We start from the raw sequence: 212,005 nt of genomic DNA on the forward strand, positions 1-212,005 counted from the left end.
ATAAATCATATTGGTGTACGATATTTTATGTTAGCGTCCTGCGAAATCCATAAAGTTGTGGCCACTTAAACATACCTAGCACTAAAAACACAAATTTTGCGCTGTATTTGACAAGAACCTAAATTCAATAGAAATGTTAAATCCAAACTAAGGTTTAGACCGAAGAATATCTGTCTAGGTGGGTTAGATACGCGCCCTTACCCAGTTGAAACCAACAACAAAGTGATTGGTTGAAATGACGGTTCTGAAATTCATTATAAATTTAAATGTACATTGTAACCTAAACAAATATGACCGCCCAGTTATTCAACTGATAATTGTTCAATTGATCAAATCTAAATTACAATAAATGAGGAAGTTGGTAAAGGATGCGCGAAATTACCAATCACAACAAATAAATGTTATTTTATCCTCTCTGGATAGACCACGCACAGATTCGTTCAGAAGATAATATTTGGTTGCTTTCTAACAAAGAGTGTTCCCAACTCTGGAAGAGTGTTTCAATTCACGACCAAAAATGCATAATTCCAGTCAACACAAGCAACACAATCAAAAGGGGGGACGAACCAACATGGCTGCCTCCACGACTAAGTATCAAGTAAAACAACATAAATGCAGTTCAGGAAGAAACATAGAAACTTAGTGAAGTCGTAAGAAAAATAAAAACTATGATAAAATACAAATATTACCAACTCAAATCGAATCAAGGAGACTAACAAAATGTACAACTAAAGGAATCAATGGGAACAGACTGCAAGTGTATACATGGAGGGATTTTCACACACGAAACATTCATAATTGTTCTTACAGAAATATTGTGGAGTTTCTGAGGAGAATCGTGACATTCACACAAAGTCAGTTTAAATTCCCTAAATCTTCTTAGATGACATTTCCAAGTCTGTGGAAAATTCTGTCTTTGTGTCGCATCCCACCCAAGATTCCCAATGATATGCTCCAGAGATCAGGAGTCTGAATCAGTTTCAAAATTCTACCGTAGCCATTACCTATTGTAGAATAACAAACACTACTTAGCCATTTTCTTTACTTCATAAACAGTTTTAACGAGAAGACTTATGACGAAACATAGAAAGGACCAGATGCTATGTAAAGTGAAAACGAGTTTTCATCTAATATCACGGCTTCTCTAAGAAAGTTCTGAATTCTTATCATTTTATTTTATCGTGTGGTATTGAATTCCCTAATTACAAATAAGTTAGTGATTACAGAAAACCCTTATATACTGAAGTATTACTTTGAAACAGCCTCATGGCTTTTATTCGTCATGATATACTGAGCTGAAGTAGGACTTCCTTATTGTAGCTCTTCGAATGCAGGCAAATGAGACATTGACGAGATGTATAGATAGATAGGCACAGACTTTGCAGCGTATACGATAGTATGTTTGCAATAAAATAATGTGATATAACCACAAACGTTGAATTACATAAATATGGTGCATGTATAGAGACTATCGCAACAATTGGATACAAAAATGTCAAATTCATCATACTTTATGCAGATGCTCGAGAATTAATGGACAATTAGGCAAAAAGGTAAAGTAGCACACGTAATAGCCCATTTTTACAGAGTCTATCGAAAAAATGTTATGAATAGATAGCGAATACAAAAATGAAGGTATCGGGAATCGCTGCACAGGGTTACAGTGCTCTTTGCGATTCAACCTTTCAGAAGCTTGTAGTTTTTTATAGTCAGAGTTCTGTTGAATTTTCTGTGCACGTGTTCCACAGTCTGATTGGGTTTGGATTCAACTGTAATCGCTAGTTGCTGAACTTGCATTAACGCGCCAAAACCACATTCAGTCTCCACATACTTTCGGTCAGATAAATGATTATGACCTCACCTTCATTTTTCAACGACAAGCCTATTCTGTCTGTATCTGACTCTAACAAATTGTTCACGCCCAATAAATATTGGATGCAAACACCAATTACTTCTATCAGCAATGTATTTCATTCTACAGGATTTCCACCATGATGATAGCGAATTACCTTTTTACGCCTCAAGTTGTTCCTTGAAGCTTGAGCTTTTAACCGAATGTGCAAATGTAAATGACATTCATGGAGCGGTTCTTGGTTTTCGCCATTCGATTCACGATTTTTGACCATTCGATGAGATATCGTCTCCCAATAAATTACACAGTATCGGATAGTAAAACGCCTACGAACGCATTACTTCTCTCACACCACTCTTCGATTAGATTTTGACATCTTGTGTTTCCTAGATGACTCATGTGTCAACTGATACAATAGTAGATAAAAATAAACTCTAGTGCAAATAAAGCCTTGTTTGCAAGGTAGTGGACATTTATCATGCAGTTAAGAAATGAGGTAGAAGTTGGAAAATTACGTGACACATGACTCCAGTCGGAAAATACGAAATTAACATTGTCAGCAAAATGCCAAACAACACCAAAGCGTTAGTTTAAACTAAAAACTGCTGGTAAAGTAATAATAACAACTTCAAATGGACTGAAACATAGACGTGACACACATAAATGCATGATTGATGGATGTAACATCGTATATTAGGCGGAACATATTCCTGTTCTTAAATGAAGGTTATACGTAAAGGGATTTATACAAACACAAATATGCTCGTGAAAAGTGACCATCAGTGACGCCTAATAAATTCTGTGGTAGCGTTGAAGACAAATTTTTGGACAATTTCACATGGATGTTTAACACATTCTTATTTCCCTCTGACATGTATTACGCTGTCTGTATTTTTCCTGTTCCTCCAATTCTTTTTAAACATCATGATATACCGCCGAAAACAAGTATATGATGTACATAACTCCATCGAACGTCTCATTTTAGGCTCCAGATATTTCGGAAAGATATGTACTTCATTCTACCAGAAATCTGCTTCTAAAGTTACCTTGAAACCGTCCACAAGAAGCAGAGAGCGATATGTTAGAACTGGCACTTTTAACTAAACGATAAGTTTCTATATTTAGAAGTAGATGTGAACCTTATTTACATTGCTAGTTGACCACTAGCTGGTCCCTGCAACATAACATCCATTAGACGCTTTGACATTACGCAATCCAGTTTTACTACTTCCAACTATATTCTAACGGATTAAAATATATTCCTTTGTGTTGTTTGAGTGTATATATTGTAAGGTGTAAACTTAACTAAATAACTTACCACAGTGACATTTACACAAATTTCATTTCATTGGTTAACTGGGGTCCCTTACATAACTTATCGTTGTCCGAGAGGAAATTATTATCGTTATATACTACAAAATAAAAATATTTTCCATAGATTGTTTATATAAAAATAAACTTGTTATCAGCATATATATTGGAGATAAAGGATGTGCTCTAATGTAGGATTAATGTCACTTGGATATTGAGGACAACGAAGTATTTAGCTCATGTGCTCTGACAGTGATGTTTTGCAAAGGGTAAAATCAAATATACAAACTGACTGGTTTTTTGAGGCAGTTTTTATTACCCGTATGGTTTTTTGTATAACGTCAATGTAGAACCTTCTATCAAAGATGAAACTTTCCGAGAGCAAACCAATTTCCGTTTTCTTTAATTTTCGTAGGGTTACAAAGGGCAATCGGTTAATAAAACACATTTTCTTAAGCTAATTTCGGAACTGATTCTCACCCGACGAATCCCACAATGCCGTTCTCTTGACCATATTGAGAACTAGTACACTACCGACTGAAAACGAATGACCGTAGCATTTCAGACCCTTGGAATTCCTTCAACGTATTCGATTATGTAGGCTAAAATTTATCATGTTTTGAATTGAAGACTATGGATATCGGTAGGATCTTGCCAAAAAGAAAGCACAATCACCCTTATGAAGGTGAAAAGTGCTTGCTCTACTCTATTCCAACTATTTCACCAAGCAGATGCTAATCTGTTGGATTTGAATGGAAGTAGCTTAAGTGCAGTCAAAAAATTACATATAATTCCTAACGGCATCTCATTGATTAATAGCATCAGCCCAAACAGTACGTCCTTGTTAATGACGACGAACGAAAGCATGTTTTATTTATCCCTAGCGAGTGGTTAGCAATTTTTTGTTTACGGGGATGATGGTACGTTTACAGATATCCAAATGGGTGCTCTTCCTCGCGAACATCTGCCGTATTACATCATAGTGGTAACATGACATCAGTTAAAACTATGTGCTTCTGGATGACTACCGGATAGCCAAGGGAATAATGGTATCATTCACTGAGGTGTGTAAAACTGAGAAGCTGAAGAGGTAGTGATAAACGTGCAATAAATTTGTTGCTATAGCTGTCAAACAAAAAATGAACGACTAATTGTACACTTCCGAAGAACTAGATGTTTCTGAAATTGAAGTCAAAGTTGTTGCAGTTGAGTATTTGGTAGCCAATATTTTGGCTGGGAAATTCTAAACATCTATTAAGTACATGCCTGTGAGGAGATTCATTTAAACAGGAAAGTTTTCACTACCGCTTCTAGCTGCTTCTGAAGCTGCTGTTTACACATACATTGCACTCATACTAAATATCATACCAATAAGCCATACAATGAGAACCAAACATTTCTAATCATTTTTCAGACGCTTACCGATCTGTTTAGCAAGACTGATAGGCTGACTGCTTATATAAGAAGCCCATCCGTCGTCGTGAAGTACAAGTATAGCAGTAGTTCAGAGTCCTCGATTTTCGCATGAACACATCAAATATACAATTGCGATTAAGAACAATATAAAACCTAAATATTCCGCGAAAAATTCATGTGTAATCTTTCAATGTCTTAATATACAGTTCAATTTATAATTCATCATTGTTTACACGGAAGCAATGTTTATACACTGCGCTTGTCATTGCAAGATAGGGCCACTTGGATGAGGTGACTAAACTGTGACTGCGTGTTCACATTTAATTGTCTTCCTTGAACCGTTCATTTGGTTCCTTGGAAAACGCCCACACAACAAAGATTAGTGCAGCACCAATCTTTGTTCTAGCTCTCTTTAAGATAATAAAGAGAATTAAGTGAATGAAAAACTAATAAGGTCAGCAGCGATGTCGGAGACTTATAGAACTATTTATTTCGGTAATTTATTTGTTTCTAAAGCTCATTACCATCCTAGCACGGTTGTGATGACCCTGGGATTTAACAGCCAGAAGTTTGAGTTCGACGAGCTTGCCGCTGGTAAATATGTCAACCATGTGCCAACCAATATATAGTTGTCTTTCTCCATTGTAAGAAGCAATGTGGTACAACATAGCCAGAAATTGTGTAATGAAAACCTCGATTCATTGTATTAGTCGTCAGTGTTTCATCTTTCCCAGTTGTTCTGGTAAAGAAAAAACTAAGATGCAAATGCATATCTACATACACTCATACTTGTGTTAGCATCCAAAGTGTGCAAAAGCTGGTGTATATGCGCATATATACTATGCGACGGTGGGAAAAAATTGGACACTGAAAGGTTGTTTTTGAAATTTTATTAAAGCATACGTACACATACATATGAATATTAGAAGAACCATTTTTTGAGTTTTCGCTTTCGCAACAATGATAAAAAAGAGAATACAGTTAAGTGGTTGTGAGACACACAGACGAGACAAAACAAAAACTTACACAATTCCCCACGTGCTGTAGTTGTTTAGATTTTCTGGAGACCTTACGGTTCTTCAAAAGCGGGTTGTTCTGGGGTGGTTATTAAACACCAGCCAAGTTTCGTCATAGTCGTAAGACTTGTATTCTTCAATTGTCTAGTAAGAAATTCAACGTAAGATAGGGTTTTCTTCGAAGTAAGAGGCCTTCAAACTCTGACATAATCGCTAGCTCCATGCTTATCGATAGTATAAAACTTATGTTCACAGTGAAGTACTTTAAAGAGTCCTTCGTATGCAGCAGTCGATCGCGACTGAGTTTAAAGGCCTATATAAGGTCTTGCACTTTTTCATACAATCAAGATATATTTCTCATGGAATAATAATTGTTTTGTTCCAATGACTAGGACGCCTTACCCGGGCAGGCATTATCAGTCCCATCAGTGATGTGCGAGGAAAAGCTGCACCTTAACTGAAAAACAAGCTTTGAAAATTAACACAAGTCCACCAACCTACTATCCTTATTACTGAAGACTGATCTAAGCCGAGAATTTCAAATGTCCGAAAATGAAATTCCTTACTTATACATCAATTCTTCGGTATTGTGTACATTTAAAGACGAATATCTGCAGAGATTGTTCTGATGATGTCACAGGTATTCAGTGTTTGACAACGCTTCTACCAGTAACACCTTCTAATATATTTCGTTCCCACCAAGAGAAATCAAAAGACAGAGTCGAGGAGACCGGAAGAGTATATTTGGCGATGACCAATATATCGGAATTCTCTGATCTAATCTGGCTAGCGATTGCGGTTGATGTTGAGCACGGCGTTACCACACGTGATCTGGTGCAGATGCCTGACCGAGCGCCTTCAGCTAGATGAGTCCACTAAAACATATGGTCAGCATCCAATGTCGAAAACTTAGTGCTATTTATTTACCGCTACAGATCACTCCCCCCCTAGTGGGGCAGTGACGACCCTAAGACGTGGCCAGCCAGAAGTTTAAACCCAACGAGTTTGTCGTTGGTAAACACTCTTCTGATAGCTTACTAAATTTAGCAGCGTCTGGTCGTCTTTCCTTACTATATGGGACGGAGGTACAACATAGTAAAAAAGAAAATGTACAATGAAAATTTCGGATCCTCATAAACGTCATCGTTCTTTTCCAGCCGTCCTGGAAAAGAAAAAGAAAATGTAAGTGCATGTCGAAATACACTCGTATGTGCGTAAAAACACAATGTCGGCGGAAAAAAAATGGAAAATAAACTCATGAACACGTAATAGCATTAAAAAAATTGTTTTTTTTTGTTTTGTTTTTTTTAAATAGAAATAAAAATATATAAGCATATTAAAATTGTTTTTTTTTAAAAATAATATAAAATGTCGAGAAGTGCCTTACGTGCAATAGTCGTTTAAATGTTCTGGAAATCTCACCCTTCTTCCAGAACGCGTCGTTTTAAGTTTATTTTCGGATACTGTCGAAGTATCATCGTGTGTGTTGGTTGTCGGATGAGGTATTGTAAGTGTTGGAGTCGTGTCGTTCGATTGTACCGAAGGAAAATCGACGTGGATAGGATTTCCTTCTAAATACGCTGCTTTTAAGCGATCGATGCTGATGCTATCGTTTGTTCCGTTCTTATCGACTATATAGTACTTAGATTCACGTTGAAGAACTTTGAAGGGTCCTTCGTATGCTGATTCGAATGGTCGTCGATGCGAGTCTCGACGAATGAAAACGTGTGTACTATATCGTAAGCCAGGTTGAACGAAAACATCAGTTGATTGAGGTCGAGTGAAAGCAGGTTTAACTGAACGCATTGCGTTTGTAAGCCTGTTCGTGTAGGAGGTTAGATCCATGTTCATTGAAGAGGATGAGGGATCCACGAATTCTCCTGGAAGTCGAAGTGTCGTTCCATAAACGAGTTGAGACGCAGTGTATCCAATGTCAGCTTTCACTGCATTGCGGATACCTAGTAAGACGAGTGGAAGAGCGTCGGTCCACTGTGAAACGTTTGCTGCTGATAGCGAAGCTTTCAGTTGTCGGTGAAAACGTTCTACCAACCCGTTTGCTTGTGGATGGTAGGCGGTCGTTCGGAAGCGAGTGATTCCTAAAAGTGTGGTCAGACGACGGAAAAGATCAGATTCAAACTGACGTCCGCGGCCTGTAGTGATGGTTGAAGGGCAACCGAAGTTTGCTACCCATCGTTCGACGAATGTGCGGGCCACTGTTTCAGCAGTGCTGTCCTTGATAGGTACTGCTTCTGGCCATCGAGTGAAACGGTCAACGCAGGTTAAGAGATAAGAGTATCCATTTGAATCTGGTAAAGGTCCTACCAAATCCAGATGAACATGGTCGAAACGAGCATCGGGAGTTTTAAACGAGCCTAAGGGACATTTATTGTGTCTGATAACCTTAGATTTTTGGCAGCTTACACAGGAGCGTGCCCACTCCCTCACGTCTTTATTCATTCCAGGCCAGCAAAACCTTTCTGCTATAAGCTTGATGGTTGCACGAACACCTGGATGCGAAAGTTTGTGCAATGTGTTGAAGACATTGCGTCGATAATGTTTCGGCACGATTGGGCGATCCCTACCTGTAGATGTGTCACAAAGTAAGGTTTCTTTACCTGTTCCCATCTGTTTGATGCGTAGTTTAAGGGTTGTGGACGATAACTCGTGCTGAAGATCACTGTCTTCTTTTTGAAGCTCGGCGAGTTTAAGAAGGTCGATTCCTTGGAAACTGTTCAAGGAAGTTATACGAGATAAAGCGTCTGCAACTACATTGTTTGCTCCAGAGATGTGTTGAATATCTGAAGTAAACTGCGAAATGTAGTCCAGTTGTCGAGACTCACGAGGAGAGTACTTGTCAGAAGGAGAGCTTAACGAGAAAGTGAGCGGTTTATGGTCCGTGAAAAGAGTGAATTCACGGCCTTCGATATAGTGTTGGAAATGCCGTACAGCACAATACATAGCTAGGAGTTCCCTACCGAATGTGCTGTACCTAGATTCGGTGTCTAGCAACCTTCTAGAGAAAAATGCCAAGGGTTGCCAGGAGTTGTTAACCCATTGTTGTAAGACTCCTCCGATTGCTGAGTCGGATGCGTCTACTGCGATGCTAATGGGTGCTCGGGTGTCCTGATGTGCGAGCATTGTTGCTTTAGCAATCAGTTCCTTAACTGTGGAGAATGCTTTTCGTGCGGTGTCGTCCAAATTAATGGATTTCGCATTTCCACGAAGTTGGTCGGTCAGAGGTTTCATAAGTAATGCGCATTTGGGTATGAAACGTCTATAGAAACTTACCAGGCCGTTGAACGTGCGTAATTGCTTGACGGTGGTCGGTTCTGGGTAATCCAGAATGGCCGCCACTTTGGTCCTAAGAGGTCGAATGCCTTGAGCATCGATAGTGTGTCCCAGAAAGTCTAACGAGTCGGTTCCGAATTGGCATTTCTGAACGTTTACAGTAATGCCATGTTTTTGAAGTCGTTCGAAAACAAGATCCAGATGCTTGAGATGTGTTTCTCTGTCCGGACTTGCGATTAGACAGTCATCAACATACGCGTGTACGAAGTTGAGACCTCGAAAAACGTCGTCTATGAATCTTTGGAATGTTTGAGCAGCATTCCTTAGACCGAAAGGCATTCGCAAAAATTCATAGAGTCCGAAAGGAGTTATGATAGCTGTTTTCGGTATGTCGTCAGTAGCCATAGGGATTTGGTTATACGCTTTAACCAAGTCGATTTTCGAAAAGACAGTTGTACCTTTCAAGGTAGCTGTCAAATCGTGAATGTGAGGCAACGGGTAACGATCGGGAATGGTTTTCGCGTTCAATCGCCGATAGTCACCAGTTGGACGCCAATCGTTGCTGTCCTTTTTAGGGACCATGTGCAACGGAGATGCATATGGGCTACTTGACGGTCGTATGATTCCTAAGTCCATCATGTGATCGAATTCGTTTTTCGCTAACCTTAGCTTTTCAGGAGCTAGTCGTCGTGCTTTAGAGAATACAGGTGGTCCTGTAGTCGTGATGTGATGTGTAACGTTGCTGGTTACACACGGTAGTTTCGGTTGAGTTTGTTGTATCCCAGGGTACTTATCGAGTAGTGGTTGATAGAGTGGGTCTATCATATGTTTAACTGTGACTGGGGATACTCTACAACCAGTAAAAGAAGTTACGCAAACGGACAAATTAGTGTTCCCGTCTACTAGCCTCCGTTTGCGCGTATCGATGATCAGATTGTGGTGTTGTAGAAGGTCCATACCAATGATTGGCATAGAAACATCTGCAACAACGAAAATCCAGTGTATGGGTTTGCGTAAACCCACGTTAAGGTAAACGTACCTTTTGCCATATGTAGCGATCGGTTTTCCGTTTGCCGCCTGTAAGTTTAGGGTCGATTCGTGTAGTCGGTCGTTAGGATTTGCTGGGAGAACGCTAACTTCTGCGCCAGTGTCGACGAGGTAGCGAACTCTCGTTGTCACATCTGTGACGAATAACAGACGGCTATGTTCGCCGGCTACGGTTGCCGTTAACGCGTGCCGGCTTGGAAGTTTCCCGAGTTGTTTTTCGAGTCACTCGGTTTCGTGTTGGGAAAATTGCAGGGTTTTCTGCAATTTCTGGAAAGCTTTCCATACTGGTTATGATACCAGCACCAGTCGGGGTTATCTGTCTCTCGTGGTCTAGAGACAGATCGCTTACGAGAAATGCTTCTACGTGGTGTGCGCGATCTCTTACGGTCGGTACGAAGACTAAGATAACGCGTGAGTGTGTGACATAACTCGGTTATATCATTCTGAGTCGTTTGAGGTTTTTCTTTGACTGAAAACACCTCGGTAGTAGGTTTCGTAATTTCTAAAATGCGGTCGGCAGATGCAGCTATCTCGTCTAAGGCGTTGTTCTGAAACGAGACCAGAACTGCTTGCACCTGTTGGGGGAGTTTTGACAAGAAGAGTTGTTTGAATAGACCTTCGTCGAAAGTTCCTGGGCCTATTACCTCTCTCATCCGTTGCAACATGTCCGTCGCAGAACCGTGTTGCAGGTCGATGTTATTGAAGAGTTGATCTAACCTTTGTCGATCGGTTAGGTCTCCTCGTTTAAGAATCGAGCGTTTTAAGATTTCGTAAGGATCGGAAACATCACTAGTAAACATACTAGGTGTTACGTACCTGTTGAATTCGCGCGGTAGTACCTTGACTACTGCGAGGAATTGTGCACGTGTGTCGACCACGCCGTGCTCGTGGAAGTCGGCTTCTGCGTGGCAGAACCAGGCTTCGATGTTGTCGGGCCAGAAAGGCATCAGTTGAAACGAAGGCGGGGACAAAGTCTTAAGCTTGAGTACTTTAGGTGTCTGTTCAGTCATGATGAAGTATGAAGTACGATAATGAACGAGGGGAAAAATATATATCCAAGAAAAAACACGAAAAAAAATCACAATGTTCAAAAAAAAATAAAAAATAAGGCAATGATATATAAAAAATCCCAAAAAGGAACAGACTCACAGTTGCAATTAGGTGTACCAGATCACGTTGGGTTCACCAATGATGATGTCACAGGTATTCAGTGTTTGACAACGCTTCTACCAGTAACACCTTCTAATATATTTCGTTCCCACCAAGAGAAATCAAAAGACAGAGTCGAGGAGACCGGAAGAGTATATTTGGCGATGACCAATATATCGGAATTCTCTGATCTAATCTGGCTAGCGATTGCGGTTGATGTTGAGCACGGCGTTACCACACGTGATCTGGTGCAGATGCCTGACCGAGCGCCTTCAGCTAGATGAGTCCACTAAAACATATGGTCAGCATCCAATGTCGAAAACTTAGTGCTATTTATTTACCGCTACAGTTCAAGCCCATTATTTTTAAACCCATAAGAACTTGTTTTTATTCACTACACATCACTTTTTTTTACTTTTAGAGTTTGTTACATTTTCAAAAACACTCTCTGTTACTTGGAAATTAGGTCATTTGCAATATACTTATTTAATGCCGAATCCAGAAGTTTAACTCTCAATGATAAAAATTTATCGATAAAATATTGATCCACTCGAATTCAGAAGTGTCTTGACTGTTTATATATGACTATGTTATGCCAAAAGAAGCCAGGTAGAAAAAGAATAAGACCTTCAGATGATATTTCAGGGATTTGTATTTTGATGATTTTATACATTTTGCAGGTTAGTTTATAGTGAGCATTTTGGTATTTTTCAGCCCTTTTGCGCACTATTATTGTTTATATTCTTATTGGACCTCGGATATATTAAACTCTTTCAAACACACCCATATAATGATATCAACGGAACTTCTGTGAAAAATCAAAACATCTTTGATTTAAAGAAATAGGCTGAGAAACCATTTCATTTAAGGTGCTAGATTCCTCCCTTGTTTTTTAACAAGGAGCACATTTATCATTGTTAAGAATTTCAGAATTGCTGACCATTCTCCTTATTATCCAACTGCTAAACAATTATCTGCTCGAACTGGCCTTGCAATGTAAACTGTGAATTGGCATCAGTAAAAGGTTTACCACCGGCACTTGGATACTGATCTTGCCTCATACAATTTTTGCCATTATTATTTCGAAATGCATCTCCTATTATCAGTTAACACGGAATAGGTCCTTTTTAAATGACTCTTGAATTTTGCGCTGATTAATGTGCCTCTTTCGCTGGATCAACCCACAGGATAGGCCGTTTGTTTTTAACTGCGATCCAACTTTATTGCATAATAAAAACACTAGAAACTGTTCGGTTGCATTTTGTATGATTGTTCCTAATTTATGTAAACTGTATCTAGTTTGTCTGTATCATACTCTTATTTGGTATACAATATAGCCGCTTACAATCTAAAATGCCATACATAAAGCAGTTACCATTTATCCTCATTATTTAGGTGTCAAATTTTGACCTGATTGAAAAATATTAGCAGCAGATTTACCGAAGGTTTTACTTTCTTGCCTTATAAGTTTTAATACATATAAAGAATGTATTTGTAAAGAATGATGTCATGCAGATCACAACTGATGATAAAGGTATTTTTGTAACAGAAACAAGGTGGTAAATATATATGCTGAATATTCTTTAGAACAGTAGGTAAACATATGCAAAGTATATGAGATTTGATAGGAAAAAACAGTCACAAAAATTATTTAGAAACCAAAATTTTACAACCTTTACGTGTATTTGATCACAGAGCTTAATAGACGGTCGGTCCAATTCCTAGTTACATTTGTCTTGACAAACACTTCAGGCGGTCCCAGTTGTTAGCCGATAAAATCCAAGTAACCGATATAAATAGTTGGACCGGTCACCAAAAGAGAATCTCCAGTAATTTTAGAGGTATGAAGCTTGATATCACTTTGCGGTCGCTCACAATACATAAAGGTATGTTTTCTTGGGCTGCCGTGAAAGTAAACTGGAACGGTATCAGTCGTTCCAAACTGGAAATATGGTAGCAGAGCCCAGGGAATACTTTTTTGAGGCCAGTCACACATTAGCTGTTTGTGGGAGATTTGTGATTCGTTAGCTTTGTACGTCTAAAGGTCTATCAGAGATATAGTTCCACCGAGTTATATGAAGTTTGGTGTTTTAAGAGCCGAGTGTTTTTAACTCTCCTCTTTCTTTGTGCTTGGGCGACACCACTGTAGTTTCTCGTTATCAGAGCAAAATATTTTACTGTCATCACATCTCTGTACATCCGGTTGTACGACTTCATTCTCAAAACTCGAGTTACTGCTTTCAGTTTCACCGATTCTCAGCCGGCCTGTCTGAAATGTTTGGACCTGAAAGAAACATTGTACCGACTGACATAGCGCGATCGGGTTAATATGATATTTAAACCTGAAAACTATGTAAATGTAGCAGCTGCGGTCAAAATATTGTAGATATAACTATTTTTTATTGCAAAAGCTTTATGTTTTCATCGAAGTCGTCAACAAATCTGAGCTAAATGTTTATTGAATCTTCGCCAACGTAGTTGTGATTATATTGCGTCGTACAGAATGGACGCATTGTTCGATCTTTTAACACTTACAAGAAGAAGATAGAGTGCATTGAATGTCAATATAGGTGATTAGTGCTGCAAACACCACAAAATGAAAATTCGTTGATTACACTTAACAGAGGTAAGACGAGCAAAGAGGTATCGTTCATCGTATTTATTGATAGGTGTTTCTCTATTCATTCACGATTTAAAGAGAATGCCTTACTTTTAACGTTTAGCAGTAAAAAGATCGCTCTTTAAAGAACACGGCAAAATATCAAACAACAATTCGCATAAGTTAAAAAAGTGAGAGCTATAGCATTTGCAGAATAAGATAAACTGACTGAATTTCATCGTCCTTTTTTCTGTCGCATACAAGTTAATAAGTTCTAAACACTGCAGTTTTTAACCCCTTTTACAATTCGAGCAAATCATGTATTGTTAGTTGACAGTTTGTTTTGCAACATTGTGTTAATAACTGCAAATGATTAGACTTATTAGTTGGTATATGGCTGAAGAGAAGACAACTGAATACAATGAGTTTATCATATTCTACTACTACGGTTGAGATCGTGGAGGTAACTAATGACACGAATTACTGATTATGTTTGCAAGTTAGTTGATTGTTGTGATCACAGGCCATAAAACATCAAGTTACACACACCTTCTTGTGATAGCGTATCTTATGTTGTGTGGAGGAGTCTACTCAGTTATTAAATACGTATTAGATTATCGGTCTTAAGATTACACTTTTCTTCCCTTAGAATTCAATTGAATTTCTCAAGAAAGTATTTTGTAAAGCGTATCTTTTAAAATTAAAGTGCTAGTTTTGTGATAAGTGTTGTCCAATATATGCGAAATGAAAAATACACAATGGCAGATAATGAATAAGATTGATCTAAATTAACTTTATTGCACTGAAACATATGATTATTAGTAAGGATATAGTAGCTGACCTCTTATTGATTTTATTCAGTTATTTAACTTGACAATTCATTCGTTAAACTGTATTTCCCTAAATGGAACTAAAAGTAATTTAAATAATATTACTAGCTTTAATCTAATCAATTCATCTGCTTAGCGTTTTATTGTATATAATCAACAATCCATGATCACGTACATATTTCCTGTCTAAACCCATTTTAATTGAGTATAGTGAACTAACACACGAATATATTGTTTTGCTTATCTTTTATGTCTGTTCCCTCCACCAATGTTCTTTCAAATCAAATGAAAAAGCGGCAAACAGAATATTGTTTTTGGTTGTTAGGTTACGTGAATTTTGCATATGAATCCAAAATTTGTAAAAGAATGTATTCGTCACAAATTTAACGGTAGAAGTTCAAATGACCTTAATTAAATGTCAAACAATATCTCTAAATGCATTTAACCTATTACATTATATCTTTGAAAAATAGTAAATTTTGTGTACTAGTCAGTCTAATAGTGTTAAATATACATATTTTCTTATAAGTATTATGTGGTTATTTTACTACTGAAAGTTGTAAATCCTTGAACATAAAACCATACAGTTTATGTATATCAATTCAATTTCGATTATGTTATGGTTATTTATTACACTGGCTAATTTTGTGACCATTTTATGTATAGTTTCATGGTATTCATATCACGAACTGATATCATTTTTCATTTTATTTTTAACGTAAAATGTTGTCGGAAATTTTTCCATAACAACAATCTTATTGTTACTACTATTTTCATCTCAGTTTTATCATTAACAGGATAGTTTCAATACATTGATTGGTATTAAAGAATATTATGTTTTATACACTGAATGTAATATATTCCAACCTAAAACCGAATGTATTAGAAAATAAAACCTAATTAAGGGGTTACTTTCTTATTTAATCAAGACATAAATATTGAATTAATAAAATATCGGTTTGTACTATGTATGGTTAATTAAAAGTTTTATTGAGATTGAAAAAAATACTATGGTCATAATGAGCATTTCTTGCAAGAGTGCACGAACACTTTTTACTACCTTTGGTCACTACTTCAACAACTGAATATCCGTATTCACTTTATAAATCCAACCTTTATGAAAGTTTATGTATATTTTAACTTCAATTGAAATCTTTTCTCATTTGGAAATTTATGATTTTACTACAGCGTCGTTTTTTCTTGTTATAATCATCAATATGATCTTGTGCAATATTTTGAACTAAAGTACCAAAAAGTATACAACTATAATACATTTCAATGGAATTATATAGTAGGTAAGTATGAGATCACCAAACGTTTGTCAAGGTATATTTATTCTATTCGATTCAATACCAAGTTTGTAGACAGCTTTATGCAACCAACTGATAGTTGTTATGCAACATTTGAGAAGAAGGAAAACAAGCAGAGAAGTGATAAAAAAGTGATTTTTTGTAAAAACTAGTTATCATCACTAATGAATATTTGATGCAGAAAAACTGGGTGACAGGGAATGGACATTTAATCCGAGTTTTGGATTGGTAATTCATTGGGTTTCGCCTCGTGAGTTCGTATTCTATCCTCGTCACCACTATTATAAATTCTTTTTTTCGTAACCCAGCTACTCTCATTGCTTGGCATTTTTGGACATTACTTTGCTCGACAAGATTCCAAATCAGAACACGGCTGAGCAGAAACGTCATTATTTTCCGAATAACAAGGTTAAATGAGAGAAGAACGCTATTATATTTATAGTTTTTATATACGAAAATTCTAGAGTCTTCCCCAAGTATCCTCTAGCGCCTATTGGTTATGAGATATCTAGTCAGCGTGTCCGAACACAATCCTACACGGATCATGCTTTAATCCAACGCGTATTTCGCTAATAGGACGGCTGAGTACTCTGTGCCCAAGACCACTTATCTGAATAATTATTATTAGTCTGATGTTTACTCAAAAAAGCATATTATAAACTGTCATAGTGAATACAACCCTGTATTAACAAAATCGATACTTATAGAATGACAATTAAAATATGTACTTTTAGAATCCCCGCAGAATAATAAACAGCAGTTTTCACTATTTAACTCTAAGGTTATGGCATGTGAGATCTGAAAGTTGAAAACATTTTTAGGCTACTAGTATTTGATCGCAGGTATTTTTTTAAATTCCATACTAGATACTAAAAAATACAATTGTCTTGAGGAGCTAAGGACCCTAATATAAATTACAGTTAACATGGAGGTTGGGTACATAACTTTTGTACACAGGTCCAATTTCTCCAAGCTAATTTCGATTATTTCTACCACATGATGGACACTTAATCTTTGAATTTTCGTCAAGTTACTCAGGAGTTGGTGTGGTACGAATAAAAACTCTTTATCTTTATATTATATCCAGTGTCTGTCAAGTGGGAAAGAATGGTAGTATTTACAGATTTAGTCATTCTGTTGCCCAACCAAACAGTCTCACAACACACAAAAATGTGGCTGTCAAATCTCTCACATTGTCCTATTGTTTTTACTTGATAATTCTAATTTAGATTATGTTTCAACGATAAACAAAATGTATTTTCAATGGTTGAGATCATGAGTCAATTGAAACTAGAACACTATGGAAAACCTGAGAGTACTGAACGGCCATTTCATTCTATTGTGGTACTCCTCAACAGTGTGCATTGACTCATGATCTCAACCATTGAGATAACTATAATATCCACAAAAAACCCTTCTGGTATGAAATGTATTTTCCTTTAACGTTATTTATTCTATATGGTTAACAAGAAAAACACTTTACTACTATTAAATTCTTGACATTTACTTGAAATTTCACTAATTATTATTCGAATAATAATGATAATAATGTTAATCATTTGTAATTATGACATCACCAACTATGAAGTATATAGAAATGCAATTACTTTATTCAATGTACAAAAAAAGGATTTAACTTTATTGATAAAGATAATAACATCCATATATATTACATTATATACAAGGTGACATTGTTGGCAAACGACAGATAATTTATACTCTTCTATATACAGTGGAAATAATAAATTTTTTCATATTCTACTACTACTATTACTACTACTACTACTGCTACTACTACTACTACTACTACTACTACTTTTTCTTCGTCTTCTTTGAAGTAGTCATGTGAAAAGCATGTGAAGTCATTTACTGATTAAATAATCTATGATGAAGATGTAATATTCTAATGGTTATTTTGTAATATTATGAATATGACTACTGTTGAAAATAAGTTGTGTTATTATTATTATTATTATTATTATGTGTAAAATCATTTGTAAAATGAATGGAAACAGATTAAATTATAATAATTTGATCAGAAGGTAAATGTCAATGAAAATGATCAGTTACATTTTTTTTCTTCATTTTATTTCAATACTTGTTGGTTGTATTTCTAATGAATCATTTTAATTTTATTATAAAACATGTCGGATGTCATGCATAATTGTAAAAAACAAAACAAAACAGTAGCGGTATATCATGATTAGGAAGTTATATATCATTAAGGAGTGACTTTAATTAGTTTGGAATAGCCAATGCTATTAATTGATTAGATGTTTAACAGGTATCTTCTTGAAATGATATTGTTCAAAGGTCAGTCAGATATTCCAGGGTATGTATAAAGGTGTTATAGATTCTTATAGAAAAGTATAATAGAATTTACATTTAGATACAATTTTATCTAAGATCTCAATATTTTGTTTCATTATAAAGGAAGTATATAACGATGTAAATTTAGTTATACATTTATTTGGATGTCTATGTTAAGTAGTAAAAGGTAAATATGCGTAGTAATAAGATCAATTAGTTCTTCAAAACATATCGTCGATTGTAAATTTCAGGATCTAGAATTATGATCAAAGTGTCAAAATGGTTGAAAAAGAAAAGTAACATAAAAGATAGTAATTCACTGAAGACAATGGTGGACAGTGGCTCAAATTCGTGGATTGGTTGAAGTTAGACATTAGCACCGTTGGATGCCGGCTCAGTGGTCTAGAGATTGAGCGTTCGCGCGCGAGACTGGTAGGTCCTGGGTTCGAGTCTGGAGGGGCGGGATCGCGGATGTGCACTGTCAAGGAGTCCCATACTAGGACGAAACGGCCGTCCAGTGCTTTCAGGTTTTCAATGATGGTCTAGCTTCGATCGACTCATGATCTCAACTACTAAAATCTCCACAAATCCCCTTCTGATAACACAAAAGGGTCAAAAATTAATTACCATTAAGAATGATTAAGACACAAATCATGACTTATTTATTACAATTACTGCTACATATTTACATTATTCTCAAATGTCAATTAGTTTGACTAAAGTTTCCAATAGAATGATTTATATCCTCATATGAGTTGAAAAGTTTTTGAAAATGAGAAATACACGAATTTGTCTTTATTGTATTGCATTGACCATAATCAGTTAGTGAAAATACAAATGATAAATATCATCAGTGTGATAGTTGGAAATTATTTCATTCATTATGATCAGCTTTCCAAATGAACTTTCTCTCTTTCTTCCTCTTCCATTATATATATTTAAAAGAAGGATTTGCATAATCTATTCACTGCTTGTTATTTCCAATCACGTTATCCCTTGTAAAACTATAATGATATCCTGATTTGACTAGATTTTATTAAATAAATTCATATCAAATTTATATAAAATTATTAAGAGAGATTACTTTGACAACATACATAAGGTATTTTATCAAAATTAGTGTATTGCATCCAAGGACAGGGTAGATATAGAGAATGCTGGTGATCAGCTTATGCTGTTCCATAAGGGGTAACAAGCGTAAGCAAGTAAGTAAGTGTATTACATTAAAACTATTTCAATATTGATAATATCTATTTCTCTACTAAATAAATTCACATCATATCTGTCTACTGTAACATCAATTTGAGAGAAAAAAATTGTCCATTTTCATTTCGTATACAGAAACAAAATTTCATTTCATTATATCTATAAGCAATTGACAATGAACAGGAAAGAGAGATTATTCTCCAACCAAGTTTTTGTTTTATTAAAATTAACAAATAAACATTTTTTTGAAAAAAGTATATTTCTATGAAACAATTGTAACTTTTATGGTGGTCTGATGAGCCTTTACTTGGATAGGTGTATAATTTTGTAAAATTGTTCTTTTTCCATGCTTTCAAGAAGAAAGAAGTCAGTCAGTCATTAACAACTTAGAACTTCGTACGTACGTACATCAGTTCGAGTTGCTATACCATATTACCACAGAGATACAGTTGTTGATTCAAATCCCATAGTGGTAGAGGTAGAAAGAGTATAAGCAGTAATCGGAAATATTAGGGCTTGAAGATGTTATTCAAAGAGTATAATCCAGTGAAATACATTTGGAAAAAAAGAAAAAAGGGACACAAAGAATTCAGAAGATTAGAATTTGGGAGAATACAAAGAGTGGACGCACCTGCGCCATTGCAAACGATTTTGAGCCATATCATTCGAAGTCTCTAACCATCGGTTGCTATCATCTCGCAGATCCCAACAAGATAGTCTACACCTACCAACAAGAAAAAAGGTAAAAAAGAAAGGAATAAAAAAGACGAAAAGAAAGAAAGAAATATTATACCTTTAATTCATAGTCTATTTCTATTTTGTTGTTGTTGTTTTGTTTATTAGTTATTACGTAACAGTTACCTATTAATTAATATTAATTAGTTTATAACAACACAATATTGTCATATAAATAAATGTTTTAATCAAAATATCTATCAACTATACCATTATAGTCATTATACATTCCTATTATATTTCTTATGTCTTAATTAATACTAATTATTTATAACATTACGTACTATATTATTTGTGCATTCACTACTAATGACACTACTTAATTATTGACCTTTTCCAGTTAAAACAAACAAACAAACTGATTAACTAACTAATAAATTATTTCAATCCTATTTTAATTAATAATGTCAATGATAAATATGCAGAATGATCTTTTCAATAAAAACAGCTAGTTTATTTTGTTCTAATTTCGTAGGTTAACTTGTTTATGATTTATGATTTCAAGGTTGTAGTAATAATGTTAACTTAATAATTAAATTAATTCACATGAACCACACTTTTACTATTATTATTATGTTTGTAAAGATTGTTGAATTCTTAGAGAGAGGCCGTGACTAATGAAGTTCAACAACGTCGGGTCTGAAATAGTTATTCATCAATAGCATTGGAGGTTAATTGGGCAATATCACAAACTAACTGAAGTTAAGCATGTATACTGTTGGATTCTGGCTCATACGTCTAGACTTTAAGTTCTCATAGAGAGATTGAAGGTTCTATAGTTGTATACCTACTTCCAATATGTCTCATACTAGGACGAAACAACTACTCAGTAGTCCCTAGTTTTGAATAGTCGTCTAACTAAGGATATTCAGTAGTTTAAACTGTATCTTAATTAAATGTTTTTTTATAATAAAGTTTTGATTCATTATGTATGACTTTTAAGTTTTTTAGTGAATTAAATGATAACGAAGGCTAAAAGTGAGTCCGATAGTTAGGTCTTGATTTCATTGAGCAGTAAATTAGCTAAAAATGTGTGATATCTCATGATCATTTAATTTTTAAAACGGCTTTTAATCTATTCATTCAGGTGATTCATCGGTTAACTGGTTTTCGAGTGTAGCAGTCACTGGAGTTACTGTTCAAGGGATTAACCCCCATAAATCCACGAACAGTACAATATCTATAAATTATAGCGTAATGATCAACGGACAGTAGGAGTTAATGTATATTATCAGCTATGAGTTCTAGTCTTTCAATGACATAGATAAATTATCAACTCTGTTAAAATGAAGAGACAATCTCTTTCAAACTTGAATATAATTAAATGAAAAAAAATATTGTCGAATATTTTCAACCATATGACTTAAATAAAGTATTGTTTAGGTCTAAACAATTTCTATGAGAATCTTATCATCAATGATGAAATTTAATTGAGATACGGCACTAAAGTATGACAGATTTTTTCACTTTAACAATAGCTTACTCTATTCCTTTTACAAACAATGATTTTATTATTGAATGCCAAAAGATATTTTGACCAATTTTGCTTTTTAAAGGATATTTCTTAAGTAAACAGTAATTTTGTTCTCGGAAACTATCATTGTACGCAAAATCGATTTGACCATATCATGGATACTGGGATACGCGAACGTTTAACCTCTAGACCATTCAACGGCGTTAATGACTAACTTCAAACAATCCACGGTATTGCGCGACCATCTCCTATTGTCTAAGGTAGATACCTGTCTCCATCTGACACGGATAAGCTCTAGAGGTTAAGTGTTCGCGCGCGAGACCGAATGTCCTGAGGTCGAATCCCGCATGCAGGGTCTTGGATGCGTACTGTTGAGGAGTTCCATACTAGAATGAAACGGCCGTCCAGTGCTTTCAGGTTTTCAATGGTGGTCTAACATCAATCGACTCATGAATTTAACTATTAAATCAGTACAGAAATTAATGTGAATTTTATTGAAAATAGTGATTTTAGGTTTATTGTATTTGTTCATGTTATTTGTGCATTATCTGATTCAATTGTATCGAATCATGATTTAATTTATTTTATATCTTAATAAAAAGAAGGATTAGGAAACCTTGGCTTTATTTGTTTTAATTTCCAAATGAGTTTTTAATTACATTATTATTGTCTAAATGTTTTCAATTATGTAAGAAAATCATTTAATATACGTTATATAATTAAATTTACTCAGCTATTGGGTATGTATCACATTAATAGTAATCAATTCCTCATTTAAAGAATGAGAAAAATAAGGATTTTTAGAAAATGAACATTGAAACCCTAGGAAACTCTTTATATGACACAGATTTCAACAGGACCTGAAGTGTTTAGTTTCAAAAAGTTCAAAACTAGGAGAAAACAATTGTTGATTGATTTATGAATTCTTGAGATTTTTGAAAAATATTTAAATTTGTTAAGATTCTCCATCAGAAACCTCTTTATAAATAGAAAAAAATTAAATTTGTTATCGAATATCTCCAATGTACCATGATGTCTATATATATATGGGGTATACAATTCGACAAGTCTATCATTGTATTACCATCCAACCTGGTTGAGCAAAGGACAGTTAAGGGTCATTATGAGTTACTTTGTTGACAGTGGACATCAAGTTAACTTGAATAATGCTGTTAAAGTTAACTATCATGTCCCATCAAGTTTATACGTTTGTCTCTACCCTGACCTTTGATACATGCCATACAAAAGTGGGTTATAATATAACTCTGATTCATCGATCTACATTGAGATTGTTTCTAAATTTTCTTTCACCATTGCATTTTTACGTAATTTCAAAATTTTTTTATTTGTTCTTATGTCACTATCATTAGACTAACAGCATTAAGACGTTCCTATTGGAAACCTAAATCGATCTAATTTAGATCATAATTGAAAACCTGGAAGCACTGGACTACCACTGCGACCAAGTATGGGAGGCAGCTAGGCACAGACAATGGGAGATGGCCGGGCAATATCATGGATTAATTAAAGTTAGACATTGAAACCGTTGGACGCCGGCTTTGTGGTCTAGAGTTTAAACATTCGCGCACGAAACCAGAGGTCCTGGGTTAAATTCTAATGTGCAGGCTCATGAATGCCCACTGTTGAGGAGTCCTATACTAGGTTGATGTGGTCATCCAGTGTTTCCAGGTTTTTGATGATGGTCTAAATTATTAATTTCCACATTTTATTAATCCTATTGATACCTTTTAAGTACTCTGTCAACCGTTGATCTACATGTTTCTAATTTTTGCCAATAATTACTTTAGCTAGCATAATTTATCTCTCTCTGTTAATTATTTAATTAGCCGTTCGACATCATTGTTTGACTCTACTACTTGACTTGTATTACTCTATCATTACAGTAAGTCATTTATACATATCAGTGTACATCCATGATAGAAGATTGGTAGAAAATGACTGTTTTTTTCATTATATTCGTCTTTTTGCTAAATACTTGAATGGACATTTTTATCATACTGAAATGTAGGTTTGATACATTTTAACCAGAAACTAAGTATAATGGATAGCATATGCAAAACTTGTCTGAGGTCTAGACAATTTTTTATTATCTAATTGTCTCGCAAAAAGTGGAACAGTTTAAGAGTATCAACTTTTGTTAACTTAAAAGTGTTTTATGCAGACTAATAGGTCATTTGGGGGGAGCGGTTATTAGGTCAATGATACAAGTTTTATAGCCAAATGGTTAATTCAGATTTAAATATTTACTGATACTGTAAACAAATAACGAAGACAAAAATGAAAGTTGATTTTGACTTTAATGACTTAAAATAGATCATTAATATTTAAAGATAATTTCCATCAAGAACGTCTTCACTTGGCTCTATGTGAATTACTGTTAACTTCAGTAGTTATAACTTTGAACTAGAATCTCAGAATATTCATTTTCAAATTGGTTTTCAGTAAGAATATGATTATTATTTACTCAGGTGTATTTCTTTTTTTAAAGATTTATGTAGTTTGAAGATTTTTCATTACTCAGTGATATGAACTTGGGAATTAGTTATATAATAACGTATCAAGAACGTAAGCTAAACATGTAAGGTGCTAAAGTTCTTTCTCACAATTCTGTCTTATTGTGTTCTTAGTCAAACCTGAAGGTTTCATGTTTGTTAGTATGTAAAGAACTGTTGGTTCTTATTTGTGAAAAATTCCATAGTCGTACAAATGAGCTAGTCAATGATTATCACACTTCATTACTTGTGTTTTTTTTTAAAAAATAATAGGTACTGATAAAAAAGATAACTAACTACGCAATTTACTTCAAAAAACACGGAAGTAGAAAGTTGATAGTTTCTGGTTGATCAAGTCATATACCAAATCAAAATAGAATTGCTGCATTCGTTAAAAAAACAAAACAAACGACTTACAAAAATGGATTGACAAACGTTTAAGGAACTTATTATTATACTTTTAATTCCGAGTAAATAAAGATTGAATCAGGGTACTATTAAGTCTATATGGTAAATTGATGTTTTTTTATTATTATAAATTTTACTAAAATATATAACTGTGATAAAGATGGTTACAGTTTTAATTCTGTCATACCTGTTAATACTGAAAATAGAATGACTATCTAAAGTATCATCAAACTTACTTTAAACGTTATGGTTAGTTTGAAAATAGATTTTACCTCAGATACTAATGATATTTCATATTTCCCCTTGAAAATCTTTACTGTTCTATTTACCATTGATTCTTTTTCAATCATAAACATAAACCTTTTTTAAAACATACAATGTATGTATTAACATTTTTTAATAGTTAACTTGTTCAGTTTCTCTTTTTTCTTCATCAGTTTATCTACTTAGTTTCTAATGAATATCTCTTCTACAGTATTTATTCTCACATTCTAAAATCAAAGTTTTTAATATCTTAATACCCTTTATTATATAATCTGTTCTTGTTAAATGCTTGCCTTATGTTAGTTTGACAAAACTTTACTTACATAGTTTGATGGCCCTTGAAAATAACTTTAACCTCAATTATTACCATAATTTTTATCTTCATTTTAAAAAATTTTTTTGACTAAGTTTTAGTTTCCACTTCAGAAAAGATACTTTTCGTTACTCATTTATATCATGTGTGGGAAATCAATGAAAGAGTTTTCTATTACGTCATTTGAGTTAGTAATAAAGTTATTCTATAAATAAGATAATGTTCATTAATTGGCCAAATTTATAATAGTAATACATTTTGATGCAATAAAGAGAACTCTTAGCATCAAATATCCAATCTCGATGAGATTATAATTTATGGACGAGCCAAGCAGAAGCGTTTGAGGTATTTCATGGTCACAGCGCCAAATTCAGTATCTGATGCTCACGTACGATCGGTTCAGAACGGATTGTAAGGAAAACGTGATAACTGAGCGACTGCAACAAATGGGACTACTAAGAAATTCTTTTATTTGTGATTGTGGTAATCATATGATTTGTGGACCTTATGCAGACTACCATGATGGTGTCTTTCGATGTAACATGTGTTGGAAGAAATAGTCTGCCAGTATAAGGTGTTTTTGCCCAATCCAGATTGAGACCAAGACAAATTGCGAACTGGATAATAAAACCACCAGTAATGTTGGCTGCAGCTAGGTACTACAATATATATGGTTGATTGGAGAGCGTACGGATGCCTACATAGACTTAGTTATATGCATCATATTGTTGTCCACAAGCGGCATTTTGTGGACTTGACAACCGGAGAGCACACAAACAATATTCAAGCTATATGGTTGAGGCTGAAAGAGTTTTTGCGACCTAATCATGGATCCAGAAGCTGACTATTATGGAGCCATACGTATGATTTCTATCGTATGCATTACGATTTTAGAACCTCTGAACCTCTTTCTAACCTTAAAGAAAAATTTTGAATCATGTAAAAGAAGTGTGTCCACTTTAATTCTTTGGGTTTAGTATAATATATTTTCACTTTATACTAACTGTTTTCTGATTGGCTAATATTCCCTAAGGTCACTTAAGAGTCGTTCAAAGGTTGTTCACAAATTATAGTCGCGTTTGTAATCTCTTAAAACAAATCTCTCTTTAATATATATTCAAAATGTTTTTATTTGTTTTAACTGTCACTATCTTCTACCTGTATTTAATTACTAAAATTTTCTGATCTGTTTAGTTGCTATGACTACTTTTCACCATCTATCATATATAAGATGCTTTAATTCTAATATAATATATATATATATATATATATATATATATATATATATATATATATATATATATATATATATATAATCATTCTGTTGTATAATCGATTATAAAAACAAAATCCATCAAGAACTACAATGTTCCAATAGTATCGAAAGTAATTTATAATCCATTTTATTATGATATATGAGTACATATAGTAAGCATTAATAAATTTATAGATTAAACAAATTAATTTGTCATATCTTTTTATGATTTGAATAAAAAATAGGTGGGTTAAATGTGTGTAAATAGGCCACCCTGAATAAATTAATATCATACATAATTTACTTATATATTTATATATTATGTTATTTAATTCAGTAATGGTAAAATGATACACAAAATTTTCATAGATTACTTAATTGATCACTTTCAATATAAAATAAGATATGAATGGTGAATTATTTTATTATTATAAAAGTCAAACTATAATATTTTAATGAATTCACTAACGTTTTATATTAAAAATTAGTGAACTTTTGCAATAAGCACTCCAAAAAGTGTATTATTTCTAAATTAGAAAGGTACTTCGAAAAAAATGTAGTGAATAAGAACACCAGTGGGGACAATCGAATGTATTCGAGCACAAAATTACAGAGCATCTCAATAAAATTTGAGAACCATATAGTAAATTGTTAATTTGCAAAATATCAATCCATCATCTCAAACTCGATTGTTCCTTTTGCAAACATCAGTCCATTCAGATTTCATTGTTAATGCGTTTTCATACCAATTGCGTTCCGCTCCCGTTCTTTCCTTATTGATCTTCTACTGAAATATATTCTATGTCTTACCACCGTTACATACTACTTATGTGGATATAAGTAACCCACACCATATAAGGAGTTGAAGTTATAATCAATGTAATAACAAAGTAAATCATGTAATGAAGATAATAATAATAATGAATACTTTAGTCTACGAATAAATCACCATGTACATAAAAAAGAATTTGTAAGCCCTTATCCTCTAATTCCCACTACGTTTATATCTACTCTGTCTCATTCTCAAATTATATATTTATCTTCTTGATTCATATGAACTTCTTGTTATGATTACTTTAATAAAGTCTTCCTAACTATACTCGATATTGTGAATACTATTACCATTATTATTACTACCATTATTTCTATTCAGCAGCCAGTATTTTATACACATGTTCGTTTCAATATTCTTTGTTTTTGGATATTCTATGGGAATTTTTAAATTGATACATTAATTGAATTAAACATTCTTGATCACATCAAGATAAATTTTGTAGACTGATTAGAATTTTACAATTACGACAAGCCAAGTTATATTCATGTGTACAGTAAACGTGCGGTTATTAAATACGTCATTGGCATGTATTTACACTTTGATGCAAACTGCTTTTGGGAACAGATTCAAAGCATTTATATGTAGCAAATGCAATTGACTGATAATTCTCTTAACTTGACATAAGAAGCAACTATGAAACTAGAAAACTGTCTCAAATATCAATACTTTAGCAAACTAATATTCGAATTCATGAGTCGATGTAAACTAGACCACCATGGGAAACCTGGAAGCATAGGATGGCCATTTTGTTCTAATGTGGGACTGCTCAACAGTGCACATCCACGATCTCGTACGCGGGACTCGAACCCGGGGCCCTCGGTCTCGTGCGCGAACCCTTAACCTTTAGACCACCGATCCGCCATCCAATGATGCATCAAACTTCTGTATACCTTTGATATTTTACGTTTTTTAGAAGTTAACTTATGGAACATTCTTAAATATAACATATACGTATATACATGTTAATAACTTGATGTTATTTTCTTTTATCACTGTTTTATAATTAGGGTATACCTATTGGTCTAGCTGCATCTATTCCATTTATGTTACAATCAAGTTATTATACCGGAAGTTATCAAGCACAAGCTACATTTTCATTGGTAATCTGGCCATTTTCATTCAAATTAGCTTGGGCTCCAATCATTGATTCAATTTATAGTACACATATTGGACGTCGAAAAACATGGCTTATTCCAACACAATATGCTATTGGAATTGAATTAATTATTTTAGCCAATTATATAAATAGTTGGTTAGGACGTGATCCAAATAATCCATGGAGTCCATTGGGTACACATCATCCAGTTGATATTATACGTTTAACAGTTGCATTTTTCGGATTGACATTCCTTGCTGCAACACAAGATATCGCTGTAGATGGATGGGCTATATCAATTCTATCCAAGTATGTTTACACATATTTATGTTTGTTCATTTTTTGATGGGTATTTATGAAAACCTTGTCTTATTATGTTTTATAATCAGCTTTTGATTCATTAACGACAAATTTGTTACTCTATATCATGAATGTATATATTAAGGTTCCTTACTGTTCAGTACAATGTGGTTTCGTATTTCAGGTTTATGTTTAGTGTAATACTTGTTAGTACAGATGTATCCTTCTGATGTTTTAACTGAAAGTTTAAGAATATACCAATTCCTCTAATCTATGGGTTATTTGACAACTACAGTAAAGGAATAAGTAAATTAATTGTTAGGGAGGTAGGAAAGATTATATAATTAAACAGAATCTCATCAATACAAGAAAACATTTTGAAATTAGAGGTATAAATTTAATAGGTTAGGAAATAATTTTGATCCTGATGAAAGGCTTAACTTAGAGATATATCTTGTTAATACATTTCAGTAAAACCTAAAATCCAGCAGAATAATCTTTTGACCATTGTGAACCGTTATGTTTGAACTTTAGTGCATTTAAAAAGTACTGTTAAAATGGTAGGTACACAGTAAAGTGTTCGACAGAGATCAGTTTACATTTGGAGATAGATTAAAATCAGTCAGCACTAAGGTATAGATATATACATAGAATAACAAACAAGTTAGTAAATTAATTGCAACAGGCAGAGATATCTTCAAAACTATCGTATGCTACTAAATGAAAAAAATAAACTATACGACTAGAGTATCTAGGTAGGAGGGAAGCGGATAAAAAAATTTAAGAAACATGAAAGTTATTTCTTTCACAACATTGTTTCTGTGTTTTTTTTTATTGAGAATTTGAATCGAATTTACCATAATTTTTCTAGTTAATCATTGTACCTTTCACACTTTGCTAAATAAGAATTCTATTTAACAAAAGTCGATTAAAAATGTTTTGAGTATTTTAATCAGGATTAAAATTTAACCTAAAAATCGAATTATTCCCAGTGTTTTTCTCTTCATTTTGTTTTAATTATGGCAAGATTGTAGTTTATGGACGAACCAATCAGGTATAAGATAAGAGGTCTCGAATTTTAGAGCGAAATTCTTTCATTTAATTCTTAACCTTAACCAACAATTATAAATTATAATCCTATTTCCTCATATTGGTTTATAACCCTCGTATGGTCCTAGTTATTAGGTGGACATTCTCAAGGTCATTTTAGTGTCGTTCATATGTCATCCATAAATTACAGTCTCACCGTAAACTATATAAAAGATCTTTTTTTGAGTAGATGAGGCAATTTTTTTTTGTTTTTCAATTTATCCCGTAAACTTTATAGTGATTGTTTTTAATAGTTTCTGTTAGAAAAATTAATATTCCCAGACAGTAAATTCAGAAGGTAAACGTTAAATTACGTGGATGTACATAATATTGAGTTACTTTTTGAAATTAGATTAACTTTATAATAATAATCATAAATACCAGCAGAAGCAAAATCGAAATTCAGAAAATGTTTTTTTTTCGGTTGACTTCAGTTATAAAATGATTCAATGATGTATATTTACCTCATATTCAGAGATATTCTCACCGGATCCTATAAGTCATAAATAATTCGTTGCATGTATTTATCAGTTTAGTCTATTATTTGCATTTTAATCATCTTATAGCATTCAGCTTAAGTGATAATTAACTCATAAAACGCTTGAAAGATTGGTACAATTTATAGTTAACACTTTATAGAAGAGATGAATTGTAGTTGACAATGGAATTCAGGACGCCGATTTTAACCTATTTAAGTCTCGTTAGTTGAGTTGTTATATTGAAGCACTCAATACAAAATACACATATATCAAATAAAACTGATCAAAATTCAGACAATAACATCAACGACAGAATAATTCAAATCCTAACAAACTAAAATTAATTAACGTATGGAAAAACAATTATTGAAGTAGAGAATAAATATATCAATTAATAATAAATCATAAAAATAATAATTGGATCTTTGATGTAATATTCGCCTAGAAAAGGTTACTGATGGTTCATTGCTTAGTGGCTAACACATTATCTATCGATTCCTAATGCAACTATACATGAAATAGTCCAGATTGAAAACATTTGACTGAGATTTTCACTACCAACATTTAAAATTTGAAAAGAACATTAGGCGTTTTTAAATGAATTTTACTAGGTATATCATATAGTTTTTAATAGTTGAATTCATGATTCGATGTCAGCTAGACCACCATGGAAAATCTGGAAACTGTTTCATCCTACCATGGGACTCTTCAACATTGCGCATCCATGATCCCGTACCAAGGGGACTCGAACCCAGAACCTTCGGTCTTGTGCATGAACGCCTAACCTCTAGACCCCTGGGTCGGCATCCAACGATGTTTTTGTCTAATTTCAATTGATCCATGATCTTGTGCAACCATTCATCCATTGTCTGAGATAGCTATCTGTCTCTACGCGACACAGATTAGACTCCACTGGTTACGACTTCTCACTAGAACTGCAGACAATTCATCTTGAAGTCAATCAATAGTGAGCACATGATTATTATTAGGATGGTGGTTTGTAGAGATTGTGAGGATCTTAATAGTTGAATTAATGAGCTGACTGTTAACATTACTTTAATCTCCACAAACCCCCATTCCCATATAATTTTTGTCGGTGTATCTTAAAAGTTTCATATTTCTCAACAGAGTATACAATCTAATTTAATATTCTTTTGACAATAAAAAAACTAATAAACTTCGTTATTGAATGAAACCGATGTCGAATTACGTTTACCTTTAAAACAAAATTAGTTTTCTTTTAACAGTATAGGGGTTGTGAAGATTATTAAGTTTTTGATTGAGATCATGAACCTATTGATGTTAGACCATCATTGAAAACTTGGAAGCACTGAATGGCCATTTCGTCCTATTGTGGGACTCCACAACAGTGCACATCCACGATCCCTCTCGCTGGATCTGTTCTTTTCAATTAGAACTCTGAAACTGATAATTTTTATCTCATTCTTATTGACATTAATGATTTTCTAAAAGATATTTATGTATAGAATCTTTTTGTTTGTTATAACTAATATAAAAAGGGTTTGTATAACTTTCATGAAAAATTATCTTTCTATCAATTACATTTTGCCAAAGTATAATCTTTATTCCACTGAATAGAAGTATAGGAGTATAAAACTATTTCATCTATCTATTTTATCTATCAAATTCTATCCATTGATTATTTTAAAAAATAATATTAACACACTTCAATCATGAATGATCTTGTATCCAACTAATCACATGCTGAAAATTAAATATTATACCATACAGAAGATGTAACTTTATTATTTTTTTCTCTATTGTTGAAAAGTTGATTTGATCAGTTAATCTTTCTATTAGTACCTAAACTACTGATAACAGGAATAGACATGATTAACTTTGTAGTCATTTAGTGAAGAAAAACAAAAAAAAAAGACATTACAACATAGATGACACATGTACCAGCTATATTATCACTTAATTTTATACTTTATGAATAGATCATCAACTTTATTCTTTAATTTAAAGTTTTAGTTTATGATGGTATATTCGTTGTTTTGTTTTAATCATCTAAGAAATTCGAATTATGAATATTTCTGTTTTGTATAAAAAGTATGTATCAATCTATGTGTAATACAATTATTGTAGGAAAATGCAATTTTTCCTTAAATGAAAAGTAACAATTATCATTAAATAGTATATGTTTAATGGGCGATACTATAATTTATGGACGAACCAATCAGGTATAAGATAATAAGTCTCAGATTTTGGCGCGAAATTCACTCATCCATTTGGTTAAATAGCGTTTTGGCATTATATCTTATATAAGTTCGTGATGAAAACCCTAAATCTAATTTCTAACCTTAACCATCAAATATAAATCATAATTCTAATACCTCACACAGGTTCATAACCTTCATATGGCCCTAGTTACTAGGTGGACACTCTCAAGGTCACTTTAGTATCGCTCAAATGTCGTCCGTAAATTATAGTCTCACCGTTTATTGTAAGAAACAAAATAATAACGAATTCATTTATTTTTATATATTCTTTTCAGTTGATTATAACTTAAAATGATAGTGTTAATCCTGAAAGTGAAATAAGTGTATAATACTTTAGATCTAAAACATTTAGAATGAACTAAGTTAATTGATATGGAGTTAGAATACATTTTGGCAGATTATAATATGGAATATTAAAGAGGAAGAATGTATTTGTAAAATATCAGCGAATGAATTTGAAGTAAATCCTACGTTTTGCCTGGCAATCTGGTTAAATCTTTTTCAAGGAAATATAATCAAACATCAAAATTATCGAATATAAATAGATACATGATTCTCTGGTTAAGTGTGTACTAATTAGGTCGTCCAATCAACGTTAACAATGTTTAAAGTGAGTATTTGCTTTAGTGTGTAAGAGACATGTGATGTGAATGAAAAGTGTTAAGATTAAAGATAGAAACTTTTTAATGTAGACCCTTATTTATGCTGCGACGTAGTTTAAGTAATCTTATTGGATAGTTTATCTTGATTTTTATTGTCATCGTTGCCATTGGTGGGTGCATAGTATTGGATAACATTGTGATCACCTCTTCTTTGTTTTGAAGGATGCTTCGATGATTCTGGATTCATGAGATTCCCATCTTATAAGTGTTTTTCGTGCTTCATTGGATAGCATCAGTTCAACTTCTTGTTTGTGTAGAGTATTTTTTTCTTCATGACCAGAGTACAATAGTATCTCTGTCTATCCAGGTCGAGTTCGATGGGTTTCACTTACTACGAATATCGCCAAGTTTTATCCCCCCAATTCCATAGATGTTTGATTAATCCCCTCAGTCTAGACATTCCATGTACCTATAATAATTGTTTCTCTGGTTGTCCGAAGGGGCATTGGCCTCGCAACTCCCGAAGAATCTTGGCTGTCCCTATGAGTAGTCATAATTTTTGTGTATGAAGACCCTTCAACTCCTAAGGCAGAGTTTATATGGTTTAGATGGATTTTTTTAGCTAGTTTGTTTTCTACGGGATGGGAATGCTGACTCCATGCCCAACCCTCTTTTACCTGGGCTTTGCACCAGCAGTAACCCTAGAAGAGCTACAGGCGGGATTGGTATCAGGAAATAACCGCTAATTAATTTCCCCTCTGTTATTTTTAGGTTGGTTTAAAATGTGTATTTGTATTTCTACTACATAAAAATTATTCTTTACAGTCAATAGTTCTTTGTTGTCTCCTAATATCTTGTATTATAGTAAGATGGAAGGTACTGAGAAGTTCTCGTATTTGTATGATTACTATTAAATTTGTCGGAAACGTTCAGAAAATACAGCAAAATCCTCTGATCAAATGATTGTTTATCTTTCTCTGTTAGTAAACAGGAATCAACAATTTAATTTTGAAACTATGTTTTAATCTGAGCTTTGCTTCAACATGTCAACAAATATGCAGAAATTTATTCCGAAAATTTTTAACGAATCCGTCCGATGATTGTTCATTAATACCATAGTTACAAAAAGTTACCCTTTTAAAGAATTAAATCATTCACATTTAAATAACTAAAATCTGATGTAAACGAGTTGATTCAAACTACTCAATCTTGAAGATATCCTACGGAAGTAAGATATTAATGTTTGCCAAGTTCAAATTACTTGTTAATTAAAGGATTAGAACAAAAAAAGACTCGTTAAAGAGTTCCAATCATATTGAAACATAGATTCGTGAACGAAGAAGATTCCTTTTAGTAAATTTTCTTCAGGTTCTACAATTATATATCCAAATTAATAATTCAAAAAATGACAAGGTTTGAAGCCAAGTACATCATTGAAGATTATAGCACATGAATTTATGGTTGTTAAATAAAATATAATCGTTAATGTTAGAATAAGTAATATGAATTGTTAACTTGAATAAGTTTCGATGTTAGTAGGAATTGTAAGACGAATGATCAGAATAAATATGGTTAACATGGGGTGAGAGATAATAGTGTAATTACAAATCAGTAACTACCATACTGACCGGATATTGATACTCCAGCAAGGTAATGAAGTTCATCCTTCTATTAAATTCACATGTGAAAAAGAAAATAGGGGTAAAATAGCCTTTCTGGACGTTTTACTCACAAAGAGAATAGATGGGTCACTAAAACAAAACTTGAACAAGAAAACTATTTGAACTGGACAATATACAGATTTACTTGGTTTTGTTCCACTACAATATAAAAGGAACCTGATTAAGACATTTCACTTTAGAATCAAGAGCATGTGCTCCTTAGATGAGGTTGAAGAACAATCAAAGGCATTCATACTACTTTAGGAATTTGTATTTTCGTGATCGCGAGCACCTCCCAGTGTGACTCAGCAATACATACTTCCTTACTTACGCCTGTCTCTCCCAATGGAGCATAGGCCGCTGACCAGCATTTTCGAACTAGTCCAATCTGTCCTGGGCCTTCCTTTCCAGTTCTGTCCGATTTTTGTTCATTTTTCTCATATCTGTCTCCATTTCTCGGCGTAATGTGTTCTTTGGTCTTCCTCTTTTCCTTCTGTCATGAGAATTCCATGTGAGGGCTTGCCTTGTGACGCAGTTGGGTGTTTTCCTCAATGTGTGTTCTATTTACTTCCAGTGCTTCTTCCTGTTTTCTTCCTCAGCTGGGATCTGGTTTGTTCTCTTCCACAGTAGGTTGTTGCTGATAGTGTCTGGCCAACGGATTCGAAGTATTTTGCCTAGACAACTGTTAATAAACACCTGTATTTTCTGGATGATGGCTTTCGTAGTTCTCCAGGTTCCCGTCCTATACAGTAGAACTGTCTTGACATTTGTATTGAAAATTCTGACCTCGTTGTTGGTTGACAATTGTTTTGAGTTCCAGATGTTCTTCAGTTGTAGATATTCTCCTCTTGCTTTGCCGATCCGCGTTTTCACATCTGCATCAGATCCGCCGTGTTAATCAGTGATGCTGCTTAGATAAGTAAAGGTTTTTACATCTTCCAAATCTTCTCCGTCAATTGTGATTCAATTGTTGCATGTTGTGTTGTATCGGAGAATCTTGCTTTTCCCTTTGTGTATATTGAGACCTACTGCTGCTGAGGTTGCTGCTACACTGATCGTCTTCTCCTGCATTTGTTGTTGCGTGTGCGATAGAAGAGCCAGGTCATTTGCGAAGTCCAGGTCGTCCAGCTGCATCCTACATGTCCACTGTGTCCCATGTTTCCCTCCAGATGTTGACGTCTTCATGATCCAGTCGATCACCAGGAGAAAGAGGAAGGGTAAGAGTAAGCAACCTTGCCTGACACCGGTCTTTACCTCGAACGAGTTTGTCAATTGTCCTCCATGCACGATTTTACAGTTTAATCCATCGTAGGAATTCCGTATGATATTGACTATCTTCTCAGATACGCCGTAGTGTCGAAGAAGCTTCCATAGTGTTGTTCTGTCCAGGCTATCAAATGCCTTTTCGTAGTCAATGAAGTCGATGTAGAGTGATGAATTCCATTCAGTTGATTGTTCCACAATGATCCGTAGAGTTGCAATTCGGTCTGTACACGGTCGATCCTTATGGAATCCTGCCTGTTGGTCACGAAGTTGGGCGTCTACAGAGTGACTCAGCAGTGGTACAGTTAAAACTGTTAACAGCTCGATTTTGGCTCAGTTAGTACAAACATGGCATACAACCAATATGAAGCAATCATTTACAATAATATGTCGTGCTAATAACTTTTTAAAACACTTACCTATATAACTTTCTGACTAGTCTAGGTAATCTATTTTTCAATCTCAGAGTGGCCATCGGATATGTTGTGATTATTTTGCTCAGTTTAGGGTTTGCCAATGTAATCAAATTAACCTAAACATTGGACATTTAGTATATTTTATTCTAACAAGGTCATCTGTTAATGTGATTTTATATATTTTCAAAGTACGCTTGTTCTAACACTCTTTATCACACTTAATAGAGGTCCTATAAGTAATTGGTAATCAGTTCATCTTATCTTACTTTGACCCTCTAGAGCATCCTGATGTACAAACATAGTGTAGAAAAGAGCCTATCAGAATCGTGAACTCTATATTTCGGTTTTTGCATGAAATTTAAATACCACGTAAAACAAGCAATGGAAATACTTTTGTATACTGCCCAAAAAGTTTAAAATGATGGCAGAAAATTAGTTTTTGTCACTATAAGTTTAAAATGATGGTTTTGAACGCATCGAATGCTCAATTCTGTCCCTGTGTATTGCATATAGCAGGTAAATCGGTACCATCCTTAAATCTTAACCTTTAATCCTAAAACAAACCTTAACCTGATGAGATTATATTTTATCGATGAACTAATCCATTAGTTTTTCCTCATCTGGTCAAAACATGATATTTCAGTTAGTGTAATTATAGAATGAAAAGAGATTTGATATGAATAAAATTTATATTAACTATGCAAGTATACATAAAGGTTACCTATTTTGAATTTAATCCGTATGGCGACATCAGCTAATTCAAAATCAACCATTGCATAACATTTACATGATTTTTTTTAAAAAAAATCTTTATAAAAATTTAAAAAGGTTTCATTGTTTCATTTATTTGTTTGTTTTGTTTGTTGTTTGGAGACGTTACTCTTTTTTTTTGTAAAAATTTTTGTGACGTAATCAAGTTTCAAAACTATCATAGATACTTGTTTGTTTAAAATATTGAATTTTTCAAATGAAGTAAAATTCTAAAATAATAATAATAATAAAACAAAGAATGACAATGATCATAATTATTAGTATCAGTGACCTAATGGTTTTAATATTTTATTTTATTTAATCTAGTTTTGCTTAGTTTTGATCATTTATATTGTAAATATATCACTTGATTATTTAATTATGTGTATAGGAGATGGACAATGGTGATAGTGATATTATAGATGTAATATATATATGGATAGATAGAGAGAGAGAGAGAGAAGACCTATCCTATCATGTCAGTTATATAGTAATTAGACATACTTAGTGACGTAACAATGAATTATAAAATCAAAGGATAATATATCCATATACATTCTATAGATATGATAATCATCAATAAATTAATAATACAATAATAACCTGAATTCATATTTATACTTAATTCAAATGTTCAATTATAGTTCATATAATGAAAAGTGACCATTTAGTAATATAACTACATATAATCATTAAGTATATAAACATTAAACAATTGACTTAAGTTAAATCAGTTCATATTTATTCTGCAATATTGTATTGCATAGTTACTAAATATATAGAAAATGTTAATTATCTTTTAGGTATGTTTTTGAAAGGAAAATAAATAGAATAATAATTTATCTTTATTGATTATGGATGTCAGCTCAGTGGTCTAGACGTTAAGTGTTCACACATGAGACTGATAGGTTCTGAGTTTGAATCTCGCGGGGAGGAATCGTGAATGCGTATTGCTGAGGAGTCCTATGATAGGACGAAACGATTATCCAATCGTTTTAGGCTTTCCATGGTGATCTACGTTCAATGGATTCATGAATAAATTATTAAATTACTAAAATATCCACAAAACTTTCTTTCTAGATTTATTGATGATTATAACTTCTATGGAAAGTATTGATATGTTGTCTTCTGATTTCAAAATTCACTGTTAGGTCACTTTGTCTAATTATTACATAACTGACATTATAGGAAAGGTTTTCCATACATCACTATCACTATCGTCCATCTCATATACACACATAATTAAATAATCAAGCGATATATTTACAGTATAAATGATCAAAATTAGGCAAACCTAAACAATTTTAATAGTTGAATTCATGAGTCAATGTAAGCTAAACCGTGTGGAATTTAACTATTAAAATTATTACAATTTCTACAAACCCCCATTCAAAAATTAAATAAGACAAATTTCTAACCATTGCAGGGTAAATGTCGATTTTGGGCTGATATTGCACGAAAGTTCAACGTAGCCAATTTGTTTGTCACATATAAAACTAAAAATCTGTTAAATGACAGAGCTCTAGTTTCTTCTAGTTATATTTATGTATTTACATGTAATTTTAGCAGGACATATGTCGAAAGAACAAAGGGAATCTTATCGAATATAATTTCGGAATACGTATCAAAGAGTTTGATAACCAACTGTTCTAAATTACGTAATAGCCTTTATGAAGATATATATAATGAGTACACGTCATTCAGTAGATCTTGTAACTGGTTTTCAGGTAATAAATAATAAACGAATACATTTATTTGAACATACCTTGCTTCACAGAGTGACTGTAGCAATAAAAACTTGGTGAAACTAGGAAGCACTGAACAGATATTTTGTTACGTCAAAGGACTTTTCAGCAGTGCTTACCTGAAACCTGAATCCCGACTAAATGTATTCATTTGTAATCATCAGTAAGTAAGTAAATTTCGCCTGTTACTGTTGAGGGAGCATAGGCCGCTCACCAGCATTCTCCGTCCAACCCTATCCTGGGCAATCCTTTCCAGCTCTTTCCAGTTGTTATTCATACTTTATCCTTCTTTCTTTCCACTTCCCTTCAGGATTCCAAGTTAGCGCTTATCTCGTGATGCAGTTTGGTGATTTCGTAATGTATGTCCTATCCATTTCCAATGTATTTTTCTAATTTCCTCTTCAGCTGGAAACTGGTTGAGTATCTTGCGTAGACAACTATTTATAAATACTTATACCTTCTTGATGATGGTTGTTGTAGTTCTCCAAGTTTCAGCTCCATACAATAGAACTGTTTTGACGTTTGTACTGAAGATTCTCACTTTGATATTGGTTGATAGTTGTTTTGAGTTTTATATGTTCTTCAATTGTAGGAATATGGCTCTTGCTTTGCCAATCCTTGTCTTTACGCCTACATTCGATCCTCCTTGTTCATCGATGATGCTTCCAGGTACGTGAAGGATTCCACATCTTCTAGAGTTTCACCATTAAGTGTGATTGAATTGGTGTTCTCCATGTTGTATTTCAGGATTTTACTTTTTCCTTTGTGTATATGGAGGCCTACTGATGCACAGGCTGCTGCTACAGTAATTTATAATCATAGCTAAACAACATGATTTTCTTACAAATTCGTCTATAAAATTAGTTCTTTTTAAAAAAGAATATATTCTTAGGGTTTTACAATAATAATGAGTATTTATGGACGAAATTACAAATGAATTATGTATGAATACCACATAGAGTTTAATAGTCAATGGTTTATTTAAGATTATCGTTAATTACATACTCACATTTAATAATCCTTGATGTATTTACATTAAAGTAGACTAACTGACTGATTAATCATGAAGTTAAAGACAGATAATTTTGGTTGATTAAATGGATACAAATTTTCTGTTCAAAGAGTTGTTTTGTTGTTGGTAGAATATTTTATTAACTTGAAAAATGATTTTATATTAAGAAGAGATTCTATTTATTGAATGGATATGAAATAAAGAACTTTTATTATTGCTAATTAGAATATACCAGGTAGTCTGATTAATAGATTAATCAAACTAATCAGAATTGTATTTCAAATAGAATACAGATTTTTGTACAGTTTGATCCATTAGTTACTAGTTCATTGTGACATTTATTCCGGTTATTATTATTATTATTATTATTATTATTAAAACACAGTTATATGAACGAAGGATATTCTTTTCAATGAATTTCTCATCTGGTTCTACAATTCATAAATCCAAATTAATAATCTATAAAATTGGCCAGATTTAAGGCAGAGTACATCATTTGGAAATTGTAATATGTGAATCAAGGATTGTTCTTTATCATATCAAATCAAATCGTTAATGTTGGGGCTGTTTAATATAAAGTATTAACTTGAATCAGTTTATAAGCGAAATGAAATTGTGCGATAAAGGATCAGAATAAATATGGTCAACATGGGATGAGAGAGAAAATAATGTAATTACAAATCAGAAATTACGTAATATGTAGAATACTATGAATTAGGTCAAATATAGTAGATTTAGGGGTGGATGCTGAATAAATTCTTCAAAACGGTTATCAAGTGTAATAATAATAATAACCATGATCAAGATAATAATAATAATAATAACAATAATAATAAAACTGGCCAATTTTATGGATTACCAATTTGGATTTATAATTATAGAACCTGATGAGAAATTCATTGAAAAGAATATACTTCGTTCATATAATTGTATTATTACTATTATTATTATTATTATTATTATTATTACGCTGTGTTCATCTAAGCATAAAACAAAATATTTTCTATGAAATCATTTTGTATGTTTATATTCTTGGACTTTTATTCAAATCCAAGTTATTCTAATCTTTTCTACTCTCTTTCGACTTAATAATGATTATTGTCTGAAAATTAAAATAAAATAAAAAGTGATTCTGCCTAAACTGATTGTATTACATAATTAGAATAGCACGGATTATCTATTAGTTACAGTAATAAACGGATTATTTAGTCAATAAATGTGAAATTCTTACAAGTCAATGTAGAATAATGCCAGTCATACGTGAAAAGATAGATATATGTGTTTGAATTTATTTCTTTGTATTTCTTTCACCATTGCTTTAGTTAACACATTCAAATTGTTTAAACAAGATATGATAATGGTTTATTTAATAGTTTTCTGTTCGATTGATCTAGTTTCTTTATTATTCATGCAATCAAGTCAAGTGGGTGAATTCGTTCATTGTGATCTATTTAACAGGTAGATGGATTAGCGTCGTTTAATAAAATAATAGGAACAAATACGGATAAATAAAATCAATCTATTTATTTTGATCGAGATCATGAATCGATGAATGTTAGACCACCATTGAAAACCTGGAAACACTCAACAATCTCCATAACTTCATGATGATATTTACTATGTGCTCATTAGTGACTAGCTTTGTGAAGGAATTCTCTAAGTTCTAGTCAGAAGCCGTGACCAATGGAGCTAATCCATGTCGAGTAGAGACAGGTATCTACTTCAGTAAAATGGAAGATGGTTCCGCAATTTCGTGGATTGGTTGAAGTTATCCATTAACACTGTTAAATGACTACTCAGTGGTCTAGATGTTAAGCGTTCGCTCACGAGGTCAAAAGTCCTGGGTTCGAAACCCATGCGCAGAGTCATAAATGCACACTGCTGAGGAGTCCCATGCTATGATGAAACGGTAGTTCAGTGCTTCCAGGTTTTCTATGATGGTCTAAGTTTAATTGACTCATGAATTCAACTATTAAATTACTTAAATCTCCACAAAACCCCCTTCTGATAATAATAATAATAATAATAACTTGTCAATCATAACTGAATTACTATTCGAAATAATACATCATCATTATTATGAAGTACTGTAAATAACTATGATCCAATGAATAAGCATCATGTTAATTAAATGCCAAAAAGAATATATATACACATTGAATCACATTGTTTAGTCCATAATTTAATCATAAACTTATATTAATATAGCCTTTTTTAACCTTTTCATTAATAAGTTAATTATACGTAATTACTTTATTTTTACTATTAAAAAAAAATTAATGATATAATAAATAGTAAACAAGTTTATTAGTTTTTGCATTATAATTTAGTGAAATTTATAAACCTTATTATTACTATTATTATTATTATTATTACTACTATTACTAATACTGTATGAGCTATAACATAATTATTTGTTAATGCAACATTGTATCTTACATGAAACATTCAATTGAATTAATATTAAATTCTATTACCTGGCTGATTTCATTGTGAAGTGTTCATTTCAATTCTAAAATTATTATTAATATCTTAATGTAACGATTCAAATCATGAAATGTAATATCAATGATAATGTATATCAAAGTCCTAAATGTTTTTGAAACTTTTAAATTATACTGTTCTTTTTTTTTAGTAGACGGACAGTTTGATGGAATTATATCTTACTTCATTATGGTATATTCATTAGACTGACAGAAAAAGATTATACATTGAAGTAAATTTTATACCATGTGTATATACTCTATAGATGGGTGTATGATAGCTCGAATTATTGATGTTCAGCTCTATAGATAAGTAAGATATTAATGGATCAATGTGGAGAAATCTAACAGTATTTATTCATTTAGTAATATATACATCATTAGATATAATCTCAGTTGTCTAGAGGTTAAGCACTCTTGATGTAGATCGAATTTCTTGATTCCGATCCCATGTGGTGGTGTCGTTGATGCTCACTGTTGAGGAGTCTGTTACAAGAAGGGAACAGATATTTGGTGCTTCCAGATTTTCAACAGATGTCTATCATAGGTTGGTCCGTGATATCAATAACATTTAATAATCTCCACAACACTTTATACAGATGAATATCAAATAGTTTGAAGGTGATCATCATGAAAATTGAAATCAGTTGGAGAAATATTAAAGACCAACTGAAACTGAAGAGCAGATTTCACGGTATATACACCTATGAATTTAATAATCTATGCTCTCACTCCCATCAATTAGGAATTTGGCTCTGTTCTCATCAGGTTTCATCAAGGAATTACCGGTTTACTTTCAAACAAGATTGAGTCCATAGGATTGAAATCAAATAAGATGAATTTCTAACTTTAATTACGATAAATACTATCAACGAAGATCAACATCTATTTTTCTGAATATATTTTCATCCAGTTTACTTATGATATTTCAGTAGTACACTTTCGATTATAAGATAAAATTTAGCAGATGCATAGTGAAAATTTCCAAACGTTTTTTTAGCCCCTTCTAATTATTTATTTATCTGAATTAATTTACAGTATCAAATTTATGCTTTGTTTATGGACTTTATATTAGTAGAGATTCTGGCCGTTACTACTACTATTATTACTTCCATTCTAAACGACATTGAATGAACTGATTAATAATCTTGTTGATTTTTATAGTCTCTTTGTTAACTGCTTGGCTGAGAATCACTAAACTAGAAAGTATATCGTGATCAAACTTCAAGGCATTTTAGTCTCTCCCTATATATATATATATATATATTTATATTTGATATCACGAATTGATCTAAATTCCTGCTCAAGATCGATGGTACTGGGTTCGATTTTCGATCATGAGGTCTTGCATACTCCCTTTCCAGGAGTCCTATACTAGAATGAGATGAGAGTCTAGTGTTTCTGGGATTTCAATTGTTGTTTAACTTAACTTCGTAATCTGAATAAAATTCTATCATTTCCACTACTTTAAACTGAGAATTTATGTTTTTAAGGTGAAATAAAATTGTTAGTATTGGAGTGATTAACACACAGTGTTAACATGAACATTAAATTATGGAATTAATAATCAGAATGAATATGGGCAACATATAAGATGATAGAAATACTTATGTTATTTATAAATCAAGTCAAATCATTGTGTAACATATGAACTGATAAGAATTCAGTAGGAAATAGTAAAGTGGTATAATTACTAGTTAAATTGTCGATGTATTTTTAATAATAATAATAATCATAATAATGGTAATAATAATAAAATTGAGTGATGAGGATTCAAAGGGAAAGGCTATCTGTAAATTAATAATAATTATATATATCAATGAGTAGAAAGATTGTATTACAGTTTTGCTCAACTTATTTAAAATTCTCAAGTCCAACCTTGACATTGATACTCATCTGTCAATTTGTCAAATTAGGTCATTTCATAATTAAGATTCCTTAGTATTAGACATTTGTATTTTCCAATGAATGAGAAAACAAAACGGAGTAAGTTTTTCTCTCAAACTCTTAAATCAGAAACTACTGCGTGGTGTTAATGTCAAACTTCAGTCAATTTACGATATTGTGCAACCTTTATATATTGTCTCGTATCCGACATAGATGAACTCTGCTGGTAACGGCTTTTCACTAAGAATTCCATACTAGGACAAAACGGCCAATCTCTACTCCTAGATTTTCAGTAATAGTTTAGCTAAGATCAGTGAGTAATTTGAGCTGTGGAAACTCAACAATCTCCAGAGATGTCTTATACTACTAATATACAGTTCATTTAGAATAATCTTCAAAGTCATGAAGAACGTCTCATACTACACCACACTTTGCACAGAATAGAATTCAGATTATTTGAATAGGAATGTGGGATTTTAAAATAAAATTTGACTTGATTCCAACACTAACCTACCAAAAACTAAAATTGTCAACACAAACATTATAAAAAGTTTCTTGAAACATAAATACATGCTGTTTTCATAACTCATAGTTATCCAACTTCTGTCTACATCTATCTATCTTTATCGATTTTTTCATTCGATAACAGAATTACTTCGCATAAAAGAACTCTGATCGTGTATCATATATAAGCTAAGATTTTTAAAAAAAACATTCTGGTCTACTGTTAATTTAATAAAGCTGTTAACATCATTTATTGTGAAATACGAATTTTCTATAATAATGAATATTATTTACTTAATGCCCAAACTATTTTGAACCATTATAATTAAAACGACAGTTGACTTATTGAACCTCTAGGTTGGCCGAAGGAAAAGAAGCTGTTAGTTGATTCGAATAGCTGTTCATTCTATCGTTTGAAGGACTTTGAATGGGATAGATTTTGACAGGCAATTAGTAACACGATAATCTACTGAAGACAATTGATTTATGCTCGTAATATGTTCCTTTTGCAATTAATGAGTAAAATATTGGATACGGTACTGTTTAGCTATTCTGTAACCTATTCATGAGTACGAAAAGGTAAACTCTTAGAACACAATTCGATACTAATTGTTTCATTGGAGTGATTGAATTGGTAAATACATGAACATTTACTGATTACAACAAAATGAACAATTTCTTTCCGGATATATGATAAAGGTCATTCTGTTTCATTGATTACTCTCTAACTTTTTGTTTTACATCATTATGTTTCAGTGAATTCGAAATATTACCTTAGTTAATGCTATTGCAACTTTTCAAAATAAATTATTTATATTATTTTCAGAAGGGGTTTTGTGAAGATTTTAGTAATTTTTAAGGGTTGAGATCATGAGTCAATTGAAGCTAGACGATCATGGAAAACTTGGAACCACTGGGCGGCCATTTCGTCCTGGGTTCAAATCTCACGAGGCGGAATCGTGGATGCCCACTGTTGAGGAGTCCCACAATAGGACGAAACAACCGTCCAGTGCTTCCAGATTTTACATGGTGGTCTAGCTTCAACTGACTCATGATTTCAACCATTAAGAAAATATTTATATTATGAAATGGTAAATTGTTTAGAAGGCATATAACTGTAATATGATTTCAATGAAACGAGTTTTAAGGGAGATTTTAGAAACAAAACGCAAATAAGTAGTATAATGATTTTGGAATAGTATTATATAATTTTTTTCATTCATATTTTTTTTCTTTATAAGCAAGGCAGTTGAGAGTGCACTAATAATTTTTCCTCAAATACAAAATGTCAACTTTTAAGCTTTTACTTATTATAATCTCTGTAAATTATACTATACTACTATACTACTAATATTCACTAATATTTGTAGAATAATAGTTTGTTACTAACCTAATTGCTGAGTTTAAATTTATTGATTAACAATTAAGAATCTGAGATGGTTCTGTTTATTAACGCTTTGATTTGACTGTACTTATCATTTACTAAAACCTTAAAGTTATGATTTATTTTAAGTAGTTTGTAAAATTGATTATTTTTTTTTGTATTAGCTGTATATATTTTGGTACTTACAACTAGAAGCTGTCAAATTGGAAAATGTAAGTATGAACATAAGGATAGTAGATGAAGATTTATTTGATATCAAAATGATATATGATTTATTTACAATCATAGTGATAGTTAGACTTATGTAAATAGAATTGTATAGTATTTAGTATCAATGAATTGATAACTTACTATCTGAATACATAATCACAATATAACATACTCAAAAGTTTATAACTAGAAGATATAACTAACTTCATAAACTAAATAATTACTCTTCTTTAAGATGTGACTACATGTTAAGGATAAGTGGAAAAAAGTCAATTTAGTCTGTCAGTCACATTTAAATTAACTAATCTGTTGTTAACCATACCAGTTTTCTTGAATGAGTTACTATTAGGTAGTTAATTATTGGTTCACTTACATTCTTATTAGATAACTATGATTAAATAGACTAGTTGCATAAACTTAGTATTGTATATTCTGTATCAGAAGTATCTTTGATAGAACGTCACTGATGAGTCTGAAATAAGATAAAATGAACTTTTAATAATCTATTTAGTAAAGTAATTTCCAACTTTAATCCCTTCGATAATAAACTCATTTTTAAACTATGGAGAAATTTAATACAAGTATGATTATATGAAACGTTATGTATTAGCCAAGGATCTGTTTATTTCATTGAATGTTACAGTTCGTTTATATATTTTTTTCCTGGAATAACAACATAACAGTTATCTTGAATACAATCTTATAAAGATCTTAAATAAATACTAATTACATAGTTCTCCAAAGTTTATAGACTGCTTTCTCATTATATATATATACTATTTATGATTTTTGATACTATTCTGTAAACAACCTGTATCCAATGTAGTTGGTGAAACTGTTCTCTGCTACCAAATTTAAGCAACGCTAAAAAAAACACCTTAAAATTTTCAGCCTCATGTTTAGTTTATGAGTACACGGGCCATTGAAATAAAAAATCTGTCACCAAAAGAGCAATGGAAATTAAATACATACGTTACTTTAACAGTGTTAATAACTTTTTCAGGGTTTATGATCTTTTGAATGAAAACTCATACACTCAAAGTGAGATCAATATATGTTCAGGTTTTTTGATGAATCATAAAGAATTAAAAATGAAGCAACATAACTTTCAAAATACTTATTCTTAAACTACCTGAAATGTTTGTTACTGAATAGTTATATGAGAGCTATATAAATTAAATTTCTCAGCTTTGTAAGCGGGGTATGTGTGAAAGAAGTGCCTATTATTCTATGCCGCAGTGATGACATTACTAAGTTGAAAGTTGAACTCCGAAAAAAGAACAAGGACGAAACGAACTTTATGCGAAGTATCTCTTAGACAGAATTTTTACAACAAATCGAAATTCAAAGTGTTTTTATGCTCAAATCATATGATTTTCACTATAAGATGAATTAGAAAATTTTTGATTATTGATCCAAATAATCTAAACCTTCAATGAGTATATCTTTTATGAAGCCATAAGCGAAATAAACACTAACTTGCTTTTCTTCTCAAATATCTTAGTCCTGATTGGTTCAATAGCATAATATAGTTAAAACAGGAAATTAAGTTTTATCCACTGTCTATTTACTTTATTCTACTATCTACATACATACTGGTTTGCTTATTTCTATTTTGTCTCATTTATTCTGTTCCTATATATTTCCTGTTTTACTTTGTTGATGTAATAGACATTATATACAAAAGAATGTTATTCATTCTTTATTATGATTAGATTGATCAATAAATACTGATAAACTGGTAGCTTAAAGAAACATTATGCAATTGAATATTGAATTATTCCATAGTTATAATTATTGTATTTATTGCTGTTATGTAATAATCTCATTATATATATAGGACAACTTATATCCTATTAACTTTTAATGAAGCATATAATTTACACAAAAAAAGAATAGGAGAGTAAGTTTTTTATTTTAGATAGTGTCGACCGTATTTGGCGTCTACAATATACGGACTATATATTTTTAAAAAAAAACAAACTATTGCTGAGTTTGTTTTTATTACAATGTCGCCCATAACTGAGATAGTATGCAAATATCAGAAAATAAACGTTGACAAGTATACGACTTTTATTTTTGTCTAATAGCAGTGTTATTATATTTATTTGAACATATAACTATTGGTACAAAGGGGCACTGAATACATATGCTCCACACAAGTCACTTGATTTGCGTGTGGGTGCCCAGGTCGAACCAGGTGGTTTTCTTATGGGATCACACCCGGAGCCTTTGACCTAAAGGTCGAATTCACAAGACAATGGAGCAACGTCAAATGATGCAATCCCATGGTAGCCGGTGACCAATAATTGGTTCATACGCCATTTGTTCCTTCAGGATCTTGAAGCTCATTTGTGACATTGGTTTGAAATCAAGGTTTTCCAACCCCCGCTAGGTGAACTTTCCGTGTTCACCTACTCGATTAAAGCGCCGGACATCCGCTTTTCGTCCTCTCAATTTCGCAAACAACACCTTCTCCACGAGAAGGCAACGAGAAGGACTTTCCTGACAGTGGCTGTATATACGTGGTCATGTAATAGTATTTCGAGAGGGAGTACGGACTCTCCCTACTCTCGGCCGTACCAGGGCATTTGAGGGCAATAGTAATAATACAGCGTGGTTATTTTTAAATTGAAATAAAATATTTAAAAATGTACTGATTAGATTAGTCTCACGGTTAAAGGTTAAATATGCACATATTGAAAGCAAAATTAAGCTAATAAAAGCATCATTTTGTTAAATACCGACAGTCCATAGACAACAATCAGTTTTGCACATATACACCAATATGATATTCTGATCTATGTTTTCTAAGTTTTTTATCAAGACAATTAATTCTGTTAGCTATGTCATCTTTGTAGTTTGTCTGCATGTTATGCAAAATGTGTCAATAAGTTCAATCTATAAAATGAAATCACTTATTTAATCCATCAAATATACCAAGACATTCTTTAGAGCAGTTTACAGAGATTAGGTAAAAAATATTCAAGAAAAAAAGTATTATAAAGGTATGATATTTTCTTATTTAGTGAATACAGAAAGTAAAATTGATAGATTCCCAACGTTTCACATGATGTACTGAGTACTAGTGAAATTTTCAATCTGTTTTCTTCCCCATTCACCAAGAAGTAGCTGAGTTAATATTTACTAAAATTTTCAAATTAAAATTATAAATTCAGAAACCAATTTTTGATCACTTACCTCAAATGATCGTTAACCATCATTGTATTTTATTAATAATTATTATCTATACCAGTAACATTGGACAAGTGTAAATATTATTTTTATATACACGTCTGTTCTTTTTGTATATTATTATTATAAGCAAAAATGGATAGTGGCTAGCAGTGGAATCTAGGATGCGCGTTGTGTTCTATTTGGGACTCGTCAGCTGGATGCACCTACATCTCAGAGTTGATATTCCCTCTGAGGCTCAAACTCAGTATCGTTCGCTCAAAACGCCATCGCGCTATCTACTTAGTCACTGAGCCCTGAAAGCCAACTGCTTGAGCGGTGGCACTGTTTACTTGAATCTTCCCATCGACGTTAGGACTGCAATTATGAATTAAGGCAATATCGAGGCAATGCGCACAGTATGCACATAAACCAATAAGAGACTGATCAATTGCACTCCTAACATCATTCGGAAGATTCGAGTAAACAATACCAAGTGATTAGTTCCCTTTATGAATTTAAATAAAGCCAGAACAAATATTGATGTAGAATAATATGAATTCATTACATTTCGTGGTTTCTCGTCAGCTGCCTACAACTAAATATGTATTAAAATTTTACATAGAGATAAGAAATAGTATGGAACAATTGATATAAGTGAATGTAAAGGGTTGTATTGATTCTAACACCTAATAACTTCTGACCTGTTCTTGTACATATATATAGTTATCATTGATAACCATTGTCATTCCAGTCCTTTAGATTCACTCATGTCAATTGTTCCATACTATTTCTTATCTCTATGTAAGATTTTAATACATATTCAGTTACCAGTGGAGTTCAACCAGGTCTGTTGTGAGATATCAACTCACTGAAGACAATGGTGTACGGTGGCGCAACTTCGTGGATTGGTTGAAGTTAGACATCAACACCGTTGGATGCCGTCTTAGTGGTCTAGTTAGTTAAGCGCCTGGCGTGGGACTGGTAGGTCGTGGGCTCGAGTCCCGCGGGGCACGGGGTCGTGGGTGCGCACCCCAAGTTCATATTTCTTCAGGTTATTTACAGTGTTTATTAAGATTCATTCAGTTTACTATCCAGACGAAGTTCTTTGTTCACTCTTTACATACAGACAAATATCTAATGGTTATATAAGCACATTCATGACTATGAATGCTATAATTATTATGCTATAATTATTATCATTACTATCATTCTGTCATACGTGTATATTTCGACCTCATTAACCATAATAATTCGAATACTTTCGATAAATATTTCCAATTTGTAATTGTAAAGTTTGATAGGAAATTATCGAAAATATTTGTTTGATTAAACCATATTTATTAACTTTAAACGATGTACTTGGCTCGTAACCTAAAGAGAATATTCTTCCTTCAAATATTCATCGTTTAATACGATGAAACCACCATGGAAAACATAGACGGCCGTTTCGTCCTACTGTAGGGCTCCTCAACAGCGAGGATCCATGATCCTGCCTCGCGAGGTTCGAACCAGTGCTTCCAGATTTTCCATGGTGGTCTAGCTTCAATCGACTCATGATTTCGACTATTGAAATTGCTGTAATATCCACAAAAACCCCTTCTGAATCCAACGTTATTTTAACTAAAAGAATTTTTTTCTTTTTATTTATGTTGGATATTTAACAGTTCTGTCAGTAATTCCATGTAATTTCTTCTTTTTCTTTTTGAAATTATCTTTGCAGAAAAAATCTAGGTTGGGCATCTACATGTAATGTTGTTGGACAAACAATTGGATATGTGACTGCATTCATTCTATTTTTATGTTTAGAATCACCTAATATTTCAAATAGCTATCTTAGATGGACACCTATTGAAGGTAAAGGGTTGATTACATTTTCTGGTAGGTGAAGTGGTGTCGACATTCATCATATATATAATCATTATTATTGTTTGTTTGTTTACAGTTAGTCAGTATCCTTGGTTTTGTTTTATTTACATGTTCAAAATATTACTGGTATATTTTATACCTGCCCGATCAAATTCGAAGTAAAGTCTCATATCTATGTTTTCGCTCACTAGTTGATTCTGTTGCAGTGAACAGACCACGAGTGGGAGCAATGTATTTAACACAAAATTACAGGACTTGTTAATAAAGTCTAACAATCATAAAGTAAATGCTTAATTTGCAAAATGACCATCAATTGTCTCAAAATGACTCAGACTTTATTGTTCTTGCATTTTCATACAAATTGCATCCTGTTTCCATTTTTTACTGTTCAATCCTCTTGCATCTCTGCTGCCAGACCTTCTGTTGACAACAAACATCATATACTACTTATGTCAATATAAGTAGTATATTATGCGAGTCAGGAACGTAATGTCTGGCAGCAGAAGATGAGGGGAAGATCAAGAAAAGAAGAGCGAGAACACAATGGAATTTGTTAGAAACGGATGAGCAATGGAATGGGAGACAATGGATTGGTGTTTGCAACAAAAATAGTCCAGTTTGATATGATGCATTAATATTTTGCAAATTGACGATTTACTATATGGTATTCAGATTTTATTGAAATAGTCTGTAATTTTCGTGCTAAATACATTCGATTGTCTCCACCCGTGTTCTTGTTCACTACAGTAGTAGTAGAAACTAATAGATGAGGATAAAAACATGAAATATTATTTCAAGCCTAATTGAGTAGAAACAAAATATTATAACAGTAATTTATTGAATATACAGATAAAAGAATACACAGGATACTGTTGACCTGTATACAACAAAAAAGTGGGAATTATTCAGTGATTATAATTAATTGATTGATTGATTCTATGGTCTAATCATTCATGCATAGATTATAAATAATTTTTCATTGTCTATACTCCTCTTATTTATTAACTTAAATATATATACATCACAATGTATAACAAATCAGTCTTGAATATTTCAGATATTGAGGGATAGAACTTTAATAGTAATTTAGTAATTAGGTTGTTTTTAGTTTTAATAAACAAAAAAGAATAGTATATCATGAATTCGACAGACGTGTATGAGAACACATTGATCAGTCAATCATCTAATCTCTAGGTTTAATACAATAATAAAGTAGTAAATATGAATATAAATTTAATTTTTGATCGGTCCTAGTAATTAACTTAATTTTGAGATATTTCTTTGTTGTTGTTATAAACTGAATTCAATTGCTGGAAATCAGAGAGGATTGAATTGTTGTTTTCATTTAATATGAAACTTACCAACAATGTGCATTTACAAATCCATTCAATCTCAAGAGTTGGAAGTATTCGGTGATTTACATCTTCAACAATAGCCCAATAGTTTTTTATTTGTAATTTATTTGAATCTGTTTACAGTTAATCGCAAAACATAGATGAGAAGTTTATTTGTTCAGAATATATATATAACCCTTCGTTTTTGTCGGAAAGGTTGAGAGCTACATATACTTTTAGCTAATACCATTTCATAAATCTTAAATAATAAATCACAACAATTATGCAATGAATTACTCTTAAAAAATGTGAAAGTTATGATACATTTGAATAGAAATTTTAAAGATTGACAAGCTATGGAAAATTGTATAGTGTTAAACAGCTATTCTCATACTATTTGAGGCTTGTTATCAGTTTGTTTTGCTTTTTGTATATTAGGAGTAATCACATCTAACTAATTAATAATAACCAATACATAAATTACAAGTTTTATGATTTTATCTATGTAAAATGTATAGGATACACGATAGGTTTTTAACTTGGAAATGTTTCATAAGTTACTAATGTGGATTTGGAGTTATTCATTAGATCTAAGATACTAACGTATATCATACGTTTTTGAAGAATTTGAGAAATCTGTCTGCTTAAATAATGATTACTGGATAGGTAAAATAAAGCAACATCACAGAATTTAGGTTACAAAACGTATTCGGAAAAATTGCACTTCTACAATACTTAAATATGCATAAAAGTATTTGAAAGTTAGATTTCATGCTTATTTGAAGAACAAAACTAAAATTATTGATTAGAGAAATACTGAATGAAATTGATACTTATAAATACCAAACTAAGATGATCAAAGACTTATGTGCTCAAATAGTCAAATCTGTTACATCATCATTACATATTAACATATTTTGACAAACTGAATGCTTGAAAAAAGTTATAGTATTTGTCAGATTGAGAACTATAGAAAAATTTCATACTATTCGTAATATGACAAAAGTAAAAATTTAATCGTGGAAATTATCAGAACATAAATAAATAAATAAGTAAAAATATAAACATATCAGAAGGGGTTTTTGTGGATATTATAGTAATTTCAATAGTTGAGATCATGAATCAATTGAAACTAGACCACCACTGATAACAATGGTGGCGCAACTTCGTGGATTGGTTGAAGTTAGACATTAACACCGTTGGATGCCGGCTCAGTGGTCTACTGGTTAAGTGCTCGCGCGCGAAGCCAGTAGGTCCTGGGTTCGAGCCCCACGTGGTGCGGGATCGTGGATGCGCACTGCTGAGGAGTCCCATACTGGGACGAAACGGCCGTCCAGTGCTTCCAGGTTTTCAATGGTGGTCTAGCTTCAACTGACTCATGATTTCAATCTGTGAAAATGGTGGATGTGTCACTCAATTTTGTGGATTGGTTAAAGTTAGATATTAAGAGCGTTGAATGCCAGTTCAGTGGTCTAGAGGTTAAGCGCTCGCGCACGAGACTGATAGATCCTGGGTTCGAATCTCTCGAAGCGGGATCGTGGATGCGCACTATGGAGGAGCGCCGTAATAAAACGAAACGGCCATTCAATGTTTCCAGGTTTTCCATAGTGGTTTAGCTTCAATCGACTCATGATCCCAACTATTGATATGAACATATATTTAGAAAAATTTCATAATTGAACAAATTATTATTGATTTGTTTACTAGGTTTAAGCTACATTTCGATATGGATGGAGGGATTAGGCTTTATTAAATAAAGTGTTTTGTACTTGTGAAACAACATTCAATACATTAATAAGTACATCAGTGGGAACTTCATAAATTATAGTGGAATGATAACATACGGAGCTTGCAGGTATCATTACCAAGGTTTGACTTAATAATTTCGAATAAACGGAACATTGGGTGGATTGTATAAATAAAATAATATATTTGTAATATCTCATTGAGTAGAAAAATTAGATTTTCTGGTTATTTATTGTTATGGTTATTTATTCTCTGAGGAAGTGGCTTACGCTGAGTCATGAAACGTCAGAAAATCCATAACATCCAAAACACGCCACTGACTGAGCCTAAGGCTTTCAAAATTCGATTACAGAGCTTTACCTTTAGATAAGTGGCTTGAAAACCAGTTGTTTACATTAAAAATCATTTAATTAACGATATTGGGTAACAGTCATTTATAGGCATCGTTAACAGCTCTCTCGACTCCCGCAAGTGTCTCATCCAAATAACTATTGGTTGTTCGCTAATGATAGACTAACTAAAAAATCCTTGAAGTTTTATCGAGAAACTTGAAGTTATAAGACTAAACTCTGTTGGTTGTAAGACAGTTATTACCGATAGCAATACATTAGTAGTCATAGAATTTCTTCAGTTTTCAAAATTATTCACTATTATAAATCTTTCATTCTAGTTATTCATTATATATTCATATTCATCAGTTACTAGTAAAAGACAATATTGTAAAATAACTATAAACATGATAATTATTGGTTAGATGACCTTGATCTACACTTTAGTAAAAGTACTCAGAAAGTCACGCGGTATCTAAGTATACATGTATAACCTGTTTAATCGTTTTGTTAAGTTAACTAAAGTTTATCTGATAATGAATTTATTACTAATTAAATTATTTTTATTGCTATATGTTCCTCAAGTAAGGTCATAGATATTACCGAAAAAAATGTTTTACACTAAAAAAAATTAATTAATTAATCAATTACGATTTTTGTATAAACAACATAATTAAGAATTAAGCTAAAAGTTTTATTTTCATGCAAAATCCCAAATGAACTTTACATAATTCAAAATTTCTAATTCGAGTTTCATTCGTGAATAGATGAATTATAAAATGTAAATGATGGAAATCAAATATAAAACATGGTTAATTTTTAAAACTATTATATATATATATATATATATATATATAATTAGAGAGGGGTTTTGTGGATATTATAGTAATTTAATAGTTGGATTAGTTAAATTCAGTCATTAATACTGTTGGATGCCGGCTAAGTGGTCTAGAAGTTAAGGGCTCACACACGAGACCAATAAGTATTGAGTTCGAATCTCGCGAGGCGGGATCGTGGACACGCACTGCCGTGGAGTCTCATACTGGGACGAAACGGCCATCCAATGCTTTCAGGTTTCCCATGGTGTTCTGGGTTCAATTGACTCATGAATTCAACTATTAAATTATATATATATATATATATATATATATATATATATATATATATATATATATATATATATATATATACTCTTTCTTCTGAGTGAATGTATGATAAGTTCATTTAAACACAAGGGAACTATATATAACACTCACAAAAGAATTAACAGTAATTAAGTTTTATATTATACATTTCTTGCCACAAATTTATTCCGTAATATTTCAAATACTTCACCATTTATAAACCAGAAGATACTGGTTGATGAAGAAGTTTGTCAATTATGAAATATCAGCTAGAATTAAACTTTATCCTATTGTAGTGAAAGAGAACACAAATGGGGACAATCAAATGTATATTTTTGGTAAAATCTGTAAACCATACAATAAATACTTCATTTGCAAAATGTTCATTATTTATCTCAGACTTCATTGTTCCTACATTTCCATATCAATCACTTTCTGTTCTTATTCTTTCCTTCTCAATTCTCTCAACCTTCTGCTACCTGACTAGCGTTCATATACTACGTAAATCGATATAAGTAGCTCACACTACACTATGATGTAATGACAATATTTGGAAAATGTTTCGTTGGTAAAGTTAATAAGTAGGAATAAGTAAGAATGTTATTATTTCTATTTACTGTTTGTAAATACGTTTCATTAAATAATTCCAAAGATGTTGCTTAACATAGAAATACGGCGAGACTGTAATTTATGGATGACATTTGAACGAATCTTAAGTGACCTTGAGAAATATTAGCCAATCAGCAAACAGTCAGTATGGAGCAAAAATATGTTATAGAAAACCAAGGAAATAAAGTGGATACACTTTTTATACGTGGTTCAAAAACTTGTCGAGGTTAGAAAGAGGTTCAGAGGTTCTAAAATCCTAATGCATGAAGTAGAGGAAACCATTCAAGTGGCTACAGAATAGTCGGCCTCTGGAGTCATGATAAAGTCTCAAAAACTCTTTTAGCCTCGTTTATGTGCACTCCAGTTGTTGAGTGCACAAAATTCTACTTGCGGATAAAGACACGATGCACATAACCAAGCCTATATTGGAGTCTGTTCGCTTTCCAAACATCCGTATATGTTGTAGTACCTGGCTGCTGTCAGTGTTACGGGTGCTTTTATTATTCAGTTCGCAATAATTTTCGTGATTTGCCTTATTTAGGAGTTATATGTGGGATTTTCATCACGAATTGACATCAGCTATGATGCCAGAAATTTATTTAGCTAAATGGATGGAAGGCTTTCGCGTTAAAATCCGAGATCTATTATTTTTTACCTGATTGATTCGTTCACAAAATATAGTCTCGCCGTTTTATCTGTTATAACCGCTCAATTATCACGTTTTGTACAGAATTCCCTGTGAACCGATCGTACGTTAGCATTAAGCACTGAAGTTGGCGCCATGATCTTGAAATCTCTCAAACGCCTCTGATTGGCTCGTCCATAAATTAGAGTCCTGCCCGAAATACGTAGCAAATTACTTTCTTTATTAATAAACATATATATCCATTCATCGAGTTAATCAAATTGATGCCAAAATTCATTACTTTTTATTTTACTGTTTCGTACATTGATTTTATATTAAGAAAATAATGAAAATCATTAAACTATACTATAATCTATACAATTCAGTTTTTTTTTTACAGAATTATTGATTTTTCTTTTCTTTTTTTCTTTTCATAAAGGTTTTCTTTATTTTTGGGGAATTACATTCATGGTAACTAATACATTCTTAGTATTATTTAAACATGAAAATGAATCAAAATTAGATACTGAATTTAGAAATTGTTTGAATAATTTATTTAATAAAATATTCAAACGAAAAACACTCAATGAATCTCATTGTTTAAATCACCATTGTAAACATGGTAACAATAATAATAATAATAATAGTAATTTAATTCCTAATGTTGATATTATTCAAGAATCTAAAAATTCTAATTCATTATATTGTGAATATAATCATGAAGAAATTGATAATAATATTGATCATTCAAAATTATCATTAAAATCAATAAATTTATATCCAATAAAAAATCAATATTTACAAGAAAATCATTTAATCAATGATACAATCAATCTTGAATTAATTTGTAAAACAAATTCAATTTCAAATAATGTAACAAATTATCCTATCGATTGTATGAAAACAAAATCAAATAATGTAAATGAATATTTAATCGATTGTCATCATAATAATGATACCATTGAAATGAATCAACAAAATTATAATAATAAAAATATATCTAATCATAAAAATAAAAAAGAATTATGTTTATCACTTGTGGATACATATCGTATTATGTTTGGTGTAATACGATTAAAACCTGTTTGGCAATTTTTAATTTTATTAACTACTGTTAAAGTAAGTTATATATTTATGTTCTTTACAGATGATACTTTGATAAGTTTATTCATTATTTAGTATTAAGGTGATTTAAAAAGTAAAACAATAGAGAGTTATATGAACTAAAGAATTTTATTAATCAATGTTCATTATCAAAGTGGATCTGAAATCTTAAGGGGATATGATAAATTCCGAAAGGTTTCGATTCGCATCAGTTAATGTGATAATCGGAAATGATATTAATCAACTGTTCAAATTTTGACTAACTTCTTGTAGGATTCTGTCAAGTTAACTAAATTAATGGTTTTATAACAATATGGTAGATATTATTAAATTGCCGTTAAGAGTAAATAAGTGTGATGTTGGTTACTACTCACCAACTAATCAGTTTAATTGAGATCATGAACCAATTGGTGTTAGACCACCGTTGGAAACCTGGAAGGACTGGGTGGCCGTTTCGTCTTAATGTGGAACTTTTCAGCAGTGCGCATCCACAATCCCGCTCAGGGGATTCGAACCCAGGGCCTTCAGTTTTGCGCGCGGACGCTTAACTTACTGGAATACTGAGCCAGCATCCAATGGTGTTAGTGTCTAACATTATCCGTTAGTAAGCACTGTTGCAGAGTCCCACAATGGGATGAAACGGCCGTCCAGTGCTTCCAGGTTTCCAACGGTGGTCTAACATCAATCGGTTCATGATCTCAGTCAAAAACGTAATAATCTTCGCAACCCCATACTGATAATCGATTTAACACTATTTGTCGAAATAATAAATGGGGATAATACATTGTAAACTAAACAGTTTGGTTGTATGTACATTTGAATTTTTTTTTCATTCAAATGCACTTATCAATAATTATGAACAAAATAATGAAAAAGATTAGGAGTTTCAAGAAAATTATTGAACGATGAACCGAATTTACATATGTCATGAAATAAATAAATATATAAGATTCCTTTAACGGATGATAATCATTGTGTCAGGATATTCACAAAATAATGTATAAACATCAGTTCATTCACATAACTTTGAATAATACACCTCGAAAGTAATTAGTTTTCTTCGGATAAATTTTTTGTAGCATGTCTTCTGATTTCAATTAATAAACATGGAATATATTCCATATTTAATTTCGTATATGTAATAGCTTCGACTAAGCCAATGGTGCTGTGGTGATTTTTGAAAGACGAATATGAAATGTATCTGGAAGATCATATTTCATACATCCTTGTAGCTGTAGGCAACCATGCAGGTGTATAGCTTAAGCTAAACCATTTATTTCTTTTGTCTTAGTTTATACAGTTTGTATAGACAAGAATAGCATTGACAAATGAATATAGGCAATGTACGCAGATTGGGAGTCGAAACTAATTGGATAAGGATACTTAAAATATATCATATAGGATCACAGTGATATATGCAAAGGTCAGATAAGTTCACACAACTATTATATCAATTCATGATAAAATTGTAAATCTGATTATGTTTATCATGTTTCATGTGTATACAGGATCTCTATAAATTTATTCACCCAGAAACTAGAGATTAAGTTAACAGACCTATTGTAACTAGCACATATTTGAGCTTGTATAAAATAGTTTTACATTGATGGCCATTTGAAATGTTTCAGTAAAACGGAACTTTTAAAAAAAATTATATTGTATTAATATTTACTATGTGTACACATAATTCTAGTCGTTTTGTTTCTACGTGATATATTTTAAAGTATTAGATAAAACTTTTTTTTTTAATAGTTGAAATCCATGAGTCTATGTAAGCTATAACACCATGGAAAATCTGGAAGCACTGGATAGCTGTTTCGTCCTAGTATGAGACTCTTCAGCAGCGAGTATCCGCGATCCTGCACGCGGGGTTCGAACCCAGGGCCTTCGGTCTTGCGTGTGAACGCTCGACCCCTATATCGTGGATGCGCGCTTCTGTGGAGTCTCATACTAGGACGAAACTGCCGTCCAGTACTTTCAGGTTTCCTATAGTGGTCTAGCTTCAATTGGCTCATGAATCCAATCACTACATTGAAAATTAATCAGTTTTCATTTACCATTAAAAAAACCCGAATGTCAGCATATACTTTAAATTTAAAACTTATGCCCTAAATAGTTGGAAGATACAAGCAAACAACACTATGTGAATTTATGCCATAAATAAGTTTATTATTGGATACTAGCTGAGTTGAATGGCATTTTATACATTTGATAGTATTTAGTTAACATTTCTCAACTTTGCATACTTAATAATAATTATAACTATGATAGAGGTGAGAAATGTTTTCCAACTATAGTAGTATATATTCTTCATAGTTTCTAAGGTATGATGTAATTGCAACTAACAAACATTTTCACTGTATAATTTCAGACTAAAAGGTGGATATGATTTTTATGAAGTTCTATACGGTTAGTCATGGTAAATAATAAGTCAGTAATGATAGATCAAATCATGTCGGTATTCATACGAACAATTTAAGTTCATGTGTTTAGTAGTATACAGTAACTGAATTCATGTAGGCACTTAAGGAAGACCCTAAAAATATACATTACGTTTGTAGTCTTAAAGATTTGTAGACGTTTATGCATTTAGGAAATAACTTTTATTGCAGTCTAATATTTTTGAGAGAACGTTTGAAGAATAATGAGCAGTCACGATCTGTTGTATTCTTGTTAAGATTTTTTATGTAAAGGACTTTAATTGAACTACTTCTTATGTTTGTCACTGACATGTTTTAAAATGTATGTTCGGATTTTAAGTAAGAAACTGTAGTCAGTCAAGTCAAAAATAACTGTCAACCATTTGATGAAAAATTTGATAAAACCTATCTTCCAATTTACTGCTGTAAGGTTTCAAATTTCATTTCTTCACCCTTTTATACAACATCTATTATTCGTGTACGTTTATTTTCTCCTTTCTTTAATGATTACACAGCAATTAGAAAGTCCTGACAACTTCGTATTTTGAAACTTCTAGGAACATTTTCGAGTTTATTTTATTCTTTTGTCTCTAAACCCAGTCATTCTACTTTGGTTAGACTAACCGGGTAGTATAATCGGCTCTTACACAAACAGTGTGTCTCGAAACTAAATATATAAAACTTGTAGTGGGTAAATACTCTGCGGTATATTGCCTGCTTACATACCTCTTCATAAAAAAATCTGTCGCTTTATTTTATATCATACTATTAGGTAATATTAACGAAATAGTATATTTCATGATTTTTCTTCTATACTATGAAGTGTTGGTATGAACATCTTATAACTAAACTTTTCAAAAACAAACTACACCAGTCAAATAATAATGAAATAGATAGCTTGTCTATTCAGTTGATCAAACTTAAACGATATGAACAGTGATTCCTTTTTAATGATGAATCTTGTTGGCTGAAAACACAAGTGAAGAATTTGTTTGAATGTAAAACGATTTTCAAGTTACCTTGATCTAATTGGCTAATAAATGTTTGCTGAATTGTTTGGTGTTTAGCTATTCATCCTACTTGATAGTTAATCATTTCATTGATTTATTGTTTGGTACTTTTGTTTATCTGATAGTGTTCATAACCTTTTCTTTACAAGCTATTTCGTCAATTACTCATCACTTATGTATTTAAAAGGGAATAAAATTTCATTTCGATTAACTTTTTGGGCATTTCAAATATGATTAGTGAGACTGAAGACGTCACATATTTTATGATGCATTATTATAGTTGAATTCATGATTCGATGTGAGCTAGATCATCATGGAAAACGTGGAAGCAGTGGATGGCCGTCTCATTCTAGTATGGGACTTCTCAGCAGTTCGCATCCACAATCCTGTGTTCGAATCCCACGTGCGGGATTGTCGAGGCGCACTGCTGACGGATCCCACATTAGGACGAAATGGCCGTCTAGTGCTTTCAGGTTTTCTATAATGGTCTAGCTTTAATTGACTCATGAATTCAACTATTAAATTACTAGAATCTTCACAAAACCCTCTTCTGATATGATGTATTAGATTATTGTCGAAAAATAGTATAGTTTCACATCTGGTTTTTATAAATTCAACAATTGTGGTTTATCAAAATGTATAATAAAGCATGTCATTGATATTTTGTTAGACGATTGCCAGATATTCTCTGCAATTTACACAGTATGTGAGAATACCAACTGTTTTTCAATGTTATGATAAAATATAGTGTAATTAGCTTAAGGAAATCATAGCGGTAGACATGAGTCCTATAAGAAACATAGAATTTCTCATTTTATACTTTAAGGAATTCAAGTGTTCATGTTTTATTGATTTTAAGTAATATATATCTCGAAAATATAGATGATAATTTAGGAACTCAATTTTGTACAATACAATTGCTATGGTATCCATAGAGAAAATGTGTATTCATGTCACGTCATAAACGTCTCATATTTGAATAGATAACCAGGTTTGGAAGGATGATTACGCTTTAATGTAAAATGATATTTACTAGGGCGGAACATTCAGATAATTCACTTTACTGAACTTAATGAGTATGAAGGAATTGTCCTCAAAGTATTTTGACAAGTGATTCAAATATATGTATGGTGCTTACCATTTAAATTGACTTAAAAACGTCTGTCAGCTAATATACAACAAAATAATGTACCGGTTATAACTCCATTGATATTTTTGCTTGAAAATATTTATTGATAATCCAGTTTATTAGACCCGAGTAGGACAGGTCACATTCGGAATTCCGATGTTAGTCACAATTCATCTCTACCTAAAAATGCTTGTGACTGATGGCAATGTCGAGACAATTCACTCAGAATTGACATGTGCAGAAAGAGACTAATCAATTGCAGTCGCTAACATTATCAACTAGAAGATTTAAACTTTTGCAGGATAATACTAATGGTTTGCGTTTTCAAGACTCGTTCGTACCTTGATAATTTTGAAAGATTTTTCATTTGAAAAGAACCAGTTTTCATCATATTTTGAATACGCAGTTAGGTTTTATTTGGTGCTAATAATTTGAATAACTAGACTCATATAGTAAATCTCGTTCGTTTTTAAATTTCCATAATATATAACTCAATACGATTGATTGATCACTGAATAATGACCAATGTCATGTTTATCTGGTCCTCTGATAGCAATCAAATTCTACTGATTATTTTGTAAAACAGCCACTAATGTGATTGACTTGACATTGTGTGCACTATGTTGAGATGTTAGGTGATTATAATTAGTTGTCAAAAAACCATGAACCATTAACACTGACTACCACTCATTGATCAGTCAATTTTCAACGTCCCAGTCAGACAAAAGATGCCAGTTGCTACTCAAATATCTCAGAGGTAACATCTCAGACTGTGAACCTGGGTGACATGAGATCGAGTCCTCTAGCGAGTACTAGTTATCACAACATTACAGGTAAGTCTGATTGGCAACTTTGAAATAGTATGAAACCTATGTCCAGTGTTTCCTATCGATTAGTTTCAACTACCTTACATACAAATCAATATTTATTATAGATCTTCACAAAATATAGACAGTTCAAATTCAGTATCTTAGATCAAAAACGAAAGTTAATTCCAAAGTTGAGTTCATGCTTGAAATTGCAAAATTGTATATACATATCTGCTTTATAGTCAATAAATAAATCATAATACTTGAATTAGTCATTTATAAAACAGACATATTAGACTATTGAGCTTTTTATTTTATCATCTTCATATAATCTAATCTAGAATATTGTCAAAGCACAATGTATATAAAAAGTCTAATGTAATATGTTTCACAGACAGATGAACTTTGTTATCCGGAATCTAACTTTAAAAATTTGATAGTCTATAAAATTATAACAATGTACCTTCTTAAACATGATTAATTAGAAGCTAAAAACATTGTGTATTTAATATGTTTGTCAAAGAAAAAGTATTTTTGAGTTTTAATAAAACATTTTCAGGTTTAAAGAAAGAAATCGTTGTTTCAGTAAATAATTAAAAATAAAAATTTAAAGTTAGTAACCTGAATATTATTGTCACTATGACTAGAAAATTGAAAATAATTTTATAACTCTGAATTAAAGCAGAGATTTTCATTGATTTGAAGTCATATATTTCAATGATGAAGAATATTTGAGTGAACAATTGTTTACAATCATTCTACGCAAAGATAGATAGTGGCTAGCAATGAAATCCAAGATGCGCGTTTCGTTCTATTTAGGATTCATCAGCCGGATGTACCTAAATCTCAGAGTTGATGTCCATTCTGGGGCTCGAACTCAGTACCGTTCGTTTCAAACGCCATCGCGTTATCCACTTGACTACTGAGTCGTGATAGTCACTTGCTTATGCAATGGGGTGAAGTTTAAATTCACTTGGTATGGTTTGCTTGAATCTTCCTATTGATGTTTAAGACTGCAACTGATCAGTTTCTTATATGCATATGTGCATAATATATGTATTGCTTCGATAGTGCCTTACTTGTTTTCAATAACTTCATCATCAGGCTCTACAGTTATAAGTCCATAATTATTGTGATATTATACGAAGACCAAAATAAGGCATGCATTAATGAATTGGATAACATTAAATGTCGAAAATGGTGAACTTAACTATTACGACATAAATATTTCAAAATTGTGTTATTTGTAAATCAGTAAGGTAATTTAATAAAGGTCAGAATGATTTGGAGTAAAGTATCAAGTCACAATCAGTGGTGTTCAACTGGGTCTGTTGTTAGATAGTAACTCACTAAAGACAATGGTGTATGTGTAACTCAATTTCGTGGGCTAGTTAAAGTTAGACATTAACACCGTTGGATGCCGACTCAGTGGACTAGGGGTTAAGTGCTCGCTCACGAGTGTATTTACATTCTTATTACGTTTATGGTAACTAGGATTGTCAAATTGTTATTTAGTACACGATTCTCAAGAAGAATGTTAACCTACCAAATAATAGATTTTAAACATATTAACCATTTAACAAAACAGTTATATTTAATTGGATGACATGTGAGAAATAAGTTTGAATTCAAGTTGATGTTTGTTAAGAATTAATATTAACTAAATAAACACTGAAAACTATCAGAAGGCACTAGATAGCTATCTTGTTCTAGTTTCGAATTCTCCTGTAATACTCATGATACATTCAATAATAATTTAAATTTATTATTCAAAACTTATCGTTGAAACTTCTCATAATTTATTTTCAACTTTGTTCACGTGGGTGGTTTGTGTCGGTTGTTTGATCCTAATTTCATTTTATCATCATTAAGTGATATCGATAAAGCAATGATGAAAATCATTGAACAATAATTACTTATGATACCATAAACATCAAACACTTTCAAATCGTTAAAACTGTTGATAAAAGTCCATGATAAAACAGTTTATACATTTTATTATATATGATTCAAAATCTATGGAAACTTTGAAAGAGCTCTTTAATCACCAAGACATATATATATATATATATATATATATATATATACCCATAAAGGAAGGCTAATATTTACCAGAATATGTAACCATTCACAACATAATGTTGATAAGTGATGTGACTTCATCAATTTTCCAAATACATATTGATGATACATTTTAATAAGCATATATATATATATATATATATATATATATATATATATATATATATATACTACTTGTTAAGATTTATGATATTTAACTTATAAAGCATAACTAATAACATTCTACCATAATGTTGTATTATATTACACTTTAAGAATTTATAAGTCAAAGGTATTTATTTCATTAAAATAAGATTGACTGTGTAAATTGTTTACGTCATTATATACATCTATATCATATTGTATTACCAATGTCCCGTAACTGTGGCAACTAAAATACAGCTCAAAATAATATTGTAATACTTGTAAAATAGAATAATTATGTAAAATGAATCTGTTAAGTGTTAGAAATTATTAAGTAAATGTATCATCATCATAATTTCAAAGCATAAAATTATTTTAGTCAATATAGGAAAGTGATTAATTAATATTTCATGAATTAAGATATAATTTTACATGTACATTGAAATTAAATATGGAACTGACTAGATTAAATGATAAATTCTTTTATTGATATAAACAATTAATTATTCCAAATAGTTGAGATTATGAATTAATTAAAGCTAGATCACCATGGAAAACCTGGGAATATTGGATGGCTGTTTCGTCCTATTGTGCGACTCCTCAATAGTGCGCATCCATGACCCTGCCCTGTGGGATTCGAACCCAACTATTGAATTACTATAATATCCACAAAATGTCTCACTGAAATTAACTTTTTCTTTATATCTGATTCTTTGATAAATAAATACATGTTAAGCACGTAAGTATCTTAGCAATGTAAAAATTATCAGTATATGGATGTGGAGATTGTTGAGTTTATATTGGTACCATGAATGAATCAATGTTAGTCCACCATTGAAAACCCAGAAGCATATTACTAATTTAAACTCTATCCTTTCTTACCATAAAGGTCACACAAGTTTTCATTCTTAAACAATGCACACATACATACACACAAATTTACATATATATCACTTATGAATCACCATGACAGAAATGACAAGACATCAACTTGTTCAGACCTGTTTTTGATTGATCCAATATTATTCTTGCATTGTTCCGTTGTACTATTTAAACTTGGATTAATTTTAATTTGGTTATTTATTCTCTGAAGAAGTGACTTACACTAAGTCACGAAACGTCATAAAATCTAATTTTCTACTCATTGGGATATTACAAATATATTATTTTTATTTATAACAATCAACCCAATGCTCAATTTATTCTAAATTATCAAATCAAACCTTGGTATTGACACCTGCATTGGATGATTGTTTCATCCAAGTATGGGATTCCTCTACAGTGAGCATCCACAATCTTACATATGGGATTCGAACACAGGACTTTCGGTCTCGTGTGTGGTGACCAGTGGAGTTTAACTGTGTCGAGTGTAAGTCAGTTATTCACTGAAGACAGTGATGGACGGTCGCGCAATATCGTGGATTAGTGGAAGTTAGACATTAACATTGTTGGATGGTGGCTCAGTGGTCTAGAGTTTAAGTGTTCGCGCACGAGATCGAAGGTCCTGGGCTCGAGCCTCTTTCGTGCCGGACCATAGATGCGCACTGTTGAGTAGTCCCATTTTAGGACGAAACGGTGGTCCGGTGCTTTCAGGTTTTCAATAGTGGTCTAACATTTATTCATTCATGATATCAATCTAAATAAAAAAAACTGTAATGTTTATTCTACTGTTAACGATTTCAGCATATCGATAGAAACTTATTGCTTTGCATATTAATAAAATACTTTTTAAAGGCATAGGTTCTCAGTTGTATTATTTGTATTTAATATATATTATTAACTTATTCGAATACATTCTTTCTGATCATGATCCTATTCAAATCATTTTCATAATTTCACGTATCACAATTCCAGTAAGAGACGTTAACTTAATAACCTCGTGTGATTTCCTAAACGTTTGCCACTCATGATAAGATGGCTTTCCTCTGGTCCTTAGGGATGATTTTGTGCTGATATATTGACTTGTCAGACAGGACAGCCACTCTTAATGAGTGTGAATAGGAAATCGGTTTTTTCAATTTTTGTACAGTGAAGTTTCTGTAGTGAGTTTTGGTTCGTCTGAACAGTTTTTGTACACAATTCCTTTTATTCAATGTTGGGTTGTTACTAATATATTTTAATATTCGGTTTGTGTAGCCTGGTTCTTAGCTTTTATCTTTCTCCAATGTTCCTGTGTTTGCTTTGCTGATTAAAATACCCTAGAATAGGACTTTGTTCGTTAACTCTTTTTCTCTTGTAAATGTAACGTCGTAGATGTTGTTCATAAACTTATGGGTATTTTAAAGTTGGACTCTATTGAGATTTGATGTTTATAACAACATTGAAAGGTATAGGTCTCCGTAATTGTGACGCTTTACTATACTCGTTAAATAAATAACATTCATATCTCTAATTTGAATTATATTCCTTCATCTTTTTCTCTGTTATTCTGTTCTAAATAAGGTTTGTCTTGCTGCTCCAGAAACAATTTTCAGTTTAAAACTAATTGAACATGGATTTCCAAAAGAACGTTTAGCACTTTTTGGTGTTCTGCTAATGCCAATACAAGCTATATTGCCATTATTAATTACACGTTGGACTAATGGGCCAAGACCATTAGGAGTATTCATAATTGCATTCTTACCAAGGTGAATATATTTGTTTTATTTTTGATAAATTGCATATTTAAACTCAATGGAATATTGGTTTGTTAACTAATGAGGTCTAAATATGGAATCTGTTTATACTTACATAATTCATTATATACACACTGAAATAATTATTTTATTTATGTTCAATCTTAGGGAATAATAAGATAGAATAGTTACTTAGATATACATCCATTCATTTATAATTTTCCTGAATTAATTAGGTGGTAGTTAAAACTACAACTATTTATCTATTTATGAATGCTTAAACAGAATATTTCCTTTTTAACATTTTGACTATTTGTCGATAATCTAGTATTGTTTTGATAAACATTCATAACCTTTAAGTTTTATTTAGCAAAGAGTATGTGTTACAACTGACAGAAGTGAATAACTACTGATCACTTTGTAACCTTCATTATCATCTTTATTCATTCACTTGTTGAATGACAAAGAAGCTATAACTACAAATGATAGATTTAATTGTCACATACACAGACCTTTAAACAATAGTCTTATAATTCTCGATGAATTTAATTGAGATTTGAAGCTCTCATATTGAAATTCAATATTACATAAACCCCGTGGTTATTTGAACTAGATAGCTAAGTGAATAACGTATTAGGTGTTTGAAATGAAAGTCTATGGATTTTCATTTTGCGACCATAAATATTGAAGTGTATATAGACTAGACTTTTCAAAATAGCAAACTTATAGATAGCTATAGATTCTGAGAGTACACTCATTATTGTTTGGCTTTCAACAAGTCACTTTGTGTTGATTCAATGGATTCTGAACAATTAGCCTTAACTTCTGAACAAGGATTCGAATATCATAAGTCAAAAGTCGCTTCATGCTTGAAAAATAAAAATATTTCAACGGAGTGAATCTTTATAAGTACTGTTCAATGACTTATTGATTCTTAACTCTTGTCATCTATTTTAGCATTTGAGCTCATGTTATTTACCGACTTTCAGGCACATTACTTACTTCTGTTACTCCCGATGGAGCATAGGCCGCCGACCAGCATTCCCCAACCCACTCTTTCCTGGGTCTTCCTTTCTAGTTCTATTCGATTTTTGTCCATACTTTTCATGTCTGTCTCCATTTCTCGGCGTAATGTGCTCTTTGATCTTACTCTCATCTTTTGGCCTTGAGGATTCCATGTGAGAGCTTGCCTTGTGACGCAGTTGGGTGCTTTCCTCGATGCGCGTCTTCGTGATCTCTTCTTCCGCTGAGATCTGGTTTGTTCACCTCCACAGTTGGTTGTTGTTGGACAACGGATCCGAAGTTCCGAAAGACGTTCCCTTGAAGATAGTCGTTGTTGTCCAACATGCGTCCAGTTTGTTTCACTGGTTCCAATCACCTTCAGGTTGTATCTCTTCGTTTCTGCAACAATTTGGAAGACTATCCCGGTCTCCCATAATGTACGAGCATTCCATGTACCTAAATTAATGGTTGCTCTGGTTGTCAGAAGTGGCATCAGCCTCATGATTTGCGAAGGGACTTGGCTTTCACCGTGAGGCGAAATAATTCTTTGAAATGAAGACATTCTAACTCCCAGAGCAGAGTTTAAATGGTTTGAATTGTTTTTTCTGGTTAGCGTTTTTTAGCGAGTTAGTTTTTTACGGGATGGGGACGCTAACCCCATGCCCAACCCATCTCCTTTATTCCGGCTTAGGAATGGCAGTAGCCCAAGAGAGGCTCCAGATAGAGTTTTTAGGCACATGATTCAAATATATATTATCAACTGTTGTGTACTATATATGCACATATGGTCTTGAAGATTCTGAAAGTTAATTTTACCACTTAAACAAGTAAATTTTTTCTCTTTTCATGACCACAATATTGAAGCTGACTTGTACTTAAATCTGAAGAACAACGAAACATTAAACTGTTTCCATAGTTTTAATCATAAACTAACTTTATCTAGAGCACCATTGAGAAACCGGAAGCATTAGACGGCCATTTCGTTCCAGTGTGCGGTTCCTCGGAACTGTTCATCAGTAAACCTCATCCGGGAATCAAGAGCACGTCCGGTGTGTGATAGTGCAGGCAATGGATGAGGATCGCCTAATATTGAGAGTTGTTTGAAATTAGACATATACACCAGTGGATAGTGGTCCATTAATCTAGAGATTAAACGTTTCTGCGCGAAACCGAAGGTACTGAGTTCAACCTCATGCGACTGAATAGTGAATGCGCACATCTAATGAGTCCCATGCTGGGACGAAATGACCGTTCACTTTCCCTCAAGGTTTCCAACCGCTAAATTCTACAGCCTCCACAAACCCCCCCTACACCATTAATTTACTCTTATGACTTGAAAAATAAGAAGATCAAAATAACAATTACATTAATTGTAATGTTTTTTCTCTTAATATTTACTTTCAGATTATTGGTGACCTCGTTAACGATTCCTATTGTTTATTATACACCATACTTTAGAATTATTCAGCCTAATCAAACTCAAATTCAATTTATTCAGCTAAACAGAAGTGATTTAAATAATATCACTGATACAACTAATTCAACAGAAAATTATACAGCAAATACAGTTAAAGATATGACATATTCATTTACTTGGTTATTCTATATACTTTTATTAAGTAAATTATTTGTTTACTCAATTATATCAAGCATAATGATGGTTGTACAGGTAGCATTTCATGCTAAAATTAGTGATCCAGCTGTTGGTGGAACATATATGACTTTGTTGAATACAGTATCTAATATCGGTAGGTAATGTTTGTTATGTTATCCTGTTTAATATATTATTATTGTTATAAAGTTTGATTTGTATTTTTATTATATCATACTTTGTATGATGTTTAACTAGGCAGAACAGTTTTATGCATCATAATGGTCCCGATAGCTCTTCTTACAGTTTAGAAGAATTTTCGTCAAAATTTTAAAGAAAAAGTCAACAAAAGTTAGGTTCTGAATGATGTAAAACATTATGGAGGGAAATTATATTTCTAAAAATCTCAGCCATTGAACTTTAAGTAAATCTAACTTTTCGTTTGGCAATCTGACCTAAGCTTTTGCAATGAAACATAATCCTTCTAAATAATTTAGTTTCATACAAACAGAGATCAATAACTGAAGCGCTGCACACATGGACGAATTCGAATAATATTAATAGAAGAGAGGGAATACGATTAAATATGTCGTAGCAACTAATAAATACATTTTCCTTCATTTAACTTATCTCTTATTATGTGAACAACAATGATTACTGTCACTTGTTCTAACCAGTTAGTTTCCCTGACTATGTGATAAATAATCAGTTTAGTCAGCACAAAAAACACAAACGTCTGTTTATTTATCGTCGTTTTATGCATACAGCAACAAATTGTCTATTTTCATCAAATTCCTAATCTTACTTACTTACTTACGCCTGTTACTCCTCGTGAAGGAGCATAGGCCGCTCACCAACATTCTCCATCCAACAAAATTCCTAATCACAGGCGATATATGACCGATGAATTTCTCTCTCATCAGATATATGCGTACACGTATATACAACTGTTGTCTTATCATAATTTCTCCACCTATACACATTAATACAAATCTTACTTTGAAGATTGTGAATATAATTGAACGAAGTGTTTGGTGTACAGTTAGTCAGTAAACCATGTATTATATTACGTTGAAAAAGCCTGGACCAGATTGCCGAGCAAAAAGTTAAATTAACTAAGGGTTCAAGCGCTGAGATGTTTACAAATGTAAATTCCAAACTTAACTTCTTTTCAATTATTAGCGAGTTATTTTTTATGGGAGATAAATAATACAAATCAAATAGTACTGGGGTAGTATGACTTATCACTAAATAGTATTTCACGAATGTTAATCATCTACTTGAACGTACTACAAATCACTTTCATAGTACTTTGACTTAAACATATAATTTTTTTTCAGAAATGTAAATAATTAACCTTTCATTCTACAATTTGATTGCTCCTTTTTGAAACTGAGACTCGACAGTGTGAATAAATTATTTTAACTTATTGAAAACAGTTGGAAAACATATTGATTTGGAAAGTTTTCCAATTTTTTTTGTTTTCATTAAAATGACATCTTTGTGAAAACATATACCGTCTCATACGCACTCATATCACTTAGTATTGTATTTTCTTGTTTTATTCAAATAAATTTCTAAGTAATCATTGGCAATTCCGATAGTTTAAATGCTTTAAAAACAATGATAACACATGTTACGTATGCCCAACCACAGACTGCCCCGAAGTGCGATGTTTTATGGTGTAGGAGTAGATTGAAAGAAAGCTAGGGGCGGCCAGACCAAACCATGGCACAAGTCCATGAAGGCACTGACAAGTGGTAGGTGTAGACTACCTGGGTGGGGACTGCGAGATGAACAGCAACCGACAGTTGGAGACCTTGAATGACATGGCTCAAAATCGTTTGCAGTGGTGCAAGTTCACCCACTTTTTGTGTTCTCCCAAATTCTAATCTCCTGAATCCTCCATGTCTCTTTTTTCTCTTTCCAAATTTATTTCACTGGATTATACTCTTTGAATAACATCTTCAAGCCCTAATGCTTCCGATTACTGCTTATACTCTTACTACTTCTACCAAGATGGGATTCAAATCGACAACCTCATCTCTGTCCTAATGTGGTATGGCAACTTGAACTGATGTATGTGCGTACAAAGTTCTACGTTGTTACTGACTGACTGTTATATCTCAATGAATAGAAAAATCGTATTTTGGAATTTCGTGACTTAATGTAAGCCACTTCTTCAGAGTCAATAAATAATAAATATTTACTCTGAAGAAGTAGTTTATATTATGTCACAAGACGTTAGAGATACAATTTTCCCACTCATTGAGTCCAAACTTGGTATTGATACCTGTAAAATAATAATAATATCTCCATCAACAGATACTCATATATATGTATGTGTATGTAATACTATACATCTTTGATTTTCTATCCAATCATTTTATACTATTTCACAAGATTTGTTTTAAACAAACAATAAAACAATAACTCACTTGAATAATCATAAATCTAATATGAAACAATTTTGTTACAGCAAAACCATTATGATTACAAAAATAAATTTTGCTCAATAGAAAGGAAAAACATTTTTTGGCGAGACTGTAATTTATAGACGACGCAATCAGATAACAGAACGGTGATTTTAGCGCGAAATTCATCCATACATTTGTCTAAATAACGTTTTGGCATTATAGCTGATGTTAGTTCGTGATGAAAACCGTCAATCTGATTCCTAGCCTTAACGTTCAACTGTAAATCATAATTCTATTTCCTCACACTGGTTTATAATCTCCATTTGGTCCTAGTTATTAGGTGGACACAAGGTCACTTCATCGTCGCCCAAAAGTCGTCTATGAATTATAGTCTCACTCGAAACAACCGTCCAGTGCTTCCAGGTTTTCCATGGAGGTATAGCTTCAATTGACTCACTAATCCAACTACTAAATTACTATAATATCTTTTGATTGATATCATGAATCAGTTGATTTTAGACCATCGTTGAGAACCTGGGAGCACTAGACGGCCGTTTCGTCCTATTAGGGGACTCCTCAACAGTGCGCATCCATGATCCCGCTCGTGAACGTTTAACCTTTAGACCACTGAGCTGGCATCTAACGGTGTTAATGTTTAACCTCGACCAATCCATAAAATTGCGCGACCATCTTCCATTGTACTGAGGTAGATACCTGTCTCTATCTGACACAGATTAGCTCCACTGGTCACGGCTTCCCACTATAACTCAGAAACTTCTCACACCAAGCTAGTCACTGGTGAGTACATAGTAATTATCAGTATAGGGTTGTAGAGATTATTAAGTTTTTGGTTGAGATCATGAACTGATTGATGTTAGACCACCATTGAAAACCTGGATCTTAACCTCTAAACCACTGAACCGTCATCCAACGGTTTTCAAAGGTGGTCTAACATTAATCAGTTCATGATGTTAATCAAAAACTGAATAATCTCTACAACCCTATACTGATAATCGTATAATATCCACAAAAACTCTTCTCTGACTTACATTTATCTGTTATTAGTTTTCATCTAAGCAATTAATATACTGTAAGTATCCTAATTAATTTTAATTTCTTAAATGAATTTTATTCTATCGATTGATTAACAAATAAAGTAGAAAACTAATCTGTAAATTTGAGCTTCACCAAGTTGATAATAAAGCTGAATTTCAAGTACACATTTAAAATTCATTACATATATGTTAACTAATTAAAATAACCCATTATGTTGTTGAATAGAATCTTTTACTTAAACTATACATTCGTATTTATAGTTATTTGATCAATATATCAGTCTATAGGAGGATAAAAAGAGATTACATAATAAGGTAACCCGAAGTTTTAAATATTAAAACGAGGTCACATATTAATCGAGAGGTTATAGAAGAATAGGAGTATAATTTATGAATAAGAAATGTGAGATATAAGCGCCCAATTAACAGATAATAGAAAAAAACATGAAGGAAGTAAATTTCATAATAATCATCGAAGACAATAATAACAGATTACAGCTTTAAAACAAAGCACAAAATAATAATCAAAACGAGAATAAGGCCAAAACACACTGAAAATATGCATCATTTGGTTTTATGTAGAAAGGTTTAAATATTATCGCTGTTGATCTTAAGAACTGGAATCGGTTAGTCACTTTTCATATTGTGCATCCTGAGTGGGTCGCATCGTTATTTTCATCTATTCACCAACATTTTTAAATTGAGATGGATTATGGAAAGTAGTGGGATTTAATATGTGAGTTTCGTCTTATTTGGAACCCGTCACTTATATCTTCCTGTACCACAGTGTTGATGTTTACATAGAGACTCGAACCCATTACTTTTCACTTCAAAGCCTTAACGTGTTATTCACACAGCTACTGAGTTCAGATAGTCATGTGCTTGTACAATGGATATGGGTTGTATTTAATTTGTAAAGGTTTGAAAGTTCCTGTTGTCAATGTTTTATATATATACTCTAATGAAAATCAATGTATAATCCATTAACTTACTAATATAAATCATTCGATATTTTCGAGAAAAGCACACTTCATTTCTCTGAGTTCTAATTACATCACTTAAATGAAGTGATAGATTATTTATGAATCTGAGAATGTTTACTAGTGATTGAGATAAATACTAACTGTTGAGTTTCACTACGTTTATCTAGACTACTAACCAGCTTAATGGTTTGACATAATTATTTACCTAATTGTTTATTTCATTAAGGATGTTATTAGAAATACCACTGAGATTTTGATATTCTTCTGTATTTTGGTATTTCAAAAATGTACACCTTTAATATGGAGAAAATCATAACAAAAGTTTTTCCCAACAAACATTTGGTATATGAGCAATGAGATTGTAATCCAGTAAATGGGTGTTTCCGATTCTAAGTAACACAAAGATATGACCTGTCACGTAGATTTTTTTAGATTACCAATAACTGCTATCCATTATGATTCTTATAAATTCATATACTTATGAAAGTTTGGATTAACTTACGTAAATCAAGAACAATAAACATTCTATTTCTTGTGCTTTATATTTTCCTCATGTGCATTGAATCATAGAATTCAATAAAATGTTTTCACAAATATACTTCAGTGTGTAGCATATATAAAGTCATCTGGTATGTTCGTGAACAGTGACTTTATATAATTTCTATACTCATGAACACATTGAGTGGGGGACTATGACGTAATCGAGTGCAAAAGCATACATAAACTGTTATGATTTCTGTAGATAAAAATGACGAAACTGATAGTAATAACCGAAAACGGATTGTGAAATGATCATCATAGTGATGATAATAATAATACTAATGATGGAAATAATATTTGCAGAAAGTAGACGAAAACAGGAGTGGTTGGATGTTTAAAAAAGGTCAAACATTTTATTGAATTGTCTTCAAATAAGACCAGTGACAATAACAAGTTAAAAACAAAAATTTGACTAAAATAAATAATAAAAGTATTATTATGGTTAAATATAGATGAGGTCAAATCAATATAACCGAGAGAATAAAAAAGAAAGGGTAGTGAGTTGATTTCCAGGGCAGTTCCAAATTAAACATATGTTTTTTTTAACGTATAAGTTGGGGTTGAAATAGCAACTACTTCTGCAGAACGTAGAAATTTGTTCTTATTCTGTTTATCACTGGAAAAGAAATAAAATGTATAATATTTCTTCCCATGGCATTGTCGAGTAGTTTGTGGCAATCGAATTATCATTATTATTTTATTATTTAAACACATAAACATTGGTACAAGAAGGCACCAAATACATATGCGCCACATAAATTATTCGATTTGTGTGAGGGCTGTAATACTGCCCGGGTGCCCGGGCCGAAGCAGGTGGATTTCTTAGGGGGCCACACCCCGAGCCATTGGTCTAAAGGTCTGACCCACAAGGCAGTGGAGCATCGTAAGGAGATGCAGTCCCATGGTAGCCGGTGACCAACGATTGGTTCATACGCCATTTGTTCCCGCAGGATACTGGAGCTCATGTGCACCATCGACTTGGTTTGGAATCCGGTTAAAGCGCCGGACATTCGCTTTTCGTCCTCTCAATTTCGTAAACAACACCCCCGCCACGAGAAGGCAGTGAGTAGGACTTCCCTGGCAATCGAACACCTAGTTCCTAGGTAAATGTTCAGGGATTCTTTCACACATGCTCGCTGTTCTTCGAAAGTAATTGTCGGTGCATAAACAGGTAAAGAAATAGATCAGGTTGAAGGTAACCTGATTTATTACGGAACATGAGATCCAACCGTCGTCCATTTTTGTTATCGATAAATGTACGAAACTCATTCCTCTTTGTACTTTACCTTAAATTTGATTAAGTCGCATTGAAAAATCTAAATAATAGATCCGATTGGTCTCTATTATCATATATGATGAAGGTATAATCAACATATGTGACGTTTGTTTATCATTTCCTTTAGTATGATGTTTTCTAGTTGCGCTAGAAAAAAACCAAGCGAAAATAAGGTCTTGGGGACTGAGTATAGTTACACGTTGTTTGTTGAAAATACACACATTATCTGAGCATAACAGATACAGATCTTTTAGGCTCTTTCGAGAGTAAATTCTATCAGATTGATCGCAAAGGGTATTGATAATCACTTTTAGCGGGAAATTACTAAATGAAAACTCTACATCTAAAAAAATCATACTCTTTCAGTTTAAGCTGGTAAATTCTACAAATGACATTAAAGTTGTTTTTCATTCTGTATACAAAAGGTTTTTTTCTTTATGGGCTCAATCAGATGGGTAAACGATCTAGTGATCTTATGGTATAGTCAGACCAGTTTTAATTAAAATTTATATGCTGAAGTATATATACACATAACACTGATAAAACCCTTATGAAAATCGACTGATGTATATTACTGTTTGATTCTAAATAGTATTTCAGAAATTAGTTTCAAGAATAAAAAAAGACTTTCACATCATTACCACTATATATATATATATATCTGCTTTTTAATTTTACCTTTAAAGCTGGTAGTTTGCCCAGTACTGCTTTCCTTTCGTTAATCGAACCGTTAACTAAACGTGCATGTATTTTGAAAGAATTCAATCAAACAATTATTCAAGGTATCAATTCAAATAATTCATTATTGAATAACACAACCAATAATGATAATTATAACAATAGTTATACATTTTTTGATAAAGATAAATTAGTCCAACAATATAATGCAACATGTAAACTACCCCATGGAATTAAAGTAAGTGTGTTTCATTATTCAAAAAGAAGTCATTTTTATTTAAGTTATAAATTAATTTGAATAATTCTATAATAAATAAAGAATTCTGTTCTGTTTTTTAAGTTGCCTTTCATAATAAACTAATCATAAAATATATTAGAACATCGAATAGTAATTGTTTATGAAGATCATTTTACCAGAATGATTAGTTAGCAAGAGGTAATCAATAATTTTCAGTATAGAGGTTGTGAAGGTTGCTGAAGATTTTTGGGAACATGAAGTTAAACATATAACCAGTTGGTAGCCGGCTCAGTGGTTTAAAGGTTGAGTGCTCGCACATCCTGGAAAAAGTCCTACGTTCAGTCCACTGTGGTGAGGTCGTGGATGTGCACAGATTAGATGTCCGATACTACAACTAAAAAGCTGTCTAATACTTCCTGGCTTTAAGTGGTTATCCAACTTAAGTCGGTTTGTGATATCAATAACACTCAAATTTCCGCAAACCCTCATACCGAGTACTCAGATAGTTGAACTGTGTTCTCCATGTATTAAATAATTTTGTTGAATATAACTATTTTATTTAGCCTTAGTTACGAATAATACTAATATTAAGGTCATTAACAAAGCTATCAAAATGTGAGGAAAACTTCCCATTATTGAGTGGATACGTAATAGCTCAAAGGTAACGAGATACAATGATGTGGAGTTATTGTATGAAGAGCTATAAAATATACTTGTCCACTTGACGGATACAATGGAGAAACAAAAGCTTAGTGATGAAAAGCTATGGCATTTAAAGCAGGATTAAATGCAGAGGGAAATAAGGGATTTGGCTTGTTGCCTCTGAATAAAGAGAACAAGATTGTCCTAATGAATTTTTAAGCCATTGTTATGCACAGGTTTCTAACACGGGCTCTCTCCGAACCAGTTTGCTTGACTTTGTAAATAATTACTAGATAGCTATATAACATAATGTTTGAGTGTGCCATTGCAAAGGGAAAGCAACCACCATAACCTAGTTAATAAGAGAAAGTCAACTGATAGATTCATAATGAGGTAACATAAACTTCTAGTTAATCCTTGCTATACCTTCGGATCAGGTTTTTATGAAAAGCACTTTGTAGCTCGTCTGAATATGTCTTTCTTAAAGATCTCAACAATCGGCTTTTCATGATCTCTACTGACATATCATCTTTGAACCTAATGTTCATGAAGAATATCTTAGTTAAGTTCTCATTTTCGGGAGGAAAACCATTTTCCATCAGAGCGGTTCTTTCTAATTTTTTTTAGTTATACGTACAGCTTATACACGACAAGTTTTAAATTTGTCAACTAGAAGCGTGGATAAATGTTGAAATGTGTACTAGGTCAAACTGAATTAATGGAAGCCCATTCGTTGAAACTATTTATCTAACTGATTTTTCCGTAGTGTGTCGACTCGGTTAAAACAATCGTTTGTTTAAGTGTAAAATTTGTAACAGATAAAGCAATATTTATTAGTCTTGTGTTAATTTTCTTCTTTAGGCCTGTGAAACTCTTCATGGAACATGTGTTACACAATTAGATGGATTTTATATAGAAGTGGGATTATCAGTTCTATTTGGTTTAATTGTTTATCCATTTTTCTTATATCCAATGGCTAGCCGATTAGATAATTTGCCAAGTTCAGCTTATTCATTTCGATTAACTGGTACTGGATGTTGTCCACGTCGGACACGAGGTAAAATTCCTATAAATGAAAATGAAACTGAATGTTCACAATTGAGCACTTTATAAATATTCTTATTTATTTTCCTTCTAGAAAAGTTCTTTCATTATAAATAAAATATTGATACAAGATAAAGAATTTAATATTGAATACTCTTTTGCTTATTTGTTATTCGGATCAATGCCATCATTTTAAAATTAATTATCTGTATCCTTACCAACTGTGATGATTTCTTAGTTTTAATGTTCAGTTATTAAATATAACTATGATGCATTATAATTCTATCCTCGCATTATCCCTGTCTCTGTGTGTGTATTTGTATAAGTGAAGTATCCTTCCAATTTACATTTTATTCAATCTATTACATACATGATCTCATACTTTTGATATTACTTCAACAATATGACCACATATGTAAATCTTATACAATGAAATAAATTTTAAACATTCATATTTACTCTTGTTACCATGTTTATTTAACATAGAAACAATGAAATTAGTACAAATTATTATCATTCAAATTCAATTACTTATCAGTTTGATTTTAATATATAATTTTTATTGAATTTTCATATGTATAATCTTGTATAAATATGATTTCAATTTGTATAACAATAACTATAAAATAAAGAAAAAAAGTTTATTTTATTGTGGAAAAAGAGATTTAACATACAATCAAATAGTCTAACACAAGATGATAAATATAAACTCAATTTATTTACATGTGAAATTATCAAAGTAAAATCACATTATATGATTGTTACTGATAAACATTTAGATCATAAACTTCACTCAAACAACAACAACAAATTTCTTTGAGGATAACTTTTAATGAGAGATGGTAACCAGAGGTAAAGTCACCTTTTGATCAAGTAGTACAAATAGTGTGTGTGTTACAAATGTTCAGATAGAGTGAAGATAAGTTAAACAACATATTAAAAATTTTAAATCAGCAGTTTCTTGGATTTTAATCTATGATTTATAGCTAGGTGCTGAATGATTCGATTGTTCGATTCTAAGAAAAATCTATGCTAAACAAACTGATTCTTCATGTGCTTACCCAATGGATATTTTGAGAAATCATCAAGATCACAGAAAATGAACTATGAATATTTTACATTGAATTTTGATTATCAATTTTAAAATCAATGAGTGAAGGCTAATGTGATTCATTGAGGATTTTCACTTTAACATCAGGATAATGCTGTCAAGAAGAAATTTATATTTCTAGACTCTTAATTTTTGAGGTTAAATATTTCCTTACAGATTTTCCTAAATTCACTATTGCTGGTAAATATATTTTTAAAAACACAAATAAAATAACTCTCAATTTTATCCTGATCTATTTCTCTTTGAAATAATGAAGCAGTATTCAACATACTACTGACATTTTCTTTCTGCAGTTCCAACTATTTTTTGGGGGAATGAATCACTGATATCTTCCCAGAAAAACATTACTTACGTCAATGACCTCACTATACAAAAGTACAGTTCATATATCTGCTGAATTTCGGTCATTATTGCGCTTACAGATAGTCAAGATGAGTTTACAAAACGTTCTGTTTCAATTTTTTAAAAATACTGCAGATGATGACAAAATGCCTTCAATAAGAGCCACTGTAGCACACCATTATCCAACCGGCTTAGCCTAATTAATAAAAAATTTACTCTGCATTTTAAACAATGTCTTTTAATTGAATTCCCCTATGAATTTAACGTAAAAAAACACTTGTGCACAAAATGGTTCTCTGCATAACCTTCGGAAGCGAAAATGTCTAACAAATTATATTTGATAGAATCCAGTTTGCGTCAACTACCCAACTGAATCTAATGGATAATCAAATGCTAAAATTTAGTAAACTCTATAACTAAGCGGATGATAGAGAATGGTGCCATAGAAAAGTTACTACGATTGATTTATTCTGCTGAATATCCAGAGGTGCTGTTTTAAACTTCATCTATGTTACCAGGTGCTTTCACTACATTTCCATGCTTAACATATTCTGCAAGACGCTAGGCAGATTTCAGTACGGATAGTTCATTGATTTTTTAAAATTGCAATTAAATGAATTAGGTGTAGTAGAAACATGGATTGATTACGTGAATTCAAAGATGCAAATGATCAATTTAAAAATGCAATTAGCAAATATAACATTGAACCAAACTTCATTAATATTTGATACACTAAATTAAAAAGAACACAAATATTTTTTATTCGTCTCCATTGTGTTTTCTGTTTATACAACAATAAGCTGAAAAAAGTAAAGTTATAAACGTTTAGTCAAATTTTAGCTGAAGTGAACCAGCAGATAAATCACCACACTATTTCATGATTTTCAACTATTAGAATGAACATTCAAAACTCAATTCTACACAACTTTAATACGATAGTCGTCTCATAAACTTCAATCTATACTTACATGGATGGTACTATGCCCCTCAAAGACTAAGAAAAAATGAAAAGCTGGACCAATCAGACAGACTATATGATAAGTATACATTATTGGCCAGGATTCGAGTTCATTTTCTAGAAAGAAACAGATGCTACTGGTCGAAAATATGATTCTACTTTCTAAGCGAGAAGGATGTACATTCAGTATGCATATATTATTGACTCGGTTGTCGAATGAAAATCATCTATATATATACATGAGTAACAGAATTAGAAAACAACACAGCATAACAAAACTTTATGAACTCAATTGACAAGTTACCTGATATTTAAAAGAAATTTCATTAATTAGTAACACATATTACAGAAATTTGTAAACTTCTATATCGTTTGTCCACACATTTAATTGACACCCTCCCCCCCCCCAAAAAAAAATAATTATACAACATATTCTTCAATAGAAGCAATAATAAATAATAAATGAATACTGTGTAAGCTCATTTTACTACTACTACTAATAGTAATAATAATAATTTAAAAAGGAGATTATTATTACTAAAATTTAAGTTTAATGTGGAAAATTTATTCATTAAAAAACTTGAATATGAACAGAGGGGAATAAAGTAAGACAGAAAGAAACAGCGAAACATAATAACACTGATAATAACAGAAGAATAAAAGTAAAGAGAATAGAGCAAAATGTATACACAAGTGAGTGAAGGAGAAACGTTTTGCGCACGTACACACACACACATATACACAATTGATCTATTTAAATATGTCTATTGGAATGATAGGACCACAGAAATCAGTTCATTCTTTGTATGTATAAACATTCGCAATAATGAAAGACTCACAATCTATTCACAAAATATAAAGTATATCCATTTATAAATAATGAAAGACACAAGGTGAATAAATACTTCTAGCTAATATAGACAGGCAGGAGCGTATTTGTGGCTTATCTTTTTTTTTTACCAGACCACATCTTGCATGGGAATTTTGTAAATGAACAGTCAATATTATTTATGATGGCCAGATATCAGAACAATCATCAACGAATTTTTGTAGTTGTGGTGTGAGTGTTTTAAAATAATCAATATAGTGGAGAATTTCCGAATCGATCAAGCTAAAATACAAAGGATAGTGGGAGAAAGAAGAGAAAATAGAAGAATACATTAGAGAAACATTTAAGTCATCAAATGATGTGAATAAGTTAAAAGATAAATATAAAATAAACAAACTAACACATACAATTCAAAATGAATCTAGTCACTATTTAACGTGAAATAATTTTAAAAAATAACACAGAAAATCGGGATAATTTGATACATAACACAAGCATAAACTATATGTTCGGTAGAGCTATGAATCTTGTAGGGGGGAGGGCAGAAATGGGATTATGGCGGAAACATTTTAGACATAGTGCCTGGGATATTAGATATGATAATATCTTTCCAATAGTTATTAGTTTAATATCTAATGTAAATATGAGAACGATACTGATACTGTTGTTGTTACCAAAAAAACAATATATTAATGCGCATGTCATAAATGTCAAATTTACATAATCATGATATAAAAAGAGATAACAATGAGACGTTTTAAGTTGTATTGTACAAAATGATAATAAATGGATAAAATCTAACTCATTGAAATTGTAACTGTGTATATTGTGCGCAATATGTTCGTGATAACAATATTTTATGTTAAACTAAAAACTATTGGAAATCCAACATTACATCTAACTACATCAATAGTATACAATAGAAGGGATTAGTTTCTTTTTTTAAAGAACATTGATAATTCTATGAAGAAATTATATGATAAGCAGAATAATTACTGTAAATGATTGATCGAATAGACTTAGTTTTGAGTTTTAAGAACAATTTAATAGTATCCGATTAAACTATAGTTGGTGGAATAGGATTCGAACTGGAGACTTCTTAGTTGAAATGTGAATAGTTTTAACCAAAATGTAACATATTAAAGTATGTTTTAAATATAACCTATTTTTATCATATCATAAGCGTAGTAGAATTATTCAACATATACATTTAGGTCAATACTAATTATATAATCCATCATTTCTGATAGAAATTTATCTCATAAAGTTTTTGGTTAATTCAAAAAGTACTCCATTCTTCAAATACCTTCCAAAATGTATTCTCTTCGGCTAATTTGATTTAGTAAAATGTATCAAAATCAGTAGGAATTTTTAATTCGTTATGCCTAATAGTTATTGTGACTTGAAGTATTATTATTTCAAAATTACTAAGTAGACTTTATTAGTTCGAAGAAAAATTTAGTTTGGTGTCCAGGAATTCACTGAAGCCGAAATATATTCTCTCGATGAGTGGCTTTAGAGAAACACGATTTAATTTGAATGGTTAGGATCATGAGTCAGTTGAAGCTGAACCACCATGGAAAGCCTGGAAGCATTGGACGGCCGTTTCGCCCTATTGTGGGACTCCCCAGCAGTGCGCATCCACGACCTCGCCCCCTGCGAGATTCGAACCCAGGACGCACTGGTTTCGCGCGCGAGCACTTAACCACTAACCACTGAGCCGACATCCAACGGTGTTCATGTCTTACTTCAACTAATCCACGAAATCGAGCGACATATTCACAATTGTCTTTAGTGAGTTACTATCTCACAACAGACCTGGTTGAACTCCACTGGTCACTAATACCGTGGTCTAGCTTCATCTGACTCATGATCTAAACAATTGAAATTACTATAATATACACAAAACCCATCTGATATTAAACACAATTTAGTTTGAGTAGCTATATTCCTCTCGATCCACAGACTTTGATCACTACTTTGAAATACGAATATAGCATCTCATTTGGAAAACAAAAATGAATAAATTTCTTTGTGAGCAGTGAAATGGCAAGATCTTATAATAACAAGCGCCTAGATAAGTGACTTTTGTTTTCTGGCATTTGGTAGTCAGAACTGAAGTTGATCCGCTTTTATTAGCATACTGAACATGTTACAAACATTAGTGATTATCTAATCTCAGTAGTTTAGCTAAAATACCAGTGAGATTTGAAGAGATAATTAATGACTTCAAGCTCGAGTATGAACAATAAAAACATAAAGGCAGTAAACCTTCAGTTGATGAGTCGAAGACACGACGAAACACTCATCCTAGGTTCCACTGGTTGCTGTTATTCAAAGATTTATGATAAAAATTTATTTCTAATTTCTGAAGCCAAACAGTAAGAAATAAATCGGGGGAAAATGTTTAAATTATCTGCATAGAATTGCGGAGATTGTTGAGTTTAGATTGATATCATGAATGGGTGTATGTTAGTCCACCATTGAAACACCTGGTAGCACCGAACGGTCGTCTTGCCCCAGTATGGGACTCCTCAGCAGTGCGCATCCATGATCTCGCACGAAGAAAGACTCGAACCCAGGACCCTCGATCTCGCGCGCGAACGCTTATTCTCTAGGCCATTTAGCTGGCACCTAACGTTGTTAATCTCTAATTTTCATCAATCCAAGATATTGGGCAACCGCCCACCACTGTCTTCAGTGAGTAACTGCCTCACAAGTTATATTGAACTATTATTATTAATCCAGTCGGTTGATGAAATAAGAAATGTGAACGTTAAAAAGCCCTTCTCCCTACATAACAGCTGCATGCAGATAAACGCACACATATACCCTTAAATCCTTATCCGGTGATTAATTTTTACATCAGACTGCCTCATGACTTTACTGTGTACAAAATAAATATGATTGGACAAACTCGTAGTGTAATTTTGCTATTAATCCTTATACATTCTTTGATAAAATGGATTACGATTACTTCCCTAAGGACGTTCGGACTGACTTATTGAATGAAACGCCTGAACTACTTACATTTCAACCGCTTAGATTATATTAAAGATAATTTTTACATTGAATATCATCTAAATTTAAACGAATGGATGCACAATGCTGAGGAGTCATATACTAGGACGAAACGGGTGTCCAGTGCTTCCAGGTTTTCAATGGTGATCTAGCTTCAATTCACTCATGAATTCAACTACCGAATGTTCACATATAAACCATAATTTTATTTAACCTGCCGATAAACACTGTGTCAAGAGAAAAAAATATGTTTGGCTAAAATTAAGATGTTTACTTCCGGTTGTTTCATCAATCTACTTTCTACATAAAAAGTTATCTAAAATAAACAAAAAAAAACAGTCAACATTTCAACAATATAAAAATAACTAATACAAACAGATGTGGATAGTGGCTAGCAAGAGAATCCAGAACGCGCGTTCCGTTCTATTTTGGACTCGTCAGAGCAGAACTTCACTCAGGATAATAACCGTTCGCTTATTCGAATAAACCGATTTCAGTCATTATAACGGGAAAGAATTTATGTACAGTATGTTCTAATGAATTCTTACAACAATAAAAGTGGTAAGAACTCTATTTTTAGAAGTTTTTTCAAGATATCAAAACGAAATACACCTTCACAAAGCTCTTGATATGAACTGCAATCAAATCAGGTGTTGGGAATCAAGAAATTGTACTGGATGGAATAAACGACTCATTTAATCGACAATCATTTCATGAGATGAATTGTCTCCATATTAATCGGATCGATACGACGGAATTAATTGACCTTTGATTTATAAGGGTTACATTACAAAGGCTTTTAAGATTTCTCGCCAAACGATAGAATGAGGTTACATGACGACTGAGAGATGATTTGGCTTAGTGATGAAATTGGAAAACAATCTGTACTAGAACATAGAATTGATTGAGGTTGGAAATGTAAGTTATTAGATTTTGACTAAAACCGCTTGCTTGGATTGTTGAAGATTGTCAATATTTTCCAATATACAGTACGTAAACGGTATTTAGTGCTAAGAAATTTCATAAAAGGATGAAATAACTGAGGAGTGTTTCGTAATTCCCAAGGATCCTTCAAATGATTTTATTCTTTAGTAAAAATTCAAATATCCACAAAAATCTCCACATAAAAGAACAAGGATTACAAAACTATATGTTTTTAAATTATTTTGGCTTCTAAATACAGAACTATTGTAATTCAAGCTATACTTCAGACGATGGATAAACATGGGGCATGATATAAGAAAATGTAATTAAAGTGAGATTATAGTGATTTTGAAATATAAAAAAAGATCAGTGACTTACCTTTGTTGAGGTCCACCATCAGCAACAATACCAAGTTCACTAATACGATGACGTAACTGCACCTTTAATTCATTATGAACACGCAATAGGATAGACTAGTACATGTTGAATTGATAGAAAAGAACACACACACAATGATAAGCAATGAAGAAATAGGAAGACAATATAATAATACAAATACAATTTAACATCTACAACTTCGAATAGACAAAATGAGTAACCTCAAGACGCTTATTCAATGGAGAAAAAAAGACGACATAATTCAAGTATGCATACAAATATAATGGTGCTTGGATTTCACCTACCATAATCCGGAATTATTAGATTATCTCATTAACTCTAACACAATAGATATGAAGCAAGGTTAAATAATATAAACTTACATTTGCTTATAACAGTGGAAATAGTTAGTTTGTCAGAATCGATCACAATGACATCGGTGTATACACTCTTTGTTTTCCTTTAAACCGTGAGATTAAAATTGTTTTATATTTTTCTTTCTACGAACTAATTCTTTCTCTCTGTATGATATCCTTACACTCAATCTTTCTTTAATATATTACTACTACTAAGGTAACTACTTCTATGAATTTGGTGTTCATGTTGTTGTACTAATGAGGTGTGGCAACTTGAACCGATGCATTCATTTGCCTGGTCTTACGTTGTAGCTGATTGACTTAGTTTGTGATTACTAATGCACAACTAACTAGCTAATGAAACTATACTAATGTGTAAAGAAAACTTAGTGATAGAGTGAAAATTTAAGTTTTAGCTGGGTTTTTTGACAACAGAAAGTATGATTATTTGATAATGGAGGCTGTAATCGTTTGTGTGATTCAAGTGATTTAAAACAGATTCCTAATGTACACGTTATACTCACTGACTTAACCCTCTACTAAGACAATGCTTCTTTTACGGATAGAATTCGATTGAAAAATACCGCTAGCAACAACAAATAAGAGCTAATCTGAACACGTGTGCGAAAATGTAATCTACGACTGACTGTAGTATTCAGTTCTCATCAAATATAGTAAGTAACACGATGTCAATAGAAAGGTAATCAAATCATAAAATTAGAAAAAATAAATTTAAAAACGTTACAAAATACCAATAAGTAAAATATGTAGTGGATTGTTTGAGAGATAGAAAGAAAATGGTAAACAATTCATCAACTGGGAACATTATCATATAGACTATATGCATAAAATTAATTTTAAATTCAGGACAGAAAACATTTTGATATTTTCAATAGAATAAATAAGACGTTTCAACTTATCACAAACAATTCAATTTATACTACATTGAACTGAAATGTACTACAGTTTACAAGTTACATAACTATAACATTTAATTTCATAGATTTAAAAGTGATGGTCGACATCAAGTCATTTGATTTAAACAATTAAAGATGTAGCTTTGTTTATTTTTTTTTTAAAAAAAAAGAAAGTTGATTGAGTATAATGGATTTCGATATTCGACAAAATTGTAATGCATATGTACTATGCATAATGAGTAACAATGAATCCCTCCCTCCAAATGTCAATTTATTTAGAAATGAGAAAACAATCATGATTAATGTCCACAAAACAGAATTAAGATGTATTTCAATTAAATTCTAATAAATTCAAATGAATAAATGAGAAATGAACACTGATAAATTAATACAACATGAAATGGACTCAATGTTCTATCAGGCTGAACATTATGAAACCGATAGCAATGATTAATCTATTTACTAAAAGGCGGAAAGATCTTCACCGACGTTATCATCATTATTAAAGTAATTTAGTAAAAAGAATAACTGTATGACGATAATATCACATATCACCAGAACGAAAGAATAGGTACGCTGATGAAGACATAAATTGAAAGAGATAAGCTATTCATTTTTCCTAAATAAAAAAAATATATTAGAAGTAACAAATCAGTTCATATTCATAAATGCATATACAAAGATAGAGGGAGAGAGAAACGGAAAATGTAAAGCATATAGAAAAAACAGTAATAACAATAAGATATGGAATTGTAAATCAAAGACAGTGTTGTATTAAATTCTTGATACTGGAATATATTGTGCCAATGCCTATTCCCATTCAGAAATCAATTATATAGAAATATTGTACCAACAAAAACTGTAGTGAACAAGTTTAGGATAAATTCCTTGAAGTTTGATTTGATAGGTTGTAAATCAACAAAACTCTATTGTATGTCACGTGTAGAACAAATTATAACACCAATGGAACTAGATAATTGTTGCTATACATTATAATTTGATAGAATTCGAATGACAACGAATACATGTATATAAATAAGCATGTATATAACACTGTAATCGTTTTCCTTCCAATTTTTCAATCATTTATATTTACTAATGTTAGGATGTTCGGAAAAATATACCAATAATTATCGTGTTAAGTCTAATGGTGTCCTTGGACGTTAAATGGACATTCCCTATTGGTCGATATTTATTTCACTTGTCAAATATTGTACAAATGTTGTTTTCTATTTTATGATACGATGTGGTCTGGTTGGTTGGTATATAAATAGAGTATGTCTGAAATATAATGATTCATATCTCAGAGGCTGTGACTTGTGTTCTGGACTCAACTGACTGGGCTAGACAGGGAAGCAGGGCCAGTCAGAACTGTAGGTCGTTCTTACGTGCTTTAGGCGTCTTTGGTCCGATCGATAGTACACTGCTCTCTAATCTTTCAGTCAAGGACACAACAATTAACACGGGGTATAAATCGATCCAAGTTCGAGTCACAACAACTAAACAATATTATGCTATAAGAGTAGGGTTGTAAACATCTGAGGAGAAACCAGTAAAAAACAATGGATCAATATTCTTCTGTATCAGTTTGATAGAAACTCAAAATATGGATAAATCCTAATTTAACTCAGTAATAATGTTACGGTAATGTTATGACTTTATGTCCGGCTTTTACCACGCGATTTATCCACCAATCAAAATACGACTTATACAATCTTCGCACTGTGCCAAACTAATGACATTCAATCGGTATGGGTAGTCTAGCGTCCTTATTGGTCCTATGTCCACCTAGCCCGTCCACTTGAGTCCAGAACACTAATACCAGCTTCCAATATGCGAATCGAATCGAATCATATGTTACAGACATACTGGGTTTATATATCAATCAAAGAGAACGCAACGGACCATAAAATAAGAAATAACATTTGTACACAATAAAGCCAAAAAGTGACTGTGAACTTGAGAGGCAGTAGTCAATAAACTGAACATAGCTTAAGAACAGTAAATCGTACAATAATAAATTATGGGTCAAAATGAAGCTTATAATAAGAGGAATATAAATATACATAATCGAATTATTGAATAGTTATACCATAAGAATGTATAGATAATATTAGTCAATTAATATATCTCAGAAGTTACTCGTGATTTAATCTTTGCTCGGATATAACAGGTAACTGCCTCAAGCACGACACCATTAAACTCCACTGGACACAACTTACTTTTAAAGTTAGTAACTAGTGATAACATGATAATTATCAACTGTAGAAATAATATTCAACAATCTTCACAAATTTCCATACTGATAAAAATAGTATAATATAATGATTATTGTCTAAGATATAAAAACATTAAATACGAATAACAAAATTCGAGTTTAGTTTATTTGTTTACAAAAGAAAATAACTTCATTCTTTTAAACTTACCGTAAGTGTTTTAGCAGGTAATACATTTTTAGTCATTCCGATTAATTTCGATAAATTACGACATAATTCATCCATTTGTTTACTTGGTATCGGAGGACGACCATACCAATTAGAAAACATTGGACCAATTGGATCCGATAATAATTGAACAAGTTTTTGTAAAATACTTTCAATATGTTCACTATTTCAAGAAAGAAGTACAATATATATGAATGTAAAGAAAACAAAATTAAATGTATCGCATTAATTTTTATCAAATAATAGTGTGATAATAAAGAATTTAATAAATATTGTAAATATAGACAATGGTAAATTAAAGAAACAAATCTTCTCATTTGTATATTTCTCACAAAAGAATATTGTGTAATGAATATTAATATTTTTTTCATGCTTATTAATGAATTACAAATGATTTTGAATAATAATAATAATAATAATAATAATAATAAAAAAATGGTTTCTAGAACAAAATTCTTATTATCCAGTTCCCTAATAGTAAATCATTAATTCAAATTCTTATAATTGATAAAGTTTAAGAAAATATAAAAACTTATTTTGTATTTAAACAACAATTTATACTCAGGAAACAAGAAGAAAAAAGATAAGTTACTCTTTTTTAAAATGTATTTCAATAAACATTATGTATCAATGAAAAGGAAACCATGATTGATCAGTTGAATCAGAAGAATTCTAATAGATTTCTTAGAGAAAATTTAATAAATCTATGTAGAAGATGAACTAGAAGCTAAAGAAAAAAATAATAACCGAGAAAGTTTAAGAAAAGATGTCATTATTGATGTTGTAAAGGGGTATTTAAATGTTTCATTTCTTAATGATAAGTCTTGTCGATTGAAAGTTACTTTGTTATATCCGGTCGTCGGTGATTGTTTTGTCGGAAACGCTTATCACATATACTCAAAACGATGTACCTCTGCAATTCCCACGACGCGAAAATAAGAACACAAAGATTAGCATAAGTGATGATTTATTAACCCCAAAACACAACGACAACAACCCTACTCAAAAATACACTCATTTATATATTGATGGTACACCCATTTTGATTAATAATTAGGATGAAATCACATACATAACAAATCACACACAGATCACAGTTCATGTCAATGGAATACAAGAATATCGCATATTATACAGAATAAAACATCATACGAGAAAGGAAAACAAATACTACATTAGGTAATCATTACATTGAATCAAAACGGAAGTAATATTGAACAAAACTCATAAACCGATCGAATTCTGACTGTTCTTCCCGTCCTATTTGACTTTTGTACTTTAAATTTTTAAACAGTGAGGTAGTCCAAAACTAGTTATATTTAAATACTGAAAATTAAAGAGAGTGACTACTTTAAAGACTAAATAAGTTAGTATTATCATGACAGTTGCCGAGATCAAATACTTCATAAGGTTGATCATATAAAGTGAATCACTTATAAGATCAGCTATAAGTTTTCTAGACATTAAAAATTTATTATTATTTCATTTGATCAACTAGAATAACATTGGTGTGAAACCTATGTCACAAACTGCTATTTTTGAAGAGATTACGAGATCACTTAAAATTGACGAACGGAACGAACGATCAGCGACACAATGACAACATAAACTGTTCCGATGCGTCTCGACCGCGATAACTAGAGGTAGAAAACCAGATTCAGATGAAGGAAAAGGTGTATTCCACAAGCAGTCGAAAGCACGAACGAACAAGCGTATTTAAAGAGGGAACGGAACAAATGATATTTAGCATTCTTTCAAGTGGAAAATACAATGTGAGTTTTAAAATGGGCGCTTTTAACACGAAAACGAGAAATTTAAATTCCCAAAATTAAATTAACAACAATAAAACGTTCACTAAGTGATTTCTGGGGATCTAGCACCCCTAGCATAAGAGTAGAATATTAATCTATCAGAATTTTTGCATTTGTTTCGTTATATCACACATTTTTGTAAGTAAAAATAAACTATAGAAATACTGAATTTTTAAGGAAATAAACAGTCACTTAATACGGTCAAACTGATGGGATAATCAGGATCCATGCATAATGAACTATAAAATGTGAAGAAGAAAAAGGCGTACTATTTGAAAATGTCACAAGTTGGAACAGGAAAAAACATTTTCAGTTGTAGGAACATTTTTTTAATCAAAAAATAAAACTTCCCTAATTAAACCCATGATGATGAACGGTATATTTGGATAATAAAAAAATGAAAAATAATCTACGGTTATTAAGTAGTTAATATTGTTTGGCTAATAAATAAAATAAAACAGTGAAAAAATCGTATGGATATGACAGAGACGAAATGAAAATGTCACTAAATGAATGAAATGGGAATATCATACATTATTGTCTTGTATACGAAATTTCTCCCATAATTGAACAGAATACATATAAAGATTTATTATGCAATAAATGGTTACACAGAGCATAAGTAGACAAGGTGAAGGCTACAACATTCAACACACACTATTTTTCTGATAAATCTCATTTCACGAAACAATAAACAAAAAACTTTATATGGTATATAAATCACGGAATTTCTTCTAAAAGGCGATGACAACAGTATCCATGAGCTAATACGACTTTGTAGTGAAAATAATACATCCAGAAGGAAATTAATTGATATTTCATATGACTTAACTGCTTTTATGTCATAATTCGTCATTCCATGAACTAAAAACGACTGAGTCGAAAAATTATACATTCAACTCCCCCAGATAATAGTATATCCACTGATAATCTATTTGATCCCAAAACAGCTATTACAAAGACCTGAATCAAATTTCTCGATATGGTAATATTTTTCTTCAATTGGTAAAACAAGATGTTAAAATGATTACATAGGCTACGATGCACAGGATTTATGTATTCTGACCATATTAACAATGAGTAGCAAATAAATAATTGCACAAATCTCGCTCATATTTAAAGGGGTGATTGTACATTTGCTACTTTGTTCTTGGTTAATGTAATTACAATGTGCCTCATTCAAACAATGGTTCGCGTTATTCAGGTAAATCCAACAGAGACTAGTTCAGCTTATTTATATTGAGTAACATGTTCATATAACCTAATAACTATGTAATGAAAATTGGATACAAGTTTATCTAACGACTTAGAGGGGAAGAATTTTTTTCAAACCAAAGAGTTATTTTGGATAATTCATTGAATTATTGATGATATACATACAAACAATTCAAGATGATTATATCTGATGTTGAATCTTTGGAATTAATAAGTTGTCAGAATAGATTTATTGTAATAAATTTGATGTATTGAAAACTTAAAAAAAGAAAAAAACTTTGGAAATTAGCTGACAGTTAATGTGCAGGAAACTGTTTATGATTTGAAGCATTTGCATCATAAAAGTAGAAGTGAAAGCATCAACCATAACCATATCCTAATATATATATTCAAAGTAATAACTCTGTTAACAGTTTACATTTGATAACGAGAATTACACCACAAAGTAGGACTAAAACTTACTTAAATAGTTTTTCAATATGATCTAGACCATTTAATGTTATTCGATTTATCCCTTGACTGTTAGAATGATATAATGAAGCAATAAGAAGGTTATCGACACTAGTTGGTGATGATTTATTAAACTCCGTTTTAGATATTCTACATAGAAAGGAATAAGAATGAGAAGAAAATATGCAACTTTTATGCAACACATATGAAAAACAATAAATGGAAGTAATAAATTATATTAGTTGTTTATCATTTAAACTGAATGGAATTGTTGAATAATGGTTAGTCAGTGAGAAATATTTAACTAGATACAACTGAAAACAAGATTTTTATAGAGCACCATGTCTCTTTTTTGCACAGTGGCTCTTAACATCAATAATGAATAATTCTATAAATATCTTGCCTTTTTTTCAACTGTATTATCACTGGTGAGATTAGTAGTAATAGCGAAAAACGTCTAGTGCTCGTCTGCTCATATGTGTTGTTCTAATTTTCACAATGGGAATCTTTAATATTGATAATTAGACGGGGTAGAGAATAAATAATTCACTAAAACAGGAATATTGCTAGACTGTCATTGTGTTTATTCAGTAATAAATGGTATGAAAAAAGTTCACAATCACAAATCCTGGGAAACTCAAGCAATTTTAAAGTATATGGAAATGACTAAAACCTATGCTTATTACCTTGAGGTGTGTGGTTGATTCTTTACTTATTTCTCGTGTATGTTTTTCTGTCCTGATATCAAAACACTGAGTTGGTTGTTGAATTTTTTTCTATTGAGAGATTAGGTATATAGATTGCCGAATTTACTGGTATATTAGACCTTCAAAACTAGTATCATCTTCATTATTTTGTCATTATCTAACAATTAATGATGACTTTACATGAACGATGGTTATCTTATCCCACATAATACTTTTCGCAAGTTTTGCAGTTTACGTTGTACATGAATTTCAGTTCTCATATCATTTGGTCATTCGAGCTACAAAACCGGGGTTACAGAGATTTTGTAACCTTCTAAGCCACACTAAATCTAAAAAGCTTTCATTAAGCGAAAGTTATGATTTCCTACACTTTTCCCATGTGGACTAACTTAACCTCAAAAACCTTTCGAAATTTCTTCCGTATGTCAGATCGCTACCTTGTGGAAAATTTCCTTAATAATATGAAGAACATACAACGAAAGGAAACTACAGAAAAACGAATGTCAGTATAGTAATCCATCTCTCTTAAAGACTCAACAGTAATTTACCTGTTTAACAAGAATTGTATACATGGTAAAAATTGCACAACCAATTGTAGACTACGCAGGGTCAAGGCAAGATTTTTAGCAGATATACGTTGTAGATCGACCCGTTTACATGCCTCAGCACCAAGTACAAGTTGACAAACACGGGAATTGAAATGCTACAACAAGCAAATAAAGCAAAAAAAGTAGTGAAATCAAATAAATGTATGGAAAATGTGTAGCCAGTGAAACTAAGTTGTAATTTGACACAGTGCGATGACAGACAGACACTTTGCTTACTACTATTTATCAGGAAATCGGAGAGCAATCGAAATAACGACAGAATGAGAGGAGTAATAGAGTATGTGGAGGATAACTCAAAGATGTGCACATAATGTATTTATGTATGATTCTCATACTGCGGCACTGTGTAATTCTGCATTGAATAATAAATTGGTTTTCCTCATTTGAGTTCATGTTCACTACATACATACAAACATTTTGAATGTTGCGCTACAAATTTAGAAATAACGAGAAAAACTACTACAAAACTTTTCTCGTATTGTTCAATTGCTCATAGTCTCAAAAACGCAGCAGATGATAGGATGAAGTATGTCAGAAAAACATCGATTTATCTTGTCGTTAACCTATTTTCATCACATACACATACAATCAGTCTTGCTATAGACAAATTTAAAGTGTATCAAATAAATATATCATTCTATTAACATCAATTACTTCACCATAACTCAGACGTTTGATCAGCTATGTGGAGATTCCTATGTGTATGTAAGAGTGTGAATGTTCATTATCTATCTTATTAATTACAAACGTACTAATCAGTCAATAATTCGCAACTCGTATATACGCCCACATATTTATTTACAATATTTTCTCTTTTCTGGCCTGATTGTCATACGTACAGTTTCCTAAGGCAATACACAACTAATAAATTAATTTCAATAAAACAAATGAAATTACATAACAGGATTTGAACTAGGCGAAGATACGAAGTTAACCAGGGTTACTTATAATAGGAGTTAGAAGATATTAATTTACAGTCTAACATCACTCATGTTTCTAAATAGCTTAACTATACAAAATAAATGAAACACTTCTTCAGGAAATTAGATTTGAATTAAATTATCTATCAGTATGAGAATCTGTTAAGTTTACAAAGTGGTTGTCTACTTACGACGAAAAATTCTACTTGAATTGATTAAGCGAAAATATTGGAAAATTCGTTAGCTTGACCACATGCAAATATAATCGCACAAATTATTTCATAGATAAATGATGTTAATCCACAAGCATTATTGATATCCTAAGAAACTTCTCTTATACGGTACTAAGATAGACTTTCCGTTTAAAAAAGTTACACAGTGACTAAAAACCACATAAAGAATGATTACAGTTCGAACCTGAAATTCAGTAGTTCAAATCAAGATGTTCAAAACGTTAGGCTATGGCGAAAATTGTTAACACGTATTACACGATGACGATAATTTGATTCAAGATATTTTATGTTAAGATTGACACTATAAAATCATGCAAATACTCTATTAAAAAAAGATAGTCCATAGAAAAACCGAAGTCCGATATAAATAATACAATGCAGTACATTTGATAATAAGAAACTACCATATTTAACAACTTAATCAAATAAATAGAAGCATTTCGTACATTGATTGATTGAAACCATTCAAAAATCTAAGATTACAGTGGAAATTGTTAATCCACTCACTACACATATTAACACAATAACAATAGTAATATTAATAATAATAGTAATAGTATTATTATTAATAATCTTCCCACATAAGTTAGAAAATTTGTGTGGAACGAAACAGAAAACACTTACATTAAGTAGATCGGCTAAACGATCTGAAACGAATTCAGTAGTTAACGGTTGACCAGGTAATTTTTCATCTAATTTTACATAATCATTAATTATTGGCAACAACAGTATAACTGTACGAACTACAGTATACTCTTCATTTTTTAGAAAAACATAATTGGATGTAGAGACCACACTATCTGTTGACTGAATCAAATTATTATGATTCGGTGTACAAGGAGAATGTTCGTTGGTCAGCTGTGAACTCTAAGATGTAACAGAAATGTTGAAAACAATTTGTTGGAAAGAAAGAACTTGAAAAGTGACATTGAAAAGAAACCGAAATATTATTATATAGATAGACACATAGGTATTTCACGTTAGGATATATTTTAAAGAATAAATCATTCAGTTCAAATGATATTATACGTATGCTTATTTTCGATCAAAAATATTTGCGTAATTAATCGAAATTTTTATTAGTCTGGGACAATTTTGTACAATTCATATGTTATTTGCACTGGAAATTGATATCTGATGAAGAAACATTGAAGATCTAGAAGTACTGAACAACTGAGGATAAAATAGCTGTTCAACACTAAATGGTTTTTCGAATTGATGTCTGTGCGTGATGGCAATTGCTTTCCAATCGAAATCATAATTCTTTTTTTTTAACGAATTTATTTCAATATTATTTCTCTCTTGAGGGCTTTAAAGAATATGATAACTGATTTTAAGTCAAACTGACCGTTGCTGAATGAGGAGACTTCATATCATTTGTGATTCTGACAACCTTGGATGCACAAACAGATTAATAAAGTGAACGAAATGAGTAAAATGCATTCTATTCATCATAAATATTCCTTATGTCAATAAAATCCAAATCATCCACACAGCGTTTCCATTGCTCAATCGGTCAAGTTTAGATTTTGATGAATATGAGTACATTAAACTGTATATATATGGCAATGTAGCACAAATGTAAGCAAATAGCTACACTTGTGAAATTTGTTTTTACAACTATATTACTTATGAGTAACTAGAGTTTATTCTTGGATTTTAATGGTCGATTTCTTTCTGTAGTCATATTGAAACGATCCAATTTTGTGCCTGTATGTGTTGAGATTAAACTGTTATTGTCGTTGAATTCATTAGCTTTAATGTACTTTTAACGTACACTAACCATCGTATACTGAGGTGACAAATCGAATTAAGTTAGACACTCATTTTAAACCTGGAAACAATGAACAGGTTGACAATTATCCAGCTTTGGTCGGTTCGTAATCTCACTAACATTCAATAATCTCCACATTCCCTGTACTGGTGATTTCTAGTTGTTTTATGACCACTTATCGTTTATGTACTTCTGCAAACAAATATCCTAATAAATAAAGAGATTCTTCTGATTACAGTCCACCTCAGGTGAGATGTTCCCGTAAACCTAAGAACATTGACTTATTCGAAAGATGAAAAAACAATTTATTTCTCAGGTAGTAAACGAATTACTTCCATAAATTGTATTCTTACATGTCCATCTTTTCTTCAAAACACCTGATATATATAGCTTATCATGAAATAGTATGTTCACACAGTAAAAATATAAAGAGAAGCCAAATTAATTTTATATGTACGTGTACGTACAAGTTTAGCAGTTTTTCAAAGGATAAGACCTGAATAATACAAGATTGTAACTAAATATTGGGCATGTTTATAAGATCTAATTTTCCTGTAGTTCTCTTATTCCCTAAAATTGAGTTTTCATAAGAAGAGCTTTTCCATTCAATCCCGAATATCGTCTTTACTACATCATAAGTGCTGTTAGAAGTATGAGGGTGGTTATCACTTCCTAGTTGCCCACACCGTGGAGACTCTTAGTGACATGGTTCAGAATCGACCACAACGCCGTAGATATATACACTCACTCCCGTTAAACTATGAGATTAAAACTGCTTTATATCTTTTTTTCTACGAACTAATTCTTTCTTCCTGCACTATATCCTTATAGACGATCTTTCTTTTATACATTACTACCGTTGAAGTGGCTACTTTTATGAATTTGGTGTTCATCTTGTTGTGCTCATAAGGTGTGGCAACTTGGACCGATACATATATGTGCTTGGTCCTACGTTGTAGCTGACTGATTGAAGTGAGAAATCATAACAAACAGAATAAGTGAAGTAAATGTAAACTCGTGAATAAATCGTTTAAAGATAATAATGTTGACTAATGAATCATGAAGGTAAACAGTAAAGTAAACACTTTGTATACGTAAAGCAATATAACAATCTATGGTGCATAATCCAACTGCTAATATTTTGCACAGAAAAAAAGACTTATAAAAAAAGAACCAAAATAAATTTCTCCAAACAACAATAAAATTAGTGTATCTTAATTACTAAGCAGTAATTCATATACTTTCAAATGTAATACTAACCAGTTGTCTAAACTGGAAAAAGGAATAATAAGGTCTTAAACCAGCAATGCAGTAGGTTTTACCATTAAACAGTCATTCTCCTACTGATGTTGTTTTTTTTTTTCAAATAAACAAACCATATTAATGAGTTGGTAGTTATTACACACTTTGATAGTATCCAAATAACAATTTAACAAATCAATAATAAAATAGAATTAAATTGTTAGGTAACCAGAAAATTAGCATCATTAATTTGATTTATCCCATATGATGTATGCTAAAGTACTTTAACTAAGAAACAAAAAAATGTATTAATTTTGTATTAAATTACCTTCATTTTACAATGTCCTACTTCTATGGATATATCATTAATCATTTGTTGAACTTGTTCTGGACAAATAGCTGCTTGCCATCTTTCTTGATCCAATAACATATTTATTTTATCATAATTTTCACGATGAAATCGGTCAATTATAAGTATAATCATATCAAGTACAAGATCACGTAAGATTAAATCGGATTGAATATTAAATATGTATTGGTTATTAGATATACAATCATTAGTGTTAGAACTAATAATGGAAGAGGGGATAACATCATTTGAAGTTTTTTGATTTAAAGGAATCGTTGATTTTTTAACACAAGACTTTGATTTATTAAAAGAATGTACATTCGGTTGTAAACAATTTTCTGAATCATTCGATTGATGACAAATTATTGCTTTAATTGGAATATCAGAAAATTTCAACCATGCTCGAAGAACATATACCTTATAATGAACAATAAAGAAAAGAACCAAAGAATAATAACAGTATTCATATTTATGTGGTATACTGTTAGATCATTCATTAGTACCCGATAATATTTGACAAGAAGGTTAGCATTTAAACATTAAGTTGATTTACTTAACTACCTAGTTATTATTTAAAACCGACCATAATTATGCTCTTGTTTGGTTTTTTTTTATTCCTTTAAGTATAATTTAATCTGTTGGCTATTAACTTACATATATTGTTAGAATTGCCCAATTCAGGTTTAAAGCTTAAATATATTTAGTTATCTATTCCAATTATTGATTGAATAAAAGTCAACCCAATAATTTATTAAATTAACAGATTTATGGTAACATTACATTATGCAAAAACACTCATTTTACGATTAATTTAATCCTAATAGGTTGGATTAATTATTTTCATTTTGACTGTTCGCCAAGAATAACAAAAAGGCTGTTAACATTGACTTGAACGTGTTGAAGTATTTCATAAATTAGTTTATATAACACTTTTCATTCAGATAATAATAAAAACTCCCAATCTTCTTGTTCAATAAAATGAAAACATAGAAACTTCACTGCTTATGTTTAATGACACTGGTTCACCTACTCCGGTTCGGGAAATTGAGTAGTATAAAAACCTCTAACAAAAACATTGCGGCTAACAGCAAAATGCATAGGGCAGTACTTGATAAATTAGTTACATTGATTACAATTAACGATACGTTGACACACTTTTCGATATTAAGAAAGATATTTAATAAAGTGAATCACTTTCAGTCTATCATATTTTGGAATACCATACAAGAGAATAAAATAAACTAGGAGACAACAGTGAACGGACAGAAAGCAAACCACTGAAAGTTGTTAAATACTTGGGAGAAAAAAATGAAAGAAGAGTTCATCCTTGTATGAATTTGAGCCATATAAACTTAAGTTCTCATATCTTTATTCGTAAATTTTCAAAGGTCACATGGTCAGAAAACAAGCCAATACTACTTACAAAGCAGAGACCAACAGATCGTGGCTTCATTAACATGTAGACACACTTCGAGGTTCTCCAAACCTGCTCCTGTTCCAGATGATATTTCATATCCTATTTGGAGAAGTTATGATGAATAAAATGTGATTCCAATAACTTCTGCTAGTACATGATTATAACATCAGCCGGAACATCTTAGGATATTACACTCATTAATTCAAGTGTTTCAAATATTTCACACTGAACAATTTGTCTCGGGAAAGAAATCGGAATCAAGTCAAGATATGAGAATCAAAAGAATTATAGATATGGATGTTTGCCATCAAAGCGTTTATTGTCATAACATTGGCAATGTTTGCTACGTTTGAAGAGATTACGAATCACCTAAACCGGAAAATGAAACGAAAGTCAGCAACATGACAACAGGAAAAGCTAAACTACTCCACTGAGCCCCAGTCCTGCTGACTAGTGGCAGAAAACCAGATTCAGATGAGAAAAAAGTATTATTCAACAAGCAGTCAGAAGCACGAATGAACAAGCACACAACTCAAGCGTATATATACAGTACAAAAATGTCCTTGGAAAATGTCACAAAATGACATATTAGGAGAGGAAAAGAACCAGTGACACTTAAGGTCTTTCAAAGTGGAAAATACAAACTGAAGGTGAAAGTTGTCGCTTCTGGTGCGGAAATGAGAAATTCAAATTTCAAAAATAAAATTACAAAAATGAGACGTTTATCAAGTGATTTCTGGGGATCTAGCATGACCAACAAACTTACAATTCAGATATTTTGTAAGAGACACTAAAGGAAACGTAAAGTGAAAAATTTCAGTCGATATAATTGCAAAAAAGTATGCTGTTGCATAAATTACCGTTTCGATATATTACTTTTGTATCTGTTTGAAGAGACAAAAATAAAACATACCTGGAAAATACTCAGTATTTTGACTAGTTCTCTAAAATTACTCCAAGTAAATTTATCAAATACATATTCACTAAACACTGTTGCACATGGAATATCCATTATTGAAGTTGTAGACAAATGTCTTTGTTGTAGATTTGGTGAATTCACTGATAAATCAACAGTTGAAGACAATGCTGTTGATGTCATCAACTTTGGTTCCATTAATTGAATAGACCCAAGACGAAATCGAGATGAAACAATTGAACATAAACGTTTCTGGGATATATTAGCTGTATTCCATAAAGTTTTATGCATACATTTAGCAAGTTCTTTCGCTTTATGCACACTAATTGTAGTTAAAGGTTGATTAGTAGACAAAATAACAGTACTATTTTCAACCGTTTCATTTGACTGATGATTAGAACAGAGGTTATTTTCGAATATATCCACAACGTCCTAATTTAAAATGAAAGTAAAGAATTAATGAATTCTAGTCAAGAACAATATAAATGAAATAACTTGATATTTTGTCTAACATAAAAAGTATTAGACAATATGAAAAGCTTGAGTTATATGAGTCGAAAACAGAACTAATTATATAATCTAATAAAATAATAACTTAGAGATATATTCAATTATTTTTATTAAATTATTTACTGAATACATTGAATTGTCGTTATAACCATAACTTACTCTTATTCAACTTTCGTCGTTAATTTTTCACATGTGAGGTTTGAACACTTTATAGTATAGAACAAGACAATAGTCAGAAAGATTGTTAACTAAGAGAAATTACAAAACATTCGATCACCCGTTTGTATCTACCAGTGTACTGTGCAATCTGAACTATATTATCGTCTGATCATCAAGTGTTCTACTTACGCCCTGCTTTCGATATACATAAGCTCTTCACTCCGTCTAACGACTGTGACAACTTTGAGACCACGTTCACTACCTACTGTCTAAAAGCAATCTTGTGTGTAGCGTCCATTATAATAGTGATAAATTATTTTTACGTTTATAATTATTTCATGATACAAAATAGTTGCTGGTGGTTAATAACAAAACTAATTTTACCAAGTAAAATTATTACAATTTCAACAGAAAGAAAACCAGAATAAAAAAATAAAAGAACGCTAATGGTTATGTATTTAATAGAGATTATCAGTGTTTGAGGGAAATAAACATAACATTTTGATTGATTTTATGTTGGATATTATCTTTGGTCATCATTAAGTAGTTCCAGTAGTTTTTCTACTTCATGAAAGTTTAACAAGGAATTCTGCACTCCCCAGCTTATTTCAGCTCAACAGACGATGACTTCATGAATATTAAAAGAGTTTGACAGTAATTAGCATTTTTCAAATATACATAATAAAGGTACATGGTGGTCAGTCATGAGTAACCCAGAAACAGAAATATATCCCAAAGGCATTTAAAAGATTATCTATTTTATGAATCTGTTTGCTTATGATAAATATACCATCTATGTACTCTAAATTGATATAGGCGGTGTTAAGCGTCTAGAAATATGTCTATGCCAAAACTAAACAAAACTGAGTAGCGTTGACGAATGCAATGTGAAGTAGCCAGTTTAAATGACGATTTTCCATAGGCTCTGACCTGATCAACAAAATTCGAGTAGAGATTTCAGTAAATTGATATACCATTTTGGCAATTTACTCGCACAATTAGTCTGCAAGTTCAAGAAAATTATACAATTATTATAGCAAAATATATGTGAATTAACCACTCACTTGTCCACGAATTAGTAAATATTTTATGTCATTGCATAGATTAACTAAAAACGTCATCCAATTTTCACATGGCATATTACGCAGTTGATCAGAAGTAGATAATTTAGTTGCATTAGATCCTATTGTTGTAGAAGAACTGATTAAAAAGGGGGGAAAATTATAAAAGAATAACTTGTCATAAAGAAACCAAGAAATTTGGTGTTACATTCAATCATTTTGCTTAAAACATATGGTATCTAACAATGAATCTGTTAAACAATAAATTTCAAGTTCAGTTTAACACATACTCGAAATTAAAACGAGTGCCACAGGAGAACGAGTAGACGAATAATATATTTAAGATGAATGATTTTCTGCTTAATATGCCAGAATACTAATTTGGTAATGAGCAATGTTAATGACTTGGTAAAAATAAGTGAAAATAATCCAGTTCGAGTACCAATCTCAATAAGTGTTATTAATTTCAATAAGGCTGGAATTTCAGAAGTGCATAAAAGATACTTACCTTAATGAGATTATGGGAAGGTACACAAACATCCCAAAATATTAATTTCCTCAATCTAAACAAGTATTGATCCATGTAAAATAAAATACTTAGGATTTTATTTGCTTTATGATTTCGAAGGAAGCAAGAAAAGAAGGTAATAACTTACTCTGTAACACTATCATTTCCTGGAGGTCGTGTAACTGAAGTGATATGTTGACAGAATATATCTTTAACTCTTTTGAGCATTTCTGCATGAAAACCACTCACAAAATCCAACCGATTAATTCGTATTAAACCAAGAAAACACGATAAAATCTGTAAGTAGGTATGCCAAGGTGAAAGATTAAAAAAAGAGATGAGTAAAACAGTAATAGATAACCAATCATTATACACAAACTTAATCTACTATGAAGAGAAATGACTAATAAAAAATGTAACGATAATGCTGAAGATTTAAAGGTGAAAGGGGTGCACACTAATGAATCCTATACTGGGACGAAACAGCTGTCCAGCGTTTCCTGACTTTCAATGGTGGTCTAGTGAAGATTCGTTCATGATTTAAACTATTTAAAGGGGATGGCTTAGTGTAAAAAAGTTGTCTTTGAAAAAAAATTATTACTTGAGTGGTTTGATCTAAATTAAGCATCATTGTATTTCTAATTACCAGACGAAAGACATGAGATAAACTGAAATGAATACGATCAAACATTAGTAAACCCGTTTATTTGTTAGCTTTTAACCATCCTCTCTTCCTTTCAGTATCATGCCATACTAATGAACGGTTTGATTTATATTTATTCATTTATGAGGCTTGCATTATGTAAATGAGTGACACTACTAAAATACTGTATTCTTTATTACATTTACTTCGTTGAAAATTTATTTTACTTTTGATCGTGTTTTCGAAACTGCTGTCAACGTTTAAAAATTTTATGAGTAGAGGTTTGAGAATTCTGAAGGTTTCATTAGATTTCGACAAAAGCGTTCAATAATTATAAATTCGAGATTCATACATGTTATTCAGTTGCTGGTTTAGGAATGTGTGCATTAAATTCTACGACTGTACTCCTTAGTTGAATAAATTGGAAGACTAAAGAAATTATCATTAAGTAGGTGATAATCAAATTTTAGGAATAAAGAATAAGTACAAGGACGATAAACTCAATATATTGAGGCAAAGAGAGAACAATGACAAATAGCAATCTACTTTTACTCAGTACATTATCGAAGGTTATCCACCAAAACACAGAAGCTTAAACGTTACGGAAATTAATTACCATCAAACATCTCTAGGAATGCAGAACACAAACTGCCTTATTCTGAATAACCCAACTTGATGACAAATTAAGATATAATTAGAGCATGTCTGTACATAAAGCTAACTAGTGGAGTTCCGGTACATCTCAGTACGCTACTAAAACAAATCATGTATCTGACCAACTGAAATAAAAATGTTGCACAAAACAGTCACCAACAAGCTACTACTAGCCAAACTTATGATATCTCATCTAAATGAAGAGAGGTTTTGACATCAAGTAAATAATTAGAATAATAGTTTATTAAATGACGGATCTAATTTTCAACCTGAAATTTCCGCAAAAACTTAGGATGATTAAAATCTTTCAGCCGTTAGAGCATGAAGTTCTGTTTCTTGTGGTTATAACAAATTTTGATACGTTTGCGTTTTACATTAATTTTTTTGGAAAAAGTTCATGTTTTCATTAGTAAGTAATTATACGAACAGACAGAAAAATTATTCAGAGTACGAACAGAGAGTTCTGGAAATATAGTCGCACGGACCTCAACCAAGTAGTCTGCATCTAACAACATGGCTCAGACTAGAAGTTAGTGACTTTATGAACTAATGCCCTGTTTTAGTTTGGCCGCCCCTAACTTTCTTCTATCTGTCTCCAATACTAGTCAACATTACGTGTCATGGTAGTCGGTGGTTGGGCATGTGTAATACATGGTCCAACCATCTCAGTCGATGTAGATACACAACCTCATCAACTGATTTACCATCGTTCCCTAATAACCTGCTTCTAACTTCACTATTACTTACATGGTTATCTCAGAACATGTGAGCAATATTTCTAAGACATATGTGATCAAATACTAGTAACGTACGAGTATCTTCTACTCTTAATGTACCCGTTTCGCAGCCGTACTCGTGATTGATATTTATAGATGGATATCTCAGCTTCGCCATAGGTGATGTAAGTTAGCAAAAGCCAAACGAACTTTGTGAATCCGTGCACAGATTTCATCAGACACCAACTTGTTAGGGCTGAACAGACTTCCAGGATAAGTGAAGTTGTCGACGCGTGTTGACGCAGGCCAACTGGTTGATAACACTAAAGTATCTAATAACAACTGTTTTGAGATTTACAAACAAATGTAAATAATGTGAATTATTTATACCAATAAATGACACCGATTTATCAAGAAACTAGTATTTACTCTTTGGGACGATTTGTGGTTGGAGCAATCATGAATGAGCCATTAGGCAGTACGTTTGAACCCTGCCCTGACTACTTCAATATCGATGCCTGGGTATCATAAATAACCATACAGAAAATGTGTACTTTAAAGCTGGATGTAAACTTGTACTTAATAAATGAGTTGAATTAACTCAGAATTCAGTGTAGACCATTATCTAAATTAAAAACTACACAGAGTAATAAAAAATAGTTAAGAAAAATCGTGAAGATTTGATGAATTCGTGTGGAACTAATAGCTTTTCAAAAAAAAAATAATGTACTTCATTAAATATTTCAACTTGGTAAAAGAACATCAAACATACATCTGGGTCATGGAATCCACCATATTCTTCAATGGGTGGATCCAAAAATCGACACAATGAAATGTCAAATTCTGATTCGACCATTTTATGTACGAAATTAGAAATGCCACTTAGTTGAGCATCAAAATCACGTAGACAAAGAAATGTAGTTGAATTCTTCTTCAACCTAGATGTTAAATTTCTATTACCAGGCTGGTCCATCACATTATCTGATGATAAATCACTGGAAGTTGAGTTCACCATCAAATGTGAATGTAATAATTCTTTTGTAGTGCTCACTAAATCCAGGGCAGCACAAAAATCATTATTTCTCAATAGAGTTTGAATAGTAGGTTGTGTAGCTTGAAGACTCGCGATTAATTTTAACTATGAAATAAAATTGTATGAAGTGACTAATGCTATATTACAATAACAAGAAGGATGTATCTGATGACGAAAATGTTTTGATAAATTAACTACGAGCGGACTCATAAATCTTAACAAACCTATTTTTAAAAGAAATATAGTTTTGTTACTTCGAACAAACTACTTGCAAGTAGTATGATTGAAATGAGAAATTTTTATAAGGAAGCAATGACCAGAAGTTGTGTTGAATCTAAATGCCCTAGGATTCAATATTAAATCCTCATTTAAGACCAAATTTTCCATAAATAACCTTCATGTAACTAGTTCTCCTTTTTTAGAATAGCTAAGTGAATAAAGCTTTGGGCGTTTAAGGGGAAAGGTACTAGGTTCGCGTCCCAGAGTGAACATGAACTCTAGGGTGGCGATATATACGACTGACGAGCCCCATGTGATTCGAAACGATCTTCCTGGGCTCTACTGCCAGACAAATTCCTTCTGTTCCATAAAAGCACGAGACACAATATTTATATCGAAGTAATCCACACAGGATGCACACATGTTAACTTGAACTGATCTTAATTCAGCCGAAATATAAACCACAGGATAACCCAAACTAATACAGATTGAATTATAGTTCTCCTGTAGATTTTTCACTCTCGATTTTATTTCTTCAGGATATTTGTAAAATTGCTACAGTAGTTTTTAGCTGACAGATTAACTTGGACGGTTCAATTCAGAAACTAGTGTCAAACACGGTTTTTTTTTACAAAAAGAGAACGTTTATTTTAACATTCACTCTTTAGTAACGTCACAATTTATTCACAATGAGTATGTAAGAGAAACTAGTAGAAAATGGGATATTTTTACAATTACAGAACCATAAATCTTCACAACATAATTAATTTTAACACTAGAAATAGTCATAATTAAATCAATAAACATTCAAATAGTAGAAAATATAAACATGTTGAGAGTGTAACTACAGTCAATACATAATTAAACAAAATAACAAAGCAATAATGATGGTTATAAACTGACATAAATCAATATCATACTTCCTGTCCTAAAGAAAACAATCTTATTTTTAAATAGTAGATGAAAGAATCAAAGTAGTGAGCTGAATCAACTCTATTGTTAACGATCCTTCAAACATATTATTACAATCTTTCTACTTGTTTATTAATACTTTTGAAAATATGTCACTTTATTCATCCTGTCTTTGAATTGGTTTGCTAATCATTAGTAATTTAGTTTTTCACTACTTAAGTGAATAGAGCAAGGAACGTGGACTATTAACACAGAAATACAGGACAGTGGATTTTAAAAAAAAAACATTACACCAATGTAATTTCATGCAATTAGTTACCTTTATTAATTTAAATAAAGCCACCAGAACAAACATGAATGCAGAATAATACGAATTCATTATATTTAGTGGTTTCTTATCTGCTGCTTACAACCAAATATGTATTAAAATTTTACATTGAGGTAAGATATAGTGTGAAACAATTGATAGTATTAATAATTTTAAAAGCATGAGGAATGTGAATGGTATGTCCGGTGTCAAGTAAATGTCGAGTTATTGAACTGTTGAGAGCCATCGCCCCTCGCAGTCTCGATTTCTTTGGAACATGCTCGGAAATGCGAACATTTACTCTTCTCTCGGTTCTTCCAATGTATGTGCTTTGGCACGTACATGTAAATTGGTAAATGCAGTTGGAGCTACTGACATTCCTCAAGCTTTCAAAATTATTAGTAGACAAAGAGATACTATTTCTGTTCGGTTTGCTGAAGCTATTGCGATAAAAAAACTCAAACCTGATCCATGTATTCAAAAAGATACAGCAATAAACCTATTGCTACTCTATTAATTCAATTTTTTGGTCATTAGTTTTATTTTATTAATGTTTAGTTTGTTATATTTCTCTTCCATTACCGAAATCTTAAACCACGCCTTCACTTATACATTTCCACTCACTCAATTCTCTTAAATTATGTGAACTCATCAAATCTTGTTTAATTACTACGCAACCCATCTTACAAGTTTTTTTTAATTCTAGGGATCTTCTACAAACCCTTCATTACCTTTAAAATTATCATACAATTTATGTTGTCTGTCTCTGAACTTCACTCAATTATTACATTATATATATATATATATATATATATATATATATATATATATATATATATATATATATATATATATATATATTATATTGTCGATAACCTTTATCATTGCAATTCTTTACATTCACTTATGTCAACTGTTTCACACTATATTTTACATCAATGTAAAATTTTAATACATATTTGGTTGTAAGCAGCAAATGAGAAACCACTAAATATAATGAATTTGTATTATTCTGCATTCATATTCGTTCTAGCTTTATTTAAACACCAATATAATACTAAGATATGATATTCGATTTTCTAGAACGATTTTTGAATCGCCAAATTACATCACCTAGAAGTCTCTAGCCACGAACTAACTAATGTCTGTTATTCATAATTTAAAATAACTATTTGACGCTTCAGCAGTAAGCAATATACCTTGAGTTAACTGCCTTATTAATATTTAATCTTCTCTAAACAACACTACCTGACGACATTCTGAAACCAAAAAGGAATAACTCACCTTATTAACAACCAGTCGATAGTTTTCCCGTCTTCTAACAACACGTAACAATTTCATCTTGTCAATTATAGTCAATGTATTAATTTGATGCAATTTACGTCTAGAATTTGAAGACAAATGCATGAAAAATAGCTTGTAGATCAGTTATTCATGAAAAGCATTCTCCACAAAAGAAAAAAAAATATGAAAATAAGCTATAGATAGACACCATGTCAGTAAAACATTAAGTTAATCGTCATCTAACGGTCGTAACTTTCGAGTTTCCATACAACTGGATCTAATTGAAGTTAATTTGTACAATATTTATTGATAAGGATGCATTGAATCTCACCAAATTATCTGAATATCGACTGACGTATACACAAGTTGCTGACAAAGATTTCTCCCTACATATACAACTTAGCAAAATCCTTAACTTTACATCACTGGATGAAATGTATAGTACAAAAAAATAAGCAAGACATTCTTAAATCCAACCACAGAATGCTACAAAATATGTATACCAGTATATATAGCCATGTGTTTTGAACAAAACAAGAACGACAATATTAGCAAAATACACTTTTCAGCTACGTCCAAACTAAAACGTTTAATTATTTCCAATCATTTAAGATAATGTTCGATTTCTTAAAAATGAAGCTATTAACAACAAAGAGACCGTTGTAGAATGTTAAAAACGTTAACAATTAAATTTTTCAAATGGTTTTTTGCTAAATAATTGTTTAGATTGATAATATAAAAAAGTAATACAGAGGAGGAATGTGTATTCATTGTGAAAGTTACCAAGTATTTATATAATACATATGCATAGCCTTCAATTTTCCATTTACATCTTTTGGTGTGTCCCGCGTTCTTAACAGTCTACTCGTCTGATCCCCATGTGTTATGCTAACCCTGTGCTTCCGATGTACTGAAACTCTTCACTCCGTCTGACAATTAATTGTTGCAACTTCGACGCCACGTTCCGCCACACGCTATATACAAGCAATCTTGTGACTAGCGTCCACTACAATAGTTCTGGAATATATTATTGTGTAATATAACTGAATTTGCCTAAGTTTAAAAAGAGGATGTATGAGTTTAGCTCAGCAGATTGTGATCATAATTAATTGCATGGAGAGAAAAAAAGAAGTCACAATGTTTAGGCCGCTTACGTTACCAAGTCAGTTGAAAGTTAACCACTGGCTGACTCCTTTTAAATAGAAAGACCTAATTGCTATGGCCTCTTCGAAACTTAATCAGATAGGATTCAACTTTATCGGTGACTTTTAAAAGCTTTCCTTGAGCCAACTTCACAAACTTGTAAAAAATTGAATTCGTAACTTCGTTTATATTTTAAAGAAACGTATTCGTTAATGATAATTCCTTCTTTCAAAAAGTGAACATAATGTTATTGCTTGGAAATAATAAAACATACAAGTTTGTATGAAACTGAAGAGTGAATGCAACAAAATACAGTGAATTTATAGCATAAAGAAAATATTATTATTCTTGATTCGTTTAGATTTTTGAAGGAAACCAATAACCTTGTTTTGTATCATAATTCAACAGTAAGACAAATGAGGGGGTAGATAATGGGATTTTTTCTGAATGCAAATTCTCTGATGTTCCTCCATTAGTTTGCAATCATTCACTTATTCGCTACGGCTACTTCATCAATTTGCCAGTACAACACATTGTTGAGTTGAAATTGTATATTTTTGATACACATGAACAAAGGCTGTTTGAATTCAGTAATTGGCAAAGGAAGGAGTTCAAGATATTCTCATTTAATATCGACCGTTTTTTCCAAAAGAATTTCTCTTCACAAGGATTCCTTAAGAAAAAACAGTCGATGGAATAACTAATCACAGAATAAATGCCACGATGAAGATTGCTTATCCATCAACAAACTGAAGACGTTGGGCGAAATGAACTTCTCACTCACTCTAACATAAACTGACAGGTCCTATTTTCCTACTACCTCCAAGCACATTTACCAATTTACATGTGCTTGTCAAAGCACATATATTGTAAAAACAGAGAGGAGAGTACACGTTCGCATTTCCGAGAACGTTCCAAACAGCGCAATAGCTCGGCATTTAATTGATACCAGGCATACTATTGACATTCCACAATCCTTCAAAATTATTAGCAAACAAAAAAAACAGCATCTCTCTGGTTTGCTGAAGTAGTAAATTATTATTTTTTGTTATTGTCATTATTAGGATTATCTTATTAGTGGTTATTTTATTATATGGTCTTGGCTAAACTAATTCTTTTTTCATGCACACCAAAATCATCCCTTCATTTATTTATTTCTCTTTAAATCCTCTTCAATTATCGATTTCTAATTCCAGTCATCTTAAGCAAACACTTCACAACCTCTATAATTATCACACTAGATAGGATCTTATCTATTTTCGGACTTCACTACTGTGTCACCTGTCGCCCTCTTAAGCTTTTCGAACTGTCCAAATGACCTCATACCTAATCCTAGACAGATATATATAATCGTTGTTGACAAACCTTGTTGTTATAATTCATTCCGTTATCAATGTTATCACATTATATCATACCTCAATGTTATAGTTCAGTACATATATAGTTGTAAGCAGCTGATGAGAAACCACGTATTAATGAATTCATCTCATTCTGTTTCAGTGGCTTTTTAACTTTATTTAAAATAAAGTTATTGTTGAGAGCTTGAATATTCATTGTGAAGATAGATAAAGAATTATAATTGGAAAGGAAAGGTTCAGCGTGATCAGATAAAATGTTGGGATTGTGCTGAACTGTAGTTGGTAGGATAATAAAAACAGAAATCAGTTGAGGGTAAAAGATCTATAGAGCAGAAGATAGAAGGGGAACAGATGGCTGTGAGAGTAAAGAAACCAACTGAGTGAAATTTTTCAAGGATTATTATTATTAATTTCATTAGTAAAAATAAGGTTTTTATGCCCTAATTTATTTTTACCTGAATGTTATCATGTTCTATAGATCTGCATAATTTCAATAAACTTATTCTGAAACTATTTTGCTATCTGTTTTTAGTATTTACATTGATATGAAATGTATTGCATAAACTAACCGAAAATCTTTAATTTGACGAATAGCTTGACTTAAATCTTCACGTATCACATCATGACACTGGATAGCTTCAAAGAATGTTGAAGATTTTCTGGAAACCTATATATTAGAATAGAATAAAATGAATAATACTAGTATATTCCTTCATAACCAATATACAGTATTAAAAGAATGGAACAATAAATACACTCGTACAGATTTTATAATTATTTGAACACATAAGTATTGGTACAAAGGGGCATCGAATACATATGCGCCACACAAGTCACTTGATTTGTGCGTGGACTGTGTTACTGTCCGGGTGGTTTTCTTAGGGGGCCACACCCAGAGCCTTCGACCTAAAGGTCTAATCCACAAGGCAGTGGAGCAACGTCAGAAGATGCGGTCCCATGATAGCCGGTAACCAATAATTGTTTCATACGCCATTTATTCACTCAAGATCCTGGAGCCTATGTACACCATCGGTTTGGAATCAGGGTTTTCCAACTCCCTTAGGTGGATCCTCCATATTCACTAACCCGGTTGAAGTGCCGGATATTTGCTTTTCGTCCTCTCAATTTCGTAAACAACATCCTCGCCGCGAAAAGGCAGTGAGTAAGACTTCCCTGGCAGTGGTTATATGCACGTGGCCATGTGAGAGCATTTCGTGAGGGAGAGCTGACTCTCCCACTCTCGGCCGTACCAGGGCATTTGTGGGACCTACAAACACGGCTCAATTCGACGGTCGGTGTCTTCAGGAGTTAAAACCACTTCTGGGTTTGGTTAACCAAAGCTTTCTTTCAACCCAACCCTACATCAGCCATAATTGCATGTCGGTGGATGGGTATACGATGAATATTCACTACCTCATTAATCTTTATCTAGTACCACGCGTTGCTAACTCAATGGCCACGACATAGACGAGCAACGCTTCGAAGGCGGTTATGATATTTGAATTAGTAAAACAATAAGAGTATACATATTTACCTGTTCAACTATATTTAACTCAATAATATCCAAATAATTAACCAATTGATTATGCTGATTGCGGAAAGCTTCTTTTTGCAGGAATTCTTCATTGGGATAGTTTAATCGATTTGGAATATTTACAGAATCTGGTTTACTTGATGGGAAAACGATATTTTCAAATGGGTTTCGAACATTTTGAAAGTGAGAACGACGGACGTGTAAAGGTATAACTTGACAAAACGTCTTTTCATCTTTCAAATTGAAATTTTGATCAAAGTATAAAGCGGGAATGGAAGTCGTTGATATATCATGCGATGGTTCATGTTTTAAAACTAATATATATAAGAAAAATCAAATTACTAAAAATGTACAGAAAGTTTTTAATTCGTATTTTTTAAAGTATAAACAACAAAATTGTTAATGTAATCAATCCTTGATCTTGCGCAACCCTTCATTCATTGACTGAGGTCAACAACATTCTCACACTCGACACGGGTTGAACTCCACTGGTCACTGCTTCCCATGAGTTACATCTTGAATTTAGTCACTGGTGTGTACATGATTATGATCAGTATGAGGACTTGTGTAGAATATAGGATTTTTACAGCTAAATCACGAGTCGATCTAAGCTATACCACCGCTGAAAACCTGGAAGCATTGAATGACCGTTTTGTTCTAGTATAGGACATCCTGCAGGCGTGACTCGAACCCAGGACCTTCGGTTTAGTCCACTGAGTCAGTATCCAACAGTGTTAATGTCTAACTTCCACCAACCCATGATCTTGCGCAACCTGATCTTACGTGCGGAATGGTGGATGAACACTGCTGAGGTCTCATAATATGACGAAACGGTCATCCAGTGCTTCCAAGTGGTCTAGCTTAGATCGACTCGTGATTCCAACGGTAAAAACACCACAACGTCCACAAATCCCCATACCGATTATGTAAAAAATGAAACTTGTTGAAGAAATTTTAAAAACCAAGTTACTTGACAAGCAATTTGTTATTGTTAAACCTAAGGTTATCGCATACCTCCAAATAACACTCCATAGTCTACAGGATTATATTACATAACAGTAACTACTCAAGAAGTTCTCACGAAAATTATATCATCCGGTCTACTAAATCTATTAGCTTCATCGACACAGTATATGACAGCTATGATGTTTGCACTTACACAAGAAATAGAAGGGTAGAGGTAATGTCGAGAGTTGACTTTTGAAAAATTCGGTCGGAGAAATGTGTTGACAGTAGAGTTTAATCCCTTAATGGGTTTAATGTTATTTATTAACCCACTATTGAAAGTAACCAGATTTTTTTTCCATATTAAAAAAGACTGAAATTTCGCTGCAATACCCCTGAGCTTTGGTTGTATTAATGTATGTCTACATTAAGTTGTTTTTTTTTGTAGATACATATATCGCCACTATAAGCTTGTCCTGACAACAATTCTGACGCGTAAGGATGTGGGTTATCTGAAACACTGAGACATTCAAGTCTTGTAAATACAAATAACTTTCCATTGATACAAAAACTTCTTATAATTAAAGCCATTTTATAAAACAAACTATGTGCACATACAATAATGCAAATAAAAAGCTATAAACAATAAATATTCTTTTGAAATATTTGTGGCAAGCCGCACAATCACTGTGAAAGTAAATAATCATCGTTTCGATAATCATTTTCAAATAGATTGAGAATACATGTTGATACTTCGACAGTAAATACGTTGTACAATAGTAGCATTCACAGAATCACAACTGACTCGGTAAATCATAAAATAACACGTGACTCCTTGATAAGTACAAGGAATAGACAATATTTATTTAATTTATTCGTAATTAAACAACTTTCAATGAGTATATCAGAAACATTTATTGTAAAAAATATTACACACCTTTATTGCATAATTTCACTGATAGAGAAATATCAGTGATTGAATTAGATGAATTAATTTGACAATTAGGCGATGATCTACAAGACTCTGTATCGAGTTTACGAACCCCAATTTTGTTTAAATATTCTATAAAATGTTTCTCTGTAATTACTGGTAGATGTGGACTGGGTAGAACTTCAGCATTTTCAAATTTATCACCCCATAATTTTGTAAATATATCTTTCTGATAATTATGGAATAAAAATGACAAATATGTTTAAAAATTGGAAATAAATTAACCCGTAATTATGTATAATTTAAAAAAGATAACTAACAAAATATTTCTTCTATACAATATATAACAACAGCAGTGAGAAGTTGATGAAATATGTAAAGGACAACTCAAGAGAAATGTGAAAATGACATATTTAATGTATGATTTTCATATTTTATAAAGGCACCATGTGTTTATGAATAGAACAATAAATTGGTTTATCGAACCTCAGTTTTCATCTACTACACAACAACATGAAACGAGACTTGATTGATCATTTTATGTGCTGACAACTAATTATCTAACTAAAGATTTAAAGGCACAAATAAACAGTATATATACTGTCTTAAAAATTCCAATTCGTCAAATATGTAGTCAATAAGTCCACCACAAAAAAAGTGAGTATGTGGAGAGTTAACACTTTGAGACAAACCACACTACAGGCAGCTTCACAAATAAACATTCGCAATCATATAGAATACTTATCTAGAGTCTTTATCTTTCTCTAATGACTCAGCTCAGCATTATTACATACTTTGTATCAGCTAACTACATTCTTACATTCTGAAGTACTTTTAATACATATAGATTAAGATTAACATTGATATCATTTTTTAGACTGTTATGGATGCAGAATAATGTGCCAATCATTATCATGTTAAGCCTAGTGATGTCCTTGGACGTTAAATGGACATTTCCTATTGGCCATTATTTACTTCATCCGTTAAATATTGTACAAATGTTGTTTTCTATTTTTATGGTACGATGTGGTATGTTTGGTTAGTATATAAATCGAGTATGTCTGGAATACAATGATTCATATCTCAGAGATTGTGACTTGTGTTCTGGACTCAACTGACTGGGCTAGACAGAGAAGCGAGACCAATCGAGACTCTAGGCCGTCCGTACGTGTTTACGTGTCATTGAATCGATCGATAAATACGCTGCTCTCTAATTTTTCCAGTCAAGGACACAACAATTAGCACAGGGTAAAAATCGACCCAACTTAAAGTCATAACATAGACTGTAGTCGGAGCTCATCAATGAAGTGTATCGATACCTCTGTAGGATCTCAAACTGCATACCTTTGTCGCATTCCTAGCTGTGTTGACTGCCATGAAATACAGGAGCTTGAACTGACAAATTCTCAATCGTTTATGATTAAGAAAGCAAAGAATGAGTGACTGAAAAAAGAATCTTTACTTTACACGCAATGAAAATAAATAAAAGCCTAATCTCACTGAACGTGTAGTTTTAGATTAACACCTATGTTTATAGATAGTAAATTTCATTCAAGACAAACTGTTTCCAGTAATTTTTGTTAAATATCTCTGAAAATCATGCACTTAGACATAAAAGGACGGTAAGCAATTAGAATTTGTTCATTTTTTTCTAGATAAAGTGGAAAGTAAAATATACACATATGAAATAGATTTTCACAAACCACTTTGCTCATGTTATATTTCAAGTTGAGTATATATGATAAGCAGGCGAATAGTGTGGAAAACACATTTTATGGAGTTTAGAATGTATATCATGTGATAATTGCTCATCAGAGAAATGAATAATATAATTAAGTTCAAACAATTAATAATTATGATGATGCTAAGAAATTGATTTTTCGAAAGTTAATTTGGTTTGAAGGTACGCATACACAATACCATATGAGTCTCACAGGATAGCAATACAGAGAAGCAGATCGATCAAATTTGCATCACTCAAATGTTTAGTATTCAATAGATGTGAGAAAAAAGAGAGTAGCTGACATAGCTTCAGATCACCACTTGGTAGTGGTCAAGATAAAACTGAAGCTTAAAAAGCAGTGGATAACTGGAGAAACAGCATTACAAAGGTTCAATATAGCATTCCTTCGAGATAATTACAAAACCAGCGGATACAAGAGAGCTATCAGCAACAGGTTCAAAGCCTTACAAGATCTGTTCAACGAAGAGTAAACTATTACAGAGAACAACTGGGAATGGATTAGAGAAGCACCAACTTTATTGCCAGACGGTTTTCGGCCGCAAGAATCACCATCATAAAAAATGGGCATTATCACATCCCTAATACAAATCAATGATAACTACTAGTGGAAAAACTTCTCTTGCTTCAACGCTCGCTCAGACAAACCTCATTCACGATTATATGAAAAGATTCCTTTTTATTTCCTTTATACTAAGTCACTTATGTACTCCCCTTTATTCTCATTTCGCGTATTTTATTTTTCAACTTATACAACAGTCCGCCTATGGTAGAAACCCTGTCCTAATCTGAACAATCTCAAGTCACTGGCTGATAGAAAATTGAATGCTACCACAGACTACGAATACTGAAACAGTCTTTGTGAAACCACGTGTACTATTCAAACTGGTCTACCTCAACGTTCGCACATTAATGCATATCGAACCACAAATAGGGTTGACTATTTCTTTAGAAAATCTTAATATCGATGTCAGGTTCCTATCCGAGAGCCGTATTCAAGAATTTAGTGAAGTACTACAAAATCTCTCTCCATCTATCGCCTTAAAACCTGCGTCGGTTTGGGCACCCGGGTAATATAACAGCCGTCACACTAATCGAATGATTTATGTGGCGCATATCTATCTGGTGCTTCCTTGTATCAATGTTTATGTGTTTAAATAAACAAATATCGATTTAAAGAGCTTGTTTTACAAGCAATTATCCTAGAACCCTGTGGCATTCTCTTCTGGTTTCGCTGGCGTTTGTGTCGCTCTAAGCACTAGACCTGGAGCAACACTAATTGGTTACATCCCCATTACCAATCGACTATGTGCTGTTAAAATAGAAAGTTCCATCAAATTAAAAAAAACCAGTTTGAGAGATAATGCTGTTTCGTTATCGCCTACAGCCCAGAAGATTGCAGGCCGGATGCAATCAAGGATGAGTCCTTCCATTGGTCAAATGTTCTCCACAAAGTATGTTCAATATACACCGTAGTACTAACCGGAGAACTGGATGCTCAGGTCGGGCATATAGGCACAAAAGAGAACCGTTTAGATGGCCTATGGGGACTTGTTGGCCATAAGTCAGATAGCCGTGACTGTCTACTGCAACTGTACGCAGACTACAATCTGTTTCTGGCTACCTCGCACTACTGACACAGTAATCGCCGATATGCTATCCAGCAGCCTACCTCTGCATCACAAATCTGGACTCAAATTGACCACATCGCCATCAGATACACCTGCCGTGGTTGTGTACAAGACTACTGCTCCTTTTTGGAGTACCTATCTGAACTCTAATCATGCCCTTCTTTGTGCTAATCTTACCTCACATTCCAGTGGCCAACAAATTCATCGTCCGAAACGAATCGATCTCAGTAAATTGGTTGCAGCTGCTGTTGCAACGAAATATCAAACAGAGCTAGGTTCAAGGCTAGTTACCAGCCCACTGAAATGTATGGATGAGTAGTGGTTGCGATTGCATGACACCATGAAAATGGCGAGTAAAGTCGCATGACGCTTCGCGAAACGTCCCGCTTATAGGCACTGGGTTTCTTCACGCTCCTTACAACTCATTGAAGTTCGTCGGTCTACTCCGAGTGACAACGAGTTTGACCACAGACGAAGACTTTTACGTGGTAAATTTGTGCAAAGCTTGCGAAAGGACCGAGAAGCCTAGTGGTAGGAGCATGCCAACGAGTTGGGAGCGGTAGCTGCATCTGGTGAGCGCCGGAAGATCTCTCAACTCATCCGAGTCACTGGCAGCGACAAGTCTGGAGTGAGTAAAACAACCTGTAAAGATGACGAGATGCCGATCATTAACATCTACCGATATCTTGGATGATGGGCAGAGTTTTTCGAGGAGCAGTTCAACCGGTTCGCTACCCTGGCAACATCGATCTGACTGTCCTGCTCTCCATGGCCTGTGATGACTGGTCCACCCAACAAGATGGAAGTCTATAAAGAAACTTCAACTCTTGAAGCACTACAAATCAACAGGCCCATATGACTTGCTCCGGCCCTTTTTAAGGATCGTGGCGACCTTCTGGTTAAGAAAATGACTGAGTTGTTTACAAAGGTCTGGCAATTAGAGGGTGTTTCAACATCATGCAATGAGTCGATAGTTGCTCCTATCTTTAGAAAGGGTTCACATCGTTTCTGCAAAAACCAAAAGAGGACAAGTCTACTTCCGATTGCGTCCAAACTATTGGCTTACGTCATATTTCGTAGGTTGTACAAAACCCGAGAAAGATTGACTCGCGAGGAGCAGGATGGCATTTGTTCTGATCGAGGATGTATTGATCATATCTCCACCCTCCGACAAGTGTTAAAACACCGTCATACTTATCACAGGTCAACTACCGTAGTGTTTCTTGGCATTAGTGATGCTGTGGTGTATGCTACTGATATCGATAAGCAAGGTTTCCCAACCTCACCATTCCTCCTCAACTTCGCCATCAATGACGTTCTGAAAACAGCTCTGGTGGATGTAGGTAATGGTGGTGCGGATCTGTCGTCTGGAGAAAGACTTTTCGACATGGAGTATGCGAGTGATATTCTCTTACTGTGCGATGATACCCAAGCCATGCAATCCGCACTCAGCCAGTTGGCAATCAGTTCATAAAACTGACAGGACCCTGTTCCTCCACATCGTGAATTATTTGCCGACGCTCGGGCCGGTTGGAAAAAGCGTCCAGATAGTCAGTGTACGACATGGTGTCGTGGTATGAGAGAAAGCTGTACAGGACTGGCTTCTGTTGGTCCCTCACGACTCCATGGTTGGCGTCATAGAGATCGTGCAACATAGTGGCTGGAGACTTTATCAGACATGGCTCAGAATAGAAGACAGTGACGGCCCCGCTGTAACTTTCTTCATAAAAATGAACGCAACTGCTTTCTGGTTGTATTTTTCCTAACTGAACTGTTCCTTCCATTATTATTTCACTCTCATACACTAATTTCTATCCGTTATCCTTTTTTTATTATACGCAATTAACATTCTCTGTTTCTTCAATCTCATTGTTATTGTGTGGTGTACATGTATTTGGTGCCCCCTTGTACCAATGTTTATGTGTTAAAATAGAATAAATGAATTTTACTTAGAAAATGTTGGAATTTAGGATTGAAAGGATTCCGAGAATCCCAGTGGGTTTTTACACGTATGGGATCCAGGTCAATTGGAAGTCGACAGATACATCGATACTGATCCGAACTATCAATCCATACGACAAACTTAAATCAACAGCATGGTCAGAGGTTGACCAAACAAGACAGGTGACGAAAATGCATGGATAAATGAAGACAACGAAACCTACGGAGATAACCAGTCGCAAACAAGACCATCATAACAAACTGATCCAACACTTCTAGAATAAATAAAAGCTCACTTGTAAATGAAGTAGCCCCTGATGTTGTTCAGATCGACAGTGAAATGTCCGCAGTCAAACTATCTATGACAGACAACTCCACAACACTGAAAGTATTCATATTTGCTACAAATCTTTTCATCATTTCCGGAAAAGCATTGAAAACGTTTAAAATTTAGTTTAGACAGTAGTTGCCCTTTTTCTGATTAGCATTATACTTTGCATATATTTTCTGTGTTGTGATTATTTCAAATGATGCACATTTTATGAAGCTTAAAGAAATAAACTATACCGATCGGTCATTTTTCTGGACAAATCTTATTAACTAACAGTGGTGACCTGAAAAAATTACACCATAAATTGTACTTAATCCAACTCTCACGAGTGATTGGAAAATCAATAGAACCAATAGAACTTAATACAAATCCCAATTTTTTGAACAACCATTTAAAAAATTTACCTCACGATAATTTGGATCATTTAAAACAGCTGGTAAATTCACAACTGATTGGTATACACTCCATTTGCGTGATGGTTCCTCTGGTACAGAAGAGAGAAAAAACATATTAAAGTAGTCAAAACGCCAACGCACTGATCGCTTATACTATTAGCCCTTTAAACAGATTATATATACAGTGGTAGTTACTAACTTGATTTTTAATATGTGCAAAGTTTTAACGTCAGTCTAGATATGGTTTTCAGTGAAACCTAACAGATAAATTAAGCTAACACATGGTAATTCCAGAATTGTAAGTGTGGTTTCTCATTGAATGGATAGTGAGATGTGGTAATCACTACATGATTTATTCAAACTTTGATTATTTTATTTATTCCTGAAGATTTTCTGAAAATTTCGTTGAGAATTTTACTGTTATCATCTGTACCTGGGTTAAAATGAATATCCTTTGTTTTGACATCAAAAGATCATTTACTGTGTTGGTTGGTTTTTCTATTATTTCTTATATCTGATAAACTGTCACGGTTAGTTTTAAATGTGTAAATTTAAATTGTCATGACTTTTTACTTAGTGGTTTTACTAGAGAAGTTATGAAGATATAGTCATCCTATTGTAAAACTTATGTGAGATTACGGCCTAGAAACTTGTAGAAATCATTGATATGCTGACGTGGGATTACTAAACGGACGATAAATTGACCAAAATAATCACAATTTTGATTGTAGAAATATTAAATATTAGAACAAATTAATCTAAAAATTACGAGACAGCTCATTGAGATTTGTAAGTGAAATGAGCAAAAGGTTTACACATACATGAGTTTGAACACAAATTATAAACATAACAGAAATGTTTATAAACCAAACTTCTGGTTTACGTAATAGTTTATAAGAAAAAAGATAAAATCCACTAAAAACTAATGATTGCTGGATTATTAGATGAAAGTTGCTTCCTGTGTGTACGAAACTATCATCCTTGGATTGTATAAAAACAGCATTATTTAATTAACCGTATTCTGAAAGCTAGAATATTTGAGATAACTTCATAAATGGAGGTCGTCTAGTTGAATGTATGTTTCTATTACTAAATGAATGATGTTCGTTATGAGTGTATTGTATTACTCTTAACTAGAAACCCACTAACTGGTCTTCACTGTAAACCTGACGAAGTGGTTTTAAAAATATAATCATCTTTTGAGAATAAAACAAAGAAGGGATAAATAAAGAACCCTGAAATAACATTTACAGTTGATGAAACAAATTTACCATTATAGTGGGAAGAAATGGGAGGTATTGGAAGCGGAGATTTTACATCTGGATGTTTGTATACAGGATGTTTTAGAAGATGAAACCCAACTAAATGTCTTTCATAGTCACGCTGACTTTTAAATAAGGAATCACGAGATGAATGACTCTTCTCAACACTATCTAGACCACTGGATAGAAGACACGAATTATTCGGGCCATACCTGAAACAATTATAAAAACAAATCAGCTGATATCAACAGAAAATAAATTACTAGCTTAATTTAAAAGTTCACGGAAGAAATAACGATGAATTCCAACCATAAACAGAGAATCCTACAACACTGTAAATATCATTTATTGTTGAATATTCAGGTAGCAAACGCCTTATATCTTGCATATTTGTATATATATCATACTGAACAGATAGTGAATTTAATTAGTCTCCAGTCAGTCAGTCAGTCAGCTACAACGTAGGACCAGGTACATATGTGCATCGGTCCAGGTTGCCATACCGCATCAGCACAAGATGAACACCGGATTCATAGCAGTGGTTAGGTCAAAGGTGGTAATATATAAGAGAAAGATTGCATATAGAGATATAGTACAAGAAGAAAGAATTGGTTGTAGAAAGAAAGATATGAACTGATTTTAATCTCTTAGTTTAAGGAAAGACAGAAAAAGTATACACCTACGCCATTGTGATCGATTCTGAGCCATGTCACCAAGAGTCTTCAACCATTGGTTACGATAGTCACGCGGACCCCAACCAAGTAGTCTGCATCTTCCAGCATGGCTCAGACTAAAAGTTAGTGACTTAAAGCACTGATGCCACGTTTTGGTTTGGCCGCTTCTAACTTTCTCCCAACCATCCCCAACACTAGTCAGCATTGCGCGTCGTGGTAATCGGTGTTCAGGTATACGAAACACGTGGCCCAATCATCTCAGTCGATGAAGATTCACAACCTCATCAACTGATTTACCATCATTCCTTAATACCCTGAGCCTAAACTCACTATTACTTACCCGGTGATCCCAGCAGACGCCAGCAATATTTCTAAGACATCTGTGATCAAATACTAGTAACGTACGAGTGTCTTCTACTCTTAATGCCGTAAATTAAGACAGAACGGACTGCCGCGCAGTATACTCATCCTTTTATTGATAGACGGATATCTCGCCTTCACCATAGGTGACATGAGTTGGCAAAAGCCAAACGGGGTTTTCGAGTCCGTGCTGAGATTTCGTCGGACACCAACCCATTAGGGCTGATCAGACTTCCAAGATAAGTGAAGTTGTCGACGCGTTCGACTACTTCACTCTCTATCCTTAGTTCAGGTGTTGACGCAGACCAGTCCTGAAGCAGCAGCTTGCATTTAGAGGGAGAGAAGCGCATTCCAAACATTCTGGCATTGTTGCTTAGTGCTACCAAGAGACTCTGCATTTTATCAGCGTCTTCACCAAATAGGACTATATCATCTGCGTATTCCAAGTCGATAAGTGGACCTCCTGGATGGAGATCAATACCCAAAAATTCAGTAAACGAGAATGTTGTTTCCATCAGTAGGTCTATGATGAAGTTAAACAAAAATGGAGAAGGTGGACAGCCTTGACGGACACCACTTGAGGTTGCAAAAGTAGATGACAGTTCGCCATAAGCTCTGACTCGACTAGTAGTGTTCGAGTAAAGAGCCTTCACAAGGTTTATGTACTTCTGGGGTACGCCTTTCAATGACAGACACTGCCACAGAATCTCGCGGTCTACCCAGTCAAATGCTACTTTTAAGTCGAGAAAGATCACCATTGTCGGATGCCGATAAGTATGCCTGTGTTCTAGAATCTGACGAATGGTGAATATGTGGTCGATGCAGCCACGACCAGGTCTGAAGCCAGCTTGATTCTCTCGTGTTTGCAGTCCACGAGTCTTAGTTAGGCGTCTGATAATTATCGAAGCTAGTATTTTAGATACTATATTAGTTAAACTAATCCCTCTATGCTTGTCACAAAATGATTTTAACCCTCTCTTATATATTGGGACGACCTGTGATTGTGACCAGTTAGATGGAATAACGTCTAACTCCCAGATCTTAGCTATAGTATTAGTCAACCTAATCGCTAAAATTGGACCACCATCCTAAAAGACCTCTGAAGCCAATGCATCTGGACCAGCTGCTCTTCCTCGTTTCAGATTAGCTATAGCCTTTTGAGCTTCAGCAAGAGTTCGGGGACCTACTTCAATGTTCCATTCACACTGTCTGGGAATGAAGGGTAGTTGTAGAGTAGCTGAAGGCCAGTTGAACTGTTCTCTGAAATGTTCCGCCCATCGTTCTAAAAGTCTCGACTGGGAGCAGATGAGAGTATCGTCTTTTTCCGAAATAATTTCACTTACACTTGACTTATTAATTCCAGTTTCTTTTATTAGTCTGTAAAGCTGTCTTGTGTTCCCTATAGTCGCCGCCTTTTCCATCTCTTTTGCTTTCGTTGCCCACCACTGCTCACGGTCGTTTCTTAGACTTTTTCTTAACCTAGATCTGATTTGTTGTCGCTCTTCATCATGTTCGGAACCTGATGGGACGAGTTTGCGAGAATCCATCAGTGTGATAGACATTGAAGAAATCCATTGGTTCTTTGTAACTCTGTGGTTTAAGTCGCTAATAGATGTCACTGCTGTTTCCACAGCTGCTTGTATGTCTTTCCAAGCAACATCTGGGTCAACTTCGTCTTCAGAACTACCTAATTGTGAACTCAGTTGTTCTTGGAACCTACTTTTGGTTTCCTCGTTACTCAACTCAGTTCTAATGGGTCTTTTTAATGTGGCTTTTTTGCGTCCAATGAGACGCAAGCAGATGCGTGCCCGTATTAGGGCATGGTCGGAGTCCAAGCAGGTACTCCAGAATGAGCGACAATCTTCTACCGACCCTCTCCAACGATGACTGATGGCAATATGGTCTATTTTAGTCCATCGTCGGTTTGGTGTAGGGGGTCGCCATGTTAGACGATGTCTCTCCTTATGCTTAAAATTTGTGTTTGCTAAAAATAAGCGATTGTCTGAGCACAGTTGCAGCAGACGGTCACCATTATCTGTTCGCTGTGCCGGAATGCTAAAATATCCACCTAAATGCCTTTCTGTTTGGTTTAAGCTACCTATCTGAGCATTAAAGTCACCCCCTATGAGTACTATGTCTGAGTGTTTAGCTTTCTGAAGAAGTTCAGAAAGCTTTCTGTAAAATTCATCTTTCACATCATCTGAGCTGCAGTCAGTGGGAGCGTAGGCAGAAACGACGAAAAGGCAACGACGTGTGTCCCTATCCTTCCGAGTTCTTACGGAGCCGTTTAGCCGAACAGCACATAGACGACTGTTGACGGGGATCCACTCTAACAGTGCTTGTTCCGCCCTCATGCTTAGTGCTATCCCTACCCCTGCCAGTCCACGAGAACTGGCCGTCGGGTCACCAGATACACGGAGGGTGGATCTCGTTGGCTCTCCGTTTTGCCGAGATGAGATCAAGTGAATGACCACACTGGAATCCTGTATGCGTGTTTCGGAGACACAGCATACATCAATGGAAAGAGACTCTAGGGTTTTAGCCAAGGAAGACTGCTGACCGATTTGACATAGGGTGCGTACGTTGAAGGCTCCAATGTGTAGTTTGGAGCGAGGTTTCAGTAAACCTGGGACAGAGTTTTGAGCACTAGAATCGTTGGCTATGGTGACACTTGAGGAGGAAGCCGAAAGAGGAAGTTTAGAGTTGAAAGTCGATGTAGGAGGAATAATAAGAATTGAAGAGGAAGTTTGATTATGAATACAGTGGTCTCGAGTGCTGTTAGAGGTATGAGGGCGGTTATCACTTCCCGGTTGCCCACACCGAGGAAGGGTTCTTCTGGAGGTACTTGAAAAGGAAATTGGATTAGAGGTGGTCTCAGTGACCTGGGAGCCTGACCGCAGTGTCCAAGGGACAACTGTTTGAGGCCGGTCGCGCACGGCCTTTTCGTGGGAGGTTTTTGACGTGTTAGCTCCGTTCTTCAAAGGGCCTTACCGCCAGAGACGGATATCCGTGAGGTAAGGTGAGGTGTGCATTTTTAGGGTCGACCTTTCCTAACCCCACCCCTTCTTGTGGGAAGGCAGCATCGCTATCATGCTGGTTGTCTGAAGGGAACACCTTACTGCTGTCACACCTCTGTACAGTCAGCAGTACGACTTCACCTCCGGACCTTGGGTTTGTTGTTTTTAGTCTTACCGCTCTTCAACAGACCTGTCTGACATGGTAAGACCTTGAGGAACGGTTGTTCCAGCCAGTATAGCTCGGTTGCTTCATCAAGATAGGCAAGCCCGACCACCACGTCAAGGTAGCAACAACGGTCGGGAATAGTCTCCAGTGGATAAACATAATAAAGTTCCAATCAGTGATTAGTTTACTATCTGAAAACCAATCAATATTATTGAAGCAAAAAATGTTCCAAATGAGTGGCTCAGTGTCATCTCATCTGTGAGGTTAACTGGAACACAAGAAATCCAACATATTAGGTCGGGCGATGTTTTCTGGTGCAGGAGCAGGTTGAAACTAGGGGCGGCCAAACCAAAACAGCGTTTTTCCATGAAGTCACTGACAATTGGACTTAGCTATTTTCATGGGTACAGACTACCTGGTTGGGATTAGTAGTTATCGCAACCAATAGTTAGAGACTTTGAATGGAATGGCTCAAGATTGTTTGCAATGGCGCAGGTGCATCCATTCTTTGTATTCCCCTAAATCCTAAGATTCTAAATTCCTCAGAGGGTTTTTTGTTTTTACTTTGTTAAGGTATATTTTCTTTTCGCGTCGTATCTTTGATGCCTAATCTTCTCTCTTGCCACTGATACTTTTATTACCTATACTATTCCAGGATTTGACCTGACAAATTCATCTCAGTGGTAATGGGGTATGGAAACTCGAACCAATGTACATACGTACAGATTCTACGTTGTGACTGACTGACTATCACATTAAATACGTAAAACACCTTATGATTTAACGCTGATGGAAAATTTAAGAAAGCGATCAAACAAGTCAGGACTTTCAGGTGAGACAAGCTGTTGAATAAGATGAATAATAAAATTAAGGCAAAAAAATAAAATAGGGCAGTGATATAGTTCACAGTAAGCTTGTTTGTAGTTACGAAAAGCTTGTGAGTTTCCGGAGCTAATTATCTGCATTCTATATTTCAAATCACGGTTTGTGTAAGGGCTGTGACACTGTTAGCTCGACCAAACTGGAACGATTTTTTTAGAAGACCCTTTTATTAAACAAAAGCATGGTGGCTACCAGTGACAATATCCAAGATGGAATTTTAGTCAGTGAAGCCAGTAAAATTTAATATAAGGTAATTAACTATTAATGGCATTGAATGATGGTTACTTGAATTAAGTTAAGTGGATCAATGATTTTATAGTCCTCAAGAGTTCAGAAAACTTGATTCCTTTTGAGGGCAATGGTGTTTAATTTTGAGTAATCAACTAGGACAAAATACTTTTTCTGTGTCTAATACTTTGATGATTATATAGGTGGTATTAGGCTGTAATTAATATTAATCTCAAGTTAAGGTTCGAGAAATAGGTTTAGGTATTACCAATCAATTTTCTTTGTACAAGTTCATATACTTTTTTTAAGTAACTGTTCGACTGTCATAAACTGAAGTAGATAAAGAGGGATTCGAATCGGAAATCTACTAGTTGAATAAAGCGTGCTTTAACTACAGAATCACCACTCCATTAGAGGACTTTAGTTTATTACAGCAAGATTTAGTCCTTTTACTTGAATAAAATCCGAAACAAATTGATGACCAATAACTCTCATGACATTATGCATAAGTACCACGTATCAGAGTTTATATATGTATATACTAGTGAATACATAGACTTTTGTACTCGGTTTCCTATGAGATAGTCATACTACCTGGCTTCCACAATTAAAGGTAGAGCAAAGCTCATATCATTAGACATTTTAGTATATAGTTTATGAAAATGCTTGTCTAATTACAATGAAAGTAGGAAAATCAGCGATGTTTTCAGTAGAAACTAGAGTATATTGTATGCATAATTTGTACCTACATCCCAAATAGTAATAACAGCTACTTTTCTTTTGCAATTCGATCTTTAGACTTCATGCAAAAGCTGTTAGTAATATTTGGAAAAGAAAATCTGACCTACAACCTTTGTAAACGGTTGCATTGGTACAGTGGCCTTCAAAGATGCAGAGCATAACAATCACTTTTCGATTGTCTGCTAATTTCAAAAAACTATGATTGAGACCATCGGTTAAGTGCAATACTTATGTTGGGAAGCTAAACCAGAGATAATATGTGGAATCCGGCTACCGACTTAAGAATGACGTTAAACGTTTTACTAAATGAAAAGCAATCTCCGGATACAATGTCAACTGTCCGAAAATCATATTACTCATGACTACACATAGTTAAGGAAATTAAGTGTCTAGTTTTGTGTACTTTAAAATCCAACACGCACATCGATTTCTACAACTTGGAGGATCGCCAAGTGAGAAGTTCAAAAAGCTAAAGATAATCTGAAATAAGGAACAGGAACTGATTCAAATGGATTAATTTCAAAGGTCTTTAAGGATGGTGGTTCAGTTTTAAAGATTAGGTTAACTAATAGTTTAGCCAAAATCTGGGAACTGAACGTAATCCCATCTGACTGGTCGCAATCACTGGTCGTCCCAATATATAAGAAAGGATCAAAATCATCCTGTGACAACCATAGAGGGATTAGTTTGACTAATATGGTGTCTAAAATACTGGTCTCCATAATTATCGGGCGCCTAACAAAGACTCGTGAACTTCAAATACGAGGAAACCAAATTGGCTTTAGACCTGGTTGTAGCTGCATCGACCACTTATTCACCATTCGTCAGGTTTTAGAACACAGGCATGCTTATTGGTGTCTGACAATTATGGTTTTCCTTGACTTAAAAGTAGCATTTGACTGGGTAGACCGCGAGATTCTGTGGCAGTTTGTCTTTGTAAGGTGTACTTCGGAAATACATAAACCTTGTGAGGGCTCTTTGCTCGAATGCTACTAGTCGAGTGAAAAATTATGGCGAAGTGTCTTCTGATCTAACAACCTCAAGTAGTGTCCGGCAAGGCTGTTCACTTTCTCCATTTTTGTTCAACTTCATCATAGACCTACTGATGGAAATAACGTTCTCGTCGACTAAATTTTCGGGGATTGATCTCCTACCAGGAGGTCCACTTATCGACTTAGAATACGCAGATGACATATTCCTGTTTGGCGAAGACGCTGATGAAATGCAGAGCCTTTTGGTAGCACTGAGTAACAATACCAAGATGTTTGGGATGCGTTTCTCTCTCTCTAAATGCATGTTGTTGCTTCAAGACTGGTCTGCGTCAACACCTGAACTAAGGATAGGGAATGAGATATATGAACGCGTCGACAACTTCACTTATCTCGGAAGTCTGATCAGCCCTAACGGGTTGGTGTCTGACGAAATCTCAGCACAGATTCGAAAAGCTCGTTTGGCTTTTGCCAACTTACGTCACCTATGGCGAAGGCGAGATATCCGTCTATCAATTAAACGACAAGTATATTTTATTTATTTAGTTGAACACATAAATATTAGTACAAAGGGGCACCAGATACACATGCGTCACCCAATAACAATCAGAATGTGAAGAGATAAGGAATGTAAGGTGTGTATGAGAGAAATGGGAACAGTAACGAACAGAAATTAGTGTATGATAGTGAAATAATAATAATGGGACAGCTCAATTAGCAAAAGTACAGCCAGAGAGATTTCTTCCAGTTAAGGAAGTTACGTCCAATTTTCATGAAGTAAAATAAAGTTACAGCAGGACCGCCGCTGGCTTCTGTTCTGGGCCATATCTGATAGCGCCTCTAGCCACTGTGTTGCACCATTTCTGGGACCTCAACTAGGGAGTCAGGAGGGACCAATAGAAGCCAGTCCTGTACAGCTTTCTTTCATACCACGACAATATGTCATACACTGACCACCTCTCCGCTTTTTCCAGCCAGTCCCAGCGACGGCAAGTAATGCACGATGTGGAATTTTCTGGGATGACATTCGTGATACATATCTAAGCGACTGAATTCGATTTTTCAAGATGGGGACACCAATTAAATAATCTTAGCTGTGCCTGAATACACGTTGCCGAAGCTCTGCATTACTAACATGGTGTTGCCACTGGATATCAGCAATCCATCGGAGACAATGATCAAACACAAAGAGTCGTCTAATATCCTCAACCTCGAATAGGCCAGGTCTCACAAGTATAGAGCAAGACTGCTCTTACCAACGCGTCGTAGATCTGACCTTTTACAGCCAGACTAACATCACGAAGGCTCCAAAGTTGGCCCAGATTGGTATAAGCCGTTCTGGCTTTCACTATACGTGAATCGATCTCACCACTCACGCCACCACCAGCACTTATGCAGGTACCCAGGGGTGAGTGCATGATCAGGATCCTGTGAGTCTTGTAAAAGAACTTTGCACTTAGAAGGTATAAAGCACATGTCATACCTACGGACACTAATGTCAACAGGCTAAGTGCGGATTGCATGGCTTACATATCATCGCACAGTAAGACAATATCATCCGCATATTCAGGGTCGAGAGGGAGGTTGATTATGAATACAGTGGTCTCGAGTGCTGTTAGAGGTATGAGGGCGGTTATCACTTCCCGGTTGCCCACACCGTGGAAGGGTTTTTCTGGAGGTACTTGAAAAGGAAATTGGATTAGAGATGGTCTTAGTGACCTGGGAGCCTGACCGCAGTGTCCAAGGGACAACTGTTTGAGGTCGGTCACACACTACCTTTTTATGAGTAATCTTTGTGTTAGCTCCGTACTTGTTGAGACCTTACCGCCGGAGACGGATATCCGTGGGATAAGGTGGTGTGCATTTTTAGGGTCAACCTTTTCTAACCCCACCCCTTCTTGTGAGAAGGCAGCATCGCTATCATGCTGGTTGTCTGAAGGGAACACCTTACTGCTGTCACACCTCTGTACAGTCAGCAGTACGACTTCACCTCCGGACCTTGGGTTTGTTGTTTTTAGTCTTACCGCTCTTCAACAGACCTGTCTGACATGGTAAGACCTTGAGGAACGGTTGTTCCAGCCAGTATAGCTCGGTTGCTTCATCAAGATAGGCAAGCCCGACCACCACGTCAAGGTGGCAACAACGGTCGGGAAATGTATACAATAAGAGATGTCCTCCGGGCAACAGATTCACACCGCCACTACTTATACACATCAGCACTGTCTCCAGAACGTCGTCGACAGCAAGGTTGAAGAGGAATGGTGAGATTAGGCAACCCTGTCTAACCCCACTGTTTGAATAGAACAATGGAGAGCAGTGGTTGTATGCCCTCAGTCTGCCTGAGGTGTTTGTATATAGGGCTGTTAAGATGTTCATAAACTTCTCAGGCACACCCTTTTTCAATAGACAATCCCAGAGAACAGTCCTATCCAACGAATCGAAGGCAGCCCTGATGTCAAGAAACACTACGATTGTTGGCCTATTATTTATTTATTTGAACACATGAATATTGGTACAAGAGAGCGCCAATATATATGCGCCACACAAAACAATGAGAATTCGAAGAGACGTAGAAAAAAAAACTAAAGAGCGCAAAAGAAAAAGAGAACAATGACGAAGAGATTGGAGTAAGGTAGTGTGGTAGTAACGACGGAACGAAAAGGTACAATCAGAAGAAATCTTTCAGGTAAAGGAGACACAACCACTTTTTATGAAGAAAGTAAAAGAAGGTTACAGCAGGATCGCCACTGGCTTCTATTCTGAGCCATATCTGATAACGTCTCTAGCCACTGGGTAGCACCATCTCTCAGACCCCAACCAGGGAGTCGTGAAGGACCGACAGGAGCCAGTCCTTTGCAGCTTTCTTTCATGCCACGACACCATGTCATGCACTGACCACCTCTCCGCTTCTTCCAACCAGTCCCAGAGTCGGCAAATAATGCACGACGTGGAATTCTCTGGGACGACATTCGGAGAGCATATCCAAGCCACCGAAGTCGGTGTTTCAAGATGGTGACACCAATTGAATTATCATCTCTGTGCCCGAACACACGATGCCGAACCTCTGCATTACTGACAAAGACAATCCCAGAGAACAGTCCTGTCCAACGAATCGAAGGCAGCCCTGATGTCAAGAAACACTACTATTGTTGGCCTTTGATAAGTATGGCGGTGTTCTAACATTTGGCGGAGGGTGAAGATATGATCAATATATCCTCGACCAGAACGAAACCCAGCCTGCTCCTCGCGAGTCAATCTTTCTCGGGTTTTGAACAACTTACGAAGTATGACGGAAGACAATAGCTTGGACGCAATCGGAAGTAAACTTATCCCCCGATAGTTGTTACAGGAACGACGTGAACCCTTTTTAAAGATAGGGACAACTATCGACTCATTCCATGACGTTGGTACGCTCTCTAGTTCCCAAACCTTTGTAAACAACGTCGTCAATTCCTTAGTCAAAAAGTCACCACCATCTTTAAAAAGAGCCGGAGGTAAGTCATCTGGGCCAGGTGATTTGTAACGCTTCAAGAGTTGGAGTTCCTTGCGGACTTCCTCCTCATTTGGTGGATCAGTCGTCACCGGCCATGGAGGGCAGGACAGTCTGACCGATGTTGCCGGAGCAGCAGGCCAGTTGAACTGCCCTTCGAAAAATTCTGCCCATCGTCCAAGACGTCGATGGATGTTAGTGACTGGCATCCCATCATCCTCGCAGATTGTTTCGCTCACACCAGACTTCTTGCTGCCAGTGGCTCGGACGAGCTGGAAGAGCTTCCGGTAGTTACCAGATGCAGCTGCTGCTTCATGCTCATTAGCACGCATCGACCACCAGGCTTCTCGGTCCTTACGCAAGCTTTGCCCAATTTCCTTACGTAGCATCCTTCGTTTATGGTCAAACTCACGGTCACCTGGAGTAGACCGACGGGCTTCAATGAGTTGTAAGGAACCTGGAGAAACCCAGTGCTTAAAAGCGGGACGTTTCGCAAACCCACAACTGACTGTTCCCGCCATTTTCATGGCGTCATGCAATTGCAACCAATGCTCATCTATACTTTTCGGTGGAGTGGTAGCTAGCCTAGAGGCTAGCTCGGTTCGATACTTACTTGCAACAGAAGTTGCAACCAGCTTGCTAACATCAATCTTTTGGTGGTGGTCACTTCGTTGGCCACTGAAAAGTAAGGCAAGATTGGCGCAGACCAAGGCATGGTCAGAGTCCAGATAGGTACTCCAAAAGGAGCGGCAGTCTTGTACACAACCACGCCAGCGGTAGCTGATCGCGATGTGATCAATCTGAGTCCAGGCTTGAGATGCAGAGGGAGGACGCCAGGTGGCACATCGGCGATGACTGTGCCGAAAGTTAGTGCTAGCCAGAAACAGGTTGTGGTCTGTGCATAGTTGCAGTAGACGGTCCCCGTTATCTGACCTGCGACCAACGAGTCCCCATCGGCCACCTAAACGACTCTCTTCTGTGCCTAGACGCCCGACCTGAGCATTCAAGTCTCCGGCTAGTACTACAATATCTGTCGAACGCACTTTCTGGAGAAGAACTGATAACTGGTGGTAAAACTCATCCTTGATTGCATCCGGGCTGCAATCTGTCGGGGCATAGGCGGAGATGACGAAAAGACATCGTTTCTCACGCCGATTTCTTCTCACTTTGATGGAACTTTCTAATCTAACAGCACATAACCGACTGTTAATGGGGATCCAATCGACTAGTGCTGCCTCAGCTCTAGCGCTTAGTGCGACACCAACGCCAGCAAGACCAGACGAAGATGCCACAGGGTCCCCGGATAAGCGCACGTAAAACAAGCTTTTCGAAGCGACAGATGGAGATCGAATTTGTAGTACTTCGCCAGAGTCTTGAATACGGGTCTCGGATAGACAACAAACATCAATATTAAGACTTTCCAAAGACATAGTCAGCCCTATCTGTTGTCCGACCTGCATAAATGTGCGAACGTTGAAGGCAGCCAGTTTGAATGGTGCGCGTGGTTCCAGAAAAACTGCTTCAGTCCTCGTATTCGGTGGTAACATACAATTTTCAACCGGACAGTGACTCGAGAACGTTTAGATACAGTCGAATTTCCACCAAAGACGAGCCGCTGTATAAGTATAAAAGAGGGTGAATAATGTGGAAAATAATAATAATAATAATAATAATAATGATAATAATAATAATAATAATAATAATAATGACAATAATAGTAATAATAATAATAGTATTAATAATGACAATAATTGTAATGATAATAATCTGAATCAATTGTTTGTTTTTCAAAGCGAGAAAGGTAATTTCCATAGGCATAAAGAGTTCATCAATTTGTGTGTGGGCTATGATACTGCCCGGGTGCCCAAACCGAAGCAGGTGGTTTTCTTAGGGGGCCACTCCTCGAGCCTTTGACCTAAAGGTCTAACCCACAAGGCAGTGGAGCATCGTAAGGAGATGCAGTCCCATGGAAGCCGGTGACCAACGATTGGTTCATACGCCATTTGTTCCCGCAGGATACTGGAGCCCATGTGCACCATTGATTTGGAATCCGGTTAAAGCGCCAGACATTCGCTTTTCGTCCTCTCATTTTCGTAAACAACACCCCCGCCACGAGAAGGCAATGAGTAGGACTTCCCTGGCAGAGGCTGTATACGCGTGGCCGTATGAGAGTATTTCGAGAGGGAGAGCGGACTCTCCCCACTCTCGGCCGTACCGGAGCATTCAGGGGGCTATGATAAGCATGACGGTGTTCAAACACTTGGCGACAAGTAAACTGCACAGCAGTTCGTTCTGTTTTGATTTGCGGTTGCAAAACGTGGTCATTAAGGGTAGAAGATACTCGTACGTTACTAGTATTTGATCACAGATGTCTTAGAAATATTGCTCACATGTTCTGGAATCACCGGCTAAGTAATAGTGAGTTTAGGCTCAGGGTATTAAGGAATGATGGTAAATCAGTTGATGAGGTTGTGAATCTTCATCGACTGAGATGATTGGGCCACGTGTTTTGTATACCTGAACACCGATTACCACGACGCGCAATGCTGACTAGTGTTGGGGATGGTTGGGAGAAAGTTAGAAGCGGCCAAACCAAAACGTGGCATCAGTGCTTTAAGTCACTAACTTTTAGTCTGAGCCATGCTGGAAGATGCAGACTACTTGGTTGGGGTCCGCGTGACTATCGTAACCAATGGTTGAAGACTCTGGGTGATATGGCTCAGAATCTATCACAATGGCATCGGTGTAAACACTTTGTCTTCCCTTAAACCGTGAAATTAAATTTGTTTTATATCTTTCTTTCCACGAACTAATTCTTTCTTCCTGCACTATATCCTTATAAACTATCTTTCTTTTATACATTACTACCTTTGAAGTGACTACTTTTATGAGTTTGGTGTTCATCTTGTTGTGCTCATAAGGTGTGGCAACTTGGACCGATGCACATATGTACCTAGTCCTACGTTGTAGCTGACTGACTGAAGTGAGAAATCACAATTATGTTAAGACCGTAACTTCACCTTCCAAGTGATTCGCTAAATATGGTCGAAAATATTCGAAATTATTAGCTTCTTAGGATAGCCTTTTCAATCTCTCCACAACAAATACCACTTAGGCTCCAATCACTAAGGTGGTTTGAAAACATATCTAACAACTGTCTACCTAGTCAAGTGATACTATCTGGTGTGAAAGTAGATTGGATAAACGTTAGGTATGGTCAAACGAAGTGACGTTAGTCCATGAGGTCACTCAGTAGCTGTCATTTTAAGCCATGCTAGTACATCCATACTACTTGGTTGAGTCCCATGTAATAGCCGCTAGCACCGGTTGGGAATGTTTGTTAGTTGGTTCAGAATCAACCACGACGAAGCAGCTACACTTATTACTTATCTTCCCCTAGATACTGAACTCCAATAATCCTTCATAAATACCTTTCCTGTCTTTTTGAACTATAGTCTTCTTAGTCTTTATCACTGACATGGTCATTACATTATTTTGATTACTTTGTTGTTTATCATGTTAACTTCATCTCGTCGTGCTAATGTGGTGTGGTAGACGGGGCTAAAACACGGTTACGAGAAAAAGTGCAGTGTGATTAAGAAAAAAGAAGTCAAGGGGGTGGAGTGAAACAGGATGGGATTAATTCAGTAGATTATCGCCTGTTGATTTGAGGTGGTCAGTTGTATATTTTCTCTAAACAGAGTCTGTAAGACTTAATGAATTGGTAATAAATCTTGACATGGAACCAGGACACGTTTGCCAACAATTTTACGCCCTTTTGAGATTCTTAGCAATAACTGGAGAATCCACTTAGGGAAGTTAGAAAGCTCTGATTTCAAACCAATGGTGCACATGAGCTCCAGGATCTTGAGGGAACAAATGGCGTATAAACCAATTGTTGGTCACTGGCTAACATGTGACTGCATCTCTTGACGCTGATCCACTACCTTGTAGATCAGACCTTTAGGTCGAAGGCTCTGGGAGTGGCTCCCTAAGAAAACCGTCTGTTTCGGTCTGGACACCCGGGGAGAATCACGGCCCACACATAAATAAAGTGACTTGTATGGCGCATATGTATTCGGTACCCCTTTGTGCCAATATTTGTGTTCAAATAAATAAATCAATAATAGTGATAACTGGACAACTGACTAAACAAGAATCTAAGACAACCCGAAATTTGTTAGCGGAAATAACTACTAAAAACTTGGATTGGTGCACAATTGTGACCGTTTATACGTTGGTTATGACCAACTGCATACTGAACGACATTTAATTGATAGAAGTGTAGTCCAATGTATATGAAACTGTTTTACCATATAATAAAATCGTAGCTAAGGATAAAATTATGTTGTTCTTTGTATTATTAGAATGTATTACAATCATTCATATCAAATCTTGGCGGTTCAAAGAACTTACAACAGACTTAAACTTGTTAGGCAAAAGCACCATCTGGGTGTTTATTTAGTTCTCACATTACCCTTTAAAATTTTTGTATGCGAAACGTGTTTCGTATGCAAGTCGGGAATTTAGACGTTTATTTTTCACGGTACACGTTTATCAGAGATGGATAAGTAGTGTTCTCACGCGTTAAGTGTTTCATATGGCCATAAGATTAAACAACAAGTGTTCAGGTGGAAAGAGACGAGGAAATAATCGTTAATACTAGTGCTCTGGAATTTGTCTTGGAAAAGTTTAATCTGGCTGTGCTAACATGGGATGATAACCTGAGCTAACGTACTAGGTTCTCTATTACATAAGATTGACTGGTCGACCAAGTGGAATAATCATTCTCAAGTTTATGAGTTCTTTCCTGACCGATTCAGTCCATGATTTTTGTTAACCTCTCAAGTAGCACACCACATATAACCCTCACAAAGTTTGTGGCGTGACTCCTGTTAGATATCGAGTAAACTTACTCGTTGAGCAATTCTTCACATTGCGATTTTCTACTTCCTTAATAGCTTGAAGTATTACTGTGAATAAGTAATCCAAGTAAGTAAGCTATGATATTTGTAACAATCCAATGGGTATTTGGGATTCCCTTGAAATAGAAACAGGATTACATATTGATTTCGGTTTGTGAGCAGTAAATAGAATAAATAGTATAACCTGATTGGTCAACGTAGGGAGTTTTATCACGACACATGCTTGTGAAGCAGCTTCCTATACAATCGTATAAATACCTTAAGGTGTCGCGCAAAGAAGTGTTGTGTTTATCATACTTAACAATAATGTTGGAGGAACCTTCTTGCTCTATGATAAGCACCTAATCCCGCTTGCTTCTCGCTAACCTTACACACAAATTTAAATTGGCATGGAAAAAAGTGTTGACTGAACACGAAATTATTTCAAAATATATAACACCAACTGAGCTCACCGGCAGATAAACGTTTCCACATCATTTCTAGACTTGCGAACTAAATGGTGAGCTCGGATATGATTAACGAAGTCTCTCTGTGTTGAGAAAAGCTTTCTACTTTCATTCCCTTCAGCTGAGGAGCAGTATTCACAAAACCAAACGTGATCCATGGTTATTTATTTTAATCATGTCTTCATTACCCATACTACAGCTGTTCTGTGATTAATAATCCATCAGGAACTCCGTGAACACATGTTATAGACTGATGACGCGATGGGTTGAAACCGCTACCGGACCTCAAGGTTATTTCATACAACATTCAATTTGTAGTCTGTCCTTCTCTTACAATTTACTTATATAGCTTAGTGTGTTTAGTAACGCTCTCCAAAGAAAAAAATTATGTCGGGTTTCCATAGGTAGACATCTCCCCAAACTAAACAGCTTGACAAGATCTCGATATCATTCCTGGATCAAATTTTACAGACTCAACTTAACTAAAGGTAATGGGTCAACTATAGCCACAATTAACGTTTCACTCTCTCCTTCTAGAAGATCAGTTCAGTAGTCTCAGCTTCATCCACAAGTTTGTTTTACAACAGCTATGTTGCCAGAATTGGTAACAGTCACATTGCTGGACAGTCAACTTATTGTTGACGCCATCAGTAATGGTAAATTCGGTTGCTGCAAAAGCATCTTCATAAGTATTTCCAAGATCAACCTTGTCAACTTTTTCTTTGTCCTACTCGCGAACTTTTAGTTCTACTTTGTATGATTTGATATTTCTGGACTGAACATACTTCAAATGGCATCCGAATAAAAATCCCATATCCTCTGCAACAAAAAATGAATAGCAACTAGAAACAACTGAAAAGAGTTAATCGGGACAGAGTGCGATGCAGAATGCCGGTGAGCGACCTACTCTCCTCTATGAGGGGCAACAGACGAAAGTATGTAAGTCTGAATCGCGGCCTGCTTGAGCATCTGGGTTACCTGTTCCTGCCATCTAGACATTTCAATAAGTTGTGTATTTTTGTTTGTTTTAATATATCATTATGTTTATTAATCGCATAACCTATTCTGCTCCGTTTCTGAAAAGTGTACAACCTTTCGTTGTCAAAGTTACAAAAAACTCAATGAGAGACAATGTGGTTGCTGGCAATATACAACGAAAGAATGTACATTATTCAGATGTTCATTCAGTGAACTGCTAACATCTAACTGGCGATCATTCAGTATTTATTGCCAGGACCGACCAAGAAAAAAGAAACGGAAACCTGTTGAAAAACTTTGCGCTGAGAATTCTATATTGAAATTAAAACACGAATTTCAGCGAAGGGATCTCTTTTCAACGAATTTATTATCAAGCTGTACAATCGTATATATATGAACATTTTAATCATCTTATTATAATCATTAAATCTATTGTTATTGTTATTATTCATATTACGTAATCTAGTATTATAACCTTTATATTAACTGTGTTCACATTTCCTCACGGAATTAGTACTTTTACAAAAACAAAATTTTGATATATATACGATTGTACAGCTTAATAATAAATTCGTTGAAAAGAGATCCCTTCGCTGAAATTCGTGTTTTAATTTTAATGTTTAAATGGGAATTATCTATCAATTCTATATTGTACCAAAAATATAAAATTGAATAAAGCTGATAATAATAATAATAATTATTATTATTATATTCTAGCTCGATCAAATGGGGGAATAGTTCTGATACGACGAACCAAATTTTCAATACCAGATATAAGCGTTCAGTTTCTACTATTTGTACGGTAATTACCGAGTGATCTAAACTGGTAGGTCGCATCAAGTCTGTTTAAGATTGGTGTCATTGTACCCTAGGAACAGTAAGAATGCCACCTGAAAAAGAAGTTCAACCAATCAATGATGGTAAGATTCAGATTCAGATTTGTGTAGTAAGGACAGAAGGCCTATTTTATTCCTTTTCTAGTATGCTTCTGTGAGTGTCCAGTCTTCTCTTGAAAGAGTCAATTGAAGGTGAGGACACCACTGCTTCAGGTAGCAGGTTCCAAGTATTGATGACGCGGTGTGAAAACCTGTATGCCACAGGTATTTTGTTCGTTCTTGGCTTTTCTACTCGCCTGCTATGTCCTCTAAGCTGTCCCGATCTAGTGGAAAGGAAGAGAGAGAATAAGTTAGGTCCGGAATCATTTCTCAGTATTCTGTACATCAAAATTAGATCTCCCCTTAGTCTGCGATAGGACATAGTAAGGAGGTCCAGTTTGCAGTACAACAAACCTTTCTTCAGTAAAATCATACACTGACAGTATCTAGAAACAATCAACTATGTGAATAAACTCACTATGACTTGAGATATCATCCCAGCGTGCAATGAACGTGCAATGTAACGCAGTCGGACGTGGCGAATAAAAATTAAAAAAGAGAAAAATTAACTACATAATCTAGTTATTTAATTAAAAATACATTATGGAATGACAAAATCTGTGGTTACTTGAACGCACAAATGACAGTGTGCGATACATGGTTGCGCTGCGGATAAGATCACCCGCTAAGAGCCTTAAGCACATCGTTTTGGTCGAAGTCCACGGTGAGCAGCTGGTTTGTTGACTCTGTATTTGGGTCTGGTTCTTTCTCTAGAGGAGGTTCCTGAGTGAAAACTGCCCCAAAATATGTAGCCATAGCCTCTGTTTTTTCCTGATCTTCCTCTATCATTTCAGATTCACTTCCTACTTTAATTAGGTTGGGAATCCAATGATGAATCCTTGTTCTGTAGTTTATGTACGAGAATATTCTCTTGGGCTGCTTGAGTGTAGATTGTGCCAGCTGCATTTCATATTTTCTTTGAGCTTCCCGAATTTTCGTTATACACTCGTTTCTTATCTATCTGTGGCGTTCCATCGTACCTGCTGTGCCAAGGCGACGGCAACGTCCCAGCATTTCTTCTTTTGTCTTAGTAAGCGTCGAACATCCCGCCCTATCCAGGGATGCCCGTGCTTCTTTTTCTTTGGGACAGTCCAGGGTATGTATGGTTGAGTTACCTGATTGTATAACTGCCTGAATAGAGTCCATGCCTCTTGTACTGATGCCTTTGAGTCTATTTCCCAGTTTTCAGCCGATGCTGAGGAGTTAATTGCCTGCATATCTGCCTTCCATATGTTGGAACGGGCCGGTGCAACTGTTTGACAGGCAAGCTTGTAGTGGCATTGAACAATAACCGCACAATCCACAAAGCTGAACACGAGACCACTCAGAAAATAGATATTCAATATTTAACGCGGATAAATACCTAACGATGGAAAAGGCGCGAACAATGAATTGAATGGACTGGAGTTGATCGAGTGGCATGGCTCGGCCATGCAGGCGTGGTCTCTGCTGAATGTTACATTATATCTTCTATTCATATTAAATATATTGTTCTTCCTCTAGCCTAACCTTGTTCTACATCATGTATTGGTAATTGATATGATACAGTGAGTTGGTGTAGTCGATGGTGTGACTTCCACGTAAGATCTTATAGATTAGGCAGTTATATCATGACAAATCTACAAATTTAGGATTAGGTCAATTATTAGAGCAGTACTAATATCATACTAGACCATAATTCTACAAGCTCAGCCATGATTTTGAATAAGATTACTTCATGGTCACTTCTCCGAAGTGGTGGGAGAAAAGCCATTTGACCAACGTCTTCACCGTGCGTGAAAACTAAATCTAAAAGAGAGGAAGAGTTTCTTAAGTCGTATCTTGTGGGATCTCTAATGTGTTAGAATAATGCTAATCCAATCGAGATTTCTATCAGTTTGCAGTCGATCGACGATATGGATAACCCTACTTCTAAGTTAACCCAGTTTATATGTGGTGCATTAAAGTCGCCTACTACAAGACTTTTACCGTTGTTACACCAGGACTTAAGTTTACTTAGGATAAAATCATCTGCTACACATTCTGGACTGCGATATACTACAACTAATTCAATATCTTGCCGTCGGCATTTCAACTTACGTCTCACCAGTTCACATGTCCCTGGAATATGTGCAACTGTCTCAGCTAATCTTATGGTTAGGCTACTTTTCGCATGCGGAATAATCTCGCCTCCCCTACGGTTTAATCTATCAGCCCTACTGGTTATGAAACCAGTCAATTGGATTTCACTATCTAATACTTCTGACGTTAATCAATTTTCAGAGACAGCAATAACGTCCGATTTTTCTTTATCCACCACTGACTTGAGTTCCGCCATTTTATTTAGTAGGCTGCGAGCATTTGTGTAGCATACCTTTAGGTCTGTGGAGAGCTTTTCGTTGCCACCCAGAGTGGCTTGGGGATCGTTTTGCTCCGAACTTTTACAACTTGAAAACCCTTAAGAACGAGGTTTCGTTCCCCGTTTTGGCGACGTTCATTTATTTCCGCTTCTGCAGCATGTCTCTTAATACGATTAGCTAGGCTGAGATCCTCACGGACATATATTCCGAATCCTATCAGTTTACGTGAATTACTTATAATCAGGTTCCTTTCTTCCACCGTGTTGAATGCAACCTTTAGGAGGCGGTTTTTCTGAGGACTTTCGGAATCCACCTTTTTTCCTATTCTATAAAGCTTACAAATACTGACCCCTGAAACTGTATGTGGGAGTGGTTTACTTAATGATGTCTTAATATGATTGAGATCCTGTTCAAATCTCGCCTTTGTTTCTTTATCTGAAGATTCTCTTATCTTATGAAAAATGACTGATCTCTCAGAGAGATCTGTCTTTTCATTCACTGAGGATTTTTCTTCCGATAACATCCCTTCCAATACCTTGCTGACCAGCTGCGTTTTGCCCAGTCTTTTTCTTCCCATTTCTTTTTCTCCTTACTGAAGTCCATTTGTCACCACTCAAAACAGCCACACCTGAACCACGTGGAACGGTGACAGTTTTATCCGGATCTTCTATTTCGACTAGAGGTGTATGACTGCCGATGTCAATATCAAGCGGCACTTCATTTCTCGTCAATGTCAACGGAGATTTCACGTCCCCGTCAACCACAGTCAGGTGTTTAACGGGTCCGGTAGCAGCACTTACTACACTGACACATTCTTCTCCGTCAGTGCTCTTGTTATCCGCCATCGTTTTTCTTGCAGGTCAAAGCCAATAGACCCATAGCCTCCTGAATTAGAACCTTTTTATCCGTACAGCAGAACATACAAAGCCAATGCGAGTTAGGCTTCGAGCATCTTTTGTAAGCCGTCGGACTTAGGAGTGTACACATTTTGTGGTACCACTTTTTACAATCGTCACATTGTATTCCCTCCTCCACGGGGAACAAACAATTTGGTTGCCCACATTTGTGAATCTAACCAACCATTGTAGTTCGATTCAAAAGGTTTAAAAAACACAAAATGATCACAATGTGAACACAAGTGTTAGTCAGGAGTAAAAAATGGTACTCAGGACAAAATTTAGCAAAAAATTGCAAATTTTAACCAAAGTACTTTAAGTTAAAGTAGACCAAGAATGATTTTTGGTGCGATAAGTACCCAAAGCAAGTATCATCACAACAATTAAGAAAATCACTGCCCTTTTTGAAACCACCGCATCATCACATTGAACTGTCAAACGGTCTGCAAACAGAAGTGTTTCGCCAAGGTTGTGTTGCGGTGGGCACACATCTAAAAGTTTTCGCGACAAAATCTGAAAGTTCTTATTATGCCTCAAAACAACGCGGTGGGTTAACTAGAACCAATCCACTTTTGATCCCACCAGTCAACGGAATCCTTTATCACTTACGTTTCCCCGATCATAAAACAATCGCAGACTTCCTAGTCATCATTTTACCTTCTCAACCGTCTATTTCACTTTCGAAATAATGAGATAGTATCACTGGCAACATGAAAATGATGACCTAAAGTTGTACTGTTATCAGAAGATACATCAAAAATCGTCCCTGTCACAGGTACTGTTTTATTCGGACACCACGAATAAATCGCCGACTTAGGCGTTCAGAGACAGATCACCTCCGTGGTCTGTCGTGTCTCCCTCCATACAGTTGACAATCATACTCGTACTCGAAGTCTCATCAAAACACTCAGACACACACGCAAACAGTGTGATCATTATGATAGTCATGTGACGAGTTGATGAATGATTGATTGCTTGATTGGTTGATTGAGTGAGCGAGTGAGTTTGCGAGTGATCGATAGTACTGCTCTTATAATAGACCTAATCATAACATTGTAGATTTGCCATGATATAACTGCCTAGTCTATAAGATCTCACGTGGAAGTCACATCATCGTCTGCACCAACTCATTGCGTCGTAACAATTACCAAATACCTGATAGAGAACAAGCTTAGGCTAGAGAAAGAACAATATATTTAATATGAATAGAAGATATAATGTAACATTCAGCAGAGAACACGCCTGCATGGCCGAGCCATGCCATACAGTCAACTCCAATTAAGTCAATTTATTCTTCCGGCCCTCTTCATCGTTAGGATTTTCTCCGTGTTAAATGTTGATTGTCTATTTCCCATATTGTCATGTATTAGGACCCAGAGCTACTACAGAGTATCTGTTTAGTTATAAACAAATATGTCGTTCCTTGCGATCCATGTAGCCCCTAAAGAATCCTGATGAAAGCAATGTTTGATTCTGTCGCATCGGGGTCACTTTTATATTGCCCACTGTGAGCACCAGCATCTTCAGTTTATAGCCCTTCTCCTACAATTAAGCTTGTTTGCGATTAATTTTGTCAAGCCCTTCAACTAAATTATTTAACAGGATGTGTTACTCGACGGTAACAAATTATCTACGTTTTTGAATTATTATTATTGTTATTACTGTCATGCATGCATGAACATGTATGTTCTATCACATGTGAGGGACTACACACATGTGCCTCCTTCTAGCATAAATGTTAGATGCTTAAACGTCGCTCGATGAACCATTCTTTTTCCCATGTATATGTGCTTGAATCTCAATAGTTGGTTCGACTCCGGGACCGCCTTTGTATTTGCTTGCTTGCGCGTATCAGCTGTTCTGCTCAACTTTGCTTGGTGTACTTGTGGCTTTATGATCTGTGTTATTCAATAATAAACTGTAGTCATGTCGACATCTGAATTCATACACAGTTAGGATTTATTTAGTAAAGAATAACAGGGTGATTGATACACGAAGCCTAAGAAGTTATATCGAAGCCAATCGGCTGCAGGTTTTGTAAAGAGAGTGATGAAAGATCGGTCTCTGTTCACTCCTCAAATTCATGTCCGTTACTTCTTCACGAATCACTGGCTTCAATCGCTGAATCTACACTATCTCGGATGATTAAAGTATAAGGTCTTACAAGAGGTAGACAGCCAGTGTTTTAATCTAATTTCGAACATCTTACAAACAACAGAGACCAAGACTACAGGAATAAATGCTCAGAAAACAAATATACCGGCAATAATCTTAGGCCACGATTGCTTGCATATTAAAAATGATTTCCAAGTAAAGAAACAAAATTTTCAAATTAATAAAATTGGGAATAAAATTAGTGTTTGCATGTGATGTTATCCACACCGTTTTCGTACCATCTGCAGTATATTTAATTATCGGGCGAGAGATCCAACCGAAATTGATGCATGCGTCAAATTTGATAGAAATCCTAGTACACATAAGCTAATAGTTCCAATATCCCAACTCCGTTAGCACTCCACACCAAAAAGCGACTGTACCTCCTTTTCTCCCAGCTTTGGTAGCCTGGGCTGCTAATAACGAGGTATGCAATATAAGAACACAGGTGATAAAAGTATCTGACGGGCAACTCCATCTCTCACTTAGTTCGCCGTCACTTTCTCACCACACAAAAGAAGGAATGATGAACTCAAACTTGTGAAAGAACTGTTTGTAATCGTTCACTCTGCCTAGCTCCGTAGCACAATAGGTGACTATGGCAAGCGACCAGACCATGCAATCATATCCCTTGTTCGTGGTGTTTAGTCGTTCAACGTTGTAGTTAGATTTGTCTTCCATATCCCATGGGCACACTGATAAACAACAAACTTCTTGAGCTATTGATTCACAGATGCTAACGTTGTTGTGACCAAAACATCTAGATTTGTTGTAGCCAGCATGCCTAGATTTTTAATCTAGAACCCGTTGTGGTCTCTTAGACACACACTGGCGCCATCCCTCTTCTTCACATTATCTTGTCTTAGGTCGTGCTTGATTACTTTTTAATGCACTTGCACTCGGGTTTCACCAAGCGCCTGAGTAAAATGCTTATAAACCGTTTCCAAAACTCGGGTGACGGATGGTAACACAAATGAACACGTAAACTCCGTTAGCATTAGATCGGAAACTATGCAAGTGTTATTAAATAAACTTAATATGTATAATAACCTCATTGTTTAGCGCGAAATATATAGCAAGAATGCTTTGTAGCAAAGCATCATATTTATGACATGACTTTAAAATAGACCCAATTAGAGTCAGAATTCATTGGCCTTTTCATAGAAAGGAAAATACATGTGAATAATGTGCAGAATTATACTCACATAACGATGGTTACTACGAACAGCTAGGATTTCGGGTCTTATGCGATGCATCACAAACACCTGTGTAGTCGACGTGTTCCTCAGTATTCCCGTGAATTCACTTAAATCCACAATGTATCGGTTCATCGTTCCTATTGCTTCCATACAGAAGAAATTCAGCGCCCTCGGACAAAATTATCTGTACTTAATAACCGAAACAACGCACATCCACGCGGTAAAACATACCATACATCATTCTTCTAGTTATTGGTATTGTAAGTAGAAACGATTCCAACTACTGATGGATATCTAAAATATTATTCCATTTACTTGTAGCGGTAAATACACACTTAAAATACATAGATCGGTGTGTCTTCGACACCGATACAAACCTCGTTAGTCGCGCTGGACATATCTTTTAGCTGGAGTCGCCCGATCACACATCCTCACCAGATCGCCATCGGGCTCGGCGAGATACCCACTCCTCACAACAATTAGCCAACATAGATCGATCACTTCTCGGCATATTGAATATCTCCTGATTATCATTTTCTAATTCCTTCATTTCTAACGTTTGGTTCAACTGAGTTTGAGATTTTTCTATTATAAAGTTTTCACGAATGAAAACACTGTCAAACCACGAATATCTGTGACATCTAAAGAAGACTTGCAAATGCTGTTTTGGGGCGATTCGACGACAAGGAGTACCATTAAAGCTCTCGACAAGTCAAGTTAGAACCTCTCGTGATCACGAGTGTTAAATCAATTCTTATCCTTATACGTCGGCTTATAAATGGCATCCACTCCTTTGTATTTTATCATATCGTCCCACAACCGAGAAGTGAACAGAATGGCTGAACTTATCCGCAACGCAACCATGTAAACGTAATGGATCGCCCAGTGTAATAGCGGTCATCTGTGCGTTCAAGCAATCACAGGTTTTGCCATTTCATAATGTATTTTTAATTAAATAACTAGATTATGTAGTTAATTTTTCTCTTTTTTAATTTTTATTCGCCACGTCCGACTGCGTTACATTGCACGTTCATTGCACGCTGGGATGATATCTCAAGTCATAGTGAGTTTATTCACATAGTTGATTGTTTCTAGATACTGTCAGTGTATGATTTTACTGAAGAAAGGTTTGTTGTACTGTAAACTATGTTTTTACGAACAACTGCCTGTTGTCTTCAGTCGGAAAGCAATATATATATATATATCCTTTGTCTTCTGTTAGGTAAGCTCGACTGGCCTATATTTCGTGTTTTGGTTTTATCGGCTTTATTTTGTCCATTTAACTACTTTAAACAACATGTCTGTGCAAATGAAACAATAACTATGACACTTGCTTAGTTTAGTATTCTTGGTTGTCGTATAATTCAGTTTGGTTGAAAGAATTATGGTATACTTAAGGAGAGTGCTTGAAGCCTGTAACGAAACAGATCAGTCTCGTAAGTAGAGTTGCCTGTTTCTGATGAGTATACTGATTCAAATCAGTCTGATTAAACATAGGAAAAAACGTGCCTATGATGCTGTTGCTGTCATACATTATAAGATAGCTTTAAGTACGTTTGGTGTTTATTTGTAGACAGTACGTATAACACTGTTCATTATTCAAGATCACTGTCATTAAACGGTTTCCCCAGCAATAACATCGGTAGCACGATAGCTGAATGTGTGAGCTTTTATTTGCCTGCAGAAGAGCAGTATACAGTCTTAGAAGATGAGTGTTCTGTGTTTCAATTAAAGGCAGCTGGCTGTGGACAAATGTTAAGAATCTTTTTGACAACTGGGACTTTTAGTTCATCAGAAGCTAACTCTGCTTGCATGTCTCCCTGTTAAACGAGACGCAGATGCATGGTAATGCTCAAATGAGAGCAAAATAATAAAAGCATTGAGATATGGTCCATGTTATGCTTTGCACAAGTGGTAGCTGACATGATCTAATATTCATGAAATCAAGGTAAATCACAACTGTATAAATTCTTTGCTAAAAAACATGTGATTTGGTTATTTATCTATTCCACTTTTCTGACTGAATTCATTAATATTTTCTCATTTAGAATGCAACAGGAGTGAGCCTTCACAGATCCTAAGAACTGTTTCGCCCTTAGAACTATGGCCCTATGAAACTGTTTACAGGAGACCCAACTAACAGCAGATTATAAAAAGGATGCTGGATGTCCATTTTAGTCTCACAACGACTTCCAGTACTTTTTGAGTTACTTCTTTTACCCTTTCGTTTGGAAAAAAGCAACAAAAGCTTGAGCTTAACATTACCAATTCAACTTTTAAACGGGAAAATGGTTTAAACCTTTGTTTGATATTCGATTCTTAACGAAAGTCCTCGAATGCATTTTTGAATGTAATGCTACTTTGTTTTGTCTACTTAAACCAAGCAACACAAAAAGGGGAAATAAAGCGGACGAAAGCGTAAATAAAGGGGAAATGTCGCTTTTTCGCCTTTATGTCGGTTATTTAGGGGAAGTGTCGCTTTTTCCCCCTTACGTCGTGTATTTGGGGGAAATTTGTCGACAGTTATACGTAACGTACAGTATTTGAATGAACCGCATCCAGAACTGAAGTTTTCATAAACTTCGACAAATTAAGGCACCGCTTATTAAAAAAACAAAACTAATGTCATAAAAACAAGGTACAAATTACGGAACCAGGCATTCGGTTGAGACGCATATACACTGACTTCGTTTTTTGTTTAGCTCAAGTGTTCCGACATGCTTGGGAGCCATCACAAAAACTTACGTGATACAGGTGAGTGACGTGCTCTCAGAATTTCATGTTCATTATAACTAATTACCTTGTTAGGCAAATAATATGAGTTTTGTTGAAGTCAGTGAGAATGTTCGTAGACGTAGGGCCACTGTGAACTTGTCACGTTCTCTTGGTTGTCACAGAACCACTTATAACAAGAGGTGGAATAAAATGCGAGCAGCTTTCATGAAAAAATATGACTTCCTTACGTTCAGTGAGTTTGTTAATGAAAACACCATAAAGGTAACTGAGTTCAACAGTGTTGTTCATTAAATTGATAGAAATAATGAGAGAAATCAGTTGTAATGACAGTACTTCAACCATTACACCATCTACTAGCAACATCAATCAAAGGCTTTCAGATAATAGTGGTATGTACATTAAATTCATACGTGAATATATTTCTGATAGGATGTACTGAAGTGAACTTGTGCTCTCAGAAGTTCGTAAATCGCAAAGAACTGATGAACGACTTTATGATGTATATAATGTCAAATACATCTCTCAGCATAAGAGATGCTGATTGGGTGCTCTATGGTCTACGACTTCTTATCCCGGACATACCGAAAAGCATCAAGGGTGTCCCGAAGACATGTCCAAATGTTGAACCTAAGTTAATCGGCAGTGGGGTTTACTACCATCTAGGATTGAAAACCAATCCGCTAAGATACGTTGAGCTTTGGTTGTGTACTATTGATTTTGACTCTTTAAATTTATATATCAATATAGATGAACTTTCTATGTCTAGAAGCTCCAATCAACAGTTATGGCCTATACTAGGAAGGATTATTGCCCCTAGGTTTAGTGACGTGTTCATGATAGGGATCTATGAAGGGAACAGTAAACCGGCAGAATTCAACGAATTTTCTGCGGACACAATTTCTGGAATAAAAGAAATGACTGACGTGGGTCTTTTTGTTGTAAGTTTAATAAATGTATAGCTATTAGGTTGGCGGCTGTTATATGTGACACACCTGCTCGTTCTTCTGTTAGGTACACGGTAAATCATAACGGTAAGGCAAGTTGCGATAGGTGTACTGTAATTGGGAGACGACTGGAGGGGAAGACGACCCTTCCAAATGGGGTATATACTTTAAGAACAGACGACACCTTCCGTCGTCAGACTCAATCTATTCACCATCAAGGACATTCTATTATGGAAACGCTTTCTATTAATATGATTATAACTTTTCCTTTAGATCCTATGCACATGGTGTACCTTGGTATTACAAAAAAGCTAGCGAATTTATGGATAGATTTGGCACACAGAAAACTGCGGAACTTTAACTCATATGCAATTAGGGACATAAATAATTTGATATCAGGTTGCGTGGCAAGTACTCCTTCTGACGTTCCGCGTAAATGCCGTACACTGGACTTTATATCGGCCTGGAAAGCTACTGAATGTAGGTTGTTCCTTCTGTATTTAGGCCCGGCGATTCTTGAAAAAACATTGCCATAACATTTTTATCTTAATTTCCGGCGTTTAGCGTTATCCATATATCTGCTTGCACATCCGAAATTACATAATACTGTTGTAGAAACCGCCAGAATAGAATTACTAAACTTCATGAAGGAATACGAATGGTGTTATGGGTCTGAAAACTTAGTTTACAATGTGCATTCGTTACAGTGCCTCCCTGACGACGTTCGTGCACATGGACCATTAGATAGCTTTTCAGATTTTCCATTCGAGTCTTATATGAGACAAATTAAGGGTTCTGTGCATTGTGGGTTTGCAGTAGCTAAGCAAACAGATCAGCGTTATGCTGAAAAAATGTCCTTCTGTAATAAGCTTCAAATTAGTGGTTTAACAAATACTACGATTAATCGTTGCGAGAAACTTTGATACACGAGCCTATGAGCACCTAATTCATGTGTTCAGGCTTCCGTGTCTAGAAGCAGGGGATCACCAAAACCTCAAGGCAGGAACCTAGGTATGTTAACAGTAAAAGAGGAAAAAGAAATCGGTAAATCATAGTATGATACTATCCTTAAGAATAAATCCATTTGCCTCTCAAAGGATTCCTGGGAATTCGCTTGGACTAGCTCGGCGGGCAGCGAATTCCAGCATTTGACAACTCCTAAGGAGTAGAAGTTGTGTCTACAGTACATTCCCTTATGTTGTGTCTCCAGTTTCTGGGTGTTACTCCTTAGGTTAGTGTTGGAACTAAGCTTAAGTAGGTGTTTGAGAGGATGTCCAGAAGTGTTAAGGATATTGTAAGCCATTAGGTCACCGCTAAGATGTCAATACTCTAATGGGTAGAGGTTAAGTGACTGGAGGAGCTCTTCATAAGGTGATTTGGTGCATACCTTCGTCATTTTCTTGGGAAACCTACAGACTCGGGTCCTTTCACAACTTATTCTAGCCGCCATGAGTTGCCACGGCAGCTGATGGGTGGACACGCGTCACACATCCCAACCATCCCTGCGTCTAATCTCATAGCTTCTTATTCAAATGTCATATGATAAGCAAGTAACGCCTCTACGGACACTAATGGAACACGAGTAACTCAAAGGCACTCTGTATAGTACCTTACATTGGTCTACGCACTCACTTAGCCTTTTAGTGAGAATATTACTACAGTCATGCTGAAAATCTCATGAACACCCTACCTCCATCAAAACAAATAAGTCTGTATTTGCTGCATATAGCAATTCTATTTTTCAGAAGTAAGATATAAGTTAGAATTGGAGTAAAATGGCAGTACACAGCAGATGCACGTGGTACATGTCTTCATCGATTAACTGAAATGGAGAATACGGATATTAGCTTAACAGGCTTATTTGGAAAGACTAGTGTCTACCTTGAACTTACTGCGTGAGAACGTTATACTGGGACTATGAATAATGTAGGAATCTAGTAAACCAGGGTGTACGAAGCACTCAAACTGGTAGACAGTTGTCCAAAAACTATTCGAATATGAAAGTGAGAATTAGCAGGTACTTTTCATCGTAAGGGTGAACATATAAGGTACCGGCTGACGTCATACCGTAAAAAAAACACAGATTTGCGAGTGGTGAAATATGATCTATAAAACAGTTAGCTTAATAACAGTTAATTACCTTTTTAGTCCCTGATCATGACCCTTCGGCTTCCTTTTATGGCCAAAACAGCAAACATACACTACACACTGATAGCGGATTTCCGGCTTTTCAATGTTAAGCTTGCTTTAACGCACTACGTAACGAGTACAACCACTCTATTACTGCTACATGACATATTTTTCATAACAAAACCCTCTGGAATAGATTGGTAGTATCCATGACTTCGTCTATGGTTGTCGGAAGTCTGGGTCCTTTCGAAAACAATACTGATATCCCCTACTATTGGGCAATCGATATTAGTTTGACTCGTTGGCGGGATAGTGTTGTCCATAATACTGAAGAAAATTACAAACCGGAGATTATTTCCTTTCATTTTTCCGATAACATCATAAAGGACAGTTAGGAACAAACATGCGGACAGTTAGTCACAGGCGGCAGCAACAATTATTTTAGCTAAAAAACGAACTTGGGCTTTGGATATCTAGAAAACAAGTCAATAAAAAACCGATTACCATTTTAAAACATAAGACTAGCCAGCTTGACTGAAGAAATACATTGACTTGAGTAGAAGCAGCAAAAACCCAAAAAACAATGCTGATTCGAAGTAAATTTCACACCAACGTATAGAAAATTACACTAACTGCGGCATTTTAGCACTCTGAAACATTAAATTACATAGTTACACAGAAGAAATAGCTGAAAGAAGCACAGAACGAAGAAAGCCGACCGCCATTGCTTACAAAGATGGCGGATATAATAATTCCTGCCCCATTCTTATTGGTTGCCAAGCTGAAGGGCACATTTACGAAAATGAGTTGCATTTAATTGCAGCCGAACAGAATATTCTATCGATCCCGAGAACCTACTTAAATTTACGTTGAACTTTCTTCGTTATTCACTATTCAACCATGTGGAACAAACTCCCAGTAAACCTAAGTTGCAGTGTAATTAAAACCCGATAAAAGAGGTATCGTTGATGAATTTTGTTCTGAACGTGATCTGTGTCACTTATTAAACATCAGGGAGATTATAAATGATTTATTCAAATAACGTCCGATATCTATCTAATTGACTGTAAAGCAAAGTAGAACATTTGGAATTCTGTTCGTTTGTTCACTTTTTCTGTTTTGTCGTTGACGGAGATCGACGAACTGTCCATCATCCAGTGACCAACTGCCGGATGATTTGTCTAGAGCTCAGTGGTATTTCACTTGCCTTACAAACACATTAGTTATCCAACTTTTCTTCGTGTAAACCAGTGATTTGTGCAAAACTCGCGTTTGCAGAAAAATTACGGAATTCCCATTTATTCTGTCTCATTTTTTGGCCATGGTCAAGTCTTCAACAAAAAGAAGTAGCTCTACACTGCTACAAAGCAACTAATTTTCAAGAAAACAGTCACAAAGCAAGGAGCGAACCAAAGTGTATTCTAAAAGAAAGAGAAAGCTTAGCTTACGTTCTTTGCAAAGACTTTGTGAATTCCACGCAGAAGCGGACCACATAAGTTCGAGAACACCTGAAAATCGAACAGCATCACAGACATTCAATCAGCCTGGAGGAATTAAAATACGGGCTGGTTGCAATAAATTACTTGGTTCAAGGTCATTGGGGCGAAACAGCGGGCGATTTGGAGAGTTGCTCACCGGACATTGCGCATCACTTATAATGTTACCATCTAGGTTCAAAAAGTTGTGCACCTGTTTTACTTCGTATAAAGATATTCCAGCAATTCTCCTACTAATACTACTATATGTTTTTCAGGTTGGTAAAAACATCGGTTATACACGATCGATTTTATTCAATATCTATACTTAGATATTATTCTTTTTTTATTCAGTGTCGACGTATTCAATCCGGTTACAGTTATATAAATTTCTATGTTGGGGCCTAAAATATGTACATATAAGCTGTTTTTGGGTACACAAATCGACTGAATTTTGTCAGCGTACACATTTGCTGTTCATGGTCAAAATCTGACTGTACTTTTATTTAGCTGAAAGGACCGAGGAGCTGAAGTGCCTGTTTTAATCGTGAACAAGAGTGTCATTAGTTAGGAAGGCAAGATATTTGACCCTAAGTAACTGTGTAGAGACGTTTGCTATCACTATCTGATTTAATGATTGTGGTTAATATATTGCCTTTCCAAGCCACGAAAATTCGAGTTAAAAGTAACTAAAAGATACCCTGACAGTTGTGATTGGGCAATCTAAATTCCATTATTTCTATAGAGATTTCGGCACATGAAGCCTCATACGATGGCTAAAACCATTAAAAAATGCCATTGCCACTATTTTTTGAGTATCTTTTAACGTATTTAATATTCCATTCGCCGTTTGTTCTAATGGTAGTCGTTGTAGTATGTCTGGATTCACGGGCTTGTCCTCAAATTTTTCTTCCGTACTTTCCCTTAGACTTTATATATGTAAGTGAATACGCATAACCTCCTCATTGTCCTAAAGAAATGCCCTTCATTGTTGTAAATAGTCTTTTTAAAATTATAATGTTGGCACATTTGGTGCCAATGTTCCAATGCTACTCACACATTGCTAAAATATATTCCTATTCGAGATATCAATGAGACTCAGCTTTCTGAACACTGTTTTATTGCGACAACTGATTTGGTGATTTGATTATATCAAAGCGCTTTATGGAAAACCATTGGCTTTGATGTGTTTTATAAATATTGGTTCATTAGCTTAGTAAAGACCGTGAATATTCAACAGCCTTGATAAAGAACTTGTAAAAGCAGAGTTAAGTACTTTAAGAAAACACAGCCTTTTAAAGTTAATAACAGTTAGTGAATAATGCCTATGGTAAAGTTCGTAAAATCAAGTGTTGTGATACGATATTTGGCACAAACATCGTATTTTAGGGAAAAAATTGTTGGTTTTAATTTTCGCTGTACAGCTGAAAATTAATAGTTCTATTTTCGACAAGTCCAAATTACTTATTAATTTTTAATAGGGCATTTCTATCGGCATTTCTGCTTCGATTCCATTTCTTCTTCAATCAAATTACCGTACCGGTGGCTATAATTTACAAGCAACATTTTCAATATCAGCTTGGCCTTTTGCTATGAAACTTCTCTGGGCTCCAATAGTTGATTCAATTTACGTCAATTTTACTGGAAAACGGAAGACTTGGCTCATAATAACTCAGTATACAATTGGAATTGAGTTAATTGTGCTAGCAAGTCGTATCGATGATTGGTTTGGACGAGACCCCAACAAAGCGTGGAGTCAGTTGGGATCACATCATCCAGTCGATATAATACCCTTAACTATAACATTTTTCGTACTTACATTTCTGACAGCTACACAAGATGTTGCGGTTGATGGCTGGGCCTTGACATTGCTATCGAAGTACGTTGTTTTATATTTGTTATTTTATGTATTTGAACACAAACATTGGTACAGGGGGGCACCAAATACATGTGCGTCACACAATAACAATAAGACTGAAGAAACAGAGAATGTCAAGTGCGCATAATGAAAAGAAGGATAACGGACAGAAATTAGTGTATGAGAGTGAAATAATAATGGAAGGAACAGTTCAGTTAGGAAAAATACAACCAGAAAGCAGTTGCGTTCATTTTTATGAAGAAATTTACAGCGGTGCCGTCACTGTCTTCTATTCTGAGCCATGTCTGATAAAGTCTCCAGCCACTATGTTGCACGATCTCTATGACGCCAACCATGGAGTCGTGAGGGACCAACAGAAGCCAGTCCTGTACAGCTTTCTCTCATACCACGACACCATGTCATACACTGACTATCTGGACGCTTTTTCCAACCGGCCCGAGCGTCGGCAAATAATTCACGATGTGGAGGAACAGGGTCCTGTCAGTTTTATGAAAGTACTTTGCACTTGGAAGGTACAAAGCACATGCCATACATACGGGAACTGATTGCCAACTGGCTGAGTGCGGATTGCATGGCTTGGGTATCATCGCACAGTAAGAGAATATCATTCGCATACTCCATGTCGAAAAGTCTTTCTCCAGACGACAGATCCGCACCACCATTACCTACATCCACCAGAGCTGTTTTCAGAACGTCATTGATGGCGAAGTTGAGGAGGAATGGTGAGGTTGGGAAACCTTGCTTATCGATATCAGTAGCATACACCACAGCATCACTAATGCCAAGAAACACTACGGTAGTTGACCTGTGATAAGTATGACGGTGTTTTAACACTTGTCGGAGGGTGGAGATATGATCAATACATCCTCGATCAGAACAAATGCCATCCTGCTCCTCGCGAGTCAATCTTTCTCGGGTTTTGTACAACCTACGAAATATGACGTAAGCCAATAGTTTGGACGCAATCGGAAGTAGACTTGTCCTCTTTTGGTTTTTGCAGAAACGATGTGAACCCTTTCTAAAGATAGGAGCAACTATCGACTCATTGCATGATGTTGAAACACCCTCTAATTGCCAGACCTTTGTAAACAACTCAGTCATTTTCTTAACCAGAAGGTCGCCACGATCCTTAAAAAGGGCCGGAGCAAGTCATATGGGCCTGTTGATTTGTAGTGCTTCAAGAGTTGAAGTTTCTTTATAGACTTCCATCTTGTTGGGTGGACCAGTCATCACAGGCCATGGAGAGCAGGACAGTCAGATCGATGTTGCCAGGGTAGCGAACCGGTTGAACTGCTCCTCGAAAAACTCTGCCCATCATCCAAGATATCGGTAGATGTTAATGATCGGCATCTCGTCATCTTTACAGGTTGTTTTACTCACTCCAGACTTGTCGCTGCCAGTGACTCGGATGAGTTGAGAGATCTTCCGGCGCTCACCAGATGCAGCTACCGCTCCCAACTCGTTGGCATGCTCCTACCACTAGGCTTCTCGGTCCTTTCGCAAGCTTTGCACAAATTTACCACGTAAAAGTCTTCGTCTGTGGTCAAACTCGTTGTCACTCGGAGTAGACCGACGAACTTCAATGAGTTGTAAGGAGCGTGAAGAAACCCAGTGCCTATAAGCGGGACGTTTCGCGAAGCGTCATGCGACTTTACTCGCCATTTTCATGGTGTCATGCAATCGCAACCACTACTCATCCATACATTTCAGTGGGCTGGTAACTAGCCTTGAACCTAGCTCTGTTTGATATTTCGTTGCAACAGCAGCTGCAACCAATTTACTGAGATCGATTCGTTTCGGACGATGAATTTGTTGGCCACTGGAATGTGAGGTAAGATTAGCGCAAAGAAGGGCATGATTAGAGTTCAGATAGGTACTCCAAAAAGGAGCAGTAGTCTTGTACACAACCTAATGGTTGAACCACTAAATTTTCTACTATTTCGGTGTTATTTTTTTCAGTTTTCTGACCTAGTTTCAATTATGAAACACTAAATCCAATCTTCATTATTTTATCAGAACCATTACACCTAGCATCACTCCATCGACTTATACTTTCTACTTATCATGGTTAGTAATTATGTAGTCTATTTGGTTGTTATCCCATGCAATTGATCTAAGTCTTTACGTAATCTACGTCAACTGTATCCCATTGTGCCATACCTCAGTCTTACCTTTTAATCCATATATGGTTGCAAGCAGCTGATAAGAGACCACGAAATATTAATGAATTCATATTATTCTACCTCAACTGTTTTGATATTTATCACTGACTTGTAAATTGCACCTAGTTTAATAAAATCAAATGTCTAAAAACAAAAGATATAAATAATTTACTGTTTTATAATTCTTCCCTCTTAAAATGTAATAATATATAATAGATGCGTTTGCCTGTGCCTCACTGGACTCAAAAAAGCTACATTAAAAACACCCATTAGAGTTGGACTCAGTAATGAGAAAGGCAAGACAAGTTTCAAGAGAAAACGAAGTCATACTTAGGCAATTTTGAAAAAGGGGCTGATCCAAATGTTGCTTAGGAAGATATACGATCAGCTGTGTAAACAGCAGCAACATCTACTAGTGATTTGAACCAAAGGGTTACGAAAAACCAGTGAATTTCTGCGACATCTATTGCACTGATGGACTCGCGCAAACTTACCACATCAGGCTCTGAACACCATGAAGAGAGAAAACAAATCATTCAAGGTTGACCAATAGTCTACAGAACGATCGTGAGCAGTGATGGGCAACGGAAGCAAAAAAAGATGAAGGAAGAATTGACTGCAGGTAACACAAGACAACTTTTCAGAATAATAAAAGAAACCGGGATTAAAAGTCTAGTGTAAGTGAGACAATCTCGGAAAAAGACGGCAACCATATTTGCCCTCAGTCTAAATGTTTAGAACAATGGCCAGAATACCTTAAGGAGCAGCTCAACTGGCCTTCAACTACTTACTCTACAGCTACCCATCATTTCCAAACAGTGTGAATGGAATATTGAAGTAGGCTCCACGACTCTAATTGAAATTCGAAATGCTATAGATAATCTGAAATAAGGAACAGGAACTGATTCAAATGGATTAATTTCAAAGGTCTTTAAGGATGGTGGTTCAGTTTTAAAGATTAGGTTAACTAATAGTTTAGCCAAAATCTGGGAACTGAACGTAATCCCATCTGACTGGTCGCAATCACTGGTCGTCCCAATATATAAGAAAGGATCAAAATCATCCTGTGACAACCATAGAGGGATTAGTTTGACTAATATGGTGTCTAAAATACTGGTCTCCATAATTATCGGGCGCCTAACAAAGACTCGTGAACTTCAAATACGAGGAAACCAAATTGGCTTTAGACCTGGTTGTAGCTGCATCGACCACTTATTCACCATTCGTCAGGTTTTAGAACACAGGCATGCTTATTGGTGTCTGACAATTATGGTTTTCCTTGACTTAAAAGTAGCATTTGACTGGGTAGACCGCGAGATTCTGTGGCAGTTTGTCTTTGTAAGGTGTACTTCGGAAATACATAAACCTTGTGAGGGCTTTTTGCTCGAATGCTACTAGTCGAGTGAAAAATTATGGCGAACTGTCTTCTGATCTCACAACTTCAGAAAGCTCGACTGGCTTTTGTCAACCTACGTCACTTGTGGCGAAGGCGATATATCTGTCTATAAATATTAACGACGAGTATACTGCGCAGCAGTTCGCTCTGTTCTACTTTAGGGCTGCGAAACGTGGCGAATTAAGTGTAGAGGATACTCGTAAGTTACTAGTATTTGATCTCAGATGTCATTGAAATATTGCTCACATGTTCTGGAATCACTGGCTAATTAATAATGAGTTAAGGCTCAGGGTATTAGGGAATGATGGTAAATCAGTTGATGAGGTTGTGAATCTTCATCGACTGAAATGTTTGGGCCATGTATTAGACATGCCCAACCACCTACAACCAAGACGCGTAATGCTGACTGGTGTTGAAGTAGCCAAACCAAAACATGTTATCAGTTGATAAAGTCACTAACTTCTAGTCTGAGCCATGTCAGTCAGTCAGCTACAACATAAGACCAGGCACATATATGCATCGGTCCAGGTTGCCATACCTCATTAACACAAGAAGATGAACACCGAATTCATAAAAGTAGTTAATTCAGAGGTGGTAGTATATAAAAGAAAGCTTGTAATAAGGAGATAGTACAGGAAAAAAGAATTAGTTCGTAGAAAGAAAGGTATGAAGCGATTTTAATCTCTTAGTTTAAGGGAAGACAGAGAGTGTATACACCGACGCCATTGTGATCGATTCTGAGCCATGTCACCAAGAGTCTCCAACCATTGGTTACGATAGTCACGCGGACCCCAACCAAGTAGTCTGCATCTTCCAGCATGGCTCAGACTAAAAGTTAGTGACTTAAAGCACTGATGCCACGTTTTGGTTTGGCCGCTTCTAACTTTCTCCCAACCATCCCCAACACTAGTCAGCATTGCGCGTCGTGGTAATCGGTGTTCAGGTATACGAAACACGTGGCCCAATCATCTCAGTCGATGAAGATTCACAACCTCATCAACTGATTTACCATCATTCCCTAATACCCTGAGCCTAAACTCATTATTACTTACCCGGTGATCCCAGCAGACGCCAGCAATATTTCTAAGGCATCTGTGGTCAAATACTAGTAGCTTACGAGTGTCTTCTACTCTTAATGCCGTAAATTAAGACAGAACGGACTGCCGCGCAGTATACTCGTCCTTTTATTGATAGACGGATATCTCGCCTTCACCATAGGTGACATGAGTTGGCAAAAGCCAAACGGGGTTTTCGAGTCCGTGCTGAGATTTCGTCGGACACCAACCCATTAGGGCTGATCAGACTTCCAAGATAAGTGAAGTTGTCGACGCGTTCGACTACTTCACTCTCTATCCTTAGTTCAGGTGTTGACGCAGACCAGTCCTGAAGCAGCAGCTTGCATTTAGAGGGAGAGAAGCGCATTCCAAACATTCTGGCATTGTTGCTTAGTGCTACCAAGAGACTCTGCATTTTATCAGCGTCTTCACCAAATAGGACTATATCATCTGCGTATTCCAAGTCGATAAGTGGACCTCCTGGATGGAGATCAATACCCAAAAATTCAGTAAACGAGAATGTTGTTTCCATCAGTAGGTCTATGATGAAGTTAAACAAAAATGGAGAAGGTGGACAGCCTTGACGGACACCACTTGAGGTTGCAAAAGTAGATGACAGTTCGCCATAAGCTCTGACTCGACTAGTAGTGTTCGAGTAAAGAGCCTTCACAAGGTTTATGTACTTCTGGGGTACGCCTTTCAATGACAGACACTGCCACAGAATCTCGCGGTCTACCCAGTCAAATGCTACTTTTAAGTCGAGAAAGATCACCATTGTCGGATGCCGATAAGTATGCCTGTGTTCTAGAATCTGACGAATGGTGAATATGTGGTCGATGCAGCCACGACCAGGTCTGAAGCCAGCTTGATTCTCTCGTGTTTGCAGTCCACGAGTCTTAGTTAGGCGTCTGATAATTATCGAAGCTAGTATTTTAGATACTATATTAGTTAAACTAATCCCTCTATGCTTGTCACAAAATGATTTTAACCCTCTCTTATATATTGGGACGACCTGTGATTGTGACCAGTTAGATGGAATAACGTCTAACTCCCAGATCTTAGCTATAGTATTAGTCAACCTAATCGCTAAAATTGGACCACCATCCTAAAAGACCTCTGAAGCCAATGCATCTGGACCAGCTGCTCTTCCTCGTTTCAGATTAGCTATAGCCTTTTGAGCTTCAGCAAGAGTTCGGGGACCTACTTCAATGTTCCATTCACACTGTCTGGGAATGAAGGGTAGTTGTAGAGTAGCTGAAGGCCAGTTGAACTGTTCTCTGAAATGTTCCGCCCATCGTTCTAAAAGTCTCGACTGGGAGCAGATGAGAGTATCGTCTTTTTCCGAAATAATTTCACTTACACTTGACTTATTAATTCCAGTTTCTTTTATTAGTCTGTAAAGCTGTCTTGTGTTCCCTATAGTCGCCGCCTTTTCCATCTCTTTTGCTTTCGTTGCCCACCACTGCTCACGGTCGTTTCTTAGACTTTTTCTTAACCTAGATCTGATTTGTTGTCGCTCTTCATCATGTTCAGAGCTTGATGGGATGAGTCTACGAGAATCCATCAGTGCAGTAGACCTTGAGCCATGTTGTTAGATGCAGACTACTTTGTTGGGGTCCTTGCGACTATCGTAACGAGTGGTTTGAGACTGGGTGACGTGTTCCACAATCGAACACAATGACGTCAGTGTATACACTTTTTGTCTTCCCTTAAACCATGAGATTAAAATTACTTTATACATACTCTCTACGAACCAATCCTTTCTCCCTGTATCATTTCCTCCTCTTGTTTTACTGTTGGAATATGGCAACTTGGATCAATGCATTTATGTAACTGATTCTATATTTTAGGTATCTGACGGACTGATTTGAATGAATTCGTTCAAATGTGAAAGTTAGATTACATTCGTTATTGTATATCATTTACAACGGAAAATATATCAGTTGCTAATAAAAATCATTTTTGAACATTATTATAGCCTAACGTTATTTAAAGATAACCATTTAGTCTATATTTCTTAGTTGTCTAGATAAATTTGTGAATAATTTCAGAGGTTAACTAACTGAATAAAAACCTTTGATCATGGAAATAATCCTAAGCTATTTATTTAGAAAAAATCTCCGACCATCATAAAACCAGATGATTTCAGATATAGGTATTGCGAAATTTAATGTCTGCTGTTATTGTTAATTGACAATACGACAACTAGTCAGCTTAGATCATATACTTCACTGCGCATCGACGATCTTCCAAATATATAATCGAACTACTTCTTTGCTGAATTCTGCGTTGACTGGTTTTGGAATTCTCAGTTAGAAATTTGTTACGGACGGCAACATTGTTAAGAGCTGATATCTGTAACATCTTTAAGTCCTTACTCATCATATACAATATTTAGGTGCCATTCTCATTATTATAAGTGAATTTTCTGTCCCATTTTTGTTCATTAATTGTAATTTATTTTTAGTAAATTAGTGAAATATTTAATAAACAGCTATATTTCCATCAATTGTACATCAAAAATCTGTCTAGATTCTTTAAATTCATACTTTAATAATATGTTAAACTCAATTCATACAATATTTTATTTTTTCCTATTAAAATTTTTTAGGAAGAATGTTGGTTTGGCTTCTACTTGTAATAAAGTTGGACAGAGCCTTGGTTATGCGTTATCATTTATTCCCTTAGTTTGCTTAGAGTCTCCTGATATTCCTAACAAATATCTTAGACGAACGCCTATAGCAGACAAAGGATTAATAACATTTTCCGGTCTGTATATATTGTACAAAAATATCATGAATTAGTTTTGCGAATTTTATTATTATTGTACAATTTATCGATGTGGTTTAATCAAATGTTTAGAGGGTTTATTGAACTTTCTTAGTATATCAGTGATATCAGTGTGAAAGTCAGAATCATTCTTATGGTAATCATTGTTAGGGCGATCTTGATAAGATGTCATAAAGTTATGTTTGAGATACAAGATTATCAGTCATAGGGTTTATATAATCATGGTCATTCTAATGTGATTATATAGCAGTTTTGATAGATACTTGTGCGTGATAGATTTATTTTTATCGTATCAAGTGTGAACTTGATATTTTGTTGTTGAGCGCTGTAAAGAAATGGTTTTTCTTTTCTTACGTATTGCTAATTATTTGATATGTTTTTGCTTTTAAACAGGTTTTCTCTATGCATGGGGTTTTGGTTTCATGATATTTAACACAGTTTTGGTAATATTTAAACATGAAAAAGGCTCGAAATTGGATGGGATTATACGTCACTTCGTAAAAAGTCGTTTATTCAGTAAATCGAAATACTCGACGCACTCATTGAACAGTGAACAGACGGCAAATAAAAACGAACAAACGGACGGAAGTGAAAAAGTCTCACTACTTAATACATATAAGACTATTATTGGTGTTATTCAACTGAAACCTGTCGCGTTGTATTTGATAATGATAGTTTCAGCAAAGGCAAGTAAGGGAGTTATATTAATTATCCATGTTAATTGATTTTTGTGTGTACGTGATACCGTATGATTGTTTAAGAAAGGATTCTATATTTTCTTCCTGTTTTAAATTATTACTGGCGAAGTTACAGTATTTTAATCCGAATTTGTTCTCAGTGGGTAATATACAGAACTATATTTATATATTCAATAGGCATTGTTCGGCAACCTAAGCTTTCATAGTCCTTTATTGTGTATTATTCAGTTTGTTGCATAATTTTCGGATATGTATACTGTACAAAACGGAAGGGTATAATGTTGATATTGATGAACCAAACCTTCGATTTTTAGAGAGATTTATGCAAATTAGCTCACTATCTTATTCACCAATTCAGTTGAAGGTTTTCTTCAACATTTTAGTCATTAAGCCGAATCAGTTTGATCGTGAACATTCACGTTTATTTTGAACATATATCGTTGTATTTTTAATCTGACATAACTAGTGTTCATATTTGACCACTTCAGTATACATTTCAAACTTTGTATACTAATTTTCAGTTATTTTTTAGCAACATATTTCAGTTTATTTTACAACTTCTTTGAATTGTTGTTTGGTTATAGATCAAATATTGTTTTGTTTATCTGAAATTCCATACTTCTTTAAAAACTGCGAACAGTTTCTTTGTAATTTATATCTTTTTAGTTTGGTACATCAATTTTCTCGTGAGGTCTTTAGCTGACATATCAAATCTAGGATTCTTAAATCCCTGAATGAAAGGCGTTGAAGCAATGGGAAATATGTGTTCACTTTCAATTTTCTTTTCTGAACCCAGAAATGGAGGTTTGTTTTTTAGGAAAAAATATAGATCGTGATAGTATCGTTAGTTAGACAACAGTTAAATAAAAGACAATATTTTTCTTTATCATTCGAACAAGACTTTAATTAAATATACTGTTTTTATTTTGGGTGCATGGACGATCTTAATTCATCAAGTGAATTATGCTTACTGAAAGTAAATTGACAATGTTTTCGATTTCCAATATTTTCAATATGATTGTATTGAATACAACCCTTAAAACGTTCCTGGTACACTATGTTTTAACAGATTCTTCCCAGTTTTTAAGGTTATAAATGCACCATCGATTAATGATGTACTGAAGTAATGTAAATAGTGAAACTGATGATTTGCTCAAATAACCAGCCTTTACAAACTTAATCAGTAGAATTCAGACGTACAAATCATTGACAGACTGAATTAACGTATTATCAAACTTGAGTTTGTCATGGACATAAAGAATATTCAACTAAGATGGGACTGTATCAGGTCATAAATGATTGATCAAGAATAACATTGAAGGTTGTAAAACAGCCATTGACCATTCATTTCTCTGTTTAATTGTACTTTGTCGGTTTTTCTAATCTTTTGTTTTACTAAAAATTATTTTGGTTTTCAAAAATGTATGAAGTATATTTCCCGAGGTTTATTTACTGTGCGAAGTATATTCTAGTTTCCCTATAATTGTGGCTGTCTATTCAATAACTATGAATTCAATGATACCTAATTTAATACAAGCTTCGCACAATTTCATTCAATTATGAAACGATCATTCGTTTTCAAAATGAGTGTTGACCATAATTGGTAGATGTTTTCAAGTTTTAACGTTGATACTGTAGAGTGCTTAGTGAACGATAGTTTAGACTTGTGAAACGTACGTGTAAAATATAATGTTTACTGATAATGTGATGGTCTCAGATTAGAAATCCACAAATACTTATTGGTAATGTCGAAGTTATACATGATTACTTTTGGCTTTGATATCTAATAAAATTAATGTTCTCCTCAGATTGTTGAGCAATCCATTTTATAAGAGTCAAATTATAGTAAATGAGGGATTTTAATGCTAGTATCTACATTAGCCGATTAACTTATGATACTACGTTTTAGATGGGGTTTCTTTGAATTAGTTATTGGTAGAAATAAAATAAAACTTATTTCGACTTCACAGATTTTGGTTAATGATCCTTCTTTCCCTAATATGCATGTAATTTGAAACAATTATAAGTCAGTCAGTCGATCATATGCAACACAGAACATGACACATGTGGATTAATTCAAGTTGCCACAACACTTTAGCACAATTGTTTCAAGACAAATCCTACGTTGGTAAAAGTAGTAACAGGATCAGTAGCAGTAGAACAGATTAACTATGGAAGGAAAGAGAGAAGACTTAGTATGAAATTTTGGAACTCAGAGAATAAGGGGACATAAAGAATGAACTCACTCGAGCCATGTTATCCAAAGTCGCTCACCACTGGTTAAGGGTGGTTGGGTGGACCCCAGTCAAGTAATCTACATCAAGCTTTATGTCTCAGTCCAATAATTAGTATATTTATAGACTGATAGTACGTCTTGATTTGATCACTCCTAGATTTTTAACAGCCTACTCCTACGCCAGCCATTATCGGGAGTCTAGGTAGGCGGTGCTTGAATTTACATAATACACTTCTCAATCACTTCAGTTAATAAAGATTTTCTACCTCATCAATCAATTTCCCATCTTTACCTAATATTTTATGCCCAACCAGCCAACCGAGATTTCATCAGACATCAACCAACCAGGGCTGATAAGAGCTCCAAGATTAATTAAGTGGTTGACTCGCTCAACTACCTCACTGACTATCATTAAGTTAGACGTTGACGCAGACCAGTCTTGGAGCAACATTCCGCATTTAGAGAGGGGGAGTCACATCCAAAAATTGTTGCATCGTTCCTTAAGGTTGTTAAAAGACTTCATTTTGACGGCGTTTTTACCGAAGAAAGTATACTATCTGCTTATTCCAAGTCAACAAGTGAGTTTCCTGGTGAAACACCAGCTACTGAAAATTCAGGCTACGAGAGAGCTATTTCTAAAAAAAATCACATATGATGAAGTTTGTGGCAAGCCCATTGGCCACTGTATCATTTGTCTATTCATTGTAACTCAGACTCTTAATTCACTATGTTAATTTCGGTGTGTATGATCGAATGCATGTCTGTACATTAACCCCTTAAGCTATCCTCCTATTGGTTGCAATGTGCAGATAATCGGTAATTTATCCACACCCGATTAACTCTCAAAAATATATATGGATTTTTAACACACACACTCACTCACTCTGTTTCATCGTGTGCTTGCTCACCGTACGCTTGTGGATTTTTATTAATCATTAACAATAAACTATCTCTATAACTGGTGTTCAGGCTTCTCAATAATCTCGAGTAAATCCACAATTCTACTAGGAGATTAAGCCTACCTTAAATACTCAGATATTGAGGACATTAGCCTCAACATATTGGTTAGCCGCCATTTCAACAAGTTAAACAAAAATAGAGGATGTGTATAACCTTGATGAATACCATTTAAGGTTAACAATCCCAATAACAGTTCTCCATAAGCTAACTCTATCAGTGGAGCTCAATTATTTCTTTTTGATAAACTTACCTGTTTAATTGTGTTATTTTTTCCCATCATTATTGTTATCATTATTATTACCATTATTAGGTATGTGCTTTTGGTACATATACAGCTACAAATTTAAAGCTAATCGAACAGGGCTTTGCTAAAGAGAAACTGGCATTATTAAACCTTGGATTTGTGCCAATGGAATTTATTTTACCCTTGTTATTTGTACGTTTTACTACTGGACCGAAACCATTGACTTCTGGTCTAATGATATTTTTACCAAGGTAATTATTTTTGCTAATTGATATGGTTTTACTGATGTAATCACTTTGTATTTTCATCACCATTAATGCAATCTGTTATTTTTTGTGGTCGTTCTAGCCTGCTACTGATATGCTAGTTTCTTATACGGGAACACAGCCATCTACTTGAGTGAGAAAAGCAAGAGTGAGTACGGAACATGTTATGGATTATGGCCTGCTGTCTAAATTCACGTAAGAAAACACCAGTCATAATCCGTTCAGCACCAATGATCTTGAATCGACGCTAAGTTGTTATTGATTCACGATATATATAATCTAATTACTTAGTAATTCTACAATATGAGTACATATATAATAATATTCCATAAATTAGTTCTGGAAGATAACATTTCTTCTGTTTTCGTTCGGATAGGACAGAACGTTTATTGGCTAAATCGATTCGAAAATACGTTCATGACTCACTTATAAACATACATCTTCCCCAATAAATCGAACCACATTTTCAACCAATAGCGTGTCAGTATACTCAGAAAGTTCAACCAACTTTTGGCCATAATGTGCACTTGTCAACATCTATTTATCATTTGGTTTATATCTTATTGGCTTAGACTATTACAATCTAAGCAGAAATTTTGTAGTTATAAATGATTCGGCAAAGTTTAGCTTATTAAATTCACTTGGTATTGTTTACTTGAATCTTCCCATTGATGTTTAGGACTACAATTAATCAGTCTCTATTGGTATATGTGCATACTGTGAGTATTGCCTCAATATTGCCTTAATTCACAAGCATTATAAGCAAAGATAGATTGAAGCTAGCAGGGGAATCCAAGATGCGCGTCTCACCCTATTTGGGACTCGTCAGCTGGATGTACCGGCATCTCGGAGTTGATGTTCACTCTGGGACTCGAACCCAGCACCGTTCGCTTCAAATGCTATCGCGTTATCCACTTAGCTACTGAGTCCTGATAGTCACTTGTTTGTGCAAAAGCTAACTTATTTACTTGTAGAAAATTTTTTGTCATTAAAATTCTAATTTTAACAACTTTGCAGAAGTGTTCACATTACTATCGTGTTATTACTGTTCAAGTTTGTGTGTTTGTTACTTTGAAAATGATCCAGGTTACTGACAAATTGTTTATTTATTCCAATTATTCATTTCATACCGCATTTTCGTATGATTTCAAATGATACCTTAATGATGAATAATTCGAATATGACAACATTAAATAATTACACAACTAATAATATTAATAATCATACAATTATTTTAATGAAAGATAAACCAACTTATTCATTTCCATTGATATTCTATGCAATATTGATAAGTGGCTTCCTTTTGGATAAAATTACAGCAATAGTTATATTTGTACAATTTCAAGCGTTTAATGCCAAAATAAGTGATCCAGTTATTGGAGGAACCTATATGACATTATTGAATACTGTATCAAATCTTGGTATGAGATATGCTCTTTTTGTGCTGTTTGCTATTTTGTCTATTTAAATTATCTGTTTGTGCTATTTTTTTCTGTAATGCTGCTAATATGGTTATTATGATGAAGAAATGAAATGATCATTCACTAACGTTCATTGTCCAACTTTGATTTAAGAGTCATTTGATATTACCACAATATATGAGTCAGTATAATCAAATAAAAAAATCACGTTCATATGGTCAATATGAGTTAACCATAATGATCACTTCCTTATGTTCACTTATGTGTCATTTAATGTCGAAATGTCCATCATTCATTTTTCTTAATCGAGTAAAATTTCTTGAAAATATAAAGTTATCTTTAGAAGTTCATTTAAATTATTGAGTTCACTTGTGTGACACGTTTCTAAACGTGTCTAGATAGGTATGAGATATATATTTATATTGTTCATCATAGAGCTTCAAATAGTCAACTATTAAATATACCCAGTATTCATCTGAAAATTTTTATCCTTAAAGTGAAACAACACTTTATCATGTTTAAAACTTGCTACTAAATGAATCCCAGTATTGTAGAGTGTAATAACTGCTACAATTGATCAGTTCAAATGTAAACATTAATGACAACTGTATATTTGAAATGGATACATTAGTGTTGGCTAAAAGTATTGCTGGTCATTCAAGTTTGATATTTGTTTCACAGGGGTCTTTGTCTTTATCTTGTTAAGTACATTATAAGAATTTATGTTTGGCTTTATCAGTGAAATGTTCATCAGGCTCTCCATTTGATTTGTAATTGTAGACTAAAACGTAATTATTTGAACCAAAAGACATTTTATTATGATTTTCTGTTTTATTTTCATGTATAAGTTTGTACTTGGTTAATTTTTTTCCACAAGTAAAATGTAGTTGTGGATACTTCCACTCACTTTCATAACTTATACCAGAATAGGTATAGGAGTTTCCAATAATTCTATGTAAAAGTTTTCAGTGGTTAGGGAGATGTTGAAAAGTTCTTCGACCAGGTAGGATTTTTGAGATATTTGCAAGAGAATGTTAACCAACGACGAATTATTTTTTTGCTGTCCGATTGAACAATTATCGACTATGTTGCCAAATTTAAGACGATTTCTAGTACCTTTTAGGAACTCAAGGTCACATGTAATTCTGTAAACTTTTTTAAAATATATAAACTGACCTTATAAATAAACCTTGAATATTCCCTACTTCTTGTTTTTGTGTTCGGTGCCCAGTGACAGATTTCTAATTCTTAGGATGCTGCTGGTGAGTTGATGTTCGAGCGTTAGAACACAAAATATACCAACAGCTAAATTTAAAAGAAAGCAATATCGTCTTAATGCCTAATCTGGATTAACCAATGTGGTGTTTCATCTTACAATCTGATACTTGGAAGTAATATACTTTAACCACCTTACCATCTCTCTTACGATATGTATGTGAATGCAGAGACATGTTTGCACCAATGTGACTCATTAATATAGTGTACAGACGATCCATCTCAATTAAATGTTTGTATAGTGAATTTATTTAAAGTAGCTATAAAGTTGTATAAATTAATTTCAAGAATAATAGTTTACTTATTTTGAATGTTAACTGATCTGATCGTTTCATATTGGTTATTTTTGATTTGTTCAAAATAGCTGGTGCTTTAGGAACTACTGTCTCTCTCGCTCTAATAGAGCGTTTGACAATTCATTCATGTACGAAAAATGCCAGTCATTCTGGAATACATACAAACACTAGTGGGATATTTTTAAATAGTTCATTGGCTACTGAAAATACCACTTGCTATACTTTAGATGGAAATAACGTATGTGAATATAATTTACATGCTATACTTTGTACAATATTTTCAATGTATGTTCATTTTTCAATGATATCACAGTTTGTTGTAATGCTATCTACTAATAACTAGTAGGATTCATGACAAAAGAAATGGACTTGATAATATTTTAGTATTTTAAGCAGAGATGAATGTTGGATAACTGTGGGATCCAGAACGCGTGATTCGTCCTATTCAAGACTAATCAACTGTATGCACTTGTACTGGATCATATAATTTAAATGATAACAATATACGGGTGTGCGTACCTAAAGGAAGCGTCCAAAAACAAAGTTAATAATTGATTATTTTGGTAATCGAGTAACATAATTAAATTGTTTTTGTCTGTACAACTGAAGGTGTTATTAGGGTTAATTAAAGTGATATTGAAGACTATTATAAGTAAAAAACAAAAGAGTTACGAAATATAGATTAGAAGAGGAGAGTATCTTAGGTTACAAAAGTATAGAAAAATCCGTAGCTAGCAATCACTTTTACCTAGTGGACGAGAATATTCACCAACCTGGTTCTAAAACAGTGGAAAGATAGTGGTTAAGGTTTCCGTCTTTGATCATTTAATTGTCTGGAATTATTGAACTTACCCTTAACCCTGAAATGAACATAGTGATACTGTAGTTTGTGGACGAAATAATGGAACATCTCTTGTTTTTTGAGCGAAATTCATATATAAATATGGCTACAGAGCATGTTTACATTATCGGTGATGTCAATTCGTAATGAGAACACTAATCTTTAACCCTTGAGTGATCAGTCCGATCTAGGACTCAGAAAAACCTCTTTTAATTCTTTTACAGGTTCGAAAAGATGGAAAATCTGTATCTGTATTACAAGTTCATATATCGTTATTGTTTTGGTGTACAGTCAGAGTAATCTATAGAAGACAATTATAGGTTTACTAATTGTGTAAAATTAGTTTACACTTTACAATATTATTGTTTTCTTTCCCATAAAATGCCCATTTATAAAAGATGTTTTATTGCAAACTTGCTGGGAATTCGTAACGGTTATTACCATAATATAACTAACTTAGTTCATTAAGTTCAACAAACATAAAAAGTAATCATGAAGATAGATGTGTTTTGTTAAGCTTTTCTAGTTCAATGTAACACTCATAAACAAAGTGGTAATTTTTAAAAATTAAAGTATTCACTTCTTTGTCCAGATAACGTCACTAAAATTTTGTCTTGAAACTCAACACATTAGTTCTTACATTTCGTCACTTTTAATGTAACAGGAAAGCAACAGTTTTCGGTAACTGTATGTATACCAAATTGTTGAGAATCATGATATTTACATGCATACGATATTTTCTTTCATTATATTCACCTAATTACTTCACTATTCTTTTTCTTGTTATGTTTGCAAGATTTTAATTATTACAGGAAATTGATTATAAATAGATAGATAAATGTCTATAAACTCAGTGTAAAATATCAACTTTAATTTACTTTTCTTTTTCTTTTCAATTCAAAATAGACATGTATTAATCCAATAGAATCATGCGTTAAAGTATTCGATGGATACTATATTGAAGTGATAGCTCTTTTCTTCATTGGTTTAATATTATTTATATGGTTCCTTTATCCAACAGCAAAATATTTGCAAAGTTTACCAGCAACGAAATTTTCTTACAATCCAACTACTGATGAATACAGTTGTTTTGGTCGTAAATTTAACTGTTGTCGTAAAACGGAAAATCAGTCATTAGATATAACTGATAATTTTGAAAGTATGGAAAACAATGCTGATACTACTAGTACTGCTGCTGTTGCTGCTACTACTACTACTACTACTACTACTACTAATAATAATAATAATAATAATAATAATAATATTAATGGTGAAATCAAATTACTATTGAACAATTAATATATATATATGGCCACTGATTATTTTTTTATTCATTTATTACCAAGATGGATATTTTCATACTTATGGTGAATTTTTATATTCGGTTACTAATATTTTCTACTTATAAAGAACAATTTGAAAATTTTATCCTTTTTTAAATTATTTGTGAGAAAAAATTAATTTAAAGCTACTTTTCTTCTTTCTTAAAAGAAATAGATAAACAAAAAAACAGAACTGTCATCTATTTTGTGTTGCAGATATTCTAACTTTGTAAACTAATGTGTAACCTTGTTTACCTATATTTTCATTATGCATAAATGATTCGTGAAAAATATTATCCTATTAGGAATGAATGATGATAACCGTTACTTAATGAAGAAAAGGAGATGAAGTATGTTTAGTGTTATGTTCTTACTGTTTTTTTTATTATTGTTTTTTGTTGTATTCGAAATGTTCAATTGGTTGGATATATGAGATCACGAAATCAATAACTGTCATATGTTTTCATATGTTAATGGAAGAAACAATGATGCAGAGAGAGAGAGAGAGAGAGAGAGAGAGAGAGAATAAGAGTGAGTAGTGATATACAACGTAACTTTTGATTTCTAAATTTGCAGGGCAATATGATTGTTATTTTTATAATGATTTTGTACTTATCTACAGTCAGTTTGTATACAACTAACGATATATAAAGTTGAGTTAAATAAATTTGAATGAATGAATCTGCAATCTTCTAATTGGTGGATGTGTTTAAATGTTCCGTTGATGAACCGTTTTATACAATAAATACCGTCTTCCAAATTAAGAATTTTAATTGTTCGACAAACTGTCTGCAATTTTCAGTTGAAAATAAGTTCCTTACGTTTTGGAAAATAATTGTTTACCCAAAATTTACAAAAAAATATATATATTAAGATACCGAGAAAATGAATTTAAACTGTTTTACAAGCTGAGTATTCACACTAATCGAGTAAGAATAAACTTTAATATGTACTATTGTTGTCGATTATATTTTGAATACTGAGTAACAGTTAAAGCCAGAACGCTCATTTCATCATATATGGAACTCGTCGATTAGAAGTATTGACATTTCACTGTAGGTATCAAAACTGAGATTTGGACTCAATGCTCATCGCTTCAAAACGAACGGATAGGACAAAATTTTTGTTGTTCCTGGCAATATTCTTAGGTTTTGTATTCCGTCTAAGTAACTATTGGACGAAAGCTTTCGAAACTCTTGTTTGTTCAAAGATGATGAACTTACAGAAAACACAAGAAAGCGTTTCCCATAGGTTTTGGACTGAACTGAGGTAAATAAACCTAGTGTAATTGGATTCGAAACTGTAAGTCGTAAATTGCTTTATCTGAACTGTGTGTTTGTCAGTAAAAATCGTGCCTCAAAAGAAATTACCAAAGGTTTGTGATGCTTACTCAAGTCGTACATTTCCTGCTCACCCATCGCATTGAAATTAATCAGAATATCAAATTCAAAGACATAATGGTATACCAGTTGATGTTGCAGAAGCGGAAGAACATGAGATACCATATAATTATATAATTAGTATACATTCTGAACTGAAAAGATGTGATTTATCTGGAATGCAGTACTATCAAAACGAACAATAAAATGGAACGAAGATTTCAAACCATGAATAATAAGTTTCCCAGGTGTCGATAAGCTGTCAATAGTACAGTCAGAAGGGAAATGAATCGTTCAGATGATTGGATAATGATAATAACTACGATACCTATCAAAAACAACACAAGACCGTCAAACATACCCGCAATTAATAACATAAATCAAGCTCTATGAATTAAAAATTGCCGAGCTTCCCAGGTTAAGCTACGTTTCAATCAGTAGCATACATGATACAGAATAATTAATAAGATAGGAAAAATGTAGCAATACAAGTAGGAAACGCGATTAAAATATCGGATATAAATGCGTATGATTCCCAAGTCTCGTAACGATTGATATTGATATAAGTTACGGAATAATAATATTATAGTGTGGTAAACCGGGGAAAAATGAAATTAATGCTGAACAGATATAACAATATATGCTTGTATGGACGAATAGAGTTGTCTAGGATAGAAAAAAACCACTAGGTTTCCAAAGGTGGTGGTCTAACATCAATCGGTTCATGATCTCAATCAAAAAATATTATTAATTGATGATATGTGTGTATAGTAGACAAAAACATGGTTAAACTAGAAGGATAATGAGGGTTATTTATGATAAATAATCTTACCAGGTCGTTTTTGAACTGAGAAATGTGTATGATGTAATTTTCTAACCGGATGAAAAGTGTTTCTGGAAAATAATAAGTTTTGTACAATCGTGACATTAATTTTTTTTGGTATCTAATTCAATGAACTCATATAATTTTGAGTTATGAACCACTACTTAATTGTGTTAACCACAAAATAGTTTGGTATGATTTTGTGCTTTATTTTCATGAATGACCGTGTACACGGTTAAGTTTTGCTCATAAGTTAAACATACTTATAATACTTACTAATGGCCATTTTGTTGATTTGAACTTATCATAGATTTTTGTAGGTTGATGAATAAGTTTTAACAAATAAGATACCTACATTTGTGATGGACAATGTTTTTGTGTTCAATATAACAACATGAAAGTATGCTGTCCTTTTTAATAAAACAGAATAAATAATTCACTCAATAGTTTCCACTAAAACGCCTTAAGAGTTCTGTCCTCATACTTGGAATCACAATGTGCATATCACGATTAATACCAGGTTTCCAGGTTTTTTAGTGCTTCCAGATTTTCAATTGTGGTCTAACATTGAACGGTTCATGATTTCAATGAAATTCAACAATTCAACACACAGACACTGAACTTGTTATTGTATGCGAAAATCATCAATACTTTACCTATCATTATCACTGACGATCTGAACAAGGTTGAACTTCCAGCGTTAACTAACAGGAAATTATTCTTTAAATTTTCACATTGTTTGCTAAAAAGTTATGGAAAATATAAATATGGTTGAATAACTGTAGTCATCTTCATGTTCACAATCCGTATGTAAGTTCTCGACTAGAATGAGAGAGTCTGAAAGCATAGTAGAGCAAAAGCCCAAGTTGAAATGTCTGATCCAGAAACTACTACTTATTTCTCTTAGTGTTCCAGGTTTTCCATTGATTAACAATTACAAATATTCCAACCTTTGCTGAGAATCTAAGAGGACATTTCGGCCAATCCAGCGATAATTTTCGCGGACAAACATTTTTATGGTTTTGATAATTTGACTTTCTTAAATGCCAACCAAACAAGTAAGCTATCCATGCGGAACCAATGAACAAATGAAAGCCGAATTCCTTCGGAAGTTACGAGGCCGATGCCCCTTCTGACAACCAGAGCGACCGGTGAGACACCGGGAGAGCCTTCCAAATTGCTGCAGAAATCAGGAGATACAACCTAGAGGTGCTTGGGATCAGTGAAACACATTGGACGCAAGTTGGACAAAAACGACTAGCTTCAGGGGAGCTTCTGTTATACTCCGGCCATGAAGAAGAAAATGCACCACATACACAAGGAGTTGCATTGACGCTGTCCAAACAAGCACAAAAGGCACTTATAGGATGGGAATCTCATGGACCAAGGATCATCAAAGCCTCCTTCAAAACAAAGAAAGAGGGCATTTCAATGAGCATCATCCAATGCTATGCACCTACCAACGATTTCAATGAAGACGCTAAAGATCAATTCTACAATAGGCTGCAGTCAATCATCGAGAAGTGCCCAACAAAGGACCTGAACATTCTGATGGGAGATTTCAATGCCAAGGTTGGAACGGACAACGCTGGATATGAAGACATCATGGGACGACATGGAATGGGAGAAAGGAACGAAAGTGGTGAGAGATTTGCAAACCTATTTGACTTCAATAAACTGGTCATAAGCGGAACTGTATTCCCACATAAACGCATACACAAAACCACATGGACTTCACTGGATCACACCACGCAAAACCAAATCGACCATATTTGAATCAACGAAAAGTTCAGGAGGACGATGGAAGACGTGAGAACCAAGAGAGGAGCTGATATAGCATCAGATCATCACTTGCTGGTCGCCAAGATGAAATTGAAACTCAAGAAGTACTGGACAACGGGGCGGACAATATCACAAAATTTTAATACGGCCTTTCTTCAGGATACTAACAAATTCAAGATAGTCCTCAGCAACAAGTTCCAGGCCTTTCATGATCTACTCAATGGAGAAGGAACTACTGTGGAGAGCAACTGGAAGGGGATCAAAGAGGCAACCACTTCAACATGTCATGAGGTCCTGGGTCACAAGAAGCACCATCACAAGGAATGGATCACTGTTGATACACTGGATAAGATTCAAGAAAGAAGGAACAAGAAGGCAGCAATCAATACCAGTCGAACAAGAGCAGAAAAAGCCAAGGCACAAGCTGAATACACAGAAGTTAACAAACATGTGAAGAGGAGCATCAGAACCGACAAACGTAAATATGTGGAAGATTTAGCAACGACGGCGGAAAAGGCTGCAAGAGAAGGAAACATGAGACAATTGTATGACACGACAAAGAAACTCTCTGGAAATCGCCGCAAACCAGAACGACCAGTGAAAAGCAAGGAAGGCAAGGTAATCACCAACATTGAAGAGCAACAAAACAGGTGGGTAGAACACTTCAAAGAACTCTTGAATCGACCAGCTCCACTGAACCCACCCAACATCGAAGCAGCACCCACGGACCTCCCAATCAATGTTGGCCCACCAACAATTGAAGAAATCAGCATGGCCATCAGACAAATCAAGAGTGACAAAGCAGCAGGACCGGACAACATCCCAGCAGAGGCACTAAAAGCAGACGTAGCGGCAACTGCAAGGATACTCCACATTCTCTTCAATAAGATTTGGGATGAGGAAGAAGTACCAAAAGACTGGAAAGAAGGACTTCTGATCAAAATACTGAAGAAAGGCGATCTCAGCAAGTGTGATAACTACAGGGGCATCACTCTTCTCTTAATACCGGGAAAAGTCTTCAACAGGGTATTGTTAAACAGGATGAAGGACTGCGTAGACGCCCAACTTCGTGACCAACAGGCAGGATTCCGTAAGGATAGATCGTGTACAGACCAAATCGCAACTCTACGGATCATTGTGGAACAATCAATTGAATGGAATTCATCACTCTGTTGTAACGGGTGACTGCAGGTTATGATAAACAGCGTTTATATCGATCGATCACAGTAACACGGAAAACACGTATGGACGACCTAGTTCCCTGATTGGCCCTGCTTCGCTGTCTAACCCAGCCAGTTGAGTCCAGAACACAAGTCACAGCCTCCGAGTTATGAATCATTGTATTTCAGACATACTCTATTTATGTACTAACCAAACAAACCACATCGTACCATAAAATAGAAAACAACATTTACACAATATTTAACAAGTGAAACAAACATCGACCAATGGGAAATGTCCATTTAACGTTCAAGGACACCATTCGACCTAACACGATAATTATTGGCATATTCCCTGCATACCTAACACACTCTACATCAACTTCATTGACTACGAAAAGGCATTTGATAGCGTGGACAGAACAACACTATGGAAACTTCTTCGACACTACGGCGTGCCTCAGAAGATAGTCAATATCATACAGAGTTCATATGATGGATTACACTGCAAAATCGTGCATGGAGGACAGTTGACAAAGTCGTTCTAAGTGAAGACCGGTGTTAGGCAATGTTGCTTACTCTCACCCTTTCTCTTTCTCCTGGTTATCGACTGGATCATGAAGACGTCAACATCTGAAGGGAAGCACGGGATACAGTGGACATCTAGGATGCAGCTGGACGATCTAGACTTCGCAGATGATCTGGCCCTTCTATCCCAAACGTAACAACAAATGCAGGAGAAGACGAACAGTGTGGCAGCAGCCTCAGCAGCAGTAGGTCTCAATATTCACAAAGGGAAAAGCAGGATTCTCCGATACAACACAGCATGCACCAATCCAATCACAATTGACGGGGAAGATTTGGAAGATGTAAAAACCTTTACATATTTAGGCAGCATCATTGATGAACAGGGTGGATCTGATGCAGATGTGAAGGCGCGGATCGGCAAAGCAAGAGCAGCATATTTACAACTGTGGAACATCTGGAACTCAAAGCAACTGTCAACCAACACCAAAGTCAGGATTTTCAATACAAATGTCAAGACATTTCTACTGTATGGGCAGAAACCTGGAGAACTACGAAAGCCATCATCCGGAAAATACAGGTGTTTATTAACAGTTGTCTACGCAAAATACTTCAGATCCGTTGGCCGGACACTATTAGCAACAACCAACTGTGGGAGAGAACAAACTAGATCTCAGCGGAGGAAGAAATCAGGAAAAAGCGCTGGAAGTGGATAGGACACACATTGAGGAAAGCACCCAACTGCGTTACAAGACAAGCCCTCACATGGAATCCTCAGGCCAAAGGAAAAGAGGAAGACCAAAAAACACATTACGCCGAGAAATGGAGATAGACATGAGAAAAATGAACAAGAATTGAACGGAACTAGAAAAGAAGGCTCAGGACGGAGTGGGTTGGAGAATGCTGGTCGGCGGCCTATGCTCCATTTGGAGTAAGTGGCGTAAGTAAGTAAGTAAGTACCAATATATCTGTTGGTAAACAAATGAATCAAGTTCTATGCAGCATATAATACACTCAGATGAAGGATCCATTCCAATAGGAGTTGAAGGTAACATAATGCTGACTTTATCCGTTAAGTGGATAACAAAAAAATTATGATACGGTGATTATATGGAAATTTGTTTAGTCCTACCAGGGAAGTCTCTGATTTGTAATATGCTATTCTACTACGAGCACTTCTAGCTGTAAGTGTGAAACATCATTTGTCGAGCGTAGATTATTTTTAGTCAGTGATACTTTCTTTTAAAGGTAAATTGTATTTGTCAAAATCTTGGGGATTGAAACCACATGGTTTTAATCTTTTGAACGAAAGACTAGTTTCAACTGAATCAGCAAAAGTTATTATCATCAGAAATATCAGAGACAGTGTTGTCTGAAACTGGATTCTACTGGAGAATTGTCTAACTATGTTAAGATATCTACTGTATCATGTTGGATAAGTGTGAACAATTTCATGTGAAGAGAAAATTTTGATTCGAGTGATTTATTGGAAAGGATTGTATCAGATTATCTATAAAATACAAGGAGTATTCGTACAAAAAATATTGTCATTATATTGTCAGTTTTTCCTATGATACTCAAAGTAAAGATAAACAAGAAACGGTTTTCTGTATTATTTACGTGATTTATTACGTTTTCTAGATTTGTTCTCTGATTTGATCTTACGTTTATCTGAAAATAGTAGAAATAAAATGTATAAAGGAAGGGGTTTTCTTCATAATTCATACTTTAAAATAAATGCTATATTTATATTCCACGGAAAGTGGGTTGTTTAATAGTCAACCTGGCAATTGATTAGTATTCTAGATTTCATAAACACGAAACATAATACTCTTAAATGCGTTTAGGAAGAAATGCATTTTGCGGATCAGGTAAGCTGCTTTAAGATAGCGAATAAACTGATAGATGAGTCATGTAGCCCGAAGAAACAATTTATCCTTTAATCACTCGTTAACATGAGTTGCCAAACAGAATAAAAGATCATTCTTAAAGATTTCCCAAGTCAAGTTTTTAGATCTCTGTTTTTTATCTTGGTAAACTTAAATGATTTTATAAACATCTGGAAATAAGCTTAAGATCCCGTTTATTTCATGCAAATATACAGAGTACCATTTCAGTAGTCCAAGATAAAGTTCTTTTATAGTCTCAAACTTTAACCATTGTGCTAAATTTGCAAAACACTATGACAGTGTTCCTTACTTAGTCAATAAATATTAATTTATAACGTTTTTCCTTTATTTTGTTGAAACTTTTATTTTTCTGAAGATATCCTTCTTAATGAACAGTCGATTTTAGAATACAAACAGTGAAAATGATTCTGCATCAGGCTTGAAGCTCATATGTTCTATTCACGGTGGAGGTGTGCATGGACACTGTTGCGGAATGCCATAATAGGACGAAACGGTTGTTTAATATTTCTTGGTGTTTGATGGTTGCCTATTTTGGGTTGGTTCGTGATCTTGATAACGTTCAACAAAGTCCATAAATCCATGAAGTGAAAGCCAAAAATATTATTTGTACGAGTAAACTCTACTATTGTAATATCTTCACGGTTACAACATTTGATTTGTAACGGTCACTCTCTAGAAAACAAGTTTATTGTACATGGAATTTAGTGTATCCACACTTTGTTAGGTTAAAATAATCTTCTTGAATAATTAAAGAAATAATTAACTAAACTGAAGATTAGAGATTCAGATGTGCAGAAAAGATAATGAGTCTCTTTATGTTTATGTATACTGAATTTTTACTGATAAAACAAGCATTAAGGTTTAATTACTGTCTAACAAATCTTGACAAAATTATGTTTAACCTTAAATCAAGTAATAGCACACATTAAGTGAGTTTGATTGAAGGTAGTATATGCCTTTTGCAGTATTTATATGATATTTGTTGAGTATTATTTGTATGAAACAAAGTCACTTTGACTAATTATTACACAGAAAAGAGTTTCAGATCTAAGGTTTGTGAAAACGTCTGAAAACTCATCAGTATGTTAGCCACTTAGACTAGTAAAGAAAAAGAACATTGAGAGGGAGACAATAATGTAGACTGATGTACTATTACGTAGTTGGAATGAGGATACATAAAAACTTAAATCGTAATTCAAGAGTTATGTTCCATTTTAAGACTTATGTATTCAGGAACTAAGTATAATATCATTATCTAACGTCAGTATAGTATTAGCTCATCTTGAGAATAAATGGATGAAAACAGGACGCTTGGTTAGCGATTTTAAAAAATATAAAGTTGTAAATAAGTGCAGATAAAATCACTAAACTCACATTTGAATCCAGTTTCTGGTGGTGCAATAAGACAACTGGGTATCCTGTGAGCGCACGCTGGACATTTACGGTATTTTACTGTCTGAACTTCACTTGGAGTCAGCCATTCACCTGCCAATGTTAACTCGTTACATTTTGGACACTCCATAACACGCTTGCAACATAGACCTATAATTATTATCAACGCCACGTCAAAAAGTGGATGATAGGAATAATAGATATATAATCCCGTTATGAGTCAAACTATATGCAAATCTGTATTAGTATCTAGCTCATCTAAAATTTCCCTATGGTGCTTGAAATGATATTTGGAGCTTGGTACTTTGAAATGTAGATAAATTATCTGTGATGATCTTTTTTTTAATTCGACTTCACTGTATGTGGTAAGGTACTGTCTAGGTTTAACATAGCAATAAACTTATTTTTAGGTAAGTGACTGACGTAGCTAGTAATATTACACAAAAATAGGCATATATCGTTCTATAGATCTACAAATCCCTGTGATTTGATTTGCTCTGGAAGATTATAGAGAAAAAAAGATGAAGAAATGGTGCGATATGTGCTACTACTGTTGACAGATATAAGTGGTATGTGTCATCAATCAAAAGTGAAATACCTGGCAGCAGAAGGTTTAGAAGATCAAATAAAAGAGAACGAGAATAAAAATTGATTGGTGTGGAATCAAAAGAACAGTCAAGTTCGAGACAATTGATTGACATTTTGCAAATGAAGTATTTATTGTATGGTTCTCAGATTTTACTAAGATGTTCAGTAATTTTGTGTTCAAATAGATTCGATTGTTATCACTTGTGTTCTCGTTCAGTACAATAGTATCGTAAAAGACACAATAATTAACTTTGAACGCATAATCTATGGTGTAGCTGTCTGTATATATTTAATTGTTGATGACCTTTTCATTAAAAACTAAGTTTATTGATTTTTGTCGGTAAATAATCTACCTAATTATTTAGCTAAATTGAAAATTGACTTTTCTTAAAACGATAAATATCTTCACGCTGATCAAAACATAATACTCACCTTTATAAGCTAATAATATGGAATCGAATTCCTTCAATATGGGCAACATAAGATTCCAGAGATTTTCCTCTGAAACAGGCCATTTATGCCACTTAGGCTTCTGTTTATGTTTCTGATGCTTATCATTATTATCTTTCAATGATTTACTGGCATCAAACGTTGTAGTTTCATCTAAAGTGTTCTTTTCACTGTTTTCCTCATCTATATTAGCTGCTGTATCATCATTTTGAGTTCTAATTTCAATGTCATCTGAATTTGTGGTTGCTACTGGTAGAGCACGAAATTCAAACTTGATTAAACTGTCTTCATTAGCTGATTTTACGAGTAGAAATCTGAGTATTATCCGATTTAAACTGTTAAACATTTGCACTCCTGTCTTCCAATGTGCTGTATATCGAAACTTTAAAGAAAGGAATATAAATCAAAGTTTAGCATTGATTATTGCTGTGAAAACTTTGTTATTATAGAGGTGCCACTAAAAAGACAACTTATACAGGCTATATGTCATCCCTGACACAGCCAACAAATTCACTATCTGTCCAGTTACGAGTATCGCTTATCTCGACCGTTGAAATGACAGAACCCCGTGTGATTGGGCTAATAATCTTACAAACCATTGAATTCACAAGGCCACAACTAAGTAGTTCGTGTATTATCGCTGGGACCAATGTTAAGGGAATTGCACAATGAGTAAGTGATACAATAGAATAGTGGAGTTGGACCTGTCTGGCATCACTAGTGCACACAAATGACTATTTGCTACATAGTATGAGACTTATAGTTAGGTGCTTCCTGGTATTCAGCAATTACCCAGCTGATAAAAACTACAAATTGATCGTGTCTACTATTAGCGGATTATAAATTGGATTGAAGCATGTTCTATGCAAGATTGTATTTGGGCAGGCTGATTGGCTATTTCATTTAGCGCTAGTGGAGAAGAATGTAGAATCTTCTCATGCGAAGACTGTAAATATACTAACGTTCTTTTCACATTGCGATTCTTACTTCCACTTACCCTTGTTATTTGGAATATAATTTCGTTCCCGCTAAACCGTGTTCTGATTTGGGGACTTGTCGAGTGAAGTAGTGTCCAAGAATACTAAGCAATAAGAGTAGCTGGGTCGCAATGAGAGAAATTATAATATCTACAAAATCCTCTTACTGGACGCGATAATATATCAGATCTTTCTGAATAATTTAATTTCAGCCAACGGAAAACTAATCAATGACGTTTTATTGCCTAGTCTTGGAAAATATTTTATCATGACAGTTTATTAAATAAGTGTGCATTACAGCTATTAATTAAGAAGTGTACAAAGTACTTGTTAATAAAATAGTCTAATGAGTTAGAGAAAACGCTAATTAACTAAAGTGAAGGACAAACATTTAAGTATAAAGCAAATAAAATATGACAACTAACCCTTTAGTACCAATATATCGATCAAGCTATAACGAGATTTCGAGATTAGAATACCGATTAAGTTGCAGTTTACAGGGAAGACTGTGATTTCCTTTCCCTATCTTATCACATCAAAAGAAAGGCGAAATAATGTTAAGAAGAAGACAAGAGAGCTTACTTTGAATAGTTCGGGCCAATTCAACCGTACTGTAGCCTTATCAAATAGTTCTTGAGGTAGACCATAAGAAAATCTATACACAAATATGATTGGTCTTGGTCCGGTTTGACAAGCTGTTTTCCAAAGTTCATTACTCATTTCATCTGTTGGGCTGCAAAAAGATGAAGGGATAAGGCAGGGAAAGCACAAAGCAGGTAATCGTTCTGGACACAGTAATGATTGAATCTGGTTATTAGTTGGAGACTGACGCGTATCAGAATTCGCACTATCCTCTGTATCTGGTTGGCTATCCGGTGATTGAGATCGACTCTCTGTGTTACATATAATTCCACATGATAAAGCTATTTCTCTGGGAGATGGAAACTGCGTAAAAATATAAAATAAAAACGAAGTGAAAAATATACGTAGATTAACATTGTCTAGCCGATTAGGATAGGCTTCATACATTCAAGAAGTACATTGACAGACCTGTTGTACTTTAGTGAAAAATTAAAATTATGACTTAACAGTTGACACTTGAGAAAAACTAGTTTCTTCATTTCAGGACCTTTGATATTTCAAGAAGGTATGGACATATTGTTGAGATTATTTTTGAAACTTATTAAAGCTAAGTAATCTGTCTTTAAATAACAATTCGAATGAAATATCTTGGGTTATTGCCAGTTGTAGCTTACCGCTATTGTACAACAGAAGAATTGTAACGCATTTCGGAATTATAATGAACTAAAGATCTCCATGAAATCACCAACATTCTTAGTAATGGCGTATATAATATTGGAGCGTCCTTTTGTGAAAATCTTGACTCATCTAAAGAAATACTTAAGCTACACAAAAAGACCCAATGTAGTGAACAAGAACACCAGTGGTGACAGTCGAATGTATTTAACACAAACTTACAGGACTTGTGCATAAAATTTAGCAATCATAAAGTAAATGCTCTCTTCTCTCAGTTGTGGGGGGGGTGATATTTCATTCAATCTAAACCATTTATCCCAACAACCAATAGAGTTCAAGAGTGTTGGGTGTGAGGCAGTTACGCGCCGAAGACAATGGAAGGTGGTCGAGCAACTTTGTGGATTTGCTGAAGTTATACATTAACGCCGTTTGATGCCAAATCAGTGGTCTACAGGTTAAGCGTTCGCACGATACCGAAGGTTCTGTGTTCGGGACGGTTGTGGGAGATCGTGGATGAGCACTATCGAGAAATCCCATGTTAGTACGAAAGGGTTTTTTAGTGCTTCCAGATTTTCAATTGTGGTCTAACATTGAACGGTTCATGATTTCAATGAAATTCAACAATTCAACACACAGACACTGAACTTGTTATTGTATGCGAAAATCATCAATACTTTACCTATCATTATCACTGACGATCTGAACAAGGTTGAACTTCCAGCGTTAACTAACAGGAAATTATTCTTTAAATTTTCACAGTGTAATTATTAGAGATTTGGGATATTGTATTGTTACATAGCTCTATTTGAAAGCTTTCGTTTGATCTAGAAACTACTACTTATTTCTCTTACTGTTCCAGGTTTTCCATTGATAAACAATTACAAATATTCGAACCTTTGTTGAGAATCTAAGAGGACGTTTCGTCCAATCCAGCAATGATTTTCGCGGACAAACATTTTTATGGTTTTGATAATTTGACTTTCTTAAATGCCAACCAAACAAGTAAGCTATCCATGCGGAACCAATGAACAAATGTGAAAATATCCTCATTATTCCAATGACACCAATCATCATACCAAATAACGTGGGTAAATCACTCATTATTTTTTATAAAGTTAGATAACCAGTTTTCGCTCACTCGCTTTCGTTTGAATTAACTTAGTTGGCTTTCCGTAGTAGTTGAATTCTTAAAACTATACCATGGGAACGATGCATCAAACAAGATAATTTTTCAAAATATATCTTCTGTAAACTCTTGACCAACCATAATGGAATTTCCCGATGGTGGTATGTATACAGAAACCTGTTTGAATAGTAAACGGTTAACTCCTAAATTATTGGTTGGTGTGTGTAGTGGATAATTATTTTCTGTGTTGGCGTAGTATCACGTAATGTTTTATTCAGTTGGATAATTATATTGTGGCTAAAGAAAATTTATGGATGTATTTCAATTAAATTCACTCAATCAAACCTAGGCATTTTACAGTAAAATCTGTCGTGACATTTAATTCGCAGCTATATTTGTTTTAAATTTAGGTAGAAAGTTGGCACAATTTTGTTGGCTATATTTTTATCAACAAACTGAACTGATTTCTTAGTAGCTGTCTCCTCCCATCCTCAAAAAAGGACAAAATCACCTAATAAGCAAAAGGAATTTAGGCAATATTTGACGCGGCTAGACACAAACTGTAGAGAGGTATATAAATGACAAATATTCACTTTATAAATGATTGTATGGTTTTAGTGTTTTTTGTTGTTGACAGAATGTAATGGATTTTCATTAGTATTATCTAGGATAGACATTACAAAAAGAGTGATTTTCGTATAAAATATGTATCCAGAATGAAAGGGCATCGTCAGTGGTGGATGACATCTCCAAATATCCTCTATATAATAAATTAGACAACCTGTTGGTTGTAGATGGCCGTCGTCCTCTCATGTTCGTATTGTAGATGGATTGTTTACCGTAAATTGATGATCATTGACTCATAGCCATGATTTTACTGAGCGTTGTTCATCAGCAAAACTCATGGTTCCATCATTTAATGAATGATCAAATTAAGAGCATTCACTCTTTACTGGTATCCGGAGCTGCAGTCTTTGTAGTAATCGATTTCGTCTACGAAACTATCGAAAAGTGAATCATTACACAGGATGTTCGCTTAGAACCATTTTAATCGAAAATAACAAGACGTTCACATAATGAGATCTATTTTGATTTTCAATAAACCAAATATTTTCTCTTACTCCTGTTTAAACTCGTAATAATTTGATCCGATTATTTTTTTATTTAGTATGAAGAAGTGGCTCACACTTAGGCGCGAAACGTTAGAAACTCAAATTTCTACTCTTTGGAATGTCACAAATATATATCATAGAATTATTATTATAATTTAATTGACCTTAGAAATTTGATTTGTTGACTGAATTTTTATAATGCTTCATCTTCAACTTTCCTTAAAAGATGCTGATAAAAACATAACACACAGACAATGAACTTGTTATTGTATGCGAAAATCATCAATAGTTTACCTGTCATTATCAAAGAGGATCTGAACGAGGTTGAACTTCCAGCGTTAACTAACAGGAAATTATTCTTTAAATTTTCACAGTGTAATTATTAGAGATTTGGGATATTGTATTGTTACATAGCTCTATTTGAAAGCTTTCGTTTGATCCAGAAACTACCACTTATTTCTCTTACTGTTCGAGGTTTTTCATTGATTAATTATTTTATTTTTACTCATTTTTTTTATCACTTACGACTAAGTTGTGCACACTGGATTTTCTTATTTTTATTCATGTATTATCAGATATTTAATCTACGTTATCAAATGAGCTTAGAGTCATGAATAAATAGAATGCAGTAGAGAAGATATTCACTGGACAACTTCACCTTTTTATTAGTTACTGTGTTGGAAGCAGCTTAAGAACCTATAGATGTTAAGGTATTAGTCATTGGTCATTGTTCACTAGTCCTAATGACAACATAAGTTAGTGAATCAATAATCACGTCAGAGATTGGAACTGATTTAAGAATAAATTGCCCGATCACATAAGTCTAAATGGAATTCAAGTATCAGTTCTTTTTTAAAAGAGAGCATTATCCGACATAGCAGCTGTGCGTTACACCTTAATTTACTTTTTTTTATTATATGCCTTGATTGAATTCAAATTAGTGTTGAAGTAGGTAGTCCATACTTCTTAATGATGTGGAATTAAATATCATCACCGTTCATATCAATCTACAATGTATATGAGATTCTTGTTGAAACTCATGTTTATCTTATCCAGTCCTTAAAAGAAATATACTAATCTACTGAGATAATCATTTTCTATTGTGATCCATGATTGATTTAGCTTATAAAAAATGTTTGTGTAGAACTTACTAAAAAGCCGAAATTATTGCTCAAGCTATTTTTCTATGCCATATACAAAAAAAAACATGATCATTTATTGAAATATGTATGTTTGTGCGCAAACTTACATTCTATTATTTAAATAAATAAAACTCTTGTCATACTACAATAAGCCACGTAAATGATTATCGATTCTAAACGGATTATATTTTCGATATTGTTAACATCGAATTATTGCCGATTTGTGTAATTTATTGTAAGTCAACTAATAAGTTTTGTTCAGTGAATATTTTAATTACGAAAAAAAGTAAAAGAATTCACTTTAAATTTACATATTGAATATGTGATAAGACTAGAAACTAAGTATATGTGATAAGTAAATAAATGATGAAAAATGTTATCAATATTGTTGTATAATTATGTCGGTACCAAATAAAAACTGATACGAATGTTAAATATAAACTTTCAAAAAAATTTCGTTATTAGAAGAATTTTTTTGAAAAAAAAATATATTGAATATTTCACATTCATTATCTAAGAATTTTGAAACTATTGACATAGATACTAAATATAGGTGAATAAATTATTATAGTAAATAAGTCATAATAATTCATTCTATTTGTTGAAATGATTAGTCAATTGATACTAGACCACTATGGAAACAGAAATGACGCCATTGTACACCATTATCTTCGTTGAGTTGATATCTCACAACAGATCTGGTTGAACTCTATTGGTAACGGCTTCTTACTTAAACTCCAGGAAATACCTCTTGAAGTCAGTCACTAGTGAGCAGATGATTATTATCACATGAGGTTTTGTGGAGATTTTTATCAAATAATGATCAATGCTATATACCACTCCCTATATAAGAATATATAAATATCTGTTCTTGTTTTTATGGGCCAATCAAATTTTAATAATGAATTGCACTAAAATCGATTATTTATCTTCTAACAACTAACAAATTAAAAATTGAGATTTTATTTTTATTGTTTAATAAATTTATTTATTTATTAATTTATCGTTGTCAAAACAAACAAATAAAATTAACACACAAAATAAACCAAAAAAAAAGAAAAAAATATTCGATTAACCGATTTTTTTCTCGTTCTCATATTTTAAAAAAAAATGATTCAGTTGCTACCCACAAATAATTCATCAAATGAACTATTTACTAATATTGATCTAAATCAGAATAATGATTTCTCATCGATTTTATTTATACGATCTAATGGTAATAAACATTATTTACCAGTGAAATATCCTAATACAATTTATAAATGGTATGAAAATATATTAATACATTTAGAAAAGAATAAATTTCTTCAATGGACATTAATTACTATATCAGATTATGAAGAATGCATAGGTTTGAAATTAATTCAATGGAATAATGAATTGATTACATTAATTAAGCAAATAGCACCAATTTTACAACAAATTGATTTATCCTATTTAAAATTGAATGGAATCCCATCAGATTTGTTATTACGATTTTCTACACGTTTATTCTCATTAAATCTTAGTTATAATCAAATTGAAATGAATATTTTCCATGAAATTAAATCAGTCTATTTATGGTATAAAAAACAGAAACATAATGAGAATACAGTAAAACAAGATTTATGTTGGATTCAAACTATCAATGAAATATACTTAGATCATAATAAACTTGAAGATCAATTTCCCTATGAAATATCTAATTATATGATTGGATTACGAAGACTATATATTCAAAACAATGGGATAACAAGTTTAAAAGGTTTAAATGGTCTTACACAACTACAAGTGTTAAGAGCTGATTTTAATAAAATTGCCAGTTTACATGATGATTTCTTTTCATTGAAAAAAATTGAATATGTATATCTTTCACATAACTATATTACACAACCGATATCTGGTACACGTTTAAAGTACTTAAACCATCTAAAAGTGATTGATTTATCATACAATGGTTTGTCTTTTTTACCTACTGTCATATTCAGTCTACCATGTTTACAAACATTAAAAGTTGATCACAACAATATATCAAATTTGCCTACATTAAGATTAAATTCTAGGATTTCTAAAGAACCAATACAACTGATTGATCTTTCACATAATCAAATTAATACAATATCTGATGGTTTAGTTAAAATAACGAAACAGTTAGATTTAAGTAAAAACAAATTACGAATGTTTCCTGCTAGGTTACTTAAAATGATTGCAAATATGGCTCAATTAAAAAAGATAAAACCATCAGAAATTATTAAACTTGATTTAAATGATAATCCAATTATATGGCCACCATATAATATTATTGAATGTGGCATCGATGCAATCATTCAATATTTTATAGAATCAAGAACTGAATTACAATCATATTATGGTATTAAAATAATGTTATTAGGTGATATAAATTGTGGTAAATCTAGTTTAGCTATGAGTATAGTAGATAAACAAATTCATATGACAGAAAGTATAGAAGAAACCACTTATAGTATCGAATCATATACTATACATTATGATGCCATTGAATTAACATCAAAATTATATACAAATTCAAAATAATAATAATAATAATAATAATAATGATAATAATAACTCCGCCTGTAGCTCTTCTAGAGTTACTGTCGGTCCCAAGCCCGGGTAAAGGAGGAGGGTTGGGCATGGGGTTAGCGTCCCCATCCCGTAGAAAACTAACTCGCTAAAAAACGCTTACCAGAAAAAATAATCCAAACCATTTTAACTCTACCCTGGGAGTTAGAAGGTCTTCATTTAAAAGAATTATGACGCTTCATGGTGAAAGCCGAATTCCTTCGGAAGCCACGAGGCCGATGCCCCTTCTAACAACCAGAGCAAAATTTTTTATAGGTACATGGAACGTTCGAACAATGTGGGAAACCGGGAAGACCAGTCAAATAGCAATGGAAATGAGGAGATACAACTTAGCAGTACTGGGAATCAGCGAAACCCATTGGACCCTAGCTGGACAACAAAGGCTCAATACGGGAGAGATGCTGCTATACTCCGGTCACGAAGAGGAAACTACTCCACACACTCAGGGAGTTGCTCTAATGCTGTCCAAAGTAGCACGAAATGCACTTGTAGGATGGGAATTTCACGGATCCAGAATCATCAAAGCATCATTCAAAACAAAGAAGGAGGAGATTACAATGAATATCATCCCATGTTATGCACCAACCAGTGATAGCAACGACGATATTAAAGATCAATTCTACGAGCGGCTGCAGTCAATCATAGAGAAATGCCCAAGAAACGACCTCACCATTCTGATGGGAGATCTAAACGCCAAAATCGGAATAGACAACACCGGATATGAAGATATCATGGGACGAAATGGACTGACTGGGAGAGAGAAACGAAGATGGGGAAAGATTTGCAAATCTGTGTGCATTCTACAAATTGGTCATAGGAGGCACAATATTTCCACACAAGCATATACACAAGGCTACATGGATCTCACCGGACCACACTACAGAGAACCAAATAGACCATATTTGCATCAACACAAAATTCCGAAGGACAATGGAAGATGTGAGAACCAGGAGAGGTGCTGATGTAGCTTCAGATCACCACCTAGTTGTAGCCAATTTAAAACTGAAGCTAAAGAAGAACTGGACAAGTGGACAAACAGCACTACAAAGGTTCAATACAGCCTTCCTTCGAGATACTGACAAACTCAATGAACTCAAGATAGCTCTCAACAACAGGTTCCAAGCCTTACAAGATCTACTGAAAGAAGAAACTAGTATGGAGGACAACTGGAAAGGCATCAAGGAAGCATTAACTTCAACGTGTCAAGAGGTTCTGGGTCTAAAGAAATACCATCATAAGGAATGGATCTCTACAGAAACACTGGACAAGATCAAAGAAAGGAAGAACAAGAAGGCAGCAATAAACAACAGCCGAACACGAGAAGAGAAAGTCCAAGCACAAGCTGAATACATGGAAACAAACAAGCAAGTGAAGAAGAGTATTAGAGTCGACAGGAAGAAATACGTGGAAGAACTAGCAACGACGGCAGAAAAAGCTGCTAGAGAAGGAAATATGAAACAGCTTTACGATACAACGAAGAAACTAGCAGGGAAATACAGTAAACCAGAGAGACCGGTCGAAGACAAAGAAGGCAAGCCAATCACTGAAATTCAACAACAGCGAAACAGATGGGTAGAATACTTCGAGGAACTCCTGAATAGGCCGGCTCCAATGAATCCACCGAACATCGAAGCAGCACACACAGATCTTCCTATAGATGTCAACCCACCAACGACGGAAGAAATTAGAATGGCCGTCAGACAAATCAAGAACGGGAAAGCAGCAGGACCCGACAACATACCAGCTGAAGCACTGAAATCAGACATCGAAGCAACCACAAGCATGCTTTATCTTCTATTCAAAAAGATTTGGGAGGAGGAACAAGTGCCGATGGACTGGAAAGAAGGACACCTCGTCAAGATTCCAAAGAAAGGAGATCTGAGCAAATGTGAAAACTACAGAGGCATTACACTACTGTCAATACCAGGGAAAGTCTTCAACAGATTGTTGCTGAACCGGATGAAGGATGCAGTAGACGCCGAACTTCGAGATCAACAATCTGGATTCCGTAAGGATCGGTCGTGCACAGACCAAATTGCAACACTACGGATCATCGTCGAACAATCAGTTGAGTGGAACTTGTAGCGTGGCGTCGGGTTGAGATTAACTATGAACACCGCTACAAAGAAACACGTGCCAAATAGATCAGAAGGCGTAAGAAGCTCGTTCCAAATGACTCCATAAAATCCCCGAGAAGCCAAATATCAGAAGGCAATTAATGGACCAAGTCGAGTTATATTTGCTGGCGATCTCGTGGCATCGAAAGGATACCGAGATCATGCCAGGATACAACCTTGGTTACAGAAGGTAACCGAATTCGCGCGAAGTTACAATCCAAGTGTCAGTATAATAATGGAAGCACAAAATAGCTGTCATTAGCACAGTCAAACAAAAGCACATTAAAACAAACACTGGTACAGTTGGTTATAATAATAATTGTTTTTATTAAACCAGTCGTGTTCTCGTGATAAACGTGAGTCACTACAAACTCATCACTATACATCAACTTCATTGATTATGAAAAGGCATTCGACAGTGTAGATAGGAGGACATTATGGAAACTTCTTCGACACTACGGAGTTCCTGAGAAGATTGTCAATATTATCCGGAACTCATACGACGGACTACAGTGCAAAGTAGTGCATGGAGGACAGCTGACAGATGCATTCCAAGTAAGGACCGGAGTCAGACAAGGCTGTTTACTCTCTCCCTTCCTCTTTCTTCTGGTGGTCGACTGGATTATGAAGACCTCGACATCTGAAGGAAAACACGGAATACAATCGACAGCTCAGAATCAATTAGACGATTTGGACTTCGCAGACGACCTAGCCCTTCTATCACGTACACATGAACAGATGAAGATGAAGACAGCAAGTGTAGCATCAGTCTTTGCATCAGTAGGCCTCAGCATACACAAAGGGAAAACCAAGGTCCTCAAATTCAAAGCGGAAAACAGCAATCCAATCACTCTTGATGGCGAAACTCTGGAAGACGTAGAGTCCTTCACATACCTAGGAAGCATCGTCGATGGACAAGGAGGTTCAGATGCAGACGTAAAGGTGAGGATTGGCAAAGCAAGGGTCGCATTCCTTCAATTGAAGAACATATGGAACTTAAAACAACTTTCAACCAATACCAAAGTGAGAATCTTCAATACAAACGTCAAGGCAGTTCTACTGTATGGAGCTGAAACTTGGAGAACTACAACAACTACAATCAAGAAAGTACAAGTATTTATAAATAGCTGTCTACGCAAGATACTCAACATCCATTGGCCGGATACCATCAGCAATAGCCTTCTGTGGGAGAGAACAAACCAACTTCCAGCTGAAGAAGAAATTAGGAAAAGACGATGGAAATGGATAGGACATACATTACGCAAATCGTCAAACTGCATCACGAGGCAAGCCCTAACTTGGAATCCTGAAGGGAAGCGAAAAAGAGGAAGGCCAAAGAACACATTGCGTCGGATAATAGAAGCAGATATGAAAACGATGAATTACAACTGGACGGAGCTAGAAAGGATTGCCCAGGACAGGGTTGGATGGAGAATGCTGGTGAGCGGCCTATGCTCCTTCACGAGGAGTAACAAGCGTAAGTAAGTAATAATAATAATAATCACATAAATTCACAAACACAAACTAATCGACCAACAACAATCACAATATGGGATTGTTCTGGTTATCTAAATTATATACCATTAATATCATATTTTACATCATTATCAACCATTTAAAGTAGTATGTTTATTTTCGGTGCGATGCTTAAGATTTAACATCCTTTTCAGATCACCAGCAAACAGCAAAACTAATGAGCATCGTGAACATTCAAATTTTCCTGCGAAACATGGTATATAGGGAAGACCAATTAGTGTTAGCTTTAAACGGATAAAACTGAAGTGGTGTGGCATTTATACTAACTGATGAGTTCTTTGTATTTAGTTGCGTGCTTACTATGAATTCCAAGTATAGTACGTTCGTTTATGCTCACCTAGTTCTACTTAGCTTAAATTGCACTGTTTCGGGAATTTCTAGTTAATACAATAATTTGAATTTTGACGCTTTCGAAGAACACATGGAAAGATTTGAAATCTGGAGTATGACCAAGGAAGATGTTAAGGAAGGTAAACTGTGGCTCCTTTCCTCACATTCCTCGGAAGGGATGTCTACAGCTTACTGAGAACGTTGACATTACAAAATGAGCCTGTTTCAGTACATTTCACAGCTCTCAAGGAGCTACCACTAAATAATGCAAAGTGTACTAGTTTTGGATGCTATGAAAGACCGAAATCCTATCAAATGATTAGTCAAAATAATCAAAAGGTTAGATAATTTATCTTTGAATTGCAGAAACAAGCTTCTAAGTGTGATTTCGGTAATCAGATTCATGTCCAGCTGCTTGATCGATTGATTGCAGGGATTAACATACCAAATCTGCAAAGAGAGCTCATGCAACTGCCAAAGTGTTCCTTTCAAGGTGTTATAACTGCGTGTATTAATAATGAGACAGTGCATGAAACTGACTTCCAGGACATAAAGAATTCCACTACATTACTTAGTGATCCCATTTCAGTGCGTACTCAAGTTCATATACGTGAGCGTTGAATTAACGATAATCTGGATAAGCATTTATTAAAGATTTGGAAGCCGGTCACAGAGTTGAACATGAGTATTGTAAACATTTAACCTATGGTAAATTCCACCTACGTAATTAAAGTGTCTTTTGTCATGCTAAATGCTTTAGGTGTGGTGAAATCGGATGTAGCGGTAAATAAATCCCCAAAATAAATAGCTCTGTAAGTTTTCGACATTGGATGCTGACCATATGTTTTAATGGACTCATCTAGCTGAAGGCGCTCGGTCAGGCATCCGCACCAGATCACGTGTGGTAACGCCGTGCTCAACATCAACCACAATCGCTAGCCAGATTAGATCAGAGAATTCCGATATATTGGTCATCGCCAAATATACTCTTCCGATCTCCTCGACTCTGTCTTTTGATTTCTCTGGGTGGGAACGAAATATATTAGGTGTTACTGGTAGAAGCGTTGTCAAACACTGAATACCTGTGACTTCATCACGGACACATCAATTCGGTTCGTAAAACTACTATTCGTTTCTCCGCAAGTAATACTAAACTTTTTTATTCCAATCCTACTAACTTAGGTGATTTTAGTGAACATATACTATCCTTATTTATCACTTTGAGTTATTTGCTTCATGTTCAGAAACGATTATATCCATCCGGTGGTGTTTTTCGCGATTTTGTTGTTGACACTGACAGTATAAAATCCACCGACTCAGTAGGGATGTTGAAGTCAATAAATTTCTGTGCTATAATTAAACACAGTAACGTTTCTATTTTGAGTATTACTGGTCATAGAATTCCTAATCTTGATTGTTATATTTTGCTGATTCGAGATTATAAGTCTTCAATTATAAATTATGAGTACCTCATCATCGATTTTCGATCGTTTATCTTGGATCTAGAAAAGTTAAGAATGTTTCATGGACAGTTTTCCTTGCTGACCACTTAAGATGGTTCCAATGAAATGCTTGTTAACTTGTTACCTAGAGAATCGAGGTGAGAAGATTTGAGCACAAGTTCAAAGCCCTCTCATATTGATACACAAGCAATAAATGTCAAAATCTTGAAAACAAATATCAGTTCTATTGCTGCTGCAGAATTAAGAGACATAGAGAGGAGAATAGATAGTTTTTCAGTGCATACGCAAGCCAGTCACAACAACAAACTATGTTATAAGGAACCAAGTGAGCCTGTTCCAATTTACATTGTTAATTCTAATACTAATGAATACATTCTAGACCACACATAGTCCATAGCCAATACACAGCCGGACAGACATGTGATGAACCTGTAGTGACCTACTTTTATCAAGGGACCGCGATTGGTTTAATGGTAACAATTATTATTATAACCAATTTTACCAGTGATTGTTTTACTGTGTTTGTTTGTTCAACTGCACTAAAGACATCCATTATCCTTCCGTTGACTGTGACCTTGTACGCCCTTACGTTCGCCCTCTGATTCCACCTGTATTTCTTTGACACGATCTCGGTATTTTTTCGATACCACAAGATCGCCAAAGAATATATCTCGTTACAACCTGCAACCGCCTTCTGATCTCTGGTACCCAACCTCCTTGTAGTGGTGTTCATAGTCAGACGCGACTCGACGCCACATTAGAACTGGTGAACCTAAAACTACGAACACTTGGCAATCGAGACCAAACCTTCCACAGAAGCCAATTATTGTGAGTCTATCGATTATCTATCCACGCCTGTCGCATGTTTTCATATTAATATTTTTCAATATATAATATACAGGCAATAACTTGACATGACGCATAACGATAAGAGTAGCATTAATGTGTTAAACTCCGACATACGGGCTATACATTTTCGACCTGTATCTTTTATTCCCCACGACCCGGAAGTTTGGTTTAACCGCGATGGAGTATCAATTCAAGACCTGTCATATTACGAGCCAAAGGCAAAGATACGCCTACGCTCTTGAATCTACTTGAGGATCATATAGTAGCGGTCCGTGAGATAGTCCTCAACTCCAACGTGCCCAACGTTTACGATCGTCTCAAGGAGGCGAACCTCAGATATTTCCTCCCTTCGAGGGAGGAACGATTGAGGTTGTTATACGCACGTCACCCCCTGGGTGATGCTAAACCGAGCCACCACCTCACGCGCCTGTAATCTTTTGCAGGACCTACGGCAGCCGATTATGAAATTGTTAAGGAACTGTGGCTCGAATCCTTACCAGAACATATCCAACCAACAGTCACGGCACTGCTCGAGGACGCACCACTGAACCAGGTGGCGCTCACAGCGGACAAAATATTGGCAATGACTAGCAACAGAGACAACTACATAGTTGCCTCAACGGTACGTTCGAACGTAGATATGGACGCTAGTCACTTCCAGACTCAAGGTGATAGGGATGGTTGTATTCATACACGTCTGAGCTTTCGAGACGGTTGCAACATACCCAAACCCTACGTCCCTCGAGCCAGATCACGCTCTCGAAAAGTCGTAACCACTCTCCCAACGAGGGCATCTTCCGAGCCACGCCGGAAGATGGCTTTGGAGGCAGGTGGAGTTGCTGCTGGTTTCACCGCTCTTTCGGGTCCGGTGCCCGCCGTTGTTAAGCCCTGTGCTCATACAAGGCGGAAAACTCCAAGGCCGGCGAGTAAAAGCGGCTGTACTCTCCGGCCCTTTACCCCAGGTTGGCCGTTTATTTTATGTGCAGGATAATCGCACAAACGCTAGGTACCTAGTAGATACTGGTGCCCAAGTTTCTGTTATACCTCTCGGTAACAGCAAATCACAAGCTACGACGCCTTGACCACGCGCTGCAAATGGCTCAACCATTCCTACATATGGTAAACGACAACTCATGGTCAACCTGGGCAACCGACGACGGTGTCTGTGGACGTTCATCATTGCCGATGTTCCCACAGCCATAATAGGTATTGATTACCTACGGCACTATGAATTGCTGGTCGATTCACGTAGGCTGCAGCTAATCGATACTTCGTCGAACAACAAATTCATGGGCTTCAAAGCTCACACAAACGCGTACCGAATTTCAGGCGCCTTTTATTCGCGTGATGATATATTACACACTTTATTCGAGAAATCCCCCAAATTAACTAAACCACTCGGGGAGATTTCATCGGTGTCCAATCGTGTGGTACACCACATAGTCACCCGCTGACCCCCAGACACAGCAAGACCACGCCGGCTGGCACCGGACAAATTAGCTTTCGCTAAACGTGAATTTGACAATTTACTAGCTACTGGTATTATTCGTCCTTCTCACAGTCCTTGGGCCTCACCTCTTTATATGGTGCGCAAAAAGGGTGGGGTTATCTGGAGACCATGTGGCGACTACCGAGCATTTAACGTAGTTACACGCTTCGATAGCTATCCCATCCCCCACATACACGGTATCACGGTATCGCTCAAGGGATTGACTATTTCTTCTAAGATCGATCTGGCACGAGCATGTCATCAGATTCCAGTCACTCTTGAAGGTATTGAGAAAACCGCTATCACGACTCCTTTTGGTCTGTTTGAGCTCCTACGAATGCCATTTGGATTACGGAATGCTGCTCAAACTTTCTAAAGGTTTATTGATAGCATAGTACGAGACTTAGATTTCGTTCACGTCTATATTGATGACCTGCTAATCGCATCATCAAACGTAGATGAACATTATCAACATCTTACACCATTATTCCAACGTCTTTCGGATAATGGGATAGTAGTCAACCCGGACAAGTGCGAATTGGGCAAACCAGAAATAATGTTTTTGGGCCACATCATCAAGCAAGACGGTATTTTACCTTGTGAGGACAAAGTACGTGCAATAAGAGAGTACAGCGTGCCGTCCACACTCAAGGAACTGAAGGCATTTCTCGGTTTGGTTAACTTCTATCGACGTTTTGACTCACACGCGGCAGAACGGTTACGATCAATAAATGACTTACTTCGCGGTAACCCACGCATATTGGAATTGAAAGATACTGCGTGTACTGCATTTTCATAGATCGAAACGCCTCTGTCTCAAGTTACACTCCTTGCTCATGCCGATCCATCAGCCACGCTTAGTGTAGTGGTTGATGCTCCGGATTTCGCTATGGGAACCGTCATGCCACAGAACATTCCTGGAAGTTGGCAACCTCTCGAATTTTTCTTACGGCGCCTCACTCCCACGGAGACGAGATATGGTGCTCCTGGTCGAGAAATTCTAGCAGCCTACTATGCCATCAAAGATTTCCGGCATTCAGTAGAGAGTCGTGATTTCATCTTATTCACCGACCATAAGCCTTTAACGTATGCTCTGCATACCAAGTTTGACTTCCACTCGTCACGAGAGTGCAGACATTTGGATTATATCTCTCAGTTCACGACAGACCTTCGTCACTCTAAAGGCGAGTCGAACTATGTTACTGGTGCTCTGTCACGTATCCAGGTGAAGGCAGTTACTTCACCGGTGCTCGATCTTCCTTCTATGGCTGCCGCGAGAGCAAACTATCCCTTTTGTACAGAAGCATCACAATCTACATCCCTTCAGTGCCAGGAGGTACCCCTAGCTACTACCTCAGGTATTATCCTATGTGATACTTCTACTGATCTCCGACCCATCGTACCTTCTGCTTACCGTCGTCTCGCCTTCGGTGCCCTGCATGGATTGTCTGACCCAGGTGTCGCAGCTACATTACGTCTCATCGATGCACGATACATAGACGGCCGTCTATGAATAAAGATGTCCGTATGTGGGTAAAGCAATGCTTTCAATGTCAACGATCAAAAGTGCACAGGCACGTAGCTCCCTACATTGGCACGTTCACTACGCCTGATGCTCGCTTCGATCACGTCCGTATAGACATTGTGGAACCACTGCCACCATCGCACGGGTATGATCACATACTCACGTGCATCGATCGTTTCACAAGATGGCCCGAATCTATACTCATCACGTCTCTCACGGCGGAGACAGTTGCTCACCGCTTTGTAGAACGCTGGATAGCGCCGTACGGTTGTCCCTCGACTGTCATGACCGGTCGAGGACAACAATCCGGGTCCGCATTATTCTCCTCACTGACCTGCCTGCTTGGTATGGAACGCATACGCACTACCACCTACCACCCAGCATCAAATAGTTTAGTTGAACAGTTTCATCGCCAACTTAAACGTGCTCTCCGAGCACACGAAAATGTGCAGCAACAGTGGACTCACAGTATTAGTCTACTTTGGGAGATTTTCCAGAAGTTGAGTTGTGTTCCCAGATTTAGCTCTCCAGTTGTAGTGTAGCGTCGAGTCGCAGTTGACTATGATTACCACTACAGGAAGACTACGTGCCAGTTAACCGATAAGACCCCTGTAGGCCAAATATCAGAAGGCAGTTGATGGCTGTAGTCGAGATGTATTTGTTGGAGATCTAGTGATATCGGAATAATACCGAGATCGTGCCAGAGGAGTACAAGTCGAACTACTGAGCAAACGTAAGTTCGTGCAAGGTCACAATCAATGGAATGAAGAATGTCTTTATTACAGTTAAACACACAAGTACAGTAAAACAATCACCGATACAATTGGTCATAATAATAATTGTTTCCATTAAACCAATCGCGTTCTCTTGATAAAATTAGGTCACTACAGTGAGTAAGCAGTCTATTACTTCTGTAAAATTAACATTGAGTTTGCTTGTGTGGTTTTTCATCGTGGACATTAACAGTCAAATTTATTTGTATTTTGTGACGCATTCAAACTATTTTTTGGACTCAAACAGACCTGATGGAGCTTAAAATACTGATGTCATTGAGCCATAGCGAGATCATCCGGGATTTGGGTCACGGAATATCGAACAGATCTTTGGTCCCTGTCAAAGTCAACGACAACCGACGCGCATCAGTATGTAGCGTGGCGTCGAGTTGAGGTTAACTATGAACACCGCTACAAAGAAACACGTGCCAAGTAAATCAGAAGGCGTAGGTTGAACGTAACCAAAGAAATCCATAAAATCCCCGAGAAGCCAAATACCAGAAGGCAATTAATGGACCAAATCGAGATATATATTTGCTGGCGATCTCGTGGTATCGAAAGGATATCGAGATCGTGCCAGGATACAAGCTTGGTTACAGAACGTTACCGAATTCGTGCGAAGTTACAATCAAAAGTGTGTGTATAATGGATGCACAATATAGCTGTCATTAGCACAGTCAAACAAAAGCACATTAAAACAAGCACTGGTACAATCACAGAATATTTAATAAACGATGTTTACAAGACAACATTATCCCTAAATCTCTTGTTATAAAACCTCCAGAACGGTCCTGGAGATCTATCCAGATTTCGCAACACGCGTCTCGAATATTCTTACGAGAACGCATTCACAAATGCACACATTTACTAGAAAAATATCGTGAACGAATCAAAAACCTTGATGACTTACTGAAGCCTATAATCCCGACCGAATTACAAACTACGATATCCAACCTGTTTATAGAAAGAGAACGCCACTATTTAAATTAATCGAAACACCGACAAATTAAAAAATTCGAAAACATCAAAGAAAAGAAGAAAGATAAGAAAACATCAACAATAAAATACGATTCGAATGATCTAAGAAGAACTGTTCATAATCTGTCTAACAGAAACCTAAACAGTCACGAAATCACTCTACTAGAGAAGGGATTAAATTTCAATTTACACAGAAAACCACTTAGCACTCGTGAAATTGCTCCAATTATAGAACCAATGATCGCACAACTACCGGAAAAAGAGTCGCATTTACTACGTCAAAAGACGTCTCATATTCTGACTAAACAAAAACACATTACACCAAACATTTCAAAAGAAGAATTGAAGGCTCTGCATTCACTTAAAAAAGACAAAACGATTGTTATCACAAAAGCCGACAAAGGCAACACAACAGTAATCATGAATAAAACAGATTATATTAATAAAGCTCTTGAACATCTCTCAACAGGACCTTATGAAAAGATCAATCCAAAAACTTCTCTAACGATTAAGAATAAAGTCAAATTAGAAACAAATCAACTTCTGAACGAGCTAAAACCAATCATTGGGGTCTCACTTTGGTTTGCGTTGCATCCCAAATCATGTAATGTCTCACGGTTTTATGGCTTACCAAAAATTCATAAACCAGATATTCCTCTAAGACCGATAGTAGACTTCACAAACACCCCAACATATGAATTATCAAAATATTTAAGCAACATATTAAAACCACTGCAACTCAACTTACATAATATAATTAAAGACACATATGACTTTAAATCAAAATTATCCGGATTAGTCATCGAGAAGAATGAAATCATGGTAAGCTTTGATGTCGTTTCTTTATACACAAGTGTTCCCATTGATAAATGCTTAGAATTCATTAGTGGTTTACTTGAGAACGACAATACTCTTCCTGATAGATGTCCGTTGAGCATCAGTCTAATCATGAAATCATTAAAACTTTGCTTAAATTCAACGCCATTTACTTTTAACGATATGTTATTCAAACAAACTAACGGTGTAGCGATGGGATCCCCCGTGTCCCCGATTGTAGCCAACCTTTTTATGGCATACATAGAATCAAATATCTTCGCCCACAACATTATACCACGAATTTGGCTTAGATATGTAGACGATACATTTGTTGTTATAAAAAAGACTCATCTAAGATCTTTTTCTAAACGAATAAATACACTTTCATCACACATCAAATTCACCAATGAAAATGAAAATGTACATGGTGAGCTACCATTCTTGGATTGCTTAGTAAAAAGAAATCCAAATGGAAGTCTAAACCTATCCATTTACCGAAAACCGACACATTCAAATCGTTATATTGACTTCCATTCAGCACATCCTTTCAGTGCAAAGATCTCGCTAGCCTTAAATCTTTTTAGAAGAGCTAACAAGATCATTACATCAGAGGAAGACAAACAAAAAGAACAAATGAATATAGTTAGCATCTTACAATTTATTAATTTTCCTATGAAGATTATTAGAAGCATATTAAAACAAAACAATTTATTACATTATAATAATGATTCGAATGAAATGCCATGGATTGATACTGTAGTTCTACCGTACCGTCATGGCACAACAGAAGAAATACAAAGAATCTTAAAACATCACAGAATCAAAGTGTATTACAAAACAACGGACACACTACGTAATACTTTAGTTCGCCTGAAAGACAAAATCCCTTTCATGTCCACACAGAACTGCGTCTACAAATTAGGTTGCATTGATTGTGATGCCTATTATATTGGAGAGTCATCCCGCGAAATCGTGACTAGAGCCAAAGAACATATTAGGTACACAAAGAAACCTCCTAACAATCCTGTAGAACTGAACCAACTTCAAATTAAATCGGCAATAGCAGTTCATGCCATTTTCAACAACCACCAAATCGATTTTAAAAATATCAAAATATTGCAAAAAGGCTTTTCCAACTACAAAGAAAGGAGGGTAGCTGAGGCGTTCCATATAATGCTTAATCCTACTTCTCTCAATAGAAAGGAAGGTCTTACTATACATCCTACTTGGACCATCTATCCTAGCCATTCAGTCTGATCGTATTTACAATTTGGTTGACATTAAGTGACCGGCCTATATGATTCCTTACCACCCCTTTTAAAAAAATTGTGGGGTGTGAATGAAAAATTTAGGTATCGTTGATTGGTGGACTTGTTTTGCAAGTGTGTGCTCAAGTGATAATGAACAAACATTTTGTTACCTTTAATAATTTTGTGATTGGTCGTAAACTGTTCATCTTTGTAATCTGATTAGTTGAAATCGAAATCGCATCTGGAGCTGTGATTGGATGTCAGAATTTTCATTTTTTACATTTGAAATTTAATGATAATAATTTTTTTTGTGTAATCTTAGTCTTGAAAAAAATTTAGACTTTTGAAGAAAAAGACACCAACTTAATTGCATTACCGTGCAATCCTACTGTTAGTTAATGTGTATTGGGATCAATTTTTGTTTTCCGATGAAGTGTACCTTGAATTGAAGTCGTTAGTTATCTTAACACGAATAATTATATGTATCTCAGTAAAAGAAAGTTTTTGGGAAAAAGCAACTGAAAACCGGTTTGAATATTTGATAATAGTGATTACTGAATGAGGTCGGTAGTCAAATATTTAATACCAAATTAATAAACAAATTATCACCAAAGTGTGTGCATAGGTTTTATTGTAACACACGGTGTGTTAATGGGAAAAAGAAATCAACATATCAATAAATCATTATGATGACTTACTGGTTGCAATATTTATAATTCAGGTGAAGCAATCATAGACCATCATTTAATGAACTGACTTTGACAGTATATGAAATTAGTAATAAATTTTCCGAAATAGACACTTAATATTTAGTAAACGATTATTTTGTAAATGGTCATTCATAATGAGAATTAGACAACGTTAGAGTTGAATGTGGTTAATTTGGAAATCCATTGAAACGGTTCATTATTTTCACTTGTAAATTATTTGTAGTTCTTTATTTTAAAATTAATTATTTGGTCGTAATAAGAACTAGTGTGTTTAATCAGTCATGTGTGAATATTGTTAACCGCCGTAATATGAAACCTGAACTATATCTAGACATAACGAATGTAACCATTTTTGACAAGCATTTGAAATATCAGTTTCATGAAGTGTAAATGAACAAGCCTACGTCGTCTGACTGACTCAACAAATATCTATCGACTTTAAACGTATAAATATGAATAAGGTCAACTGTATCAATGAACATTTACAATGCTATTCTTATTTATTTTCCTTATGATTTCGATTATTATTATTATTATTATGTCAATTGACAAGATTCAATTCTCATACTATGCATTTCATTGACACAAAATTTTTTGCATTTTCAATTTTCCTATAATGCTTAGTCACTTATTGTGACTGAACACTTTACTGCAAATCATCCCGACCTTTAGTGAATGACCTTTTTAATTTGTAAATATATATATCGTTACAGATGTAAACGTTAACCATTGTTTACACACATTACATTGTCAAATTCATAAATGTCATGCCTTATTTTTGGCCTTTATAAAATATGGAAATTATGGACTAATAACTGTATAGTGTGATGATGAAGTTAATGAAAACGATTGTTTGCTAAATTATTTTTTATTTTTGAATATTTTAAGGGAATTTTTAACTGGTACAATGTGATTGTACCAGTAATAAATAGTTGAAGAGGTGTGCAAATGAATACGGTGATATAATCAGTAGTTATGAATAACAATGGAGGCTTAATTTACGATCAGAAGTACTTCCTACGTACGCATAGTTCTGGTACTTTTAATATAAAACCGGAATATGAAATTCTTGCATTTTGTATTCATGAAACAGGTAATATTCTTATTTCTTTTTACACTTACTATATGACCTTTTATCACATGAATCATTTCAATGATGATGGTTTCAACTTGTTTTCTAATGTCATTATTTTATTCATAAGGAAGACAATTTTCTTCATTATGTTTACTTCTCTATGAGCTTTAATCACATTTATCTTCGTAATGATAATCACTAATAAATGTTCTCAGAAACTTATTGACCTAATGAGCAAATTAGAATTTTCACTATATTGCAATATTCTTATTAAAATTGACTAAAATGTACTATTATTAGATAGTTTACAAAAGTGTTACTAAAACATGAACAGTAATCACATTATTTTAAATAAAAAAATTACTAGATTAGTTAGAAACAAGTTTACGAATACATGAGCGATAATCGCTTTTCCATTATTAATCTCTAAGGGATATCTGAATTCATGAGACATTAATAAGTGCTTAATCACTTGACCTTTGCCGCGGAAAAGTAGTAGATAAAAAATAATGGAAATCAAATTGTGGGTGGCCCTCAAAAGGGCCTTCACTCGTTCTCGCGGTCTTGCCTTAAAATTCATATCCAGGGCAACGACTTGATATAAATGGACGTTCTCGTTATTCGTTTTGTACGTCCCGTCAAAACCAATTACGTCACAAAAGTGACCGGCCAAATTCACTTGCTCAGCAGTCATGAAGAAGAAATACGATAGACAGTCCTCATCGTCCAATTCGTATTCGCAAAGCCCACCCAAGGACGTTATGTGAGCTTTCAATTTCCCGTAATCACCTATAGTGTACATTATGAATTGGCAAATTCCGTACCAGGAAGGTTCGCGTGTGAGAACACTTTGTACCGCATATTACAGACATCTTGGTCGGTCAGACATTTCCCATAAGATTGGTAAGCAAAATTCTTTATGTGGAATGCAGCGGTACCGGAAATCAGCAGCGGTCTCACAGTTTCAAACTCCCCATCCGTTAACCTGCGCACCCATGAATTACCTTGGTACCTCAGGGAATTGCACTCGTGATTGTGATGTACATATCCACGTACAACAGTCCAATAGCCGTCTATAATCTTACAAAACATAAAGGCCGGACATTGGGTGTTCATAGAAGCCCTTCGTTAAAAAAATTATAAAACAGTTTACCAAATTACCTCCTCCGTCCAATACGTTGTGACGAACCGCGAGATCTTATACGCCCATTTCGCCAACACACAAATTTAATGTACGATCTCTGCCAATATGCGACTCTCTCACATAATGACTGTAAGTCGATCTTTCAAAATTTGTGATAGTGGTCTTTAACGCTTCAACCGATGGAAACGCAACCAGAAACAAGGTAGTCAAAAAGACTTCCTCCATTTCCGTTACGTGAGAAACACCAGCGCTTGTACTCAGCACGTTACCCTGCTCCATAATGACGATTGAAATTGTGCTTCGTCGACAAGTACTGATAATTTATAACAATTTTCAAGACATAACTAACCAATTAAATCTAATTTTTGAAACTAGCCATTTCATTGGACGAAACACGGGATGAAAAATATTGTAATTTTGGGGTGGAAAATTTTTTTTAAAAAAAAAATGGCCGGTCGGACAATATTATTCTTACAATTTCACACTATCATATTGCAAATTTAAACTCTATCCTTTCTTACCATAAAGGTCACGCAAGTTTTCATTCTTAAACAATACACATATACATACACACAAATTTACATACATATCACTTATGAATCACCTTGACAGAAATGACAAGACATCAACTTGTTCAGACCTGCTTTTTGATTGATCCAATATTATTATTGCATTGTTCCGTTGTATTATTTAAACTTGGATTAATTTTAATTTGGTTATTTATTCTCTGAAGAAGTGACTTACACTAAGTCACGAAACGTCAGAAAATCCAATTTTCTACTCATTGGGATACTACAAATATATTAATTTTATTTAAAGCACTGGTACAGTTGGTTATAATAATTGTTTTTACTAAACCAGTCGTGTTCTCGTGATAAATGTGAGTCACTACAAGTTAATCGTGCACCATGAACTGGCCCATTCGGTGGTGATCACGATTTCGATTGTACCTACTTTGACCAATACATTTCTGTAATGACGTCCTTCGTATTGTACGGTCTTCAAGGAATTCATAGAACAATGATACGACGAATGGGTAATCCACGTTAGATGCTTACTTTGAGGGGGGACTTCGACGTTAACTGTTGATTACACAATTCCCGTCTAACTCGAGTAGGCCTCCAACCATTCGACATAGATTATGAACGTTGGCGGTTTACACTGAGTTTAGTTTTCAAAAGAGTGATGTTAAATTAGTCGAACCACTTGGTTTCTACGCTCGACCTTCAGGGAAGAGAAAATGCCAGTGGCAAAAAATGATAAAGACTGGCCACCAGCAAGTTCGTTGACGCAAGATGTATGTCGCGATGTAGGGTGCATCAAAGTACGTCCATTGTAGTGCGATTCAGCGTAACTGCATTTTTAATAACGTTTTTACAAATCCATATATTCTGCCAATTAACCAATGGTATGTAAATAAAACTCTTGAGCACTTCTGCCTAAATATAATAAGGAATCACATGTTACTAAACAGTTGCTTTTCTCTCAATTGTGTTCTTTTCATCACCCTTACATTTGTTTCTATTCCTCTAAACAGAGTCTATTTCAGAGGCTGTTGTGGAGATAGGCCTGACAACCATATTTTTTGTTTTTGCCATCATGAACTCTACTGGTAAACTCATAGATATAGATAGTCCACTGACCAACCCCTTGAACTCTTCACAACCAGAAGATAATTCTTTAAACTCGATCAACGCTATTTCAGAGTTAAGATTATCAACGTACGGTGTAAATAATCCCAGAATCTGGTTTGCACAAGTCGACGCATTATTTATGGCACGAGGCATACGATCACAGGCAACAAAGTATGCATATGTAGTTGGCGCACTCCCCATAGAGATTGCTGCTGAAGTAGGAGACTTGATTGACCATGTACCAGAATCAGAACCTTATGATAAAATAAAGACAGCCGTAATCCAACGCACCTCGGTTTCAGACGAGAGAGGACTGCATCAGTTGCTAACGTCTTGCGAATTGGGGGACAAGAGACCCTCGCAATTACTCCGGCATATGAAACATTTAGCAGGGTCATATAAGGTAGACGACGCATTACTTAAACAGATATGGCTTCAACGTTTACCACAGAACGTCACCCAAATTCCCAGCGTATCAGGAACTTCCGTCAATCTCGACGATCTAGCTGATATGGCAGACAAGATGATGGAGATTTATCCCGACAGTCGGTGTTTGAATGCACTACAAACCTCCAGTAGAGACACGATGAACCCCCCTCCGGACATTTAGCAGCAAATAGCACACTTAACTCAGCAAGTAGCATCGTTGCAGGCGACCATTGCCACGATCCACTCTCGTCCTGCCAGATCGATCTCGAGAAAGCGATCAAGGTCATCCAAACGGGCAGCTGACATTTGTTGGTATCACTCAACTTATGGAGAGAAAGCACGTCGTTGCACTAAACCGTGCAACTTTACGACAAACAAGCCAGATTATCAGGGAAACGAGCCGGCCAGACAGTAATGGTGGTGTCTGCTACTGGTCAACAAGTTAGCCGCCTTTTTCACATCGGGGATCGCATTTCTGGCTCGGATTTTTAGTCGATACAGGAGCAGAAATTAGCGTTATCCCACTTCACCTCTCCCGAAGACAACAAACACTAAGCTGTCTCTCATTGCGGCTAACGAATCAATTATCAAAACTTACGGAGAGCAGTCTCTTATATTAGACCTCGGACTCCGAAGACGATTCACATGAGTTTTCATAGTTGCCCAAGTCAAACGACCCATCCTCGGAGCTGATTATCTCAGTGCCTACAATTTGTTAGTAGATATGACCAAGAAGAGATTAATCGACGCAAATACACGTTTACAGGTAGATGGTACACCTTCCGACGACTATGAAATCCATGGTGTACGGATATTGAAACCTGCGAACAACGTTTTCAACGACATTCTGTCAGAATACGAATGCATCACGAAATCAGATTATCAAAAGGAATGTAATCCACATCAGGTGTAACACCACATCATTACCACCGGTCCACCTATTAGCGCCAGGGCGAGGAGACTACCGCCAAGCTAGTTGCAAGTAGCTAAAAGAGACTTTGAACATATGATGCAACTTGGTATTATCAGATCATCCAACAGCCCGTGGGCCTCGCCGTTACACATGGTACCAAAGAAAGACCAAGATTGGCGTCCGTGTGGTGACTATCGACGGTTAAACAATCAAACCATTCCCGACAAGTACCCAATTCCGCATATACACGATTTTTCATTAAA

The 212,005-nt window shown here is 34.6% G+C and overlaps 4 protein-coding genes across 8 annotated transcripts; 2 read left to right on the forward strand and 2 right to left on the reverse strand.

Moving 5' to 3' along the window:
* Positions 1–11,501: 11,501 nt before the first annotated feature.
* On the forward strand, positions 11,502–80,483 carry MS3_00004276 (uncharacterized protein; the record flags this gene model as incomplete). Of its 3 annotated transcripts, XM_035734195.2 has the most annotated exons (8): positions 11,661–11,759; positions 28,139–28,536; positions 51,153–51,310; positions 57,505–58,184; positions 68,185–68,369; positions 70,764–71,107; positions 77,908–78,137; positions 79,641–80,483. In XM_035734195.2, 8 exons carry the CDS (start codon positions 11,661–11,663, stop codon positions 79,890–79,892), a joined length of 2,346 nt encoding a protein of 781 aa, XP_035589040.1. In that variant the 3' UTR covers positions 79,893–80,483. The 3 variants fall into 3 exon arrangements, with proteins under 3 accessions (XP_051073324.1, XP_035589040.1, XP_051073325.1); XM_051212186.1 differs by lacking the exons at positions 57,505–58,184; positions 68,185–68,369; positions 70,764–71,107; positions 77,908–78,137; positions 79,641–80,483 and adding an exon at positions 39,368–39,444 and having other exon boundaries at positions 11,502–11,759; positions 51,153–51,738; XM_051212187.1 differs by lacking the exons at positions 11,661–11,759; positions 57,505–58,184; positions 68,185–68,369; ... (1 more) ...; positions 77,908–78,137; positions 79,641–80,483 and adding an exon at positions 51,505–51,738 and having other exon boundaries at positions 27,413–28,536; positions 51,153–51,456.
* VPS54_1 (Vacuolar protein sorting-associated protein 54) lies at positions 75,915–140,172 on the reverse strand (the record flags this gene model as incomplete). Of its 2 annotated transcripts, none has more annotated exons than XM_051212202.1 (18): positions 139,888–140,172; positions 123,973–124,175; positions 122,711–122,790; positions 116,669–116,891; positions 114,787–115,100; positions 113,822–113,919; positions 110,752–110,851; positions 107,093–108,134; positions 105,132–105,280; positions 104,479–104,614; positions 102,743–103,177; positions 100,392–100,829; positions 97,672–97,914; positions 95,835–95,989; positions 94,592–94,729; positions 80,355–91,266; positions 77,900–79,845; positions 75,915–76,561 (listed from the first exon to the last, which is right to left on the reverse strand). In XM_051212202.1, the coding sequence occupies exons 9-16, from the start codon at positions 105,209–105,211 to the stop codon at positions 91,068–91,070; spliced, it is 1,824 nt and encodes a 607-aa protein (XP_051073326.1). In that variant the 5' UTR covers positions 105,212–105,280; positions 107,093–108,134; positions 110,752–110,851; positions 113,822–113,919; positions 114,787–115,100; positions 116,669–116,891; positions 122,711–122,790; positions 123,973–124,175; positions 139,888–140,172. The 2 variants fall into 2 exon arrangements, with proteins under 2 accessions (XP_051073326.1, XP_012794403.2); XM_012938949.3 differs by lacking the exons at positions 75,915–76,561; positions 77,900–79,845 and having other exon boundaries at positions 83,243–83,345; positions 87,387–87,481; positions 91,086–91,266; positions 107,769–108,134.
* Positions 140,173–155,808: 15,636 nt separating this feature from the next.
* MFSD3_1 (Major facilitator super domain-containing protein 3) lies at positions 155,809–175,187 on the forward strand. Of its 2 annotated transcripts, XM_051218402.1 has the most exons (8): positions 155,809–155,945; positions 157,149–157,546; positions 164,771–164,928; positions 165,343–165,635; positions 169,154–169,338; positions 170,440–170,774; positions 172,414–172,583; positions 174,093–175,187. In XM_051218402.1, exons 1-8 carry the CDS (start codon positions 155,850–155,852, stop codon positions 174,483–174,485), a joined length of 2,028 nt encoding a protein of 675 aa, XP_051073327.1. In that variant the 5' UTR covers positions 155,809–155,849; the 3' UTR covers positions 174,486–175,187. The 2 variants fall into 2 exon arrangements, with proteins under 2 accessions (XP_051073327.1, XP_051073328.1); XM_051218403.1 differs by lacking the exon at positions 157,149–157,546.
* Positions 175,188–184,400: 9,213 nt separating this feature from the next.
* On the reverse strand, positions 184,401–186,973 carry MS3_00004309 (uncharacterized protein). Its single transcript, XM_051212215.1, has 2 exons — positions 186,077–186,973; positions 184,401–184,899 (listed from the first exon to the last, which is right to left on the reverse strand). Exons 1-2 carry the CDS (start codon positions 186,521–186,523, stop codon positions 184,429–184,431), a joined length of 918 nt encoding a protein of 305 aa, XP_051073329.1. The 5' UTR covers positions 186,524–186,973; the 3' UTR covers positions 184,401–184,428.
* Positions 186,974–212,005: the final 25,032 nt, after the last annotated feature.

The sequence above is a fragment of the Schistosoma haematobium genome, chromosome 1 (genome assembly GCF_000699445.3).
Source record: "Schistosoma haematobium chromosome 1, whole genome shotgun sequence".
NCBI lineage: Eukaryota > Metazoa > Platyhelminthes > Trematoda > Strigeidida > Schistosomatidae > Schistosoma > Schistosoma haematobium.

What these genes read in the sequence shown, in the direction of transcription:
- MS3_00004309 (XM_051212215.1), bottom strand. Translation starts at nt 186,523, where the DNA reads ATGTATGAAGCCTATCCTAATCGGCTAGACAATGTTAATCTACGTATA. An exon ending in ATTGGCCCGAACTATTCAAA is followed by an intron (nt 184,900 to 186,076) that starts GTAAGCTCTCTT and finishes CTTTCTTTAAAG; the next exon opens with TTTCGATATACAGCACATTG.
- MFSD3_1 (XM_051218402.1), top strand. Translation starts at nt 155,850, where the DNA reads ATGTTACCATCTAGGTTCAAAAAGTTGTGCACCTGTTTTACTTCGTAT. An exon ending in AGGATTAATAACATTTTCCG is followed by an intron (nt 164,929 to 165,342) that starts GTCTGTATATAT and finishes GCTTTTAAACAG; the next exon opens with GTTTTCTCTATGCATGGGGT. An exon ending in CTAATGATATTTTTACCAAG is followed by an intron (nt 169,339 to 170,439) that starts GTAATTATTTTT and finishes AAAATGATCCAG; the next exon opens with GTTACTGACAAATTGTTTAT.